Source organism: Leucoraja erinacea, chromosome 26, assembly GCF_028641065.1.
Source record: "Leucoraja erinacea ecotype New England chromosome 26, Leri_hhj_1, whole genome shotgun sequence".
In the NCBI taxonomy this organism is placed as follows: domain Eukaryota; kingdom Metazoa; phylum Chordata; class Chondrichthyes; order Rajiformes; family Rajidae; genus Leucoraja; species Leucoraja erinaceus.
The window spans coordinates 5534579-5822936 of record NC_073402.1 but is presented as its reverse complement, the minus strand read 5'-3'; the positions used below and the strand labels follow the sequence as shown (position 1 = coordinate 5822936).

The following is a 288358-nucleotide window of genomic DNA, read 5'->3' as shown; positions in this document are numbered from 1 at the left end:
ATAATTAAATGTAAAAATATTCACTCAGATCTGTGGTTTACAATTCATTTTTCTCTTAGATTTTATGCTCTCTTAATATCTTCTGACATTTCTTCAACATCTGCCAGATAATTGCGAAATTAATGAACTGGGAAGATATTGGAGCGGTATCTGCTAGTGCTCGCAGGTAGTCGAACCCTGCGGTCAGGTGCCTCGGACATGTGACTTTGGGGAGGGGTTATGTTTCGCGCACTTTCTGGGCGATGCCCCTTCAGTCGCTCCGGACCAGCATTGTGGCTGAATCTGTTTATTGGTTTTGTTGAGATACTTCGTCATCAGTTTACTTGTTTTGTTAATAAACTCGTTTGAACAATCGACTCTCGTCTCATCCGCCAAAATATCATAAAATGCTAGCTCCACCCTGATATCTCTCATGAGGTTAACATCACTTGGAGGCAGATATGATTGTTGTGCCAGGACACCTCTTTATTAAAGGACTACCAGAGATCACGAGCCATCGGAATCAATGTTAATTCGCAATCTATGTCAGTGCAGAAGAAGGGTGTAATGAGGTGCAGGAATTCACCACAGGCATCATTACATTGTACATCAACTGCTGTAACTAAACCAGTATAAATTAATTTGGCAATCTGTCTCTTGTGCAACATTTCAGCTGAAGATGGCATTAACTAATGTCCCTCTCTCAGGCAGATTTAGTTTAGTTTAGAGATACAGCGCGGAAACAGGCCCTTCGGCCCACCGAGTCTGCAGTGTCCAGCGGTCCCCACACATTAAGACTTCATCCACTTCACCACTAACTTCCATCCGGCACTCAAATACACCTGGACCATTTCCGACACTTCCCTACCATTCCTTGACCTCACTATCTCCATTGCAGGTGATAGACTTCTAACCGACATACACTATAAACCCACTGACTCCCATGGCTATCTGGACTACACTTCTTCCCACCCTGCTTCCTGTAAGGACTCCATCCCCTACTGCCAATTCCTCCGTCTACGCCGCATCTGCTCCACGGATGAGGCGTTCCACACCAGGACATCTGAAATGTCCTCACTATTCAGGGAACGGGGGTTCCCCTCCTCCACCATAAATGAGGCTCGCACCAGGGTCTCTTCCATACCCCGCAACACTGCTCTCTCTCCCCATCCCCGCACTCGCAACAAGGGCCGCGTCCCCCTAGTCCTCACCTTTCACCCCACCAGCCGTCACATACAAAAAATAATCCTCCGTCAGTTTCGCCACCTCCAACGTGACCCCACTACTCGCCACATCTTCCCATCTCCCCCCATATCTGCCTTCCGCAAAGACCGCTCCCTCCATAACTCCCTTGTCAATTCTTCCCTTCCCTCTCGGTCCACCCCCTCCCCGGGCAATTTCCCTTGCAACCGCAAGAGATGCAACACTTGTCCCTTTACCTCCCCCCTCGACTCCGTTCAAGGACCCAAGCAATCGTTCTAGGTGCGACAGAGGTTTACCTGCATCTCTTCCAACCTCATCTATTGCGTCCGCTGCTCTAGATGTCAGCAGATCTATATCGGTGAGACCAAGCGGAGGTTGGGCGATCGTTTCGCCGAACACCTCCGCTCGGTCCGCAATAACCTAGCTGACCTCCCGGTGGCTCAGCACTTCAACTCCCCCTCCCACTCCGCCTCCGACCTCTCTGTCCTGGGTCTCCTCCATGGCCACAGCGAGCAGCACCGGAAATTGGAGGAACAGCACCTCATATTCCGTTTGGGGAGTCTGCACCCTGGGGGCATGAACATCGAATTCTCCCAATTTTGTTAGTCCTTGCTGTCTCCTCCCCTTCCTCAGCCCCCCTGCTGTCTCCTCCCATCCCCCAGCCTTCTGGCTACTCCTCCTTTTCCCTTTCTTGTCCCCACCCACCCCCGCCCCCGATCAGTCTGAAGAAGGGTTTCGGCCCGAAACGTTGCCTATTTCCTTCGCTCCATAGATGCTGCTGCACCCGCTGAGTTTCTCCAGCTTTTTTGTGTAACCTTAAGACTACCTACACGCAATATGGATTTTTTTTTTAACATTTTACACCAAGCTGATCAACCTACAATACTGTACGTCTTTGGAGTGTGGGAGGAAACCGAAGATCTGGAGAAAACCCATATGGGCCACGGGGAGAACATGCAAACTCCGTACTGACAGCACTCATAGTCAAGGTCGAAACCGGGTCACTGGCGCTGTAAGGAAGTGGCTCTACCATTGCTCCACCGTGCCGCCCAATGTTAATTTATCAAAGACTTCACTAACTGATGTAGATGTCGAATAACAACAGCAATTGTAGAATAGATCAAATTTTTGAAATTTATTTAATGAAAGAGGATTTCAGCTGTAGTTTATTTCTAGATATATTTAATTTAGTTTATGGTCACATGGACCGCGGTCCAGTGTAAAGCTTTTGTTGAGTGGCAGCCAGTCAGCAGAAATCCAACACGTGATTACAATCGAGATACAAGATAAAAGGAATAACGTTTTGTGCAAGATAAAGTCCAGTAACTTCTGATTTGGGTTAGTCAGAGGTTCTCCAATGAGGTGGATAGTAGCTCAGGACCGCTCTCGAGTTGTTGAAAGGATGGTTCAGTTGTGTGATAACAGCTGGGAAGAAATGGGCTGGAAAATGAGATTTTAATCCAGTTAAATGTGATTGTGGCATTTGGGAATATCAATGAGACGAAAAGGAGCACCGTGACTGGGAGCATCTTAGAGACAGTGAACAAACAAGGGAGCTCGGTGTACAAGCATAAAGGTCCTTGTAGATGGCAGTGTAAGGAGATAACAAACATGGTTAAAGAGGAAGATGCGATGCTGGTTTTCATTAGTTTAGTTTAGTTATGCAGCGCGGAAACAGGTCCTTCAGCCCACCGAGTCCGCACTGACCAGCAATGCACCCACATTAACACTACCATACACACACTCGGGACAATCTTTACATTTACACCAAGCCGATTAATTTACAAACCTGTATGTCTTTGGAGTGTGGGAGGAAATTGAAGATCTTGGAGAAAACTCATGCAGGTCACGGGGACAAAGTACAAACTCCGTACAGACAGCACCCGTAGTCAGGATTGAACCCAGGTCTCTGGCACTTTAAGGCAGTAGCTCCACCGCTGCGCCAACATACCGCTAAGTTGGGACATTGAACATTGGGACATTAGTTGGTAAATTTAACACACGAGGAGCAAGGTTATGCATGAAATGTATAAAACATCAGCTGTAGTCTTGCATGTATTTCTGTTTGGCATGCTATAGGAAAGATGTGATAGGTCAATAGGTCATAAGAGTAGAATTAGACCAATCGGCCCATCAAGTCTACTCCGCCATTCAATAATGGCTGATCTCCTAACCCCATTCTCCTGCCTTCTCCCCATAACCTCTGACACCTGTACTAATCAAAAATCTATCTATCTCTGCCTTAAAAATGTACATTGACGGCCTCTACAGCCTTTTATGGCAAAGAATTCCAGAGATTCCCACCATCTGCCTAAAGAAATTATCCCTCATCTCCTCATCTCCTTTTTAAAATAACATCCTTTAATTCTGAGGATATGACCTCTAGTTAGACTCTTGCACTAGTGGAAATATCCTCTTTACATCCACTCTATCCAAGCCTCCATTCTGTATGATAGACTGGAATGGCTGAGGAGATGCAGTGGTTCAGTTATGAGCAGAGATTGGAGAGGTGAGGTATGTTGCCCCTGGAGATAAGGAGGTGAAGAGGGAGAGATTAAGATATATAAACTTATAAAGGGCCTGTCCCACTGACGCAACTTTTCAGCGACTGTCTTCGACCTTCAAGCTCGAGGGCACTCACCTAAAAAACCTCGAGCTGGATCGACTGTCAGCGATGAAACAGTGAGCTGGATCGACCGTCTGCACGCACGCACACACACACACACACACACACACACACACACACACACACACACACACACACACACACACACACACACACACACACACACACACACACACACACACACACACACACACACACACACACACACACACACAAACACATTGCAAGGGCAGGGGCCAGGGAAAACAGGGGAGCGCTGTCTGAAATTTACACCCGCAATGAACAGGAAGGTAAAAGATGGCTGGCAAAGTTACAGTAAGTCCTTTAGAGAGCACGGAGGGGAAGAGGGGGGGGAAGAGAGGGGAAGAGAAGGGGAGGGAACGGGAGAGAAGGGGAAGAGAAGGGGAGGGAACGGGAGAGAAGGGGAAATAAGAGGAAAGAAGGGGAGAGAAGCAGTTGAGACACTTTTAAGAAGCCAGACAACTTTTAATTGGCCTCTGTAATTGTCACTAGTGTGTAGGTAGTGGATGCAAATGTGTCCTACATTCCGTACCCTCAAGGTTGACTGCGGGAAGCACGCCTGGGACACAAAGGTTCCACATGGTAGGCTGCCCTGTAAGGTTAGATCGCATGGGATCCAAGGAGAGATAGCTGAATGGATAGCAAATTGGCTCCATTGAAGGAAGCAGAGGGTGATGGTGGTAGGTTGCTTCTCAGATTGGAGGCCTGTGACTCATGGTGTACCTCAGGGTTCGGTGCTGGTCCCGTTTCTGTTGGTCATCTGCATCAATGATTTGGATGAGAACATACAGGGCAAGATTAGCAAGTTTGCTGATGATACAAAAGTGAGTGGTTTTGCAGATAGTGAAGATAGTTGTGAACGATTGCAGCAGGATCTGGATTGATTGACCAGGTGAGAGAAGGAATGGTTGATAGAATTTAATACAGGGAAGTGTGAGGTGTTGCATTTTGGGACATCTAACAAGGCCAGGACATACACAGTAAATGGTAGGCCTCTGGGTAGTGTTGTGGAGCAGAGGGATCTCGGAGTACAGATGCATGGTTCCTTCAAGGTCAAGACGCAGGTGGATAAGTGGTCGAAAAGGCCTTTGTAACATTGACCTTCATCAGTCAGAGTATTGGGTATAAAAGTTGGGAGGTCATATTGCAGTTGTACAAGACGTTGGTGAGACCGCAGTTAGAATATTGTGTTCAGTTCTGGGCACCATGTTGTTGGAAAGATATTGTCAAGCTTGAAAGGGTTCAGAAAAGATTTACGAGAATGTTGCCAGGACTAGAGGGTGTGAGCTATAGGTAGAGGTTGAGTAGGCTGGGTGTCTATACCTTGGAGCGTAGGAGGATGAGGGGTGAGGGGCGATCTTATAGAGGTGTACAAAATCATGAGAGGAATAGATCAGATAGATGCACAGACTCTCTTGCCCAGAGTAGGGGAATCAAGGACATAGATTCAAGGTGAAGGGGAAAAGATTTAATAGGAACCCGAGGGGTAACTTTTTCACACAAAAGGTGGTGTGTGTATGGAACAAGCTGCCAGAGGAGGTAGTTGAGGCTTGGACTCTCCTATCATTTTAGAAACTGTTAGGCAGGTGGGACTAGTGTAGCTGGGACATTGTTGGCCGGTGTCAACAACGCACCTCGGTGACTGCCAACACCCCCCCCCCCCACCTCGCCCCCCCCCCCCCCCGGACACTTATTATTATTTATTCAAATCATTTGCTATGTCACTCTTCCAGGGAGATGCTAAATGCATTTCGTTGTCTCTGTACTGTACACTGACAATGACAATTAAAATTGAATCTGAATCTGAAGTTGGGCCGAAGGGCCTGTTTCCACACTGTGTCACTCTACGACTCTTTGACTATGACAAAGGTTGAACGATGGATGGGACGACGGTTTGTTGGCCGATGTGTGGATCTGGACGGAGGCAACGGCTGGAGGCCCTGCAGCAGCCTGGGCTCAAGTGGCTCAGAGAATGAGCACACGGACCAGATATAGCCTGCAGCAGCACAGTGTGGTGGGGTAGTGGTGGAAGACACCTACAACTATGTTGGCCAGGCCGTCCCTGCAACATTGCCAGGCCAACGGGCCTTTATGGCCTGCAGCACTTAAAGCAACTTGGACTTTGAAAATTGAGCCAAAACCTGTCAACTTCTGTGTATTGTCTCAGTGGACTACTTTCCGGCAACTCATGGTTCAGCACCTCCTCTAACCCAGACAAAATTACAGGGGCATTGCATGTGGCGCAAACTCTTATGTGAGTTCATCCTGAAAGTGTTAATGGTTTACTTCTTTGTTGGGTGTTAATTTGGTATTTAAGTTTGTAGTTGGTGGTTTTGAGCTACGGGAGGGGTTTAAATTAGTGGGTCGAAGGTGCATTGTTGAATTATTATTACGTGACCTCTCTTGGTCCGGTAAAATGGACAAACCGGCAAGATTCTGGAACCAAGTGTGTTGGAAAATCAATGGTGGACCTGTACTTAATCTAAGGTTGTGCTTTTGTAGAGTAATACCTTCCTATACTGTCTGTGCAAACAATAATAACTTCACTGTGCTTCAGCACAGATGACAGGCTGTAAAGAACCATTGAACCATTGGTCGATTATCAGTGAGGGCTCATTGGGCCAAAGAGCAGGTTTCCATGCTGTATCTTTCAATCAATTATAAATATATTGACCAACAAAAGCTCCCTCTAGCAACATGAAACAAACCACAAAGCAGCTTATTATTGATGTTTTATCTTTTCATCTGGAACTGTAATTCTAGGCTGACTAATGTTTTAAACACAATATGTTCTTTTTTTAAGGCATTCCGTTTGCAGCGATTGAATGAGAATCATAGAAATATGTTACATAGAAGGTGGATATTTATCCCATCGTATCTTTGCCATCCAGTATCAAATATATTTAGACAACCCCCTTGCCAGCCCTTAGTTATTAATATTTCTTGCACTTAGTGGGTTGTCCACTATGTCTTGGACATTCTAGTGCTGTCATCTACCTCTACAGTGTGTTCTGGGTTTAAATCATCCTTTGAGAGAAAAAAACTCTTCCTCAGAACCCTTTTAAATGTTCTCCCCATTGTCATAAACCTATGGTTTCTGATTACAGAGAATTGTTTCTTATTAAGTAAGTAAGTAAGTTTATTGGCCAAGTATTCACATACAAGGAATTTGCCTTGGTGCTCCACTCACAAGTAACACCATGACATACATTGACAGTTACGAGTGACTCAGAAAACACTAAACATTAATAATAATAAACCATTAATGATAAAACACCATTGATCATGCATGCGAATCAACAAAATATCAGATCAAAGGGAGGCCACAGATTTTTGTTGCTTTTGAGTAGAGCAACTACTCGTGGATAAAAACTGTTTTTATGTCTGGCTGTGGCAGCTTTGACAGTCCGGAGTCGCCTTCCAGAGGGAAGTGATTCAAAGATTTTGTGGCCAGGGTGAAAGGGGTCAGAGATGATCTTGCCCGCTCGCTTCCTGGCCCCTGCAGTCTATCTATCCTATCTACACCCCTCATTGGAATCTGACCTGTCTATCTAAGGAAATAACAAGATCAGATTTTAGTCTTAGTTCTAGATTTAGTTTTAGAGATACAGCATGGAAACAGGCCCTTCGGCCCACCGAGTCCATGCTGACCACCAATCACCTCTTATGTTAGCACTATCATACACACTTGGGACAATTTACAATTTTACTGGAGCCAATTAAATGCACTTCTTCGGAGTGTGGGAAGAAACTGAAGCAACCGGAGAAAACCCATGTGGTTATGGGGGGAATGTACAAACTTCGTCCAGACAACACCCGTAGTCAGGATCGAACCCGGATCTCTGGCGCTGTAAGGCAGCAACTCTACTGCTGCTCCACCATGCTGCCATTTCATTCCCAGTCAGATATGATGAACAAGATGGCGTTGCGTGCACAGCGTGAGGCTCTGCGTCTCTACAGTTTTCGCAATTTAGTAGTATTCTGGTTACTAGCTTCAGTACTTGTCACTCGGTACAGTCGTGCAAACACATCATATGGCCGTCAAGAACTTTTGGATCTCGGTTTTCTTTGTACCGTCAGTACATTAGACGACCTCCAACTACCACCGGAGATCACCAGGACACCGTGGTCTAGCGTGCCAGCTCCTCCGACCGGAAGTGCCGGGAGGCGGCGCAGAGACTGTAAACAAAGACGTGGGAAGCGGGGAGGCTATCGGGCTCGGCTAAAGCTAAACCTTCACCAACCAGCTCTGCCCAGCATTTTCCTCGCCAACGTTTGGTCTCTGGTGAACAAAATGGACCAACTACGACTGCGGATCACCTCACATAAACGGATTACAGACTGTAACGTCATGGTCTTCACAGAAACACAGCTCAACACCAACATCCCGTACAACGCCATTGAGCTGGATGGGCGCACTGCCTTCAGGGCCGACAGAACAGCGGAGGACTCTGGTAAGACCAAGGGCGGCGGACTGTGCATTTATGTAAACAACACATGGTGCACGGACGCTGTTATAACTGGTAGTCACTGCTCTACTGACCTGGAATGCCTGATGATAAAGTGCAGGCCCTTCTATCTGCCCAGAGAATTCATCGACTGTTATCACTGCAGTCTATGTACCTCCGGATGCGAATGCCAGGCTAGCTATGAAAGAGCTGCAAGCTGCTATCAGTAAAACAACAAACTGCACACCCAGAGGGGGCTTTTATTGTTGCGGGTGATTTCAATCACTCCAACCTTAAAACTGTACTCCCCAGGTTCCATCAACATGTCTCCTGTCCAACCAGAGGAGACAATATTCTGGATTTAGTGTACACTAACATTACTGAAGCCTACAAAGCCCTCCCCCTCCCCCACCATTCCCCCATTTCCTGCTCCCCAAATACACACCTCTCATCAGACGTGTTAAACCAACTGTGAGGACAGTGAAGGTTTGGCCTGAAGGGGCTGCCTCTGTGCCACAGGAGCAGTTTCAGCAAACAGACTGGAGTTTGTTTGCCACTCAGGCCACCTTTGACTCTCAAGTGGACATTGAAACATGCACCTCATCTGTTTTGGGCTATATAAAATCCTGCACCGACAACGTCACAACCCACAAACAAATAAAGACCTTCCCTAATCAGAGGCCGTGGATGAGCAGAGAGGTCAGACTTTTGCTGAAGGCTCGCGATGCCGCTTTCAGATCTGGTGACGCTGAGAGATCCAGGGCCAACCTGAAAAAGGGAATCAGGAGCGCAAAACTCAAATACAAGCTGCAGATCGAGGAGCATTTTCAAAATAACTCCGACCTCAGACGCATGTGGCAAGGTATCAAGTCCATCACGGACTACAACAAAGTTAACAACCCCCAGACAACGCCTCCCTTCCTGACGAGCTAAACTACTTCTATGCTCGTTTTGATCGGGACAATAAAACACCAGCCATCAAAGTTTCCCCGCCCCCGAATGAACAACCCCTCAGTCTCTCCACCTCTGCTGTACAAGGTGCACTGGGCAAAGTGAATGAGCACAAAGCTACCGGCCCCGACGGCATCCCCGGGCATGTACTCAGGGCATGTGCTGGACAACTATCCCTGGTCTTCACTGACATTTCCAATCTGTCACTGGCCCAGGGTGTCGACCCTACTTGCCTTAAGACCACAACCATCGTGTCAGTGCCCAAACAGTCAGCTTCAGGGAGTCTCAACGACTTCCGCCCAGTGGCACTCACCCCCATCATTGCGAAGTACTTTGAGAGACTGATCCTGGCTCACCTCAAATCCAGCCTCCCTCCCACACTGGACCCCCATCAGTTTGCCTATCGGCCCAACAGGTCAACAGAGGATGCCATATCAGCTGCTCTTCACTCTGCCCTGACCCACCTGGACAATAACAACTCCTACATCAGGTTGTTATTGATTGACTTCAGCTCTGCATTTAATACTGTCACCCCCACCAGTCTGATCACCAAACTCAGCAGCCTTGGCATCAACACCTCCCTCTGCCACTCGATTTCCTCACTAACAGACCCCAGTATGTTAGGATCAACAACCTCACCTCCTCCACTCAGACACTATGTGCTCAGCCCTCTCCTCTACTCCCTCTTCACCCATGACTGCGTCCCTATGTATGGCTCCAACTCCATCATAAAATTCGTTGATGACACCACGGTGGTAGGACTGATCAGAGACAACAACGAGTCAGCCTACAGGGAGGAGGTCCAGCACCTGGCAGCTTGGTGTGCCAACAACAATTTTGTCCTCAACGCACAGAAGATGAAGGAAATCATCATGGACTGCCGGAAGACCAGAGGGGGCAGACATACCCCCATCCACATAAACGGGACTGAGGTGGAGCGCGTCTCCAACTACAAATTCCTCGGGGTACACATCTCTGAGGATCTGTCCTGGTCCCTCAACACCGCCAAACTGATTAAAAAGGCGCAGCAGTGCCTCTACATTCTGAGGAAGCTTACGAAAGCTCACCTGTCCCCTCAGATCCTGTCCAACGTCTACCGCTGTACCATAGAAAGCATCCTGCACCACAGCTGACGGGAAGGCACTGCAACGGGTGGTGAAAACCGCCCATCACATCATCGGTGCCCCGCTCCCTGCCATGGATGCCCTCCACCGCACACGGTGTCTGAGACGGGCTGGCAAAATCAGTAAGGACCCCTCACACCCCAACCATGGACTGTTTGCCCTCCTCCCATCAGGGAGGCGGTACAGGAGCCTCAGGTCTTGCACCAGCAGGCTAAGGAACAGCTTCTTCCAAAACACCATTACCCTGCTGAACTCACAGGCCCAGCGCTAGCTTCTCATCAGTATTTTTTATAGTTTATACAAATTACTGTTAAGCTCTATTCACCAGAATATAGCACATGTCAATCTTTTATCTGTATATATGTATTCCCCATGTACTAGATCAATATATCCTCATTTGTATATATTGTTTTAATCAGCATTTACTACTTTACACTCTGATTAGATGCTAAACTGCATTTTGTTGTACCTGTACTCATATTTGTGCAATGACAATAGAGTTGAATCTAATCTATAAATCGAACCCTGATCTCTGGCGCTGTGATGTTGGGCTAAATCTATTCCTTGTCCAATTAAGATCATCAGAGAGTCACACTGCATCAACTGAAAAGCCAATATTGCTCTCGATCCTGCCATTTTTTTTAAATCTGATGAGTTAAATTGAAATGATTCTCTCGTTTGTGGGACAAACAATCTGTGTGTATAAATATATCTCTACATGTGAAGTTGACTCTGATTGCTGCATACATTACTTCAACTTTCATTTGCAGTCCGGAGTTACAGTGTAAGTGGCATCGGCAACGGAGGTATTGCAACAATCCCATCAATCAGCAGGTGCTCTGAATTTACCACCTTAGACAGACGGACCACAGGGTCATATTTAGTGGAAAATAAGCCTTCCATTGTATCTCGTAGCTTTCTTCCTTTTTAATGCACTGTATATTAGAACTTCATCAGCTCATCTCCCCTTCCTGCCTCCATTTCTTAATGTAAATGGTTTCTGTCAAAGTCTTCTGGGACTGGAATCTCTCTTTGGTACAGAGTCTAATTAAAGATGAAAGGTAATAGCCTTTGAATTTTGAAATGAACTGGCATAGCATAAACAGCAGTGTTCATCATATAATTTTATCCAGGGACATTTGATATAAGCTGAATTGAGCTTTGGGTCTGTTTTGAGATACAAGTCTTTTACAATAATCTTTTGCATAAAGTTGTCCTTGTTTTGTTGTATCTCTAGACTTAATGCATGCTGTTTCTATTCACATTTCATAAACTCATAAGTTGTAGGTGCAGAATTAGACCATTCGGTCCATCAAGTCTACTCCCCCATTCAATCATGGTTGATTTATTTTTCCCTCTCAACCCCATTCTTCAACCTTCTCCACACACCCCCCGACACCAAACATAGAAACATAGAAAATAGGTGCAGGAGGAGGACATTCAGCCTTTTGAGCCAGCACCGCCATTCATTGTGATCATGGCTGATCATCCCCAATCAATAACCCGTGCCTGCCTTCTCCCCATATCCCTTGATTCCACTAGCCCCTAGAGTTCTATCTAACTCTCTCTTAAATCCATCCAGTGATTTGGCCTCCACTGCCCTCTGTGACAGGGAATTCCACAAATTCACAACTCTCTGGGTGAAAAAGTTTTTTCTCACCTCAGTTTTAAATGGCCTCCCCTTTATTCTAAGACTGTGGCCCCTGGTTCTGGACTCGCCCAGCATTGGGAACATTTTTCCTGCATCTAGCTTGTCCAGTACTTTTATAATTTTATATGTTTCTATAAGAACCCCCTTCATCTTTCTAAACTCCAGAGAATACAAGCCCAGTCTTTTCAATCTTTCCTCATATGACAGACCCGCCATCCCAGGGATCAATCTCGTGAACCAGTACCAATCAAGAATCTATCAATCTCCACCTAAAAAATATCCATTGACTTGGCCTCCACAGCCGTCAATGGCAATGAATTCCACAGATTCACCACCCTCCGACTAAAGAAATTCCCCATCTCCTTTCTAAAGGTACGTCCTTTTTTTCTGAGGCTCTGGCCTCTGGTCCTAGACTTTCCCACTAGTGAAAACATCCTCTCCACATCTACTCTATCCAGGCCTTTCACTGTTCGGTAAGTTTGAGTGATGCAAGTTACTTTATGCAGAGCATTGCAAGGCAATGGCACGGAAACTATAGCCAGGTGTACAAATGAAGGGTAGAAGACTACACAAAAGAGCTTTGTAGAAGTAAATCTGGAGGTAGTGTAAAAATAAATGATGATTTAATTAGCAGAGTGGCTGAGGGGGAGAATTAGTAAAGGGCCTGTCCCACTTGGCCGTCATTTGTGTGTAATTTGCGTTACACGTCACGACACACGCATCGTGACACGCACGTGATGCTCGCATGGTGCGCATTACAAGCGCATGGTGAATGATGACACAGGCAGTGACGCTCGGCATCGCAGGATTTTGTGATGTACAAAATCTTCACGCACCATCTGCGTGACGCGCAAATGACGGCCAAGTGGGACAGGCCTTTAGACTGGGATTGGGAAAAGCAAACAGGATAGAATTAGTGTGCGGATGATTGTGGCTGACATGCATTCAGTGGGCTGGAGGGCCTGTTTCCACACTGTAACTATAAAAAAATAATTTATTTTCACCCATCAGAAAATTCTAATTGGTTATGAGGTGAAGTGATTTGATACAACCTTTGCTCGGCCTTTTCTGAGGATCTTTACTGTGGGTCTAAAGCCACATATGGTGCAGAATAGCTGATGTCATTCTGCTATTTGTTCTACTCTGAAAAGGTCAAATATAAAGGGAAAGTATATAGATAATGGCATAGATTACAGAAGGATCTTGGGGTCCAAGTCCATAGGTCCCTGAATGTGGTAAAGAAGGCATATGGTATGTTTGCCATCATCGATTGGAGAACTGGGCACAAGAGGCACAAAGTCATGTTGCAGCTTTTGGTTAGGCTCCATCTGAATTATTGTGTGCAGTTCTGGCCGCCTCAATCCAAGGAAGGGAGTGAAGGCTTTGGAGAGGGCACAGAATGCTGCCTGCATTAGAGAGTATTAGGTGTAGGAAGAGGTTGGACAGACTTGGATTGTTTTCTATGGTACAGCAGAGGCTGGGGGTAGACCTGATAGAAGTATATACAGTTATGGGAGGCATAGATAAGGTAGACTTTTTTCCCCATGATAGAAATGGCAGCCTACACGTGGTCCACCCTGTTTCGACTAATGCAATCAACCTGTCGTGCACAAACAAATAGATCAAATAGAACAAGTGGACTTACAACTTTAGGCTGTGCACGCCGTACGCAAGAAGAAGGGTAAAAATGTCAATGACGTGAGGGCATGGCTTTAAGGTAAGAGGGGCAAAATTTAAAGAAGATGTGTGGGGCAATTGTTTTTACACAGAGGTTGGTGGGTACCTGGTATGCACTGCCAAGGGTGGTGGCGGAGGCTGAAACGGTCATGGCATTTAAGAGGCTTTGAGATAGACACATGGTGATGTAGGGAATGGAAAGATGAGGATCTGAGGAAGTTAGTTTAACGGCATCATGTTTGGCTTAGATATTGTGGGCAGAATCCCTGTTTCTGTGCAGTCCTGCTCCACGTTCTAAAGAATATAAATAAAGATTAATTAAACGGGTCCTTTATGACAATCGAACACTTTCAGCATGGAAACAGGCCCTACAGCCCAACTTGCCTACACTGGTCAACATGTCCCATCTACACTAGTGCCATCTGCCTATGTTTGGCCCATATTCTTCCAAACCTGTCCCATCCATTTATCTGACAAATGTTTCTTAAACGTTGCGATAATCTCTGCCCCAACTACCTCCTCTGGCAGCTCATTCCGTACACCCACCAACCTTTGTGTGAAAAAGTTACACCTGAAATTCCTATCAAATCCTTTCCCCTCCATCTTGAACCTATGTCCTCTGGTCCTTGATTCCCCTACATTTATCCCATCTATTCCTCTCATGATTTTATACACGTTCCTAGCTATTATTATTTGTTACTGTACATCAGTACACGTGACAATAATAAACCAAAAGTAATTAAGTAATTAACTGAAATGAATGTGGAGATAACCAGAGTTATTTGATCAATTAATCCTTTGTGGGACTCAAAACGACAAAGTGAAAGATTCTATATTATTACTTCAGCAGCTTAATGACTATAATGCCGTTTCACTGAGTCTTCTTGGCAAGAACTGAAGAAATACTTGACAACAAGATGCTTGGTTCACAACTACCATTTAAATTGCCCAGAAAGTAAGGTTTCTTACTGAGCCTCCTTGCTGTCACTTACAATTACATTGCAATTGATTACAAACACAAATTCCAAGCAGTTGTATTGTCTAATTCCACCCAGTCTCATTGCAATCAGTAACAGTTCCTGCTGGGCTGTGGCTGCAGACTAGGAATGCGGCTGAAGGCCTTTATCGAGGTGCCGCCGTCTCGGTGCCTCCAGGATGGTCGCGGAGAAGCTCGGGTCGACGGAGCACGGGGCAGGGGCCCGAGTCGGCACCACTGAGGCCACAGGAGAGGACCCAGCAGCGCTGTGGCGAGGTTGAGGTTGGCAGCCGATGATGGCGCCGACCGACGGACGTGACGGACGCATGAAGAATGGACGTCGCTGCCGAGGAAAGGAACAAAGGAGGATCCGGCGTGGGGGAGGGGGGGATCGCCGTGAGGGAGGGGGAAGAACAACAGGGACTTGTGAGAGGGGGAGGGGAGAACAATGGACAATGGAGACCCGGCGTGTGGGGACCACCATGAAGCAGGGGGGAGGGGAGAAGAACAAAGGGGAAACTGGCTCGGGGAGGGTGGATTGGCACTTTGTAAGCGCACTTCATGGGCGACTATTGCATACGTTGGCATGGTATGCAACCTTGGCAAGTCATGCCAGCAAAGAATGTGACACATGCGACAATGAAGTTTTCATTCATTCATTCAGATTACAAATTAAGTTTTAAATTCTCCATTTTAAAGTCAAAAATGCAACCCCATTTCCAGCACCCAACTTCAGTAAATTAAGTCGAGTTTATTGGCGTATACAGAAGCATGGTCAGGTGCAGGCACAATAAAAATTTCCTAAAGCAGCATTATTGGCACATAGTCTCAGACATAAACACACAAACATAAATTATATATGCGTTTGTATACATTTTCACACAAAGGGTGGTGGGTGTTTCATACAAAGCATGGTGGGAGCTGCCAGGTTTGAGGCAACGCTTTAGAAACATTTCGACAGGTACATGGATAGGACAGGTTTAGAGGGATGCGGGTAAAATGCAGGTAGGTAGGACTAGTGTAAACAGGACATGTTGGCCGGTGTGGACAAGTTGAGCTGAAGGACCCGATTCCACGCTGTATGACTCGATGACTCTTAAACATTCATTACTCATTCTAATAGGCAATTAAAATAAAAAGATTGCAAAAAACTTTAATGCAACAACACAATTCAAAAACTAGTCTATGAATTATTTATTGTCACATGTGACAAGTCACAGTGAAATTCTTTGCTTGCCTACCCAAGGTATGCAAATAGTCGACACGTAAAGGGCACGGACAAATTTACAAAGTATACACAGTATCCACACCAGGTCCCCTCTTTGGACCAGTGGTCCTCCGGCCCCACCCCCTCACAGCAGCCCCACAACAACAGGTCCTCCTTTGTTTCTTGCCTCAGCAGCAGTGTCCTTACTTCCACGGGTCCATCCTCGTCCATCGGTCGGTGCCATCATCGACTGCCGCACTGGCCTCTCCACCGGGGTCCTCTCCAGACACCTTCGTGACGCTGACCCAGGCCGCAGTGGCGGGCTCCATCGACTCGCGGCATTCGGGCTCTGATCTCGGCCACGGGCTCCACCGACACCGCCGGCTGTGGGCTCCGACCCGTGGGGTCTCTTGCCTCCCAGTAGGCGTCTGCCACAGTGGCCCGCCTATAGTTGTAGGAAACTAGCTGTTCCTGAAGCTGTGGGCGTTGAGACTTCTGTACCTCCTGCCTGGTGGTAGCAGTGAGGAGAGAACACAGCCCAGATGAAGAGGAACCTCAATATGATGTTTACCGCAGCACCTCATGTAGATGCTTTTGATGGTGAGGAGGGCTGTGCCCATATTGGACCGGAACGTCAGAGAAAGTGCAGCTCAGATTGGAAATATCAACGATTCTAAACTTGGGCATCTAAATAATCCATCATCTTAAGCATCAAAATGAATTGAGAACACTGTGATGCATTGTCAACATGTTGAACTAACGATTAGTATAGCATAGTTTAGAGATACAGTGAAGTAACACGCCCTTCAGCACACCAAGTCCACACCGACCAGCGATCCACACACGTTAACATCATCCTACACACACCAGGAAAAAATTTACATTTACACCAAGCCAATTCATTTGGCTACTAACCTGTACATCTTTGGAGTGTGGGAGTGTTCCGCCGACCGGAATGCAACCCTGTAGGCCCGACTCACCCCACAGGCCTCCCAGTAGAAAAGGAGCCTCAGCGGCGGCAGCGTGAGCCTCAGCAGCGGCGTGAGCCTTAGCGGCAACGGGAGCCTTGACGGCAACGGGCGCCTTGGCGGCAGCGGGAGCCTTGGCAGCAACGGGAGCCTTGGCGGCAACGGGAGCCTTGGCGGCAACGGGAGCCTTGGCGGCAGTATGAGCCTTAGCGGCAGCATGAGCCTTGGCAGCAACGGGAGCCTTGGCAGCAGCAGTGGCCTTGGCGGCAGCACAAGCCTTAGCGGCAGCAGTGGCCTTGGCGGCAGCAGTGGCCTTGGTGGCAGCGGGAGCGTCGGTGACGGTGGGGCCTCACGATTGACCTGCGATCAGCGGTCGATGAGTGTTGAGGGGTGGAGGGGAAGACAACGGGGTCCCGGCATGGGGGACTACCGTGAAGAACAGTAGAGGACCCGGCGTGGGTGGAACCACCGTGAGGGACGGTGGGAGAACAAAGGGGGACCCAGTGTGGGGGAGGGGGGGGTGCACCCTCTAGTTTTAGAATCCTCTGCCCAGGGAATCAGTCTGCGTTTGTTTGTTTGTTCGTTTGTTCCGGTGAAGGCGTGTGCACACGACAGCCAGACAAACGTCGCTTGTCTTTTTTTTATTGGTTTCACTTTTAAATTCAAGTTTTCATATAACTTGTGTGTTGTAACTGTGGGCAGACACATTTCCCTCGGTGGATTAATAACGTTCTATCGCATCGTATCGTATCGAAACCGAAGATCTCGGAGAAAACCCACCCAGGTCACGGGGAGAACTTACAAACTCCGTACAGGCAGCACCCGTAGTCAGGATTAAACCCGGGTCTCTGGCGCTGTAAAGCAGCAACTCTACCACTGCGCCACCATGTCGCCCGTTTTTCAATCAGCCAAAAGTGTTAGTCAATCAGGAAACCTGCGTAATGGAGAAATGTGAAGCACAAAGGTGACAGAAACTGTTTGCAATTGAGAGACCAAACTGCAGGCAGTGTGAAAGCAGCAAGAGCAGAACCACAAATTAGTTAGAATTAGAACTAGTCAGAATTATAACTAGTCAGTACTAGAACTAGAACCAGAGCTAGTCAGAATGAGAACTAGTCAGAACTAGTTAGAATTAGTTAGAATTAGTCATAGCAGAACGATGAATTAGAATCAGAGCAGCATAGTCGTGTCAAGCAGACCGATGAATTAGTGGCAACTTCAGGGCTGGGAAATTGATTACTTTCAAGCTTGTAAAAGGGAACAGAATTTGTCAGTGTCAGAAACATCAGCCTGAATATAAGCCCATGGAGAAATTGTCCTTTTTATTTATTCCACTGATTTAGATCCTATTAATATACAGAATTTGACTGCTGCTATCATTTCTATTTTCTTTCTATTGATTTTTTTTGCGGCTATTCTCTGAGATTTCCAGGAACCCAGAAAGGCCAGCAGGCCTGAAGTGTAGCCCTAAGCAGTTCACGCCCTGTATCTCGAAACTAAATTATAGGGCACCGGTCATCATTTCTCTGTATAACATAAGATTCAATCATAACAGCCATGAATATGCCCATGCCCAGTAGGTAAGGGACCCCCGTATACAGTCATAGAATCATGAAGGCAGCACAGAATAGGCCCTTCGGCCCAACTCGTCCATGTTGACCAAGATGCTCCATCTAAGCTGGTCCCATGTGCCTGCAGGTTGCACATATCCCTCTAAACCTTTCCTACCATGTGTAGTCATAGAAAATGTGGGCAAACCATTGGTGTTTGAGCTAAGGTGGGTGAGTACGGTGTTGGTGAGTATGGTGGGCGGCGCGACTCTCGTCAGCAGCGGCCTCTGCAGTCCGTCTGTCTTTTTATTATTTTTGTCTCGTTTCTATGTAGTTTTTATTATTTTTTTTGTCGGGGTGTGTGTGGGGGGGGGTGGGGGTGGGGGGGGGGAACTTTAAAATCTTTCCCCTGCATGGGAGACCCGACCTTTTCTTTGTCGGGTCTCCGTTGTCGTTGGGGCTGAGCAACGTGGAGCGGCCTCCAACAGGAACGACCTGGGGCTCCAGTCGCGGAGCTGCGGTCCTACTCACCTTCGTGGAGCTGGACGAGTCCGAGCGGGTGGAACTGTGGTGGCGCGCTGCTGCGACCCGACCCCCGGAGATTCGGAGGCTGCAGCTGCGGGTCTGGCGGACGGCAACACCGGGAGCCCACGGGTCCCTGGTGGGAGACCGCTTTTCGGGGCTTCAGCAGCGGCAACTTCTCCCGCCCGAGTTGCGGGGTTGAAGAGCACCTGGAGCGGGGCCTTACATCACCGCCCCGCGCGGCTTGGAATGGCCGCGGGACTTTGTGAGCGCACGCCAGGGGCTCCAACAACAAGACCCGGTGCGCGGCCTTGCATCACCCGGCGTGGCTTTAATGGCCGCGGGACAATCACCATCGCCAGCCGGGGGGCTTTGACTTTGACTCTGTCATCGGGGGGGGAGTGCAGGGGAGAGATATGTTTTTTTGCCTTCCATCACAGCGATGTGATGGATGTATGTGTAAATTGTGTTGTGTCTCGGGTCTTTTTCGTTTTGTAATGTATGGCTGCAGAAACGACATTTCGTTTGGACCTCAATGGGGTCCAAATGACAAATAAATTGTATTGTGATTATTGTGATTGTGAAGATTAGATTTCTCAGCATAAAATGATAAAATTAGATTGCTTTCTTTGGTGAAATCTGATAATTTGGCGCCCTTATGGGCCTGTCCCACTTACACAACTTTCTCAGCAACTTTGCCGGAAATAATCGCAGCAGGTCGCCGAAAATGTTCAACATGTTGAAAATCCAGCGGCGACCAGAACAAGGTACGATTCTTTGGTGACTACTCACGACCATACAGGCTTCACCCTGCGACATGCCAACAGGGTGTCGACTGTATGGTCGTGAGTAGTCTCCTAGTCACCCAAAGAGTCGTAGTGTCTTTCTATTGAAAATTATCGGCGACCTGCAATGACCTATGACGGGTGCCGGAAAAGTTGCATAAGTGGGACAGGCCCATTAGGACCTTGTTCCTGTTGCAATTAAGTATTCCCAGGATCTCCTGCGATTGCAACTCCACCGTCATTCCTGCTAGGGTCCAATCAACTTTATTCAGCTCCTCCCTCATGCCTCTGTAGTTACCTTTACTCAACAGTAACACCAACATATATACTGACTAGCTCTCATGTATACTGCTATATAGTGGTGGCATATGCAGAATGTAAAGGAGTTAGAAAGTGATGGAGTATCTCCAGCAGGTCAGGCAGCATCTCTGGAGAACATAGATAGGTGACGTTAGCCTTCCTCAGTACTGCTATATACTGGCAACCTGTACTATTTCATTGGGGACATCCATCCAACAAGGGAAAGGATATCACCCCAGGGGTCCACATGGGTGACAAGGATGTTCTTGTTTAAAAATTGGTGTGAACATGGCTCAGTATGACAATTTTTGTTTCGTATTAGTTTTAATTCTGAATAAAGTTACTTTTGAAATTAAAAAAAAATACTTTCCAGATTCCTCTGTCTCTGATCTAGACTTGAAATGTCCACCTAAACCTTTTGCCTCCACAAATGTTGCCTGTCCAGCTGAGGATTTGCACCATTCTGTTTTAGTGCTAGATTCCAGCATCTGCAGTCTCTTTCGTCTTACACTCCAGGGAATAGCAGCTGCTATTTGCTAGATGTAACAGAGTTACAAAGTGCTGGTGTATCTCAACGGATCAGGCAGCATCCCTGGAGAACGTGGCTAGGTAATGTTTCGGGTCGCGGCCCTTCTTTAGACATCTTCTCCAGAGATGCTACCTGATCTGCTGAGGTACTCCAGAACTTTGTGTCCTTTTGTGTAGTAACCCGCAACTGTGGTTCCTTGTTTCTACAGCTTAATTTGTTTAATGCTAGTAATGCCTGGTTCACAAATAGTACAGATAATTTATTGAGTTTACTCACTCTGGTCTGTGTGCAACTCCAAATTCATAGGGAAGATAGATACAAAATGCTGGAGTAACTCGGGGGGAACAGGCAGCATCTCCAGAGAGAAGGAAAGGACTGAGCGTTTAGGAGCAAGGGAGACAGAGATATGGAAGGATAAGGTGTGACAACGAGAGACCAAAGGGGATGAAGATCGAGGAGAATGTAGAATCATTGTTAGCTAGGGGAAGGTGGCAACGAGGCATACAAAGATAACATTTAATCTTGAGGACAGTCCAACTAATCTGAGAACAAGGATGGGGGAGGGATGGAGAGAGTGGGAAAGCAAGGGTAGTTTGAAGGTAGAGAAGTCAATATTCATACCGCTGGATTGTTAAGCACCTCGAATTGCAACGTCACCTATTCCTTTTCTCCAGCGATGCCGTCTGACCCGCTGAGTTACTCCAGCTTTTTGTGTCTACCGCTAGGTTGTAAGCTGCCCAAGTGAAATATGAGGTGCTGTTACTCCTATTTGCGTAGGGCCTCACTCTGACAGTGGAGGAGGCCCAGGACAGAAAGGTCAGTATGGGAATGGAAGGGGTAGTTAAAGCGTTTATCATCCGGGAGATCAGGGAGGCCAATGCTTTAACCTTTTAACTGGTTAAAGATCCCAGTGTCTTTTGTCTGCTAGTTATTCAAAAGACCATTCTTCAGACTCGTCCCAAAAAGTCACCCATTCCTTCTCTCCAGAGATGCTGCCTGTCCCGCTGAGTTAATCCAGTATTTTGTGTCTATCTTCGGTTTAAACCAGCATCATCTGCAGTTCCTACCTACACATTTCTACATTGGATATAGATGCAATGGTGTCATTTCATGTGCCATATTTTATTAGAGTCATAGAATACAAAGCGGGCCAACCATCAAGCATCTCGCAACACTACAGTAATTCCTTTTCATTATTCTCCCCACATTCCTATCAATTCCTTTCTCCCCATTACAATTTTACCAAAGCCAATTAACCTACAAACCTGAACGTCTTTGGAGTGTGGAAGGAAGCCGAATCACCTGGAGCAACCCCACGCAGTCACAGGAAGAACGTACAAACTCCGTACAGACAGCCCTGGACAAAACCCCCATAGACATAAAAAGTGAACACGCAGGAACTAGGTAGTGGAGGATTTTCTCTTGCATCTCCAAAGATCAAGTATTGGTTGGATTATGGTTTCTCAGGTGCCAGACAAGGGGTACCTGGTGACCAGAGTTTAGGTGATACAGATCAGTTCAACACTGAGGATTTTGGAAGTCCATGAATCATTAGCTACTACTGTTTAATAGAAACAAGTCACAGTCACAGCGTGTTACAGGGTGGAAACAGGTCCTTCAGCCCAAAATGCCCACACCAACCAACATGTCCAATCTACACTAACACCATCTGCCTACGTTTGGCACATATCCCTCTAAACCTGTCCTATCCATGTGCCATGTGCCACTGCACATCTAAATCCAAATAATTAAAAGTGTCGCCTTGACCACTTCCTGTCTGCGCTGTACAATGATTTTAGAAAAAACGCTACCATATATCAGTATGAATTTTGGCCATCTTACTCACAATGCTCCTGCACTGAGCAGGCCCCGGGGATTTTTCCCATCGATGAAAATTAAAAAAGTTTTGTGTTTAAAAAACCTTGAGATCCTCTTGCCTGTCAATCACCGCAATGAAGGTATTCGCCTATTCCGGGGGGGGGGGGGGGGGGGGGGGGGGGGGGGGGGGCAGTGCTATAAAACCCCGGATGCCTGGACATGACTCAGTCACTCTGCAAGTTTGCGAGGGAGAGGCCACGATTCTCATTCTAAGCTGTGAATCAACTGAATTGTGAGTCTGCAATGTACTTGCAATAAATGATTTGTTAGCCCTTAATGAAAATGAAATGAGCTGCTTCGCCTGCCCTCTGCTTGAAACTGCAATGGCAATGGAAATGAAATGAAAATGCAATGAGCTGTTTGGCCTGCCCTGTGCTTGAAACTGCAATGGCAATGGAAATGAAATGAAAATGCAATCAGCAGTTTGGCCTGCCCTGTGCTTGAAACTGCAATGGCAATGGAAATGAAATGAAAATGCAATTAGCTGTTTGGCCTGCCATGTGCTTGAAACTGCAATGGCAATGGAAATTGCAATGAGCTGTCTGGCCCGCCCTGTGCTTGAAACTGCAATGGCAATGGAAATTATATGAAAATGCAATGAGCTGTTTGGCCTGCCCTGTGCTTGAAACTGCAATGGCAATAGAAATTAAATGAAAATGCAATGAGCATGTTTGGCCTGCACTGTGGTTGAAATTGAAATGGAAATGAAATTAGTTGTTTGGCCTGCCTGAAACCACTAATTTTGGCCCACATGGCCCCTATTAGCTGAGAAACCAGTCCCTTTTGCTCAAAATGCCCGTATTAACCCAGAAGGAGCATTCCGTGCCAGGCTAGGAATAGTCCAGAAAAAGTGCCTTTTACTGAGATTTCACAGATATTTTTTTAAAGAGCTCCTTTGGCCGTTCAGGCCTGTACTAGCCCAGGAGGAGTCCCTTCGACCAATCATTAAGTATTCCCCCTGCAAGTACTAAACCTCACCCCAGTACTTTTCTTCCTCCCTTCATTGGCTCCCTGTGAGATCCAGGCCAGGATAGACTTTCCTCTTTCATCTGCAGAAAAAGATGAAAAATGTCTAATATTGATTCTCCACCCTCTCCCCCTTCTCTCTCACAGTCTCGAACCTGTTTTGGGCAGAATTTCTGGCAGTTTCTGAGCTTCCAGCCCATCAGGCCTGAGTGACTGGGCTGCCAGCTCAAGAATCCATTCGGCTCACATACTAGCCCTCTGGAAACCAGTACCTTCAGCCCACAACACCAATACTAGCGCTCCAGAAAGTGCGCCCCCTCCCACCCCTCCACTGGCCACCAATATTGGAATTGGTGGAGAGGTGGAATATTGCGTTGGGGGACCAACCCTCCCATCTGAACATTGGACCCAACGGGTCACATTTCGTCTAGTGGTTCTTAAATATTGCAATAATACCTGCGTCAACTACCTCCTCCGACTGCTCGTTCCATACACCTACCACTATTTGCATGAAAAGGTTACCTCTCAGGTTCCCATTAAATCTTTCCTCCCTCAGCTTAAACCTATATCCTCTGGTTCTCGATACCCCTACTCTGGGCAAGTGACTCTGTGCATTTACCCGATCTATTCCTCTCCTGATTTTGTACACCTCTATAAGATCACCCCTCATCCTCCTGTGCTGTAAGGAATAAGGAGCCCTGACTTGCTCAACCTCTCCCTGTAGCTCAGGCCTGCGAGTCCTGGCAACATGCTCGTAAATCTTCTCTGCACCTCATTTAAGAGGTAGATCGCATAATCTGCAGGATCTTCTCTGCACCCTTTCCAGCTTGACAACATTTTCCCTCTAACATGGTGCCCAGAACTGAAGATTATACAACTGTAACATGACCTCCCAACTTCTATACTCGATGCTCCGACTGAGGAAGGCCAATGTGCCAGAAGCCTTTTTGACCACCCCATCTAACTCCGTACTTGAGCAATGTGCAGAAAATGGCAGAAGAAAACAACATGGTGTGAACATTGCATCAATCAGTCATCCACTGCCAGATAAATGACAGTGTAGATTCCCAACTCTGCCTGGAGTTTTGCATCCATTATCAATCTTGATAATGTGCCCATTAACTATGTTGATAGGTTGGAGGGGAGCCACAGACAATGTGCTCGCAGCTCAGCAGACAAACCATCTGCTAAAGGGTGCAGAAGGAGCAAGGCCTTTGTGCAAGGTGTCAGTAATGAGCTCCAGAAGAGATGTTGCACTGATTCTTGGACAGGCATTACCTTTGGAATCAGTAGAAGCCATTGCTATAGCAACGTGCTGGGTCACTGAATTCTCAATGACCTGCCGAGTTGAATAGTGGTTACACGGCATCAGAGTAGAGCATTAAAATATATCCAGACCTTAACTAAAAACTGAATATGTCGTAACCAAAAAAACAAAAATGATGGAACTACAACTGTGGCATGGTGGGGCAGCGGTAGAGTTGCTGCCTCCCAGCGCCAGAGTGACTACGGGTGCTGTCTGTACGGAGATTGTACATTCTCCCCGTGACCTGCATGGGCTTTCCCCGGGATCTCAGTCTTTTTTCCCCACACTCCAAAGACGTACAGGTTTGTAGGTTATTTGGCTTGGCATGAATGTAAAATTGTCCCTAATGTGTCGGATAGTGTTAATGTGCGGGGATCGCTGGTCGGTGCGGACTCAGTGGGCCGAAGGGCCTGTTTCCGCGCTGTATCTCTAAACTAAACTAAAAGACGAAAGACTGAACATGATTAGCCGACAAAAGACACTGGGATAAAACATACTGGACATTCAACAGGCTTTCCTTATCTATGTAGTGATACATAGTATCTACAGACTTAAAACATTAATTATTTATTTATCTGTAGGTACGCCTGTTCTGCTGAGTGTTTCCTGCAACATCTGATTTTATTTCAGATTTCCAGCATCTGCACTGCTTTGATCTTTCTTTCTTGTAGACACAAGGAACTGCAGATTTCTTTCTTGTTCACCTATTGTTTACAGATGTCATACAATGCTGGTGACTTTATTGTGGAGAGGATTTGACAATGCCATCGGGAAAAAGGTACAGGAGCCTGCAAACTAATGACCAGATTCAGGAACAACTTCTTCCCTACAGTTCTTGAACACTACAACCACCAATGAGCTCTGAACTACATAGACTGTTATTGTTATTTTACGTATGTGTGTGTATATATGTGTATATACATATGTGTATATATATAGGCACAAAATGCTGGAGTAACTCAGCAGGACAGGCATCATCTCTGGAGGGAAGGAATGGGTGACGTTTCGGGTTGAGCCCCTTCTTGACCTGAAACGTCACCCATTCCTTCTCTCCAGAGATGCTGCCTGTCCCACTGAGTTATTCCAACATTTTGTATCTATCTTTGGTTTAAACCAGCATCTGCAGTTCCTTCCTATATATATATATATATACATACATGGGTGTGTTTATATACTGATATTTTTTCTTGTTTATTATATTGTTTACATATTCTGTTGTGCTGCTGCAAGTAAGAATTTCTCTGGCACATATGACAATAAAACATTCTTGAATTTTGACTCCTCTTTTCAGCTTTTGGAAATACCAACCAGAATATCAGACAATTCAATTCAAAGCGAGTTATTGTCACAAGCGCATACAGGTGCAATTACAAATTGCAGCAGCATCACAGACACAGCCTCAGACACGGTGGCGCAGTGGTATACTTGCTGCTTTACAGTGAATACACTGCCGGAGACACGGGTTCGATTCTGACTATGGGTGATGTCTGTACGGAGTTTGTACGTTTTCCCCGTGACCTGCGTGGGTTTTTTCCGAGATCTTCAGTTTCCTCCCACACTCCAAAGACATACAGGTATGTAGGTTAATTGGCTTGGGAAATGTAAAAAATGTCCCTAGTGGGTACAGGGTAGTGTTCATGTGCATGGATCGCGTGGTCTCTGGACCGTTAGGGCCTATTTCCGTGCTGAATCACTAAACTAAACTAAACTAAACTAAACTAAACACACAAAAACACAAAAATGATATCTAAATCACATGTAAGTTAACTACATTCTTTGTAGAAGTAAGAGGTCCTGATGCAGGGTGTTCAGCCGAAGCGTCTAAAATGCCTTCCCCCACAGGTGTTGCTCGATCCGCTGGCTCCCTCCAGCAGTTTGTTATTTGCAGATGCAGGGATCCTATGAATGTTACCACATCACCATTGATAAACTCAGGACTGTGACAGGGAAGAACTCCAGTAGTTTCTGAAAGGATCGATTGTACCAGCATTTTTTTTGTGAACTGCAGCGGTAAGAGTGCAGAGCAGTTTACGAGGATGTTGCCGGGACTTGAGGACCTGAGCTATAGGGAGAGGTTGAGCAGGCTATTCCTTGGAGCACTGGAGGATGTGAGGTGATCTTATAGAAGTGTACAAAATCATGAGAGGAATAGATCGGGTGAATGCACAGAGTTTTTTGCTCAGAGTAGGGGAATCGAGAGCCAGAGGATATACTGTAGGTTTAAGGTGAAGGGGGAAAGATTTAATAGTAAGATTAAACGAGAACTTACCAGTTTGAAGTTTGATCTGTATTTTATGAGGAGTTACGATGAGGGATTACGTGAAGAAGCCCGCTAGGATGCATGCGTGTCATTCTTCAAAGCAGCGGTGTGAATTCACAGATAACTGTAATGACTAAACATAGTAAGATTAGAGAAGAGGTACCAGTTAAGTATATGATCAGGGTGGGAGCGGAGGGCACGTAATCCCTCATCGTAACTCCTCATAAAATACAGATCAAACTTCAAACTGGTAAGTTCTCGTTTAATCTTACTATTTTACTTCGGAGTCACGTGAGTGACTACGTGAAGATTTCAAAGCTCTGTGATTTCATGCCGTGGAAACGAGTCCATGCACACGTCTGCCTTGACTGTGGGAGGAATAGTGTTAACATAATTGCACATGATTCGTTATTGAAATCACAAAATTTATTAACACAAATTATAACCCCATTTATGGGTTTTTAATTAATTTACAGAATTTAAATTTTTTTCTGCAAACGTTCCAGTTTTCATCACTGGTTTATTGTAAAATAACTGGATGACCATCCTGCTGCTTCGAGGACTTGGTCCATGGGCACATCCAGTTTTACTGCTGCCGATGTAGCTGCAGCCCTGGTGGAATGAGATTTAAACATGTTAGTATCCACCCCAGCCTGCGTCAGTACCTGTTTCAGCTATCTCGAGATCGTCTGGACCGTCACTTTTTTGTGAGGTTTCTTATGGCTGATCAGCAGTCCCTTCTCATTGCCTCTTAGGATTTTTGTTTTCTCCATGTATAGTGATAGATGTTTAACTATACAGAGGCGGTCATCTGCAGGGTATGACCTGAATTGGATATTGAGGCCTGCTGATCCCTGTCTGTTCTGTTTTACTAGTTCGTAAATATGGAACGTAATATCGTCAGGTGAGGCGATCATGTTGTCCAGTCTGAGTTTGTGCAGTGACTGAACCCTCTGTGCCGTGACCAGTGCCATTAACATGACTGTTTTTAACGTTAGTCTGTGTAGGGACAGGGTAGATGCTGGTGTGCTTTCAGGACAATGCTTACATCCCATATATGGGAGTGTCTGGTTTTTGGGGGGTTTGTGTTAAATATTCCCCTCATGAGCTTGGTTACCAGAGGGTGAGGCCCTACCATGTAACACTTTGTCCCTTGCCATAGGTGTGACGACAGGGCACTTCTGGCGCTGTTGATGGCACTGTAGCTGAGCCCATAGTGTAGGCCTGCCAGATATTCCAGAACAGATGGGATGTTGATATTTCTGTTGGTGATTTTGTTCTTATGACAGTATGTTTCCCACTTTCTGATGTAGACCAGATATTGTTTCTTGGTTGATTCTCTTTGGGCAGCCGAGATAATGTTTGATGTTCGGTCCGTGAGTCCCAGTTGTAGAAGTGGTATCTTTAAACTCTACAAATTAACAGGTTCAAGCTTTTATGGCTTGGATGGCTATCCCCTGTCATGGGATGTAGTAGTAGATCTGGTCTGTGTGGGATTGTAATACATGGTTCTAATACCATGTTTTGCTCCACTGGGAACCATGGTTGTGTAGGCCAATCGGGTACTACCAAAATACCAGACGCAGCGTCTTGTTGTATTTTCCTTAATACCCGACTGATGAGGCAGAAGGGAGGGAATGCATAAATAAACCATTTCCCCCAATGCAGCGAAAATGCATCTGTTGCCACTGCCCCAGGGTCTGGTTCCCATGAAACATAGTTAGATATCTGGTTGTTTAGTCTGGATGCAAAAAGATCGATATCCGGTGTTCCATATTTTGTTGTAATATCAGAAAACACCGTTTTGTTTAACATCCATTCGGTGTTTTCATTAAATTTGCGTGACCTGGTGTCTGCCACTAAATTTAGTCTCCCTGGTAGGTAAGTGGCTGATATCCAATATTTCTCTGGATGTACCATTGCCAAATTGAATTAGCGAGATTGTCACATGATATCGATTTGTTGCCGCCCATGTGGTTGATGTATGCTACCACAGTGGTATTGTCTATTTGTAATCTAACATGCTGGTGGTGTGATCCAGTACAATATGACTTAAGGCCATGAAATGCACCCAACATTTCCAAGTAATTTATACCAGTGTGAGTAAGAAGGATGCCTCCTGCACTGTCCATCTACCTCCACAGCTGGTGATGGTATTGGTGGCTCCCCACCCTAGTGCACTGGCATCAGTTTGTAGTACCATCAAAGGGTTACTGACAATGATTGGGTTGGAACAAAGCCAGATGTTATCTATCCACCATTTTAGTTCCGTTTTGGCTTGGATTGGTAGTCTCATAGGTCTGTCAAAGTGACCTGCACTAATTTTTAGAGCTTGTATTTTGGCTCTCTGAAAGTTTTGGTAATGTAGGGGTCCAAATTGTATGGCTGGGAAAGCAGCCACCATTTTACCAATTACTTTAGCTACCAATCTGATGGATGGGTTTCTGATGTCAATGAGGTTGCTGCAAACCTCTATTATTTCTCTGGCCTTTTCCGTAGGTAGTGTCACCGTCATGTGAACAGAATCAATGGTGAATCCCAAGTAGTCCATAGTAGTGGACGGTGTTAGTTTAGATTTAACTGGATGGATAATGTTATTCCTGCAGTTTTTCAAACAACTGTTTTGTGGCTGTTACAGTTAGTATGGCCAATTCCAAAGTTATGCCCACAATGAGTATGTCATCCAAATATGCCATAATCATGTGTTTGCGTTTCAGTAGAAACGCTAGGGCTTGTTTCAAGATTTTTGTGAACAGCCTGGGGGCTGATGTTAGCCCATTTGGCAGTGCTTTATATTGCCAGTGTTGTCCCATCCAGTTGAATTTTAAGTAACATCTGTGGTCACCTCGTATGGGTACTGAATAGTAAGCACCTTTTAAATCGATGCTAGCCATGAAGTACCCTTTGGAAATTAGTTGTTTAGCAGTAACAAAGGTTTCCATTTTAAAGTGAATATATTGTACAAATGTATTCAATTTTGTCAGATCTATGATGATGCGACAACCACCATCTTTTTTGGTTTTGGTAAATATATTGGCCAGAATTCTAATGGTTCGTGTCGAGTTTGCTCAATTACACCTTTTATGTAAAGCCGCTCCAGTTCAGCTTGTGCTTCTGTTTTTTCCCTATCAGAGAGCACAAACTCTCGGTTTGGTTTATGTTGAACTGGAGGGCTGTTTTCGTGTATAAACTCTATGGTATATCCCTGGATACTGCTTAAGACGTAAGTATCGGTTGTTAGCATGCTCCATGCATTCAAACACCAGTATAGTCTTCCCCCAACCTCCATGCTTCCCATATTATTTGGGGAACCAGACCCACCTACCTCCATTGTTACCAGTGGCAGGACTACTTCTTCCTGAAGTTCTTCCATTGCTGTTGTGCTGGTGCTTGTTTTTTTGGGTTGCTTGTGTTGTTGGGGTTCCCCGCATTTTCCAGGAAGGCCGGCCTGGGCCATGGCCTAAAAAAAGACTCATGTTTGGAGTGCCGTGCCCTCGAGCTCTCACCAGTTCCGCTGGTGGGTGCGTAGGGGTGCTGTCGTAGGCTGTGGTGGGTTTTTGCAGGGTGGGTTGTTCCTTTTATTAACCCCAAAGTTTGTGCTTCTTCGTTTAGCTCCTTTACCTGCTTAGACAAGTTGCCTCCGAACAGGAGAATGGATGGTTTGGTGGCTCCAGGTTTACACAGTCCCGCGAATTTAGGATTAAGTGTCGGCTGTATGGCACTTTTTCTGATGCTGTTTAATTCGTGCTGGGTGTTGCAGAACAGTGCCAGCGCGTCCTGTTGATCTTGGGACATAACCCTGTCGTCCACAGTGCGGGCAAATGCCGTTATTCCTGCAGTCAGCAATTTTAGGACTTTTTGAAGTTTCACGTCCATACTTCTGACCCCTGGTCCGATGTGTTTCCAGATGCAGCTGTTGATAATTGGGACGTTTAGGGAAATGCAGTTGCCTGGTGCCATATGTCTTCCTGTCGTATCCACTACAGCCTGTTCTTGTAGCTGGTGCAGTGACATATAGTCAATACGGGCAGCAAGCTTTGGCTCCAGATTTGCCCCAGTTTGTTCTGGGTGTATGAAATTTGCCACCATATCCAGCAGGTTTTCTTTCTCTTGCACCCCATGCACACTTGTTTCTTCCGCGGACCCCTCTTCCAAGTCAGCCCAGAACTGACTTGAAGTGCTCCCCTCCGATAAGGTGGAGACACTATGCAGCCCTTGGAAAGGTGCTGCTGTGGGTTTGATATAGGGCCCACAGTGGCCTGACTCCAAATCGCGGAGCCGGTCACGCTGGAGCAGATGCTCCAGACACCATTCCATACGGGTCCAGCGCTCTCGGTCGCTGGCCTCCCGTGGTGTATCAGAGTCGGACTCCTCCGAGTCCACGACTCTGTTTGTTTTGTGTTTTGCCTTGCCGCTTGGCCGTGTTGATTTGGCCGGTGCGGCGGCTACACAGGGCACAGCTGATCTCACTACGGGTGATCTCAGTGCCGACGGCTGCTTTGTTGGCTGTCCGCTGCTCCGCGGTCCTCCCTGACCAGCTTCGCCGCAGCCCTCGTTGTCTTTTTCCCTTTCTCCATTCTCCGTCTGTAGTGGGCAAAAAGGCAAAAGACCGCAGAGTAAAACCTTACCTGCAATAGCGGCTTTTTAAATTGCCGCCGCGGGGGAACGTCCTTCCACCGCATCTGACGTTTCGCAATGCGTGTAGCGCAATGACACGCATGCATCCTAGCGGGCTTCTTCACGTAGTAACTCACGTGACTCCGAAGTAAAATAGGAACCTGAGGGGTAACGTTTTTACACAAAGGGTGGTGGGAGTATGGAATGAGCTGCCAGAGGAGGTAGTTGAGGCAAGCACTGTCACAATGTTTAAGAAATATTTAGAGAGGTACATGTATAGGACAGGTTTAGAGGTATATGGGCCAAACGCAGGCAGGTGGGACTAGTGTAGATGGGACGTGTTAGTCGGCTTGGACAAGTTGGGCCGAAAGGCTTGTTTCCACACTGTACAACGCTATGACTCTACAACAGGAAAGGTTTGAAGCTGATAGAGTTCAAAGCTCTAGAAGTAGAAATGAGTGTTTGTTGTGAGATAAGGTTTCATAAACATAATTTTCACTGCCTTTCTAATGAAGAGGAATTAGTTATCTGGATGTGACTGTTTTCACTGCAAAAAATTGTTATGCAGACTGCGAAGCTGTAATTTTGATAATTTTAGATGCCAAAAGTGTTTGCCAACATTATGATGATTCACAGATTCGACACCAAAAACATCATCCAGATGAGCAGTCATCATTACTATGAGTGATGGGGAGTCATGGTGATTTTGAAGACGGAAAATATTCATAAAATGTTTCTGATGAAGTCTGCCCATAATATTCAACAATTTTGAAGCATCTCCAAAGAATATCATGTTAGTATAACCCGCTGCAATCTATGTGTTGGAAGGAACTGCAGAAGCTGGTTTACGCCGCAGATACGCCCAAAATGCTGGAGTAACTCAGTGGGGCAGGCAGCATCTCTGGAGAGAAGAATTGGGTGACGTTTTGGGTGGAGACCCTTCTTCAGAATTCTTCACACTTCAGAGTCTGAAGAAGGGTCTCAACCTGAAACGTCACCCATTCCTTCTATCCAGAAATGTTGATTACCTCACTGAGTTACTCCAGCATATTGTGTCTATCTACATTGCAATCTATGGCCCCTTAAACATATTGGTTTGGATTTTGATGGGATTTGCATGTTGCTTTTAGTTTGACTGCTCCACAGATAAAGTCCCAAATTTGCTGGGCATTATTAATCAGTTTTAATTTTTTACTTAAACAGGGCAGGGCCATTCAATAAAGCAGGGGCGGGCCATTCAGCCCTTCAAGCTTGTTCCCTCAGCAAATGTCAAATGTTATCCCTATAATGACCTTCAAAGCCTCCATGGCCAGAAATCTATCATTCGAAAACTCCCTCACTGGTATCCACCTGTTACTTGCTGGGCTTTGTCCAACCCCACCTCTCTTCCAATATTCTTCCCCCTAGTAGGGTGGCATGGTGGCGCAGCAGTAGAGTTGCTGCCTTACAGCACTTGCAGTGGCGAAGACCCGGGTTCGAGCCCGACTATGGATGCTGTCTGTACGGAGTTTGTACGTTATCCCCATGACATGTGTGGGTTTTCTCCGAGACCTTCGGTTTCCTCCCACACTCCAAAGACATACAGGTATGTAGGTAAAATAGTAAGATTAAACGAGAACTCACCAGTTTGAAGTTTGATCTTTATTTTATGAGGAGTAATGTTGAGGGATTACGTGAAGACCCCGTCCAGTACGCATGCGTGTCAATCTTCAAAGCAGCGGTGTGAAATCACAGACAACAGTTATTGAACAGAACATAGTAAGATAAGAGAGCCATAATACCAGTTGACCTTTATGATAGAGGGCTGGGAGCGGAGGACACGTAATCCCTCAACGTTACTCCTCATAAAATAAAGATCAAACTTCAAACTGGTAAGTTCTCGTTTAATCTTACTATTTTACTTCGGAGTCACGTGAGTGACTATGTGAAGATTTTAAAGCTCTGTGATGTCATGCCGTGGAAGACAAGTCCAGGCGTCATACACTGCATCAGTAGGCCAATGATGAGTGAACATAAATATTGCATTCAGACATGACATTGATATAGACATGTTGATGCTATTAATGAACAATAGTGCAATAGTAACCTCCCTCAACCGGGAAGAAACATACCTAACATAGAGTTGGCAAATACCCCCAATCTGGCAATGAGTTTGATCTGAATATTTGGACAGATCAATAGTTTGACCATCCTGCAGCCGCTAGGATGTGGTCCATAACCCTGCTGCTGAGGTATAGCGGTCCTGGTGGAGTAAGACTCAAAATGTCAATGTTCACTCCAGTATATGCCAGACCCATTTAATCCTCTAGAGAAGGTTTGTAGTGATTCCTTCTAATGAGGTCTATGTAACTAACAATATAGCTAGTCAGAGTCTATAAGACTCTTAAGGACCTTGACATACTGGTGTAGATGCGTGATTACACGCAACCCAAGGTCCATGGGATATGCAACATCTAGTTTGGTCTTATGTCCCTGTCTACTCTGCTTGACTAATCATGAACAAAACATGTTTATTATAGCCCACAGATATGATCTTCCTATCCAGTGCAGCAATGACTGGACCCGTAGCGCTAACTCAGCACCATGGCATAACCACTAGTACGTGAGTTTGACCAAGGACAGGGATGTTGCTGGTGCCCATCGGCGAAGTGACGTAACACAATGTTAACAACCCATACCTCTGCGTCCCTAGACCTGGGAGGTTTTAAGTTGATGACACCCTGCATAATCTAGATGTCAGAGGGTGAGACCGGAAAGAGTGGTTTATGTTCACCGCAGCCAAATGATGAGGAGGTACTTCAGGCGCAGTAAATGGAATATTAACTTAATGTTATAATCCCATAAGACTGAATATCAAGATGTCAGTCATCCGTGCCGAGTTAAACGTAGAGAAGCATAAACAATACTTCCCGTCTCCTATGAGGAATGCTGCTATTTGATGCTATTCCTGCAATCTGCAAGCTACCGACAATGGTCGACCCTCCTACGACCACACCTACGACAACCTACGTCCACCAGCGACAAGCTACGACAAGGTAAGATAATTCAGTCGGTCAACCTGTCACCGGTTGACGTAGGTAGTCGCCAATGCAATTCACCGGTCAGCACCGGCGATAACCTACGTCATCCTGGCAACAGCCTATGACAGCACCTACGTCAGGAGAAGTCAAGTTACGCTCATTGGCATCAAGCCAACTGTCGCCGACAGTCGCCAAAAAGTTTTGAACATTTCAAAATCCAGCGGCGACCAGAGAAACGCTACGATTCTGTGGGCGACTGAGAAGACAACACACGACCATACAGGCGACACCATGGCGACCAAAGATCTTATAGCGAAGCAAGATGGATTACTCTCACGCAAAAGTGAGGTACGCTCCTGGGCGGATTCATGGGTGATTATAAGACACATTTTAGCAACCTGACTCCGCCATCTTGCTCCGCTTTCTTGCTCCCGCCTTCTTGCTTCCGGCCAAAGATTGGATCCGCAGTGAGGAGAAGGAGTGCGGGGCCCGGGGCAGCGGGGAGAGAGAGTGCGGGGTCCGGGGCAGCGGGGAGAGAGAGTGCGGGGTCCGGGGCAGCGGGGAGAGAGAGAGAGGGCGGGGCCCGGGGCAGCGGGGAGAGAGAGTGCGGGGTCCGGGGCAGCGGGGAGAGAGAGTGCGGGGTCCGGGGCAGCGGGGAGAGAGAGTGCGGGGTCCGGGGCAGCGGGGAGAGAGAGTGCGGGGTCCGGGGCAGCGGGGGAGAGAGAGTGCGGGGTCCGGGCAGCAGCGGGGAGAGAGAGTGCGGGGTCCGGGGCAGCGGGGAGAGAGAGTGCGGGGGTCCGGGGCAGCGGGGAGAGAGAGTGCGGGGTCCGGGGCAGCGGGGAGAGAGAGAGAGTGCGGGGTCCAGGGCAGCGGGAGAGAGAGTGCGGGGTCCGGGTCAGCGGGGAGAGAGAGTGTGGGGTCCGGGGCAGCGGGGAGAGAGAGTGCGGGGCAGCGGGGAGAAGGAGTGCGGAGAGGGAGTGCGGGCTCCGGGGCAGTGGGGAGAGAGAGTGCGGGGAGAGAGAGAGGCATAATCGGGGAGAGAGAGTGCGGGGCCGGGGCAGCAGGGAGAGAGAGTGCGGGGAGAGAGAGTGCGGGGAGAGAGAGTGCGGGGCCCGGGGCAGCGGGGCGGGGCTCGGGGCAGCGGGGAGAGAGAGTGCGGGGCCCGGGGCAGCGGGGAGAGAGAGTGCCCCAAGACAATGTTTCTTATTTACAATGTTTCTTATTTAATGTCCCTTGTCTAGTCTGAAATAAAGTTCATTATTGGATTAGAAGAAATATAATTGTGTGTGTTATATACATTTATATAATTTTCATGTATGTGTGTTTATAAACATTTTATTCTTTAACAAGAATCAACAGAATTATGAACTAACAGAATTATGAATCTAACCCTATATCACGCACAAAAAGTTCCCCCCTGTCAATCACCCTGCGAGTCGGGTCGGTTCCGGTTACTACAAAATCAACTCAAACACTGCTTGTGAGCCATTTAAAAAGAAATGATTTAAAAAACATTAAAAAAGACAATTACCAGAATCAAATTTTATTCTTGACAAGAAGTTTGAACTGACAGATTTATGAATCTGACCCACACAAACTGTTGCCCCGCAACATTGATTACAGTGCGAGTCGGGTCGGGTTAGGTAGGCTCAGGTTGCTAAAATGGGCGTGGAAAAATGCCCATGATCCCCTCCATAGCGTACTACACGTCAGTCCATTGCATTTAGCAGGAGTAGCCTATCTTGCTTCGCTATAAGATCTTTGATGGCGACCATGTGGCAACAACCTAACCCCCTGTAGTCGCCTAAAAAATCACCTAAGTGGGACAGGGGCATAAGATATATCAATTATGAGAAATTGAATTAGGCGACTTTTTCTAAATTTTTATTTTATACTGCTTTTGAGATGTTGATACTATGAAAACCTTTCTTTAATAACTTTTAACCTGTTCAGTGCCACCCCTGCGTACACTCAGGTCATGGCCAATAGTTTAAAAAAAAACTTGGCAGTGAACAGGTTAATAGCATTAAAGATTTGCACGTTATAAAGTGTGGGGGGAGGGGGAAAAAAAGATTAAAAGCAACCATTTAACCAGGTATCGTCCACGCTGATGAGGTGTCAGAGAGAACTGCAGATGCTGGTTCTTCCGAAGACAGACATAAAATGCAGGAGTAACTCAACAGGTCAGGCAGCATCTCTGGAGAAAAGGAATAGGTAATGTATCGGGTCGGAGCAAAGTTTTGGTCAGCTGTTCAAAGCAATTGTGCTTCTCAATATCAGCACACGAGTACTTTGGAATGGGACGCACGGCATGTCGCAATTTGTAAGATAAATTCAACTCTCAGAGGCTTACAGGATCATCTATTACTCAGCAGGATTCCCTCTGTACCAAATTAATTAATCTGGAGACAGTATTGTCATCATCCAGCTGCAAATCTCCTGTTTCCACTCCGACTTGGCATTTAATAAAATTCATAAACAACAAATCATCTCTCAGTAACACTGGGAGATGGCATTCGCTGTCCAACCAAGGAACCTTTGAAAACCACTGCAGTGTGAACTTAATTTTCCCAAATCTTTTTTTTTCATGGAAAGGCGAAGAGAAACATAAACATCACAAATAATCTGCCAGCCGTGGTCTTTATTTCATCTCGTGTACAGGCCCGATGTTCCTCCACGATAAATAAAAAGTCACAGAGGCGGAAAGGTAGTGGTCTCATTTCACACTACATCAGGAAGCTGAGTGGCCTTCCAATCAGCCGTGACACCATTGTCAGGCCTGAGATGTAAACATTGATGAAAAGGTATCAAAATACGCTTCGAGCTGTCTTTTTGCTTTCATTTCTTATTGAATCTGGTGACAAAGAGTGGCATTTGCACAAGAAACAGACACCAGAGGAGGCCGGCATCCATTAACAAGTGACCCCATCTGTCCTTTTGAGTTACTTGTTTTTCTCTCTTCTCCTCTTCTCTTTTGCGGGAGTGTTTGAGTTTTTTTTAGCGAGTTATTGGATTCAGTGAGGATGCTGCATAACAGCAAATATGTGTCTTGCTTGTTTTAAAATTGTTTCAATCAAACCCCTAATGGTAGGCACGCAATTATATTGTAGTAAATAGAATATGTCAACTAGGATTTGTACTTTTTCCTTTTAACTTGCTAGATATCACGTAAAGATTGCTGATTTCAGTTCATGATAGATCTACATCTCCAAATACAGATTTGAAAAATTCTCTTTTAAGGGGCCTTCTCTTCTATTTCTACTTTCCACTTTTTCTTTTTCTTTTTTCTTTTTTATATACACACTTCACGTTTTTCTACTCTCTACCATCTATTTTTCCACTTTTTCCTCTTTCTATTGTTTTCTTTTTCTTGTCTTGCTTACTTCCTTCTCATAACATAAAACTAGAGGTTGTACATAGAATGGATTACAGTACTACATAGCTGGCACCTAAAATTAGGTTCCACTGTACTGTTTTGTACTGTATTAACTTCTAATAAAATAAACAAAAAAACCCCCAAAAAAAACAAAAAACAAAAAAAAAACTTGCTAGATATCATTCCTTTAATGGAAAATGACCACAGACAAACAATGTCACCTCTAAGTAGTTTGATGTGTTGAAGATCAAGGTTTGCAACTAAGGCTGGGGGAGGGATGGTGATTATTTGATAAACATAAATACGTCACCAATCCAAAATATGAAATGTATTTCCCTTTTTTCAGATGCTGTATGACCTGTGAGTTCCAGTATAATCTGCCCTTATTTTACATTTACAACATCTGCAGTTTTTACTTGGTTTAGTTTAGAGATACAGTATGAAAACAGGCCCTTCGGCCCACCAGGTCCGTGTCGACCAGCGTTCCCCGCACAGTAACGCCATCCTACACACACTAGGGCCAAGTTTACAATTTTACCAAGCCAATTAGCCTACAAACAATGTACGTCTTTGGAGATGGGGAGGAAATCGGAGCACCTGGAGAAAACCCACGCAGTACACGAGGAGAATGTACAAACTCTGTACAGACAGCACCCGTAGTCAGGATCAAACCCCAGTCTCTGCCACTGGAAGGCAGCAACTCTACCGCTGTGCCACAGTGCCGCCCTTGTCTTAGGTTATGAGTAGGGGTTAGGGTAGGGTTAGGGATACTTAATTGTTGGTAAAACCCTTGCCCTATTGTTCTGAAAATAGTGAGAAATGTAAATCCTTCTTTCTTTTCGGGGGTACTGAGTCTTAATAATTTTTTTAATAAGTTCTGATGAAAGGTCCCGACCCAAAACGTCACCTGTCCGTTCCCTTTCCAGGTGCTGCCTGACCCTCTGTGTTCCTTCCTCCAGCACTTTGTATTTGGCTCATGTTTAATATGCTTTGAATGGAAGGATACAGCAAGGAAACAGGCCCTTCAGCCCATCGAGTCCACGCCAAGCATCGATCACCTGTTCACAGGGTTCTATGTTATCCCACATTCTTATCCACCTCCTACACACGAGGGATATTTTACAGAGGGCAATTAACCAACAAACCTGCATGTCTGTGGGATGTGGAAGAAATCAGGGCACCCGGAACAAATCCCGTCACAGGGAGGTCGTGCAAACTCCACACAGCCAGTACCCGAGATCAGGATCGAACCTGGATCTCCGGTCCTGTGAGGCAACGGCTCTACCTGCGGAATGTGAGTGTTGAATGTCTGTACTTTGTATCTCGTGGCAGCAGGCCCGGCTCGCCCGTCACGGACCATAGACACGCTCACTGAGGACGAAGGACCTGGCCACCACGAACTCCGAGCTCAGCCCCGATCCACCGCACCACCGAGACTGAGGAGGGAACACCGCAAACAACAAACAACAGCGTTGGGGGACGGTCGAGAGCGAGGGGGGATTTTTAAAACAAAAATAATTTGAATCAATTATTTACAAAAGTGCTATTTACAATACAAAACAATACAAACAAACCCACCACCATAATACAAAATAAAGCAAATATTCTTAAACAATAACCCATTATTTCCCCATCCCTATTGAGGATACACTCCGACTCCCCCACCCCCCCCCCCCCCCCCCCCACCCCCCCACCCCCCCGCGGTGCCCAGCGATCCCGGAAATCCCCCAGAGCCCCCATGGACAGCGCGTAGTCCCTCGCTAGTCGGGCACGGACGTACCTGTGAAAAAGGGGCAGGCAGCCGGCTCGGGCACAGCCCTCTTCCGCCTGGCGCCATGACCCGCGGATGGCCAGCTTGGCCAACTGTTGACAGTGCAGGGGGGACCATTGAGAGTGAGGTGGACATGGAGGTCAATGGCGTGTTCCTCATGGTCACCGACCCCGTCGACCTGCAGTGGATGCGCGAGTGCCAAGGTGCCTTCTCGGCCGCCTCCTCTGCCAGGATCAACTGGGGGAAATGTTCCGGATTTTCGGTGGGTCCCTGGCAGGTGGACTCCCTCCCAGAGGAGTTGTGGCCATTTCATGTGGAGCACCACTCACCTCCTCTACTTGGGAGTCTACCTGAATTCCACCCGCCACCTTTGCTGAGATCATCCAGAAGAAGTTGGTGGACTTCTTCTAGGGCAACGGAAAGCACTGGATCTCTGCAGCGGTCCTGAGTCTCCCGATCGTGTGCATTCGCAACTTGGTGCCTGCCCCTTTCCCGGGGTTATGTCCGTGCCCAGGTGGTTTTAGAGAGAGAATACGCGCTGTGCACGGGGGATTTCTGGGACCGGGGGTGGAAGTCATCCTCAATAATGATGGTGGTATAGTTGTATAATAATTTATTTAGTATTTATGTTTGACTTGTATTATGGTGGTGGGGTTTGTTTTTACATTTCATACTGATTTAAATTATTTTTTAAAAAAAAGAGGTAGACAGTTGACTTTTTTAAATTCTTATTTTTTAACCTTGCAGAACAGTTGAGTCATTAAAATCACAAAATGAAAGGTGCTCTCACAAAGTAACGATGTTTCTCAGTGTCTGCCTACAAGTAAGATGCGGATGTCTGAGGACATCGCAGATCACCTACTAAAGAAAATCACACCATTAACTGCCTGTTTCATGTATGATTCCTGGGTACTAAACACTCCTGCCCGACACATTTCAGGCATACGGTGACAGATGTGCGTAAATAGTAAAGCAACATTAATTCTAAGTCCATAGTTTGAACCTGCACCACATGGAACATTAAAATTTAAATCAAAGAGAAATAAATTGTATCTGTGTCACGTCTGTCATTGCCACAAGGTGATTCACAGCCGTTCAGATATATATTTTTTAATTAACATTGCCGTTGCAATGCAAGGCAAACAGCAGCAAATATGTGCATACCAGAGTGTCACATACATACTATATGATATACTCAAACTATGTTGGCTTAGTGTTTAGTTTAGAGATACAGCACTGAAACAGGCCCTTCGGTCCATCAAGTTCACACCAACACTAACACTATCCTACACACACTAGGGACAATTTACACTTACACCGTCAATTAACCTACAAACCTGTACGTCATGCGAGTGTGGAGGGAAACCGGAGGAAACCCACGCAAGTCATGAGGAGAAAGTACAAGGAAGACAAAAGTGCTGGAGAAACTCAGCGGGTGCAGCAGCATCTATGGAGCGAAGGAAATAGCCAACGTTTCGGGCCGAAACCCTTCTTCAGACTTCTGTCTACCTTCGATTTCCCAGCATCTGCAGTTCCTTCTTAAACAGGAGAAAGTACAAACCCCGTACGGACAAACGCCCGTAGCCAGGATCGAATCAGGGTCCCTGGCGCTGTAAGGCAGTAACTCTCCCGCTGCGCCACTGTGCCGCCTTTGATAAATTCAGGAGTGAACATATTCTTCAAATGGAATTGTAGGTCTTTTATGTCCATCGGGTAGTGAGAGCATCAGTTTAACATTAGGCGGTACAGGGACGCATCTGGTAGAGCCACTGCCTCACGGCACTAGAGACCCAGGTTCGATCCTGAGCTCAGCTGTTGTCTGCATAAAGTTTTTATGTTCTATCTGCATACTATCTAGGATTCCTCCGGGTGCTCCGGTTTCCTCCCACATCCTAAAGATGGTTAATTGCAGATTAAATGTCCTCTGTAAAATTGCCCTTAATTTGAAAGGAGTGGATGAGAAAGTGGCATAACATAGAAATGATGTGAATGGGTGATCAATGCGTGGACACAGTGGGATTAGGGTCCTGTTTCAATGCTGCATTTTAAAACTTTATAACAATTTTAAACTAAACTTCTTCTATTTTCTGTTTTTGTTTCAGATTTCCAGAATTTGTTGTTTATAGATTCTGAATATCTTATAGTTATTTAACTGAAAGTAAAATATTAGGTTGGCATCAAGTTACTAGTTTCAGTAAATGCAATATTCTGCACAAATCCTATGTGGAATGTCAACACTTGATTTGCTCATTTAAAATACACTATAAAGGTGCCATTACCAGCTAATGAAAATATTTATTTTTAACGCTTCCTAATAGGAACTAAATTTATTTAAATGCTTTGGAAACTCGCTTCTTGGGGGCATTTAGTGTCAATATTATGCATTGAAACTGTTGGAATAACGAACAAACGTTGATTCAAAGATGTGATCAAAATGACTGTGACAAAAGGCAGCACCAGACCAAGGAGTATTTGGATATAGAGTCAAGAGTCACACAGAAACAGGTCAACTCATTCCTGCCGACCAATCTAACTTAGTCCCATTTGTCCATGTTTGGCCCATATCCCTCTAAACATTTACAATCCATGTAATGCCCAAGTGTCTTTTAAAAGCTAGTATAGTTCCTGCCTCAACTACCTCTCCAGGCAGCTCATTCCACACACCCACCACCCTCTGAGTGAAAACATTTACCCCTTAAATTCCTATTAAATTCTACCACTCTCACCTTTAATCTGTGTTCTCTGGTTCTTGATTCCCCTTCCCTGGGTAAAAAGACTGTGCATGCACCCTATCTATTCCCCTAAATTATTTTATACACCTCTACAAGATCACCCCTCAGCCTCATACACTACAAGGGATAAACTCCTAGCCTACCCAACTTCTCCTTAAAGCTCAGACCCTTGAGATCTGGTAACAGATGCCATCTCAACGGCACTTCACTCCGCCCTCTCCCACCTCGACAACAGAGACACTTACGTAAGAATGCTGTTCATCGATTACAGCTCAGCAGTCAACACCATTATACCCTCTAAACTGATCACCAAACTCGGTAACCTGGGCATCGACCCCTCCCTCTGCAACTGGATACTGGACTTTCTAACCAACAGACCCCGGTCTGTTAGGTTAGACAAGCACACCTCTTCAACCCTCACCCTGAACACCGGCGTTCCACAGGGCTGTGTGCTGAGCCCCCTCCTCTACTCCCTCTTCACCTATGACTGCACACCTGTACATGGTACTAACACCATCATCAAGTATGCAGATGACACAACGGTGATTGGCCTCATCAACAACAACAGCTCCTAGCAGTATGGTGCGCTGACAACAACCTGGCCCTTAACTCCTAGAAGACCAAGGAGCTCATTGTAGACTTCAGGAAGTCTAGGGGCGGCACGCACACCCCCATCCACATCAACGGGACAGAGGTGGAACGTGTTTCCTGCTTCAGGTTTCTGGGGGTCAACATCTCCGATGACCTCTCTTGGACCCACAATACCTCAACTCCGGTCAAGAAGGCTCACCGGTGTCTCTTCTTCCTGAGGAGACTGAAGAAGGTCCATCTGTCTCCTCAGATTATGGTGAACTTCTACCGCTGCACCATTGAGAGCATCCTTACCAACTGTATCACAGTTTGGTATGGCAACTGCTCAGTCTCCAACCGGAAGGCACTGCAGAGGGTGGTGAAAATTGCCCAATGCATCACATGTTCCTCGCTCCCCTCCATTGAGTCTGTCCAAAGCAAGCGTTGTCTGCGGAGGGCGCTCAGCAGCGCCAAGGACTGCTCTCACCCCAACCACAGACTGTTTACCCTCCTACCATCCGGGAGGCGCTACAGGTCTCTCCGTTGCCGGACCAGCAGGTCCAGGAACAGCTTCTTCCCTGCGGCTGTCACTCTACTCAACAATGTACCTCGCTGACTGCCAATCACCACCCCCCACCCCCGGACACTCCTCCCACAGGAAAATACACTATGACTGTATGCATGTAAATAGATTTATTTATTGAAATCATATTCTATGTCGCTCTTCCAAGGAGATGATAACTGCATTTCGTTGTCTCTGTACTGTACACTGACAATGACAATTAGAGTTGAATCTGAATCTGAATCTGAACATCCTTGTAAATCTGCTCTGCACTCTTCATAGCTTAATGACATCCTTTCTATAGCAGGATGACCAAAACTGAACACAATAAACGCACAATGTCTTGCACAACTACAACATAACGTCCTGACTTTTATACTCAATATCCTCCCTGAGTGACGAAGGTCAATTTACCAAAAGTCTTCTTTACCACATTATCTACATGTGACAACACTTTCAGGGAATTATGTACCAGTACTCCTAGTTTGGCTTTAGACTAGAGAATAGCATGGAAACAGGCCCTTCGGCCAACCAAGTACACGCCAACCATCGTTAACTATCCTACACACTGGGGACAATTTACAATTTACAGAAGCCAATTAAACTACAAACCTGCACGTCTTTGGAATGTGGGTGGAAATCGGAGCATCCAGACAAAACACATGCAGTCTCGGGGAGAAGATACAAATTGCGTTAAGACAGCACCCGTACTCAGGAACAAACCTGGGTTGAATCAAACGCGGCAGTAAGGCAGCAACTCCACTGCTGCGCCACCGTGCCACCCCAATGTCTAAAGTCTGCTCCTAGTTCCATCTACTCTACAACACTCTCCAGGGCTCGACCTCTCAATGTGAACCTACTGCCCTGAACTGTTATCATCGTAGATAGTTTAGCTTAGTCGACTGTCACGTGTATGAAAGTACAGATTAAAGCTTTTTTTGCATGCTAACCAGATGGTAAGTTGCAAACTTACAAGGCATCCCGGTAACCATGGCAATTACTGATATTATTTGATCGAAATACAACTTGAAATGTTAGCTTAAGTTACTGTCCCTCGCTAATTAGTTCCATGATTCAGCCACACTATGGTCGATATACAGTAGAGTCATAGAATCGTAGAATGTGGAAACAGGCCCTTTGGTCCAACTTGTCCACACTGGCCATCATGTCCCAGCTACACTAGTCCCACCTGCCTGCGTTTGGCCCATTTCCCCCCAAACCTTTCCTATTCATGTACCTGTTTCTTAAACATTGGGATAGTCCCAGCCTCAACTTAAACGTTTCCTCTTCATATTTACCCCATAAACTGATATCCTCTGGTCCTCGATTCACCTACTCTGGGCAAGAGATTCTGAGCATCTACCGGATCTATTCCTGTCATGATTTTATACACCTCTATAGGATCGCCCCTCATCCTCCTGCGCTCCATGGAATAGAGTCCCAGCCTACTCAACCTCCCCGAAAGCTCAGACCCTCTAGTCCTGGCAACATCCTCGTCAATATTCTCCGTACCCTTTCCAGCTTGTAGTCCCCTTGTAGATATGTAGTCCTTTTAATTCACAGCTCCTATTAACAAATCTCCATCTGTATCCTTGGTCATTTTTCCTTCACAACTACCTTTAGGTCCAACCGGCACTGGCTCACCGAGTGATCTCTGCAACCCCCACAAAGGTGAAAGAGACTTAACCAATCCGCAGCAGAATCCCACATGTATGTGAAGTGGAATCTCCCAGTCCTGGACCCAGGCCAACTTACGGAAATGATCAAGATAAAGAAGCCTAGAAATAAATGGCAGCTGCTTTTATCAACATCCGTACATCGTTCTCTTGAGCAAGTCTGTCCCAAGTATCGATTTCTTTATTCATTAGTGTTTTTAACGATAAGATTTAACATTGTTTTTCTGCAGTGTCTACAAGCCTAGATTGTGATTCAATTGTGAATATGCTTCCCTATAAGTTTAGCCTAGTTTACAGATACAGCACGAAAACAGGCCCCTCAGCCCAACAAGTCCGCGCCGACCAGCGATCCCCGCACACACACTGTCCTACACACCAGGGACAATTTACAATTTTACCAAAGCCAATTAACCTACAAACCTGCACATCTTTGGTGAGCGGGAGGAAATCGGAGCTCCTGGAGAAAACCCACGCAGGTCACGGGGAGAAGGTACAAACTCCGTACAGGCAGTGCTCGTAGTCAGAATCGAACGTGGGTCTCTGGCGCTGCAACTGCGCCACCGTGCCGCCCTGGTCACAGGCTCATGGGATTAATTCCCATCCAAGTAACTCAACCATAAAATTCAGGCTAGCATTTTACATCAAGCAGCAACTCAGAACAAATGGGGTTCAGAACCCCACAAATAAAGCTCCACCATTGCGTCCCGGTTACAATTCGATGCTTGGCACGACAAACAAACTAATCAAACCTACAGTCCCGCTGTTTCTCGTGCCTCCATGTTTGGAGTTCTGCCAGACTCAAGTATTGGGTGGGAGTGGAACAGAGGGGAGAGTGAGATTTACCTATAAAGCTGCAGGAAAATGAATCTGCACTCAGGCAGTCCAGAGACAGTGGCTGCTCCTGAAAGACTCCATCATTCACAAGTGTCAAAAAAATAGTAAAATTAATGGGAATATTAAAAATGCTGAATATTAGAACATAAAATACAGGAACATTTTACCGAGCTCCATTAATTAAACAAAGTGTAAATGATTGTGTTCTATTATTGTTTGACAGAATGATTAAAACTGAATAACTTGTGATTAAAAATTTTAACCCCACAATTAATGTTTTAATCCTCAGATACTAGTGATTTTTTTAAGTCTATTCATCATCAGATTGCTGTCTTCACCGTATTAGTGGGATTATTATGTCAGCTGAGAATGGCCACTATATTACTTCTTACACCGCAGGTATTGGTCTTGACAAAACTAAATAGCTTGGTGGATAGTTAAGAGGAATGCAGAATGACGAACATTGTTCATTCCCCAGAGCCTGATAGTAAACATATGATTTTAGAATTACCTTGTCTTCTACAAACATATTTCATGATACAATACCAATAGAACAGAGAACAGACACACAGTAATCAACAGACCAGGCAGCATCTCCGAAAAAGGTAGACACAAACTCAATGGGACAGGTAGCATTTATGTCGAGAAGGAATGGGTGACGTATCGTGTCGAGATCCTTATTCAGACGTGTCTGGAGAACATGGATGGATGTTGTTTTGGGTCGGGACCCTAAAACCTACATGTAAACTAACATCTGCAGTTCTTTCTTAATCCATAGAAAAGAACAATGCAGAAACAGGGCCAATGTCCCATAATGTATGTGCCCTATATAATATTTAGATAAACTAATCTCCTTTGCCTACACATGATCCATTTCTGTCCACTCCACTCCACTCCCTGCATATCCATGTACGTATCTATAAGCATCTTAAACACCACTATCATACCGGCCTCCATCACAACGCAGCAGGTTCCAGGCATTCACCACCTTCTGTGTAAAAACGTGCCACACACATCTCCATTAAACTTTGCCCCTCTCAACTCAATGCTATACCCTCTAGCCTTTTAACATCTCCACCCTGGTAAAGAGTTCTGAGTGCCTCTCATAATTGTACACACTTCTATCAGGTCTCCCCTCAACCTCTGGCGCTCCACAGAAAACAATCCAAGTCTGCCCCATTTGTCCATTTGTAGCTAATACCTAGTTAATTTTATCTATCTTCCGTATATAGAATTGTTCCCAAGTCTGACAAATTAGTCACAGTCTGAAGAAAGGTCTCGACCTGAAACGTCACCTATTCCATTTCTCCAGAGGTGCTGCCTGACCCACTGAGTTACTCCAGCTTCTTGTGTCTGCCTTAAGTCACAGGCTTATCAACAGAAACAAAGAACTAAAGATGCTGGTTTATACCAAAGATCGACACAGAGTGCTGGAGTAGCTCAGCAGGACAGGCAGCATCTTTGGGGAACATGTATAGTTGATGTTTCAGGTCTGGATGCTTCTTTATTTCAGTCTGTCCATGTTCTCCACAGACAGGGCGGCACGGGGCACAGCGCCAGAGACCTGGGATCGATCCAGGCTACGGGTGCTATCTATACGTAGTTTGCACGTTCTCCCTGTGCCCTGCGTGAGTTTTCTCCAAGAACTTTGGTTTCCTTCCACACTCCAGACGTACATTTTTGTAGGTCAATTGGCTTGGTAAAGAAGTAAAAAGTGTCCCTGTTGTTATTGTGCGAGGATCGCTGGTCGGTGTGGACTCGATGGGCCAAAGGGCCTGTTTCTGCGCTGTACCTCTACACTAAACTAAACAAAAGGTGCTGCCTCACCCGCTGAGTTACTCCAGCACAATGTGTCCTTCATTTGTGAATGAAACCAAGGGGCAGTCTGACATCCAGCGGAGAACTGCAGAACTGCAGGCTGGAAGCCAGTCGGGTTATTTTCATTTAGGGAAGATATGCAAATAAGAAGGATGAACACAAAGCATTATGTTTTGAAAGGTAACAGTAATTTAGACAAAAAAGAATGGCAATACATAAAGTTATACTTTGTTTCTAGGTAGTGAGTGCCTAAGAAGATGCGATCCAAGTTTTGTAATTGCGGCCCGTGTTGGATGAAAGAAGTGGTGATAGTGGTTGGGTGTGTGTGAGCAACCACTGTAAAGCATACTTACCTGGCAGGGGAGAATCGGTGGTCACGATGGCCGATCTCCCAGGACGAGGCTATCCCATTGCACTTCGGGTGTGCTGACGCCTGCGATGTCCCCAAATGCGGGATACTCGACTGCAAAATTTGTGGTAGTGGGGGACTGCGTTCGCGCTCTCCCCTGATTCTTAATATAAAAACAGAATGTCTTTTCTCTACAAATCCTCAACAAAACGGAGGCTAGATAATCGGTGTAAACTCATTGTGTGGACGGCGGATCAGTGGATATTTTTAAGGCAGATACAGATTCATTATTGATTACAACGGCTGTAGAGGGTTGTGAGGAGAAGACAGACATCAGCCAAGATCCAATGGCTCATTCTACTCCCCATTTTCTCTCAACTTGTGTTTTGTAGATACAACAATTACATTTTTACTTGCAGCAGTACAACAGAATAAACATAGTATAAGCTTGACAAACAAGCCATAGTAGGGTCATGGGGTAATCTTTAGCGCCGTTTCCGTAAGATGTTCATACACAAATCATCTTTTTTTTTATCAGCTGCAGGTGATCATTTTGATATTCCTGCCTATCCTTCCTTATTAACTTTGAACGTACAAAATATTGCCATTAGTGAGGAGCTCCAGAAAATCCTGCACCCACTCAAGCCGTCCTCCACACCACCCTTCCCACCGCCACGTACACGCAGCGATCGGCGGACCCCTTTTTATTTGTTAAACATCTATTTCCTTCTTTTTCATTTCCCCCTTACCATTTCCGTACTTTTTCGTGAGCTGCCAGGACCCGTTTGATGTCATCCTCGCCCTGCTCCTGGTCTCGGCCCGCACCGATCTGCCGGACATGCTGTGTGTGTGTGTGTGTGTGTGTAGACAAAAGTGCTGGAGAAACTCAGTGGGTGCAGCAGCATCTATGGAGCGAAGGAAATAGGCGACGTTTCGGGTCAAAACCCTTCTTCATCCTCACCGTCTCATCTCGGTCCTAAAAGACTTCCCCCTTAACCTTGTGGCACACAAACAGATCTTATTCAATTTGTTGTAAGCTGCTTTAAGAGAAATGAAGTAGTATTGCAGTATACCACTGCATGATCCTATGGTCTCCACAGATGGTGTTCTGGCTTCTGTTATTTTCCTGTTCTCATGCTCCATCTCCAGTGGTGGGAGTCTGATATCTGAACATGAATAATTTGTTGTCTGCTCCGCCACTTAACAGCAACCCCATCTTGGTCCAGTCCACACAAAGTACTCTATCTTCATGTGCATCCATACCATATAACGGAGCCTTGCAACTTCTTCTATCCCAGAGCTTGACCAGCTTGTCGAAGGAACCCAAAATCAACTGATATTCATTCATGGGTGACCATTGGGCGGCTGTTACCCATCCATTGTGTGAAGTTAGAGATCCATTTTTTGAGCATGGGTCCCACAGCCTAATGTGCCTGTCCGTGCTACCTGGTGCTAACCTTTTGCATATAGTGGAATAAGAGATGCAATTGAACACTTTATTCCCAGTCAGAGTACACTTTGGAGCTCCAGTTTCCACATCCCAGATCTTTATGGTGTGATCCAAAGACGCACCACACAGTTCCTCAGTATCAGACCACAGGACTGAAGAAAGCACCTCATTGTGACCAGACAGTGTCATCATCGGGGTTCTTGTTAATCCCAGCTGTTCAGTCTTTTGTTTCTTCCTCGGCCTGTTATCTGACTCCTCTGTCATTTCTTCATCCTCATTGGGAACTGTCGACCAAATCTTTATCATCTTGTCCCAGGAGCCACTGCAAAATTTGGTTTTGGAGTTGTCCACAGCAATCGATTCCACACTAGCTGCATGTCCTCGACAAGAGTGCAATGCTTTCACTTTGTTCTTTTCACAATTCCATTCCCATAAAATAATACTCTGGTCCAGGGAGGCAGTGAGCAGCAAATTTCTGGGAACACTTTTCTTAATCCATGCAACATCTTTGACAACTTCAGTATGTTCAGAAAGAGCTGCAAGTGGTCGGCCGTCTAATGTCCAGATACGAGCCGTTTTATCAAAGGAACCTGTAAGAATCCAATCACCTTGTGCTTCCACAGCACTGATCCGGTCATCGTGGAACAAACACACTTCTGGCTGTGGGGCATTGTATCGTTCTACATATTCAATCTCAACCACTTCTTCTGTTGAAATGTTCTCCAGTTCCATGTGCTTACCCCAATGGCACCCGCAGGAACTGGCCCTTGATGAGGAAATCAAAGCCTGCATGCGTGTGATTAACATGTTTAGATTCCAGTAATTAATTAATAATTTTACTGAGATCAATAACTTCAGATACAGCTGGCACAGAGAATGCTATGTAATCTATTTCATATCTCTTGCTGTCCGTGCGGAAGTGCGCTTGCACCTGAGCCATGGCGGAGTTCCGGTCGACCCGCTCGTAGCGTCAAATTTCAAGAACCATTCAGCCTTCGGCATGCGGGCTGCAATGTTCTCGATCGTCGGCATCAGGAAATGCTCCCTGCAAATGGCCGCATTGAGGTCACGTGGGTCAAGGCAGGTGCGGACTTCGCCATTAGGCTTGCTCACCACAGTCATTGAATTCACCCAATCCGTCGGTTCGCTCACGGGCTTTCCATGCGCTCCAATTCGGCTTTGACCTTATTTGAGTGGCGCGGAAAGCACTTCCTTGTCCTGGTCGACTCCTATTCCAGCTGGTTCGAGGTCGATCAGCTGACCTCCATCACCTCTGCCGCTGTCATCGGGAAGCTTCGCCGCCACTTCTCCACCTTCAGCTCCCCGGTGACCCTCCGGTCCGACGACGGCAGCCAATTCTCCAGCGCCGAGTTCAAAACCTTTGCTGCCCGTTGGAACTTTCACCACATCACCAGCAGCCCCGAGTTTCCTCAAAGCAACGGACTTGCTGAGCGGGCCGTACGTAGCGCCAAGGAGCTGCTTGAACACTGCTGCCTGTTCCGTTCTGATTTCCACCTTGCCCTGCTTAACCTCCGCAACATTTCCCGCGACCCTGCGCTCGGTTCCCCTGCCCAGCGCCTTATGTCACGCACCACCAGACCTCCCCTGTCGGTCTCCCAACAGTCCCTCAAGCCCTCGGTACAGCATCCTGCCACTGTCACTGAGCGCATTGTCAAAAAACAGGTCGTCCAGAAGCGCTCCTTCGACAAATCCGCCCGGCCCCTTCCGCGTCTGTTCCCGGGGCAGGTGGTCCGAATGCAGTCCCCCTCTGGCCATTACCGCCTGGCCGTCGTGGTCGATGACGCCGGTTCGCCGCGCTCCTACTTCGTCGACTACGAGGGGTCTATCTACCGTCGCTCCCGCCAGCACCTGTTGCTCGTGAACGAGCCCTCTCCGCCTCCCGCGGATCCTTCTCACCCCCCCATTCCTTCTCGACCTCCCGTTGCCCCGCACGCCCCGACAACACCTCGCATGCCGCGCACCCTCCCCTCGCAACTGTCAGCCCCCCGGTCGCCAAAGCCCCGTTCCCCTGCCTCGCCTGTCAAGCCTGCCTCGCCCGTCAAACCTGCCTCGCCTACCAAGCCTGGTTCCCCGCCCAGAGCCCCGCGATCTCCCCTCCTTCCACCGCCCGCCTCTCCTGCCGATTACCCGGCTGCTGTCCCTTTTGTTCCCGACGAAGAGGAGGAGGGCGGTTTACGCACCCGCTCTGGCCGGCTGGTCAAGCCGCCTGTCCGCTACGGGGAGTTCGCATAGTTTTATACTGTTGCCGGTGCGATTGGTGTTCGTAGCGTATGAGCCGTGGTCACTCTGTATAGTACCTGCCATGCCTTTGTTTCTAAGAGGAAGGATGTAGATCAGTGCATGTTCCCTTAACCATAGTGACCTCCCCACTACTAACCACTCCCCATTGTCTCCAGTATAATTGTAGTGTCCCCACCTCTAGCTCGCTCTCTAGCTCCAGTGATGACCACGGACTGCTACAGCTTAGTGTTAAGTCTCAGTTAATAAACAGTTGCAGTAAAAAGAGTTGGATGATCAGCCATTATCATATTGAATGGCGGTGCAGGCTCGAAGGGCCGAATGGCCTACTCCTGCACCTAATTTCTATGTTTCTATGTATGAACATCTTACGGAAACGGCGCTAAAGATTACCCCATGACCCTACTACGGCTTGTTTGTCAAGCTTATACTATGTTTACATATTCTGTTGTACTGCTGCAAGTAAAAATGTAATTGTTGTATCTACAAAACACAAGTTGAGAAAAATTGTGGAGTAGAATGAGCCATTGGATCTTGGCTGATGTCTGCCTTCTCCTCACAACCCTCTACAGCCGTTGTAATCAATAACGAATCTGTCTCTGCCTTAAAAATATCCACTGATCCGCCGTCCACACAATGAGTTGACACCAATTATCTAGCCTCCGTTTTGTTATGGATTTGTAGAGAAAAGATATTCTGTTCTTATATTAAGAATCAGGGGAGAGCGCGAACGCAGTCCCCCACTACCACAAATTTTGCAGTCGAGTATCCCGCATTTGGGGACATCGCAGGCGTCAGCACACCCGAAGTGCAATGGGATAGCCTCGTCCTGGGAGATCGGCCATCGTGACCACCGATTCTCCCCTGCCAGGTAAGTATGCTTTGCAGTGGTTGCTCACACACACCCAACCACTATCACCACTTCTTTCATCCAACACGGGCCGCAATTACAAAACTTGGATCGCATCTTCTTAGGCACTCACTACTTAGAAACAAAGTATAACTTTAAGTATTGCCATTCTTTTTTGTTTAAATTACTGTTACCTTTCAAAAAATAATGCTTTGTGTTCATCCTTCTTATTTGCATATCTTCCCTAAATGAAAATAACCCGACTGGCTTCCAGCCTGCAGTTCTGCAGTTCTCCGCTGGATGTCAGACTGCCCCTTGGTTTCATTCACAAATGAAGGACACATTGTGCTGGAGTAACTCAGTGGGTGAGGCAGCACCTTTTGTTTAGTTTAGTGTAGAGGTACAGCGCAGAAACAGGCCCTTTGGCCCATCGAGTCCACACCGACCAGCGATCCTCGCACAATAACAACAGGGACACTTTTTACTTCTTTACCAAGCCAATTGACCTACAAAAATGTACGTCTGGAGTGTGGAAGGAAACCAAAGTTCTTGGAGAAAACTCACGCAGGGCACAGGGAGAACGTGCAAACTACGTATAGATAGCACCCGTAGCCTGGATCGATCCCGGGTCTCTGGCGCTGTACCCCGTGCCGCCCTGCCTATGGAGAACATGGACAGACTGAAATAAAGAAGCATCCAGACCTGAAACATCAACTATACATGTTCCCCAAAGATGCTGCCTGACCTGCTGAGCTACTCCAGCACTCTGTGTCGATCTTTGGTATAAACCAGCATCTTTAGTTCTTTGTTTCTGTTGATAAGCCTGTGATTTAAGGCAGACACAAAAAGCTGGAGTAACTCAGTGGGTCAGGCAGCATTTCTGGAGAAATGGAATAGGTGACGTTTCAGGTCGAGAACTTTCTTCAGACTGTGACTAATTTGTCAGACTTGGGAATAATTCTAAATACGGAAGATAGATAAATTTAACTAGGTATTAGCTACAAATGGACAAATGGGGCAGACTTGGATTGTTTTCTGTGTAGTGCCAGAGGTTGAGGGGAGACCTGATAGAAAATGTGTAAAATTATGAGAGGCACTCAGAACTCTTTTCCAGGGTGGAGATGTTAAAAGACTAGAGGGTATAGCATTTAGTTGAGCGGGGCAAAGTTTAATGGAGATGTGTGTGGCAAGTTTTTACACAGAAGGTGGTGAATGCCTGGAACCTGCTGCGTTGTGATGGAGGCCGGTATGATAGTGGTGTTTAAGATGCTTATAGATACGTACATGGATATACAGGGAGTGGAGTGGACAGAAATGGATCATGTGTAGGCAAAGGAGATTAGTTTATCTAAATATTATATAGGGCACATACATTATGGGACATTGGCCCTGTTTCTGCATTGTTCTTTTCTATGGATTAAGAAAGAACTGCAGATGTTGGTTTACATGTAGGTTTTAGGGTCCCGACCCAAAACAACATCCATCCATGTTCTACAGAGACGTCTGAATAAGGATCTCGACATGATACGTCACCCATTCCTTCTCGACATAAATGCTACCTGTCCCATTGAGTTTGTGTCTACCTTTTTTGGAGATGCTGCCTGGTCTGTTGATTACTGTGTGTCTGTTCTCTGTTCTATTGGTATTGTATCATGAAATATGGTTGTAGAAGACAAGGTAATTCTAAAATCATATGTTTACTATCTGGCTCTGGGGAATGAACAATGTTCGTCATTCTGCATTCCTCTTAACTATCCACCAAGCTATTTAGTTTTGACAAGACCAATACCTGCGGTGTAAGAAGTAATATAGTGGCCATTCTCAGCTGACATAATAATCCCACTAATACAGTGAAGACAGCAATCTGATGATGAATAGACTTAAAAAAATCACTAGTATCTGAGGATTAAAACATTAATTGTGGGGTTAAAATTTTTAATCACAAGTTATTCAGTTTTAATCATTCTGTCAAACAATAATAGAACACAATCATTTACACTTTGTTTAATTAATGGAGCTCGGTAAAATGTTCCTGTATTTTATGTTCTAATTCTTAGCATTTTTAATATTCCCATTAATTTTACTATTTTTTTGACACTTGTGAATGATGGAGTCTTTCAGGAGCAGCCACTGTCTCCGGACTGCCTGAGTGCAGATTCAATTTCCTGCAGCTTTATAGGTAAATCTCACTCTTCCCTCTGTTCCACTCCCACCCAATACTTGAGTCTGGCAGAACTCCAAACATGGAGGCACAAGAAACAGAGGGACTGTAGGTTTGATTCGTTTGTTTGTCGTGCCAAGCATCGAATTGTAACCAGGACGCAATGGTGGAGCTTTATTTGTGGGGTTCTGAACCCCATTTGTTCTGAGTTGCTGCTTGATGTAAAATGCTAGTCTGAATTTTATGGTTGAGTTACTTGGGTGGGAATTAATCCCATGAGCCTGTGACTAGGGTGGCATGGTTGCGCAGTTGAAGCGCCAGAGACCCACGTTCGATTCTGACTACGAGCACTGCCTTTACGGAGTTTGTACCTTCTCCCCGTGACCTGCGTGGGTTTTCTCCAGGAGCTCCGGTTTCCTCCCGCTCACCAAAGATGTGCAGGTTTGTAGGTTAATTGGCTTTGGTAAAATTGTAAATTGTCCCTGGTGTGTAGGACAGTGTGTGTGCGGGGATCGCTGGTCGGCCCGGACTTGGTGGGATGAGGGGCCTGTTTTCGTGCTGTATCTGTAAACTAGGCTAATCTTATAGGGAAGCATACTCACAATTGAATCACAATCTAGGCTTGTAGGCACTGCAGAAAAACAATGTTAAATCTTATTGTTAAAAACACTAATGAATAAAGAAATCGATACTTGGGACAGACTTGCTCAAGAGAACGATGTATGGATGTTGATAAAAGCAGCTGCCATTTATTTCCAGGCTTCTTTATCTTGATCATTTCCGTAAGTTGGCCTGGGCCCAGGACTGGGAGATTCCACTTCACATACATGTGGGATTCTGCCACGGATTGGTTATGTCTCTTTCACCTTTGTGGGGGTTGCAGAGATCACTCGGTGAGCCAGTGCCAATTGGACCTAAAGGTAGTTTTTCAGGGAAAAAAAGACCAAGGAAGCAGATAGAGCTTAATAGGAGCTGTGAATTAAAAGGACTACATATCTACAAGGGGACTACAAGCCGGAAAGGGTACGGAGAATATTGACCAGGATGTTGCCAGGACTAGAGGGTCTGAGCTTTCGGGGAGGTTGAGTAGGCTGGGACTCTATTCCCTGGAGCGCAGGAGGATGAGGGGCGATCTTATAGAGGTGTATAAAATCATGACATGAATAGATCCGGTAGATGCTCAGAATCTCTTGCCCAGAGTAGGTGAATCGAGGACCAGAGGATATCAGTTTATGGGGAAAAGATGAAGGGGAAACGTTGAGGCTGGGACTATCCCAATGTTTAAGAAACAGGTACATGAATAGGACAGGTTTAGGGGGATATGGGCTAAACGCAGGCAGGTGGGACTAGTGTAGCTGGGACATGATGGCCAGTGTGGACAAGTTGGGCCGAAGGGCCTGTTTCCACACTCTAAGATTCTATGACTCTATTTATTCTATATCGACCATAATGTGACTGAACCGTGGAACTAATTAGCGAGGGACAGTAACTTAAGCTGAAAATTTAGGCTAACGTTTCAAGTTGTATTTCTCTCAAATAATATCAGTAATTGCCATGGTTACCGGGATGCCTTGTAAGTTTGCAACTTACTATCTGGTTAGCATGCAAAAAAAAGCTTTAATCTGTACTTTCATACACGTGACAGTAGACTAAGCTAAACTATCTATGATGATAACATTTCAGGGCAGTAGGTTCACATTGAGAGGTCCAGCCCTGGAGAGTGTTGTAGAGTAGATGGAACTAGGAACAGACTTTAGACATTGGGGTGGCACGGTGGCGCAGCAGTAGAGTTGCTGCCTTACTGCCGCGTTTGATTCAACCCAGGTTTGATCCTGAGTACGGGTGCTGTCTTTACGAAATTTGTATCTTCTCCCTGAGAATTATCTCCATGTGCAGGCAAAGGAGATTAGTTTATCTAAATATTATATTGGGCACAGACATTGTGCGACATAGGCCCTGTTTCTGCACTTTCTGAGATTTAATCAAGCCCAGGGGAGACTGACCAACTACTTAACTTGCCCAGTTGAATCTTTTTATGTTCATCAGAGATGGCATAAAAGATGGCAGAAACCTGGTTTAACATTTCACGTGGAAGGTGATGAGATGTTGAGCAATCTGTCATGTTGCTTATCTCCAAGGGCCGACGTTGGGCTGTCACTGTGTCTGGGGCTCATTAAGCCATTTTCTAGATAATATTTTGGTGTTATGAATTACTGCTTCCAAATTTCCAAATTCAGCTTATCCTCAAATGAAACAAAATTCTTGTTTTTCCTCAGTTATATTGTTATAAATTTGACCTAAGCAAATGTGAACATGTACTGTTTTAAATATGTTTCTAATCCCCTAGAACGACTTTGTGATTGATCCAAGTTGTGAATATCACTGACTTTTTACCTGGTTAGGTAACGGTTTGCCAGTGGAAAGGTTAGGTACTCCACGCCATCAGGAAAACTAAAGCTCTTGTCCCACTTTCACGACCTAATTTGCCCTCGACTCATACTCGCAGCATGGTCGCCACGAGATCGTAGGTCTTCGTAACTCTTCCTCACGCTCGTGAGTGGTCTCCGCGTACTTGTGCCTCAAGTTGGTCGCGGAGTTTTTTGCAGCCTGATAAAAAAAAGGTCGGCATGGAAAAAATGGATACTTTTTACTCGTAGGTAGGTCGTCGTAGGTCGGTGACTGGCCAGAGGGAAAAAAAATGCAATCATGACATCATTTTTTCATGTGATCATTTTCCACTCGTAGCTAGTCGTAGTTCAATCCATCAAAGACTTTATTGTCATACATTTTGTTGCATCTGGACCACCATGCAACATAAAATAACAAAAGGATAAAATAGATAAAAAGATAAAATAGATAATAGTGGCGACACATTGTATGGAATTCAAGAGTCTGATGGCTCGGGGGAAGAAACTGTTGCAAAACCTGGCCGTTCTGCTCCTTGTACTGCGATACCTTTTGCCCAAGAGCAGCAGAGTGAACAGTCCATGATGGAGATGTGTGGGGTCTTTTATAATGCTGTTGGCTTTGGACAAGCAACATTTGCACGCAATGTCCCGGATTGAAGGAAGAGAAGTGCCGATGATTTTTTCAGCCGTCCTCACTACTCTCTGCACGGACTTCCAGTCGGAGGCTTTGCTGTCCCCAAGCCAGGCAGAGATGCAGCTGGTCAAAATGCTCTCTATGGTGCCCCCGTAGAAAGTGGTGAGGATGGGATGGGGGTGGTGAGCTCTTCTCATCCGGCGCAGAAAGTGCAAACACTGATGTGCTCTCCTAACTAGTGATGCGATGTTTTGTGACCAGGTCAGACTGTTTGTGATCTGCACCCCCAGGAACTTAGTGCTACTGACCAACTCCACATCGCTGTCATTAATGTGGTGTGTGAATGTGCCGGATTTCTCCTGAAGTCAACGATGACCTTTGTTTTGTCAACATTCAGGATCTGATTGTTCGTGTTGCACCAGTTGTTTCACCTCCTCCCTGGCCCTCGGATAAGGCCCACCACTGTTGTGTCATCTGCGTACTTCATGATGTGGTTTGTACTAAACCTGGCACAACGGTCGTGGGTCATCAGGATAAACAGCAATGGATTCAGAACACAGCCCTGAGGGGAACCAGTGCTCAGAGATGATGTTGGAGGTGTTGTTTCCAACCCACACTGACAGGTGTTGGTCAGTGAGGAAGTTCGGTAGCCAGTTACATGAGGGGGTGCCGAGGTCCAATGAACCAAATTTCCTTACCAAGTGCTGAGGGATGATTGTATTGAATGCTGAACTAAAGTTCATGAACAGTATTCGCACATGTGCGTTCTTCTCTAGATGCGCCAGGCTCAGGTGGAGTACGGAGGATATGGCATCCTCTGTGGAGTGGTTTGGCCTGTAAGCAAACTGGAACGGGTCAAGTGTGGAAGGGAGTCTGGAGGTAATATGTTGGTCTTAGGTGTGGAAAGATGAGGTCGAGGGGGGGTCGTAGACATAGTCATAGGAGGTCTCTTACTGCGGCAAGTCAACATGCCCTTGACATTTTTTTCAACTGGTCTAGGGTATTCTAAACTCGTGGATTAGGTCGTTCAAATGGGACAGGCCGTTAACTGGGCATTTTCTTCAGAGATCCATTTGGTTCTTCCCATAGCAAAGATTGACACAAAATGCTGGAGTAACTCAACAGGACATGCAGCATCTTCCCATATTGAGCCGTTGTGAAGTTTTCCATCCAACCCCCTGTGCTGTTCTGTGGATAGTGCCAGGGCAAGATCCAGATTTCTCACCGCCCACTGAACCAACCCCCAAGTTAAATCTTCCACATATACAGGAGTCCCACTCAAATGAATCACAACACGTGATGTTACATTTTGGAGTGTTCTGGATATGCGAGTCATAAAAAGTACTGCACAGACCCGCTGCCCTCCCCATGAATGTTTAGTTTAGAAATACAGCACAGAAGCAGGCCCTTTGACACATCCGAGTCTACGGCAACCAGTGATCCCACATTAACACTACCCAACACACACGAGAGACAATTTTACATTTATACCAAGTCAATTAGCCTACAAACCTGTACCCATTTGGAGTATTGGAGGAAACCAAAGATCTCGGAGAAAACCCAAGTAGGTCATGGGGAGAATGTACAGACTCCACCTATAGTCAGGATCAAACCCGGGTCTCTGGTGTTGTAAGGAAGCAGCTCTACCTCTGCAGCCCTTTAACGTTTGATTGAGGAAGGGAGATACATTTAGCACAACAAACAATCTGCTGGATGATCTCGGTGAATAGAGCAATAGCAGTCAGCCTGCAGGGATTGCACACTGGGCTAGTTTGCCAGTAGATAATGCTCACACTTGAATATCACTGACATTTCATTGCTTGTAAATTGCTTTGGGAACCTCCCATGGTTATGAAAACCAGTTAGGAAAACTCACAGAGAGTTGCAAGTGTGTGGAATTCTCTGCCTCAGAGGGCTGTGGAGGCAGGTTCTCTGGATGCTTTCAAGAGAGCTGGATAAGGCTCCTAAAGATAGCGGAGTCAGCGGATATGGGGAGAAGGCAGGAACGGGGTACTGATTGGGGATGATCAGCCATGATCACATTGAATGGCTCCAAGGGCCGAATGGCCTACTCCTGCACCTATTGTTTACTGAATTGCGAGTTCTTTTAAAAGGTATTTTATTGTCACATGTACCAATGATATGCAAATTACCATACAACCATACAAAAAAAGCAACAAGACACAACTATATAAAAGTTAACATAAACATACACCACAGCAGATTCCCCACATTCCTCACTGTGATGAAAGGCAATAAAGACCAATCTTCTTCCTCTATAATTCTCCCGTGGTTGGGGCAGTCGAACCATCCGGCAGGGCGATTGAAGCCCCCGCATCAGGGCGATCGAAACTCCTGCGGCTTGGAGTTCCCAAAGTCGGCCTCCGACCAGAGACCGCGGTCTCCGTGATGTTAAGTCTGCAAGCACCCACGTTTGGAGCTGAGAGGTCGACCCCTGGCAAAGGGATCGTGAGCTCCGCAATGTTAAAGTCCCGCAGGCACCCACTCTCAAAATCGGTCTCCAGCAAAGGCTGCCAACTCCTCGATGTTTGGCCGCAGTGCAGGCAGATACCATACGGCGGGAAAATAAATTGCATCTCAGTCGAGGTAAGAGGTTAGCAGAAGTCTCCCACAATCCCCCCCCCCCCAAATAAAAACCAAAGAACACTAAAAACATACATTTAACATACAATTAAAACACAAAGGAAAGGACAGACAGACTGTTGGCGAGGCAACCATTGCTGGTGGTTTCTAATACTGAGTTACAGTACAGTAGTCAACAAATATTTTCTGTGCTATGGATTGTTGTTGTTCTTCAATAAACACATGCAGGCTTAGCATTGAGTGGTTCAACAAGATGAATCCAAAACTAAAGTCCTCTGTTACAAATATTGTAGAAACAACTTATTTTTTACTGCAATTTGGTTAGACTCTTGACAGTGCATTCCTACTTTCATTCACTCTATTTGTTGACTTATATTGCCATCCAGTGGTGAAAAGGGCATTCATTTTATCCATGAACCACTCCAGCTGTATTCATTACAAGGCAGATTTATTGAAATAGTTGCACCTTTCCATAAAGCAGTACAACAGACATGGGACCAGAGGCACCTTTTTTGGAGGATAAAAGACAGTTTATAATTAGGCAAGGTTTATTTTTTAAAACTACCCCCTACCCCACTGCGAATCCTGTAGCATCAGTTCAAGCAGGATGAATTATGCAGTTTTCTGTTTAATTGACATGGAGTTTTGAAAAATGATTATTCAGCAATTTCTCTTGGTATTATTATAAACATTCCTTTCATATCTGCCCACCGAGCAGTTGGCCCAGGTTAGATTCCCAGCCACTAGTTTACAGTATCCAATTTTTTGTTTTAAATGAAGAAATTGAGGTATCAAGGTAAAATGAATCCAGTGGACAATTATTCAGGGCAGCTGGTAGAGCTGCTGCCTCAATGCCAGACACCTGGGGTTGATCTTGACTTTATGTGCTGTTTCCCTGCTGACCACTTGGATTTCCTCTGGATGCTCCAATTCCCTCCCACATCCCAAAAACGTGCGGGTTTGTAGGTTAACTGCCCCCCAGCTCTGCAAATTGCCCCTTGTGTGTAGGGAGTGGATGAAAAAGTTGGATCATACTAGCTCTATGCTAATGGGCGATTGATGGTCAGCCTGGATTCAGTAGGCCAAAGGGCCCATGTCCACACTGCATCTCTAAACTAAACATCATTCTCTGCAGAACTCAGATCACATAACGGGAAGTTGGAAAATTTGAGTCCAGTTAAAAATAGTCTGGAAATAAGGGAAAAATAGAGATAGTGGCGGTATGGTTGTATGTTGCTCATAAGACAGAAAAGCAGCTCAGATTACCCAGTGCACCTTCTTTGATTCCAGTCCCACATTTCAGATTGCACAAAGCACAGCTTAAAAACCTACTTTACTATGTGGACTGCAGAGATTAAAAGATGCTCTTCCATGTAAAGAACAACCTAGGATAGTCACTAAGAGGAAATAAGAGAGTGTGCAACATGAAGGTGGGCTTAGAACTCAAGGAGTTAGCAGAGGTACTATGGGAGTGATCTGCTGGAGATAGGTAGTCAAGCATTGGAGAAGAGGTCAGGGGTGGGGGCCAGACATCAGATCATAGGGCAGCAGCAATGGACTCGTAAGAAAAAGGATAGTGTAGTTTGCTTTAGGACAAAGTGAAGTGGGATTGTTAGCATTAAGAGAAGGGCAGCAGGATAGAGTGGCGTTGGAGGTTCTCCCATGGAAGCAGTCAGGACCTTTTTCAGTCTCAAGAAGTGTCCCGAAGATAGACACAAAGTGTTGGAGTAACTCAACAGGTCAGGCAGCATCTCTGAAGAAAACGGATGGGTGACATTGTGTCAGGTCCCAACCCAAAATGTTATTTGTCTGTTTTCCACCATAGCTGCCACCTTTCGGCATTTATTTATTGCATAGTCACTAAATTAATAATGCAGCTCTAATCTGATAAGAGAGGATGTTAAAGAAAGGAAAATTCTGTGCAAAAATAATAATTACGTGAAACTCAAAAGGCAGGAATAGCCTGTGTGTAGTTGTTAACTAAAACTAGCAATGCTTTATACCCTCCAGTAGCAAAATCTATAATGTTTAATAACAAGTTTATTCACTTTGAAACCATATAATATCAAACTTTAAACAAGTCACATGAATTAATTACATTGTCATCTTTGCTTTCATCTTGTCGTCTTCAACATTTCATTCAGCTGACGCTACAAAACAAAAGAGACAAATTAGTATGCTGCACTCTAACATTTGTTACACTATTCTTACCCAACCCATCCACCCAATAAATGTAATAATTGAAGGATGTTGGATGTTCCTTTAGGAGATGAGGATGAATTTCTTTAGTCAGAAAACGACTAAAGATCTGTGGAATCTGTAGAACTCATTTGCCTCTGAAGGCTGTAAAGGCCAAGTCAATGGATATTTTTAAGGCAGAGATAGATACTTAATTATTACAGGTTATGGGGAGAAGGAAGGGGAGAAAATAATGTTAGGAGGGTGAGATAGATCAGCCATGAATGAATGGTGGAGTAGACTTGATGGACCAGATGGCCTAATTGTGCTCCTATCACTTACGGATGGGGGTGGGGGGGGGGGGGGGGGGATGTTTCCACCCATGGGAGAGTCTCGAACCAGAGGCCGTAGCTTCGGAATAAATGGAAGCACCTTTAGAAATGAGAGAAGGAATTTCTAGAGTCAGAGGGCGGCGAATCTGTGGAATTCGTTGTCAGACTGCTTGGGAGGCCAAGTCAATGGATATTTTAAGGTGGAGAGGACAGATTCTTGATTAGTACGGGTGTCAGGGGTAACGGGGGCAAAGGCAGGAGAATGGGCTTGAGAAGGAACGACAGATTAGCCATGATTGAATGCCAGAGGAAACATGATGGGCCAAATGGGCTTAATCTGCTCCTGGAGGCTATGAGTTTATGAACTGCACGAAGGAGGAAGTTAAGGTCCTTGCTCAACTTAAAATCTGAGTTATGGCCCCGAGTAGAGTCGATGATGGTGACAGTTAATAAGAGAAAATGAGTGCAATTTATCCCAGACTAGCAGAGAGAATGGGTGATAGGAAATGAAAGGGAAATATCATTTGATTTTTATTCCAAATCATCCAAATTTCCATCTGAAAAGTGCTCCCTTTTCATGCAGATAATGTAATCTCACTAAGTGTAGCTAAATAACTGGATGCCCGCATTCACAAACTGGATCCTCACATCTAGAAGAGATCAAATCTGTATAGCACTAGATTAACATTAGAACCTTTGAAAAAAACAAGCAATTATCGTTTGATTTTTCAGATAATTGATATTCAAGCAAGATTCCCATAATTTATTACACTCCCCCATAAAATTCCTGTTTCTTCCCAAAGATGCCCAACCAGCTGTGAGAAGGTGAAAAATAAACATTTTCTAGATGCGCTGGGACGCATCCTCAGTGATGTGACCTGGGGTCATAGGGTGTTTCGGGTCTCACAACATCAGACACCCTCGCCCAGGCGACCCAGCCGGGGTTGATCAGGCCCCGACTTGTGCCCCAGCAGCAATTGCTCACGGATCAGCCATCTTAATAACTACTCTGCAAGGATTTGGAGACTCTGGGACTGGGCTCTGTGGGATGAGTCCTGGCCAGGCTCCTCCTGCGTCTCACCAGGTTCAAGGCCTGTTGCACTGCACCTCCAGCAGTCCGTTTTTGTCTCATAATTTAAAAAATGATAACCAAGTTAACTATTTGAATGATGAGACACCTAAAGTTATTTTCAATGTCATTAATAAATGTAGAAAATTATATTAGACATGCATGAAGACTCACGAACTGGAGCAGCCGGCCTGACAGAATATCATATCAGTGATTTGTTGCAACTACAATCATTATAGTGTGATCAAGGCATATTTGAAAAATTTAGAGCATTACATTTAAGAATGTGATACTTACAGATAGCTGTTCAATACTTTTAAATGTCTGGTCATCCAGTTCAGTTAAATCTGTGCTGCTTATCTTGCTGGCCAGAATTTGGATGTCCTACAACAGAGGGGGGGGAAAATAAAAAATTAGAACTCCTGTAGAGATTAAATCAACTTAAACCCGATTGTAGGATAAATTGGCAGAATAAAAGGGTGGCACAGCGGTAGAGTTGCTGCTTTACAACGAATGAGACGTGGGTGCGATCCAGACTACGGGTGCTGCCTGCACGGTGTTTGTACGTTCTCCCTACGGGTTTTCTCTAGGTGCTCTGGTTTCCTCCCACACACCAAAGATATATGTTTGTAGGTTATTGGCTTTGGTAAAAATTGTTTATTGTCCCTTCTGTGTGGAATAGTACTTGCATACGGGGATCACTGGTCAGTGTGGACTCAGTGGGCCGAGGGGCCCGTCTCCAGGCTGTATCTCTAAACTAAACCAACCAGAACCCATAATTAAATGACCAAAGATGTTATAGATGTTCCAAACCCCTGCTGCTTCATCATCCTTTTATCCTCCATCTTCCCTCTTCTGCATGTCCCCTTCTGCCTATATCACTGCTTCCGGCTTTACATTCCACATCTCTTCTCTCCTTATCAGACACCCCCCCCCCCCCGTCTCCTTTTTATCCCTAACCCTCGTGCACCAATCTGTTCATCAAACCCCCCTACCCATATCCACCTATCACTTGCCAGGCAATGTCCGGCACCCATCTTTTTCCAGATTGTTCACCCCACCAAACTACAAACAGTCTGAAGTGTGCCAATGCCAAGTTGCCTGTCCATTCCCTCTGCAGATGCTGCTTGACCTTCTGAGTTTCTGCAGTACTTTTGTGTTTTGCTTGTATTAAAATCCGTCGTCAGCTCACCTGTCTATTCTCCGTTTCTGTGGCATCAACGAGAGGGCTTCCCGTGAAGCTAAACACACGCTCCCCCATCTTTCGCACACGAGCCGCCGTCGCTGGCAACCTATGTTAGCAAGATACACAACAGATGACAGGTGAAACTTCTGAGGTTTCTTATGCAGTCAGAAATATTGTTCATAATTCCTGAAGCATAGTACAGTAGCACGTGTTTCGGGTTTTGATCCCAATTACATAATCCCATGGAATGTAAAAAAGCTTCCAGCTCATTTGTTTCAATATTTAATAAACTGACCGTGAATCAAACTTGGGTGTTATCAGTGGTGTGGGTCCCCAAATATCATAAGTATTTGCAGAGCTCTGCCCTTTGATCCGACTTGTCCTGTAGAATTGAAAAGACGATTAGAGCTAACCTGCACAAACATTTACAGTAAAAGGTAGAGTTGGACACAGCGGTAGAGCTACTGCCTTACAGTGCTGCAGCGCAGAATCCCGAGTGCTGTCTGGACGGAGTTTGCACATTCTCCCCGTGAACGCGTGGGTTTTCTCCTGAGATCTTCGGTTTTCTTCCACACTCCAAACATGTCCAGGATTGTAGATTAATTGACATGGTATAAATATAAAATTATCCCTAAAGTATGTTGGATAGTCTTAATGTGTGGGGATTGCTGGTCGCTGGGCCAAAGGGCCTGTTTCTGCGCTGTATCTCTACACTAAAAACAAAACATTCCCCAGGTGAGAGGGGAAGGATTAAATAGGAACCCGAGTGGCAATGTTTTTCACTGAGGATGGTAGGTATACAGAACGAGCTGCCAGAGAAGGTAGTCGAGGAGGTATGATAACATTTAAAAGACGTTTGTATAGGTACATGGATAGGAAAGATTTAGAGATATGGGTCAAACACGGGCAGGTGAAACTAACAGAACTAGTGTGAACAGGTGATCAATAGTTTGCATGGACTCAGTGAGCTGAAGGACCAGTTGCATGCTACATCTTTAAACTAAAACCTACACTAAAAAATGCCAAAGAAAATGTGTCGTGTCTACGCTAAGATGTTTTTGAAATAATCCAGCCAAGCCAATATTATCCTGGACAATACACTTGGGGAATACTATGGAGATTTGAGAAAAATGCCATGCAGAATTAGCAGCATCTCACCTGCTTTTCAAGCTCAATTATGAAGAAACATTACAGAACCTAAAGGGCCTGTCCCACTTTGTGATTTTTTTCGGCGACTGAGCAGCGTCAGTAACTGACGCCCGTAAAACCGTCAAGTTAAATGACATACACGCTGGTGTATGATGTCCTGCGGGTGATGCCCGGTTAGGGACCACAGATGGGCTGTAAAATATTCTTCCTTCAATGCATGGATTTTAAACATTAATATATTAATATTAATGCAATAAAATCCATTGTGCAAATGAAAATGTATATATTTATATCATGGTATATGGACACATTTATCTGTTTTGTAGTAAATTCCTACTATTTTCTGTGTGCTTAAGCAAAGCAAGAATTTCATTGTCCTATACAGGGACATACGACAATAAACTCACTTGAACTTGAAAAGACGTCTGAGTCGTTCAGTTATATTTACAGATGTATTGGTCCGCTTCCAGATCCAATCACCGTCTAGACCAGTGGTTCCCAACGTGGGGCGTACGCCCCACAGGGGGGCAATTTGATTTTTAAGGGGGGCAATTTCCACCTAATTTTTTTTACAAATGTTTTAGTGATTTCTTGCTCAGAACTTTAACTGTCTTTTGTTTATTTCATTTTTCTTTTTCATGGATGCCATGTTCTTTTGAAGCTTGTTTAAACCAAGGTATTGGTGTTTTAAGCTTCTTCTGCTGAAATGGAGTTCACTTTTTAAATAAGAATTATATATCACCACATTGGGGGGGGTGGGCCATCAGGATTTTAGAGGCGATTAGGTGGGGCATGGCCTAAAAAAAGTTGGGAACCACTGGTCTAGACTGAACGCTCCTCTCCCTCCACCCCTCCTTCTACCCTCTCTCTCCCCCCATCTTCCTCCCTTCTCTCTGCTCCACTCTTCTCCCCCTTTTCCACTTCCCTTCACATTCTCCAACCCCCCCCCACCCACTTTCCCCGATGCCCCCCCTTTGTGGACCCAGCCTGTGACCAGATCCCACTAATACTAGGTATGTTACAAAACCTACCTGAATCGTGGCTGAGAATCTGCCCCAGGCCGTGTGAATGATTTTGCCGCTGTTTAGAGGGGGCGGGTTTAAAACGCGATTTTTACTAGGCTGTTGCAATCGAAGATGTTCAGCCTAGTAAATCATTAACGACAAATCGCTGAAAGACCCCGTCGCAAAAGGTATTATTAGTTTTTATGGCCTTGTATAATAGTTATAGTAGTTTTAAAATCACTCTCTCAACCCGCGACCTCTCGCAGCCCCAGGGTTTTATAAAGCAAACAATTAAAGGTATGTACCTTATTTTTACATTAAAAGGGGCTTCTTAAGAACCCTGTATAATAAAGTTTTCTATAGCGAGTAGTTCATTTTGGGCTCTTTATATCCCGCAGTATTTTTCTGGGCATTTGAGGGCACAAATCCACTGCAATGTGAACGTTCTAAACCAGCGCGTTCACAGGAACCCACTAGAAAGCCGATTTAAATGGACTTTAATTTACAGCAATTAAACACTAAATTCCTTCCATTTGGCCTATAAATTTATGTAAATGAGATTTAAAAATCATGTTTTATTGTGAATTATTTGTGAATATTATTTGGACACTTAGGCTATTTAAAAATGTTAATAATTTATTAAGAAATGGATAGATGTTTAGATCTAGTAATTGAAGTTTGAAATTAGCTACAATTGGGTAACTAACTAATTATATGCTTTAATTTCAGGTCATCCAAGTAAGATTATTTTATATTTGTTTCAGAATGGTTCAATCTATGATAACTGAAAATTTAATTCAGTTCTCTTAATTTTTAAGAAGGTTATGTGCTTTTGACTGTCCATGATCACAGCTTTTTTGTTATGTCCATAGAAAATCAATAGGGAACAAGATGCTAATTTCCGAGTATGAAAATGGCCATAACTTTTTTATTACTTGAGATATGAAAGTGAATTAGGTGTCAAATTAAACTTATTTTTATGCTTTATCTGATGGGATAAATTGCAGACTTGATTTTTTTAAATCTCAAAATTTTGTAACATTGCTACTAATACTACTGCACAAAGGCCACCTCATCTGTTTTAATAACATTGACTATGGGAGAAATGCAGACTTTGGGAACAACAACCCCCCCTCGCCTTGCTTTAAAATGGGTGGTGGGTATTTAGTGGCGGAGCAGGTGGATGGCACTGGTACATTGACAACATTGCCTGCACCCAGTTGAAATGCCCGTTGCCTCTGGGGGTTTTGAGAGACCATTGGAAGAGAGATCTGCCTCTGGGACAACCCGTGGCCAACCGTTTAATTCCCATGCAGAATATTGGGGGTTCGAGTCCAACCCCTGGGGCCCGTGTCACATTTAGTTCAGAGATCCCGTGCCCTTCGGCCCACCGAGTCTGCACCGACCGGGGGGGGGGGGGGGGGGCAAGAAAGGACAAGAGTATTAATTAAAATATATTAATATAAAGTAAATATTTTACAGTCCCTAATCCTAACCGGTCATCACCCACAGGACAGCATACGTCAGCGTGTGATAGGGCGCACGACATGATGAGACGCCCAGATGTTGCCCCTGGATTTTAAACATTCCAAAATTGTCACGACCTGACCATGTCTTTTTAGGCTGTTGCCTAAAATGTCGGCCAAGTGGGACAGGCCTCTAAGATTGAAACCTAGTATAAGTGTCTATTTAATACTTAATATTAAGAGGCAGCTGATAGGGCGGGCTGGGAATCCTTGCGGAGTGTAGGAATAAAGGACAGTGTAAACAAAGGTCGATAGAAGTGTGGAACCCTAGTTTGTTTTCAATTTAGTTTGGAGATATAGCTCGGAAATAGGCCGTTTGACCCACCGACTCAGCGCCGACCAGCAAACCCCGCCAATACTATCCTACACACACTTGGGATCATTTACAATTTTTACCAAGCTAATTAACCGACAAACCTGTACATCTTTGGAGTGTGGGAGGAAACTGGAGCTCCTGGAGAAAACTCACGCAGGTCAAAGGTTTTTTGTCACATGTACCAATTCAGGTAGTGATATGCGATTTACCATGTAGCCACACTAAAAAAGCAACACAACACACAACTACATAAAAGTTAACATAAATATCCACCACAGCAGATTCCCCACGTTCCTCGCTGTGATGGAAGGCAATAAAGTCTAATCTTCTTCCCTCATCTGCGACTTGGAGTTACCGATGTCGGTCTCTAACCAGAGACCAGGAGCTTCACGATGTTAAAGTCCACAGGCTCCGGCGGTGGAGCTCGAAATCGGTCTCCAGCAAAGGCCGTCAACTCCTCGATGTTAGGCCGCATTGCGGACGGAGATACGATACGGAAAAGAAAAAAAAAAAATCACAGGGAGAAGGTACAAACTCCGTACAGACAGCACCCATAGTCAGGAACATCCCTGGGTCTCTGGTGCTGTAATAACACAACTTTACCGCTGTGTCACCCTTGTTAGATCATAACTATTAGAATGGCACATTGTTTAAAGAGTATCAAGAAATACATGGAAAGATTGGTACTGTAGTTAGGTCACAGATCAACCATGAACTCATTGAATGTAGACAAAAATGCTGGAGAAACTCAGCGGGCGAGGCAGCATCTGTGGAGCGAAGGAATAGGTTGCGTTTCGGGTCGTGATCGGTCTTCAGAATGATGTGGGGCGGGAAGAAGAAAGGAAGAGGCGGAGACAGTGGAGAGCTGGGAAGGAAGGAGAAAGCAAGGACTTCCTTAAATTGGAGAAGTCAATGTTCATACCGCTGGGGTGTAAACTACCCAAGCAAAATATGAGGTGCTGCTCCTCCAATTTGCAGTGGGACTCACTCTGGCCATGGAGGAGGCCCAGGACAGAAAGGTCGGTTTTCGAATGGGAGTGGGAGTTGAAGTGCTGAGCCACCGGGAGATCAGGTTGGTTATTGCGAACTGAGCGGAGATGTGCGCAAAGCGATCGCCAAGCCTACGCTTGGTCTCACCGATGTAGTGCAGTTAACACCTAGAACAGCGGATGCAATAGATGAGATTGGAGGAGGTGCAGCTGAACCTCTGCCTCACCTGTAAAGACTGCTTGGGTCCTTGGATGGAATAGAGGGGGGGGGGAAGGTAAAGCGACAAGTGTAGCATTTCCTGCGGTTGCACAGAAAAGTACCCGGGGAAAGGGTGGTTTGGGTTGGAAGGAATGAATTGACCAAGGAGTTACGGAGGGAGCGGTCTCTGCGGAAAGCCGAAAGGAGAGAAGATGTGGCCAGTAGTGGGATCCTGTTGGAGGTGGTGAAAAAGACAGAAGATTCTGTTTTATGTGCTGGTAGGGTGGAAGGTGAGGACAAGGGGGACTCTGACCTTGTTACTAGTGGTGGGGGGGAAGAATGGGAGTGAGAGCAGAGCTATGGGATATAGGGGAGAACAAATTGAATGGTGGGTGGGTTCTAGGGATTTATTGTGTTATTCCCATCTTCAGTTATTTATTGAGGAAAGGTGAAGGAGAGTATCCCCACAGAAGCCTATAGCTGTACAGGGATAACACATATGAAGACCCATATATAGTAGTTGCTTAAAGTGAGCAAAATGATGACAAAACTCAGCATTGCTGCAGTAAAACTACATCTAGGTTGTATTAATGACCAAAAATAAACCATTCTCAAACTGGTAAACTCACTAACTGTAATTATCAAAAGATAAAATATGACATTTCTCTTCTGTATGAGAAGTGCTGAAGAATAATTACCTTCTAGCCCGGCCATTGGTGGTAGATGATGAGGGAGGTCTACTTTTAGCCGAGGTGGTAACACCTTGCTTGGTCTATCGGAGAAGAGTTTTAAAATAATAGCTCAAATTCTTAGAACAAACTCATGAGAATAGGTTACATTGCCCAAAAATATGGCTTTTACGAGGCAAAGTTTGACATCTCCAATGAGATTACATTTCTTAAACCCAAACAAGAACCCCAGGGACCACCATTGTCCAAGTTCTATCAAAGCCGTGGATTACAGAAGCACAGCAGAAGCTGGCTACTACATGACCTGATCTCACCCATGACCCTTCAAGGTCCATACTGCCAACACCCAAAAGACTTGTTAACACTCCACTGGAAAACTCACCAAGGTGAAGTTATCTCAAACAGTCAAGAAATTAATTCTATTCACAACCATGGTATCAGGAGCAAAATGTTTATTAAACTAGTCATTTCCTCAATCTACATATTTTATGGATGCTTTCAAATAGTGATCGTCAAACGGGATCAAATATTTTGGGGTATATTTTAGATTTTTTCATTTCATATGCAAGGGGATAACTGGAGTCTCCTTACAGAGACTCAACCCGAAATGTTGACTATCCTTCCCTTTGCTGATGTTCTTTGGCTGCTGAGTTTTTCCAGCAATCTGATTTTTGCTCCAGATTGCAGCATCTGTAGCCTCTTTTGTTTCCATTTTACTATCTACTGAAAAACTCAATGTTTCTCGATTATGGTGTCAGACATGCAAAGGGTGTGACCTGCCAAGCAGACCCTCGAGGATGGGGATATTTGTTTGGGAGAAGAGTTTGTCTTGCTAGTGGATTCCAAGGTAATTTTGGAGATATAGATATCCTTTGAGCTGCTGTAGGTAATCTTGGAAGTGCAGGGATCACTGTTGTCTGATAGACAACTAGCTTAGTGCCCATGACTCAAAACACAGCACTCTCATTAACAAAAGATAGACACAAAAGGCTGAAGTAACTCAGTGGGTCAGGCAGCATCTCTGAAGAAAAAGAAGCAAAGTTTTGGGTCGGAACCCGATAGTATGAAGAAAGGTTCAGACCCAAAACATCACCTATTCTTTTTCTCCAGAGATGCTGCTTGGCCCACTGAGTTACTCCAGCAATGTGTCTATCTTTGGTGTAAACCAGCATCTGCAGTTCCTTCCTACAAACCCATAAACAAGTTGTAATCTGTACTCTTTGACATTTTTTTTAAACCAGCATGTTTGAGCAGTTTATTAACCTCTACAAGAATGTAAGAATGCTGTTCATCGATTACAGCTCAGCATTCAACACCATTATTCCATCAAAACTGATCACCAAACTCGGTAACCTGGGCATCGACCCCTCCCTCTGCAACTGGATACTGGACTTTCTAACCAACAGACCCCAGTCTGTGAGGTTAGACAAGCACACCTCTTCAACCCTCACCCAGAACACCCCTCACCCTGAACACCGGCGTTCCTCAGGGCTGTGTGCTGAGCCCCCTCCTCTACTCCCTCTTCACCTATGACTGCACACCTGTACATGGTATTAACACCATCATCAAGTATGCAGATGATACAACGGTGATTGGCCTCATCAGCAACAACGATGAGCTGGCCTACAGGGAGGAGGTCCAGCACTTAGCAGCATGGTGCGCTGACAACAACCTGGCCCTTAACTCCAAGAAGACCAAGGAGCTCATTGTAGACTTCAGGAAGTCCAGAGGTGGCACGCACACCCCCATCCACATTAACGGGACAGAGGTGGAACGTGTTTCTAGCTTCAGGTTCCTGGGAGTCAACATCTCCGATGACCTCTCTTGGACCCACAATACCTCTACTCTGATCAAGAAGGCTCATCAGCGTCTCTTCTTCCTGAGGAGACTGAAGAAGGTCCATCTGTCTCCTCAGATCCTGGTGAACTTCTACCGCTGCACCATCGAGAGCATCCTTACCAACTGCATCACAGTATGGTATGGCAACTGCTCTGTCTCCGACCGGAAGGCACTGCAGAGGGTGGTGAAAATTGCCCAACGCATCACCGGTTTCACGCTCCCCTCCATTGAGTCTGTCCAAAGCAAGCGCTGTCTGCGGAGGGCGCTCAGCATCGCCAAGGACTGCTCTCACCCCAACCATGGACTGTTTACCCTCCTACCATCCGGGAGGCGCTACAGGTCTCTCCGTTGCCGAACCAGCAGGTCGAGGAACAGCTTCTTTCCGGCGGCTGTCACTCTACTAAACAATGTACCTCGGTGACTGCCAATCACCCCCCCCCCGGACACTTATTATTTATTTTTTATTCAAATCGTTTGCTATGTCGCTCTTCAAGGGAGATGCTAAATGCATTTCGTTGTCTCTGTACTGTACACTGACAATGACAATTAAAATTGAATCTGAATCTGAATCTGAATCTACAACAACACATTAATAAATGTAGGTGCAACTTTAGTCAATAACTCACTTGCATTGTGTACATGCGATTACTGGCTATGTATGTACAAGTTACCTACAGAACTCAATCCCTCAAACCTGCTCAGCCGTTTAACAAAAGAACAGTCAACTGGTATGCAAAAAGGAACTGCAGATGCTGGCCTACTGATGATAGACAAAATACTGGCGTAACTTAGCTGGTCAGGCAGCCGGTCTGGAGAAAAGGTATAGGCAATGTTTTGGGTCAGAACCCTTCCTCAGACTGAAAGACATTCTGATCTGGGGGGAAGGCGATGAAAAACCAGAGGTGAGAAAAGGTTGCCAGCTCTGACTTGTTCTGGCCTTTTCAGTAACCCCCCCCCCAAATCTTTCAGTCTGAAGGAGTATTCTGACCCAAAATGTCACCTATTCCTTTTCTCCAGAGATGCTGTCTGACCCAGAGTTACTGCAGCATTTGTGTCTGTTTTTGGTATGCTGCTACTCTGCTTTCCATGCCTGTTGGTACAGTTGCAAACCAGAAAGACTGGTTTACGTCAAGTGACCCCCAGCCAGCCAATACACGATTCCCTACATCATCATCTTTTAAGTTCCACGAGCTCTGATGCAGGACGTTAGTAAGCATATTTTGTTTAAGAGTTCTCATGTATTATGTCAGCACCATTATAAAGGCACTCACCTTTCGGAACATTTTACTTGATGGAGGAAGATTTTCACCATCATTTACTGCGTCATCGACACGCTTTGTTTTCTGTTTACCTGGAGGAAATATAGCATTTGAAATGAAAACATCTACAACTATTTGTTTTATAAATGAGAAAAGTAGTGACCTGTTCCAATCAATACAAATCAATAATTATTAACCAGTATATGACTTGGTGACTGAGATACATGTACCAATACTAATAATGCAAACTCTTGGGCAGGCAGAGAAACGCATTGCAATCAATCTTGTCAGTCTTCCTAAGCGGGTCCTCCAAACTGAAGCGATGGCAATACATGTACAATCTATGTGATAAACCAATCTAAAGATTGTTTGAGTTTTTATTTTACCTACCTATAGGTTTTCCCCATTTTGGATGATGCAAACCTCGACCTGTAGACAGGCCAGTTTGCCTTTCGTAAATAAATGCACATAAGAACACAAGATCAATAATAAAATAGGAATTTTACTTCGGAGTCACGTGAGTGATTCCATGAAGAACCCGCCCAGTGCGCAGTTGCGGCATTATCGCACAGCTGTGCACACGCGGCCCAGCGGGAGTCGGCGCTCCCGCAAACCAAGGAACGTTAGGTAAGTACCTACCTTAATCGGGCCTTGTGGTTTTTTGCTCCAGGGGGAGCAAAGCAGCAGAGGAAGCGGCCCCCGTTCGACTCCAGCGAAGGAGCCGACAGTGGAGGGGGATAGGCGCAAACGGGACCGCACACGCTGCGGACCGCTGACAGGGAGCTGCGCTGATGCCGGTCCGCTGAACAGCTGTTTGGTTAACAGCAGCGGACCGGAGGGAAATTTAAAAACCCGACCGGCAGCCCTGCAGACTCCTGACAAGGAGAATCGCCGCCCGGGAACCGCTACAATGCCGCCTAAAAAACGGCAGGCAGCCTCTAACTACAGGTAAGACAAAACCTTACCAAAAATATAGGTTCTACAGGAACCAACTTCCTCCAACACTGGAACAGGCTGGAGACAGCAAAAACAAGTATGTCTGTCTCCCCAAGCCAGAGGAGGTCATGGAGTTACAAAACCTCCAGGAAAACGAGGGGTCACTGGCTGAATGCCAAGGGAGCTGACACTCCTACCCCAGTGCTATTGCACTAGCCATCTCCCTTGTCGAGGGATTGATGCGACAACGGAGTTTGAGCTATGCCTCCTCCAATTTATAGCACACCCTTTTGCTCCCTCTTTTGAGGCTAGCTAAGGAGGCCAGGGCTGGGCTGGCTTAAACGCTGGGCAGGCGGACAAGAACAGGAGTATGCCAGGGGAGCAGGATCAGGAAGAGCTGCTGGGTGTCGTGGGCCACTACATGGCTCCTCCACGCGACCATCTTCCCAACAAAGCCCTGCAGGAGAAGGCCTTTCTAGAGGTAAATCTGCAGGCAGCTGGGTCAGCAGACTCGCAGTCAAGAGCTAAAAGCAGCGAATTCTGAAGCTCCTAACACCAAAAATCACCGCCTTTGCTCGTTTCCACGGATCATACTCACCTGGCAGGCGAGACGCCATGATCACCAAGGTGGTTCTCCCAGGATGAGGCTATCCCGTTGCACGTCGAGTGTGCTGACGCCCAAGATGTTCCCAAATTTGGGATACTCGACTGACATTTGTGCATATAAGACCTGCCCTCAACCCCAAATATACGGGGCTATGCAAACTGCTGCAGCGGGAAGAGAGGCAGCTAAACCTGTGCGCCTCATGAGGGCAGGCCATGGAACGAGCAGGACATCGCATCCAACACCCAGCTGGCAGCACCCCTCGGCATCCACCAGCAAATATCGAACAAGGACTGGTGAAAGCCTGGCGACCGCATTTACACTTGTTGATAAAAGCATGGGGTGCTGTCACAAATAACAAATATATACTCAACAGTATTAGTGGATAAAAACTTGAATTCAAATTGGGCATATTACCGCCAGTTCAGCAATGCGCCCAAAGGGCAATTTTTCCCTCTAAGAAAGAGAAGCGAGAAGGTCAAGCTGAACTAGAAAGGCTCATTACAAAAGGGATCATGGGAGCAAACATGAACCATTGGAATTTGTATCGAATATATTCACCAAAACTACAAAAGATGGTGAATGTAGCATCATCATTGACCTAATATCACTAAATAAATCTGTTGAGTATATACACTTTAAGATGGAGACGTTTTGTCACTGCCAGACATCCGATCGCCAAAGGATACCTTATGGCAAGCATTGATATGGAAGATGCATACTATCCTATACCCATACACAAGGATCATTGTAGATACCAAAAAATTTATCTGGATAGGACAACTATGGGAGTATAGAGCATTCCCAATGGTCTAACCTCAGCCCTAAACTAGTTACAAAAATATTAAAAATAGCCATGAAAATCTTAAGAAAACAAGCATAATCATGGCATATATTGGATGATATCCTCATATTAGGGGAAACAAAGGAATTAGCTGTGGCAGCAGTTCTAGCTACGAAACAGCTCCTTAAAGCACTGAGGTTCATCCTACACCCAGATAAAGCAAAATTGACGCCGTTAACTACCATGAATTATCTGGGCTTCAATATCAATTCTATCCATATGACTGTTACTTTGCCAAGGTGCTCGGGTCACTATAATCAAATCATGAATGAACCCACTTAAGCTATATCACAATTACAGTGGTGGGCAGACAATGTTTGGCATAGTTTTCAGCCCTATTATTATCACCAATCCTAACTTGGTTATTAAAAACCGATGCCAGTACTTTAGGCTGGGGAGCAACTAACTCCATATCCAGCACAGGTAACAGATGGACCAATTCAGAATCATCGTTACTACACACACCGGGCATCAACTATTTGGGATTGGTGATCGCCTATTGGGTTAAAAAGCATATGCATTTCAAATGCAGCACGTACATATGCGGTTACGGATTGATAATACTATGGTGGTGGCTTATATCAACCATATGGGGAGCATAAAATCATTATCGTGCAACAAATTGGTCAAACAGATCTGGCAATGGTGTGTCAAAAGACATTTTAACTATCAGCTGCCTATTTCCTAGGAAGCTAGAACACAGTGGGAGACACCACGTCACGGGGGAAAATTTATGATAACATTGAATAGAGGTCAAACCCAAAATATCTGCTAAAGGTATTAAGCAGTTTGAACGCCAGATATCAATTTGGTTGCACAAGACGGAATCACCAGTAACCTATGTATGTGACTTAGGAGCCAGATCAGAGGCAGCAGTGATAGATGCCTACACGCTGGAAGGGGGAATTTCTGCTTTGCTTTCCTCCCTTCTGCCTCATCAGTCGGGCACTTCACAATACAGATGGAATCTGTCTCCGGGATATTGAACGTGCCCGACCGGCCTACATAGCCATGGTTCCCAGTTCATCACGACATGGTGGGCGAGTCACCTATGGATTTCCCTAGTGGACCATGGTTGCTGACTCAACCCAGTATCAGGCATAAGCCACCCATGCCATAAAAACATCAAACTCCTGGGTGTAGGTTTTGAATAGACCTTACCAGGGACTGGGATTATCCAAATGAACCATTACCACCATGTCGGCATCCCTGCGAACAGTCACCAAGAGAAACATGGGAAAAATACTGCCACGACGCAGGGACAACATACCAAACTATTCAACCACTGACTTATTGGAGTTCCTGGACCATCTACACCATGATTAAAAGGTGAGTTACAGTGCTGTAAATACAGCATGAAGCGCCTTGTCTGCTTATCTAAAAACAGCAGGACAGCAGAGCATGGGATCCCATCCACTGAAGATAAACTTACGAAGGGCAATTATAATAATAAGCCCCAAAAACCCAGGTATACCCATGTATGGGATATCGGTGTGATATTGACATATCTCAGAGAATGGCACCAGCCAGATCCCTCAGTCTTGCTCAAATCATGTTAAAAACACTCATGCTTATGGCTCTCGTATACGCTCACAGAGTCCAGTCACTCCATAAAACTAGACTGGATAACATGGTGATTACCCCAGACGCATCACGTTCATCATTCTAGGTCTGGTAAAATCCTAACTCGCAGGCAGATAGCACAATGGGCTAAGAGTTCGGCTGGCGACCGGAAGGTAGCCGGTTCAAATCCCGCTTGGAGTGCATACTGTCGTTGTGTCCTTGGGCAAGACACTTCACCCACCTTTGCCTGTAATGGAATGTAATTACAGCGGCAGGCGCGGGCACACCGCGACGCCCTGTGTCTCCCTTTCAAGGGAGATGCTAAAAAATGCATTTCGTTGTCTCTGTACTGTACACTGACAATGACAATAAATTGAATCATTTCATTTCATTTCAGGTATATGGGACTAGGCGAGATTATGTGTTTGGCACGGACTAGAAGGGTCGAGATGGCCTGTTTCCGTGCTGTAATTGTTATATGGTTATATAGACCAGGAACGCCCAATTCATTGGTGGGATTCCGGGCCTACCCACCAGAGTCCAGGTTGAGTGTGGTGACCCATTTACAACAATATATAGACACAACCCACAATCTTAGAGGGAGAGGAAAGCCTATGGGTCAACCACAGAAACCCCAAGACGGGGTAACGAGCCAAACCACTTCAAGGTGGCTCAAACAGGTACTGAAAGCTGCTGGAATAGATAATAATACATTTAAATCCCATTCCACTAGGGCAGCATTGATATCAGCGGCTGAACGAATGGACATCCCGGTTGACCACATTCTCAATACGGCAGGATGGTCAAGGGAAACGACGTTCAGAACATTTTTTATTGTAAACCGTTGATAAGCCTGATTTAATTGCAGAAAGAATATTACAAACTGCAAATATTTAATTTAAGCTCAGGGGAGCTATTTATGTTGTTATTGTTAACAAATACTTTTCTGTTTCTTGAGAAAGCAGATCCATTGGTTGATTACGATAACACTTCCTCCCTCAAGAACTTCGGCAGTGAGTGAAATAAAAACTGTTACACGGTTTGAAATCACAGACCTTTGAAATCTTCACGGAATCACTCACGTGACTCCGAAGTAAAATAGTAAGATTAAACGAGTACTTACCAGTATGAAGTTTGATCTGTATTTTATGAGGAGTTACGATGAGGGATTACGTGCCCTCCGCTCCCACCCTCAATATATAGATCAAACTAATAAACTGATGTCTCACTGATCTTTACTATGTTACTTCAAATATTGTGTCTATCCTGTGATTCCACACCGCTGCTTCGAAGTATGCCGCACCTGCGCACTGAGCGGGTTCTTCACGTAATCCCTCATCGTAACTCCTCATAAAATACAGATCAAACTTCATACTGGTAAGTACTCGTTTAATCTTACTATCAATTGTCTAGAGTTTCTACAATACATACCTACATGGCCCAACCACAACATAAACATTGGGCGCCTTTCATTCAGTGAGATTCTGGGTTGTGCATCTACCTCTTCTCTACCCTATACACCTAAATGGGCAGTTTTATTTTGCTGTGAATACACCAATTCATTTTCGATGCTATTCTAATTTGACCCTCAACCAACTCAGAATAAATGGGTTCAATTGCAGAATAGAAATGGTGAATCGTTCTGTCTACAGCTCTTGGTTTGCTTCATCCAAAATAGGGAAACAGAAAAGGGTAATGAAGGTAGACAAAAGTGCTGGAGAAACTCAGCAGGTGCAGCAGCATCTATGGAGCAAAGGAAATAGGCAACGTTTCGGGCCGAAACCCATCCATAAGTAAGGCTGAAACGTGGCGAACGTTGTTACAGGACTCTCAGTTGAGAAAGAATGGAAGATGGAAAATAAAGTAGAAATATTGCTTTAACATTTTGTGGTGAGAGTAATGGTGTGCTAACATGATACGATTAACCACTACAAGTTGAACTAAGAAACAAAAAGAAAAGTGGATATTGTGCTTCTAGGAGTGTATTGCAAATCTCTTGTTGAATGGAAACAAATGCAAATATTTATGCACATTTCTGAATAATGTGAATACCAAGGAACAGGAACATCAGCCTCCACATCTGGCCTAAGCACAACATTATCGCCGGGGATTACCGGGGAGAGCAAGTACGCTTTCATAATTTTGTTTGGATTAAAAATGGTGTCGGAGCACCAGTTGCTGGAAAATCAATGGGAGACCTGCAATTTGAGACATGATATCCCACATACTAATTTGAGCCGACTATCCCTACTCAGTCCTTGCCTATCCAAATACTAGTAGATCCTGTCCCTCAATTCTCTCCAGTTACTTACCCACAACTGACGATAGGCTCACTGGCCAATAGCTTCCCGGCTTGTCCTTGCAGCCCTTCTTAAATAATCGAAATTAAATTAGTGTCCTGCCCGTCATTTGGTACCTCCCCCATAGCTGAAGATACAAATATCTCTACCAGCAATTTCTTCGCTAGCTTCCGAAGCAACTTCTTCGCTAGTTAGGGAACAGACATTGCTAGCGCTGGTAGACAAAATGCTGCAGTAACTCAGCGAGGCAGGCCACATCTCTGGAGAGAAGGAATGGGTGATGTTTTGGGTCGAGACCCTTCTTCAGACTGATGTCAGTGGAGTGGGCAGGACAGAGAGAATGTAGTCGGAGACAGCAAGACTGGTGGGAGAACTGGGAAGGAGAAGGGATGGAGAGAGAATGAAAGCAAGTGCTATTTGAAGTTAAAGAAGTCAATGATCATACCGCTGGGGTATAAGCTCCACAAGCAAAATATGAGGTGCCGGTCCTCCAATTTGTGCTGGGCCTCACTGGCAATGGAGGAGGGCCAGGACAGAAAGGTCAGATTGGGAATGAGAGGGGGAGTTAAAGTGCTGAGAAATCAGGAGATCAGATAGGTTAAGGCGGTCTGAGTGGACGTGTTCAGCAAAACGATCGCCGAGCTTGTGCTTAGTCTCGCTGAAATACAGGAGTTGACACCTGGAACAGCAGTAGAGGTTGGAGGAGGTGCAAGTGAACCTCTGCCTCACCTGGAAAAACAGTTGGGGTCCTTGGATGGAGTCGAGGGGGGGCATAAAGGGACAGGTGTTGGATCTCCTGCCGTTGCAGGGGAAAGTACCTGGGGAGGAGGTGTTTTAAGTGGGAAGGGAAGAGTTTTGTGTCTGCTTTAGATTTAAACAAGCATCTGCAGCTCTTTCCTACACATTGCTAGGGCTGGGTTTTTTTAATTATTAGAAAACATTAGCTAGGCTCAGGAGAGTTTTTTGCAAATAGGAAAAGCTGACAGATTTAACTAAGATATCCACAATTTCAAATTCACAGGTACGTCACTAATTTCCCTTGGGAGAAAACTCAATTGCCAGGAGACCAAAAAAAAGGATAATGTAATTATAGGGGACTGGAGCTTAAAACAGTGGACAATTAATTATTGAATTGCCACCCAAAAAATACGAAATGCAGAAACCTTCAGCACACCGAGGTGCTTGATGTACTGTAACTTAAAAGCCATTGCCCAAGAGCTGGAAATACATATAAATTGAACAGTAGTATTGCCGACCTACTGAAACCATCATTTTCTACAGTTCTGCAGCGACTTTTACACAAATAATCTAGCACTGCCCGAGAGAAACATGTTCCTAATTTGCATTACAAGAGTAATTTGTAAGCAGTCAGCTTTTCACTGAAGCAGAAAATTAAATAACCATGAAAAACATGATGATATGTAGTGTATTTCATTTAAACATTTAATTTACTTCTTGGCTTTCTACTAGAAAAGATAGATTCAAGACGGCATCCATAAGCTGCTTAGCCACACTACAATGGCAGAGCTGTGAAATTATTGGCAATCGTTTGATCAAGCTTACGTTTTCTAGTGGTCTTCAGCTGTGTAGCATCTTTCAAAATCTCAGACTCTATAGCTTCCACTCCCAAACAGTCAGCATTAATACGTTTCTGCAGTAAACAAAGAAACAATAAAAATACAATTTCCAAAGGTGGAGTATATATTGCCCAGAAAGTTAGATTCCATTCAGGATTAAAAAGCAAATAATGACATTAAGCAATAATATATTTGCTAATTTCAAAAAGAATAGCCAGGTAGATTTAGAATAAAATACTTTACAATTGTTTCAAAAAGCCTCAAACTGCAATCTGTGGTTAACAAAAACGCACCAATACTTTAACAAGGAAGAAATATAAATTAAAGTAGCCAAGACATTTCACCTTGTCCAGTCTACCCACAATTAATTTCCTTGTTAATATGTGATAGATGAACAGTAGTAGCACATTCAATCCCTAGTCTAGTCACAAAGGTTCAACCATGGTTAATCTGCACTCGAGTCATTTACTCAGGATCTTGTCAGTTCGATAAAACCCCATTTTGACCATTTCAGTTGTTGCAGGATCCATAGTCGACAGAGGAAGGGAATCTCTTGTTGCAAGTTACCAAACTTTATTTTTAAGATTGTGTCTTTGTTCCCAATTCTGCCATGGGAAATGCTTCCACCATCCATCTCACTACTTTGAATAACCTGATAATTTGCTAAGCAAATATCATGCAAGTTTTATTATAGAAACGCATTATCCAGACCAATCAGCAGATTGTGCATGTACCTGCTAAAAACAGACATAATGTAATAAACATTGCCCTTCATCATCCTCTCAGGCTATTGGATAATATCTAATTTTAATTACATTTTCAAAAGCAACTTCAGTCTGAAAAAGACCCGACCTGAAACATTACCCATCAATGTTTGCCAGTTACTACCTGACCAGCTGAGTTACCCCAGCACTGTCTTCTTTTTGTAAACCAACATCCACAGTTCCTTGTACCTCTTCACTTTTGTTGTGCAGATATTTCAAACCCCAATGCATGCTAAATAACTTGGACAATGCCAGGTTAGCGTCAAACGAGAAAGTTCTTATTTATTTAATAAACCACCAAGAAGCTTCAGATCTTGCCTTATTGTAGCGGCATTATAATGCATTGAGAATTTATTTTTCACTGGCCACACGCAGGTACCATGCAACAAAATCAGGAAAAGTCTTACTTGTTCAACTTCAGCCACAGCATCTGCACTTCCACCCAAAGCTAAGGAGGAAAAATAGAAATAAGAACTCAGGGGTACATAAAATTAGATCTATAAAAGAGCATTACTGACATATCCAAAAATGTAAGTGATAACATGTTCCATGAACACACCAGAGCGACTATCAAAGTTAAATTCAATTTTAAGATGCAGCGTTGCAAGTATTTTAATTAATTTTGCTCCATCAGTCTAAATAATTCGCTAAAATAATTTCCAACTGCACAGAACTGCTCAATGTATGAAATTTAACAAAAAAAAGCAGGAGAGCAGGTTAGGCTGCATCTTTGGAAAGGGAAACAGGTAATATTTGAGGTCAAACATTATCTATTAAAGCCTGACCTGAGAAGCATTTTCTGCTATCTTTCTAGCATATCAATTCTTCAGGTCATTTTGCCACCAATTTAATATTTAGCAACTAATTTGAACAAAGAATATGTAACAAGGCTAACATCCAACTGACAGAAGAGTACAGTCAATTTGTGTACTCAAATCCTGAAGCAGTGGTTGAACGCAGGACTTGAGCAGAAGCCGGAATTCAGCTCTGATTAAACTTACAAGATTGTACTTTACAAGAGTGAAGAGGACTGTAGTGAAGGGGTTGGAGGCGGTTTGAAGATCCACAGCAAATGGCATCTCGCTAGCCCTAAACTCATCTCTCAAACAACAAGCCAACAAGGATGTATTTATAGACTACAGCTCTGCCTTCAACATCATAATCCCATCCAAAGTCCTGAACCTAGGAATAAGCATCCCCTCTGCCATGAACCTCGACTTTCTGACCCAGACTTCAATTAGCGAGAATAGGGCAATAGGATGTGTGACACAAAATGCTGGAGTATCTCAGCGGGACAGGCAGCATCTCTGGAGTGAAGGAAGGAATGGGTCCACTGAACTCTTGTCGGAGACAGGAGAACTTCTTCATAGTAGACATACCTTGAGGAGATTTCATAGTGGAGCAGACAAAATGTGTAGGAAAGAAGTGCAGATGCTGGTTTAAATCAAAGGTAGACACAAAATGTTGTAGTAACTCACAGGCATGAGACAGGAAAAAAATGGAAAAAAGAGGTGGGGGTCCAGGTAGGGTTCCTAGGGGCAACGCCCCTGGCGGGGGTAAAAGGCGGTGCTGATTTTTTTTAAATTGTACCTTGAATTGGCATAATTTTCTCGCCCGTTTACCCTTAATTTATACTGTAATTTTTTTTTAATTGAACCATAAAATAACACATTTTACTTGCTTAACTTCTTAATTTACACAGAAACTTTGTGATAATCATACCTTAAAATGACATCAACTCCTTGCTTGTTTACACTTGAGTCACATTGAATATTTTATATTACACCTACTTGTAAACATGATACATGTTCCTTGCTTGTTTATTCTAATTAGAGAGATGTATTCTTTACACAGGAAATCTTTGATATTTTTGTTTGATAATTATACCTCTAAATAACACAATTTCCTTCTTTACCCTTAATTTATACTGTAATTTAAAAAAATTATACCTTACAATAACACATTTTACCATATTGAATTGGGTAAAAAAACATTGGAGTGTCTATGACATACAGACTCTTGAATGCAGTGTGAGCGTTTTAACACGTAAAATACGACAAACAAATATGCTCACTTTGGTATACCTTTTAGCATTCTGAAGTGCATTAGCTAGGAACTTGCTGTCAGCCAACTCAGCCAGAATATAAGCAGCAGTCTGCCGCATCCGTCACAGGGCAATGCGGTAACTAAAACATCCACATCGTAAAATAATCATGTCAGAACCGCAGTGGTTTGGTTTGGAAGCATTGTGCCAGAATGGATAAACTGATGTATAGGCAAGCTACAATCCACAGTTTAACTGGATGTCAAACAATGTGTTTCTGGTGCTATAAACCCAAATCAAAATTAACTTAAACCGATACCCAATGTAAAACATCTGAATTATCTATTCAAACGTATAGTCCCTCGTGGTTCCATCCTCCACTGAAGCGCACGGGCAAGCAATCCTTACACACATCTTCAATCTTGCAGTGATCACAGCACCATTTGCAATGGCAGATTACCACAGCTCAGGGCTCCCGAGGCCTGAGGAGGAACCCAGCAGAGCACTTCCATGACAAGCAGTGGTGAATTGTTGACTGCATTGTTAGGACTTGCAAAACCCTGAATTTGTTCAGTTATATTCAGATATAAACACAATTTCTCATATGATCCAGGTTGCTAGCGTAGAAATAATACTCAATTTAGAGATAAAGCATGGAAACTGTTTACAAATATATTTCAATACTGAAATCAAAACTTAGATTTTAAAATTTAGATCAATTAAAACAATAGAAAATGAACAAAATGGAAGTTTTATTTCTCGCCTCCAAACAGAAATAAAAAGCCTCAAAAACCCAGAGACATTTTCACTCAATTCTACCTACAGAGTAAATTTAGGAATCTGCTATGATTTCCAAGTTCCGGAAGGGAGAGATTAAATGTAGTTTATTTTTTAAGATACTGCAAACTTGTGGTGAAGATTCACATCCCTAGTGGAACAGATCAGAAGGCAGCATGATTGATATATTTGTGGATATGGCCAATACATAACAATTATCTGCAATGCAATATCTCACCAAAGTAATGCAAGTTATTCATTTGTCTAACAGCCAGTGGGAGTTTCATAATTGCACGACTGTAATTGGCATCTAATTGCATGAGTAGACTGTTCAATGCTTTCTCCATTTCTCTTCTCCGCCGATCAACTGCAAAAGAACAGTGGATATAACATTAGTTACTAATAAATTAATTGTTTGCTATCATTCGGAATTGAATGCGGAAGAAAATTGTATTATTGTTTGAGAAAGCAAGCAGTTATTGCAGTGCATTCAGTGGAATTCCATAGTGGGAGTAATCCTGCAACATCACCAGACACGTACGCTGCAATTCTGAAACCATGGAGGTATTTTTAGAACAGCTAATGTTACAGAACAATCAACTTGCAATTAACCATATACAAAGTCCTTGAAGTCTTCTTAAATAGAATAGCCATTCCTTGACTCAGCCATGCCACCAATTCTAGTTACACGAGAAATCTTGTAGCCATTTCTTCCCTCGTGAAAATCATCAGAGACCAAAAAGCTTGCAGCAGAGTCTGGCAAAATGTTATGCTTGACATAGTCAAAGAAATACTGGGTTCAGATCAGTAAACAAGGCCATCAATATTACTTTTGAGAGGAAAACAAGCCACATTTGTGCTCTGAACTTGCTCCAGTTCTTTTCAAATATTTACACAGCAAACCTTTCACCCCCCAATAAGTTCAAGGAGAGCCCCGACTGCCGTATCGTAACTAGTCAGCTCAGCAGGAAAGTGAGGTCGAAGAGCTCACGTACAAATCTCGCTCGGCAGTCAATTAGAATCAACTATGTGCATAGCCATTGAAGCTTTAAAATTCAGTTCAGATTGAATAGCGCTCTGCTCTTGAATATATTCATCCACTAACAGTATACATGATCAGCACATTATCAAAAAAGTGCGACCACTTGATAACAAACCTGAATCCCAACCAACAGAATCCTCGATATACCAGAGTCAAATAGCACTGGTCTTTCCGGTCCAATGTTAGAAGCTGCAGATTACACAATTTCTGATGTGATATGGCAAGGACCAAATTAAGTTGAAAGTTAACACTTTACCCAAAATGTAACCAAAAGAAATAGAGGCCATAGGAATCAATTTGCAGTGCTCCACATGAATGGCCCCAAATTGCACAGCAATGGGAAGATGGTACTTATTTCCAAAAAGCAAATTAAAAGGCATCCTGCTAAACTAATGCCCATCCCACTTAGGAAACCTGAACGGAAACCTCTGGAGACTTTGCGCCCCACCCAAGGTTTCCGTGCGGTTCCCAGAGGTTTTTCCTCAGTCTCCCTACCTGCAACCTCCAGCAACCTCCGGGAACTGCACGGAAACCTTGGGTGGGGCGCAAAATCTCCAGAGGTTTCCAAAGTGGGACAGGGGCATTACTACATTGGAAAAGTTATGCTGTAGTCACTGCTTTAGCTTAGTTTAGAGACACAGTATAGAAACAGCCCCTTCGACCCACCATCTGTGCTGACCAGCACACACTAACACTATCCTACACAAACAAGACAATTTACTCAATTTTAATGAAGCCAATTTACCTACAAACCTGGACGTCTTTGGGGTGTGGGAGAAGACCAGAGCAAAGAGAAAACCCATGGAGGTGATGGGGAGAAGGAACAAACCCCGTACATACGGCACCCATGGTCAGGATCAAACCCAGGTCTCTGGTGCTGGAAGGTAGCAACTTTACCGCTGCGCCACCGCGTCACCCTTTCTTTAAGAGATGAAAATAACCTCTGAGAAGTTACATCCAAATCCAAATTAATCTAATGCCTTAATATAGATTTTAATTTGCTGTTCTGATGCTTAAGAGAAGTTTTTTTTTTTAAATATATTGCAATTATTTGAAGTTTGGTACAGAAATGCCAAATGCAACTTACCTTTGCCCCTAAACTCAAAGGAGACACCACACTAATAATTTACCCCCAAAAGGGGCAAGGTGGAATGGTGAAGTCTGGTTAAGAGACAAAATATTGTTGGAAGTCTATCCCAAATATAAAATAAGTTATAATTGTGTGCATAACACTAATTGAAAAAGTACGTGCAAAACCAAGTTATTGCATAGTGGTAAAAAGTCATGAAGGAATCAGCGAGCAAATTAGAAAACACTAAAACCACAGATTTAGGCTATCTGTAGAAAAACATCAGAAGAGGAATCAGTTTGCTGAAAGTTATCATTCACTTTGACAAACTAAAAACAGTGACTGCAAAGTCAAACAGTTATGGCAACAATGAGCATGAGTGACAGACAAAGACAATTGCTGGAGGAATGATCATAGGATTAACCAAGTTTAAACAAAGGCAGAGGATCAGAGTAAATTTGAAGATGTTGTCTGCACAGACTTTAGATATGATTGTTGTGAACTATAATACCTTCGAGGTCAAAATCTTTCAGAAAAGCCTGATGCTTTTCACGCTTCTTTAAATCCAGAGAATTATTTTTGCGACCGGTTACTTTCCGCTTTGAAGGCATTCTTTCCTAAAAGAGAAATTAAAAATAACCTGATACAGTAGTCATGGCAACCAATGTTCTGACTTTTACTCAAGGATTAATGAAACAAAGCTTCCCAAAAATACAAAAAGAAATTCTGATTTACTTTTATCAGCTTTAAAATTCAGATGTTAGAGCTTTGGGTCAATACTTATCAAATGTTAATCCTGTACTTTCAAAGATTAACATCAGTGAGCTTACCTCTCAAAGTCAATACCTAATACAGTTCACTAATTAATACAATTGCACCAGACATAGTATAAACCAAAGATCCGGAAGCTCGCTATAGGATCTTTGGTATAACCAATTCCCATACAGCTGTTGCAAAGTTAAAGCAGCAACATTTTTGAATAATAGAAACCTTGCTGTTTCTAGCCAAAAATCCCATTAATATCAATAATCTTGGGGTCAGTAAGCACGATGCTGAAGTGACAGAGAGCCCAGGAGCTCACACAGCAACAGGCAACACATTAAAAATATATATTCCAACATACTTGAAAGTTACAATGTCCACTTCGGTTCTGAAGTCACTGTGGCACAATTGGTAGAGCTACTCCCTCACAGCCCAGGAGACCCGGGTCTGATCCCGACCTCCAGGGCGTAGAGTTTGCACGTTCTCTCCATGACCACGTGGGTTTCATCAGTGTTCCCCTGTTTCCTCCCAAGTCCCAAAGAGGCAAAGATTGGCCTCTGTAAAAAGCCCCTGTGTAGGGAGTGAATGCGAAAGTGGGATAACAGGACTAGTGGGAACAGGTGATCAATGTCCAGTATGGACTCAGTGGACCGAAGGGCCCATTTCCATGCTCAATGTACACACAAAAAAAAAAATCATAGCTCATTCTAAATAGTGAAAATGTAGAAACAGCAGGTATAAGAATAATTAAAATAATGGAACGGACTGAAAATCGTCAAATAGCCTAATGGACACCGACTTGCACGACAGCATGGTTTCACATGGCAGAAGAGGCTAAAGGTCTTAACTGACCAATCATTGACCCTGCAAGCCAATGCCAGATGCATGTCTCCTTAGAGGCTCATTTCCACTTGACATCAATATTGCAGACTCAGAATCCAATGTGGATGTTGCACGATAGCATGTTGCAAGCCACAAGAGGCAATTTTTCACCAATGTACATTCTCACCAATCAGTCACCCAACATCTCCCCGAGTTTACATCTTCTATATATGCTGAGATGCCAAATTCAAACTGCCTCAGGCTGACAGGTCCAATCCATTGGATTCATTTAAAAGACCAAACATAACATAAATTTGTCAGTTGAATTTTAATGCAAATCAATAGTCGATCAAGAGAGGTAAGATGGTTGGACTACAAGTGAGGCAAGTTTTGGAATTCAGATTGTAGCCATGCAGAAACTCCAGTCTTTGCATTTGTCCCACAAATACAACTTTTTGTAGTCTGTGATGACGAAACCAGAGACTGCAGGACCCAAGGACAAGAGTAAGTTGACTGTACTATCGTGATGCTAGATATCATTCTAGTTGGAGGATTAAAAAAGGAACATGGTAGTGATCAGGGGAGTATGGTTTGGGGCTTTTCTCTGCAACGGCTTTGTTGTCTGCCCAGTGCTATAGTTACATGTGTTGGGAAAGGGCAGGGAAAAATAAGATTATAACTGCTAAATAGTCAAAGTGGAAACAAGTGCTGCAAAGACCCATTACAGGAATACAATCTTCATTAAAAATTAATTAGCACAAAATATTGTTGGGACAAGATTCTAGATCAGCTCCCACAGATTTGAACGTTGTTGCAGTGGCAAAAGCTAAAATGCCAGAGATCATTGCTGAGCCCCAACTGTTAACGATTAATATCAATGATTGAGATGGGAGGATCCAGTGCAATATATACAATTGTTCTGATTGAGGACAGCGAGAACCACAAAGAGAATGCAGAAAGGCCCCACTGGGATATAGAGGCTTTAAGTGAATACATAAGGACATGACAAATACATAATGTGCAGAAATATGGCTATCCATTTTGGTACAAAAATAGGGAGGCAGATTCAAAAGTATTGGCATTCACAAGATATTCAAGAGCATGAATCACTGAAAATTAGTGATCAGGTACTGCAAGTTAGGAAGGCAAACAGCACATTGAGCAAAGGTCTATTAACTGCAGGAAAGTCGATTAATCAAATATCAGTCCTGATCTTATTGTACAATGGATTAGGTACAAGGTGATCCACGAACAACTTTCAATTTATCATGGTTCCACTGATTTATAGGGCATTGCCGAGATATTTCCAGTAGGGAAATACGTAGTTTTCCTTATTAGTTTAGATACATTGCAGAAATGGGTCCACCGAGCCCACACAGACCAGAGAGCCCCAGCCACTGTCACTATCCTGCACACTAGGGACAACTTACAACTTCACCAATTCCAATTAACCTACAAATCTGTAGGAAACCAGAGCACATGGAGTAAACCCACGAGGTCACAGGAAGAATGTACAAATCCTGTCAGGATCAAACCATGGCCTTGGGCGCTGTAAGGCAGCAACTCTGCCACCGCACCACAGTGTCGATATCCATTAACAGATGGATAATTTTATATACTTGTATTATCTCACCTCAACCTCCAACACTTAGAGAAAACAATCCAAGATGTGTCCAATCTCTCCTTTTAGCTAATACCCTCTAATCCAGGCAGCATTCTGGCAAACCTCCTCTTCTCCATGCTCTACAAAGCCTGCATGTTATTCCTGCAATAGAATGACCAGAACTGCACACAATATTCCAAATGCAGCCGAACCAAAGTGTTATAAAGCAGCAGCGCGTTTTCCTGACTATGATACAATGACGGCAAGCATGCACTCAGTTTTATTAAAGGTTATTTCTTTACAAGACAACTGTTCTTTTTCTCCAGAGATGTTGTGTGACCCACAATTACTCCAGTACCGAGTGTCTACGTTCAGTATAAACCAGCGTCTGCAGATTCTTCCTACAGATCTTATTAAAGGTTTTCTGTTCAAACTAAAGATCCCTGCACATATGTGGCGTGGTCACTGACAATACTTTAACTCTTTCCACTGGCAATACCACCCCATCAAGGAGCAATTACAAACCATTATCTGCACCATTGGCGATATCCCCACATTATTCTACACACTGGGGACTATTTACACATACACCAAGTCAATTACCCTACAAGCCTGTACATCTTTGGAGTGTGGGGGGAAACCAGAGATCCCGCAAAAAACTCAGTCACGGGGAGAATGTACAAACTCCGTAGACAGCACCCGTAGTCAGGATCGAATCTGGGTCTCCGGCGCTGCGAGAACGCAACTCCACCGCTGCGCTTGTTAGATCATAACTATCAGAGTGGCAAATTATTTAAAGAGTAGCGATGTTATAAAACCTACCTGCAGCGGCGCTGCAGTTCTGCTACTGGCCGTGTGTGCGACTTTGGCGCCTTTGGGGGGGGGGGGGGGGGGATTAAAATGCAGGTTTGTATCACTTGTCGGAGAGGGATTTCCTTGGGCTGCTAGTCGATGAAGAAAAATCGATCAGACTTCCGTTCCCGTTTTTTTTTTAAAACGCTGTACAATTTAATAGTTGGATTAAAGTAAAAAGCGGCTTCGAACGCCCTCAATGCCAATAACGTGACGGATCATAATATCAGGACAAAACAAAAAGTCGCCTATTGCACATATAATCTTGCTTCTTGGGCTGGCTTTAATCTAATGTTATTTGGGCCCCATACGAACCAGCAGTGTCTTTGCCTGCTGATATGGGGTTTAAGTTCACGGCAACGTTCCAATCGATCGCATTCTAGAAACACCCGCTCGCGAGATGATTTAAATCCTCGGTTTTTTTGGACAATCATGTCATAAGAGGATCCAAATCGTCTATTTTTTGTGTTATTGTCTATCCATAATCAATATTTTTATACTAAATATCCACAACAGTTTTAGCCACATTTATTGTGCAATATAAAATAAATAATTTTGATTATATAGAGAGTGGATGTTTCTAGATTAATTTATGGGAATAAAACATTAAATTCCTTCCATCTGGCATATAAATTCATGACAGTGAGATTTAAAAATCATGTTATATTGTGAATTCTTGTGTGAATGGGATTAATTTGTGATTTGGGTACAGAGGCTACTAAAAAAATTGTATCCTTTTCTTGAGAAATGGATAGATGTTTAGATCTAGTAATTGAATTTAGTTGTTTAGATGAAATTATTGATTTGATGAAACTGATGAATATAAATATTTTGTTGGGTATTTACTATGTTTTAGCGTTTAACTATCATTTTTACCTTTTTTGTAAAACTGTAAATAATAACTTGTTTCTGTTAATGCTGTTCAGTGTTTTTTCCCCTTTACATTTTAAACAAATGCAAAATTGTCAATCCAAATGCCCAGCAAAAGAGACCGATTTAGACAGCATTCAGAGATTATCCGAATTTGGACTACTCCAAATGTAATGATCTACAGGACATTCTTAATGGGAAAGTAGTGGGCAGAAAGGCATGTCATGCATGGTTTGAAGAGCAAAAACTTGTAGTGCCAAAATTGAAAAGTTGAAGAAAAACAAGGTGTACAAAGTTGCTTGTTGGTTACAATCTGAGGAGTATGATGATGCTACTGATTATGATATGCCAATGTACCAGCTAGCAACTGATCTTCTCCATAAAGACTTGGTCTATTGCTAAAAATTGTAATTTATTTACCTATCTGTTACGGACTTACAGCACATAATAAATTGCAGACTTTTTTTTTTTTAATATTTTATTAGAAGTAGTCATATGGCACCAAAGTGCCTAATATATACAGGTGCACAACCTTTTATCCGAAAAAGCCTTGGGACCAGACACTTTTCGTAATTCAGAATTTGTCGGTCTTCGGAATGGAAATTATTTAGCGTAGATTTTAATGGCTGGCTCAGTGGTAGAGTGCTCGGCTCATATCCGCAAGGTCGCGAGTTTGAGTCTTCAATGTCGTTTTTTTCTTGCAGAATAAATGTCTGTATGAAATGCAGTGTGTTGAATGAATTCCTGAATTTGTAAATGTGCCGGCAGCATTGAATCACCTCTCGCACTCATGTCACCCTAGCGGAGCTACATGCCCAAGTGGCGGATATATTTGGATAAAATGTGTTCAATCTTGTTTTTGAATAATATAATCTATGTACAATTTTAAATTGAATTCTGGAATCCCCGAGCTAGGTCGCGAGTTTGCGCCTCGATCCTGGCAGTTACTCGGTCGCGAGTTCGAGTCTTCAATGTAGTTTTTTCTTGCAGAATAAATGTTTGTATGAAATGCAGTGTAGGAGAGGTGCACTGACTGTGGGGCAGAACTTTGGAAGTGATTGCCCACCAGTCTAAAAAGTCGCTGTGTCTCCCTGTCCTTGGGATAGCAGGGGGCGATCAAACAGCACAATACCACCCTCCCCCTCCAAAGGAATCCTCTCCCCGATGGGCCGCTACGGCGACAAGTGGCAGTTTGCCCACAGCCCGAGCTGCGCCCCCTCATCCGCCACCCCAAGAACAAGACATACCTTGCACACTGTCAGCTTCTGCCCCTACGTGTTCCTCTGGAGTTGGAGCGAGGCTGGGCTGGAGTTGCTGCTGGCTGTGGGTCTCTGGGATCTCCGTGCTTGCAGTGGGCCTGGGGGTCGGTGTCCCGTTGGTCCTGACGTCTCCGGCCACCCCCATGGACTGGAGCTGAGACTGGGAACTGTACCGCCCTTGCCCCCTCCCTCTGCAACTGCAAACAACCCCACTCTCCTGCAAGGGTGGTACAGTTCTCGGAGGATAGCAGGTGGCCAGAGGCGTCAGGAGCAACAGGAACCCGCTCCCCGATGGGCCCCTACGACGCCCCGTCATCCGCAACCCAGGTTCCTCTGTAGTTGGAGCGGGGCTGGGCTGCTGTTGGCTGTGGGTCTCCGAGTTCTCCGTGCTTGCGGTGGGCCTGGTGGTCGACGTCCAATTGGTCCTGACGTCTCCGGTAACTCGCACGGCCCTGCTGCCATCGCCGACGTGAAGACGCCGCGCGCCAGTGCAATGGGCGGGGAGCTGGGGAGGGAAGGGGTCACACACATGGCCGGGAAACAGAGGGGTGTAGGTGGGGTGAAACTGAAGGGAGCGACAATCTGCTGCCGCCTGCCCGCTGAGTTAAAAAGTTCCCACGCAAGACTCACGATGCACTGTGTATCGTGAGTCTACCGTGGGAACTTTTTAACAGCGGACAGGCAGCAGCATATTGTCAATTATTAACCCTCCCGCGCAATAGACCCTCACCTTTTCTTTTATGAATGGGGATTTAGTTCCCTTTTCTTCAAGGACCGACCGGAGGTTCCGCTGTCACCTCTGCGGGCCGCCCTCGGTGAACGTTTTCAAGGACCTTTCTTCAAGGACCTAAAAAATGGTCGCTATTCGGAGGTTTTCGTTATTTGGATCGTCGGATAAAAGGTTGTGCACCCGTATTTTCATAATACATTTTATGTACAACTTCTTTTTTTTTGTTACATTGAAAAAAGATTAGAATAAGAAAAAGAAGTTAGATAGTAAAGGATAGAAAGATGTGAAATATATAGTGTGTTAAGAAATAAAACGAGTAAAGAAGAAAGTTGAGAGAGAAAATAGAGAAAATAAAATAAAAAAGAAAAGGAGATCATTATTTATAATCTTGACCAACCCTCGTCCAGTCCTGAAACAGTTATTTTTTACAATTGTGTTGCACCATATGATTCCAAAAAAACGACGAATGGAGACCAACTCGTTATTAATTGGTCTGATTTATCCATCAGGAGGAATCGCATTTCCTCAAGATGAGCGGTGTCCAACATACTTGCAATCCACATTTTAAGCGTTGGTATTGATGTATCCTTCCAAAATTGAAGTATTAATTTTTTTGCTATTATTAAACCATAGTTAAGGAATAGATGTTGAGATGTGTTTAATTTATTCCCATCTTCCATTACACCAAATATAATCACTTCAGTATTAGGTTCCATTCTTGTCTTGAATAATTTTGTAAATATTTCAAAAATATAATTCCAAAATCTATAAAAGTTTTATGCAGGAAACTAAGAAGTGTGTTATAGTTGCCTTTTGGGCTAGACATTTATCACAAGTGGCAGATATATTTGGATAAAATTTGTTCAATCTTGTTTTTGAATAATATAATCTATGTACAATTTTAAATTGAATTAGATTATGTCTTACATTAATTGAACATTTGTGAATATATATCAGGTATTTTTCCCATTTAACCTTCGTAATTTTTATCATTAGTTCCCGTTCCCACGCTTCTCTAAGTACCTCTGTCGATGGTAGGTCTATATTTAGAATACTATTATATAAAGACTTTGTCTATTGCTAAAAATTGTAATTTATTTACCCATCTGTTACGGACTTACAGCACATAATACAATAATATTATAGTTCTGATCTTGAGAATATCACATTTTTGAATTTTCAAGGCAGTCTGGGAGTTTATTACTATTCCCGTCACAACAGTCAATTTTGTAATTAGCTACAATTAAGTAACTAACTAATTATATGCTTTAATTTCAGGTCATCCAAGCAAGATATTTTATATTTGTTTCAGAATGCTTCAATCTATAATAACTGAACATTTCATTCAGTTCTTTTAATTTTTAAGAAAGTTATGGCTTTTGACTGTCCTCAATCACAGCTTTTGTGTTAAGTCAATGGAAAAGCAATAGGGAATAAGATGCTAATTTCTGAGGTTGAAAATGGCCATAACATTTTTAATACTGAAGATATGAAAGTGAATTAGGTGTCAAATTAAACTTATTTTTATGCTTTATCTGATAGGATAAATTGCAGACTTGATTTAGGTATGTTACAATACTTACCTTCAGCGACGCTGCAGCTCTGCCACTGCCCGTGTGCGCGATTTTGGCGCGTTTGAGGGGGGCGGGGTTGAAACGTGGTTTTCTCCTACTTTGTCATGGATTATATTTTGTTGGAGTGCAAGCTTTTGCTGAAGAATTGTTCCGATGGCCGTTCTTTGTCTTTTTTTTTTTAATTCGCCCGACAAGTTCATTGCTGGAGTGATTTTAAAATCAGCTTCTGAAGCCGTCAACGCCGACGGATTAAAAGAAAGACGTGTTTTGTTATGTATAAAAGTGTTTCTTAAGATGTATTTAATTCACATTTTAAGTTGCGAAACGGTGATTTTTTTCCCCGTAAGAACCAGCAGTATTTTTCATGCCGATACAGGTTTAAATCCATCGCAACATTCCAATTGATCGCGTTCCAGAAAAACCCACTCGCAAGTTGATTTGAATGGCCATTAATTTACAGATATTTAACATTAAATTCCTTCCATTTGGCCTATAAACCAATGACAAAGAGATTTCAAAATTATGTCATATTGTGAATTCTTGTGTGAATGTTATTTGGACACTTGGGGCATTTAACAATGTTAATCTATTCTTAAGAAATCAATAGATGTTTAGATCTAGTAAATTGATTTTGTAATTAGCTACAATTAGGTAACTAACTAATTATATGCTTTAATTTCAAGACAACTAAGTAAGATTGTTTCATATTTAATTTCAAGTCATCTAAGTAAGATTGTTTCATATTTGTTTCAGAATGCTTCAATCTATAATAAATGAACATTTCTTTCAGTTCTCTTAATTTTTAAGAAAGTTATGGGGTTTTGACTTCTCGATTACAGCTTTTGTGTTAAGTCAATGGAAAAGCAATGATGCTAACAAGATGCTAATTTCCGAGTATGAAAATGGCCATAACCTTTTTCTGAAGTTATTAAAGTGAATTAAACTGAAGTTATTAAAGTGAATTAGGTGTCAAATTAAACTTCTTTTTATACGTTATCTGATGGGATAAATTACAGACTTGATTTTTAAAATCTCAAAATGTTGTAACATTGCTACTTGAATTTTAAAATCTCAAAATGTTGTAACATTGCTATAGACACATGGATAGATTGGTAATGTAATTAAGTCACAGATCAACCATGAACAAAGTGTTGGAGGAATTCAGGCAGCATCTGGAGAGGGAGAGTGGTCCTCAGGCCAGGACCCTCCAGCTTAGCACCACAGAGCCATCAGGAGTTGCCCAGAACACGGACGGGCTGGCAGTGGGTGCCGAAGGCCAGGCGGGCCACAAGCCATCCAACACAGAGGGACCATTGGGACTCCGGTCAACACCTTCGTAACTCTAGATAGACACAAAAAGCTGCAGTAGCTCAGCGGGACAGGCAGAATCTGTCGGAGTTACTCCAGCATTTTGTGCCTTAAGCCCGTGTCTGCAGTCTATGTGTCGGCGCCCTATACGTGTTGACTCCGGCTGGCGTAATGTGTGTATGGTTATCAAAACAAAGATTCTCACTATCACGTATACTAATGAAGTATCAACCACTATCAGACACACAGCGGCCTGCGGGGATACGGCCGAAGGTCTGCCCGCCACTACTAACCTCTAGTCTTGTCTCCGCTCCGCTTCACCCCCTCCAGCCGCCTCCCGCCCGCCCGCGCCACAATTTAAATTTCAAACGCAACGGACAAACCGGGGCTCGGGACCCGCCCTCCTACCCTGCCACCAACCAATCACAGCCGTAGGCGTGCCCATTACTGACCAATCACAGCACGCCTGTAGACGTCACGCCCAATCACAGCACGTCTGTATATGTCACGCCCAATCACAGCACGCCTGTATACGTCACGCCCAATCACAGCACGTCTGTATACGTCACGCCCAATCACAGCACGTCTGTATACGTCACGCCCAATCATCGCACGTATTTATACGCTTACGCTGACGCCGCGCCCAATCATAATCAAAGATCACAATTCTTACAAAAATTCTTTGGACGGGGTTGGACAGGCTAGATGCAGGGAGATTGCTCCCGATGTTGGGGAAGTCCAGGACAAGGGGTCACAGCTTAAGGATAAGGGGGAAATCCTTTAAAACCGAGATGAGAAGAACTTTTTCCACACAGAGAGTGGTGAATCTCTGGAACTCTCTGCCGCAGAGGGTAGTCGAGGCCAGTTCATTGGCTATATTTAAGAGGGAGTTAGATGTGGCCCTTGTGGCTAAGGGGATCAGAGGGTATGGAGAGAAGGCAGGTACGGGATACTTAGTTGGATGATCAGCCATGAACATATTGAATGGCGGTGCAGGCTCGAAGGGCTGAATGGCCTACTCCTGCACCTAATTTCTATGTTTCTATAACCGGGCTCACTCGCAGTGTCCAATCATAACCCGGTTTGCCTTTCTCCCAACCCATTTGCCTGCTCACAGAGCCTTACAAATTGTCCCCTCTTTAGTGCCCTACTTTGACAAAAGGAAGCCACTGACAATTTTGTCAAAATAGAGTTATTGCTTGTTTTAGGGTAATTGAGACATGCTCTACACAATGGTGAACAAAATAAGTCACATGACCCTCCATTTCTGAGATATTAACATGTCAAGAGGAAGCAACCAAAGATTATAACTTTGCTCTATAATCTTTGGAAGCAACTGACCATGTTCCACTAAGCCTATCATCAAACAGCATAGAAATGACAGCTTGTGGGAATCAACCATTCAGAGAGCTCCTTACATCCTGCTTGGCTTTCGCTCTGTGTTTTAGTTGTGAACTCGCCCGTAAATGCTGACATTCTCTGATGTTTTTGCACATTTGAGATATGTAAGTATCTGGCTAATAAATATGATATATATTGCATTCAAATTAATGACTCTTGGGAATGAAACTAATGTTACTTGGTTGATATTGTCTATGAACTGGCGTTTATATCTACCTTTGTTGTTATGAGGTTTCAGTTTAGTCCCATATACTCACTTCTGTGTAAAGAAAGCACTACCTGTAATGTTGGAGTTAGGAATATGAGTCGATAAGAAAGTTTTTGAAAGCAATGACTAAATGAAAAGCAATTGAAATAAATTCCCACTTTAGTGCTTGAATTTTCATGATTTTTTTTCAGTTGAAGGCATGTAATTTTGACAGAAAAAAAGATCACTGCTGCATAAAATGTGGTCTTAGCTAGTTTAACCGTTAATCTAGAGTAAGACGGATTTCAGTTCTCTGTGTCATTTGTGTACACATGCTGGAGAACATGATATGATTATGTACAGGGTTGTGTAATTTGAATGTTATTTAAGTGATCAGTGGCATAGGCAAGTAGTACGTCTTGTTTTTATGTTGAAAATTTGAGTATACATAAAAACATAGAAAATAGGTGCAGGAGTAGGCCATTCGAACCTTCGAGCCTGCACCGCCATTCTATATGATCCTGGCTGATCATCCAACTCAGTATCTTGTACATGCCTTCTCTCCATACCCCCTGATCCCTTTAGACACAAGGGCCACATCTAACTCCCTCTTAAATATAGCCAATGAACTGGCCTCAACTACCTTCTGTGGCAGAGAGTTCCAGAGATTTACCACTCTCTGTGTGAAAAATGTTTTTCTCATCTCGATCCTAAAGGATTTCCCCTTTATCCTTAAACTGTGATCCCTTGTCCTGGACTTCTCCAACATCGGGAAGAATCTTCCTGCATCTAGCCTGTCCACCCCCTTAAGAATCTTGTAAGTTTCTATAAGATCCCCCTCAATCTTCTAAATTCTAGCGAGTACAAGCGAGTCTATCCAGTCTTTCTTCATATGAAAGTCCTGACATCCCAGGAATCAGTCTGGTGAACCTTCTCTGTACTCCCTCTATGGCAAGCTCTATGGATACCTTAGCTCGATGGGTTGCCGGCGGCGCATTGATTGTTTGCGCCAGTTAATACAGTGGGCAAACCGCTGGTAACCCCATCACGCCGACAACTACTCTCCTTTCCTTAGGGTGCCAAATATAGACTAAATATTTTTTACATGTTTAATGAAATTGTATATTTATAATACATATGAATGGCAAAATATGAGGGAAATATTATATTTGCAGTTGAAATATAGATAGCTAAATTCATCATTTTTAACTAGAAACATTTACAGTTGTTGTGCCTTTTTTCCCTCTCTGTCCAGTGTTGTGGTGAAAATCGACGAGAACAGCAATCCAGCCAATAAGGAAGATGTCAATTTGCGTAACAACAGTGATGAATCTGTTCCCGTTCTTCCAGACAATCCACATTACAGGCCTCAGAGGACTCCGTTGCAGGAAATGCAAGGACTGAACGCAGTTGAGAATCCTGCCAAGAAGGCAAAGCTTCATACAGATCCTGCATGTCGTAAACTCGAAAAGGCAAGGGAGAAACACAACATGAAACCACCATGCAACAACTGTAAGCGAAAATGCAGTGACAAAATTCCACACGAGCGCCGTCGTGCTATTCACGACCAGTTCTGGGAAATGCCGTATGAAGCACAGAGACAGTGGCTGTTTGATCATATTCAGGTCACTGAGACAAAGAAACCAGGGACAAATCTCCAGGAGTTCTACGACAGGAACCACACACGTCTCTACAGGTTCAGTGACGAGACAGGCCACCAGCACATGGTATGCAAAAAGTTTTTCTTGTTTACCCTCGGCTACACAAGTGACAAAGTCATCACAGTCAAGCTCAACTCAGCCACGCCAGGAGAGATATCACTGCAGAGAGATGACATGAGAGGACGCCATGACCCCAAACACAAACTTTCTGCAAAAAACCAAACACTCATCAGCGACTACATCAACTCCTTCAACACATGCATCAGTCACTACAGACGCGAACATGCTCTGCAAAGGAAGTACCTCCCACCAGAACTGAGCATTAAAGAAATGTACCATGACTTCCAGAAATCACACCCGGGTGTTGCAGGTTACGACACTTATAGAAAGACCGTCAACAGCTTGAACATTAATTTCGCCAAATTGGGGGAGGATGAATGTGAGCTCTGTCTAATTTATGAGAAACATGAACACGACAATGAAGACACGTCAAAATGTGCAGCATGGAAAGAGCATAATGAAAATGCTTGAAGGAGCAGAAAGGCCTGTGAAGAGGATCACGGGACAGAGAAGCATTCTTCTCCATGGACATGCAGAAAGTGATCATGTCGCCAAGGTTACTGGGTGTGAAGACGTGTGTTCACACGCAGACTTGTTTTCTTCCATGAGACATTTGCACCCCTTGGAGAAAAAGCAGCAGGCAGTAGGAGTAGTTTGGCACGAGGGCATTGCCGGCCGGCAAGCTGAGGATGTTGTCAGTGCGTTCGACAAGGTCATTCACGAAGGGGCCTACCGGGATTGCGAGCACTTCACATTTTGGGTGGCCAACTGCACGGCTCGGAATAAGATTGGGTTCTGTTCAAAGGCATGGCGCTCATGGTTAATGAGGATGGGGGGCCAAACACTGTCACCCTTAACTACTTTGAGAAAGGACACACCTTCATGTCTGCTGATTCATTCCATGCACAGATTGAGAAAGGCATGCGAACAAAAAAGAACATCTACAACTTTGCATAGATTTGGCAGCGGTGCTGCCATCCAGATGGGACCAGCAGACTTCAGTCTGTGGGAGAATGGAATGAGCAGCGCAGGCTTCACCAACAAACCGGTTCTCAGCACAGTCCGAGTTGCTCAGTTTCGCCGTGGCTCCAGCAAAATCTACTGGTAAACATCGACCGAGGATGAGCAATTCTCGTGTGGGGAATTCCTGAAGAAGAAAGTGGCTGAGAAGGTGTTGAAGGGGCAGCATTTCCCCCAAGGAATGGTGCACAGGGAATCCCAAGCAACAAGAAAAATGACATCCTGATGAAACTGTGCCCCCTCATGCCTCCCAACAGATGTCAGTTCTGGAGAGACATTGTCGAGAATCAAACCTCTCAAGATCTCATCGATAATGAGTTGAAAAATAACAATGAGGACAACAAACATGTCTGGCAATGTTTATATTAGAGATCATGACAGGGAGATGAGAATGGCAGGGAGTGACTAGTTGGGTACAGCAAGGCTCAGTGCTGAGACCCCAGCTATTTACAATATATATTAATGATTTGGACGAGGGAATTGAATGCAACATCTCCAAGTTTGCGGATGACACGAAGCTGGGGGGCAGTGTTCGCTGTGAGGAGGATGCTAGGAGGCTGCAAGGTGACTTGGATAGGCTGGGTGAGTGGACAAATGCATGGCAGATGCAGTATAATGTGGATAAATGTGAGGTTATCCACTTTGGTGGCAAAAACAGGAAAGTAGACTATTATCTAAATGGTGGCCGATTAGGAAAAGGGGAGATGCAACAAACCAGTCATTGAAAGTAGGCATGCAGGTGCAGCAGGCAGTGAAGAAAGCGAATGGTATGTTAGCATTCATAGCAAAAGGATTTGCGTATAGGAGCAGGCAGGTTCTACTGCAGTTGTACAGGGTATTGGTGAGACCACACCTGGAGTATTGTGTACAGTTTTGGTCTCCTAATCTGAGGAAAGACATTCTTGCCATAGAGGGAGTACAGAGAAGGTTCACCAGACTGATTCCTGGGATGTCAGGACTTTCATATGAAGGAAGACTGGATAGACTCGGCTTGTACTCGCTAGAATTTAAAAGATTGAGGGGGGATCTTATAGAAACATACAAAATTCTTAAGGGGTTGGACAGGCTAGATGCAGGAAGATTGTTCCAGATGTTGTGGAAGTCCAGGACAAGGGGTCACAGTTTAAGGATAAAGGGGAAATCCTTTAGGACCGAGATGAGAAAAACATTTTTCACACAGAGTGCTGAATCTCTGGAACTCTATGCCACAGAAGGTAGTTGAGGCCAGTTCATTTGCTATATTTAAGAGGAAGTTAGATGTGGCCCTTGTGTCTAAAGGGATCAGGGGGTATGGAGAGAAGGCAGGTACAGGATACTGAGTTGGATGATCAGCCATGATCATATTGAATGGCGGTGCATGCTCGAAGGGCCGAATGGCCTACTCCTGCACCTATTTTCTATGTTTCTATGAACATTGTCATGAACATTATATAATATGAAGCATCCGACTTGATGTTGTTTAAGCTTCTTTTTTTTTCTGGTTAATGTTAAATACAAATATTTTACAATATTCTACACGTGCAGTTATGTAGATGCAATGTACTTGGCAAACTGGTAATGCAATGTACTTGGCAATCAATGTACTTGGCAAACCGTTTGTAGGACATGTGCATTGATTAGAGACACATATGGTATGGCCATTTGTGATTTAGAAACTCAACACTTTAATTTTCCAACATTTCCATGTCTTTATTGGTGAAATTATTAAACACATCTTCCCCCCCCCCCCCCACCCCGAAAAAAAACTTTTTTTTATAAGTTCACTTTTTTTTCCAGTTGTGTATTGTGTAGCAGAAAAGTACTGAAACTAACAAAAGATTAAGCACAACCAAACCAAGCAAAATAGAACACTTTGTCTAGGATAATATGCATTAAAACATTTCTTTAGTGGGGAGGGTTGTTGAATTCATGCATTTCCATTTGTCTTGCCATTTTCTACACTTCATTTAACCTGAATATTGGTTGCATTTATGTTCATGTTCTTGTGCAATATTTTTCAAGACCTCTTGCAATTTCAGATGTTACTGCCCTTAATTTATCACTACATACAGTTTAATTCTTGCATTTATGAGATAATGTCTTGCCCTTTCAACACTGGATACTGTATCTGAATGTGTCATAAAGTTACAATGACATGTTTTTGCCCATTCCAGATGTTACAACTCAGTAAATATCCACTAATTTATATACATACAAGGTTAATGCTTTATTGCATTTCGTTTTAATTTTTCCTCAACTCATTAATATTTTCCTTAATGTAAAAATGTTATGTAGGTACAGCAAATTCATCTTAAATGCTCTTAAGATGGATATTATTGTAATGTACTGTTACACATATTAATATCACCTTTATGTCTTGAGCATACAAATTGGTTTGCGTAATTGGATTTCAGGAAGTTATTTATTATACATACATGGTTTACGACAGTGCAATAACAGTATTATAATAACAGTGCAATTGTGTTGTAGGGTTAAGTTCTTACAAATGTAATTGATTAGATTTTTCATTGCTTAAGAAATTTTGCCCAATACTCTCCTTTCTCTTATCTATAATCTTTTAGCGTGTAAACTTAATTTTCATAATAAGATTGTAGAAATGTTTGATGTATAAGTCCCTGGATTTTAGCTTTTGAATTATAGACATATATGATTATTATTATCACATTATCCAATTTTGATTTCATTAAGCAGCAATATTTTATTTTTAATCATCATTGTTATCTCAAATTACTGTGCATGTTAATGTATGCCATTTCACTGTAAACATGTACAATTCAGCCATTGGCTGCCATACATGATTTTAATAAAACCTGTATTGAATTGAATTTTTATTGGGGAATGATGAATTGTGTTATTTTGTATGCTGATAAGTTATTTTAAATCAATAGCATTGCAATTTAACAATTATTAGTGGTGCTTTCCAGTACAATTTGAAAATATACCAGAGAAGTAAAAAATTCCGTCACAGAGAGCTGAAAGAAAAACACGTTTTCCTCATTTACAAGAAAACTCCTTTCTGTCAGTTGCTTCATTTTGTCAAAGTACAGCAAAATAGTGTAGTTATGTTTCTCGTTCAAACTTATTTGAATGACAATAAAGGAAATTCAATTCAATTCAATTTTTCATTTTCAATATAAACTTTCACCTTTTGTGGTCTTTTATTTCTATTTATGGGTATCAGGATGCTGTGTAATTTGCTAATCAATCTCCCAATCTGACCCATTGTTTTTGAAGCTTTATGCATATATACATCGAGGATAGACACAAAATGCTGGAGTAACTCAGCGGGTGAGGCAGCATCTAAGGAGAGGAAAGGGTAATGTTTCGGGTCAAGTCAAGAGTTGAAAGTTTATTGTCATGTGGCCCAGATAGTTCTGCAGCACAACAGAATATTGTAGGCATATATACATATATCATATCAGTATACCATATATCATATAATATAATATATATATATCAGTTTAATAGCCTGATGGCTGTGGGGAAGAGGCTGTTCCTGAACCTGGATGTTGCAGATTTCAGGCTACTGTACCTTCTACCTGATTGCAGCGGAGAGGTGTGTGTGTGGCCAGGATGGTGTGGGTCCTTGATGATGCTGGCAGCCTTTTTGAGGCAGCGACTGTGATAGATCCCCTCGATAGTAGGGAGGTCAGAGCCGATGATGGACTGGGCAGTGTTTACAACTTTTTGCAGCCTTTTGCGCTCCTGGAGACTCAGGTTGCCGTACCAAGCCACGATGCAACCGGTCAGCATGCTCTCCGACTGTGCACCTGTAGAAGTTCGAGAGAGTCCTCCTTGACATACTGACTCTCTGTAATCTTCTCTGGAAGTAGAGTTGCTGATGTGCTTTCTTTATGATTTCATCAGTGTTCTGGGACCAGGAGAGATCTTTGGAAATATGCACGCCCAGGTATTTGAAGTTCTTGACACTTTCCACCATCGACCTGTTGATATAAACGGGACTGTGGGTCCCCATCCTACCCCTTCCGAAGTCCACAATCAGTTCCTTGGTTTTGCTGGTGTTGAGAGCCAGGTTATTGTGCTGGCACCATTTGGTCAATCGGTCGATCTCACTTCTATACTCTGACTAGTCCCCATCAGTGATATGTTCCAAAACAGTGGTGTCGTCGGCGAACTTGATGATGGAGTTTGCACTATGTCCGGCTACGCAGTCATGAGTATTGAGTGAGTACAGCAGGGGACTGAGCACGCAGCCTTGAGGTGCTCCCATGCCGATTGTTATCGAGGATGACACATTTCCACCAATGCAGACAGACTATGGTCTGTGAATGAGGAAGTCGAGGATCCAATTGCAGAGGGCTGCGCAGAGACCCAGACCTGAGAGCTTGGTAACCAGCTTGGAGAGGATGATGGTATTAAATGCCGAGCTGTGGTCAATGAATAATAGCCTGACATATGAGTTTTTGTTATCCAAGTGGTCCAGAGCAGAGTGGAGAGCCTGTGAGATCGCAACCCTTCTTCAGACTGATGTCAGTGGAGGGGGCGGGCCAAATATAGAATGTAGGCGGAGAGAGTAAGACTCGTGGGAGAAGATGGAAGGGGATGGAAAGAAAGCAAGGGCTATCTGAAGCTAGAAAAGTCAATGTTCATATCGGGGTGTAAACTACCCAAGCAAAATATGAGGTGCTGTTCCTCCAATTTGCACTGGGCCTCAATCTGACAATGGGGAAGGCCCAGGACATAAAGGTCAGATTGGGAATGGGAGGGGGAGTTGAAGTGCTGGCAATGGAGGAGGCCCAGGACAGAAAGGTCAGATTGGCTGGAGTGGATAGGCAATGTGGGGAAGAAACTGGAGCTGTGGAAGCAGTGCTCCCTCTCTATAACGGGAGAAAATCTGGTCATCAGGTGTGAGGTACTCTCGGGGCTGCTGTACTTGTGTTAATGTGGCCTGTCCCCCTGTCCTACACCATAGGGATCTCCCGGGCCGTCTTCCAGTTCATCTGGGGGTCGAGTATGGACCGGGTGCGACGGGCCACAATGCACAAGTCGGCAGACAACAAGGGTAAAAGCGTGCCCAACGTCGACCTCACCCTGGTGTGTGTGGCTGCATCAGGTGGAGCGTAGAGCCAAGGCATGTGGGCACCAAGTGTCACTACCCACTGAGGTTCTACCTGTCCCCAATATTGTGAAGGATGGGCCTGGTACAGATGCCACAAAATGTGCCAGTCAGCTGGACATTGCCACACCATCTGTAGCTCGTGGAACATTTCTTCCAGACCAACACATTTGACCACAAGTCCATCGGGCAGTGGTCAGCACGGAATGTCCTGCAGGCACTGCCGGGAAATGACTCCATGGATCATGTGGCATGGTTCCCAGAGCAGACTGCCCAGCTTATCTGGTGAAATGCCTCATCGCCAGAACTCACCAACAAGTACCAAGACCTGGCTTGGCTGGCGGTGATGGGAGCCCTCCCAGTTAGATTCTTCCTGCACCGTTGGAACCTCACTACGAGTACACGCTGCCCTCGGGACGGCTGCTATGGAGAGGAGACGGTTGCCCACCTCTTTGCAGAGTGTGGATTTGCAAAACGAGTCTGGAGAAATTTACAAGGGTCCCTGTCACGATTTATTCCGAACAGCTCTGTCACAGATGACTCTGTGATTTAAGATTCAAGATTCAAGAGTTTATTGTCATGTGTCCCTGATAGGACAATGAAATTCTTGCTTTGCTTCAGCACAACAGAACATAGTAGGCATTGACTACAAAACAGATCAGTGTGTCCATATACCATTATATACGTATATACACACATGAATAAATAAACTGATATGGTGCAAATAACAGATAATGGGCTATTTTACTTCGGAGTCACGTGAGTGACTACGTGAAGAACCCACCCAGCGCGCAGGCGCGGCATTACGTCAGCAGTGCAACAGCGGCAGCAGCTGGAGCCAGGCTCTCCAGCTGCAGCATAAAGACGAGACCTCAGGTAAGTGTCTTTTTTGTTACAGAGTCGCGCTAGAGAGAATAATGGCCTCTCGCAAGCGACCAGCCAGGAGGACTGCCTGCCCTACTCCACCCGAGGACGGGTCCATAGCGGGACGGCAGCCTCTCGCAGCGGAGGAGCTTTTTCAACGCTCCCGCTCACCCGACACCGAGCCGCCCCCAGTGCTGCAGATCTCAACGCCCCGCACAGGGAGGAAGGCGACACAGAAAACCGACCGGCCGGTGTCCTCTGATGATTCGGAGGAACGGGAACACTCTCCCCCACCGAAAAGGGGAGACGCTCGGATAAGCTGCATGAGGCAGCTCCTCGAGCGTATGATCAATGAGGAGATGCGGCATCTCCCAGGAGGACGGGCTTTGGCCTCCTCCTCTCCACACCCTTCTGTACCCTCTATATTCGAGGGCAGTAAGGGAGGCCAGGACTGGGCTGGCCTATCCCAAGGGCAGGCGGAGGATATCGTCAGCATGCCGGGCGTGCCGGAAGAAGAGCTACTGGGTGTAGTGGGCCGATATGCGGCACCACCAACAACTGGGATGGTGTTGCCACCCAGAATGGCGGCAACTATAAACAGGCTGTCCAACAACCCGCTGCAGGACAAGGCTGTCCAGCAGGCCCTTGACAACTACATCGCGCCCGAAAATTGCGAGGCGCTGAGGGTCAAGACGGTAAATGGGCAGATCTGGAACCAGCTGGGGCAGCACATAAGGGCTCAGGAGGTCAAAATGCAGCGAGTCCTGAAGCTCCACTCAGCAGCCGTCACCGCCTTTGCTCGGTCCGTTGGGGATGAAGACTTGACCATACCCCAGCAGGATGCCCTCGCACTGATGTGCAGCACCACGTATGAGCTAAACAACCTACGGCGGGACAACATCAGGCCTGCCCTCAACCCAACATATGCCGGCCTCTGTAAAGCTCCAGCGCCCGAACGACAGGCGCTGCTATTTGGTGCGGATCTGGCCAAAAGGCTCAAGGAGTTGGAAGAGGCGGCAAAACCAGTAGGCCTCATGAGGGCAGGGCCAGGACCGAGCAGGGTGAAGACACCCAGTTGGCCGCACGCCTCGGCAGCCACCAGCAGATACCGAGCTGGTGAAAGCCTGGTGACCGCCTCCCACTACCCCCAGTGCTCTTTTTTAGAGCGGGGCCCAGGGCGGAGCCGTGGGAAGATGCGCCGCCCCACCGCAGCACCAACACGGACAACCTTGGGCCAGACCCACCGGAAACGACCCCACAAGTGAACATGGAGGTAGGTGGGTCTGGTTCCTGTCAACATACACAGACAAAGGGTGTAGTATTAACAGGGGGACGTTTGAGGTTCTTCAAGCATGTTTGGTGCTCCCTTACTAACAATCAGTTTATACTCAACAGTATTAGTGGATACAAGATTGAATTCAAACCAGGCGTAGAACCGCCAGTTCAGCACATGCCCCAAAGGGTGTTCCTTCCCTCGGCAGTTGAGAAGGTAGAAGGACAAGCTGAACTTGATCGGCTCGTGGCTAAAGGCATCATAGAAATGACCACACACGAGCCGCAAGAATTTGTATCAAATATTTTTCTCAAAACCAAAAAAGATGGTGGATGTCGCATTATTATTGATCTGACATCACTCAATCAGTCTGTTGAGTATCAACATTTCAAAATGGAGACATTTGTCACTGCCAGACAACTGATCTCCAAGGGATACTACATGGCAAGCATAGATATCAAAGATGCTTACTATTTGGTACCCATTCATAAAGATTACTTTAAATATCTGAAATTTATCTGGAGGGGCCAGCTATGGCAGTACCGAGCTTTGCCCAATGGTTTAACGACAGCTCCCAGACTATTTACGAAAATTCTTAAAGTGGCCATGAAGAAATTGAGAGAACTAAAACATTTAGTAGTGGCCTATCTGGACGATGTTCTCATATTAGGAAGAACACGGGAACAAGCTGTCGCAGGAGTGTTAGCCACTAAACAAACTCCTTGAAACTTTGGGTTTTATCCTCCACCCAGATAAATCAATATTGGAGCCTACTACTAACATGGATTACTTAGGCTTCACTATTGACACGATTCACATGACTGTCACTCTGCCCAGAAACAAAACAGTTTCACTCATTGAAGCTTGTAGCCATTTAATTGCCACACCACAACCTAGAATACGGCATGTAGCCAGAGTTATTGGCTCTATAGTAGCAGCATTTCCGGCTGCCCAACATGGGCCCTTGCATTATCAAAATTTACAAAGAGCAAGGACTCATGCATTACGCCTTCATAGGGGGCATTATGATCGCAAAATGGATTTACCCGCTGAAGCCAAATCAGAACTTCAGTGGTGGGTTGACAATATTTGGCACAGTCACAGTCCTATCACCGTAACCAATCCTAACATAACCATTGCAACGGATGCCAGTGCTTTAGGCTGGGGAGCTACTAACTCCAAAGACAGCACAGGTGGCAGATGGACTAACTCAGAGGCATCGCTACTACAATCACTGGGCATTAACTTTTTGGAAATGCTCGCCGCCTTTTTTGGGCTAAAAGCATATGCATCTGGTATGCGACACGTGCATGTTAGAATTATGATCGACAACACTACGGCAGTATCTTATATCCAGCACATGGGTGGCATTAAATCAGTATCATGCGACAAATTAACTGCTATAATCTGGCAATGGTGTGTCGAGAGACATATTTGGCTATCAGCTGCCTATTTACCAGGCAAACTAAATTTAGTGGCGGACACCAGGTCACGAAAATTCAACGACAACATCGAATGGATGTTGGACCCAAAATTATTTGCTAAAATTATCAAGCAATATGGTACGCCAGATATAGATTTGTTTGCGTCTAGGTTAAATCACCAACTACCCATGTATGTGGCTTGGGAACCAGACCCAGAGGCAGCAGCGGTAGATGCCTTCACGCTGGACTGGGGAAAATTCTTTTTCTATGCTTTCCCTCCCTTCTGCCTCATCAGTCGGGTACTCCAGAAAATTCAGGCAGACTCAGCCTCTGGCATTCTGGTCGTGCCCGACTGGCCTACCCAACCATGGTTCCCAATGTTCCACGACATGGTGGTAGAGACACCAATGGTCCTTCAACACCACCCCCAATTATTGACTCACCCGGTAACTGGCATTAGCCATCCATGCCACCAAAAATTGAAACTCCTGGTTTCCAGATTTTGAACAGGCCTTACCGGGGATTGGGGTTATCAGACAGAACAATCACCACCATGTCGGCATCCCTGCGAGTTTCCACCAAGAAACAGTACCTGACCTTCATCAGGAAATGGGAACAGTACTGTCTGGACGCAGGGACATCCTACACGACGACTTCGATCTCGGATGTGCTGGAGTTCCTGGCCCACCTGCACCATGACCTCAAGATGAGCTACAGTGCCATCAATACGGCTCGGAGCGCACTGTCCGCATACCTCATGCCGATAGAACAGCATAGTGTGGGATCCCACCCTCTAGTCATCAGACTCCTTAAGGGGATCTTTAATACCAAACCCCCTACACCTAGATACACTCACATGTGGGATGTGAGTGTAGTTCTCACACACCTTCGAGGTTGGCCTCCGGTGGGATCCCTGAGCCTGGAACAGGCCACTTACAAAACCCTCATGCTCATGGCGCTTGTCTCAGCTCAAAGGGTTCAGTCGCTCCATCAGCTTAATCTGAACTACATGGTGACCACCCCAGATACCATTACTTTCACCATGCCGGGGTTGGTAAAACAAAGTAGACCAGGTACATCAATCTCCCCGTTGATCTTCCGGGCTTACCCTCCAGAACCTAGGCTGTGTGTGGTGACCCACCTTCATCATTACCTAGACACAACCCAAACGCTAAGAGGGAGAGAGAAAGCCTTATGGGTTAGCCACAGAAAGCCTTTTGGACGGGTAACCAGCCAAACATTATCCAGATGGTTGAAACAGGTCCTCAGCATGGCAGGGATTAACACAAATGTTTTTAAATCCCATTCAACCAGGGCAGCGTCCACCTCAGCGGCGGATAGGATGCAGGTTCCCCTCGACCACATCCTCAGAGCAGCGGGATGGTCAAGGGAATCGACATTCCAACGATTTTACAACAAACCGCTGATGGAACAGGACGTCTTTGCGGATACCGTTTTAAAAACCGCAAAGTTATGATTTAAAGCCCATGGGAGCTATTTTGTTTTTTGTTATAGTTAATAAATATTTCTTTTATAACTAAACAAACTTGTTGGTCTCTAGCTACCACTTCCTCCCTCGATGATCTTTCGGCAGTGAGTGATATAACTGTTACACGGTTTGAAATCACAGACCTTTGAAGTCTTCACGTAGTCACTCACGTGACTCCGAAGTAAAATAGTAAGATTAAACGAGTACTTACCAGTACGAAGTTTGATCTGTATTTTATGAGGAGTTACGATGAGGGATTACGTGCCCTCCGCTCCCACCCTCATTATATAGATCAAATTCGGACTAATGTCTCGTTGGTCTTCACTATCTTTACTTCAACTAGTGTCTATCTGTGATTCCACACCGCTGCTTGGAAGTATGCCGCGCCTGCGCGCTGGGTGGGTTCTTCACGTAATCCCTCATCGTAACTCCTCATAAAATACAGATCAAACTTCGTACTGGTAAGTACTCGTTTAATCTTACTATTAATGTTCAGAGTTTTGTCCGAGCCAAGTTTACTAGCCTGATGGCTGTGGGGAAGTAGCTATTCCTGAACCTGGTCGTTGCAGTCTTCAGGCTCCTGTACCTTCTACCTGAAAGTAGCGGGGAGATGAGTGTGTGGCCAGGATGGTGTGGTGTGGATTTACGGACTGTTCCCAGGTACGCATTCAGAGACTGACATCGAGTGCTGCTGGAAGGTCATCAACTCGGTGAACGACGTTATTTTGTCTGCCCGAGCTTTGTTGACCACCCAGCGGAGCAAGATGTCTGTCAGAGAATTTTGCTGACTGGCTCGCCGCAGACTGCAGGAGTACGTGCTGAGAGACACATTGAAGCTTGGTGCAGCCAACGCCAAGGCTCGGTGGGGGAGGACCACAGTCTAACGTCCTTCAGCTGCTGGACATGGGGGACAGTGGTGGAGACACCCCTCAAAATAAGTGAAGGGATTCCATGCCAGTGGGCCACATGAGTGGCAAGAGTGGGAGAAAAAAATGGTGTGATTTATGTAAACAGTATTGAATGTTTTTATAGCCTCTGAGAATGTCGGATGAATATTTTGCATGGTTCCTGTATTATATATATTTATCACTTGAAATAAAGTCTAGTTTGAAATTTAAAAAAGAAGTCAGATTGGGAATCTGACCTTTCTGTCCTGGGCCTGCTCCATTGTTAGAGTGAGGCCCAGTACAAATTGGAGGAACTGCACCCCACATTTCACTTGGGTAATTTACACCCCAGCGTGTGAACATTGACTTCTCTAACTTCAGATAGCCCTAGCTTTCTCTCTCCATCCCCATCCCTACCCAGTTTTCCCACTAGTCTTACTGTCTCTGCCTACGCTCTATCTTTGTCCCGCCCCTTTCCCTGACATCAGTCTGAAAAAGGGTCTCGACCCGAAATGTCGCCCATTCCTTCTATCTGAGATGCTGCCTCACCCACTGAGTTACTCCAGCATTTTGTGTCTACCTTTGATTTTAACCAGCATCTGCAGCTCTTTCTTACACATATACATAGAGCATCCAATGCAGTTGTGCAGGGCCCTAGTGAGACCACACCTGGAGTATTGTGTGCAGTTTTGGTCTCCAAATTTGAGGAAGGACATTCTTGCTATTGAGGGAGTACAGGGTAGGTTCACGAGGATAATTCCAGGGAAGGCAGGACTGTCATATGTTGATAGAATGGACGGCTGGGCTTGTATACTCTGGAATTTAGAAGGATGAGAGGATATTGTATTGAAACATATAAGATTATTAAGGGATTGGACACGCTAGAGCCAGGAAACATGTTCTCAATGTTGGGGGAGTCCAAAACCAGGGGCCACATTTGAAGAATAAGGGGTAGGTCATTTAGAATGGAAATAAGGAATAACATTTTCACCTTGAGAGTTGTAAATCTGTGGAATTCTCTGCCTCAGAAGGTAGTGGAGGCCAATTCTCTGGATGCTTTCATAGTTAGATAGAGCTCCTAAAGATCGCAGAGTCTAGGGATATGGTGAGAATGCAGGAACGTGGTACTGATTGTGGCTGATCAGCCTTGATCACATTGAATGGCGGTGCTGGCTCGAAGGACCAAATGGCCTACTCCTTCGGAACAGTCCTATTAATAAGCGAGTTCGGTATTCCGAAAATTGCAAGGAATCAATGTCAAAGGTCACTCGCGATAAACACCCCCGGCAACCGTGCTGCCGCATGCACACAGACCCGCGCCCCATCTGTAGCCAGGATCGAACCCGCTCCGCCGATCCACCACTAGACCATCCCCACCCCCCCGAGCGCCTCATCGCCGTCCGGGGGTGGCCGGTAATGCCCGGGGCGATCCCGGACCAACGGGACACCGGCCAGCTGCAGCGGCGGCCCAGGTCCACAGCCAGCGCCAACTCCAGCCCAACTCCGCCCACCTCGTTGGACCAACCGACAGCCCTGGACAGACGGAACACCGGCGTGTTCACAGCGGCGGTCCAGGCCGACAGCAATGTGTGGAGAAGAAACGCCAACTCTAGCTCAACTCTGCCTGTCTCGCCGGGTTAACAGACAGCCCTGGACTGACGGGACACTGGCCTGGAGCAGCATAGCTAGTGTTTCTATTATGCGCTGGCTGCAAGCCCGGTCCGCCACCGCAACGGGCCAGCGCCCCACCAGTCCAGGGCTGCCGGTCAACCCGGCGGTACAGGCAGAGTCAAGCCAGAGCCTTTCCTCTGCGCCGGCTGCAAGCCTGGGCCGCCATGGTAACGGACCTGCGCCCAGCCAGTCCAGGGCCACCCCGAACATCCCCGGTTGCCCCCGGATAGGGACGGGACACCCGGGAGAGGATGGGGTGGCCCAGCAGCAACTCAACAGCGCCTGCATCGCCGGAGACCCGGGCCCGATCCCGACCACGGACGAAACGCAGGTGTGCACCCACGCAGCAGCACAGCCGCCGAGAATGTTTATCGCGAGTGACCCATGACCTGGGCATGTGCAGTCGGAATACCCAACTCGCTTATTCATCTAGTCCTTCACTATCCTTTTTGCCATTTCTCACATTCGTGCACCAAATATTACGAGCCACTTTGCAGATGTTTTGAAGATCTTCACACGGGGTGGGATCTCTGTGAATTTTCCTGAGGTAATTCATGAGAGGTATTCGGTTTTAAATGCCACGTGAGCGTGAGATTCACGCATTTCACGCAATTCTTACGCTGATCACAGAATTTCTCACGCTCAAAAAATTAATTGAAATTTTCTTTTAAAAATAAAGAAAGTTACGAAGAATTCAATTCGCCCAAGGCTTCCAGATCTCCTCCACACTTAACAATGGGAATAGTTTTCTGTCGTCGGGTTTCCTGTAAAGAACGAGCAATTTGATTATCTTAAGCCCATCGCACACTGTTTAAAATGGCAATGTAACTGCAGTACTTTTTGGCGGGGAGGGGGAAAGTAGTTTCGTTTAGAGTCTAAACTACACATTCCCGTGCAGATGGTGTGATAGGTGAGACACGGCGATGGTCCCTCACACCTCCCACCCTCACCTCCAGCGACTCTGTGTCCATCGGCCGCTCTGTCCACACCGCATGGAGTTTTAACCCCGGCCCGGAGCCAGGAGCGGACCGGGTGAGTGGGGGCGTCGGTGCCGCCTCTGGAGCCGCGGGGACTCGATCCGCTCCCCCGGGTCACTGACCCTCACCTCCCACGGACCCCAGCTGGACACAGCAACGTTGCCAGTTCGGGAAACTTTGATAGCAAAGTTGACTGGAGAGGACTGTTTCTAGAAGATATCATTAGTGTTACGTTTTGACATTCAATGATATAATCCTCCTCTGGTCTTTCTCATCCTTCTTCCTTTCCTCTGATCCCATCTCTCCTCTCGGTTTTAGTACTATTTCTACCCCGCTTGAGCTTGTTTTTCTCTCTCTGACACTGAACGAAAGTTTCTCAGGGTTGAGACAGAAATGAGTTGTAGTTGGAGGCAGGGCAAGGCATGATGGGAGTTGTAGTCCCGGGTGGGGGAGGTTGTCGTCAGTGCGCAGGCGCTGTCCGCTGGGCCTGCGGGATGTAGAGCAGGCGCTGACCACCCGCCCGCCCGCCCTGGTGCTGCCGTGTCCGCCCGGGTTGTCTGCTCTAAGGTCTTTGGTCGTCCGTGTGGCCGGGTTATTAATGCGGCGCAACTCGGCTGCTGCTGGAGCCGGACCTCGAGCTGTCCGTGTGGAGTTTGCAGGTTCTCCCTGTGACCGCGTTGCTCCAGTTCCCTGGTGTGAAGGTGAGTGGGGAACTCGGGGGAGGTTGAGAAATAGGGGCAATAACATAGAACATGGGTCAGTGCAAATGGGTGTTTTTTTAATGAGGTATCTCTCATATATCCCCCATCTCGGGCACATCTGTCACATTGCTCCCTCTCTGGCACATCCATGTCTTGGGTACCACAGTACAGAGTGGCTTTTAGAACATAGAGGGGACAACAGTACCAGTATACGACCATGTCCTTCAGTCCGCAATGTCTGTGCCAAACATGGTGCCAAGATAAACTAATCACATCTGCATACATTTGAGCCATGTCCCTCCATTCCCTGCATATCCATGTGCCTATCTGAAAACCACTTAAATGCAACTATTGTGTCTGCCTCCACCACTACCTCAGGTAGCATGTTCCAGGCACCCACTGTCCTGTGAGTAAAGAAAAACTAGCCACTCACATTTATAAACTTTGCAATTTTTACCTTCAAGTTATGCCCTCTAATTTTTGGTGAACAGTCTGGATGTGGGATGAAAGTTTGCTTGTAGGCTGGTATTTATGGTCCATTTCTAATTGTACGAGCCAAGGGTCAAAAGTGTTTAATTGTCCTATGTACTGGCTACAGAGAAATTGTTATTTGCATCAGCTTTACAGGACCATTAATGCAATACCACCAGACAGACCGCCATCTGAAGAAGGGTCTTAACCCAATCTGTCACCCATTCCTTCTGTCCAGAGATGCTGCCTTTTCCGCTGAGTTACTCCAGTTTTTTTGTGCCTATCCCCGTGTGTAAACCAGCATCTGGCAATGGTGTCAGTGTCCTCCAGCGCTGCTCTTGCCACTGCAAGCCATGTCTGCTCCGCACACTCGGCTTCAGTGAGGCCTCCAGTGGCGCCCAGTCCAAGCGATCCCTCAGCTGCTGCAGGACCTCTAGCGGTTCACCGACACCTCGACCCATGAAGGTGCCTTCCATAGAAACTGCTCTGTATGCGAGCCCACAGCCAATCACTAGCATCGATCCTCTCCTTCATCCGCTGCCACCATCTTGAGTGGTGTGACAATAATAAATCAATTCCAATAACAGAATAAAAGATGCAATAATGCAATAAATTAATAATCAGTAATACTGGGTACTAGTATTAATACTATCAGTAACACTAGGTGAGAGAAGCCAAGGGCTATCTGAAGTTAGAGAAGTTAATGTTCATACTGCTGGGGTGTAAACTACCCAATCGAAATATGAGGTGCTGTTCCTCCAATTTGCGCTGGGCCTCACTCTGACAAAGGAGGAGGCCCAGGACAGAATGGTCAGATTGGGAATGGGAGGGGGAGTTGAAATGCTGAGCCACCGGGAGATCACGTCGGTTAAGACTGACTGAGCGGTGGTGTTCAGTTAAATGATCGCCAAGCCTGCTCTTGGTCTCGCCGATGTAGAGAAGTTGACGCCTGGAACAGTGAATACAGTGGATTGGGTGGAAGGAAGTGCGTGAACCTCTGCCTCACCTGAAAAGACTGTTTGGGTCCCTGGATGGAGTCGAGAGGGGAGGTAAAGGGACAGCTGTTGCATCTCCTGTGGTTGCAGGGGAGAGTACCTGGGGAGGGGGTGGTTTGGGTGGGAAGGGACGAGTTGAGCAGGGAGTTTTGGAGGGAACGGTGTCTGCGGAAAGCAGAAAGGGGTGGAGATGGGTCGAGACCCTTCTTCAGACTGGCTGAAACATCACCCATTCCTTCTATCCAGGGATGCTGCCTGTCCTGCTGAGTTACTCCATGGTATTGGACTATTCTGTTCTCCAGATTATAAAAAAATTAATATGAAAGTTGTGAAACGTGGAAAATGAATCGCATTTAAAGGGCCACCATATACTGAGTATCTTAAGGAAGAGGAATAACAGAGCTCCTCTTTTTGCTCTTTTTTCTAGGGGAAGTGTTTATTCTGGTAGATGTGGAGATGATGCTTTCATTTCAAAAGTAGACTTAACACAAGGAAGTAACTCTTAGATCCTAGATACAAGGAACTGCAGATGCTGATCTCATCTACTGTATCCGTTGTTCCAGGACTCCTATATATCGGTGAGAGCAGGAGAAGAAAGGCGATTGTTTCTTCTCTCAGTCCACCTTGGCCTACGTGATCTCCAGTTGCTAAACAATTTAATTCCCATTCCCATACTGACCTTTCTGTCCTGGGCCTCCTCCTCCCTTGTCAGCGTGAGACCAAATGCGAATTGAAGGAACAACACCTCATATTTCATTTGAGCAGTTTACAACCCAGCAGTTTGAATGTTGATTTCTCTAACTTCAAGTAACCCATGCATCCCCTCTTTTTCCATCCCTCCCCCACCCTAGTCGTCATACTAGTTTCACTGTCGTCCTGTTTAGTTTCATTGTCTCGTGTGTAACTCATTGTCATGCAGCCCACAGCCAATAATGGACCATTATGGGCTCCACCTTTCCTTGATCATCATTACATTTTTGCATTCATTTGTTCCATATCTCTCTATATTATTGTAGATGTCTCTTGTTTCCCTTTCCCCTGACTCTCAGTCTGAAGAAAGATCTCAACCCGAAATGTCACGTATTCCTTTTCTCCAAAGATGCTGCCTGACTGGCTGAGTTACTCCAGTATTTTGTGTCTATCTCCATTTAAATGTACATTTTATTTATTTGTTGATTGCCTCATTATTCACAATGGCAGGCAGTGACTAGTGGGGTACCGCAAGGCTCAGTGCTGGGACCCCAGCTATTTACAATATATATTAATGATCTGGATGAGGGAATTGAAGGCAATATCTCCAAGTTTGCGGATGACACTAAGCTGGGGGGCAGTGTTAGCTGTGAGGAGGATGCTAGGAGACTGCAAGGTGACTTGGATAGGCTGGGTGAGTGGGCAAATGTTTGGCAGATGCAGTATAATGTGGATAAATGTGAGGTTATCCATTTTGGTGGCAAAAACGGGAAAGCAGACTATTATCTAAATGGTGGCCGATTGGGAAAGGGGGAGATGCAGCGAGACCTGGGTGTCATGGTACACCAGTAGGTGCACCTGCATGCCTACCATTGAAGGTAGGCATGCAGGTGCAGCAGGCAGTTAAGAAAGCGAATGGTATGTTAGCTTTCATTGCAAAAGGATTTGAGTATAGGAGCAGGGAGGTTCTACTGCAGTTGTACAGGGTCTTGGTGAGACCACACCTGGAGTATTGCGTACAGTTTTGGTCTCCAAATCGGAGGAAGGACATTATTGCCATAGAGGGAGTGCAGAGACGGTTCACCAGACTGATTCCTGGGATGTCAGGACTGTCTTATGAAGAAAGACTGGATAGACTTGGTTTATACTCTCTAGAATTTAGGAGATTGAGAGGGGATCTTATAGAAACTTACAAAATTCTTAAGGGGTTGGACAGGCTAGATGCAGGAAGATTGTTCCCGATGTTAGGGAAGCCCAGGGCAAGGGGTCACAGCTTAAGGATAAGGGGGAAATCCTTTAAAACCGAGATGAGAAGAACTTTTTTCACACAGAGAGTGGTGAATCTCTGGAACTCTCTGCCACAGAGGGTAGTTGAGGCCAGTTCATTGGCTATATTTAAGAGGGAGTTAGATGTGGCCCTTGTGGCTAAGGGGATCAGGGGGTATGGAGAGAAGGCAGCTACGGGATACTGAGTTGGATGATCAGCCATGATCATATTGAATGGCGGTGCAGGCTCGAAGGGCCGAATGGCCTACTCCTGCACCTAATTTCTATGTTTCTATAACTGCAGCAATTTGATGTCACTATAATTCACAATCCAAATTGTTATTTTGAAGATTCATAAGATCATGTGATAGTAGCAGAATTAGGACATTCGGCCCATCGAGTCCACTCTGCTATTCAATCATGGCTGATCTATCTCTCCCTCGTAACCCCATTCTCCTACTTTCTCCCCATAACCTCTGACACCCGTACTAATCAAGAATTTATCTATCTCTGCCTTTAATATATCCACTGACTTTGGCTCCACAGCTTTCCTTTTTTCCGTGGCATAGAATTCCACAGATTCACCAAACTCTGACTAAAGAAATTCCTCCTCATCTCCTTCTTGAAAGAACGTCCTTTAACTGTGAGGCTTTGACCTCTACCCCTACACTCTCCCACAAGTGGAAACATCCTCTCCACATCCACTCTATTCACTCTATCCAAGCCGTTGACTAATCTGTATGTCTCAATGAGATCTACCCATCCTTCTAAACTCCAGCGAGTATAAGCCCGGTGCCGTCAAACGCTTATCATATGTTAACCTACTCATTCCTGGGATCATTCTTCTAAACCTCCTCTGGACCCTCTCCAAGGCCAGCACATCCATCCTCATATACGGTGCCCAAAATTGCTCATAATATTCCAAATGCGGCCTGACCAGCGCCATATAGAGCCTCAACATTACGTCCCAGTTTTTGTATACAAGCTCTCAAAATAAATGCTAGCATTGCGTTTGCTTTCTTTACTACCGATTTGATTTGCAGATTAACATTTTGGGAATCAGCACCAGAACTCATAAGTCCCTTTGCATCTCCTATTTCTGGATTCTTTCCCCATTTAGAAAGTATTATCTATTACTTTAATAGGGCGGCACAGTGGCGCAGCTGGCGCAGGGCTCCTGGCCTTACAGCGCCAGGAGCCCAAGCTTGAACCTGACCTTGGGTGCTGTCTGTGTGGAGTTTTTATGTTCTCCCTGTTTTGCCTCACCACTATCTACCAGCTATCTCCCTTCTATTCCATCAGTCTGAGGAAAGGTTCTGACACGAAAAGTCATCTGTCTGTTTTCCTCCACAGATGCTGCCTGATCCACTGATTTCTTCTAGCAGTTTGATTTTTACCAAATGATTCTGTATTTTGCTATGAGCTTACCATGTGCATTTCTTAATTGGAGAATTCAATGTTTCTTAAAGGGTGGCAAAGTGGCACAATTGTGGTAGAATTGCTGCCATACAGTACCAGAGACCCAGATTTGAGCCTGACTATGGATGCTGTCTGTCTGGAAGTTGTGATTTTTTTTTTTCCCCTATGTTTCCATGTGTTTTCTCCGGGTGCTCTGGTTTCCTCCCACACTACAAAGATATGTGTGTTTTGTAGGTTAATTGGCTATTGTAAATTGAATGTAGGGTAGTGCCTGGGTGATCACTGGTCGGTGCTGACTCTGTTGTTCGGGCCTGTTCCCATGCTGCATCTTTAAAGTCTAAAATCTAAAAGTCTAATGTTCCCAACCAATTGTGATTAATGTAGAAACAAGGAAATGCAAATGCTGGTTTACAAAATAAGGCACAAAGTGCTGCGGCAAATGCGAGCAGCACCTCTGGAGAACATTGATTGGTGACGTTTTGGGTCGGGATCCTTCAGACTGGTTGTCATGGTGGTGGGGAAAAAGCTGGAAGAGTGGAGAGGCATGACAAAGTCTGGCAGTAGGTGCACATAGGTGAGGATTTTATTTTATTTGGTAGGTGGTTGGACAAAAGCAACGGATGAAAAGATAAAAGGTATGAGATAAGGATATAAGATGCGCTAAATGTGAAGCCAGAGGCATGATTATGGGGGGAAGGCGCAGGCGGACAAATGAGAAATGGCTGTGCATCCATGTAGAACACAGGGAGGGAGGGGAAAGGAGGGGTGGAGGGTTGGGGTTGTTTGTAGGTTAGTTACCTGAAATTGGAGAGTTCAATGTTCATGCTGTTGTGTTGGAGTTAAGAACTGTAAAAGGTGAACACTTGCATGTGTGGTTCATTACTTTGAGAGCTTGCCATCAGTGATTAAAACATTGAAAGGCAAAATCTAGATTTATATTTTGCATGGTGTGGTGTAAATGTGATTATATTGTCTGTTTTATGCCAAAGGGATCAAATTAATGCCAGTGCATGATGGGGTGGAAGGAAGGAGAGTGCACCAACATCTAAGTTTGAATGACAAAACACAATGGAGGAGCTTTGCACTGAACTGATACCAAGTGTTTATCCTATAGTTGATGTCGACCATTTTATATAATTTTGACTGCAACATTCCAACAATTTAAAACAAACCTTTTTTTAATCTTTGTTTGAAGTGCTTTTAATAGTTCAAGAGATTACATTTAAATGGTAGCTTTGTTTCCTTAGTTTACCCCAAGCATACTTCATTGGCAATCAGGTACTTTACAAATGTAGTCACAGCTATGGTGTGTTTTGCAATATAGCATTTTTATGCTAAATTTTTGCATAAATCTTTGACATGTGCAGTTAATTAATTCAATTAATTAACGCTTCATGATTTAATTGGTAATGGGTTGCTAAATAGCAACAAACATTGTGTCAGATAGAATCTGTGGGATTAATTTTTAGAATGGACCTTTTAACTCAAATCACATACTTTTTTTCCCCCCACAATGGAAGAATGTCCAGCTTTTGTTTATTTAACCATGCACTATATAAAAAATATCTATAGCGTGCCAATCAATACATTAGGCAAACATTTTCACATTGTTGAGCTAATTAAGCATTTTCCTTAATGGTGTTTAATCCCAAGATGCTTGATTTCATAGGTTGGATTTATTACTGCACAATTCTCTATTTAGGTTGCTGCAAGGGAAATTAATGGCTCAGAAACAAGCATTGCTGGCTGTTCATCAATCCCTGGAGAAAAGCTTCAAGGCCATTGAGAAGCAACAAAGTTTGTGGGACAGTACGTTGTTGGAATGCACTAATCTCCTGAGCTCCTCGAGTAATCTGGCCGAGCAACTCCGGGCATGCAACAACGTTGACTTCAAGACGACACCCTTTCGAGAGTTCCCTGATCTGAAACACCGCCTCAAGTACAAACTTACCCAGGCAATGGAAATCAATTTGGAAAATCTTGAAGAGAAAATGTATGCTTCATTTTGAGCAACTATTGATAATGATGCCTAAAATGCAGTGTCCTGTTTATTTGTGTAATGGTGAAATTAGACAAAAACTACCAAGCAAAGGTAGAAATAATTCATTTTAATGAGGGACACTGATGTCTCAGGCACGGCAACTGGCTTGGAATGAGTTACTGGCCCCAAAAGACTGGAGAACCTGAGAAAAATACAGCAGTTATAGGAACCTAGTTTGTGCTCATCCAATTGTCATGTTGGATTTGGTGAAAGAAAATATTTTCTGTTTGAGCATTTTTGAAAATGCATAGTTCCTTGTTGCAGCCAGCAAGGTTGAGTACAGAATAAAGCTATCTGGTTTTGTGGCAGATACTTGCCTGAATGGTAACTCTATGGAGCTTAACATCCAGCATAACACCATATTTTAATTGGCATTTTTCTCTTCAGAGGGTTAATCGTATTTTTGATTTGGCATATCTGAAAATCAGTTCCCCTACCTGACAGTTGGATGAACACAAAGTTCAACAAGCCTCCTATAATTGCTGTATTTTGCTCAGCTTCATGCCTTTTGGGGCCATTACGGTGCTCCAAGCAAGTGTGGTGCACAAAAGGTCAGTGTTCATCCCATCAGTTGTGGGATTTGCACTTCTCATGAAATGTCACATTGCCCCATGTACTTTAGTTGCTGCAAACCTGCATTGGACTTGCTGAATTAAAAGGCAACACTATTAACTTTGGTCCCAATGTGTAATAGTTATTGCTCAGGCTATATACTGACAGATTACTAATGCAGGCTAATGTTTAGAACAAAACAGAAACTTTATTTTAGTACATCTCTTTGAGGAAGCTTTTATCATCTTTGAGATGTAGAGAACTACATATAGATAATGTGCAGGAAGCAAAGTGAGAATTTTAATTAAAAATCCACCCAAAAAAAATGCAATTGTTGTCTGCCTTGGTAGCTGAAAAGTATTTGTTGGCTTGAATACTGAGAAAGTTCCTTCAAAATTGGTTAAACATTTGAGCACATGATGATACAGTACCATCTAAAAAAAGGAAATTGTTGATACAGCTCCTGCTCAAATGATGATTCCTCTGGACCTATAATCTGACTAGTTTTCAGCACTGCTAGATTAAACTATTTCACAATGCATGAAAACTGCTAAAGAAGAACTGTAAATGTTTAATTTTGAGCATTTTCAAAACGTTGAAATGAATTTCTAGTGATGCAGAGTCATCTTATTTCTCATGAAGGGAGAGCCTAGAAGGAATGCTCCTTCTATAAACTATGTTGTCACAAGTTCACAAGTTATAGGAGTAGAATTAGGCCATTTTGCCCATCAAGTTACTCTGCCATTCAATCATTGCTGATCTCTGCCTCCTAATCCCATTTTCCTGCATTCTCCCCATAACCCTTGACACCATTTCTAATCAAGAATTTGTCTATCTGCCTTAAAAATATCCACTGACCGTCTCCACAGCTCTCTGTGGCAATGAGTTCCCCAGATTAACTACCCTCTGACTAGAGAAGTTCCTCCTCACCTCCTGTCTAAAAGAGTGCCCTTTAATTCTGAGGTTATGACCTCTGGTCCTGGACTCTCCCACCAGTGGAAACATCCTTTCCACATCCACTCTATCTATGCCTTTCATTATTCTGTAAGTTTCATTGAGGTCCCCTCTCAACCTTCTAAACTCCAGGCAGCAGAAGCCCATATGTCAAATGCACATCATATGCTAACCCACTCATTCATGCAATTGTCCATGAGGCTTTTATTGGAATGAGAACGGGGAATTAATTGTGTGCTTTCCTCCCATCTTTTAAGGAATGTTCTACAGAGGGTGCGAGACACGACAAGTAACCAAGTGGCAACGTGCTTCCAAATGTATGAGCTACATGCTGACACAATTGGTTTAACTTCAGTACTTGAGCACTCCAGTCTCTACCCTTCTGTGGCAGATATGCTGGAATGGCTTCAGGACATCGAACGGCTTTACCAAAGCCAGTATCCTTTTGTGCATATCTAAAGTTCAGGGAGCTTGCTTCATGGCTGACACTGCTCCATCTGCTGTAATTTCACTAGTAACGTGGGAGCTGCAGTTTGTAAATTCCTATTTCTTGAAATGGAAGAACTGGTATAAACCAACTGTGAAGTCTTGATCATTGGAACAAAATCTGCAGATGGTACGATGCAGTGAAGACATTTAATGGTGGCACTTTTGTTTAGTTTGGGGAAACAGGCCATTCGGCCCACTGAGTCCGCACTGATCAGCGATCCCTGCACACACTATATCCTACACACACTTGGGACAATTTACACTTATACCAAGCCAAATAACCTGTAAACCTGTACGTCTTTGGAGTGTGGGATGAAATCGAACCTCTCAGAGAAAACCCACGTAGTCACGGGGAGAGGGTACAAATTCCGTACAGACAGCACCCGTAGTCGGGATCGAACCTGGGTCTCTGGCGCTGTAAGACAAGAACTCTACTGCTGTACTGATGGGAATAATTTCCAGCCAGTAGCTCCCATCCCAAGATAGAAACAGGAACACCGTAATGATCTGTTTTACATGTACAGGAAAAAACTGCAGATGCTGGGTTAAATCAAAGGTGGACACAAAATGCTGGAGTAACTCAGTGGGATAGGCAGCATCTCTGGACAGAAGGAATGGGTGACATTTCAGATCGAGACCCTTCTTCAGACTGTTCAGTATGAGAAGGATCTCGACCCGAAACGACACCCATTCCTTTTCTCCAGAGATGCTGCCTGTCCCGCTGAGTTACTCCAGCATTTTGTGTCTACCTTCGATCTGTTTTAGTTGTTGGAGCCAGAGCTTTCAGGTGACATTTTAATCACAATCTCTGGGTGCAGTTTCCTAAGCCTATCATTGACCATATCACCAATGACACTCAGTGACCACAGTACAGAGATGACTTTTATTTTATTATTTTCGAGACACCCGCTCCTGTTTCACAGTGAACTATGAAGATTATACCAGCGACAGTAGTAATGGAGTTCACTCTCCTGCCCCCATTTTAAGTCCACCGCAACTTGTTTTACCAAGCAACCGCCTCTCAAGGTTATGGGAAGAAACTGCAGCACCTGATGGAAACCTATGCAGTCACAAACCCCGCACAGACAATACCCGAGTCATGATCGAACCTGGGTCTCTGGTGCTGTGATGCAACACTTCTACCAGCTAAGCCATTGTATTGTCCTGACAGAATATTTCATGTCTGTCTTCATTAACTATATAACTCAGCCCTAGCCTCTGCCTGTTATTAGTTTCTTGTCCTAAAGCTAAAAAATAAATTTAAGGTGGTTATGGAAGATGAAGGTCGTGATTGAAAGATTCATCTGGTTCTCAAATAATTAGTTATTCACACCATTTTCTTTAACAATCACACAAGGTATCTTGACAGGAAAATTCTGCTTCAGAACATCAACTGTGATAATCTGCAAAATATTCAAGCTCTCCCACAATCCTGGAACAGAGTGTCAGAACAGAAGGATCAAGACTTGATTCAAGGTAATTTGGACATTCCTTCATTCTGTTCCCATCTTCTTTAAGCTCCTAAGCTCCAGCAAAGGAATGGCAAGTTGGATGGGCTACTGCACCTGAAGCTAGTACTGCTACTTTGAATGGCATTGGGGATAAAATTAGGAGGACAGAAGTTCCATTGTTTTATAGATACAAAATGCTGCAGTGACTCAGCAGGACAGGCAGCATCTCTAGATAGAAAGAATGGGTGACGTTTCGGGTCGAGCCTTCTTCAGACCCATCATTTTATGTTTGAAGACCGTTCTGCAACGGAAAGAGAGGTCAGCCGGGATGATACAAACACGACAAGGATGAGGATGGGTCAGAGGAGAGAGGCTCGGGCGAAGTAATGTGGGGGGGGATAATAGTTCGGAGGGAAGGGGTAGGAGAATAGCGTGGTTAGAATAGGGGGGGGGGGTGTGAAGCAAGACCCAGTGGTACCATTGTGGAGGTGGTACTTGAAGTGGTAGGTGGCAGTTCCCTGTTGGAAGGGGGAGAGGTACGAAGTGGTTTTGAGTCTGAAGTAGGGACCTGACCAGAAACGCCACCTATCCATGTTCTCCAGGGATGTTGCCTTGACCCGCTGAGTTACTCCAGCCTTTAGTGTCTCTAAGAGGACAGAAATTAGTTTAAATCTGAAACCAGTACCACAGAATTACACAATTTAATAAGGGACAGGCTTTTTTACATAGATGTAATTTCCTTAAGTTGTGTTCAGCTGTTTCCTCATTTTGCTGAGATTGGGATGATTTCTCCACCACTTAAACTCAGCAATCTACAAGAAAACCCAAGTGTTCCAACCTTTTAGGGCTGGCATATCTGATATATCATTATCATTTCACCATAACTGGGTGAACCACTGCATGGGCATTAATTGAAGATATATTTAAACATACCTAAACAGGTTAATTGTGGAACAAGCTGTCTGAGGAAGCTGTTGTGGTAGGAACAATTACAATGTTTAAAAGGCATTGAGTCAAGTACACAGAGTAAAGGTTTAGAGATATCTGGGCCAAATGTAGGCAAATGGCTCAGATAAACATCTTAGATGGAAACAAAAAGCTGGAGCAACTCAGCGGGACAGGCAGCATCTCTGGAAAGAAGAAATGGGTGACGTTTCGGGTCGAGACCCTTCTTCAGACTGGTTAGAGATAAGGGAAACGTGAGATATAGACGGTGATGTAGAGAGATATAGAACAAATGAATAAAAGATGAAAAAAAGTAGTAGTGATAAAGGAAACAGGCCATTGTTAGCTGTTTGTAGGGTGAAAATGAGAAGCTAGTGTGACTTGGGTGGGAGAGGGTATGGATTTCAGTAATGCATTCGACAAGGTTCTGCATGGCAGGCTGCTCTGGAAGGTTAGATTGCATGGGATCCAAGGAGAGAAATCTGAATGGATAGCAAATTGGCTTCATGGAGGGAAGCAGAGGGTGATAGTGGAAGGTTGCTTCTCGGGCTGGAGGCCTGTTACTACAGATGTTGTGCCTCTTTCAGTCAGTAGCTGCAGGGAACTATAAATGCCGGTGAGCTTAACATCTGTAATTGAATTGGAAAGTTGCAAGAAAGTATTCTAAGGGATAGGTTATACAGCGGGACAGTCAGCATGGTACGTGGGTGAGAGGTTGAGTCTTACAAATCTGATTGATTTTTTTTTGAAGACGTGGTGCAAAAAGGTTGCCCGCCGGGAAGAAGCTTTTCCTCGACCTGCTGGTTCGGCGATGGAGAGACCTATAGCACCTCCCGGATGGTAGGATGGTAAACAGTCCATGGTTTGGGGTGAGAGCAGGCCTTCGGCGATGCTGAGCGCCCTCCTCATTGCTTTGGGACAGACCAAGGAGGGAGCGAGGAAACCGGTGATGGTTGGGCATGAGGGCAGAGCTGTGGATGTTGTAAACATGGATTTCAGTAAGGCATTCGACAAGGTTCTGCATGGCAGGCTGCTCTAGAAGGTTAGATTGCATGGGATCCAAGGAGAGAAATCTGAATGGATAGCAAAGATGGCTTCATGGAGGGAAGCAGAGGGTGATAGTGGAAGGTTGCTTCTCGGGCTGGAGGCCTGTTACTAGTGGTGTACCTCAGGGTTCAGTGCTGGGCCCATTACTGTTTGTCATCCACATCAATGATTTGGATGAGAACATACAGGGCAGGATTAGCAAGTTTGCTGATGATACAAAAGTAGGTGGTTTTGCAGATAGTGAAGATGGTTGAGAATAATTGCAGCAGGATCTGGATCGATTAGCCTGGTCGGCTGAGGAATGGCTGATAGAATTTAATGCAGAGAAGTGTGAGGTGTTGCATTTTGGGGCTACTAACAAGGGCAAGACATACACAGTGAATGGTAGGCCTCTGGGTAGTGTTGTAGAGCAGAGGGACTTAGGAGTAGAGATGCATGGTTCCTTGAAGGTCGAGTCACAGGTAGATAAGGTGGTCAAGAAGGCTTTTGGCACATTGGCCATCATCAGTCAGAGTATTGAGCATAGAAGTTGGGAGGTCATGTTGCAGTTGTATGGGACATTGGTGAGACTGCATTTAGAATATTGTGTTCAATTCTGGGCATCATGTTATAGGAAAGATATTGTCAAGCTTGAAAGGATTCAGAAAAGATTTACGAGGATGTTGCCAGACTAGAGGGTGGTGAGCTATAGGGGGTGATTGAATAGGCTGGGTTCCTTGGAGCGCAGGAGAATGAGGGGTGATCTTATAAAATCATGAGAGGAGTAGATCAGGTAGATGCACACAGTCTCTTGCCCAGAGTAGGGGAATCGAGGGCCAGAGGACATAGGTTCAAGGTGAAAGGGGCAAATATTTAATAGGAATCTGAGGGGTAACATTTTCACACAAAGGGTGGTGAGTGTATGGAACAAGCTGCCAGAGGAGGTAGTTGAGGCTGGGATTATCCCAACGTTTAAGAAACAGTTAGACAGGTACATGGATAGGACAAGTGTGGAGGGATATGGACCAAGGGCAGGCAGGTGGGACTAGTGTAGCTGGGACATGTTGGCCGGTGTGAGCAAGTTGGGCCGAAAAGCCTGTTTCCACACTGTATCACTCTATGACTAGTTGTGGGATTAGGAAATGTGGGTCTCTATCGTACCATTAGTAAATCCATTCCCAAATCAAAGTGGTTGACTAATAACTATTTGAATTGACCAAGATGTATCAACAAAACAAGTGCCCACTTGGCAGTGACGGCCATACACTCAAAATGCGGGGAGGGGTGAGGGGAAACTCAAACCATTTTACTTTATTAAAACCGAATTGGTTGAAAATCTTTAAACTGGGGGGAATAAGATATTTGCGCAGCTTTGTTTTGTGAAGAGTCACTAACATTGGCCTTTTTTATGATGCAGATACTCTGCTCAAGGTGGCATTCTTCCTGGAGTCTCGCCAAGGATCCTAATAGCTGCGCCTGTTCACTGGAACCCCTGGTTTAGTTTTCTCCTTAATGCCAAAAGAAGTGCCTCGTCGTGTGCCGAAGCAAAAGGTGGCCGTCAGATTGATTTTTACATGCTCTATCTTATCCCGAATGAGGTTTAATTGAGCCTCGACTGCAAGCATAGTTTGTACTTTACCTTGCCTTGAGAATCTGTTTGTCATATCCCTGTCTTAGTGTACCCCACTGTCTAGTACTTCCCCATCTTCTAGTCCTGCAGCAACCACTAAGGCAATGGGTATACATATCAATAATGCCATGTGGGTGGAGATATTTAAAATGGCAAATTGTTCTAGTCCTTGCTGCTCCACTGGCCATGTATTGCAATTCAAATGTGTCCACTGGAACATAGATTAAAGACCAACTTACCCAGAATAAAAAAAACAGCACGAAAGCCTTCAACATCCAGCCAGCCATTTCAGGAAGACTAACCACTGTCTATACTGTAAGCACAAGCTCATTATCCAGATTGAACAATATAAGGCATTCATCCAATGTTTGGAAGAAGTTCCTCATCAGTGGCATCACATCAGTCCCTGGCTACAACTTTCCTCAAAGATGGTGGACAACCCTCAAAAACAGAATTTCCTCGGGTCAAGGGAAAATGCAGCCACCTGCTCCACCAATACTTGACCCCATGTGCAAATGTGGTCGTAATCTCAAACTCTGGAATAGATCCACCCACCCAGAAAGATCTGGTTCAGGGCCCCCCCTTGTTTTTACACTGGGGCTCAATCCTTCAGTCACGAGGATTGGAAGGAGAAAGAGGAGGGCAGACCATTGGCAGAATGAAAGCTCCTGGCGGTCACCGCAGAACTGTGCAAGAGCGGACCTGACGGCTGCAGAAAATGAAGTCTCAGCGGGCCGCCTGTGGCCTTGTGCGGCGACTGGCCTAGGTTCGCCGCTGCAAAAAAGGGTTGCTGCCAGCAGGGGGAAGCTTAAAAGCCTTGAAGACCAGAGGGTCGAGGAGGAAACTACTAGCGACAGCAGTAGGAGAGGGACTTCAAGGTAGGCAGCAGGAGGAGCCCCAGGGACACAGAGGCGGTCGGGCAAGGAGAGGGACTTCAGGTTGTGGGCATGCAGCAGCCTGGGGCTAACCTGGATCGGGGAACTCCAGTACTCCCAACATGTGGACTGGACTTTGTACTTTTTCTTTGTAAAGGGTGCCAAAATATGGTAATTGTGTATTTGTGGGTGCAAAAGAATTTCACGGTGCCGTGCATATGTGACAATAAAGACCCATTGGACAATGCAGGGATTCCTCTTCTCTGGTAAGCTCACTGCAATATGCTAGTAAGTGAACCCATAACTAACTGGCTTTACAAAAATTAAGTTACATTTACTGCATATACAATCATCCACACTTCCTTGTCCTCTAGGAAATATTGGTAGAATGGAACTGTTCTGCGAGCCAGTGGAGACTTAATGATCTCAATGGCCTTCTTTTGAGAGAAATATGAATACAAAACTATTTGGCTTGGCATAGACACTGGGCATCCAGAGAGACTTGTACAAAAGAAGGTTAGAAACCCCACCAGCAGAAGGAGGGGGTGCAGAAGAGGTTTACCAGAATGCTGCTAGATTAGAGGATATTGGCATTTGGGTTATGGAGGCAGATAGTTAGATAGACACATGGATATACATGGAAGGATATGAACTACAGATACCTGCAGGCAGAGATTAGTTTATATTGGCATCATGTTCGGCACAGACTTTGTGGGCGGAAGGGTCTGTTCCTGTGCTGTACTTCTCTATCTTCTGTAATAGACTCAGGGTGCTTTTAAGCCTAGTTGGTAGCATCCTGCCTCGGAGGTAGAAGGTTGTAAAATCTAATTTTTATGGGAAAAGGACACAAAGCGCTGGAGTCACTCAGTGGGTCAGGCAGCATCTATGGAGAACATAGATAGGAGACATTTCAGGTCTCAAACTAACAATGCAACACCAAGGAAATTCTACACTTAGACGTTGTCCGTTAAAAGGCACACAGCCATCGGCCCTCAATACATTCTTGCCTCCATTCGGCTGAGCACAAAGGATATCTTGGGGGGAAAAAATATATGGAAGACAATCCAGTGGGTTGTATGTCCATAAGAAGTAAGTCATCTTTCATGTGTTTTAATAGATAGAATGTTCGGCTCCAATAGATCGATGGATCTGACCCTTCGAGGTTTCTCTAGGTGTTGCGTGAAATTAGATTTGTACACCCAAGTACAGTTAATGAAAACACATTTGCTCTTTTGAACCAGCAGAAAGCCATGAATCTCATTGCACTGCAACAATTAAATGAAATGGGTTTGCTTGCCTAAATTATTAGTGTGCTATGTTGACAGGGTTTTCAAAATCAAATTTTCATCTGCTTTGGCAAGTTGCCCCAAGAGTTCTGTATTGAATGTCACTCATAATGAATTAAAATAAGCCATGGGGAATTTGTGGCTGGACATTTTGGATATATTTACGTCTAATACATTCTCAGTGCAGGCTGTTAGAAAATAGTAACTGTATCTGTTCAGCAGTTTAACCATCATTAATGCCCCATTTGATTGATGTCAAGCCAATTTCAAATGTCGCTGCCGTAATGCATTGTATTTCTTTCATTACATTGTCATTAGCTTTTCATTTGAGTTTTTTTTAAACAGTCGATGTAGCATTCTGACAAGGAACAGTTACTTTGAATGCTATTATTTATTTTTGAAGGCTTGTGCAAGCTGTCTTACAAAAAATTGAGTTCACACATTCATCATGTAAAGCTCACCTTTGGGAAGCTGGAAAAACATTTGTGGTGGTGCCCCTTCAAGAGAAAGAAATGAGTTCGTAAGGTGGAACTCTGGTGAAGTTTAAAAAAAAAAGCATTCACACCTCAGTTTGCTGTGATGCACCAGACAGCAATGTGGAACTGGCTGCAGAAAGGAGTATTGACTGATTGAAAGGTACAGCGTGGAAACAACTTCACCCGTTCATACTCCTTCTATGTTATCCCACTTCTACATCCACTCCATACACACTAGGGGCAATTCACAGAGGCCCATTTATTTACAAACCTACACGTCTTTGGGATGTGGGAGGGAACCCACGGGGTCACAGAGAGAATGTGCAACCTCCACACAGACAGCATGCGAGGTCAGGATCGAACCCGGGTCTCTGACGCTGTAAGGCAGCAGCTCTACCAGCTGTGATCGCTGGTAACCTCTCATTTCCAACACCAACTCCACTTCTCTTTCGACTGCCATGATTGAATCAGCCTCCAATGCCTCCTTGCTACATTCCAGATCCTAATGGCTTGTTTTCTTCCTGTGCTGCTTTTGCAAATCCCTTCATTCTCTGATTTCTAATCCTTGGCCATAGGAAGTTTCAACGGGCAGAGTCTTGGACAGACATGAATGAGGGCAGAGGGTCTGTACTAGTTACAGCAAGTGGTTGAGTAGCATTGGTGGGTAGAAGGGACCAGCAAATTTAATGTCACATTTAATCAGCTAAGGATGAATCAAGCTGTCTAGACTTAGTCACATTTAGAGATACGACGTGGAAACAGGCCCTTCGGCCCACGGCGACCAATGATTACCTATTCTGTAGTTCTATCCTGCACACGGGCTAATTTACAGAAGCCAATTAACCTACCTGCATGCCTTTGGAATAGCAAGAAAATGTTCTCCTTTGTTCTTTCTATTTAGATGTGTATTTTCTTTTGTGTTTTATTACATGAAAATTGTTTATATTCACACATCTCGCAAAAAAAAACAATTTTTTGATGGTTTTAGATATTTGCTTGGTCCAATGCTTTAACAAGGATAAGCAGCAGATGGCGCTATTGTACTATAAAACACATTGCAATACATCAGCGGCAAATTGCCAGACCCAAGTTATCATATGCATTTATGCAGTGTTTTTCACAATGTCAGAATCTGCTAAAGCAACTCAAACCAGAAAATACTTATTGCAATGGAGTCTCTGTTGTAATGTATGAATAGCTAACCTACATACACTAAGATCCCACAAGCACCATTCAGTTGAATGATTGATTGAAGGAACAGCATGGAAACAGGCCCTTTGGCCCTTCGAGTCTACACCCGTCAACCGTTCATACTAGTTCCACATTATTCCACATTCTCGTCCACTCCCTACACATCAAGGGGCAACTTACAGAGGCCAAATAACCTAAAAACCCGCACGTCTGGGTTGTTGGAGGAAACAAGAGCACCCACGCAGTGACAGGGAGAACATGCAACCTGCATGTGACAACACCTGAGGTCAGGATGGAAACCGGGTCTCTGGCGCTCTGAGGCGGAAGCTCTTATCAGCTGCCCACTGTACCTCACTGTACAGTTGGTGTCCAGCAACCCTTATTCTCAGGTGATGTTGGTTGAGTGAAATGTACAGTATTTGCCAGAAGATACCTTGCTCTTAAAAAATGTTTTTTTTAAAATTTGCCTGAGAAAGAAGAAGGGGCCTCATTCAATATGACATAAAAACAATAGCAACTCAATCAGTGCAGTATTCGGCCAGTACAACGCTGAGGTCTTTAGCTTAGGCTATGATCTCAGGTCTCTGCAGTAAGAATGGCATCCACAACCTTCTGATAGTGATGTGAGAATATTCTACTGCAATGGCACAATTATAGGGCTTAATGACAACACAAAGTGCTGGAGGAACTCAGCAGGTTCAATGGTGCTTATTTGTAGTGGAGGAGTTCCTGCGAACCGACAGCCCTCTCCTCGCCCGGCCATCTCCTCGCCCGGCCATCTCCTTGCCCAGCCATCTTTGAGTCTCATGGGCACATCCTGCAGCCTGCCTTGAAGGTGCTGGAGGCATTACCCCGGTTCACCCTCCTACCAGCCTTTGCTTCTCACATTTGTGTCAGGCAGCATCTGTGGAGGGTATGGACGGACAACATTTCAGGTCTCCACATTGGGAACTGCAGATTGAACCAGTATGAAGAGGGGTCTTGACATTTAATGTTGTCTGTCTATTTCCCTTCCCTGATCCACTGAGTGCCTCCAGCTCTTTGTTTTGCTCAAGATTCCTGCATCTTCAGTTCCGTTTGTCTACATGGCTGAATGCACATTTAATATAATTGCAGCAGAAAAGTGAAGAAAACGTTGCAGAAGAAAGTGCAGCTTTTAAATTCAAAATATACATTTTACTCCTTATTAAATATCTATGGTGATGGAGATATGGGAAATAGAATTTACCCCTCCCTCCACTGCAGTCAGAGTCAATGGCAAGTACTTCTTGATTAGATAGCTCAGATTCAACTGAAATTAAACAGTGCTTGTTCTGCCACAACATCATGGCTTAACGTTCATTCTTAAAGCAGTACCTCCACTGTTTCTTAAACCATTGCTGTCAGCCTTGTGTGGAGACTGCCAATTAGAGATGTGTTATTATCTGCTCTAAAGTGCTGGGCATCCAGGGAGATTTTTGACCCATGGCATGGATACATTTTTTTTTAAAGAGAAAAGACAAACTGAAGCTCCAGTCAGAAATAATTGTAAAACTGAATCATTTGAAGCATTCATTTCAGTTTCACAGGTACTCATTACATTAAAACACCAAGGGGAAGATGGCATAATTGCAATGCTGAATATTGGCCATTATTCTTCCAGAAGGCTGCATCATCTTGGTTGCCTTGCCTTTGTACTGTGCAATAAATTGTTTGTTGCTCCTGCGAGATGATATGTTACAGCAGGGAAAAGTGATAATAAATAGTTTGCGGCGGTAAAAGTCATAACTGATTCTAAGTCAGGTGTTCTCATAAACCAAAATAAATACAAAGTGCTTGAGTAACTCAACGTGTCAGGCAGCCTCTCTAGAGAACATGGATAGGTGCCGTTTGGGGTCTGGACACTTCTTTAGATTGATTGTGGTGAGGGTGGGGAGAGAGCTGGTAATGCAACACTGACCCAACCTGAAACATCACCTAGCCACGTTCTCCATTCTAAAGAAAGGCCCCAACCCGAAACGTCACCTTTTCCTCAGAAATGCTGCCTGACGCACTAAGTTACTCCAGCATTTGTGTAATTTGTTTGTAAAACAGCACTTGCAGTTCCTTGGTTCTGCGTTCTCAAATGGTAGGCCATTTAGGACTTAGATGAGGAAAAACTTCTTCACCCAGAGAGTTGTGAATCTGTGGAATTCTCTGCCACAGAAGGCAGTAGAGGCCAATTCATTGGATGTTTTCAAGAGAGAGTTAGATTTAGCTCTTAGGGTTAAATAAATCAAGGGATATGGGGAAAAAGTAGGAAGGGTACTGATTTTAGATGATCAGCCATGATCATATTGAATGGCAGTGCTGTCTTGAAGGGCCGAATGGCCTACTCCAGCACCTATTTGTCTATGTTTCTAAAATCCATACCCATAAATATGCAGATCCAAAGAAAGCAATGAAACCTATAAACAGGGATGTACCACAGAAATCATTCTGTCAGAGGCCGCATTACTGCTTGCTTTTGCAACAAAACAGCAAGAAATTTCATCATTTTGTGGATGGAGCCCAGTTCATCACACAAACCAGGAGCCCCTCATCGATTCCATCTTAACTTTACGCTGCCTTAGAAAAAGAAGGCAACATGATCAAGGGCCTTTTACATCCCAGTCATTCCCACTTCTCCCCTCTCCCATCGGGCAGAAAATGCAAAAGTTTGAAAACATTGATTCAGGAACAGTTTCTTCCCCAATGTTATTATACAGTTCCTAAAGGGTGTGACCCTGATCTTCCAACCTACCTTATTTTGTCCCTTGCACTGAATGTTTACCTGCACTTTCTCTGTAACTGTACTGCCATAATGTTGTAACACTTATTCTACACTCTGGTATTTTTCTGCCAGCACTACCAGTTGTGCTAGTTTAATTGTGCTCATACGCAGTATTATTTGATTAGATAGAAACATAGAAAATAGGTGCAGGAGTAGGCCATTCGGCCCTTCGAGCCTGCACCGCCATTCAATATGATCATGGCTGATTATCCACCCCAGTATCCTGTACCTGCCTTCTCTCCATACGCCCTGATCCCTTTAGCCAATAGGGCCACATCTAACTCCCTCTTAAATATAGCCAATGAACTGGCCTCAACTACCTTCTGTGGTAGAGAATTCCACAGATTCACCACTCTGTGTGAAAAATGTTTTTCTCATCTCGGTCCTAAAAGACTTCCCCCTTATCCTTAAAGCATCTCCCCTTAGCATACAAAGTTTTTCGATACACACGTGACAACAATGAACCAGTACCAATACAAATGAGTTTCTGACTGCACTACGCCAGGTATAGTGAAAGAGTCTTGAGGAAAGTGATAACAAAACATAGATATGCCCCAAATGTACATATGTTCATGTAGGTTTGTACAGCTGGCAAGTTCTTTTGAAGTCTTTCAAGTTACCAGTTGGTGCACAGAATGCCTGATGAACAGTTAACAAGTAAACACTAACTGTACTCAGAGTACGATCCAGACATAAATGTCTCCCTGCTACTGATTTAGTTAAATTTACTGTCATGTGTACCGAGGTACAGTGAAAAGCTTTTGTTTGCGTGCATGAACACTAAAAACATATCACATCTTTATTTGAAGATATCAATCAGTAATAGAAGTAACAAAACATAAAACTGAGCAGTCCCAGCTATTGTTCTACATTTTATCCTCATACGGCAACCCCTCGCTGTGTTTCTTTGATATTTTCTAAGGTCTAATCTCTGGAAATGGAGTTCAGTTCTCGTTCAAACTCTGCAAAAGTTTATAACACAATACTGCACTAAACTAGTAAAAATCATTCAGAAAAAACCCCATATAGGTATATATAGAGAGTACAGATTCAATGTTTTTCCTGTGGTCATATGGTTTCCACTAGATCCTCTTGTATTATCACATATCACATAGATGCACAGTAGTAGTAGGCCCCTCTCGGTCATGACTGACCATGGGTGATGCATCCTGGTCAGATCGGATGCAAGCCTGGGCGATGTCATATGGAGGACAGGCTGTTGCCCATGCAGCACGTTCCCCCTCCTCACGTCGCTGATCGATCCAAAGGAACAGCAAGGCCGTTACAGTTTGGCACCAGCACCGTCGCAGGAGCTGCCAGAGTGAGGTTATAGACAACAACGAACTGCCTTAGGGGCTCCGACTCCGGGTTTTCTTGAGGTTTGCTCCAGGAGCCTTTCCCATGACTGGATATGGCCACAAGGCGGTGGAGGTTTTAAATCAGTTTTCCCTCTCCTAGATGGTGAGGGAAATCCCTCTCCTTCCTTTCTTGTCCCCGCCCACCCCCGCCCCGATCAGTCTGAAGAAGGGTTTCGGCCCGAAACGTTGCGTATTTCCTTCGCTCCCATAGATGCTGCTGCACCTGCTGAGTTTCTCCAGCTTTTTTGTGTACCTTTTCCCTCTCCTAGATGGACTGCCTTCCCAGGCTGACGAGCCCCATCTGCCGAGACTCATAGGGGCTGGAGCGTCTACATTCCCGTGCAGGTCTATAACACCTGCCCACTGCCCAGCACATAGATGCACATGTAGGTTAATTAACCACTATAATCTATCCCTTTAATACAGCAAAATAATCGGAGAATTAAAGAGTGTGTGAGAGAAAATAAGTTTCAGGGCTATTGTAGAAGAAGAAAAAAGCAGATCAATTTCTTAAGACATGGTTGCCTTTTACTGCATTTCTGCAACAACAGAATGGTTAAACACAAATGTAAACCCGATGCCAGGGATGGGTGAGGGAGGGGGGGGGGGGAAGGGAAGGTATATCTACTTGTTTTCTCTTCTTCTTATTTCTTTTCTTTTCTTTTGCATTTCTTTGGTAGCTTAGGGGTCTTTTTCTTGCTTTCTCTTATTTTCTCTTAATTCTCTTCTTTTTTCTCTTTTTATTTCCTTTTTTCTCTTTTTTTTTAATATGGTTTTAATGGTAGAAATGAAGCTGTACAATAATTGTATAACTGTTATGTCGATCGCCTTATCCCTGTACAATTGCTTCTAATAAAATCAATTAAAAAAAAATAAATAGGGAGAATGGGACTGTTGGGATTGTTCGATGTGGGATGCAGAGACCCAATGGGGCAAATAATCTGCAGTTTCCATCAGTACGTTGTTCTCTCTCTCGAGAACCCAATTTGAAAACATTGTTTTATGCCAAGAAACCCTTCAATTGACAAACCTTGTGAACAGAAGTTCAAGTTTATTATTATCTGCATAAGTACGATGAGATCCAGGTCCAATAGAAATCTAACATACTGCGGCAAATTCAGGCAACTGAATCATTCTACCACAACCAGAGCGCAGTGCTAAATTACTATCTATATCATTGGAGACCCTTGGACTATCCTTGATCGGACTTTGCTAGCTTTACCTTGCACTAAATGTTATTCCCTTATCATGTATCTGTGATGGTTTGATTATTATCATCTATTGTCTTTCTGCTGACTGGATAGCACGCAACAAAAGCGTTTCACTCAGTGCACGTGACAATCAACTACACTGAACTGAAACTGATAACAGAATTGTGGCTCCGCCCTTATTTTCTTTAATTACTAACAATTAATAGTTCCACGGTGGGAACATTACTCTACAACTAACAATTAAGAATCATCTTTGAGGCATGCTCTCTTTCAAAAGATCCCAAAACAAGCTTTGCCGTAAAGATGGACATGTCAGGTGTCTCTTGATAGAAATGTGGGGATGGAGGTGGTGGGAGATTGTGGTTCGTGATTTGAAGCACCAAAGGAGATAGCTTAGGGTAGAAGAACAACGTTCTGGATTTGATCTGGGCTTGATGCAGACTCTGATATTAGTATTGGTATTGGCTTATTATTGTCATATGTATCGTAATACAGTGAAAACTTTTGTTTGCATGCTATCTAATTAAATCAGATAGTATACATGAACACAATCAAGCCAAACACATACAACAGGCATATCAAAGTATAAACTACCAGAGTGCACAGTATATTTGTCAATATTGTAGCATTGCAGTTAGGTAGAGATAGAGAGATACAACATGGAAACAAGCTCTTTTGCCCACGTAGTCTATGCTGACCATCCAGCACCCATTTACACAAACCCCACATTAATCTAATCCAACTTTGTTCACTCCATAACATCACAAACTCTCCACAGATTCTACCTCTCACCTAATACAAGATGCAATTAACCTACCAACAACACACATCTTTGGGATGTGGGAGGAAACCAGAGCACCCGGAGGAAACCCATGTAGAACATGCAAACTCAACACAGATACTGCAGCACCCAAGGTCAGGATTGAACCTGGGTTTCTGGCGCTGTAAAACAGTTGCTCTACCAGCTGCGCCAGTGAGCTGCTCCTTAAAACATTAAGTTCCAGGGATGAAGTCCAATGTACGCAATGTGGTAGATTGGAAGATCGGCACTACACTCTAGCAGAGTGGATAACCATTCAAAAGGGAGGAAATACAATATGGTATGAAACTATCCTTCCTGTTTCGAGAACTCCCCAAATTGGAAAGCATAAATTGTGCACACGAGCTACTAAATAATTTAAACCGCCCAAAGTATGCAATTCATACGTCTACTTGAGTAAGCTCAGTTCTGTTTCTATAAAATATGGATGTGTGCTGTAAGTGTCTCATGAATATAGTAATCCCATCTCAGTTATGACTTCTGACATTAATTAGGCATCAATGAATGCCTCTGGGCCAATGCCGTGGAAATCTTGTAGCTATGAAGTGTTGCACCCAGCAATGACAGACATGTTAACTGGTGCCTTTGCTGCAGACAAGAGGAGTCAGACCAGTAAGGACTTGTTTTCAGGCCCTAAGGTCTTAAGAGCAAGTAACAGCATTTAGGGTGTAACAATGGTGGAGTGGTAGAGTTGCTGCCTTACAGCAGCAGGGACCCGGGTTCGATTCTAACTACACGTGCTGTCTGGCCGGAGGGTGTACGTTCTTCCTTTGGCCGTGTGGGCTTTCTCCGGGTGCACCGGTTTCATCCCACACACCAAAGACGCACAGGTCTGTAGGTTAATTGGCTTTGGTAAAATTGTAAATTGTCCCTCGTGCGTTGAATAATGCGAGTAAAAATAGATCGTTGGTTGGAGCAGGCTTGGTGGGCCGAAGGGCCTATTTACCCACAGTATCTCTAAAGTCTAAAGGTCAATTCTAACCAGGTGGGCTCATGCTGGGCGGCCATTTTTGGGGTGGGGGGGGGGGGTGGCCGCTTTGAGGGAGAAGTGCTGCTGAGACAGGCGGGCGTAACAACTGAGCATTCCAGATAGAGAGGGAAGTAAAAATGGAGGAGGAATTGCATTACTACCAGGGAGAATGCCACAGGTTTGAGTTTATTATTGTCACCTGTACCAAGGTATAGTGATAAGCTTAGCTTTGCATGCTATCCAATCAAACCAGACAATACTATGCATAAATACAATCAAGTCAAACTCAATTGCAATAGGTGGAGAGCAGGGAAAAATAGCCAGCATTGTAGCTCACCAGTTTCAGAGACAAAGTCCAATGTCCACAATGAAGTGGATGTGAAACAAAGAGTACCCTAATTATGTAAGGAATGTTCAGTAGCCTGGTAGCAAAGGGGAAGAAGCTTTTCCTGAGTCTGATAGTACGTGGTTTCTTGCTTCTGTGCCTTCCCTTTGGCAACATGGAGTAAAGGTAATGACCACGGTGGGCCATGTTGGCTGCTTTCTGAAGTTGTGTTAAGTGTGGATGGAATCAATGGTGGACATTGTGATGGACTGGGCCAGATCCACAGCTCTCCACAAGCTCTTGTGGTCTTGGGCAATTATTCCTAAACCAAGCTGTGATGCATCTTAGCAATACGCTTTCTACAGTGCATTTGTAGAAGTTTGTAAGTAAGTAGAGGAATTGGTGTGCCTGCTTGGCTATCGCTTCAATGTGGTTGATCCAGGACAGATCATTGGTAATATTTACACTTAGGAACTTGAAGCTCTTGACCATTTCCACTTTGGCATCATTGATGCTGATTGGGGTATGTACTCCTCCGTGCTTCCTGAAGACAATAACTAGATCTGTAGGAAGGAATTTCAGATGCTGGATTACACTGAAGGTAGACCCAAAATGCTGGAGTAACCCAGCGGGCCAGACAGCATCTCTGAAGAAAAGGAACAGGTGATGTTTTGTATCAAAACCCTTCTTCAGACTGCAGAGTTACTAACCCGCTGGGTTATTCCAGCATTTTGTGTCTACCAATAATAAGATCCTTTGGGGTGGAAGATTGCAACCTTCACGTGGTCCGCCCTGTTTCGACGAATGCAAACAACCTGGCATGCACAATCAAATAAGATCAAATAGGCTGTGCACGCCATACGCAAGAAGACGAAGAGAATCAAGATCTTCCATTTTTCTGACATTGAGGGAGAAATATTGTCCTGACACTATGTCACCATCTCTATCTCCTTGAGCTCCTTCTTGTCATTGTTCATAATCCAGCCCATCACACTGTCATCATCTATGAATTTGTAGATGGATTTGGAGCTGAATTTGCCCACACATTTGTGGGTGTATGGGAAGTATAGTAGGGGACTGAGAACCTATCCTCGCAGGGCGACAGTGTTGAGAGTTAATGTGGAGGAGGTGTTGTCACATACCCTCATTGACTATTGTGTGTGGATCAGAAAGTGAAGGATCCAGTGGCAGAGCTAAGTGAGAATGTGAATGGTGAGGAGGACACAAAGGGATGTCGATGGGATGTAGACAAGGTAAGTTATTGGGCATGAATATGGCAGATGCAATATAATGATGATGTTATCCACTTAAGTGGAGAAGGCAGCAATTCTGAGCATTGGTTAAATGGTGAGAGAATGGGAAATGTTAATGTTCATGAAGACCTGGATGCTTTTGTAATTGGGTCACTGAAAGCTAATGCACATATTGAAGACAGTTTAGAAAGCAAATTATATTTTGGCCTTCATTATGAAATGATTTAGATACCAGAGTAAGGATTATATAAACCTTTAGTGAGAATACATCTCAGTTATAGAGCGCCTGTCACACAAGAAGAGATTGCATAGTCTAGGTCTGTACTTTTAGATTATAGAAGAGTAAAAAGTGACTTCAACAAAATGCATTGATAGGGTTCAACAGAAAAGGTACAGGGAGGATATTTCCCTTGGCTAGAGAATTTAGGGATTACAGTCTCAGAATAAGAGGTAGGCCATGTAGGATTGAGATGAGAAGATATTTTACTAAGTGGTTAAACTTTGGAATTCCCCATACAGAGGACTGTGCACCATCAGTCATTGATTGTATTCAGTATGGAGGTTGTTAAAGAAAACTTTAAAACACAACACAAAGATCGGGTAAAATAATCAAGACTTTATTCAAGGGCGCCAAGTCTAGGAGATTGCTCAATGAACAAAGATTCATCTACTTATATACAGACTTTTCCGTTGATGTTTGGTTTATTGCAGAAAGGGCTTTAGAACTTTTCCGTCTTCCAAATGGTCTTATAACAAATATACATTATGCACCTCCAACACAGCAGAGTAAATGCAGCCCAATTCCACACCTTTACAGATAAGCAAATGTCCTTATCATGTATCTATATGCTGTAAATGGCTCGATGGTAATCAGGCATTGTCTTTCCGTTGACTGAAGTACGCAACAAAAGCTTTTCGCTGTACCTCGGTACACTGACAATAAACTAAACTAAACTAAACTAAACTGTAAAGCAGCCTGGAAGCTTCCTCTATGTGCTCCAACATTCATTAAAATCAGGACTGATCTTTAACCTTGACAACATCGTCTGATACTACATCTCTATACCCTTTAATGTTCAAAATCAATCAAAAATTTTGCTAACATATGTGCCAGTAAACTTGCTTCTCGGTTAGTAGTTCTTAATCTGGGGGTCATGACCCACTATGGGGGTTGTTTGGGGCTTTGCCGAGGGTCATGAAGGGGACACAAATATATCAATTTGTTGAGCCCATGTTTAGGAACCTAACAAAGGTACATACCACATACATTATTTTGTTCACGTATGCGCGTACTGGTGCCAAAAAGGTTAAGAACCACTGTTCTAGGCCATTGAGAATGGACTTCTGATTTGATTGGATAACACACAACAAAAAGCTTTTCACTGTACCTCGGTACACACAACAATATTAAACCTAAATCTAATCTTTTAGATCTTTCAATTCACAATTTTATACTGGAAAAAGATTTTGCTTATGAATTCAGGAATTTCTTTTTAATTGTAGAAATCCTGGAACTCCTGAGGTGTTCCTCGTGATAATGTGCTGATGTTACTGTTATTGCTCTGTGCAAAATGCCGTTCCAAAACTAAAATAAAAACTTGTGTAATTAAGTAGTCAATTTCTTTCCATTCATTCTGGCAATGTTCAGAATCATGGTTATTTGTTATGCACAGATCTATTGATTTATATAAAAATAATAGAAAAGGTTCCCTCTAGCTTGCATCATTCATGATCTAAAAGCACCTCAAAGTGCTGTATAATCAATTAGGTATTTCGGAAGTGCAGTCACTGTTGCAGAGTAAGCAATAAGAATACAGATGCTCCCCGATTTACGATATTTCGATTTTACGATGGTGCAAACGCCGGGCCACGGCAGCGACTGCAGCTCACTTCCGGTCAGGTGATCAAATTGTATTAAATACATTTTCGACATAATATTTTTTTGATTTTCGATGGGTTTATCAGAATGTAACCCCATCACAGGTCGAGGATCAGCTGTAGTGGAGTCCAGAAGAGTTGTTGGGGACATTGAAAATGGATCTTCCTGACTCTTATGCTCTTATTTCCTAAGAGTGGCACAGTGGCGCGGTAGAGTTGTTGCCCTACAGCGCCAGAGACCTGGATTCAATCCTGACTACGAGTGCTGTCTGTACGGCGTTTGTACGTTCTTCCTGTGACCACGTGGGTTTTCTCCGGGTACTCTGGTTCCTCCCACATTCTAACAAAGTGCAGGTTGTAGGTTAATTGTCTTCTGTAAATTGTCCCAAGTGTGTAGTATAGAACTAGTGTGAATGGGTGATTGTTGGTCACCTCAGAGTGTTGTTACAGCTTTATAGGACGTTAGTTTGGCTGCATTTGGAGTACTATATGCAGTTCTGGTCTCCCATTACATTAAGAATGTGGAGGCTTTGACCAGGATGCAGAAGAGGTTTTCCTGGAATGTTGCCTGGATTGGAGGTTATTCCATATAAGGGGAGGTTGGGCAAACTTGGATTGTTTTCTCTGGAGTGTCAGAGGCTGAGGGGAGAACAGATAGAAATATATAATACTGTAAGAGGCATAGATAGAGTTGACATTCCCAGAGTGGAAATGGCAAAGACTAGAGGGCATAACTTTACAGTGAGATGGCCAAAATTTGAAAGAGATATGCAGGATACATTTTTTACACATCAATTGGTGGGTGCCTGGGACATGCTGTTAGGGGTGATGGTGGAGGCAAATATGACAGTGGCTACGCCATAGAGTGTGGCAGCCTCGCCAACATCTGGATTGGCGCAGTCTTTTCTGCCGGAGTCCGGGCAGAGCTTCAGCAGCAGCGCAACACTGAATTACCATTGCCTTACCGGGGATCACCATGTTGGATCTCCGGAATTTTGGGCCTGCCGACTTTAACACCGTGGAGCTGTGGTCTGCGGAGCTTCCAGCCACGGGCGGTGCTGTCTTTAACATCGCGGAGTCCTGTGATCCTTTGGCAGGGATCGCCAGTATTGGAGCTCCACCCAGCTCGGCCTGTGGACTTCTGAAGCCGCGGTCTCCATTAAGAAGCGGCCAATTCGGAACTCCAAGCCGCTGAGAGTGTTCTTCCGTTCTGATGCCGGTGTTCCGATCATCCTGGCAAAAGGGCCTGAACATCGGGCAGCTGTAGCGGCGACCGCGCAGGGCTCAAAAGCCCCGACCACGGGTGAACAAGAAGAAGATGACTGAACTTTATTGTCTTCCCTCACAGTGGGAAACGTTGATGCCGCTTTGGGGGATGTCATGTTACATTCTATAGTGTTGTGTTCATTTACATTTATTTGTGTGGCTGTATGGTAACTCAAATTTCACTGCACCAATTGGTGTATGTGACAATAAATGTAACTTGAACTTGACAGTAGTATTTAAGAGGCTTTTAGATAGACAAACACATATACAGGGAATGGGGGGATATGGATAATGTACAGGCAGAGAGGCTCAGTTTAACTTGTATTGTGTTTGGTATGGGCATTGTGGGCGCGAAAGCCTTTTCCTATGCTGTACTGTTCTTTGTTCGATGTTTGCACAAGACAAGCTCCCATGAACAGAGGCAATATAACAACCAGGCAATTTGTTTTCAAATGGTTAAGGGGTAAACAGAAATCCCATGTCCTTCTCGGAAGAGTCCTATTGGATGTTTATAGCCTCCCACGATACCATCCTCACTGCCATCCAACTGTGCAGCATTTCCTCGGCAACGCAACCAAGAAACGCATGCATGAATGTCTAGATTAGACTTCAGAAAGCGTGGTGGAATACAGGCCTCATCAAATGGTGCTCAAGTGGAAATGGTTGAGTACTCCACGTTGCTACATGTAAATATTGCCAGCAATCTGTCCTGAACCAACTACATTGAATCTACAGACAAAAAATAATTCCAATGCCTCTGTGAGAAGGTTTGGCATATCTCCAACAACTCTTACCAACTTCTGCTGGAGCATTGTGAAGAACGTATTATTGGGTTGCATTACAGCCTGGTTTGGGAATACCTCTGCTCACGTGCAAGAAATTGCAGAGAGTTGTGTTCATCACACAGACCTGACTCCCCAACATAATCTCTACATTTCACACTGCCTTGGAAAAGCAACCAATATAATCAAAGGCATCCCAGCCCAATCATTCCTTCTTCTCCCTGCTCTCATTGAATAGAAGATACACCATTAATCTGCTGCTTTTATGGTTGATGGTAACTGGATGCATTATGAGGGACTTGGAACTGAGAACCTGGTATTATTAACTAAACCAACGCAGTGGCTGTTCTTGTCCTGGATTGTGTTTGAGATCAAGGTGATTAAAGATGATTGGTGTTACTCAAAAATGAAGCGTCAGTTATAGGAAACAGTTGGCTCACGGTAATACTGCTCATATTTGTCTGTCAAGGGATGATAAATTCATGACTATATCACAACAATTTGGGTTCTCCCTTCTTAGTCTGAAGATCGATTGGATCGGGCGCGCTCCAAGAGGCTGAGCGAGCAGAACGGACGCGGCCCGTAGTGGCACGGAGCGGCGGAGCAATGGGGAGGACATCGACAACATCGCCTGGCCAGGCCGACTCCTGCAACTCAGATCCAGTGCCAGCACCATGGCAGGCCTTTAAAGCCAAGTTAAGCCTCTACTCTTTTAACAACTTTGAAGATTCAACATGGCGCCAGAAACATGGCGGCCCTTATTATTTAGCGTAATCTACTCTTTTTACACTCTTTTACTTAAGTATGATTGTGCCTATTATATTAAACGTTTTACTGAACTGTATGCAAAAAAGGAATTTCACTGCACCTTGGTACATGCGACTATAAAGTGCCATGAAATAAAACCCACCTGACTTAGTAACAGCTTCTTCCCCTCTGTTATCTGACTTCTGAATGGCCCTTTCTTAAGCTTGGGTACCGTCCCAATTTTCCAACCTACCTCGTTATGGACATTGGACTTTTACTATAGAACCATTACGCTGCAGTGCTGAGAACTATTTTCTGGACTTTAGCATTTTCCTTTTCCCAATATCTGTTGTGCTTCTCCTTGGTTCAATTGTATTCATGTATAGTATTTCCTGATCTGGTTAGATAGCACATTAAAAAAAAACCTTTTCACTGTACTTCTGTACACCTAACAATAATAAACATAAATTTAAGCAGATACAGCTCCTTATATTTATAGTGGAAGGTTTGAAACACAATCTCTAATACAGGCAAGAGGGAAATTTCTACTGCGCTACAGGGAGCACAGGTGTGAGGAGTAACTAAGATATTTTTTAACATGACCTTCTAACCTGTTCTCTTCTGCTGTTTTGACCATAATTTCCATTATTTCTAACTTGGTTACACTTGTCTCTGTTACACTGTTGTTTTACTGCTTCAGTCTTACTATCCAACAGTGCCTAGTCTGATTGTACTCAAGATCTCTCTGAGCTGACCAGTGGATGAAAACTACTGCCAAAGATCAAGTTTACCACAGAATGCGTGGGTCGATTTCTGTCTCATATATTTTAGTTTAGTTTAGAGATATAATAGACAATAATAATAATAATAATAATTTTATTTATAGAGCACTTTAAAAACAATCATAGTTGCAACAAAGTGCGGTACATCATTACCATTGACAAAAAAGTTAATAGACACCAATAATAACAATCAAAAGAAATAGTAGGAAAAGATATGTAAAAGAAAGAAACATTAAAAACAATAAAAACAGAAGCAAAGTCTCAGGCATGGTCAAAAGCCAGGGAGTACAAATGTGTTTTAACACTGGATTTGAAGATGGACAACGGCAGGGTGTGTTCCAGAGTGCTGGAGCAGCAACAGAGAAGGCTCTATCCCCTCTGAGCCTCCGATTAGACCTCGGTACCTCCAGGAGCAGCTGACCAGCTGACCTGAGGGACCGGGCAGGAGCGTATGGGTGGAGCAGCTCAGAGAGGTAAGGCGGGGCGATGGACAATACAGCGCGGAAACAGGCCCTTCGGCCCACCGAATCCACATCAATCAGTGATCCCCGCACATTAACCCTATCCTACAAACACTAGGGACAATTTACAGTTTTTACCAAACCAATTAAGCTGCAGACCTGTACGTCTTGGAGTATGGGAGGAAACCGAAGATCTCGTAGAAAACCCACGCAGCTCACGGGGAGAAGGTAAAACTCCATACAGACAAGCAGCCTTAGTTAGGATCGAACGTGGTCTCTGGTTCTGTAAGGCAGCAACTCGACCGCTACACGCCACTGTGCCTAGCTTATGATAGGGTCGTTCAGAAGTCAGATATTGTTGGTTGTGAGGAGAGAATTTTTTTTTAATTATTGGCTGTCCCTAATGGTCCTTGAGAAGATGGTGAGCTATCATCAACTGTTAAAGCTCATGGTGACCCTGGCATTGTCATTGCTTCTCACTGGCCCATCTCATCTAAAATGGCCATTACAATTTCTCTAGGACCTTCTACAAAATAAAATCCTGAAAGATTGTGAAGATCACCTCCATAGTTTGCTGCAATGGACTACTGTGAGGAGAAGCCTGTTGCTAAGAGCCCAGGAAGATCTCCTCAGTGCTAAAGGGCCCGTTCCTGTGCTGTACTGTTCTATGTTGGGGGTTATGGGGAGAAGGCAGGAGAATGGGGCTAAGAGGCAAAGATAGATCAGCTATGATTGAATGGTGGAGGAGACATGATGGGATGAATGGCCTCATTCTGTTCTTATCACCTATGAACTTATGTTCTGTGTTGTCCATTAAAGAAAGAACTGCATAAAACCAATTCAAGACAAAGAGGCCTAACTTGTCACGATATGTGACATTTGGAAAAATAACACAATTTCATAATCTGACAAGAGATGCCCAAACTGTTTATTTTATGAGATATTTTATTGACTGGAGGAGCCTGATTTCTGACAGGTTTTGTAACATCATGTCTCCCTTCTCCTCTTCCATTAAGCACTTCCACATCAGGTTTTCCACACACAGTGGCTTTACAATTGGCTCAACCCTCGCATTCTGAAGTATGCTTTATGGCGCTAAAGTGCTATGTTGAAGCCTTGCACAAAATTTGCTCATTCTGCGAGTGCCTTTCTGATTGACAATTAATACTAAGTGATGGATGGTTTAAGCAGGCTTGTTTCACTGGATATTACGCAAGGGCATGATCTCAATTCATTTAGCAACCACCAGATAGGCTGGTTTGTGGCTTTTAGATAGGAACATGGATATGGAGGGATAAGGATCACGTGCAGACAGAAGCGATTAGCTCAACCTGGCATCATGCTCAGTATGGACATTTTAGGCCGAAGGGCCTGCTACTGTACTGTACTGTTCTGTGTTCTATGTTCACTCATCTGTTAAGAGTTCCAGAAATGGATGACAAACTTTTTAAGATAATAATTATATATTTTACCTTCTTGCCTTTTCTGAATGATGAATGATACTGTATTATTGTCACACGTGACATGTCACAGTGAGATTCCCAAGGTATGCAAAGAATCGCCACGTATAGGACACCGACATAGTTACAAAGTATTCCATTTTGCGTCCAATGGTCCTGCTTTGTGCTCAGTGCCCTTTACCACCCCCCCCCCCCCCCCCCCCCCCCCCCCCCCCCCCCCCCCCCCCCCCCCCCCCCCCCCCCCCCCCCCCCCCCCACCCCCCCCCCCCCCCCGCTGGGTCCTCTTTGTAATCAGTGGCCCCCTCCCACGGCAGGTCCCCCTTTGTTGTCAGAATCCCCCCTCCCCTCCCATGCCTGGTCCCCCTTTGTTTTTGGCGGTGTGGCCGATCGCCAGCCCCCAAGTGGCCGGTCCGACCTCCGGCCCCTTCATTGACCTAGACCGCCCTCGGCTTCGACCCACCGGCCCCATTCTCGACCTCGACCATTGGCCCCATCCTCAACCGCTGCCGGCTCCTCTCCTGACGCTCCGCAGCGTCGGCCCAGCAACACTCCTACGCCCAGCTTCTCCGCGGCTCCTTGGCCTTTCCAAATCTGAAATTATGCCGTGGATGTGAAAAGCCAGCATGCCATTGCAAATCTGTCACCTAGATCATAGAGCCTAGAACAGTAGAGCACAGGCACCAACCCTTTGGCCCACAATGTCCATTCCAAATGTATTGCCAAGGCTATTATCAGCCAGCACATAATCTTCATCTCTCCCTTCCCTGTATATCAATGAGTATATTGTATTGTATATTCCCTGTATATTCAAAAGTCTCTTAAATGCATTGATCATATCTGCTTGCACCACCACCCCTGGTAGAACATTCCAGACACTCACGCCCTGCACTGCTTCTTTCAACTTTGTCCTCTCACTTTAAAGCTACAGTATGTCCTGTAGTATTTGATATTTCCATCCTGGTATAAAGGTCCTGCTGTCTAAAATATTTATGCCTCGCATAATTTTATATACTTAGTTTAGTTTAGTTTAGAAATACAGCGTGGAAACAGGCCCTTTGGCCCACCGAGTCCGCACTGCCCAGCGATCCCCGCACATTAACACTATCCTACACACAGTAGGGACAACTTTTTACATTTATACCAAGCCAATTAACCTACAAACCTGAACATCTTTGGAGTGTGGGAGGAAACCGAAGTCCTCGGAGAAAACCCACGCAGGTCACGGGGAGAACATACGAACTCTGTACAGACAGCACCCGTAGTCAGGATTGAACCCGGGTCTCTGGTGCTGTAATGCAGTGACTCTACCACTGCGCCACCATGCCGCACTTCTATCAGATCTCGCCTCAATCATTGGTGTTCCAGGGAAAACCATCCTAGTCTATCTAACCTCGTCTAGTAGCTAATACATGGGTGTCAGTGGTTATGGGGAGACGGCAGGAGAATGGGGTTGAGAGGGAGAGATAGATCAGCCATGATTGAATGGCGGAGTAGATTTAATGGGCAAATGGCTTATTTCTGCTGCTATCACTTATGAGCTTACCTGGATTGTAGCTGACAACCTGGACAATCTGCACTGTGGAGGCAAAACAAAGTTCCCCACGCAACATCCCCATTTCAAAGCATTATTCAACATCCAACTCAGCAAGATTGGATCACAAATTGCAGAGATTGGAGGTGATAACAGTGCCTGTTTAGGGAGGGATATTTTAGTCAATCCGTCCAGTCAGCAGTTGAACAGAGGTACACAGAACAAACATAGAACATAGAACAATAAGGGATAGGCCCTTCGGCCCACAACGTCTGTGCTGACAATGATGCCAATCTAACTAATCTCAGCTTCCTACAGATAGACACAAAAATGTAGAGTAACTCAGCGGGTCAGGCAGCTTCTCTGGGGAAAAGGAATTGGTGACGTTTCGGTTTTCAACCCATAACGTCACCTATTCCTTCCCTCCAGAGATGCTGCCTGTCCCGCTGAGTTCCTCCAACTTTTTGTGTCTATCTTCGGTTTAAACCAGTATCTGCAGTTCCTTCCTGCTCAGTTGCCTGCACATAATTCCATTGTTCCTGGCCTGTGCTTGTGTCTATCTCAATGGATATAAGACAATGAGAGCATAGCATGGTGGCACAGCGGTAGAGTTGTTGCCTTACAGCGACAGTGACCCGGGTTTGATCCTGACTACGGGTGTTGTCTGTGCACAGTGTGTCCGTTCTCCCTGTGACCGCATGGGTTTTCCCCAGGTGCTTCAGTTTCCTCCCCCATTCCAAAGACATACAGGTTTGTAGGTTAATTGGCTTCCGTAAATTGTACCAGCGACAACAAAAGGCCTGTCCCCACACTGCACCTATTGATGGATCACAATACATCGAGACTCAAGGACCTGCTAATGCTGGAATCTTGAGCAAAACACAAAGTTCTGGAGGAACTCAATGGGACAGGCACCTTCTTTGGAGACAAATGAACAGGTGATATTTTGGATTAGCACCATCCAATCAGTCTGAAAAATGTTCTTGGTCCAAAACATCTCCTGTCCTTTTCCCAACACAGATGCTGAGTTCCTTTAGTTTTGTTTAGTTTTAGTTTAGTTTAGGTTAGAGATACAGCGTGCAAACAGGCCCTTACACAACAACCAGTGATCACCCCGCACACTAGCTCCATCCTGTACACTAGGGACAATTTACATTTTTTTACTGAAACCTGTACCTCTTGGGAGGAAACCGGAGCACCCAGGTAAAACCCACATGGTCACCGTTAGAACGTACAACGTACAAACTCCATACAGACAACACCCTTAGTCAGGCTCGAACCCGGGTCTCCGGCACTCTAAGGCAGCAACTCTACCGCAGCGCCACTGTGCCACCTCAGTTCCTCCAGCACTTTGTGTATTGCTGATCCCTTTGTTCTCAGGCAAACAAGAGTTGCCAACGTTGGCAAGTCCTTTATTGTTATGGTCTCAGAAACATAAAATGGCATTATGTTTTTTTTTTAACTTGAATTGTTTTGAGAATTAAATTTAATTCAGTTTCACTCATATAGTTACAATAATTATTTCAGGTTAGCCATTCTTGCAAATGTGCACTGATGCACAAGGCCAATAATAATTTTACTGTTCCTACATTTTTATTACAGAAATTGATTTAATAAACTCATAAGGAAATATGACTTCTGGGGGGGATTAATATATCCCTCTGTCACTATTTCTGCTTCACTGCTGATAGAAATTCTGTCAGACAGGAATAACAAACAGCAGTCGGTAAAGAATTCACTTAAAAATATGATGTAGCCTGCAATATGACCCAGTATTTTGAATGTCATTTAATATATATTAAATATTAGTGGCACTAATCTTCCATTATCTGCATAATTCATGCAAATTAAACCAATTAACTATTTTAATATAGACAAAATTGTAAACTAATATTCTCCCTGAATTTGAAAAGAAAAACACTATCTTTTATTTATAGTCAGGATATTCAAACACGTTGGTTGTATATAGCTGGAAGAAGCTCTGAAATGGAATAGTGAGTTTCAGTTAAAATATAAATATAATAAAACCTCACAAATTCACGACCTCTGTCACCCAGAGAGAAAAGGGCTGAGGTAAACTATCAGCCTTCAGTCACATATTATCCTGATTTGGAAATATATTTCTACTCTTTTATTGTCTCTGCTTCAAAATACTGTAAATCAATAACAGCTCCATGGGCGTGCTTTCAACATCTCCTGTCCGTAGCCTCCAAAGGGACCTGAACTGTTCAAGGGTGTGGTTTATTCTAACCTACTCGAAAGCAATTAGTGCAATGAATAGCAACCAGATTTGGGGCAGCATGTTGGCACAGCAGTAGAGTTGCTGCCTTACAGCACCAGACACCCAGGGTCGATTCTGACTATGGGTTTGGTTTAGAGATACAGCGCGGAAACAGGCTCTTCGGCCCACCGGGTCCGCGCCGACTAGCGATCCCCACACATTAACACTATCCTACACCCACTAGGGACATTTTTACATTTACTAAGCCAATTGACCTGCAAACCTGTACGTCTTTGGAGTGTGGGAGGAAACCGAAGATCTTGGAGAAAACACACACAGGTCACGGGGAGAAAGTACAGACTCCGTACAGTTAGCACCCGTAGTCAGGATTGAACCCGGGTCTCCGGTGCTGCATTTGCTGTAAGACAGTAACTCTACCGCTGCGCCACCGTGACCGCCCTTTGTGCTGTCCGTAGGGAGTTTGCACATTCTCCCTGTGACAGCGTGGGTTTGCTCCGGGTGCTCCAGTTTCCTCCCACACGCCAAAGACGTACAGGTTTGTAGGTTGATGGGCTTCGGTAAAAATTGTAAATTGTCCCATGTGTGTGATAGTGCTGGTGTATGGTCAGCACGAACTCAGTGGGGAGGAGTTCCTGTTTCCACGCTGTATCTCTAAATTAAAAAAATCTAAATCTGTTAATCTTTAAAGTGACTGATGGGAACACAAGTAATTGCAAATGCTGCACTCTTGAACAAAACATAAAGTGCTGTAGGAACTCAGCAGGTCAGGCAGCATTTTTGGAAGGAATGGACAGGTGACTTTTTGTTTTGGGACCCTTCTTCAGACTGAAGTGACTGATGTTTCTCAAAGCTACTGATTCTCATCACAATGTAGCTGCTATGACAACTGCCCTAGAGGCAGGTACCAAAGACTTGCTCCATTGGAAGAACTGCTTGCTGGGGTCCTGTGTGTTGTGTGAGTGGGGAGAGGCTCCTATATGTTTAACTATTGTGACTTTTTAAAACAGGCAGGAGCCTTTTTGTGTCTACTGTGTCTATCTGCAGCGCATCTGCAGTTCCTTCCCACACATTTTGTCTGCACCACTGAGAAATCTGCTGAAGAAATACCTGCTTTGAAGAAGTTCTCCTCCTCTCTCCGACGAGAGTTCTACAACACACTCTAGTTGCAATCCCAGTCTGAGAAGGGTCTTGACCCAAAACATCACCTATTCCTATTCACAAGAAATGCTGTTGGGCCCGCTGAGTTAATTTAGAGATACAGCGGAAACAGGCCCTTTGGCCCACCAAGTCCGCACCGACCAGCGATCGTCGCACATTAACACCACCCGACATATACACTAGGGACGATTTCTTTACCTATATACCAAGCCAATTAACCCACAAACATGTACGTCTTTGGAGAGTGGGAGAAAACCGATGATCTCGGAGAAAACCCACACAGTCACGGAAAAAACGTACGAACAATGTAAAGACAGCACCCACGGTCGGGATCAAACCCGGGTTTCCGGCGCTGAAAGCACTGTAAGGCAACAAATCTACCGCTGCCCCACCGTGCAGCCCCTATTTACTCCAGGTTTTTGTGCCTATCTTCGGTGTAAACCAGCATCTGTAGTTCCTTCCTGCACATGTTTAAGAAAGTAGTTAACGTATAGGCTATCCCCAAAGTTCATGCCACCTTGCAATGGCAATCATGATTTGCAAGGGAACGTTTGACATTAACCAAGAGGCAGAACCTGGGCATTTCTAAGGAGACTCAAAGAAGACGAAAGAAAGGTTGAAAGGGACTGAGAGCATTAGGGCTGGGGTACCAACTGAAATCTCTCTTCTGAACCTGGTAGGCAGTGAAAATAGGAGATGTGCGTGGAGCCAGACTTGGACGTGTGCATGAGAGAGTTGGGGGACTGGGGGTGAAAGGGACAAGGAAACGCAAGGCTGTAGACAGATTTTGAAAACACCATGAAAATTGTAAAATGGAGCCAAGGGTGAAGAGCAAGTTCAAAGTGTCTATTTAGAAAATGCACCCATGGTAGGGACGCAGGAAAAGGAAACACTTTAATTGCAGCAATTTACAATCACTTTTCTCTTCCAAGCACTGGCCCGACCAAGTCTATTCTTCAACTGTACTTACATTCCAGATCTGGTCACCATGGTGATCACATTGAGAAGGTTCAATTGGTCAATGGTACTTTATTGTCACATGTACCCTGATGAAATCAAATTGCTTATAATTCAGAAAGAACTTACGATAATTTAGCACAATCAAACCTAAGTACAAGGGTTACACAAAAAAGCTGGAGAAACTCAGCGGGTGCAGCAGCATATATGGAGCGAAGGAAATAGGCAACGTTTCGGGCCGAAACCCTTCTTCAGAAAAGTTTCTCCAGCTTTTTTGTGTAACCTTGCCTATTTCCTTCGCTCCATAGATGCTGCTGCACCCGCTGAGTTTCTCCAGCTTTTTTGTGTAACCTTCGATTCTCCAGCATCTGCAGTTCCCTCTTAAACACTAAGTACAAGGGTGTTAGAGCAGTAGAGTACACAAGAGGCGCCACATTTCCGGCTCCATCAAGTTTCAAATGCAGAGCAGAGATATTGTTATAATAATTAGATAGACTCTCATGCAAGATCCATTGAATGTTGACTAGTTGCATCGAGTGCGCTGCCACACATTGCACACTAGACAGTACAAATGGTAAAAGGCCCCAGGTTCAATTCTTGTTGGTGCCCATTGAAGCTCAGCTTACCCGTAGTGCTCATTCCATGTGGCAATGTCAACTAGCGGCTAAAGAGAGAAGGGCCTTTCCTTTCTCCTCCCTTCAACAGAATTACTTGCCATTCTCTGCCACAGAGGTTAAGATTGAGCAATTTATTGGAGAGCACTAATACATGATTTGAATGAGAATGTATTTAAGAAGGAACTGCAGATGCTGGAAAATCGAAGGTACACAAAAATGCTGGAGAAACTCAGTGGGTGCAGCAGCATCTATGGAGCGAAGGAAATAGGCAACATTTTGGGCCGAAACCCTTCTTCAGACTGATGGGGGGTGGCGGGGAGAAGAAAGGAAAAAGGAGGAGGAGGAACCCGAGGGCTGAGGGATGGGAGGAGACCCCGAGGGCTGAGGAAGGGAAGGAGACAGCAAGGGCATGAACATTGAATTCTCCCAATTTTGTTAGCCCTTCCTCAGCCCTTGTGCTGTCTCCTCCCATCCCTTAGCCCTCGGGTTCCTCCTCCTCCTTTTTCCTTTCTTCTCCCCACCACCCCCCATCAGTCTGAAGAAGGGTTTCGCCCCGAAACGTTGCCTATTTCCTTCGCTCCATAGATGCTGCTGCACCCGCTGAGTTTCTCCAGCATTTTTGTGTACCTTTGAAGGAGAATGTAGTTGGCATGGTTAGTAGGTTTGCAGATGGTATGGTTTGGACCTTGAAGAAGATTATCTTAAATGTCCATTGAAGATAACATTGAAGAAGTGGGCCAAGGATTGGCAAATGGAATTTAACCTGGACATGCGTGGAGTGTTGCATTTTGAAAAGTTAAACCGGGGCAGGACTTACACAGTAAGGAGAAGGGCCCAGGAGAGTGTTATAGAACAGAGAGACCAAGGAGTCAGTGCAAGTGCATTGTTTCCTGAAAGTGGCAATGCAGGTATAAAGGGTGGTTGAAGAAAGCCTTTCTCCGTCATTGATCCGAATCCTCAAAGCTTGTTTAGTTCAGATTAAATGAAGGGTGCGTGAACAGGGTTAGTTCATGTGACCTCTTCGAATTGATGGTGAGTGTTGAGTGGACCACAGGGTTAGACGGCAAAGCTCATTCCAGAGGTCAACAGGCTCGTGCTACACCAGCAAGTGGAATGGACAGACATTATCCAGGAGGACATAATGGATGCCCAGTTGGGCAAACCACCCTTCAATGTTGAAGTCTATGAGGTGTAAAAATGAACCTGAAACCTTCTGACTCACAGGCAAGAGTGGCATCAAATGAAACAAGGCGGACACTGTACAGATAGAGGAGTAGCGGGTGTATAATTTATCTGCCACGTTATAAGTTTGGGGAAGGGAGAGGCACAGAAGATACGACAAAAGCTATTGGCGTCACGGAGACTGAAAGAACTGTGAGAGTGTGTGTCCAAGAAACGCAAACATTATTCACTGCGAGAATGTCACATGGTATTTTTTAATGAGCCCTTTAAACAGAATATAATGTTCCATCTGGTGCAGATGTATAATTTCATGAACAATTCATGACATTTTCTTTTGGCTTTGTGAAGACATCGGTCTGTGTGATGAATTGGAAAGAATGAAATTAACCCGAGCAAAGATGTGGATAAGACGATTATAATGATCTGGTTGAATGGGGGTTGAATGGGGGTTGAATGGGTAGGTGTGGGGCAAAGGATAACGGAATCAGACTAATATTCTGTATTTCATCTCATTTACCAACACCATTTGTAAGTAGTCAAGCGAGAAATAAACTGAGATGTAATAAGGAACTGCAGATGCTGGTTTAAAATAAAAGATTTATTACTCCAGTGCTGGAGTAACTGGAAAGGGTGCAGAGAAGATTTATAAGAATGTTGGCCATGACGTGAGGGTCTGAGCTATAGGGAGAGGTTGAATGGGCCGGGACTCTATCCCCTTGTGTGCAGGAGGATGAGAGGTGATCTTATAGAGTCTCTTGTCCAGAGTAGGTGAATCGAGAACCAGAGGGCATAGGTTTAAGGTGAAGGGGGAAAGATTTTACTGGAATCTGAGGGGTAATTTTTTCACACAAAGGGTGGTGGGTGTATGGAACGAGCTGCCGGAGGAGGTATTTGAGGCAAGGACTATCGCAACTTTTAAGATGCAATTAGACAGGTACATGGATACAACAGGTTTAGAGGGATATGGGCCAAACGCTGGCAAGTGGGACTAGTGTAGATGGGACATGTTGGTTGGTGTGGGCAAGTTGGACCGAAGAGCCTGTTTCCACACTGTATGACTGTATGACTCTATAACTCATAAGGTCAGGTAGCATCTCTGGAAAACACGGATAGGTGATATTTTGGGTTGGGACCCTTCTTCCAGGAATGCTGCCTGATCCACTGAGCTCTCCAGCACTTTGTGTCTTTTCTGAGAGAGTAGCAGTGTACAATTTCTCTGCCACATTATCAGTTTTGGGATGGGAAGAGGCACTGGCGGTACAATAAAAGCCATGGGTGTCAAGTAGACCTTTTGAGTATTCATTTTGATGAGTGAAAGGCCTGGATAGAGTGGATGTGGAGAGGATGTTTCCACTATTGGGAGAATCTATGACCAGAGGTCATAGCCTCTGAATAAAACCTTTAGGAAGGAGATGAGGAGGAATTTCTTGAGTCAGAGGGTGGTGAATCTGTGGAATTCACTGCCACAGAAGGCTGTGGAGGCCGTCAATTAATATGTTTAAGGCAGAGATAGATAGATTCTTGATTTGTAAGGGTGTCAGGGGTTTTGGGGAGAAGGCAGGAGAATGGGGTTGAGAGGGAAAGATAGATTAGCCTTGATAGAATGGCGGAGTAGAATTGATGGGCCGAAGTTATTAATACAAAACTGGATCCAAACTCAAAATTAACAATACTTGGAATATCAGAGCAAAGTTTAACACTCACAACAAGCCAAAGAAATTTCCTCGACTACAGTATAATAACCGGGAAAAAATTAATATTAAAATTTTGGAAAGGCCCTACAACCCCCACAATTAAAATGTGGATTGTGGAAATGTCGGAGACCCTATATCTAGAAAGAATTAGACTTGTCTTAATGGACAAACAAGAACTTTTTGATAAAATATGGGCTCCATTTATTAATTATCTGACGGGATAGATTGGCCCAGCACGAAAACCCAACTGAAACCTGAACTCAGGATTAGATGAAAAGTCATACTTTATAATCTACGAACCTATCTCCAAGGACGTATTATAAGTAATCCATTCCATCTTTTTCGTTTTTTTGATATTTGTAACTCTTTATTCTCTGTTTCACTCTTTTTCTATATAAAAAAAACACTAGAAGCAGAAGTAATTGACAATTGAAAATTTTAATAATGTATGACTGATGTATATGAAAAGTTATTTAACTATAATATGTAACTATACTTTATAATATGTCTACTTCTAATAAAAATGGTATTAAAAAAAAAAATAGATAAGAATTGATGGGCCAAATGGCCTAAGTTTGCTTTTGGACCTTATGAACGTGCTTTAAGTTCTCCTTTCACCTTGCACACTGCCAAGGAAATTGCATTGAGTTTGAGGCAAAGGAACAGCTATCACATTTATTATTTAGGCTTTACCTGGGGAACTGACTACACTGTTGGGTTAAAGTGTCAGCTACAATATTGTAACCTACTTTATCTTGTTCCTCACTTCCTATGTGGAACATATCCCTGGGGAACGATATTCCTCATATTTTCTTCCAACTTAGAAGGAGCCAAATGGTCTATAAAACCTTTGTGGGCTTTAGACATCCCCATCAGCTACATTATTTCCCTGTGCTCTATTTTCTTTCACCTGCCCCATCAACTTAACATTCACCTGCGCAAGGCATAGCTTACAGTAAAGGGCCTGTCCCACTTTCCCGAGTTATTCACAAATTCTCCCGAATTTTCCCCTTGTTTCAAAATCGCAAAATGTTCGTAACGAGTCCATAGGAGTCCGTGGATATATCGTAGCGGCTCGTTAAGCCAGCCATAGGTACTCGGGGCATCAGGTAAGTCGGAATGTTTTTTCCAGCCTGATAAACAATGTCCACGAGTAAATAAATAGCCCCAAGTACCTACGGCTGCAATAACGAGCCGCTACGATATATCCACAGCCTCCTACAGACTCGTTACGAACATTCTGCGAGTTTGAAAAGGGGAAAACGCGGGAGAATTCGTGAATAACTCGGGAAAGTGGGACAGGCCCTTAACTAATTAACCTGGGAGCTTGTGTTTGGGCTATAAGAGGAAGCCAAGGGAGCTGGGGAAATGCATACGGCCTCAGGGAGAAAGTCAATGACAGCATGGATGTAATGGAAAGGATGTAATGCTGAGGCTTTATAAGACACTGGTCAGACTGCATTTAGAGTATTGTGAGCTGTTTTGGTCCCCATATCTGAGGAAGGATGTTCTGGCACGGGGAGGGTCCAGAGGAGGTTTACGAGAATGATGCCGGGAATGACCGGGTTAACATATGATGAGCATTTGACAGCACTGGGCCGGTACTCACTGGAGTTTAGAAGGAGGAGGGGGAGCCTCATTGAAACGTACTGAATAGTGAATGACCTGGGGAGAGTGGATGTGGAGAGGGTGTTTCCACTAGTGGGAGAGTCTAAGACCAGAGGTCATAGCCTCAGAATAAAGGGACATACCTTTAGGAGGGAGAAGAGGAGGAATTCCCTTAGTCAGAAAGTGATGAATCTGTGGAATTCATTGCCACAGACAGCTGTGGAGGCCGTCAATTGATATTTTTAAGGTGGAGATGAACAGATTCTTGATTAATACGGGTGTTCAGGAGTTATGGGGAGAAGGCAGGAGAGTCGGGTTGAGAGTGAAAGATGGATTGAATGGCGGAGTAGACTCGATGGGCCAGATCTACTCTAATGTGAACTTATGCGCAGCACCCAGCATCAGGATTTTATTCCCCTCTGCTTCACCCCCATTCCATAACTAGAGCTCTGCGGTAACAGCACTACCTGCTGCAACACAGATTACGATGAAACCAAATAGTAAAACTACTTGGAACTGCAAGGAATTTCAGATGTTGGTTTACAAAACCCCCCCCCACAAAATGCTGGAATAACTCAGTGAGTCAGGCAGCATCCCTGGAGGACATGGACAGGGGACGTTTTGGGTTGAGACCCTTCTTTAGACTGATTGTGGGGGGGGGGGGGGGGGGGGGGGGGGGAGATAGCTGGAATAGGGGTGGGGGTAGGACAAAGCATGGCAAGTGATGGGTGGATACATTTGGGGAAGGGAGGGTTTAATTGGCAGATTGGTGGACAAAGACTCAAGATGAAAAGGCAGAAGGGTGTCAGACAAGGAAAGGGCCTGTCCCACGAGCATGCAACTGCATGCGGCAAGCGCAACCTAACGTGGTCGCTTGAGTCATACGGCCTCGCGGGGCCGGTCCCACTTTGATCGCGGGAGCCGTATGGAGTTGTGCGGAGCTGGTCCCGAATACGCGCGGGGCTCCGGAAAACTGACAGTGTTAAAAAATTCCGCGCGGCAACGGCCTGCTGGCCCGCAGCTGCATTGAGGCCGCACGCACCGTCTCGATGGGCGTACGCACCGTCTTGACGCCATACGTCACGTGCAAACTTCCCGCGGACTTCGCTCGAACTTCACGTCACTCACTCGACCTCCGTGCGGCCCCCGCTCCTGGCGGCCTCTGCTTCCGGCCCTGTATGGGGATCACTCAACCTCCACGCGACCCCTGCACGGCATGCAGTCGCATGCAGGCACATGCTCGTGGGACAGGCCCTTAAGGGGCGTAAAATGTGAAGCCAGAGGAAAGTATATAGTTGGGACAGGAGAATAGGAGCAGGTTATAGGAAGAAATGGGTGCTGTTGGAGGGATTAGTGTGCTTAGTTTAGTTTAATTTAGTTTAGAGATACAGCGCAGATACAGGCCCATCGGCCCTCTGATCCCCGCACATTAACACTATCCTACACACTTTAGGGAAAATTTACATTTATAGAAAGCCAATTAACCTACAAACCTATACGTCTTTGGAGTGCGAGAGGAAACCGAAGATCTCGGAGGAAACCCACGCAGTCACGGGGGGGAAAGTCCAAACTCCGTACAGGCAACACCTATAGCCGGGATTGAACCCGGGTTTCTGGCGCTGAAAGTGCTGTAAGGAAGCAACTCTACCGCTGCTCCACCATGCCGTACCATTTAACCCTGTACCCTGAATCTGGTTTTCACGTTGGACCCAGTTGCCCCCTTTATTATGGCTCAGATAAGAACAGACACAAAGAACATCTTGTAGAACAGTTTGTTTAAGAAAGAACGGCAGATGCTGGAAAATCGAAGATAGAGAAAAATGCTGGATAAACTCAGTGGGTGAGGCAGCATCTATGGAGCGAAGGATAGATGCTTCACTCCGTAGATGCTGCCTCACCCGCTGAGTTTCTCCAGCATTTTTGTCTACCTTCTTGTGGAACAGTGGTGAGTTCCTTAAACAAGTTGGTTTAGTCAAGGCCTGCACCGTATGTGTTTTTTAAGTTAATAAAAATAAACTTTATTCAGAATAAAAAATATATACAAAACAAGAACTATGCAAATATCCTCTGAAATTTTTCCACATATACATATATTAATTCACTTTATATTTGGTAGTGTTTCTAAAATCCATAATGTCACTCCGCACCCTTGCCACTCATGCGGCCCCCTGGGGTGATATCCCATCCACCGTTTGAGGGGCATCTCCACGACACCCTGCCCATCCCCCCATGCCAAGAGCGGAGGGACCCTTGACTGTTGTCCTCCCCCATAGCGTTGGCTGTTGGCTACACAGGGCTTTAGTGCGTCCCTCAGCACGTACTCTTGCAATCTGAAGCGGGCCAGTTGGCAACATTCGCCGACGGACATCTCACTTTGCTGGGAGACCAAACATTTTGGGCGGACCAAAGAGTTCTTTCACCGAGTTGATAAGCTGCCAGCAACACTCGGTGTCAGTCTCTGAATGTGGCCCTGGGAACAATCCGTAAATCACAGTCCTCTGTAACGGAGCTGTTCGAGATATGGGGAAACTATCTGAGAGAACCCAAAGTGTTTCAATGATCCGCAGCATCTATGGGCTTTTACACACTTGCCACCCAATGGTTACATGTGGATTTTACATTTTTCGAAATAATTTAACAATGATCAATGAACGCTTTGTAATGTTTCATCTTTGTTTCTTTTCCCAGAGTTATCTTTAATCTTCTGTAGCCTGTTACTTAGAAAGGTATTCTCCGATTTGTCTGACAAGTGGTTGCAATAAAGGACAACTTGATTTCTGGATCAGTTATATTGCCTTCTGTCTGTTATGCCTGTGTTTATCTTTACTCCAGCTTGTTGTGCCTTGCAATCTAAACACTTCCAAAATCTTCTAGCATGACCTTAGTTACCTTCACTATGGTTCAATGGCTTAATCATAATCGTGTGTGCCAAGATACAGTGAAATTCTTATTTTTTGCATTCAAATCAATAGGATTATTACCCTGCATTAGTCCAATCTCTGGTTAAGTCATAATGCATAGAAACAGTCCACTGAGTCTATATGCAAGAGTCGCCAGGTTTTGGTGCCATTTCCCAGCTGCAGCTGGCCATAAAGATCCGTTGCAGCCATCGCCTTCTTTTACGGTTGTCCCGTGAACCATCGTCCCTCTCCATCTTCAACCCTCATGATAGACGCAAAAAAGCTGGAGTAACTCGGCGGGACAGGCAGCATCTCTGGAGAGGAGGAATGGGTGACGTTTCCAGTCGAGACCCTTCTTCAGACCTTCATGCCCCAGGAGTGCCTCCCGCACCGACCTTGAGGGTGTGGAGAGTAAGACCCTCGGTTCTTCTTACCGTCCTTGTCCAGCATCTGCCGCTGTCGCCGACTCCCTCCACCTTCCCTCTGGGTCCTGGTCTTCGAGGTCAAGCAGGAGCCTGGCCTCACCCAAATCTATGGTGGGCGAGCCAAGGTCGCTGTCAGGGAGAGCCAACTGGGGTTTGTATATTTTCTCCGTGACCTGAGTGGGTTTTCTCCGAGATCTTCGGTTTCCTCTCACATTCCAAAGATGTACAGGTTTGTAGGTTAATTGGCTTGGTGTCATTTAAAAAAATAATTCTCCCTAGTGTGTGGAGGGTAGTGTTAATGTGCGGGGATCGCTGGTCGGTGCGGACTTGGAGGGCTGAAGGGCCTGCTTCTGCACTGTCTCTCCAAACGAAACTAAACTAAACTGCTTAGGAGTCGGTTTGGAGTCACGTATGGTACAGCGGACTTGCTCCCCAATGACACAAGTAAAGCGATGGTCGACATAAATGATAATATATAATATATATTTTTAAAATTCAATAAATGATGATTATTTTTTTTTTTTTTTTCGAGAAAAATTACTATCTTTTCTTTATTTCCACATGCATTTACAATATCCAGTATAAATAGTTACAGGTGATCAAATATAATTTATCATATTACACAAAATACATACTTATTTGAAAACACCACTGATCATGAGGCTTCAGAATTATTGTTTAAAGATTATTTAAGAATCAATGCCTTGAACTCGGAGCTGTTAGTTTGCAAAGCCCATGTGTTAATCTATGTTAATCTTTATTTGAGCATTCCCAAAGTAAAATCCAGGCATTTTGTACATTATTAGGTTCTTTGGCTGGTTCAACCAAAACTTTCACCTTGTCATAAAGTTTTTAAAATTATTTTTATTAGAAGCAAGTGTACAAGGATAAAACATTCGGCATATAAAATTATACAATTATTGTACAGCTTCAATTTTAACCTTTTAACCTGAAATTGAGAGAAAAGAAGAGAGAAAGAACAAGAGAGGGAAAAAGTTAGGTGAAAAGATAGCTCGGAAAAGCAGATAGAAAAGACCCCTGGCCTGCCATACAATTATTGTACAGTGGAATTATATACCAAAAGTGACCCTAAAGGATATTAGAGAAGAAAAAAGAAAAAAAAATGGGAAGATGGAAAATGGGACCTACGACCCCCCCCCCCCCCCCCCCACCTCACCCCACCCTGAATCCTTTTTGCAACCTGAAAATGGAGATGAAAAGAAGAGCTAAGAAAGAATAAAAGAGAGAGATTAAAATGGGATAGGTGAGAAGAAATAGCTCAACCAAAGCACTTAGAAAGAAGTTCCTATTTGCTAAGATTATTGCCAGTCTTGTTCAAGGTGTTGGGTTGGGAAGAAGCTATCTTGAACCTGGTGGTCACGGTTTTCAACCTCCTGTACCTTCTTTCCAATGTTGAGATCAAGATTACCTGGTTGCTCTATATTTTAGCTCCCCTTCCGATTCCCACACTGACCTTTCTGTCGCAAATTGGAGGAACAGCACCTCATATTTTGCTTGGATAGCAGCGGTATGAACATTGCCTTCCTTAACTTCAAGTAGCCCTTGCTTTCCCTCTCTCTTCCTCCCCTCCCCATTCCCAGTTCTCCCACCAGTCTTACTGTGTCCGCCTACATTTTATCTCTATCCCACCCACTCCCCTGACATCAGTCTGAAGAAGGGTCTCGACCGAAACGTCACCCATTTCTTCTCTCCAGAAATGCTGCCTGTCCCGCTGAGTTACTCCAGCATTTTGTGCCCGTCTTCAATTTAAATCAGCATTTGCAGTTCTTTTTTATACATTGAGATCAAGGTTGTGTCCTGGCATTATTCAATCAGATTTTCACCCTCCCTCCTGTACTCTGACTCATCATTACCCATTATTGAGGGGTGGGGGGGTAGCTTGTATATCAGTAAACTGAGGAAAATGTCAAAAGAAGGAATTGCAGCTGCTGGCTTACCAAGGAAAGACTCAAAGTGCTGGAGTAATTCAGCAGGTCAGCAGCATCCCTGGACAACATGCATAGGTGACGTTTCGGGTCGATACCCTTCTTCAGCTGGACTCGACGGAAGGTCCCAACCCAAAACGTCAGCTATCCATGTTCTCCAGGGGTGTTACTTGACCCGCTGAATTACGCCAGTATTTAGTGTCTTTCCTAAGCTGAACTAGGCCTAGTCTTGTTAACGAGAGGCCAGGTCGAGATGGTGATAGTGAGGAGGTGTTGGCTGCTCTTGCCAGCCTCTTAGATACATTTGCCATCTCCGCACTGTCACCCAGTCAGGCCCAGTTGCAACATCTGTGGATTAAAAGACTCTGTCAACAGCTGCTTTAATAATAAAGCAATCGGCATATCACAGTGCAGCCTCTGACTGTTGTATATTTAATAAATGTATTTAGCACAGTCACAGGGCAATTATAATGCATTACGTTCAAATGGCATGATGGAGAATAATTTTATGGGATCATTTACATATATATCCTTGGAATATTGTTTACCAGCCTTTAGCTGGTGTGATTTGATGGGATGTTGCCAGGCCCTTACGGAAGCAAACTTTTATAATAAACTTGGCATTGGTTAACCAGCTTCACCCCAGGCTACACTCACGGTTACTGGACACTTATTGTTGGCTGAGCTCCTCCGGCACTAGGTGGTTTGTGCACAACGTCATTAAACCAGTTCATAGTTTGTGATAGTCCTTATGCTATGATACAACACAATAGAACTTTATTTATCCCGGGAGGGAAATTGGTCCGTCAACAGTCATAAAACACAAGATAAATGATACATAAAATTAAAATGACAAGTGGAAAGTCCAGGATTGGGGATTGTCCAAAGATTGGGGACGAGGAGGGGGTGGAAAGGGGGGAGGGGGGAGGTGTTTAGGGGGGGACGGGGGGGGGGGGGGAGGGGAAGGGAGGAATTGCACAGTTCTGTCCTTGGTGGGACCAGTCTGCTACTGAAGGTAGACACAAAATGCTGGAGTAACTCGGCGGGACAGGCAGCAGCTCTGGAGAGAAGGAATGGGTGACGTTTCGGGTCGAGACCCTTCTTCAGACTGATTTTCAGGTGGAGACCCCTTAAAACTCTTCTCTGAACACCCACCATCCCCCCACCAGACATTGCCTCGACCTCTATCTACCAACCTGCCTTCCTCCCACCCCAACCCCCACCCTTTCCGTGTGTTCACCATCCCCCCTGACCTCCCCCTTAAACACATTTTGTCTGTTGCTGAAGGTGCTCCTCAGGTTTGATCAGCATGTCACGGAGGGGGTGAGCTGTATTGTCCAAGATGCTCCGCAAGATGCTCTAATGCCCCTGTCCCACTTAGGAAACCTGAACGGAACCCTCTGGAGACTTTGTGCCCCACCCAAGGTTTCCGTGCGGTTCCCGGAGGTTGTAGGTGGTTGGCGGAGGTTGCAGGTAGTGGAAGCAGGTGGGGAGACTGACAAAAACCTTCTGGAACCCTAAATCTATGTATAGTATTATCTGATCCATTTGGATAGCATACAAAACAAAGCTTTGCACTGAATCGGTACACTAGACAATAATAAACGTAAAGGGGGTTAGACAGGAGGTTGTAGAGTGGTGGGAAGGTACTGTTCCATCAGTCTGAAGAAGGGTTTTGTCACGAAACGTTGCCTATTTCCTTCGCTCCATAGATGCTGCTGCACCTAATAAGTTTCTCCAGCACTTTTGTCTACCTTCGATTTTCCAGTTCAGTTCCTTCTTAAACACGGTGAGCAACACAGCACAGCCAGCAAACACAGGCATTGGTGTCATTTCTACACAGTCTGTTGGGTCTGTATAGGCGCATTGGTTGGGCTTTTGGCCATGGACTGACCTGTAGTTCACTCCAAAGCCTCTGGCGCCCTGCTCAGGTCACTAATGTACCAGAGGGTCCAGCTCAAATTGTGTTTTAGCAGCACATGTGAGACAAAGGCAGACTGGCCCCATTACAGAATATCTCTGGCATGAGCATTTTCTTCTAAATGCATAAATTCAACACTTCAGTTTCACCATGGGACTGAACCAACAGCCTGGGGCATGAGGAACAGTGAAATCAAAGTGACAAGTGTTGCTGGCCAAAGCAAACAATGAGCTGAAGCTCTGCCACCCACCACTAATTGCCTGGATCATCAGCCAAGCTAAACCATGGCAGAAGGAGTTGTTCCTTCAAACTGGCACATGGCTTCACTCTGACTCCAATAGCTTTGAGTTTAGTTTATTGTACACATGACAATGAACTCAACTCAAACTCAAAGCTATTGGAGGCAGAGTGAGGCCACACACAAATTGGAGGAACAGCACCTCTAATTTGGCTTGGGTAACCTGCAACCCAGTGGTATGAACCTTGAATTTTCTAATTTTAAGTAACTTTTGACTAACACTCCCCTCCCCTCTCATAGAAACATAGAAACATAGAAAATAGGTGCAGGAATAGGCCATTCGGCCCTTCGAACCAGCACCGCCATTCAATATGATCATGGCTGATCATCCAACTCAGTATCCTGTACCTGCCTTCTCTCCATACCCTCTGATCCCCTTAGCCACAAGGGCCACATCTAACTCCCTCTTAAATATAGCCAATGAACTGGCCTCGACTACCCACTGCGGCAGAGAGTTCCAGAGATTCTCCTCCCTCCTTGCCCCCTTCCTCCACACGAGTCATTTACCCAGTTTTCACAGTTCACCACATTGTATCCTTCTTAAGATCGCACCTTCCTTAGTCAACAATAGGCCCACCAGGGCACCACCCTGCCTGAGGTAATTTGTTGCCCACCTTGATTCGTCCTGGTCTTTTCGCACCTCTAACTATTTTTCCCCCACCCCCCTACTTTCATAGAAACAGAAACATAGAAAATCGGTGCAGGAGTAGGCCATTCGGCCCTTCAAACCAGCACCGCCATTCAATATGGTCATGACTGATCATCCAAAATCAGTGCCCCGTTCCTGCTTTCTCCCCATATCCCTTGATTCCGTTAGTCCTAAAAGCTATAGCTAACTCTCTCTTGAATACATCAGTCTGAAGAAAGGTCCCGACCTGAAACATCAATTATTCTTTTCCTTCAGAGATGCTGCCTGACCCACTAAGTAACTGTCTCTGCCTCTTCCCTTCTTTTTCCCGCCCCCCACCACCCCCTCCCCGACATCAGTCTGAAGAAGGGTCTCGATCCAAAACATCGCCTACTACTTTTATCCATAGATGCTGTCTCATCTGCTGAGTTTCTCCAGCATTTTTTGCCTACTTCGATTTTTCCAGCATCTGCAGTTCCTTCTTAAACACTAAGTTACTCCAGCACTTTGTGTCTATCTTTGATTAAACCACCATCTACAATTCTTTGTTTCTACAACCATAGCTTGCTTTGATTGTTGTGGAGATTGGTGGAAAGACACTTTGGACCTAGAATATAGAGCACTACAGCACAAGAATGGGCCCTTCAGCCCACAATATCTGTGTTGAATGTGATGGCGACCATCTCTTATCTATGTTGGGAAGGAACTGCAGATGCTGGTTTACACCAAAGATAGACACAAAAAGCTGGAGTAACTCAGCGGGTCAGGCACCACCTCTGGAGAACATGGATAGGTGGTATTTCAGGGCGGTACCATTCTTCAGACTGATTATAGTGGGGAGGAGAAATCTGGAAGAGAGCCTGGTGAGCGATAGGTGGTTATAGATCAGTTTTTTTTTAGCAGATGGTTGGGCAAAGACAAAAAGTTTGAGATATGGAGATAAGAATGGAGGAGGCCAGAGGAAGCAATATGGGTGGGAAGGGAACTGTGGGGGAGGGGGGAGGGTGCCGGAGGGAGGGAACAGGGAATGGGAGAAATGGGTGTGTATCCAATGGGCCACAGGGAGGAATGGGAGGTGAAGGTAGTGTGAGGAACGGGGGCGTTGTTTGTTAGTTAGTTTGTCCAGCGTTGAATCTGCGCCCAGCGCGGCCTGTGGACTTCGGGAGCTGCAGGAGGTGGCCGTTTCTGGATGTCCAAGCCGCTGAGGTTGTCCTCCAGTCCTGACATCGGACTTTCAGCACCCCGGCGAGCGGGCCTGAACAGCGGGCCACCCGTAGCGGCAACAGCGGGGGGTTTGGGAGCCGACCGACCACTGGATATGCTCTTTATTACTCGTATGGCTGTATGGCGACCACACATTTCACTGTACCAGTTGGTACATGTGACAAATAAATAAATATATCTTGTATCTAGTTATCTAAAATTGGAGAATTTAATGTTCACACTATTGGATTGTAAATGACCCAAGCGGAACATTGATGTTCCTCCATAGGAACATATATCCTCCATAAATTCGTAGATTGATTTGATTGTGGCACTAGGTGACAGGCGAAAGGGCAGACAAGAGCCTTGACATTGATCTGGAATCCTAGATCATCATTGACTTTCCCCATCTGCAATGATGCGCCGTGACCATTAGATGGCAGACTGTATACAAACCTGCTTCAAATGGCTCTTCCCACTCTGGAAGTTACCTTCAGCAGGCCTGGTAGAGAAATGGTTCCGACAAAATAAATAATATTTGCTTTGTAAACTCTTTTAACATGTGCCCTTTGCAATAACGAACATGAAGCAGCAGTTAATTATATTTGCCTCAAAATTCTGTTGAACTTACCAATCAAGAGAAAAGGATGTTCCTAACAGAACATTGAAGAAAAAGCTCAAGGAGTAGAATGGGTATAAATGCTGAGTGAGAAAAATGATTTGATTCGGTCTGATCCATCCACCAATAACTCTCCTCTTCTTTACTTCGTCAGCGAAAGATGTCTCGAGGTTTCTTTTTAGGAAATAAGGCAGGACATTTACACAGATATTGCCATGGAGGGAGTGCAGAGAAGGTTCACCAGACTGATTCCTGGGATGTCAGGACTGTCTTATGAAGAAAGACTGGATAGACTTGGTTTATACTCTCTAGAATTTAGGAGATTGAGAGGGGATCTTATAGAAACTTACAAAATTCTTAAGGGGTTGGACAGGCTAGGTGCAGGAAGATTGCTCCCAATGTTGGGGAAGTCCAGGACAAGGGGTCACAGCTTAAGGATAAGTCAAGTCAAGTCAAGTCAAGTTTATTTGTCACATACACATACGAGATGTGCAGTGAAATGAAAGTGGCAATGCTCGCGGAACAACAAAACAACCAAACAAATTATAAACACAATCATAACACACATATTATTTTACATAATAAATAATAGAAGGAAAAAACGTTCTGTACAGTTAGTCCCTGGTGAGAAAGGCGTTTACAGTCCGAATTGCCTCTGGGAAGACACTCCTTCTCAACCTCTCCGTTCTCACTGCATGGCAACGGAAGCGTTTGCCTGACCGTCGCGGCTGGAACAGTCTGTTGCAGGGGTGACAGGGGTATCTCATGATTTTGTTTGCTCTGGAGTTGCACCTCCTGTTGTAAGTTCCTGCAGGGGGTTGAGAAGTTCCCATAGTGCGTTCGGCCCGCACTACTCTCTGCAGAGCCTTCTTGTCCTTGGCAGAGCAATTCCCGAACCAGATGGTAATGTTCCCGGACAAGATGCTTTCCACCGCCGCTGCGTAGAAGCACTGGAGGATCCTCGGAGACACTCTGAATTTCCTCAATTGTCTGAGGTGGTAAAGGCGCTGCCTTGCCTTACTCACCAGTGCTGAGGCGTGTGATGACCATGTCATATCCTCAGAGATGTGGACTCCCAGATATTTAAAACAGTTCACCCTATTCACAGGATCCCCATTTATACTCAATGGAGTGTACGTCCTCAGATGATGTGCCCTCCTAAAGTCCATGATCAGCTCCTTCGTTTTTTTGATGTTCAAGAGGAGGCTGTTCTCCTGGCACCAGAGTGCTAGATCAGCCACCTCCTCCCGGTAGGCCCTCTCATCATTGTCTGAGATCAGGCCCAGATCAGGATAAGGGGGAAATCCTTTAAAACCGAGATGAGAAGAACTTTTTTCACAAAGAGAGTGGTGAATCTCTGGAACTCTCTGCCGCAGAGGGTAGTTGAGGCCAGTTCATTGGCTATATTTAAGAGGGAGTTAGATGTGGCCCTTGTGGCTAAGGGGATCAGAGGGTATGGACAGAAGGCAGGTACGGGATACTGAGTTGGATGATCAGCCATGATCATATTGAATGGCGGTGCAGGCTCGAAGGGCCAAATGGCCTACTCCTGCACCTAATTTCTATGTTTCTATATGGTGCCCAAAATTGCTCACAATATTCCAAATGCGTCCCTATAGAGCCTCAACATTTAGTCCATCCAAAAGTTGGCCCAATTTCATATCTGCCAGATCTGTATGTAATTAGTCTAATTAGCTCTTGACCAGTGCAGTCAATAAATCGCCTTGCATATGGTTCAGGTCATAGAGGTTAGAGCATAGGTTATAGAACAGTACAGCACAAAAGCAGGCCCTTCGGCCCACAATGTCCGTGCCGAGCATGATGCAAGACCAACTCTTATCTGCCTGCACATAATCCATTACCTTTGTTACTTGTTCCCATCAAGGCCGGTTGAAGAGACCTTTGCAGAAATTCAACCCACTGTTTACAATCCCAGAAGACGCTCATTAACTTTCGAATGTGACTGACCTAACATCTAGTATTATTGTAAATTTGCCATCCTTTGTGAAAAGAGGATGGAAAATAACCAGCTAAGAAAAACATAATTTCATTCTCATGCTAATGTCAAAATACGGGGTAGGGAGAGGTGAAGATGGGTACTGCTGATTGATGCCAATCAGAAATTGTGGCCTTGTTTTCTCTCTCGTTTTTTTCCCCTTGTTTCTTTTCCTGCCTTCCCTATTTCAAGGGTGTTGTGGTCAGACCAGAAGTTTTCTCAACACAAAAATGAAAGTCATAAGTTTACTGAATTTAAAATACAATCTGGAATGGACACTTTCCTTTGTCAGAATGGAGGCAATGATCCAAATATTCATATTTCTGATTTTGACTTTGAGATCCGTTCTTACTGGGTTCTCACTGGGTTCTCTCATTAGGTTCTAGGAGCAGAATTAGGCCATTCGGCCCATCTAGTCAACTCCACCATTCAATGATGGCTGATCTATCTTTCCCTCTCAACCCCATTCTCCTGTCTTCTCCCGATAACCCCTGATACCACTCCTAATCAAGAATCTGTCAACCTCCACCTTAAAAATATCCATTGACTTGGCCTCCACAGCCGTCTGTGGCAATGAGTTCCACAGTTCTAGTTGTCACCGTTTTGGTGTCACGTTGACTCCCTGAATCGTTGGTTCAATGATGATTATCAAGGAGTGCAGATGGGGCCCCCTTCATTGGAGATGGCCATTGCATTGGAGATGGCCATTGCCTGATGGTTGTACAATGTAAATACGACCTTCCATCTATCAACCCATGCCTGAAGTATCTCCGTCTGGTTGTAAGCTGGAATGGACCGCTGAATCACCCGAGTCCACAAGAAACTGTAGATGCCAGATCATCTTGTGTACTAGTCATGTCTCTACTATTTATTTCATTCCCCTTACATGTTTTTCCTCTACCTGCTAAATTTTTGTAAAGTGTCCTTGAGACTCTTGAAAGGCGCCCATAAATAAAATGTATTATTATTATTATAGAGCCTTGAGCAGAAAACTAGAATGCTGGAGGAACTCTGTGGGTCAGGCAGTATCTGTGGAAGGAATGAACAGGCAACGTTTCAGGTCAGGACCCTTCTTCAGACTGATAGGAGTAGGGGAGGGAAAGCTGGAAAAGAGAAGTGAGGGTGGGAAAAAGCTTGCAAGTTAAAGGTGGATAGAGGTGAGGAGGTCTGATTAGCAGATGGATGGAGGAAGTGACAAAGGCTAGAGGTGCAAGCAGTCCTACATTTTTATCAACTCCCCCCATTTTCCATCATTCACCTGTACAGTGCAATTTACAGTGGCCAATTAACCTTCTAACCCAATGGGTTAATGAGAGGAAAACAGAGCACCCAGAGAAAATAGGGAACTCAGACAAAATCAGGCCACAGAGAGAGCATACAAACTCCATACAGAAACCATCTGAGGTTCAGATTGAACCCTGGTCTCTGAAGCTGTGGGGCACTGTGCCACCCAGATGTTGAAATGTTTAGCTTAGTTTAGTTTAGTTTAGATATACAGTACAGAAACAGGCCCTTCGACCCAACCGAGTCCGCGCTGACCATGGGCCCTCGTGCACTAGAACCATCCTGCGCACAAGGGATAATTTACAATCTTTTTTACCAATGCCAATTAATCTACAAACCTGTATGTCTTTGGAGTGTGGGAGGAAACCGGAGCACCTGGCGAAAACCCATCAGGTCACAGGGAGAACGTACAAACTCCATACAGACAACACTGAGGTTCGGATTGAACCCGGGTCTATGAAGCTATGAGACAGCTGTTCTACCAGCTGTGCCACCAAGTCTCCAGACTGAATTCCCTCAACGCAGTTAATGCTCAGTGTGGACTTGTTGGGCCGAAGGGCCTGTTTCCGCGCTGCACCTCTAAAGTCTAAATCTCTAATGGATAGAGTTATCTTCCTCTGGTCCGTGTGACATTGGTTTGTCTGTGCAGTGTCTGCAGGTTGAGTTCAAGGTCTAAGCTTTAATGACTGTTATTGGGGAGCAGCCCGGAGCTTTCACACAGGGATCTGAGCAACAGGAACCATGTAGTTACCTCCAAGTCATACCTGTACCTCTCTGAGGGATCAATTATAGACCACAGTGGTCCTGTCTGCTGAACAAGATGACACAGACTGACAGAATGAAGTAAGACCAATTAATCAATCATAATCTTCAGTAAAATACATCTTGTGTTCATCCCCTTTGTCTCATTGTTTTTTGGGTGGGGATGAAGGAGGTGTGGTGAAAGTTATTTTCCAGGGCTAGCAAGCTGCCTCGATATCCACCCTAAGGAGCGGAGAAAGGCATGCAGTCTCAAGACAGCTTTCTCCATAAAATATTAACTTTCTTTGCATTTATTAGCCTGGATGAAGCCATACAAAATTGTGCAGTATAAGAAGGAACTGCAGATGCAGGTTTACACTGAAGATGGACACAGAATGCTGGAGTAACTCAGCGGGTCAGGCAGCATCTCTGGAGAAAAAGAATAGGTGAAGTTTCGGGTCAAGACCCTTCTTCAGACTGAGAGTCCGAGGAGAGTGAAATTAGAGATATGGACGGAGACAAAGAGTATGTAAGATGGGGAGCAGTGAGAGAGGAAGTTGGAGAACTCTCATCGGAGAGAGGAAGAGGACTTCTTTAAAGTAGACATGCCTTGAGGAGATTTCACACTGCAGCAGACAAAATGTGTAGGAAGGAACTGCAATTGCTAGTTTACATCGAAGATAGACACAACATGTTGGAGTAACCCCAACAGGCCAGGCAGCATCTCTGGAGAGAAGGTATGGGTGATGTTTCTGGTCATGCCTTCTTCTGACCTCTCCCCTGACTCACAATCTGAAGAAAGGTCTCAACTTGAAATGTCACCCATTCCTTCTCTCCAGACATGGTGTCCGACCCGTTGAGTTCCTCCAGCATTTTGTGTCTATCTTCTGTACACAGTCTGCAGTCAGAAATATACCACAATAGAAAAGGACAATGCTGGAGGTTCTCAGGTCAGGTAGCATCTGAAAAAAAAACAGAGTTAACACTTCAAGTTGTTGACCATTAATTGTTTTTCAACCGATGAATTCTGACCTGTTGAATATTTTCATCATTTTATTTCAAAGGTTTAATTTTATGTTTATTATTGTCACATGTACCGAGGCATAGTGTAAAACTTTGTTTCGCATGCTATCCAATCACATCAGGTTTACTGTACTGTACGTACTATAGTATTTATAGTATTATGTATGGTTGTACTATGATTGTAAATTCTATCCATAAATACAACCATCCATACGCAAGTACAATAGGTGGAGCAAAGGTGAAGATACAGAGTGCAGAATATAGTTCTCAGCATGTAGTGCAATAGTTTAGTTTAGTTTAGAGATACAGCGCGGAAACTGGCCCCTTCGGCCAGCCGAGCCCGCACCCACCAGCAATCTTCGCACTCTAACACTGTCCTACAGACGCTAGGGACAATTTACCAAGCCCATTAACCTACAAACCTGTATGTCTTTGGAGTGTGGGAGGAAACCAGAGATCCCGGAGAAAACCCACGCAAGTCACGGGGAGGGCGTACAAACTCCGTACAGGCAGCCCCCGTAGTCTGGATCGAACCTGGGTCTCTGACGCTGTAAGGCAGCAACATTACTGCTGCGCTACTGTGCCACCAGTTCCAGAGACAAAGTCCAATGTCCGCAATGGGCTGGAGGTGAGTCAGACAGTACTCTAGAAGGACAGATCAAAAGTAGGATAACAGAGAGGAAGAAGTCGTTTTTGAGAATCCCACAATCTGCAGGTTTTGCTTTTCAGTTGCATCAACTTGAAACCTCCACTGCTGAGGTGCATGTACTCAGGATTTGCCAATTATCAGCCAAAATGCCAGCGGACCTGTCACTCTGATTGAATAGACAGCAGTGAATGGTCTCCTATAAAGCTCTTGTTACATTATTGAATGAAGAATGAAACAGATTAATGGATCAGTAATTTGGCACATTTATTAATCCAATTATGGATCACAGTTGGAATCACAATGCACATTGATTGAATTGAACACTGGATGAATCCAAAGTTTGCACTTGCCCATCAGCCTGAAACAGACACATTATCAAGTGCCTATGAAGCAAATCTGCATTCAGTGACAGACTTCAATCCTGGATTGGGGGCATTCACTACAAATAGAGATTGGACAAACTTGGAATGCTGGATATTGAGGGAAAATTGATAGATGCATAGAAAATTATGGTAGAGTTGCTGCCCAACAGTGCTTAGAGAACAGGAGATCCAGGTCCAATCCTGACTGCAGGTGCTGTCTGTACGGAGTTTGTACATTCTCCCCATGACCGTGTGGATTTTCTCTGAGATCTTCTGTTTCCTCCCACACTCCAAAGACGTACAGGTTAATTTGTTTTGTATAGAGTCATAGAGTGATACAGCATGGAAACAGGCCCCTCGGTCCAACTTGTTCACACCGGCCAACATGTCACAGCTACACTAGTCCCTGCCCGCATTTATGAGAAAAAGTTACCCATCAGATTCCTATTAAATAGTTTCCCCTTCACCTTAAAATGATGTCCTCTGGTATTCACCTACTCAGGGCAAGAGACTCTGTGCATCTGGTATAACTGAGTAATTGGCCCTAGTGTGTGTAGGGTAATGTTAAAGTGCAGGAATCGCTGGTCGGTGCCGACTCGGGGTCTGTTTCCGCACTGTACCTGCAAACTAAACTAAACTAAACTTAGCATACAGATAATATAGCCTCAAGCAAACATTCAAAGTAGTCACTTCTGGCAAATTGTGTACCTTATTCCCTGGAGACGATGTTTAGGATGCCATCAAGTCTAGATTTGTGATCTAGATTGTGGTGAACAAAAAGATATTAGTTTTTGCCCTAAAATTGCCCATCTTGCCAGTTCCACATGAAAGCAATTCTCTCCTATTTAATCTGACTTCCATCGCTGCTAAATCAGCCTGCTTGAAATCTCAACACTTCACTGTGCATCTGATCCCATAGATTTTCTATCATTAGACTTCATCGGTTCTTCAGCTGCCGACCTCGACTGCAGTCTGTGTGGAGTTTGTACATTCTGGCTATGATGGCGTGGGTATCTATCGGCTGCTTCAGTTTCATTCCACGTGCTTCACATATTTGAGTGGGTTTGTAAATTAGCTGCTGCAAATCACCACTGAGCATAGGTTTGATGGCAAAGGAGGCAAAACAGGGATGTTGGTGGACAAGCAAGAGGAAGAGGAATTTGTTGGGAGCAGGGGGATTAGACAAGTGGGACTAGGACTGGAGGGGTTGCTCTGGCTAGGATATAGCATAGATTAGATGGGCAGCATGGCCTCCTTTAGTTTTTTAGTTTAGTTTAGTTTAGAGATACTGCATGGAAACAGGCCCTTCAGCCCACTGAATCCGTGCCGACCAGCGATGCCCGTACACTAGCAGTATTGTACGCACTAGGAACATTTTACAATTTTTACTGAAGCCAAATGCACCTATCAACGTCTTTGGAGTGTGAGAGGAAACTGGAGCAGCCGGAGAAAGCCCACGTGGTCACGGGAAGAACGTATAAACCCCGTACAGGCAGCACCCGTAGTCTGGATTGATCCCGGGTTTCTGGCGCTGTAAGGCAGCGTGCCACCCTACCATCATGCTGCCACCATGTTCATGTTCTCCATGACCACCCACTATTGTCCGACACCACCTTTCACTTTACTCCACCCAGTACTACACAGTGCTTTCTCAGCGTCAACTTTCTCTTGCTTTTGGAGTTACGTTGAAAGAACTGAGTGACTTCTTCATCATCAACATCAGCCTCAGATCAACAGCGATCGACCTCGAAGGAATTTGTCGAACTTTTCCACATCAAAGAAAAAGCTGAACACAAGGAACCTGAAGTAGGACTAAGATCCATCATTTGATGTGACTACTGTTGATCTGCCATTGCCCTCCTCTGCATTTTTACATTTGATTGGTATTGGTCTATTATTGTTACGTGTAACGAGATACGCTGATAAACTTTGTCTTGTACTATCCAGGCAAACCATCAAGAAATGTCCCTTTTGGCAATTTGCAGAACTTCCAGCTAGTAAGTTCAAATTTGTGCCCATTATGGTCCTGATCTTTGCTTCGAATCACAACATCCCAAATGCTATTAGACTCTGTTATAAATCAGGAATATTGAGCTAAAAATAATGAGCACTGCAAACCAGGTATGTGCAAAAATGTCCTGAAGGTTCAGTGGATCAGTCAAAGATTACACAATTGGGTTAAGTTACATTCATTAAAAATTTACTTTCTGCTTCAGACACTAACTCAGCCTCTGTGCATTTCCAGTACTTCTATTTTCGTAAAATAAAAACAGGTCTCATATTTGTTAAAAAAAAAGTTGAATTTGTTAAAATCTCTATTAAATAAAAAACGTCAACATTCAACTCCTGAGCTAACCTTTGCCACCCAAACAGGAAGACTGTGATTATTTAGCTGTGTCGCTTGCAATGGGGGCACAGCTGATTGGGACTATTCAAAGTTGTCCATCTTTTTCTTCTCAAGACCAATTAGACATGGAAAATGTGCTGACCTTGCTAATAATGCCCAAGCTTTAGACTTTAGAGTTTAGAGAAACCAGTGTGGAAACAGGCCCTTTGGCCCACTTAATGCATGCCGAGCAGCGACCCCTTGACATGATCCTACATACTAGCGACAATTTACAATTGTCTAAGCCAATTTTCCTACAAACCTGAACATCTTGGTTGTGTGAGGAAACCAGAGCACATGGAGAAAACCCACGAGGTAACAGGAAGAACATACGTACTCCATACAAACAGCACCCGTAATCAGGATCATGCAGTCCTAAATGAGATGTAGGAATGAGCATGAACTTAATATCTGTAATGACTACATTGCCAAAGTTATGTTTAGGTTTTATATTTTGGTTACTATATTCAAACCTGCTATTTCCTTCCCGATTCTTGATGCATCTTCACTCTATTCCCCCTGAGCTGATGATTGCTTCCTTTTCTTCAAAGTCTTTGCACATTCATCGTCTGGATGGTGGGAGAGGGAGACCTTCTTTAACTAAAGAAGGGTCTGGACTTGAAACTTCATCCATTCCTTCTCTCCAGAGATGCTGCCGGTCCCGCTGAGTTACTGCAGCATTTTGTGGCTACTTTAAATAACCCAGGGTCACCATAGCAACCCGTGAACTCCAATTTTGTTTTTTTCTTTTAGTTTAGAGATACCACGCGGAAACATGCCCTTTGGCCCACTGAGTCCGCACCAACCAGGTTAGTTGTAGGTTAGTTGGCTTGGTATAAATGTAAAATTGTCCCTAGTGTGTGTAGGATAGTGTTAATGCATGGGAAGTGCTGGCCGGCGTGGACTCGGTGGGCCTGTTTTCGTGCTGTATCCCTAAACTACAAAAAAGAAAGACAAATGCGATAAAATTTCATCGTTGCCAAAACACATGCCAAGATATAAGTGATAAATAGATACCAGGGCAGAAGATATTTCATCAGATTTAAACGTGTCCACCTCTTAGCTGAACAAACACAATGGAAAAAGTACCATTAATCGCCTGTTTTTGAAATGATCAGTTCTGCCCAGTGTTATCCTGCTGCCCAATACACTTCAGTCTCATTAGCATCACACTTGGACTCTTAAGTAAAATGGACTATTGATTCTTTTAATGTTGCTGCTTCCGTCAAAAGATTTTCTGTCACAGCTTCTGCAGAGCAAGTGTAACTTTCCATTACGTGCTGTGTGTGTTTTGGAGGGAACAATGGCTAGATCACGAGAGCCAGGAGTCTTTTGTTGTCAGATGTCCCGGATAGAACAATGAAATCCTTACTTGCAGCAGCACAACAGAATATGTAAACATAGTGCACTGTAAACAATATAATAAATGAGAAAAAGAAAGTGTGTGTGTATACATATGCACTCACACGCATGCGTACACATAACAAACTAACAAACAACAATAGTGCAATAAAAACAATAATAGTCTATGTAGTTACATTACAAGATACATTTAATTGTCATTTGGACCCCTTGAGGTCCAAACGAAATGCCGCTTCTGCAGCCATACATTACAAACAAATAGACCCAAGACACACATAATTTACATAAACATCCATCACATTGCTGTGATAGAAGGCCAAATAAACTTATCTCTCCACAGCACTCTCCCCCCCCATGTCAGAGTCAAAGTCAAAGCCCCCGGCTGGCGATGGCGATTGTCCCGCGGCCATTAAAGTCACGCCGGGTGGTGCGAGGTCGCACACCGGGTCTTGGTGTTAGAGCCCCCGGCGTGCGCTCGCAGAGTCCCGCGGCCATTCCAAGCCGCGCGGGGCGGTGATGTAAGGCCCCGCTCCAGGACCTCTTCAACCCCGCACCTCGGGCGGGAGAAGTCGCCGTTGCAGGAGCCCTGAAAAGCGGTCTCCCTCCAGGGACCCGTGGGCTCCCGGTGCCACCATCCACAGACCTGCAGTTGAAGCCTCCGACTCTCCGGTCGGGCCGCAACAGCAGCAGCAGCAGCGCTCCTCCACCGTTCCACCCGCTCCGGACTCGGCCAGCTCCGCGACGGTGAGGTGAGTCGTCGGCACCAGGGTCCCCGGTCTCTTCCTGTTGGAGGCCGCTCCTCATTGCAGCCCCAACGATAACGGAGACCCGACGAGAAAAGGTCGGGTCTCCCGTGCAGGGAGAGATTTAAAAGTTTCCCCCTCCCTCCCACCCCACCCCCCCCCCCCCACACACACACCCCAACAAAAAATAACAAAAACTACATAGAAACATAGACAGAAAATAATAAAACGCGGACGGGCTGCAGAGGCCGCTGCTGACGAGAGTGTCGCGCCGCCCACCGGACAAGATGTGGGAGGAAGGGATTCAGAGTTCAGAGCTTATTTGAGGTTGTAGTGTTTAATAGTCTAATGGCTGTAGCGAAGAAGCTGTTTCTGAACCTGGATAGCACAGTTTTCAGGCTCTACCTTCTTCCCGAGGGCAGGGTTGAAATGAGGGTGGTGTGGGTCTCTGATGATGCTGGCTGCCTTTTTGAGGCAGCGACTCCGGTAAATCCCTTCGATGGTGGGGAGGTACATTGTGTTGCAACATTGTGTTGCAAGGTTGACTCATTTCAGATGTTCTGGGTGTGCTGGAGGAATGAGGGGAATCCTTCAGAGCCCCCAGATCAATCCTAACCTTGGGTGCACATCCTCCAAAGATAGACACAAAATGCTGGAGTTACTTCTTCACAAGAAGGGTCTGGAGAAGAGCCTTGACCAGAAACGTCACCCATTCCTTTTCTCCAGATATTCTGCCTGTGCCGCTGAGTTACTCCAGCATTTTGTGTCTAGCTTCAGTGTAAACCAGCATCTGCAGTTCCTTCTTGCACATTCTCCTTGTCACCGTGTGGGTTCCCTTTAGGTGCTTCAGTTTCCTCCCACATCTGTGTGGGATGTGCAGGTTGGTGGGTTAATGAATCCTGGTGTAGGTGAGTGAGAGAAACTAATGAGAATATTGGAAGATTAAAATATGACATTAATGGGATTGGTGTCAATGGGTGGTTGGTAGTTAGTGAGAACTCGATAGCCAAAGGGCCTATTTCTGTGCTGTATCTCTCTCTCTTTATGTCAATGGTCCCTTCTCTAAGGTGTAGTCTTCAGAGTTTTAGTTTAGTTTAGTTTTGCTTAGTTTCATTCATGATTGTCACGTGTATCGAGGTACAGTGAAAAGCTTTTGTTTGCGTGCTATCCAGTCAAAGAAAAGACTATATGTGCTTACAATCAAGATGTCTGCAGTGCCCAGGCAAGTGTGAGTGTGAAGGGAGTTGTTCTGAAGGGCACATCACACAGTCTGAGTTGCTAAAAAGGGAGAGAGACGGGAGAAGTGGGAGAGAAAGAAAGTAATCAAGGAATAATGGAAACTAAGAGTAGAGAGAATGATGAACACCAAATGTAGGATTGCACAGTGGAGCAGTGGTAGAGTTACTGCCTTACAGCGCCAGGGACCCGGGTTCAATCCTGACTACGGATCCTGTCTGTACGGCGTTTGTATGTTCTCCACGTGACCTGCGTGGGTTTTCTCCGTGTGCTCCAGTTTTCTCCCACATTCCAAAGACGTTCAGGTTTGTAGGTTAATTGGCTTGGTATCAGTGTAAATTGTCCCAAGTGTGTGTAGGGTAATGTTGGTGTGTGGGGATTGTTGGTCGGCGCGGACTCAGTGGGCTAAAGGGTCTGTTTCCTGGGCTGCATCTCTAAACTAAATTATGAAGGAAAGAAAAATGAGAAAGAGGGGAATGGAGGAAGAAAAAAGGTGGGAGTGGAGAAAGTAGAGAAGATGATCAAGTGAAGGATGAATGAAAGAGAAAAACAGAATGAATACGAGAATTGAATCCTCGACTTCCTCATCCCCAGTCCATAGTCAGTCCATATTGGCGGAAATGTGTCATCCTTGATAACAATCAGCACGGGAGCACCTCAAGCCTGCGTGCTCAGCCCTCTGCTTCTACTCACTCTATACTCATGACTGCATAGCCGGTCATAGTGCGAACACCATCATCAAGTTCGCCAACGACACCATTGTTGTGGGACAAATCACTGATGCTGATGGGTCAGAGTATAGAAGTGAGATCGACTGATTGACCAAATGGTGCCAGCACAATAACCTGGTTCTCAACACCAGCAAAACAAAGGAACTGATTGTGGACTTTGGAAGGGGTAGGATGGGGACTCGCAATCCTGCTTATATCAACGGGTCGATGGTGTAAAGGGTCAAGAACTTCAAATTCCTGCGCGTGCATATTTCCGAAGATCTTTCCTGGTTCGAGAACACTGATGCAATTATAAAGAAAGCACATCAGCTCCTCCACTTCCTGAAAAGATTACAGAGAGTCGGTTTGTCAAAGAGGACTTTCTCGAACTTCTACAGGTGCACAGTAGAGAGCATGCTGTCTGGTTGCCTCGTGGCTTGGTTCGGCAACCTGAGCATCCAGGAGTGGAAAAGACTGCAAAAAGTTGTAAACACTGCCCAGTCCATCATCAGCTCTGACCTCCCCACTATGGAAGGGATCTATCACATTCGCTGCCACAAAAAGGCAGCCAGCATCATCAAGGACCCACACCATCCTGGCCAAACACATCTCTCCGCTGCCGTCAGGTAGAAGGTACAGGAGCCTGAAATCTGCAACATCCAGGTTCAGGAATAGCTACTTGCCCACAGCCATCAGGCTATTAAACTCGCCATCAAACAAACTCTGCAATATAACAGCCTATTGCAACTTATCTGTTTATTTATGTGTGTATATATATGGTCTATGCTATATAGACACACTGAATTGTTCTGTATTTATGCTTACTATATTCTGTTGTGCTGCAGCAAGCAAGAATTTCATTGTCCTATCTGGGACAATAAACTCTCTTGACTTGACGAAGAAAAATCAGGATTCGCTCATTACATGGCAGGACAACGTAATATGCAATTATAACATTCCCGACGAAGTAACAACATGAAAAGGAGTTTAAAATGGCAATAGCTGTAAGAGTGGGAGTAACTTGGAAACAAGTTGATATGAAACTTGTCATTAGTCTGCGCTATAAGTGACACTTTGTGCCCTTCCCTCAAAGATGTAATTAAAACAGCTGCATTTCAGTAATAACCAAACTGTGCCTGAGATTCATGCTGGCAGGCAGCACCAGCTCCATCTGGAGTAGCGGGAGAGGGGGAGGTTTGGGAGGGGACATGTCTTATTTTACATTGACGTGACAGTCCTTTACGTGAGAGAGCTCTTCCAGTCTTAATGATGCCAGTCACGGTTACCGCAGCTAACAAGGGATATTTTATACCTCAAGGACACATTACTCAGGCCAAATGATCTATATCAATATTTTTTGAGCCCCGTGCACTCCATCTAAATCTATCGGCAAAACCTATTCCATTCTTCCTATCTACTTCATTTAGCTCTCCTCCAAATGCCTTTAAGCTAACCCCCTCAGTCATTCCAAATGCTACCCTCATCACTCTTCGGTAAAGAGTTTCTTCTCTGGCTTCATTGCACACCAAGAATATTCTTCAGATTTTATACTTTAGAGACACAGCATGGGAACAGGCTATTATGCCCACTGAGTCTGCGCCGAACGGCGATCATCCCGTACATTAGCACTCTCAAAACATTAGGGATAATTTACGATTTTTACCAAAGCCAATTGACCTACAAACCTGCAGGTTTTTGGAGAGTGGGAGAAAACTGGAGAACCTGGGAAAAGGCCAACGTGGTCACAGGAAGAACGTACAAACTACATACAGACAACACCCATAGCCATGATTGAAACTTGGTCTCCAGCACTGTAAGGCAGCAACTCTACCGCTGTGTCACTGTGCCGCCCCTTTGCCCCAGCCTTAAGATCTGCCTGCATGTGTAAGCACCTCTCCTCCTAAGTACTGAACCCTTGTTGTTCTTCTACTGTCAGGAACAAGACTGGAAGATGAATTTGGGAAGTTGCAAGAAAATATTACCCTTGCAAAATTAACTCTCACTGCATGTAGGAAACATCCAGGCAAGCATCTGAAGAACGTACAGGAGTCGGAGAATGGTGACCATCAGGTTCAAGAAAAACCTCTTCCCATCAGGCTCTTGAACACTGCACAACACTAACCTCAACTATGCACTTACCTCAGGACTTTGCAGTTTATTTGCATAGATTTTGTGTTTATTGATTACTTCAATTTTTTTTAAATGACTGTATGTATTATCTGTGTGCCTTATGTTTATAGGTTTATACTGTTACAAGTAAAAATTTTATCGGTACATATGCCAATTAAACACAAGAGGTAGAGTTGCTGCCTTGCAGCGCCAGAGACCCGGGTTCGATCCTGACTACGGGCGCTGTCTGTACAGAGTTTGTATGTTCTCCCCGTGACTGCGTGGGATTTCCCCAGGTGTCTCTGGATTTCCTCTCACACTCCAAAGATGTACAGGTTTGTAGGTTAATTGGCTTTGGTAAAGAGTGTAAATTGTCCCTACTGTCTAGAATAAGTGCTAGTGTATGCTGTATCTCTAAACTAAACACTCTTGAATTGCTAGGACATTAATGGCTTTGGGCCAAACACTGGGACTCCTGGAGATAAGTGCAATGATCAGCAAGGATATGATGGGCTAAAGGGACTGTTTTTATGTTATGATTCTATAATGGAAAACTAAAGAAAGTGGATTGCTGAGAAATACATAATATTAATAGTTGTTTAAGCATGTAAGAGACAAATGCTATTTAACCCCCAAATTGGATGTTTGATTTATGGTTTTTGATTTCCCATCTCCTCATTAGTTCTCCTCATGTTTTCCATTAACTTTGCCATTGACATCGCAACTGTGTACCCCATACCCTGAGTCTTTTTGCGATATTGTTGCTAAACGTTTGAACTCCCCTTCCCACTCCCATACCGACCTTTCTGTCCTGGGCCTCCTCCACTGTCAGAGTGAGGCCACACACAAATTGAAGGAACAGCACATCATATTTTGCTTGGGCAGCGTACAATCCAGCGACATATATATCGTTTTCTCGAACTTCAAATGACCCTTGCATTCCCTCTCTCTCCGTTCCTCTTGCTAATTTCACCGTTTGTATTCCTTCTTTATCACCTCCTCCACAGCCAACAAAGGACCATTGTGGGTTCCACAATGCAGTTGAGTCATCGATGCAGAATCTGCTTTGTTCTGTACCTTCGCATACCTCCAGCGTTCCCCTCCCCGACTCTCAGTCTGATGAACCATGACGAAGGGTCTTGACCTGAAACGTCACCTATTCCTTTTCTCCAGAGATGCTGCTGCCCCGCTGAGTTACTCCAGCATTTTTGTCTACCTTCGATTTTCCAGCATCTGCAGTTCCTTCTTAACCATATAACCATATAACCATATAACAATTACAGCACGGAAACAGGCCATCTCGACCCTTCTAGTCCGTGCCGAACACATAATCTCCCCTAGTCCCATATACCTGCACTCAGACCATAACCCTCCATTCCCTTCCCATCCATATAACTATCCAATTTATTTTTAAATGATAAAAACGAACCTGCCTACACCACCTTCACTGGAAGCTCATTCCACACAGCTACCACTCTCTGAGTAAAGAAGTTCCCCCTCATGTTACCCTTAAACTTCTGTCCCTTAATTCTCAAGTCATGTCCCCTTGTTTGAATCTTCCCTACTCTCAGTGGGAAAAGCTTATCCACGTCAACTCTGTCTATCCCACTCATCATTTTAAAGACCTCTATCAAGCGCCCCCTTAACCTTCTGCTCTCCAAAGAATGAAGCCTTAACTTGTTCAACCTTTCTCTGTAACTTAGTTGCTGAAACCCAGGCAACATTCTAGTAAATCTCCTCTGTACTCTCTCTATTTTGGTGACATCCTTCCTATAATTAGGCGACAAAAATTGTACACCATACTCCAGAATTGGCCTCACCAATGCCTTGTACAATTTTAACATTACATCCCAACTTCTATACTCAATGCTCTGATTTATAAAGGCCAGCACACCAAAAGCTTTCTTTACCACCCTATCTACATGACATTCCACTTTCAGGGAACGGTGCACAGTTATTCCCAGATCCCTCTGATCACCTGCATTCTTCAATTCACTACCATTTACCATGTACGTCCTATTTTGATTTGTCCTGCCAAGATGTAGCACCTCACACTTATCAGCATTAAACTCCATCTGCCATCTTTCAGCCCACTCTTCCAACTGGCATAAATCTCTCTGTAGACTTTGAAAATCTACTTCATTATCCACAACCCCATCTATCTTAGTATCATCTGCATACTTACCAATCCAATTTACCACACCATCATCCAGATCATTGATGTACATGACAAACAGTGGACCCAACACAAATCCCGGTGGCACCCCACAAGTCACTGGCCTCCAACCTGACAAACAACCATCCACCATTACTCTCTGGCATCTCCCATTCAGCCACTGTTGAATCCATCTTGCAACTCCACCATTAATACCCAACAATTGAACCTTCTTAACCAACCTTCCGTGAGGAACCTTGTCAAAGGCCTTACTGAAGTCCATATATACAACATCCACTGCTTTACCCTCATCAATTTCCCGAGTAACCTCGTCAAAAAATTCAAGAAGATTAGTCAAACATGACCTTCCAGGCACAAATCCATGTTGACTGTTCCTAATCAGACCCTGTTTATCCAGATGCTTATATATATTATCTCTAAGTATCCTTTCCATTAATTTGCCCACCACTGACGTCAAACTAACAGGTCTATAATTGCTAGGTTTACTCTTAGACCCCTTTTTAAACAATGGAACAACATGCGCAGTACGCCAATCCTCCGGCACTATTCCCGTTTCTAATGACATTTGAAATATTTCTGTCATAACCCCTGCTATTTCTACACTAACTTCCCTCAATATCCTAGGGAATATCCTGTCCGGACCTGGAGACTTATCCACTTTTTTATTTCTCAAAAGTCTCAGTACTTCCTCTTCTTTGAATCTCATAGTTTCCATAGCTACTCTACTTGTTTCCCTTACCTCACATAATTCAATATCCTTCTCCTTGGTGAATACTGAAGAAAATAAATTGTTCAATATCTCCCCCATCTCTTTTGGCTCTGCAGATAGCTGTCCAGTCTGACTCTCTAATGGACCAATTTTATCCCTCGTTATCCTTTTGCTATTAATATATCTGTAGAAACCCTTTGGATTTACTTTCACCTTACTTGCCAAAGCAACCTCATATCTTCTTTTAGCTTTTCTAATTTCTTTCTTCAGATTCTTTTTACATTCTTTATACTCCTCAAGCACCCCATTTACTCCATGCTGTCTATAATTATTGTAGATCTCACTCTTTTTCCGAACCAAGTGTCCAATTTCCCTTGAAAACCATGGCTCTTTCCAATTTTTACTATTTCCTTTCAACCGAACAGGGACATAAAGATTCTGTACTCTTACAATTTCACCTTTAAATGTCCTCCATTTCTCTTCCACATCTTTCCCATAAACAAACTATCCCAATTTACTCCTTTTAAATCCTTTTGCATCTCCTCAAAGTTAGCCTTTCTCCAATCAAAAATCTCAACCCTAGGTCCAGTTCTGACCCTCTCCATAATTATATTGAAACTAATGGTATTGTGATCACTGGTCCCGAACTGTTCCCCAACGCATTCCTTTGCCACCTGACCCGTCTCATTTCCTAACAGGAGGTCCAGCACTGCCCCTCCTCTAGTAGGTACTTCTATGTATTGTTGCAAAAAACTATCCTGCACACATTTTACAAACTCCAACCCATCCAGCCCATTTACAGAATGTGTTTCCCAGTCTATGTGTAGAAAATTGAAATCTCCCACAATCACTACCTTGTGCTTACTACTAATATCTGCAATCTCCTTACATATTTGCTCTTCCAATTCTCGCTCCCCATTTGGCGGTCTATAATACACCCCTATAAGTGTTGCTACCCCTTTCCCATTTCTCAGTTCCACCCAAATAGCCTCCCTAGACGAGCCCTCTAATCTATCCTGCCAAAGCACTGCTGTAATATCTTCCCTGATAAGCAATGCAACACCTCCACCTCTTGCCCCTCCAATTCTATCACACCTGAAGCAACGAAATCCTGGAATATTTAGTTTCCAATCACAGCCCTCCTGCAACCATGTTTCACTGATCGCCACAACATCATACTTCCAGGTGTTAATCCAGGCTCTAAGTTCATCCACCTGTCTTACAATGCTCCTAGCATTAAAATATACACATTTAAGAAACCCACCCTCTTATTCTCTGTTTATTGTCTTTTTTTTTCTCTCTCCCCTACATTTTGGGTCAGAGTGCTACCATTCTCTGCTTCCTGCCTCACACACTGACTGCTAGCTTTCCCAATTTGAGTCCCTCCCCCCAACCATACTAGCTTAAAGTCTCCCCAGTAGCCTTTGCAAATCTCCCCGCCAGGATATTGGTCCCCCTCGAGTTCAAGTGCAACCCGTCCTTTCTGTACAGGTTGCACCTTCCCCAAAAGAGGTCCCAATGATCCAGAAACTTGAATCCATACCCACTGCATCAGTCCCTCATCCACGCATTTGTCCTCCACCTCGCTCCATTCCTACTCTCACTGTCGCGTGGCACAGGCAGTAATCCTGAGATTGTTACCTTTGCAGTCCGTCTCCTTAACTCTCTACCTAACTCCCTAAATTCTTCTTTCAGGACCTCTTCTCTTTTTTTACCTATGTCGTTGGTACCTATATGTACCACAACCTCAGGCTCCTCTCCCTCGCATTTCAGGATTTCTTGGACACGTTCAGACACATCACTGACCCTGGCACCAAGGAGGCAAACTACCATCTGGGTCTCCTGTCTGCGTCCACAGAATCGCCTATCCGACCCCCTGACTATAGAGTCCCCTATTACAATTGCCCTCCTCTTCTTTTCCTTACCCTTCTGAGCAACAGGACCGGTCTTTGTGCCGGAGGCCCGGCCGCTGTCACTACCCCCAGGTAGGCTGTCTCCCCCACTCTTACTCAAACATGAGTACTTATTTTCAAGGTGTACAGCCACCGGGGTACTCACCAGTCCCTGCCTCTGCCCCTTGCCCTTCCTAACTGACCCAGTTTTCTGTCTCCCGTGGTCTTGGAGTGACCACCTCCCTGTAACTCCTTTCTATGACCTCCTCGCTCTCCCTGAGCAGACAGAGGTCATCGAGCTGCTGCTCCAGGTTCCTAACACGGTCCCTTAGGAGCCCCATCTCGACGCACCTGGCGCAGATGTGGACGTCTGGAGGGCACTCAGGCTCCATGACCTCCCACATCTGACATCCAGAACAGTAAACTGCCCTTGCCCTCATTCTCCCCCTTGTCCGAATACAATAAAGCCTTATACAAGCCAATTAAACAAAGGAATATTACCTTTGACTCTTCATAGACCGCTCCCTTAGCTTGTCACTATGTGGGAAACATTAGTGCTCAGTTAGTAATGATTCAGCTCCCTGACCAACCAGATAAATGCAACATGGCAAAGACAGCGTGGTGTGGACAGGTTTGGAGGGATATAGGCCAAACGCAGGCAAGTGGGACCAGTGTCGATGGGACATGTTGGTCAGTGTGGGCTAGTTGTGCCGAAGAGCCTGTTTCCACGCTGTATCACTCTATGACTCAATGGTGCTAAGATTGGATGTTTCAGAGACTTGGAAGTTGCAAGATGGCACCAGAATGTCGCGACTCTGAATGGTCTTGCAGATGATCAATTGTACTCACATACATTATAATTTGGCTAGCATTCAGAGCAAGTTTGCATCTCAGTATGTTCCAATAATGAAATCATTGACCAAGCCACAATTCTATTGTCATTTCAGTGGAATTCAAGGTCAGTTTAGTTTAGTTTAGACTTCAGCCCACTGAGTTTGCACCGTTCAGTGATCCTCATACACTCACACAACCCTACACACTACAGACAATTTACATTTATACCAAGCCAATTGACCTATAAACCTGCACGTCTTTGTAGTGTGGGCGGATTCCGGAGCACTTGAAGAAAACCGGAGCAGGTCACGGGGAGGACATGCAAACTCCGTACAGACAGCACCCATAGTCAGCATCGAACCTGGGTCTCTGGCGCTGTAACTGTACCACGGTGCTGCACTGCCATGTCATGTTCCGATGCTAATACACTTTAAAATATCTAGAAATGCAGTGTTATAACGTACAAACATTTTGAATAGGCTTTTAAAGAACTAGCATAAGTGCGATGTACTGAACAACCTTCTTTGGCACAGTATGATTACACAAAGCAAATTATTGTCTTCTCTGTGACATTCCTGAGCATGCCCGTCTCCTCACAGCCCTTCTTAAGCCCTGTGTTCAACGATTCCCACTGTGCAAAGCACGGAGAGCAGTCAGGCTGACAGAGGAACCACTCTCCACCCACCCACCTGTGTAAAGACTCAGTGCACGCTGCATTTGTCAGACACCCATGGGATTCTCAAAAGAGCTCTGTAATTGTTGAGGCTCTGATGCAATGCAAAAGGAGCTGTGGAGCTGTCAGACTATCCTGGGTGAACAGATGGTTTTGTGCAATGACGTTTCGCATCAGCAATGAGAGATACAAAAAGTGACAAGTAATAGGAATAACTTGCTCGCTTCATTCTACGAAAGGTAAATCATGTCTGACGAATCTTATAGAATTTTTCGAGGATGTAACTAGTAGTAACGTGGATAGGGGAGAACCAGTGGATGTGGTGTATCTGGACTTCCAGAAGGCTTTCGACAAGGTCCCACATAAGAGATTAATATACAAACTTAAAGCACACGGCATTGGGGGTTCAGTATTGATGTGGTTAGAGAACTGGCTGGCAAACAGGAAGCAAAGAGTAGGAGTAAACGGGTCCTTTTCACAATGGCAGGCAGTGACTAGTGGGGTACCGCAAGGCTCAGTGCTGGGACCCCAGCTATTTCCAATATATATTAATGATCTGGATGAGGGAATTGAAGGAAATATCTCCAAGTTTGCGGATGACACTAAGCTGGGGGGCAGAGTTAGCTGTGAGGAGGATGCTAGGAGACTGCAAGGTGACTTGGATAGGCTGGGTGAGTGGGCAAATGTTTGGCAAATGCAGTATAATGTGGATAAATGTGAGGTTATCCATTTTGGTGGCAAAAACGGGAAAGCAAACTATTATCTAAATGGTGGCCGATTGGAAAAGGGGGAGATGCAGCGAGACCTGGGTGTCATGGTACACCAGTCATTGAAGGTAGGCATGCAGGTGCAGCAGGCAGTAAAGAAAGCAAATGGTATGTTGGCTTTCATAGCAAAAGGATTTGAGTATAGGAGCAGGGAGGTTCTTCTGCAGTTGTACAGGGTCTTGGTGAGACCACACCTGGAGTATTGCGTACAGTTTTGGTCTCCAAATCTGAGGAAGGACATTATTGCCATAGAGGGAGTGCAGAGACGGTTCACCAGACTGATTCCTGGGATGTCAGGACTGTCTTATGAAGAAAGACTGGATAGACTTGGTTTATACTCTCTAGAATTTAGGAGATTGAGCGGGGATCTTATAGAAACTTACAGAATTCTTAAGGGGTTGGACAGGCTAGATGCAGGAAGATTGTTCCCGATGTTGGGGAAGTCCAGGACAAGGGGTCACAGCTTAAGGATAAGGGGGAAATCCTTTAAAACCGAGATGAGGAGAAATTTTTTCACACAGAGAATGGTGAATCTCTGGAACTCTCTGCCACAGAGGGTAGTTGAGGCCAGTTCATTGGCTACATTTAAGAGGGAGTTAGATGTGGCCCTTGTGGCCAAGGGGATCAGAGGGTATGGAGAGAAGGCAGGTACGAGATACTGAGTTGGATGATCAGCCATGATCATATTGAATGGCAGTGCAGGCTCGAAGGGCCGAATGGCCTACTCCTGCACCTAATTTCTATGTTTCTATGTTTCTATTCTCTGAAGTTCTGGTTTCCAACTACCAGCAGCACGGTGGAACAGCGGTCGAGTTGCAGCCTTACAGCGCCAGAGACCCGGGTTCAATCCTGCATATCTTTGGGATGTGGTCTAATTCTGCTGCTATGTCTAATGATCTTATAATCTTGTCTGTACGGAGCTGTCTGTACGGAGCTTGTACATTCTCCCCGTGACCTACCTGGGTTTTCTCCAGGTGCTCCGGTGTCCTCCCACACTCTAAAGACGTGCAGGTTGGTAGGCTAATTGGCTTTTTATAATTGTAAATTGTCCCTAGAGTGTGTAGGATAGTGTAAGTGTGTGACGATCATGGTTGGCGCGGACTCGGCGGGCCAAAGGTCCAGTTTCTGCGCTTTCTAATCACAGGCCAATTGTGGAGGCCAAGTTATTGTGTATTTATTAAACGGAGATTAATAGGTTCTTGATTAGTTATGGCGTCAAATGGTATGGGATGAAGGCAGGAGAATGGGGTTGAGAGAGAAAAATAGATCAGCCATGATTGAATGGAGGAGCAGCCTTAATGGGCCGAATGACCGAATCCTGCTGCTATGTCTCATGATCTCATGATCTTATGATCTTACACTTGGCCTCATGAATCTAATTATCACCACTAATAACATTGTTGTACCTGCATAATATTGTAGTGTGGCGGCTCCCAAGGGTCGTGTCATCATACTGTCGAACCCCTCGGCACAGGAGTGGTTCAGTCCGGAGGCGGCCCTTAGCCAGAGGGTTTAAAGGCAGGGGTTTGGGTGCCATCTTTCTCTTGTTTGGTCTTCCCTACAACCGGGAGGAACATAATTAAAGGTGCCTCTCACAACACTGGACTTCGTGCTTCCTTTTGAGACCCATGCACCACAGTAGTAGAATTATCTTCCAAATGTAGAGTTAAAGAATAATAACGACATACAACATGGAAATAAACACTTTGGCCCATTGAGTCAATATCCATCGTCAACCTCCCATCTACATTAAACCAATATTCATTTTTTTTTTTTTAATTCTGCCCACACTCTGATCAACTCTTCTCTTGATTTTATCATCTAACTTAACACTGGGAACGATTCACTTGCTAATCTGCATATCTTTGGGATGTGGAAAAAAACTGGAGCACTTGGAGGAAACCTATAGAGTCACAGAGAGATCATGCAGACGTGGACAGCACCCATGGCCAGGAGTGAACTCGGGTCCGTGGCGCAGTGAGGCAGCAGCTCTACACTCCACGCCATTGACCCCTTCTCTCCAAACATTCAAAGGTGGTGAACGGAAGAGTCCTGTTTTTAATAAAGGCAAGATAAGATGACGAAAGGCCAAAATCCCCTTCAGGATGTGTTGATATTGAGGTTAAAGTCATAGTTTTACAGCGTGGAAACAGGCCCTTCGGCCCAACCTGCCCACACCGGCCAACAGCCCCAGCTACACTAGTCCCACTTGCCTGCATTTGGCCAGTATCTTTCTAAACCTATTCTATCCATGTACCTGTCTAAATGTTTCTTAAATGGTGCGATAGTACCTGCCTTAACTACCTCTTCCGGCAAATCGTTCCATACACCCACCGCCCTTTGCGTGAAAAAGTTACCTCTCAGATTCCTATTTAAACCCCTCTCCCAGTGAACGAGGTAATTCACGAGTTTTCCCGAGTTTTCCCCCCGTTTCGAGCTCGGAAAATGTCCATAGCGGGTCCGTAGGAGTTCGTACATGTCTCATAGCGGCTCGTAATGGTCAACTATGAGTAAAAAGTAACAATTTTTTTACTTGAGGACATTTTTAACGAAAAAACGTAATTCACGAGTTTACCGGATGTCCTGAGTACCTACCACTACGAGACATCCACGAACTCCCACGGACCCGCTACGGACATTCTCTGAGTTTGAATCAGGGGAAAACTCGGGAGAACTCGTGAATTACCTCCTACAGTGGGACAGGGGCTTAAATCTTTCCTGCTTCACCTTACAGTATGTCCTCTGATTCCCTTACTCTGGGCAAGAGACTCTGTGTGTCTGTGTGTCTGCTTCAAGAGTCAAGAGTCAAGTGAAGAGTCCAGAGTGTTTAATTTTTATATGAACTGACAATGGAACAATGACATTTTTATTTACACCAGCAGATCAGGCGTTTAAATGTAATTCACACAGGCAAATAAAAGAATCAAAACAATTCAATAAATGAATAACAGTAATACTAGCGCAAAAACTACGTTGTACACCCAAAGACAGTCCATAGGAGTTCATAGTTGCTGAGATTAGTGTTGTGTGGGCTTCATGAGATGGATGGTTGCTGGAAAGAAGCTATTCTTGACCCTGGTGGTTATGGTTCTCAGACTCCTGTACCTTCTTCCTGATGGTAGGAGTGAAATGAGTGCATGGCCAGGGTGGGATGGGCCTGAGGCTGGCTGATGCCTCTTCTCGATCCCTTCGTAAGTGGGGAGGTCAGTACTTTGACAACACATGCATTGGCAACCTCTACAGGTAGAGGCTGGGAATCACAATGCACTGGTTCCAAATATGAATATTAACAAAAAGCTCTCTCCAACCAAGATGTCAGTTCAGCCTTGAAGAGGTAGATCAGAGTCTAATTCTTGAATTACTACCATGAATTGTCTCCAAACTGATAAAGATGCTGATTCATTTGGGGAACAGCTTCTAGAGTCAATTATACTTATTTGTTGGATTTATTTCTGGAGGTTTTGAAATTTTAATAATGAAGGCAGCAAGAATCTCCAGAGTCATTATGCTAAAATAAATTATTTTACTTTATTTCATTAAAGAAAGATTTCCACCCATAGGCAAATTCACTGCCACAGACTTCTCATAAGGCCCATTTGACATGCTGAAACAGCTAAAATATCCGAGACAGGAGGAAACAAAATTACATAATTTTGCTATTAGTTATTATGATGAGCTCCATTGAATTGTTAATGCCATAAAAATGTTGATTTGTGGGACATGCATCTTTAAGAGAGTTATTTCTCATTATTTGTCAAGCAGTTATTTCTTCACGCTGTTTGAACAGAGAAATTAAGGTTAAAAGGGAAAATGCACCAAAGTTAGTTGCAACAAAACCAAACCATTTTGCTTGGTTTTGACGCTGAACTCTCATGCCAATGCTTTAGTGAAAATTTGTGTCCTGTTATTAACGTCATCCCTCAATGGCTGTGTCATTTTTGGTACTGGAAGACATCCATGCCAGTAGACTGTACCCCAATTACAGTCCTCCGTACACTCAAGGAATTAAGAAAACCATCTTAAGATTACTTTCATGAGAGAGGAACTCATTAACATCAGACTATCGGCTCCTCCAAACATTGTTTGGGATTTCTCTCACTCGCTGGATTATTTGGACACACTCGTCGGCGGGGCTGTGGCTGCGTTCAAGGCTCTGAGATGGAAGAGGACCAGTGGGAAGTGCTCTGGAGCACTCACCCGACTCCGACGACGAGAATTATGCACACCGCTCCCGAATATATTCCTTGTAAATCTACGTTCTCTCAACAGCAAAGTGGACGAACTGAAACTCCTGTGCCAAACAAACAAAGACTTCTCTCGAGCTGCAGCCCTGTGCTTCACTGAGACCTGGCTGTGTGAGTTGACCCCGGACAATGCGCTGCAACTGGCTGACTTTCAACTACATGGAGCGGACCGCAAAGTGGAAGCAGCGGGGAAATTAAGAAGCGGTGGAATATGCATCGTCAAATTCATTGTATGTATACATACTTGGCTAATAAATCTATGCTGATTCACTGTGCACTCAAGGAGTTAAGAAAAACCATTGCCTCATCGAAGAAAGGTTTGCCATCAAAAAAGCTAATGCCCGAATGGTGTTAGTTTGAGTTTCTCATACAGTTTTAGGGGTCATTTGGTTGAATGGAGTTCTTCAACGAGGATGTTTAAAATCATAAAAATATATATTTTTCCTATAAACTTGATTTGGCCAAATTACACATGTATCTGGGAAATGGTAGAGGCACTTCTAAATGCATTTCCTTAAAACTATAACCAGGGTAATACTATACCTGCAGTTAAGGCAGAAAACATCCAAGAAACTATCTTATAAAATTGAAACTAGGTGATTCCTTGAAGGGAGGCCAATTTGGCTGTTGTGTATGAAACTCTAGATCAAAAATTACTTTTGGCTAACTAACTGGTTTCTAATGATGGCATCTCTATCAATTGAAATAAATATTCACCATGTTTCTCAAGATATTGTGCAAACAGAAATATCATACTACAAAGCACAAAGTACTGGAGTGACTCAGCAGGTCGGGCAGCATCTGTGTTGAGATATGCAAAGGCAACTGGCGGGGCCAGCTGTTATCAGGCAACTGAACCGTCCTCTCACCAACCGACCTCCCATCTACCTCATTGGAAACCTTCGAACTATCTTTAATAGTAAGATTAAACGAGAACTTACCAGTTTGAAGTTTGATCTTTATTTTGAGAGGGAGGGAGGATGAGGAGTTACGATGAGGGATTACGTGAAGAAGGCCCGTTCAGCCGCACGTGCGTCAATCTACAAAGCAGCGGTGTGAAATCATAGATAATAATAGTGACTGAAGTATGATAGTAAGATGAAAGAAGACTAGAACTACCAGATGATCTTAATGAGGGCTGGGAGCGGAGGGCACGTAATCCCTCATCGTAACTGCTCATAAAATAAAGAAAAATTTATTTATTCAGAACATAAAATAAATTGAGAAATGTATTTATTCAGTTTATTTATTCATGTGTGTATATATTTATATCATGGTATATGGCACATTTATCTGTTTTGTAGTAAATGCCTACTATTTTCTGTGTGCTTAAGCAAAGCAAGAATTTCATTGTCCTATACAGGGACACATGACAATAAACTCACTTGAACTTGAACTTGAAATACCTCTGGTCTGGCAACGGATTATTATAACATGTTTGAAATATTGTTTGTTTGACCACACTACAGCCGTTAGGATGTGGTCCAGCGGAACGCAATTAACCCTTGCTGCTCCTGTTATAGCAGCCCTGGTGGAGCAAGATCCGGATCAGTATCTACCCCTGCATATCTCAACTCCGTTTTAACACCTGACAAGATCTGAGCAGATAGGTTCTTATAACGTCTTTTGTAACTAACAATCATAGTTAGCTCAGAGTCTCAAAGGCTCTTGGTGACCTTGACGTATTGTTGTATATGTGTGTCCCCACATAACGAAAAATCAATAACAAACTATTTTGAGACCTGACACCCCTACTGCTCTACTTAAATTAATTATAGCATAAAATACTATGCATATATTTGCAGATGTAATCATCCTCTCCTGTCACAATAATGTAGCGAGTGACCTTTTGCGCTAACCAGCGCCAGGAGGATAACTACCTAATGAGGTCCGATCAAAGCTAAGAATGTAGCTGGAACCCCCTGGTTAAAATAGTGTTACACAATGTCAATCTCCCATACTGCATTGTACTTGACCTGGGAAACCAGTGTAACAGATATCCTTTACTAACTCGATATCCGAGGTGAACCCAACAACTTGGACCTCGTTAGCTGCAGTAAGTCTGATGGAAAGCCCCTTGGCACAGTTAATGACCCTATAATTCAATATTGTCAAAGACCATTTAAATGAACTGCAGTAACTCAGAATCTGTACCATTTTAAATCTAACATGAGCATTAAACAAACGCTTCCCATCTGAAGCAGCAAAGTACCACTTTTTGGTACCATTCCACCACTGTGACACGAAAATAGGCGTGACAACCCAAGCCGTAAGCAGTCTATTGAGAATCTGTAGAACATATATTAATTTTATCATGCAACAGCTGATCTCTCATGCCACAGGCTGAACCAGCAAGTTACGTTTAAAATAACCATACAATGTTGCATTATTATTATTCCCGACAAATCGGGACTAAAACTGCATAGGCCAATTCCACAGCTGGAACCTAAAGCGGGCTCTTGATGACTCTATTCCAAGACCCGACTCATAAAGCAAATTGTAGGAAGACATAAAAGACCATTCCTCATGCTTGTAGCGAGAATGTATCTTTCGCCACTGTTATGCCACATATTTTTGCAACCTTTAATTAGCATGAAAACAATACACCTATATTTGGTGTTGCATTAAATCAGAATTTCATAAATACTGCGTGGTCCAACACCCATTCTTTGTTGCCATTGATCTGTACTTAATGATACTCCAGTGGCAAATTAGATTATGGACCTTTTACAGGATCTTTTCCCTGATTGCACCCTCGTGCTTATCATCTGCCACATCTTAGTGTATCAACATGAAGTTGAGCATGCACCTATGCATATTCACTCAATCACTCTTTACCCCATAAATGTACTTAGGGTTGATACCAATACTGAAGAGTTAATAACTCATTGCAAATCTCCTGCACCTCCAACTAGAGGTGACATTTGCATGTTCCCACCTTAAGCCATAGCATCTTTTTTGCAATATAATGACATATTTATTGATCAACTACTGGAGCAATGCTGAATACTGTTTGTCCATCATAGTGGCTTTATTAGCTTCAGCTGGCAATAGCAAGTTGTATTATCAATGACCTTCATGACCCTTATTGTTTGTCATTAAGCATGCTGTCAGTTCTCCCACTTGCACAGCTGCATCACATCTATTACATTGCCAGTTAGTCTAATGAATAGGAACTCCTTTATACCACAAGGCTGTTCCAGGTTTCTATTGATTCCAATCTGTTGCCCAGGGCAGAGTCACAGGCCAACTATCCATTTGAAAACAACCTAATGTACTGGATAGGAGAGAACAATTCCTCAATTAGCATGAGACTGAGTGGATTTTAGCCAAATACAGCATCAAAATATAATCCAGACAATACATCACAAGTGTTTTTGAACTCTGAATAGCCCTTTGAATGATTTATTGTTATCATACTGTTTACATTTCCTCATCATAACAATGCCTCCAAATATCTCTGATGATCATTGTACATGGAAAACCCTATGAAATCAGTTTGATCACCCTTCTTTCATAATGAACAGGCCACACCTGCCATCATTTCGAGTCTGCCTTGAACGGCAACTCTGGCCCGATTACTGATAATTCTCACATGTCCCAAGACAACTCTTGCCATAATTCTGACCTTGCCTTGAAAGACAATTCCCCATATCTCTGAGCCTGTCTCGAAGGCAACCTGGCTAAAATACTGGACCTGGTTCAACACTCTTCTGGCCAAATTCCAACCTTCTTGGAATATTAGTATTGTCCAGTTTACCTCGTTAAAATGCCTCTGAGTAGATGACAATGTCTCAATCATTTGTGTATTGCACAATCAATTGTAAATCTTACTAACTTGTTCGTGGTCACTTAGTTGTAGAGTACTCTGGTCAGCTTTAATGCTGCTACCAGCTTCAGTGAACCGCTTACTGCCGATGAAGCCGTGGGGTGCGTTTTCCCCTAACTATGAATCCTTACTCGTCATTGGCCTAATTGGTCCAACAGTTTATGCTTTGTCCTTTAGGTTTTGCCTGTGGAATAGGTCTTACCTGAATAGAAGATTCGGCGGGTGGCTGTAACGTCCCCTGATAGCGGTTCACTGCATAATGTTGGGATGGCAACCTTCCTGCCAGGAATCGTACCTCCGACACGTGCCCTTCATCCCTTGAGGTATGCTCCATGCTTATACCCTCAGCCTCGGCATCAGATTTACACTGACCCGGCATGTTCTCCTCTTCCATAAGGGAGACATTAAGCAGCCCTACTACAAGGCACTGCTGGCGCAGCCTCTCCAACAGGCCCAACCTTCAGGGTCAGAAAATGCCCCGGTAAGCTCACCTCCTCCATGAGGGAGACATTATGCAGCCCTTCTACAGGCGCTGCTGCCATGCATTAAGCAGCCCTATAACAAGGCACTGCTGGCGCGGCCTAGAGCAATAGGCCGGCACTGCCATAGACCCGGCACCCCTATTATGCAGCCCTGTTACAAGGCGCTGCTGGCACGGACTCTCTCATCTACCCAACACTGCCATAGACTCAGTATCCCCTTTAAGCAGCCCTGCTGCTGGTGTGGACTTTCCCATAGTCCCCCACTGACACAACTCCTGATGTTAGGATGTGTGTAGCTTGAGCCTCCTCTCAATAAGGCTCCATCCTGGTCAATCTCCACATTTTCCATTTTACCGGAAGGGAGCCTTCCTGGCACCAGGACTGACCACTTGGGTCGGTTTACCCCATCTCTTGGGGACCTCTTCGTTCTGGGCACTGCATTGCTGGTGGATTTCCCCTCCCCCAGGAATCCCAGCACCCAATTATATATATATATTACCGGAGGGAAAACCCCTACCGGCACCAGGGCTGACCGTTCTGGTTGGTTTAACCCCTTTCCTGGGGACACCATGCAGTCTGAAAGCCACATAACTACTGGATTCCCCTACCCTGGAACCCCAGCCTCTATATGTGTATCGGGGAAAATCATCCCGACACCCAACATCTATATTTATATCCGAGGGAAACTCCTCCCGACACCCGGCATCTATATTTATATCGGGGAAAATCCTCGCGTCACCCATCTACTGGAGGTCCCCTCCCCGGGAACCCCAGCATTTATATTTATCTCGGAGGGAAGGCCCTCCTGGCACCTGGCCTACTGGAGGTCCCCTCCCCGGGAACCCCAGCGTCTCTGTGCCTATCGAAGGGAAAAGCCCTCCCGGCACCCGGAGCGCCTAGAAGTCACTGGCCACCCGTCAGCGACCGACTTCCACGACACCCGACAACCCAGCTACCCACTCTTGGCGGCAAGAACCGGGGTTTCCCCACAGCCCAAAGCTGGTTCCCTCGTCTGGCCTCGCGAATCCTCCGGCAGGAAGCCTCTGGAACAAGAGGTTCCTGCAGGGAATAAAGCAGGTAAGAAAACCAAGCTTACCTGAGTTTAACTTTTACCGCGTGGGAGACGCTCCTGCTGCTCCAAGCGGCCGCCTGCACCAATGCGTCTGACGTAATGACGCACGTGCGGCTGAACGGGCCATCTTCACATAGTCACTCACGTTTTCACTGGACTTTATCTTGCACTAAAGGTTATACCCGCTATCTTGTATCTGTACACTGTAGATGGCTTGATTGTAATTATGTAGTCTTTTCGCTGACTGGGTAACATGTAACAAAAAAGCAATTCACTGTATGGAATATGCTGCCGGTGGAGGTAGTTGAGGCAGGTTCTATCACGATGTTTAACAAACATTTGGACAAGTACGTGGATAAGACAAGTTTAGAGGAATATGGGCTTAACGGAGGCAGGTGAGACAATTGTGGAAGGAACATGTTGGTCGGTGTGGGCAAGTTGGACCAAACTGTTTGCACACTGTATGACTCAATGACCACTCGCGACCCTCGGGACTCCGGCAGGAAGCCTCTGGAACAAGAATTCCTGCAGGGAATAAAGCAGGAAGAAAACCAAGCTTACCTGAGTTTAACTTTTACCACGCTGGAGACGCTCCTGCTGCTCCAAGCGGCCGCCTGCACCAATATGTCTGACGTAATGACGCACGTGCGGCTGAACGGGCCTTCTTCACGTAGTCACTCACGTTTTCACTGGACTTTATCTTGCACTAAAGGTTATACCCGCTATCTTGTATCTGTACACTGTAGATGGCTTGATTGTAATTATGTATAGTCTTTTCGCTGACTGGGTAACATGCAACAAAAAAGCAATTCACTGTATGGAATGTGCTGCCGGTGGAGGTAGTTGAGGCAGGTTCTATCACGATGTTTAACAAACATTTGGACAAGTACGTGGATAAGACAAGTTTAGAGGAATATGGGCTTAACGGAGGCAGGTGAGACAATTGTGGAAGGAACATGTTGGTCGGTGTGGGCAAGTTGGACCAAAGGGCCTGTTTGCACACTGTATGACTCAATGACCACTCCTCAGACCGACGGGAATAGAGGGGGAGAAAGCTGAAGAGAGATGGGAGATGGGAAAACGCTTCCCTACTCCAATCCATCTGAAAACAGGTCCTGAACTGAAATGTCACCCACCTATGCCACTATCACTTGCCAAGCTTTATCCCTTCTCTACCTCTTTTCTAGCCTTCTCCCCCCATGACAAAAAGCCTGAAGAAGGGCCCTAACCTGAAACGTCGCCTGTCCTTGCCCTCCACAGATGCTGCCTGAGCCGCAGATTTCCTCCGCACTTTGTTGCTTTGCTCAAGATTCCAGCATCTGCAGTTCCTTGCATCTCCACTGTTCCTCAGAAAGTTACCACAGCCATCTCTGAATTGGAAAGCTGTAGGCACTGGAAGCATAAGTACAATTGGGGCAATAGATTTGGACAGCTTTTGAGATGCTTGAGTCAGACACTGAGTAAAGGAAGTCGTTTACGATTAAACACACCACTCTCTTCAATGTGTCTGCATTGCCTTGGGCCATCTGAGGAAAAGAGTGTTTGAAGTTCAAACATGGCACAGGGCTCAAGTGTGAGGCAGCTACTGAAACCTCTGCTTCCAGTATGCTTCTGACACATAGAACATGGTACAACACAGGAACAGGCCCTTCAGCCAAATGTCTGTGCCGAACATGATGCCAAAACCAACTCTTATCTCCATATCCCTCCATTCCCTGCGTTTCCGTGCCTACCAAAAATCCTCTTAAATGCCACTATCGTATCTGCCTGAACCACCACCCCCCAGCAGCCCTCATCATTCTCTGTGTAAACAAACTTGCCCTACACATCTCCATTAAACTTTGCCCCTCTCCCCTGAATGTTCTGCCATCTAGTATTTGATATTTCCACCCTGAGAAAAAAGTTCTGATTGTCTTCCCTATGAAACCTCATAAAGCATTCCTTTCCAAAAGAAAACTTGAATTTTGATTTAAGTATTTAGGGCGACACAATGGTAGAGTTGCTGCCTTACTGCGCCAGTGACCCGGGTTTGATCCCGACTACAGGTGCTGTCTGTACGGAGTTTGTACGTTTTCCTCATGACCTGCGTGCGTTTTCTCCGAGGTCTTCTCTTTCCTCGCACACGTCAAAGATGTACAGGTTTCTAGATTAATTGGCTTGATATAAAAGTAAAATTGTCCCCAGTGGGTGTAGGATAGTGTTAATGTGCGGAGATCGATGGTCGGCGCGGACTCGTTGGGCCGAATGTCCTGTTTCTGCGTTGTATCTCTAAACTAAGCTAAACAATAAAAAGTAGCCCATGGTAATGAATTAACTATATGACACCTCAGAACTACCATCTCTCTTGCGTCACCTACTTCCTTCAAGTCGGGATATGACCGGCAAGGTAAGCGTTCTCTCCCAGTCCAACATCCCCATAGTCGACGCTCTAATTCCGCTCAGCCATTACGGTGTCGAACACCAGACTCTCAATGTGGACACCCTCCTCCAAACTCCATCACAGCAAGAGATTGCAAGGAGGAGAGATGACACGCTTTGATGGTGTTCTCAACGCTTATAGGCGAAAATGTGCATCATCCCCACCAACTAATGGGAAACTCTGGGTCCCGATCACTCAAAATAGAGAAGGGACATTGGGGAAAATACTAAAAATGGCATGGTGACGCAGCAGTAGAGTTGCTGCCTACAGCGTCAGAGACCCAGGATCGATCCTGACTACGGGTGCTGTCTGTACGGAGTCTGTACGTTCTCCCCAGGAACGCGTGGGTTTTCGCCTGGTGCTCCGGCACTCCAAAGACGTACAGGTTTGTAGGTTAATTGGCTTCGGTCAACGTTGTAAATTGTCCTTGGTGTGTAGAATTGTGCTAGTGCGTGAGGATCGCTGGTCAGCACGGACTTGATGGGCCGAAGGGCCTATTTATGTGCTGTATCTCTAAACTACACTAAACGTAAACGTTGAGGCTATATGCCAGGAGCATGTGGAAGCCCAGTGGGGCCACCCCACCTCTCCGACTATCCATCTCTTCTATATATCAAATATCTTCCATCCTACTGGAAGAGTCTGTAGATCCCACAATGTCTTTCTCAGCTACATCAGAACCCACCAAAACCCAAGATAGTCAAACATTCATACAGCACGGAAACAGGCCCTTTGGCTCAACTTATCCATGCTGAGCAACATGCCCCATCTAAACTAGAGCCTGGATTTGGCTCATATCCCCCAAAGCCTGTCCTATCCATGCACCTGACTACCTAAGAGGAAAAGAGGGTTCTCCCTGTACTTTGCCTGACGGTGCTCTTGCCTCTCAGTAATGTAACGGCACCGTTCTGCAAAATCCTTCGCTGTATCCATAGTTACTGTTAAAAATGTCATTCATTGCGAATAGGGTGACAGGACTCACCCACCATTTTAATGCCAAAGTTTGAATTAATACGGTTGGAAACTCAGCAGATTACGGAGCGGTGTCATTGAGTGTTTGTAGTTTGAGTTGCCGTCAAGCTGCAGACGTAACACAGATAGCATGCGCCCGGTCTGAAACCCTTCTGTTGCTTGCCTGAGATTCTGTGCAACGTGAGCTATGGGTTACAGGTTACGTTGGCATTTATTTTTGCACAAAAGCAGCTGTCACTTTCAGTGAGCTGCTTTACTGAATTAATGAAAGTCTGGCTTAAGATGGTAGATACAGATTAATGGAATTTAAATCAGAAAGAGGACAAGTAGGCGACTAAAGTTTAGCTTAGTTTGCAAGGAAACAGGCCCTTCGGCCCATCGAGTCCGTGCCAACCAATGATATCCACACATTAATGCTATCCTACACGCACTAGGGACAATTTACACGTACACCAAGCCAATTAACCTACAAACCTGTATGTCTTTGGAGTGTGGGTGGAAACTGAAGATCATGGAGAAAACTCACGCGGTCACGAGGAGGACGTACAAACTCCGTACAGACAGCACCCGTAGTCGGGATTGAACCTGGGTCTCCGGGGCTGTAAGGCAGCAACTCTACCACTGCACCACCGGGCCACCTGGTTTAGTTTCGTTTAGAGGTATTGCCCTTGGACCCACCAACCCACCAACTATTCATCACCCATTCTCACTAAATCTATATTATCCCACTTTCTCCTCCACTCCCTACATGTTAGGGGAATTGTTTTATCGCAGAGGCGAATTAACCTACAAACCGGCACTTCTTTGGGATGTTCAGGGAAGCGGAGGAAACCCATGCAGTTACAGGGAGAACGTGCAAACTATACACAGACAGCACCGGAGGTCAGTATCGAACCTGGGTCTCTGGCGCTTTGAGGCAGTGGCTCTACCAGCTGTGCCACTGTGCTGCCTTTCAGATGTTGTGCATTTCAGATCATTTTGTACATTCCATACATGGCTGGTCTCAAAGATATCTCTAGCTTGTAAGAGGTTCTTGCATTGACACGCTCACTTAGATATGCTTCATCGCTTGCAAGAGCTTCCCTACCTCACCCGCAAGACTGACCAACTCACTGTGCCCAATGGGGGAGATCACCAACTGCGAGGCTCTGGAGGGCGGCTCTTGAATTGTTGCCTTTACAGCGCCAGAGACCCGGGTTCAATCCTGACTATGAGTGCTTTCTGGGTGAAGTTTGTACGTTCTCCCTGTGACCAAGTGAGTTTCCTCCGGGTGCTCTCGTTTCCTCCCACATCTCAAAGACGTGCGGACTTGGTTGGTTAATTTACCTCTGTGAGTAGTGTAGGGGAGTGGATGCAAGTAGGATAAGAATGGAACTAGTGTGAACGGGTGATCGATGGTCAGCACTGTCTTGCTGGGCCATAGGTCCTGTTTCCACGCTGTATCTTAAAATCACATTAAATTCAATTGCAAAAAAATGACTAGTTAGGAAAGCATAAAATGCAGCGGGTTGATTAAATGATGAGCAAATCTGCCAAGTATTGTCCATAAAAATTGCAGTCCATCCATTTGGTTTAGCTGGCCTTGAGTTGAGATAGTTTGTCGCTAAAAATAAGCAACGCTGCATCGGTTTAAAAGACTTTGCAATCTCACACTGAGGAAAAATGTCAATTGTTGCGTTATTCGGCATTGACAGCACAGGGTGATGGATGGGAAAAGATACTGAAACAATCACTTTCTGTCACCAGTTGTTGAGAGAGCTGTCTTCTTCATGAATCCTTCCCAAGGGCATTATATTTGGAAGTTGCAGAATTGCGACGGAACGATTTGCCCAAACACCACAGTATGCACCACACTCTGAAGAAGGGTCTCCACCCGAAACGTCGCCTATTCCTTTTCTCCAGAGATGCTGTCCGACCCACTGAGTTACTCCAGCTTTTTGGGTCTATCCTCGGTTCAAACCAGCATCTGCAGTTCCTTCCTACACCACAGTTAATATGCACACACAAATATACTGGAAAGTAGGGAGTGAGAATGATTACTTAATCAATTAACCCCAATACCCTGAACAATATTAATCCCTTAAATACCATAGTTAAAACAGATGATCTGCTTATTGTTTTTGGGACGATAATGGGCATTAAATGGCTACTGCATCATAACAACACCCACACTTCACACACAATTAGCTGTGTTGGCTGCCATCTTTGGGCCATGAAACCCATCAAGAGAGCACATGCTTTATTCTGTAGAAAATGGAACTGCAGATGCTGGTTAATACACAAAAGGACACAAAGTGCTGGAGTAATTCAGCAGTGAGTAGAGTAGTGTTAATGTGTGGGGATCGCTGGACAGTGGGGACTCGGTGGGCTGAAGGGCCTTTCTCTGCGCTGTATCTCTAAACAAAAAATAAACTCACCCCAATGACAGGGCAGCGCTCCTTCAGGTTAAATTCTTGAGTGGCCAGATCTCCATAACAGGTCGTGAACGCCTGGAGCTTTGTGGTGATCATGGCAGCAACTCGGCCACACTGGGACTATAGAGACTAGACCATCAATACCAACTCGTATCTTGCCTCCTCAGCTAACCTAACACTGCAAAACACAAAGTGCTGGTGGAACTCGACGTATCAGGCAGCATCTGCGGAGGGAATGGATGATGACGTTTTGGGTCGGGACCTTTCTTCAGACTGATTGTAGCAGGGGAATGAAAGCTGGAAAAGGGAGGTGGGAGTGGGGGGAGTGATAGGTGGATACAGACGAGAGGAGTTTGATTGGCAAATGGGTGGAGTAAGTGATAAAGACTACAGGTGAAGTGGAGACAAAAGGATGTCAGTAAAAGAAAATAGAGGTTTGAAATGTAGAAGTAGAGGGAGAGATGTAGGTGGAAGGGGACAGAGGGAGGGGATTAAAGAAACTGAGCGACTCAAGGAGGGGAGGAGAGTGTACGAAGAAGGAGTTGGAGTAGGATGACAGGGTGTAGTAGGAGATGATGCAAGGAATGGGTGTACACTATGGGTTTAAGAGGCCCAACTGGTATCCTGATTCCTCACTCTTCCAACTCCATAACATCACAATCTGGATGTTGGAGCATCCTCGGCATCAATGAAATGTTTAAATTTGTTGGAAAGTTTCATAACGTGATTACAGTGTTGAATACAAATTTTCCTGGTCCAAGATGACAGAGGGTGGGAGTGTAGGGATGTTTTTCTGACTAGAGGTCTGTGTTCAATGGTGGACCACTAGGGACCGCTGTTGTTTGTAATGTATAGAAATGGCTTGGATGAAAATGGCGGGATTTGATTATCATATATGGTTAACACATGATATACGCATTTGATGGCACTGGGCCTGTACTCGCAGGAGTTTAGAAGGATGAGGGGGAACCTCAGTGAAACTTATTGAATAGCGAAAGGCCTGGATAGAATGGATGTGGTGAGGATGTTTCCACTTGTCAGAGAGTCTACGACCAGAGGGCACAACCTCAGAATAGATTTAGAAAGGAGATGAGGAAGAATTTATTTAGTCAACGACTGCTGAACCTGTGGAATTATTTGCCACAGAAGGCTGTGGAGGCCAAGTCAGTGGATATTTTGAAGGCAGAGATAGATAGATTCCTTGAAACATCTAAGATTATTAAGGGTTTGGATAGAGGCAGGAAACATGTTCCCGACATTGGGGGAGTCCAGAACCAGGGGCCACAGTTTAAGAATAAAGGGTAAGCCATTTAGAACGGAGACGAGGAAACACTTTTTCTCACAGAGAGTGGTGGAGTCTGTGGAATTCTCTGCCTCAGAGGGCGGTGGAGGCCGGTTCTCTGGATACTTTCAAGAGAGAGCTAGATAGGGCTCTTAAAAATAGCGGAGTCAGGGGATATGGGGAGAAGGCAGGAACAGGATACTGATTGTGAATGATCAGCCATGATCACTTTGAATGGCAGTGATGGCTCGAAGGGCCAAATGGCCTACTCCTGCACCTATTGCCTATTGTCTATTGATTAGAACGAGTGTCAGGGGTTATGGGGAGAAGGCAAGAGAATGGAGTTGAGAGGGAAAGATAGATCAGCCATGATTGAATGACGGAGTAGACTTGATTGTAATCATGTATAGTGTTTACTTTGATGGGAAAGCACGCAACATAGAAATTAGAAACGTAGACAATCGGTGCAGGAGGAGGCCATTCGGCCCTTCGAGCCAGCCACCGCCATTCATCATGATCATGGCTGATCGTCCACAATCAATAACGCGTGCCTGCCTTCTCCCCATATCCCTTGATTCCACTAGCCCCTAGAGCTCTATCTAACAAATTGCTTTTCACTGTACCTTAGTTCAGGGGCGGAAAACCCGGGGGGGGGGGGGGCCAGGGGGGCCACGGCCCCCCCATGTTTTGAGAGGAGGGGGACATCCCCCCCAAGTTTTTGTAATCCCGATATTAATATCTCCACTTTCCGCGAGGCAGTGGGGGTGGGACTGATGATCGAGGGCGCGATGATTGGAGGAGGGAGACGTGGCACAGACCTGCGCCTCATCCGCAGGCAGGATCGATCCTGGCCGGGTCTCCAGCGCTGTCCCGAGTGCCTCCCCCCCCCCACGGGTGGCCTGAGCAAACAGATGCGAGCTGTGCCCCTAGGCCCACAGCTAGCGCAGTGAAACAGCACTACACCCAGCTCAACTCTGCCTGTCCCGCCAGGTTAACCTGCCTGGGCTTGCGGGAAATATGGCCAGAGTGGAGAAGCAGCGCTGGTGTCCCGTCAGTCCAGACAGGGCTGTAGTTAACCCGGTGAGACAGGCAGAGTTGAGCTGCATTTGGCGCTCGATTGAGCCTCCAAAGCCTCGCGCGTGTGTGTGTGAGTGTGCGCAAAAAAATGGTGTCCCCCGTCCCCTCCATGTTTTGATAGCGAGTTCCGCTCTTGCCTTAGTGCATGTGACAATAATAAACTAAGCTACTTTAGTTTAGTGTAGCTTTATTTAGTTCAGTTTAGTTTAATTTAATTTAGTTTAGTTTGTTATCACTGGTACAGAGGTACAATGAAAAGTTTTTTTTTTGCATGCTAACCAGTAAACGGAAAGACTATACATGATTACATTCAAGCCGTCCACTGTGTACAGATACAATATAATATTGGAAATAATGTTTAGAGCAAGATAAAGTCCTGTAAAGTCCGATTAAGATAGTCCGAGGGTCTCCAATGAAGTAGATGGTAGCTCAGGACTGCTCTCTAATTGGTGATAAGATGATTCAATTCCCCAGATAACAGCTGGGAAGAAACAGTCCCTGAATCATACTTCTGTACCTCTTGCCTGATGGGAGATGGGGTCAGAGGGAGTGACCAGGGTGAGACTAGTCCATGGTTATGCTGTTGGCCTTGCCGAGGCAGCATGAAGTGTAGATGGAGTCAATAGAAGGGATGGTGGTTTGCGTGATGGTCTGGGCTACGTCCACAAACTTTAATAAACTAATTCTGAAAGAAGCAATGGCAGCTTCTTCCAATCTAAACAGGTAACTTTTGTGAGAACTCCAAGTATTAACACACTGAAATAGAACTTCAGTTCGATCTCAGTCACTCATAGCAACATCGTGATCAGGTTGGATTTACTGTGGAGATAGAGTAGATGGTGCCCACTCTATCTCCCAGTAGTGTTGCCAATATACACAGTCTTAGTTCCTACTGATGAAAGCAGCCAGCTCCCTATATACATGGTGTCATTTAAACAGCAGGCTGCAACAGTGTTTTCGAGAATGATTCCACTCCAGCCATCGTTGAGTATGGGGTTTCAACAAAGATAGATGCAAGAAGCTGGAGTAAGTCAGCGGGTCAGACAGTATCTGGCCAGCACGGTGGCATAGTGGTAGAGTTGCTGCCTTACAGCGCTTTCGGTGCCAGAGACCCATGTTCGATCCCAAATACAGGTGCTGTCTGTACGGAGTTTGTACATTCTCCCCGTGATTGCATGGGTTTTCCCTGAGATCTTCGGTTTCCTCCCACAATCTAAAGACATAGGTGATGTGCTGGGATTCCTGTTTCCGTGCTGTATCTCGAAACTAAACTAAACTAAAGCATCTCTGGAGAAAAGGAATAGGTGAGGTTTTGGGTCAAGACCCCTCTTCAGTTCTATCTTCAGTTTAAACCAGCATCTGCAGTTCCTTCCTGCACGCTTTAACAAGGATATTTAGTTGAGGCTCATTATAGTTTGAGTAAAGCTAATTAACATTCAGAATCAGCGACTGTGAATCATTGTTTTGTGCAAGCCCACATGTTTAAATAGCTCACCAACACATTACAACTCCCATTAACAGACTTTGCACATGTTGTTGGCAGTATCTTCATTAAAAGGCTGTGTTTCTATTAGGGAGTGTGACCCCTCTTAGCGAGATGTTCCCGCATCAACAAGATGTGTTTTTATTAATAAGCTGCTTCCCATTAATGGGCGAAGGTAGACAAAAAATGCTGGAGTAACTCAGCGGAACGGGCAGCATCTCTGGAGAGAAGGAATGGGTGACGTTTCGGGTCGAGAAGTCAGTCTGAAGAAGAGTCTCAACCCGAAACGTCACCCAATCCTTCTCTGCGGAGATGCTGCCTGTCCCACTTGGGCGACCTAATCCATGAGTTCTGGCGAGTTTGCCCTCGACTCATACTCACAGCATCGTCAACACGAGGTCTTAGGAGGTCTTCGTAACTCTCCTTCATGCTCGAGAGTGGTCTCCGCGTACTCGAAGCCTCAGCTAGGTCGCGGCGTTTTTTTCAATATGTTAAAAAATGCCCGCGAGTAAAAATTCAATATTTTTTTTACTCGTAGTTTTAGTCGTAGTAGGTCATGGTAGGTCTGCATGTTAGTCGTAGGTAATCGAGGTTCGTCTAAGGTAGTCGTAGATAGTCTTCATCATAGTCGAAGTGAGGTCGAAGGAGGTCGTCTTCATTCTCCACTATTCAGTGTCCAATTTTCCCGAAGTTAGTCGTAGCTGGTCGTAGCCAGTCGTAGCTGGTCGTAGCTAGTCGAAGCTGATCTTCAACATAGTCGAAGGGGTCGAAGGAGGTCTTCAACGTTTTCAAACTACTCCAATCTCGCCAATTAGGTCTCCCAAGTGGGACAGCCCATTTAGGTGATACAGTATGGAAACAGGCCCTTCGGTCCCACGAGGCCACGCTGACCACCGATCACCTGTTCTATTATATTCTACTTTTGCACGCACAACCTATACACTTGGGGCAATTTACAGAGACCAGTAAACCTACAAACCCACATGTCTTTGGGATGTGGGAGGAAATTAGAGCACCTGGATGAAACTCATGCAGTCACAAGGAGAACATGCAAACTCCAAGCAGACAGTACCTGCGGTCAGGATTGAACCCGAGGCAGCGGCTCTATCAGCTGCACCATTGTGCCACACTTTGGCCCCTCTCCCTCCCTACCTTTCCTATCCATGTACCCCTCCAAGTGTCTTTCAAATTGAGCAGCAGTGAGATGGAGACATGCTTGAAACAAGGTGATATGAACCTAGGGCCGTGTGAGTGGTAAGGGTGTTTTGTTTAAAAAAAGGTGTGAACACTAATGAGTGTGACACTGTTAAATATATAGACACTGAGAATGTGCGAAATATTTCTGCACAGTTTTTGTTCTGCATACTTTTTTTATTCTGAATAACGTGTATAGTTGAAAATAAAGTGTTTTTATTATCTGAGTGATGTCAGATTAGGAGAAGGGGAGGTGCAACGAGACCAGGGTGTGCTTGTACATCAGTCACTGAAAATAAGCATGCAGGTACAGCAGGCAGTGAAGAAAGCTAATTGCATGGTGGCCTTCATTGCGAGAGGATTTGAGTTTAGGAGCAAGGAGGTCCTACTGAAGTTGTACAGGGCTCTGGCGAGACTGCACCTGGAGTATTGTGTGCAGTTTTGGACTCCTAATTTGAAGAAGGACATTATTGCTATTGAGGGAGTTGCATAGGTTCACCAGATTAATTCCCGTGATGGCGGACTGACATATGATGAAAGAATGGGTCGACTTTGGCTTGTATTCGCTGGAATTTAGAAGGGTGAGAGGGGATCATATAGAAACATATACAATTCATAGATAATTGGACTGGGTAAATGCAGGAAAATTGTTCCCGATGTTGGGGGAGTCCAGAACCAGGGGTCACAGTTTAACAATAAGGGGTAGGCCATTTAGGACTGAGATGAGGAAAAACGTTTTCACCCAGAGAGCTGTGAATCTGTGGAATTCTCTGTCTCAGAAGGCAGTGGAGACCAGTTCAGTAGATGTTTTCAAGAGAGTTAATTTTAGTTCTTAGGGCTAAAGGAATCAACGGGTATAGGGAAAAAGCAGGAACAGGGTACTGATTTTGGATGATCAGCCATAATCATATTGAATGGCTTGAAGGGTCGAATGGCCTACTCCTGCAGCTATTTTCTATGTCTTTTACATGCTATTATAGTACCTACCTCAACTACCTCCCCTGGCAGCTCATTCCATATACCCACTACCTTCTGTGTGAAAGTGTTGCACCTCACGTTCCTATAATAATAATATCCTCTGGTTCTTGATTCCCCTACCAAGGGTAAACAACTTTGTACATTCACCCTATCAAGCTAGAAAGGGTATAGGCAGTATTTACGAGGATGTTGCCAGGACTGGAGGGGCTGAGCTATAGGGATAGATTGAGTAGGCTGGAACTCTATTCCTTGGAGCGCAGGAGGATGAGGGTGTTCTCATCCCTCCCCCACCCTAGTCGTCCTGCTTGTTCCCACTGTTAGCATCCATACATCCCTTGGTTATCACCTCTTCCACTGCCAACAATGGACCATTGTGGGCTCCGCCTTCCCTTGGTCATCCATGCCGGCTCTGATTTATTCTGTATCTTTTCATACCTTTAGTTCCCTCTCCCCTGACACTTGATCTGAAGGGTCCCGACCAGAAATGTCACCTATTCCTTTTCTCCAGAGATGCTGTCTGACCCGATGAGTTAATCCAGCATGTTGTGCCTATCATCGGTGTAAACCAGCATCTGTAGTTACACACCTTCCTACACACTTTCCATTTGGATGTCCTTCGGTCTTAATCCTGAGGAACCTAAATAATATTTGAGCCTGAAGAACGGCCTCGACCTGAAACATCACCCATTCTTTCTCTCCAGAGATGCTGCCTGTTCCGCTGAGTTACTCCAGCTTTTTGTGTCCATCTAAGGTTTAAACCAGTATCTGCAGTTCCTTCGTACACATACTCAATATATTTATTTTACCTCTCCTCCCTCCCTCCCTCCTTTCAAAGAGTACAGAAGAACCTTTGTGATTCCTTAATGAATACAACAGTTAATGAGTTCTCCCTGTGTGACAGCGATATCCAATATTTGTTCTGGGCTGCAGAATGCTCTCACTTTCTGAATCAGTTTCCCCCCTGATGTTGCTGCTCATTTAACCAGAACAAAGTGAAGCATCTCAACTGAAAGAGAGCTTGCTCCCCGCAGGACCCAGCCTGCACCTCATGCCTTTGGTCGCTTTGATGATCGTGGAACAGACAGGAATTTGAAAAGGATACCCTTTGTTCTATTTGAAAGAAGGATCCAAACTATTGATTGCATTGCAATTCAAAGCATTACATCTCAGCGTTCCCTTAGGAGATTTCCAGACCTGCCTGGTTCCATCCTTACTGCTGGAATCATAGGTAGAGAATGGTTTCTGTTTAGACTCCCACACTGATATTGCCCAGGGATCTATTGTTGCTGCTCTCCCATTTATGTGCTTTCATTTCATGTCGAGCCAAGAAGACATCGTCCTGAAGAAAACCCAACCATGCCAGCAATTCTTTCAAGTCACTCCATGTTTTTGTTGTGCTATGCAGATGAACTTTATCTATCCCATACCAGATTTCTAAGATTCAATTGAATTATCCGCGGATATGCACAGAGGCCGTGAGGTCTGATCAAATGGTCCACAATGTGTGCACTGTGGTCCATTCACCATGAAGCAAGCAACTGTAGAGAGTTTAACCCATGACTTAGCATTAATTGAACAGGCCAAACCTGCAGGGTCCATGTCTGACCTTCTCTCGCTCCTTCAACCTGATTCTGTGACTCCACGCCCCCAACATTATTCAATCCTGTAAAGGTCCTCCCCATGGTTATAATCAAGATTCTGATCCTGAGACAGACACAAAAGGCTGGAGTAACTCAACGGGTCAGGAGGCATCTGTGGAGAAAGGTAATAGGTGACGTTTTGGGTTGAGACCCTTCTTCAGACTGAGAGTGAGGGGAATGGGGAAAGAGAGATATGGACGGTACTTAGAAGAAATGAATGGAAGCAATGCAGAAAGCACCAATAACCAAGGAAATGTAGGTGAACAGAGGGATCTGGGAATAACTGTTCCCTGAAAGTGGAATCTCATGTAGATAGGGTGCTGGCCTTTATAAATCAGAGCATTGAGTATAGAAGTTGGGATGTAATGTTAAAATTGTACAAGGCATTGGTGAGGCCAATTCTGGAGTATGGTGTACAATTTTGGGCGCCTAATTATAGGAAGGATGTCAACAAAATAGAGAGAGTACAGAGGAGATTTACTAGAATGTTGCCTGGGTTTCAGCAACTAAGTTACAGAGAAAGGTTGAACAAGTTAGGGCTTTATTCTTTGGAGCGCAGAAGATTAAGGGGGGACTTGATAGAGGTCTTTAAAATGATGAGAGGGATAGACAGAGTTGACGTGGATAAGCTTTTCCCACTGAGAGTAGGGAAGATTCAAACAAGAGGACATGACTTGAGAATTAAGGGACTGAAGTTTAGGGGTAACATGAGGGGGAACTTCTTTACTCAGAGAGTGGTAGCTGTGTGGAATGAGCTTCCAGTGAAGGTGGTGGAGGCAGGTTCGTTTTTATCATTTAAAAATAAATTGGATAGTTATATGGATGGGAAGGGAATGGAGGGTTATGTTCTGAGCGCAGGTATATGGGACTAGGGGAGATTATGTGTTCGGCATGGACTAGAAGGGTCGAGATGGCCTGTTTCCGTGCTGTAATTGTTATATGGTTATATGGTTATTATATGTTATATGGTTATATGGAAATGTGGGACAAACAATATGCCATTGATGGGTGGGGACAAGGTGACAACGAGTATACAGACAGAGGAACTCATCAGGATGATAGTAAATCTAGCATGGCGACTAGGGTGGGGCAAGGACAGGGAGAGAAGGGATGCAATGGTTACTTGAAGTTGGAGAAATCAATCTTCATACTACTGGGTTGTGAGCTGCCCAAGGGAAATATGAGATGCTGTTCCCCCAATTTACAGTATGTTTGGCTTCACTCTGACAATGGGACACCCAGGACAATAAGGTCAGTATGGGAAAGGCTGCTAAAGTGTTTGGCAACCAGGAGATCACTGGTGGACTGAGCGAAGATGTTCAGTGAAAGGTACTCTGACTGTGCTTGGTCTTGCCGATAGATCTGTTTGTAAACCAAACTGTTTGCAAATTTGACCTGTAGCGTGGACTTGGTGGACCAAGGAGCTTGTTTCCACAATGTATTAATGCAAACTAAATTCAGAGGGAGTTATGCATGTTTAATTGTTTCATGCACCGACAAGGGACCAATAAAATTCTCATCTGCAGCAGCATAACAGCAGGTATGGACTTCAGGAAGCATGATGGGGTACATGTTGCATTCACCATCAATGAAGCCTGTTGCAATGGTTGAAAGCTTCAAGTTCCTTGGTGTAAATGTCACCAATGATCTGTTGTGGACCAAACACATTGAAGTGACAGCCTAGAAGGCACACCAGCACCTCTACTTCTCCAGGAGACTGAGGACATTGTGCATGTCTCCAACCACTCGTACAGACTTTTACAGATGAACCATAGAAACCATACTGTTGGGTTGCAGTGCAGCTTGGTTTGACAACAATTCTGCCCAAGACTACACAGCATTTCAGACTTGTGGATGTAGTCCAGTCCATCACACACGCCAGACTCTCCACCATTGACTCCCTCTACACTTCACGCTGCCTCAGAAAAGAAGGCCAACATCTATATTACTAAAAGTCTCATCTTGACCACTTCCTGTTGCACTGTATATTGATTTAAGAAAAATCTCTGCCACTTACGGCTGTGATTTTTGGCCATCTTACTCAGTCCTCCTCCGCTCATCAGGTGCTGAGGATTTTTCCCTTCGATGAAAAATAAATGAGTTATTAGTGTTTAAAAAATGTTGAGATTCTCTATCCTGAAGGCCTCGCCCCTTCTGGAGGGACTATAAAACCCGGAAGTGTGGAGGTGCCTCAGTTCTCTGCAAGATGGGGGAGCGAGAGGTCGCAATTATCGGTCTGAGCTGTGAATAACACAGAACACATGTCTGCTAAACTGTGAGTGGTTTTACTGACCAGTCAGTGCCTTTAATGTGGTTTGAAAATATAGTTTGGAAATGCTAAAGCTGCGTTGCCTTTGGTTTGGAAATGTTAAACTGCGTTGCCTTTAGTTTGAAAATGCTAAAGCTGCCTTACCTAATTAAAGTTGCCTTGCCTAATTAAAGTTGCTTTGCCTAATTAGTTGCCTTGCCTAATTAAAGTTAATTAGTAAGATAAAATAGGCCGGTTAGCATATAACCATATAACCATATAACAATTACAGCACGGAAACAGGCCATCTCGGCCCTACAAGTCTGTGCCGAACAACTTTTTTTTCCCCTTAGTCCCACCTGCCTGCACTCATACCATAACCCTCCATTCCCTTCTCATCCATATGCCTATCCAATTTATTTTGGTTTTAGCATGGTTTTGTGATCTTTCCTGATGAATCTGTTGAAATTCTTTGAGGAAGTAAATAGCAGGGCAGACAAAGGAGGGTCAGTAGATGTTGTTTACCTAGATTTTCAGAAAGCCTTTGACAAGGTGCTGCACGTGAATCTGCTAAGGAAGATGAGAGCCCATGGTATTAAAGGATAGCATGGATAGCAGGTTGGCTGGATGGCAGAAGCCAAATAGTGGCAATCAAAGTGGACTTTTTCTAATTGGCTACCAGTGTCTAGCGGAGTTCTGCAGGGGTCGGTGCTGGGGCCGCTGCTCTTCACATTATATGTCAATTAATGATTTGGATGAGGGGATTGAAGGCTTTGTGGCCATGTTTGCAGATGATATGAAGACAGGTGGAGGGGCAGGTAGTGTAGAGAAATTAGAGACTCTGCAGAAGGACTGGGACAATTTGGGAGAGCGTAGACAAAGGTGTAGATAATTTTCTAAATAGGGGGATAATCCAGAAATCGGAGGTGCAAAGAGACTTGTGAATGCTGGTGCAGGATTCCCAAAAAGTTAATCTGTAAGTTGAATCGGTAGTAAGAAACGCAAACTTAATGCATGACCTGCCCGCCCGGTAGGCTTGACTCGCCCCGACAGGCCTCCCACGAGACTGTGGAGAAGCCAGGCGGCAAAGCCTTGGTCCCTCGGCGGCGGTGGGGCCTCAGCGACGGTGGGGCCTCGTGGCCGACAGAGCCTCACAGCGGCGGTGAAGTCTCGGGGGCCGACCCACGGTCAATGAGGGCGCGGGGGAACCATCGTGAGCAGGGGAGGGGAAGAACAATGGAGGTCCCAGCATGGCGGTGCCGCTGTGTGGGGGGGGGGGTGGGGGGGGGGGGGGGGGTGGTGGGAGAACAAAGGGGGACCTGGCATGGGGGGACCACCAGGAGAGGGAGGTGGGGGGGGGGGGGGGGGGGGGGGGAGAGCAGAATGAATACTGGAGGACTCAGCGTGGGGTACTTTATAACTTTGTCAGTTATAAAGTACTGGAAATCATTGCCACAGAAGGATGTGGCGTCCAGGTCAGTGGATATTATAAGGCAGGGATGGACAGATTCTTGATTTTTAAAGGGTATCAGGGGTTATGGGGAGAAGGCAGGAGAATGGGGATGAAAGTGAAAGACGGATCAGCCATGATTGAATGGCGGAGTAGACTTGATTAGCCGAATGGCCTAAATCTGCTCCTATTCCTGACCACCTCAACAACCCTCCATAACATTTGCAATTCACTAATTCTGCCATTCTCATCAGCACAAAGGCAATTCTTCTACTGTTAGACACAAAATGCTGGAGTAACTCAGCGCGACAGGCACCATCCCTGGAGAGAAGGAATGGGTGATGTTTTGGGTCGAAACCCTTCTTCAGACTGATTAGGGATAAGGGAAATGAGAGATATCAAGCTCCTGAGTTCCTTCTCTAATTCCATTTCTTCCCCTCGTTTTCCTCCATTAAAACATTCTTTGATTACCACATCTTTGATCCTGACCTTGGGTGCTGTCTGTATGGAGTTTGCACGTTATCAGTGTGACTGGGGTTTTGCCTGGGTGCTCCAGTTGTCTCCCACAATCCAAAGACGTGCGGGTTTGTAGCTTAATTGGTCTCTGTAAATTGCCTCTGGTGTGCCAGGAATAGAGAGTGATAACTCCTCTACTGTGAATGGGTGATTATATTGTTTAGCTTGGCTCAGTCTCCATGCTGTGCCTTTCATTTCAATTCAATTCAATTCAACTCAATTCAATTCAAAAGTGCTAAATGAATACAATGAGGATGAGATGTGTAAAACAATGTAAGCCCATTGAACTTTGCTTCTGAAATGCAATTCTAGTGAATCAATCACATTTATATCACTGAGGAGATATGAAAAAGGATCAATATCTATTAAATTTACATTACACCTCTAACGTAGCTTGTTTTCGAGACCACTTTTTGTCTAATTATGTTCTTGCAAAGTTCCTGGTATTGATTAATCTCAATAAATGTACTTTATAAATGCATATTGTTCATGCAGGCTTTACATCTTCTCCGATTGGAATAGCTCACTAAGAATAAAGGATAGACACAAAATGCTGGAGTAACTCAGCGGGACAGGTAGCATCTCAGGCAGCATTTCTTCAGAAAGGTCTTGACCTGAAACCAGGTTTAAACCAGCATCAATTATTCCTTCCTACACCAAGAAGCTTTTCCTACTTACAGGGAATTGAGTTTTTAATTACAACTATTTCTCGCTACTTATCTTACTTTCATATAAACAGGAACAGCCTCTTCCCCTCTGTTATCAGTCTTCTGAATGATCCTTCCATAAGCTAGGTTTCTCAATGGTCAATCAATGGTCAACCATGATCAGAATAGATAGACTAAATGCACAGAATATTTTCACAAGGTAAGGAAATTACAAATAAGAGAACATATGCTTAAGGTGAAAGGGACAAGATTTAATAAGAACCTGAAGGGCAGCTTTTTCACACAGTGGGTAGTGGGTAAATGGATTGAGCTGCCAGAGGAGGTAGTTGAGGCAGATACTAATGCAGCATTTAAGACACTTGGGCAGGTGCATGGATAGGAAACATTTAGAAGGATATGGGCCAAACGTGGACAAATGGGACTAGCTTAGATGGGGCATCTTGGTCTGCATGGACGAATTGGGCTGAAGGCCCTGTTTTCATGTTGTACAAATCTATGAATCTAGGTGACCATGATAAACCAATACCAATACCAAAATGGTGTAAGAGTAATTCAGTTTATTCAGAGCAAATATGATTGATTATATTTTAATTCATTTATATTTTTTGAATATTTTTGTTTTACTTAAACAAGTTCAGTAGAAAAGTCACTTTCTTTTAGGATTTATGGATTTTATTCTTTTGAATGGCTTAAAAGTCATTAATAGTTGAATATTTTAAAATCTATATAATTAAAAGTCTCATCTTGATCACTTCCTGTTTGCACTGCATATTGATTTTAGAAAAAATGTTCCTACTTACGGCTGTGATTTTTTGGCCATCTTACTCAGAGTCCCCCTCCGCTGAGCAGGACTAGAGGATTTTTCCCATCGGTGAAAAATAAGAGGCTTATTAAAGGTTTAAAAATTTTGAGATTCGCTCTCCTGTCAATCACGCCATGAAGGCCATGCCCTTTCCAGTGGGAGGGGGGAGGGACTATAAAACCCGGAAGTGTGGGCGTGGCTCAGCCTCTGCAAGATGGGGGAGCGAGAGGTCACGACTCTCTGTCTGAGCTGTGAATCAATTGAACCCACTGAATGTCTACTGAACTGTGAGTGTGGTTTTTATGTGTTTTTTCTATGGTTTTGTGGTGTTTTAAGTGGTTTTATGTGATTTTATGGTGGTTTCACCCTGCTGGAAATGGTATGAAACTGCATTAAAATTTGGTGGCCTTGCACCCTGCATGAAATGGTATGAAACTATGTTTGAGTTTGGTGGCCTTGCACCCTGCTTGAAATGGTAGGAAACTGCACTTGAATTTGGTGGCCTTGCACCCTGCTTGAAATGGAATTTCAAGGAATAGCCGTGAGTCAACTGCCAGCCCACCAGCCATGAGTGAGTGAGCTGCCAGCACACTAGGCTTGAGTGACCAAGCTGCCAGCCCAATAATCCATTTGGCCCCCAATGTCCATACAAGCCCTCTGGAACCCAGTCCTTTCAGCCCACAACATCCATACTAGCACTCCAGAACCTCCTCCCCCTCACCCCCTCCTTTGGCCACCAATATTGGAATTGGTGGAGAGGTGGAATATTGCGTCGGGGACCAGCCCTTCCGTGTCAACATGGGACCCAACGGGTCCCACTTAATCTAGTAATATTTAATAGCTATCAGGCTATTAAACACGACATCAAATAAGCTCTGAACAATAACAGTCTATTATTACTATTGCACTTTATCTGTTATTTATCGTGTGTATATAAGATCTATGGTATATAGACACAGTGAACTTTTGTCTCCTGTTCTGTATTATGTTTTGGTTGTGCTGTGTTGTGCTGCAGCAAGTAAGAATTTAATTGTCCTATCATGACAATAAAACTCTTGACTCTTGATGTTTTACTAGTTGCTGAATTTTACTTAATGCGATATGGACACACTGATCTGTATTTATGCCTACAATATACATATACATTTCACATTAGGCATTAAAATAACACACATAACTTATTTAATGTTATTTTAAAAAAGCTTGGAATATTTATTAGCAGCATTTTTTTAAAGTGCTTTACGTTCTCTTTTGCAACAATCCTCATGAGGAATGCAAATTAGGAAGTAATAACGTCCGTTTTAACAATGTTTTAGGTATAAATCAATGATGTGATCACATGGTAGATTAGGATTAAAGCTAAAATTAGATAAAATTAAAATACAAACTCAAAATATTTTTTTATTGTGGAATATTTATGTACTTGTGTGAGGAATGGTCCTCTCCACACATATTGTTACTTTCTTAGGTCCAGAGGTGTTTGTGAGAAGGAATTGCAGCATTAAATAAAGTTAGCTAAATGAACAACTTGCTACCAACTTTTGGTGTTATAGTTAAATTAGCTTGCTGCTAATTGAAGGTGAGTGATTCTGTCGAACGTAGCAGTGAAGGGTTTCAGAAAGACTATCCTGCAAAGGATATAATAATTTAAAGGATTTGTTTGTGTAACTGTAAGTGTTCTGACACATTTCTTCCATTGTACCAATGGGCATGGATATCCCCACAGCAAATCACATATCATCGCAAATTCTGTTTCAAAATATTTTGGTTGAAAATATGGAAAGGGAGCAGAGAAGATTTTGGAGGATGTTGCCAGGAATTGATGGCCTGAGCTATAGGGGGAGGTTGAGCAGGCTAGGAATCTATTCCTTGGAGCACAGGAAGATAATGGGTGATCTTACATGAGTTGTACAAAATCATAATGGAAATAGATTGGGTAAATGTACAAAGTCTCTTGCACAGAGCAGGGGAATTGAGAACCAGAGGACATAGGTTTAAGGAGAAGGGGGAAAGATTTATTAGGGTCCTGAGGGATACACTTTTTTCACAAATAGTGGGGGGTAAATAGATCTTATACAACAAAGCAGGGAAACATAAGGATATGCAGATGCTGCAGATGCTGCAATCATGTCAGGCTATAGCGAGAGATTGAGCAAGCTAAGAATCTATTCTTTAGAGCATCTGTGGAGGGAATGGACAGGTGACATTCCGGGTCAGGATCCTGCTTCAGACGGAATGGGCTTGTGGAGAGAAAGCTGGAAGAGAGAAGTGGGGGTGGGACAAAGCCTGGTGAGTGAGAGGTGGATACAGGTGAGAGGGGTTTTGATTGGCAGATGGGTGGAGTAAGTGACAACGGCTTGAAGTGAGTAGGAGACAAAAGGGTGTCAGAAAAGAAAGTGTGAATTGTAAAGCTGGAGGGGGTGATGTTAGTGAAAGGACACAGGGAGATGGGGATATGAAGGAGGAGAAAGAAGCAAGGTGACTGGGGTGGGGTAAGAGATGGTGGGAGAATATGTGCGCATAGGGCTGGGTGGGTGAGCACAGGAAAGGGAATGGTGTGGTGTATTACTTGAAATTGAAGAATTCATTGCTCATATCGTTGGGTTGTAAGCTGCCCAAGTGGATATGGTCGAGATGCTGTTCCTCCAGTTCCACATGTGGCCTCACTCTGGCAATGGAGGAGGTTGAGGACACAGAGGTCAGTATAGGAATGGCATGGTGAGTGAGAGGTGGATAAATGGTTAGTAACAGGGAGATCCAGCAGGCTTTGGTAGACCTGAAACATTGTCTGTCCATTCCCTCCCCAGATGCTGCCTGACATGCTGAGTTCTTCTGCGTAAGGAAAAACTGCAGATGCTGGTTTAAATCGAAGGTGGTTCTTCCATGGAGTCAACTTGTCATGGAGTGATACAGTGTGGGAACAGGACCTTCGGCCCAATTTACCCACACCAGCCAACATGTTCCAGCTACACTAGTTCCACCTGTCTGTGATCGGTCCATATCCCTCCAAACCTGTCCTATCCATGTGCCTGTCTAACTGTTTCTTAAACATTGGGATAGTCCCAGCCTCTACTACCTCCTCTGGCAGCTTGTTCCATACACTCACCATCCTTTGTGGGGTGGGAGATTGCAACCTTCACGTGGTCTGCCCTGTTTCGGCGAATGCAATCAACCCAGCGTGCATAATCAAATAAGATCACATAGAACAAGTTGTCCTACAACTTTAGGCTGTGCAAGCCATACGCAAGAAGAACCACCCTTTGTGTGAAAAAGTTACCCCTCAGAATCCTATTAAATCTTTTCCCCTTCACCTTGTACCTTTGTCCTCAGGTCCTCGATTCACTTACTCTGGGCGAGAGATTATGTGCATCAGCCTGTTATAATCCTCTCATGATTTTATACACCTCTATAAGATCACCCCTCATCCTCCTGCAAGGAATAGAGACCCAGCCTATTCAACCTCTCCCTGTAGCTCAGACCCTCTATTCCTGGCAACATCCTCGTAAATCTTATCTGTAACGCTACCAGCCTTGACAACATGTTTCCTATAATATGGTGCCCAGAACTGAACACAATACTTTAAGTGTGGACCCACCAACATCTTATACAGCTGCAACATGACCTCCCAAGTTCTATACTCAATTCTCTAAAAGCCCTTTTGACCACCCTATCTACCTGCAACTCCACCTTCAAGGAACCATGCACCTGCCCACCTAGATCCCTCTGCTCCACAGCGCTCCCCAGATCCCTACCATTCACTGTGCAGGTCCTGCCCATGCTATACTTCCCAAAATGCAACCCCTCACATTTCTCTGTATTAAGTTATCAACCATTCCTCAGCCAACCTGGCCAATCAATCGAGATCCTGCTGCAATTTTTCGCAACCAGCATTTGTGTTTTGTGAAAGGAGAGAAATACTCAGTCCACAGCCTCCCTGACACAGAAATCACCAAAATACATTGCGAAAAATTCAGCATGGGCAGTGTGCAGTTGAGCTGTGAACATCTGCAAGAGTCAATAATCTAGAGAGTCAAGAGACAATGGGATTTAATTGTCACATGTACTGACAACGGAACATCCAATGTGATAGTTTAGGTGTATTGGAAGGAACTGCAGATGTTGGTTTACACCGAAGATATACACAAAATGCTGGAGTAACTTAGCGGGTCAGGCATCATCTCTGGAGAAAAGGCATAGGTGACGTTTCTGGTCGAGACCCTTCTTCAGACCCTGAAGTCTAAAGTCTGAAAGAGTCTGAAGAAGGGTCTTGACTCAAAACGCCACCTATTCCTTTTTCTCCAGAGAAGCTGCCTGACCCGCTGAGTTACTACAACTTTTTATGTCTATCTTCTGTGATGGATTATTTGTTGCTTTTGGAACAGTCTAATTTGCATTAATATTCACTAATACCTTTTAAGCAAATGAAAAAGAAAATCTAAACTATCCAGTTGGCAGATTAAAAAAAAATGTTCAGGTGGATATAATGTACATACCTGTAATGATTATAAATGTAAAAACCTGTAATGATTTATTTATCAACCAGGGCAGAGGACATTGTGTACATTGTGACAAAGAATGAGATGATGCAAGAGATCAGCTCAATTTAACACAGTTGTTCTAAGTTCCAGTGCCATTCATTGATTCACTTGCATGTGTGTGAAAACTCTGATTTATAAACCGCTGTACAGAGCTATATCTTTCAGCCTTTTAGACTCTCCCAATTTTCCTGATGTATTGATAAATATTGGTACCATTAAAACTGACAACACTGGCCCGTCTTTCAAAGCATGAATATGATCCAATGTCCCCAGGCACCGTTTCATTGACAGACTTTCTAAAATGTCGAAGACACGTCTTTGCATAGAAATGCAACAAAATTATAACTGTGTCATGTCCTATAAATATTGATTTTTAGAGTGTCACTAAATGTAATTTACGCTGACCCACTTTAAAACATAGGCAACAAAATCGTGTCAGTTAATGCAGCATCTTTCTGAAAATGCAGAGAGGTTATAATTTGTGTGGTTCTGACTTAATAATGAGTCTTCTGTTCATGTTTGTTTGGTTTATAGCTGGAGACAAAAGAGACTGCGGATGTTGGAAACCTGAGGCAAAAACAAACTGCTGGAGGATCAGCAGACCAGGCAGCATCTGTGGAGGGAACTGGACTGATTGTAGTACATTTCATATACTACAACATGGAAACAGGCCCTTCGGCTCAACTTGCCCATACCGGCCAATGTACCTGTCTAAATACCTGCCGCAACTACCTCCTCTGGCAGCTCCTTCCGTACACCCACCATCCTTTGTGTGAAAAAGTTACCCCTCAGGTTCTTATTAAATCTTCACCCCCCCCCGAATGTTATGTCTTCTGGTTCTCGATTCTGGGCAGGAGACTGTGTGTGTTTACCTGATCTATTCCTCTCCGGGGAAAGATTTGGGACCAGGTTTCAATCAAAGTGCAGATAGAAATGATCTCTATCAACACTCATGTTAAGAGTTATAATCTCTATTCTGGATCAGCGTGATTCAGAGAGCAGACTTGGGTGACTTGTTTGTTACATTATGCATTGAAAAGGCGAAGGGTTTTTTCGTGAATTTTACTGGAAGCAAAGTCACAGATCCTTTCCCATTTCCTCAGAAATTCCATTTGTGCATCAGCTTAAGGGACAAATCTTTCAAGGAGGAACCATGATCTATGTAAGGAGAAAGTGGATGAGATTCAGGGAAATTAATAAAATACATTCTCAGCATCATCAGAATGCCAATAATTCCTTATAAAGGAGCCACCCCTCCCGCACTTTGACAACTACCTGCAGATTCCTGCACTGGTCTAATGATGCCCATCATGCTTGAACGACTCGTCTCTTCTGTCTGGCCACGTGGCGACCTTTCGGACTTAATATCGATTTCTGTTTAGGGATACGGCACGGAAACATGTCCTTTATCCCACCGAGTCCACACCGACCAGCGATCCCCGCACATTAACACTATCCTACACTTTACACTTACACCAAGCCAATTAACCTGCAAAACTTGTACATCTTTGGAGTGTGGGACACACTGAAGATCTCGGAGAAAACCCATGTGGTCACAGGGAGAACATACAAACTCCATACAGACAGCACCCATAGTTGGATTCGAACCTGGGTCTCTGGCACTGCAAACACTGTAAGGCAGCAGCTCTACCGCTGCGCCACTGTGTCACCCTGTATTTTGTATAACTGACTCTCTGTTTGTATGAGAACTGGGCCAATTCCTTTATGTACATAGAACATAAACAAGTTCAGTGAATAAAGAATGCACTGCAGATGCTGGTTTACAAAAAAAAGACACAAAGTGCTGGTGTATCTCAGCGGGTCAAGCAGCATCTCTGGAGAACATGGATAGGTAACGTTTCCGGTCGGCAGAATGTTCCCTTTTAATGTTTTTGGGTTAGAACCCTTCTTCAGACTGAAAGATAGAGGAGTGGGGAGGGAAAACTGATGACAAGGAAAGACCAGAGCAAATGTGGGCGGGCAACAGATAATCACAGGAAGAGTGGAGCCCATAATGGCTCATAGTAGACTGGGGAGGGTGTGCTAATGTGCCGGATATAAGGCTGCAAAAAGTGGAACGGGTAGGACGTCTAGGGTGGGGGAGGAGGGGGTGCGAATGCTGGAGTTACTTGTAATTAGAGAAATCAATGTTCATACCGCTGGATTGTAAGATGCCCAAACAAAATATGAGGTGCTGTTTTTGTGGCCTCACTCTGACAGTGGTGGTGGTCCAGGACAGAAAGGTCACTGTGGGAATGGGAAGGGCAGTTAAAATGTTTCGCAACTGGGAGATTGTGTAGGCCAAGGTGGACTGAGTTGGAGAATAGAGAACTGGAGGACGTATGTAGATTTAAGGTGGGGGAGGAAAGATTTAAAAGGAACCTGAGGGGAACGTTCTTACACAAAGGGTCGTGGGTGTATGGAATGAGCTACTGGTGGAGGTATTTGGGGCAGGTACTATCGCAATGTTTAAGAAACATTTAGGCAGATACATGGATAGAACGGGATATGGGCCAAATGCAGACAGGTGGGACTATGGTAGATGGAGCATGCTGGTTGATGTGGGCAGTCTGGGCCAAAGAGTCTGTTTCCATGCTGTATGACTCTATAACTGTTTGACATAGCTCACTTTGACCTTTGTCCTATCCCCTGCCCTCTTCAATTTAAAATTGATTGAAAGATACAGATTGTAAACAGGCCCTTCAGCCCATCGAGTCCACAACAATCATTAATCACTTGTTCACTCTAGTTCCACATTATCCGACCTTTACATCCACTCCCTTCACAAAGGCCAATTAACCAACAAACTCACACATCTGCGGGATGTGGGAGGAAACAAGAACACTTTAAGGAAACCCACGCAATCACAGGGAGAATGTGCAAACTCCACACAGGCAACACCCGAGGTCAGGATCGAACCCGGGTCTGTGAGGCAGCAGCTTTGCCATCTGTGCCATTGTGCCGCCATTACTTATTTGTTCACCATCCTAGTTCTGACAATGGGTCTTCAACCTAAAAGGCATTAACTCTACCAAACAGCAATGTTAAATTTCATTGTCACAGTGACAGACAACTCTGTGGGGATAGGGTGGAATATTCAACATGCATTTTGTTTGACTAAATATCAGCAGTATTCTCTGGATACACATGTCCTCTAGAAGCAGAGATACTAAAAATGCATGGCCATCAAATTTCACTAACATTGCCTCATGATAGACAATGAAAGGCCAGTTCAAGGTACAAAGTGGTGGTTACATCTTGTGGAAGAGTGAACTAGACAAAGGAGTCCTTCTCCACAGGGTTTAAGAGGAAACTGCAGATGCTGGAGAATCGAAGGTTACACAGAAAAGCTGGAGAAACTCAGCGGGTGCAGCAGCATCTATGGAGCGAAGGAAATAGGCAACGTTTCGGGCCGAAACCCTTCTTCAGACTGATCAGGGGTGGGGGTGGGTGGGGACAAGAAAGGGAAAAGGAGGAGTAGCCGGAAGGCTGGAGGGTGGGAGGAGACAGCAGGGGAGCTGAGGAAGGGGAGGAGACAGCAAGGACTAACAGAATTGGGAGAAGTCGATGTTCATGCCCACGGGGTGCAGACTCCCCAAACGGAATATGAGGTGCTGTTCCTCCAATTTCCGGTGCTGCTCGCTGTGGCCATGGAGGAGACCCAGGACAGAGAGGTCGGAGGCGGAGTGGGAGGGGGAGTTGAAGTGCTGAGCCACCGGGAGGTCAGCTTGGTTATTGCGGACCGAGCGGAGGTGTTCGGCGAAACGATCGCCCAACCTCCGCTTGGTCACACGATCTCTACAAAGCTGAGGCCACGCGCCAACTATCGGACACCTCCTCCTACTTACCCCTGGACCATGACCCCACTGACGAGCACCAGGCCACCATCTCCAGCACCATCACCAACTTCATCCACTCCAATGCCCTGCCCGACTGAGCCTCCAACCTCATCGTTCCCCAGCCCCGCACAGCCCGATTTTACCTTCTCCCTAAAATCCACAAACCTGATTGTCCCGGGAGACCCATTGTCTCCGCCTGTTCGTGCCCCACCGAACTCATTTCCAAATACCTTGACTCCATCCTATCACCCTTGGTTAAATCCCTCCCTACCTATGTCCAAGACACCTCAGACACTCTCCGTCGTCTCCGCGCATTCAATTCTCTTGGCCCTCACCCCCTCATCTTCACCATGGACGTCCAATCACTATACACCTCCATCCCCCACCACGATGGTCTCACAGCCCTCCGGTTCTTCCTCGACCAGAGAAGCAACCCATACCCAGCCACTGACACTCTCCTCCGCCTAGCGGAGCTGGTCCTCACCCTCAATAACTTCGCGTTCGACTCCTCCCACTTCCTCCAAATACAAGGCGTAGCTATGGGCACACGCATGGGCCCCAGCTATGCCTGCCTATTTGTAGGTTACGTCGAGCAATCCTTGTTCAATACATACCAGGGCCCCAATCCCCAACCTCTACCTCCGCTACATCGACGACTGCTTTGGTGCCACCTCCTGCACCCGCACACAACTGACTGACTTCATCCACTTCACCACTAATTTCCACCCGGCACTGAAATACACCTGGACCATTTCCGACACTTCCCTACCATTCCTTGACCTCACTATCTCCATTGCAGGTGATAGACTTCTAACCGACATACACTATAAACCCACTGACTCCCATGGCTATCTGGACTACACTTCTTCCCACCCTGCTTCCTGTAAGGACTCCATGCCCTACTCCCAATTCCTCCGTCTACGCCGCATCTGCTCCACGGATGAGGCGTTCCACACCAGGACATCTGAAATGTCCTCACTATTCAGGGAACGGGGGTTCCCCTCCTCCACCATAAATGAGGCTCGCACCAGGGTCTCTTCCATACCCCGCAACACTGCTCTCTCTCCCCATCCCCGCACTCGCAACAAGGGCCGAGTCCCCCTAGTCCTCACCTTTCACCCCACCAGCCGTCACACACAAAAAGTAATCCTCCGTCAGTTTCGCCACCTCCAACGTGACCCCACTACTCGCCACATCTTCCCATCTCCCCCCATATCTGCCTTCCGCAAAGACCGCTCCCTCCATAACTCCCTTGTCAATTCTTCCCTTCCCTCTCAGTCCACCCCCTCCCCGGGCACTTTCCCTTGCACCCGCAAGAGATGCAACACTTGTCCCTTTACTCCCCCCTCGACTCCGTTCAAGGACCCAAGCAATCGTTCCAGGTGCGACAGAGGTTTACCTGCATCTCTTCCAACCTCATCTATTGCGTCCGCTGCTCTAGATGTCAGCAGATCTATATCGGTGAGACCAAGCGGAGGTTGGGCGATCGTTTCGCCGAACACCTCCGCTCGGTCCGCAATAACCAAGCTGACCTCCCGGTGGCTCAGCACTTCAACTCCCCCTCCCACTCCGCCTCCGACCTCTCTGTCCTGGGTCTCCTCCATGGCCACAGCGAGCAGCACCGGAAATTGGAGGAACAGCACCTCATATTCCGTTTGGGGAGTCTGCACCCCGGGGGCATGAACATCGACTTCTCCCAATTCTGTTAGTCCTTGCTGTCTCCTCCCCTTCCTCAGCTCCCCTGCTGTCTCCTCCCACCCTCCAGCCTTCCGGCCACTCCTCCTTTTCCCTTTCTTGTCCCCACCCACCCCCACCCCTGATCAGTCTGAAGAAGGGTTTCGGCCCGAAACGTTGCCTATTTCCTTCGCTCCATAGATGCTGCTGCACCCGCTGAGTTTCTCCAGCTTTTCTGTGTAACCTTCTCCACAGGGTTGGATTGGCTGTCGAAGATGATGTTGTCTTAGTGGCTCATCTCTTGAATTAAAAGCAGGTCTTGTGATCGAAGATAGATACATAATGCTGGAGCAACTCAGCGGGACAGGCAGCATCTCTGGAGAGAAGGAATGGGTGATGTTTCGGGTCGAGACCCTTCTTCAGGCCCGATCTGAAACATCACCCATTCCTTCTCTCCAGAGATGCTGCCTGTCCTGCTGAGTTAATCCAGCATTTTGTTTCTATATTCGGTTTAAACCAGCATCTGCGGTTCCGTCCTACACACATGTTTTGTGACCCTCTGGCTCATTTTGACAAAGAACCAGCATGTGACTGACATTGTGTGTAAGAAGGATCCACTGATGCTGGTTTAAACCGAAGATACTGTGGACACAAAATGCTGGAGTAACTCATTGTATCTCTGTTTGCTTTGTTGTCACCTTCTCCTAGCTAAAAATGATCCATTCTACGTTTTCTTTGATCTTCACCCCCTGTGATGTGTCGTTCTCACACCTTACACTTCCATATCTCTGTATCTTGCCCTCCCCTGACTCTCAGTCTGAAGAAGGGTCTCGACCCGAAACGTCGCCCATTCCTTCTCTCCAGAGATGCTGCCCGTCCTGCTGAGTTACTCCAGCATTTTGTGATCTATGCAACTGACATCAGTGGCTAACGTACATCACGGACAAGGCCAAAGACTAATTCCACTCCATCCTTCAATACATCCTGATGCTCATTCCAACAAGAAACCGGAGCACCTGGAGGAAACCCATGCAGTTACAGGGAGAACATGTCTCACAGGACCCAGGGCTTCATCTTGGGTGCTGTTTCATTTAGACTGGTTATTAGTTGCAATAATTGAGTCTTTAATGATATTATTTTTGTGATTTATCTTCTGTTTGATAGTCTATTTTTCCTTAAATCACGAAGATGGTCCTGGTTCAAAAAGAAAGTCGTGTATTTGAATTTTTCAGGTAGAAAAATATATGGTTTCCTTTGCATGTGCTGAATATAATAATCACCAAGGTAAAGCGGGCAGTGATGACTAATCTTCATCTGGTGTGGTGTTTGCACGTTCTTCCTGTGGCCACGTGGGTTTCCCCTGGATGCCCAGGGATGTGTGGCTGGGTGAGTTAACCCTGGTGAGCCTGGTTGTGTTGATGAAATGAGGGGAGGAAAATACGGGATGAGTGTAAATGGGCGATTGATGCAGTGCACCAGATGACCGCTTTCTGTGCTTTATCCGTCTAGGAGAAACATTGATTACCTGCATAACTTTAAGTTAAAATGTTAAAAAGAGAAAGGTCTCAGGGAAGATACAATCAACAGGGTTCACCAATATGCAGGACAGAAAACCACAGGAGATCTTTCTACCTTGTGGCTATCAAACTGTACAACCCCTCCCCTTCTGTCATTGGGTAGAGTGAGACTGAGGCTGACTCCCCCCCCCCCCCCCCCCCCCCCCCCCACCCCCCCACCCTTCTCAATCTTTGCACGTCCCCAATCCTTTCCACTCCTCAATTTAATTTTATGTTTCATGTTTCATGTATTTTGTGTTTTTGTTTTTTCTGACTGTTGGGAGATCAATTTCCCTCCTGGGATAAATAAAGTCCTGTTGTATCATATCGTATTGTATCGTATCATATTGTAAGCTCAGTGCCATCTATGTGGCAACTATTTGCATACCTTAGGTATGGAAAACAAAGAATTTCACTATGACTTGTCATGTGACAATAAAGTATTCATTCATTCATACATTTATTCATTCAATCAATCATTCATTCATTCAATCATTCATTCATTCATTCAATCAATCATTCATTCAATCATTCATGTCTAGAGGAAAAACAAGTCCAATAGCTTCCTCCTCGTGGCTTGTTATAATGACCTGCTCCATCAGAGAGTACAAGGCTTTGTGGCAACACCTTCAACAGCAGACAGACTGCTGCATCATCCAGACAAGAGCAAGAAGGATCTTCTTATCATACATGGCACAACGTGAACTGGTGAATGATGGGCTAACTTCCTTTCCACAGCCTTTTCCATGTCTGTCCTCAAAATAGTGCTAAAGGGCCGAATGGCCTACTCCTGGGTTCGATCCCGACTACGCCGCTGTCTGTATGGGGTTAATACCTTCTTCCCGTGACCGCATGTGCTTTCTCCGAGATCTTTGGTTTCCTCCCATACTCCAAAGATGTACACGTTTGTAAGTTAATTGACTTGGTGTATGTGTAAAATTGTCCCTAGTGTGTGCACGATAGAGTCAGTGTGTGGGGATCGCTGGTCGGTGTGGACTCGGTGGGCCAAAGGGCCTGTTTCCATGCGTTATCTCTAAACCAAACTAAACTAAACCTAAATTCCCCCACACTGAGAACAATGCCAAAGAATTCAAAGACCCTGCGATGAGGATTCAACAATCAATGCCTCGAGCCAACGTGATGCCACTGAACCAACACAGGTCACAGAGAGCACTCCGCCTGCTTTGCATGAGTGAGTACGATGAACAGCACTTGCAAAGGCAACCATACATATTTCCATCTGAAAACTCTAAAACTCATTTGAAAAGGCTCAAGAGTTAATAAATCTTAAATACAAGGCTTTCTTTTTGAACCAGAACCATCATCATGATTTAAGGAAAAAGTGAAGCTCAAACAGAAGGTAAATCACAGAATATAATTTCATTAAAGACTCAGTTAATGCAACAAATATCCAGTCTAAGTGGACAGCAATTTTATTTTATTACACTGAACACTTGTTCTACATCCTGTTCTCAATGCTAAAACAATATAACGCTTTGCGATTGCAATTCTTCCTGTGTTGAAAATAGGGCGGCCACGGTGGCGCAGTGGTAGAGTTGTTGCCTTACAGCGCTTCCAGCGCCAGAGACCCGGGTTCGGTCCTGACTACAGATGATGTCTGTACGGAGTTTGTACGTTCTCCCCATGAAGTGCGTGGGTTTTCCCCGAGATCTTCGGTTTTCTCCCACACTCCAAAGACGTACAAGTGTGTAGGTTAATTGTAGGTTAGAAAAATTGTCCCTTGTGCATGTAGGATAGTGCTCTTCTTCTTCTTCTTGCGTATGGCATGCGCAGCCAGGATAGCGTTAATGTGCGGGGATCGCTGGTCGGCAGGGACGGGGTGGGCCAAAGGGCATGTTCCGCTCTGTATCTCTAAATTAAACTAAAGAGCAAGCACTGAACAGGTGGGATAGTGAGACCTCCAATTAAACTCCTCTCTCGGTGGTTGATTTCAGTAATTTCTCTATCTTATTGATACATATCGTGGTCTAAATTTATTGCAGGCAGCACTCCCAACACATACCGATAAATAGCACAGTGCCGGCCACGGTGACAAATGGTTTGTTGTCCAATTCAACAACACAAGTCCGCCTCAGGCCATTTCTGTGATAGAGGATTTGTCGTAGAAAGTCACACATTTTCAGTGACAGGTTTTTAAAAAGATAGTTGCTTTGTAACAGGCTCTGGAGCATGGCAATTCTTTGCATGCTGGTCCCAAAAGCAGATCTACTATCATCTGATATAATGACTCTAGATTTCTGAGATACAGCATGGAAACAGGGCTTTCGGCCCACTGAGTCCGTGCCAACCAACCAGTACACGAGCACTATCCTACAGGTAAGGGCGGTCACGGTGGCGCTGCGGTAGAGTTGCTGCCTTACAGCGCCAGAGACCCAGGTTCGATCCTGACTATGGGTGCTGTCTGTACGGAGTTTGTACGCTCTCCCTGTAACGTGCATGGATTTTCTCCGAGATCTTCGGTTTCCTCCCACACTCCAAAGACGTACAGGTTTGTAGGTTAATTGGCTTGGTAAATGTAAAAATTGTTCCTAGTGTGTAGGATAGTGTTAATATACAGGGATCGCTGGTCAGCGCGGACCCGGTTGGGCGAAGGTCCTGTTTCCGCGCTGTATCTCTCAACTAAAAATCTCTGAACGAGGGACAATTTACAACGTTACCAAATAACCTACAAACCTGTACACCTTTGGAGTGTGGGAGGAAACCAGAGCACCTGGAAAATCACACGCGGGCACAGGGAGAGCATACAAAAGGAGAAGAGGAAGAATTTATTTTGTCATTGGGTGATGAATCTGCAAATTTCATTGTCACAGAAGGCTGTGGAGGCCATAAATTGAAAATTTTAAGGTAGAGTTATGTTCTTGATTACTAAAGGGCCTGTCCCACTTGGCCGTCATTTGCGCGTAATTTACACTACATCATTTATGGTCATGACGCATGCGTCGTGACACGCACTTGATGCGCGCATGGTGCGTGATGACATAGGCAGTGATGCACGACTGCGCGCGGTGTTGCAGCATTTTGTGATATACAAAATCTTTGCCCTCCATCTGCGTGACGTGCAAATGACACCCAAGCGGGACAGGCCCGTAAGGGTGTCAGGGTTATGGGCAGAAGGCAGGAGAATGTGGTTGAGAGGGAAAGATAGGTCAGCCATAGATTGAATGGCGGAGTAGACCTGATGGGCCGAATGGCCTAATTCTGCTCCTTTAACCTATGAACCTATGAACTAATGAGCGGATTATAGAAGGAGAGGTGCTGACGACCTTTATGAACACCTGATTGACTGGTTTAGTTTAGTTTAGTTTAGAGATACAGCTCAGAAACAGGCCCTTTGGCCCACCAAGTCCGCATCAACCGGCGATCCCTGCACATTAATACAAGCCTACACACACTAGGGACAATTTACACTTATACCAAGGCAATTAACCAAACCTGTACGTCTTTGGAGTGTGGGAGGAAACCGAACATCTCGGAGAAAACCCACGCAGGTCACGGAGAGAACGTACAAACTCCGTACAGACAGCGCCCGTAGTCGGGATTGAACCCGGTCTCCAGCGTTGCAAGCACTGTTAGGCAGCAACTCTACCGCTGCGCGCAATGGTGCTACCTTTCAAACAGTGTCAGAAATCATTTCTACATCTGCCAGACACCAAATTTAAATTCCATTCTCACAGTGACACACAGCTCTGGAGGAATAAAATCGAATATTTGACTTTTATTTTTCAAAACAAAATCGACCGCATTCTATGGATTAAATGCATATTTCCTCTAAAAGCAGAGAAACTTGAAATGCATGGCCATCAAAGTGCATTAATCCATGACAGCTGGATGCCTGCTTGGTTGGGTTAGGATTGAGTATTTTTGGATTGAATAGAGTTTCCTATTTTAAGATATTTTCTGTAGCATTGTGCTGGGATCTGGGCAGTGTGGTCTGTGGAATACAAAGTGCCGGGTTCAGTGATGTACGTTCTCAGCTGGAAGCAACAAGCCAGTTGATTTTATTTCAAAACCTTTAAAGAGCCTGTAACAAGCTTTATCGTTTCACTGCAGTTTATTGGGGCATCACGGTGGCACAGCAGTAGAGTTACTGCCCTGCAGCGCCAGAGACCTGATTTTGATCCTGACGACGGGTGCTGTATGTACGGAGTTTTACGTTTTCCCCGTGACCTGTGCGGGTTTTCTCCGAGATCTTTGGTATCCTCCCACACTCCAAAGACATACAAGGTTGTAGGTTAATTGGCTTGGCATAAGTGTAAAATTGTCCCTTGTGAGTAGGGGGTAGTGTTTATGTCTGGGGGTCGCTGGTTTGGTGCAGACTCGGTGGGCCGAAGGGCCTGTTTCATAGAAACATAGAAACATAGAAAATAGGTGCAGGAGTAGGCCATTCGGCCCTTTGAGCCTGCACCGCCATTCACTATGATCATGGCTGATCATCCAACTCAGTATCATGTACCTGCTTTCTCTCCATACCCCCTGATCCCTTTAGCCACAATGGCCACATCTAACTCCCTCTTAAATATAGCCAATGAACTGGCCTCAACTACATTCTGTGGCAGAGAATTCCAGAGATTCACCACTCTCTGTGTAAAAAATGTTTTTCTCATCTCAGTCCTAAAAGATTTCCCCTTTATCCTTAAACTGTGACCCCTTGTTCTGGACTTCCCCAACATCGGGAACAATCTTCCTGCATCTAGCCTGTCCAACCCCTTACGAATTTTGTAAGTTTCTATAAGATCCCCACTCAATCTTCTAAATTCTAGCGAGTACAAGCCGAGTCTATCCAGTCTTTCTTCATATGAAAGTCCTGACATCCCAGGAATCAGTCTGGCGAACCTTCTCTGTACTCCCTCTATGGCAAGAATGTCCTTCCTCAGATTAGGATTCCTCAGATTTCCGCGCTGTACCTCTAATCTAAATCTAAACTATTGCTATTGCCCTCTAACGGAAGATTGAATGGATTTGGGAGAGCTCAGCATGGTGGAGATACAAGAGACTGCAGATGCTGGAATCTTGAGCAAAGCATAAAATGCCAGAGAATCTCAACAGGTCAGGCAGCATCTGTGGAGGGAAAGTGTAGACAATGTTTCAGGCTGGAGCCCTTCTTCAGACTGATGGGTCCAGATCTAAAATGTTGTCTGCCCATTGCTGCCTGACCTGCTGAGATCTTCCAGCACTTGGTGTTTTACTCAGGATTCCAGCATCTGCAGTCTCTAATGCTCAACAGTTTCTGTGAAGTGTTTATTATCAGATTGCCCTTGTCTTTGCAGTTCCATTTTCATGGAGTGTGCACGTTCTCCCTGTGACTGCGTGGGTTTCCTATGGGTGATCCGGTTTTCTCCCACATTTCAAGGATGAGCAGGTTTGTAGATAAATTGGCCTCAGTAAAAAAAATGTCCCTGTTGTGTAGGAATTGTAAACGAAAGTGGAATTAAATAGAGCTAGTCTGAACAAATGATCGATGGTTGGCATGGACGTGATGGACTGAAGGGCCTGTTTCCTTGCTGTATCTTTAAACTAGACTCTCCATCAGGACAGACGAGCAACTGAAATCTCAAAACAGTGGATGCAGGTGCTGGGATGGAAACTGAAATGGCCATGGAAAAGGTAATGGTTTCTGACTCTCCACCATTGACTGCATCTCCACTTCATGCTGTTTCAGGAAAGCAGCCAACATAATCAAAGACCTTTCCCACCCAGATCATTCCTACCTCTCCCCCACTCCCATCAGGCCAAAGATACACAAGATTGAGAGAACACCTCCTCTCTCTCTGATATCAGGCTTCTGAATAATCCTTCCTTAAGTTAGTGCCGAGTAGCGATTCTCCAACTTACCTTATTATGCACTTTTGGCTTTTTCTCTGGAAATGTTATGTTACAATGCTAAGAACAATATTCTGCAGTCTGACATTATTCTCTTTGCTCGACCTATTGTACTTGAATTTGACTCATTGAGTCTCAGAGCCATCGAGTCACACAGCTTTGAAACAGGCCCTTTGGCACAACTTACCCACACCGACCAACATGTCCCATCTACTCGAGTCCCACCTACCTGCGTTTAGGTCATATCGCTCGCAACCTGTCCTATCCACGTACCGATCCAAATGTTTCTTAAGCATTGCGACTTGATTATATTAATGAATAATATTATCTGATTTGATTGGATTGCATGCAAACAAAAGCTTTTCTCTATCCCTTAGTTCACAAGATAATAATAAACCTAAGCCTAAACCAAACGGAAGGCACATCACAGAATATTATTGCCATAGAGCCATAATTAATGTAATTATTTTGAGGTCTGTGGATGATAATTATAAATGATATAATGATATCATTATATTATATATTGCTGAGTTTTTCCAGCATTTTTGTCTACATTTAATGATATCACATTGTTAAATGGATGCATTGCTTCCTAATTTAGCCTTGAGCAACAGTAAGGTGAGAAATGTTCAGAATCTGCCGCTGTTGTTGAAGATTCAGCTCTTTGCTTGAGAATAATTACGTTATACTTTTACGATTGAATTTTATCTCTGTATGCATCGTTGTCACCTTCCCCTAGCTAACAATGATATATTCTACATTCTCCTTGAATTTCGTATCCTTGATGTCTCGGTTTTCACACCTTATCCTTCCTTATCTCTGTGCCTCCCTCTCCCCTGACTCTCAGTCTGAAGATGGGTCTTGACCTGAAATGTAGGCAGGTAGGACTAATGTAGATGGGGCATGTTGGTCGGTGTGGGCAGGTTGGGCTGTGGGGCCTGTTTCCACACTGTATGACTATGACTTTATGACACTATACGTCAAAATCAAGCACAATAGGTGGAGTGGAGAGAAAAAATACCAGTGCAGAATATTGTTCTTTGTATTGTAATTGAACAATTCCAGAGAAAAGGTCCAAAGTCCACAGTGAGGTTAGTTGGAGAATCAGTACTCTACCCTAGCTTATGGAAGGATCATTCAGAAACTTGAGAACAAAGTGAAAGAGGCCAGACGACCCATTCCTTCTCCCCAGAGATGCTGCCTATCCCGCTGAGTTACTCCAGCATTCTGTGTCTACCCTCCATGTATCTTATTGACTCTATTATTGCACAATCTGGATTTTCCACACAACTTAACGAACCCTCTGTTATAGGTTCTTTGACCTGAATTATAACATGTTTTCTCTTTCCTCAGATGCTGCCCAGCCTGCTGTGTTTCAAGCATTTCCTGTTTCTGTTTCAGATTTTCAACGTCTGCAGGCTTTTGCTTTGGTATTGTGGATGGCGTCTGTCAATAGGGCCTTGAAAAAGGAAGGCTGTATCTTCAGACATAATCTGAAGATATTGTTGGAAGTCAACCAAACCTCATCCTGGGTAGTCACTGTAGCTTTGTAGAGTAATCTTCCAACGTTGGCAGCTGCTTACATCTTGGCCCTCTTGCTCCAGCGATGAAATAATTCACAATGTGGAATTTTGAGCCATATGTGTAGGAAGAAACTGCATACCGAAGATGGACAGAAAGTGCTGGAGTAACACAGCCGGTCAGGCAACATTGCGAATCCTCGAGATGCTGCCTGAGCCGCTGAGTTACTCCAGCACTTTGTGTCTATTTTGAGGCCCGTGGCAACTTCCTAAGCTCTCAGAGCAGAGTGCGTCCTTGTTACATCATGAAAAGGCAGGAGCGCCACATGTAGCTTGTGCCGCAGGATGGCATAGATGCACAAAGGAAACAAGTCTGTGCAGCAAAAGACACGCGACAAGAACCGCCACAACTCCTACCAAGAAAGCCTTTTACAGGGCACTCCGAAAATAGCTCAGCAGCTGTTCCACTGTTGAACAGGTTGGTCAATTCTTCATTCTCCTCACAACATTTATTTTGTTCATATTATGATCTCACAGGCAAAGTTCACCAAGTTGGGGCTGCTCCATGCCCTGCATTAGATTCACACAACGAGTTTAAGCTGCTTAACATCTCGTTCAACCTTCTCCCTCATATCTTCTCATAACTCTCAGGTGAGAATGGCAAGGTTCAAAGGAGATGTGCGGGTTTTACTCAGGGTGCTGCCAGGGGGCGGTGGTGGAGGCAGATACAATGGTGGAGTGGCACATGGATGTAAGGAATGGAGGGGTATTGATCACCTGGAGGCAGAGGAGATTAGTTTATCTTGGCATTATTTTTCCAGGTAGACTGAGGGCTGCAAGACTTGTTCTTATGCTGTGTTGTTCTAAGTTTTATCTTTCGGGTTGAAAGAGTTCCTTGTTCCTGTGTTTTGTGTTGTGTAACAACTTAGCTTTGGCTCACAAACCAAGCCCCATACCTACCTGCTGCCAAGCCCATCCACTTTGCCTGGTTCTCAAGGTGCCGTGTGGTGGAGGCCTTTCCGAGATGCTGTGGCCATGGAACCTGCAACTTCCCTGAAGGATCCAATGGCTCAGCCGTCCGTGGAACAGTGAACCTGCCGGTGGAGCTGAAGGCTCGGCAGACTGTGATACAATGAGGGAATCGCTGCAGACATCATACATGAGGAGCAAGGGCCGGTTGGAGGGTGAACCAGGGTAATGCTCCAATGCCCACAAGGACTGCTGCACTAGGCACCCCCGGGACACAAAGATGGCCAGGCGAGGAGAGGAGAGGGACGCCGGTTCACAGGTTGAAGGTGACGAAGGAAGGCCCCGCTGGAGCCTGGGGCTTTCCTGGACCGGGAGCTGCTCCAGTAGAACGAGCGCATGGCCGGACAGGAATTGGACTTGCGGTAATGGCACCAAAACATGGCGGTGCTCGTAGGTTTAAATATGCAAAAATGAATTTCACTGTGCAGTTGCACATTTGACAAATAAAGCTCCATTGAACCTTTGAACTCTTCCCCCCTCCTCTCTCTGCTCCATCGAACGATGAAAATGGTCCAGTCCAACTGCGGATCACCTGACCCCTTGCTCTTCATTGAAACTGATGCCATAAAGAGGAATGAACTTGATTCAATAAATCATTCAAATTGATGGCATCTCTGATTGGAGTGTCTGCACAGAAATGCATTCAAGTGGATTGTGTATGCATGCATGGCTTTCTGATTTATAGGTGAGTTCAGGCCCCACCGAGCCTTGACCTCGAGGACCCTGTGTACTTAACATTTCAGACTTCATTTACTTTATAACCTCTCATCCAAAGCCAGGAAATGTCTCCCTTATTAATTCCTCTATCGATCTGCCCCTGTATAGTGAACTCTCATGGCACTGGAGCAAATACCAAGCTTCACATTAGCTCTTGGTTCTGTTTTATTTTAAACCATGGTGCGTGCTTTTAATATCCGAAGGTGCTCTGCACATATGCAATCCTCAGAGAGATGCAAGCAAGCAAAATAGAGAAAATCAATCTTTTCTTCGTAAGTAACCCAGCGACTGACCAATTTTAAAATGTAGTCAGTGCAGGTCTTTACTACTGCCTGCTCTGACCAAGAATGGCAGATCCAAAACGTTGGCTGTTTCACTTTCCGCAGAACAAAACTCCAAGCGCTGGGTGAATTCAGCGGGACCGGCGACATCTGTGGAGGGAATGGAGAGATGACGATACGGGCCAGGACCCTTCTTCAGACCCAGATGCTGCCTGACCTGCTGAGTTCCCCGAAGAATTTTGTGCATGACCCAAGGTTCCAACATCTACAGTGACCATCATTTGTCGTTCCTCAGATTACGCCTTTCCTGCTGATTCTCTTCCCTACATTTATCTTATAGAAACATAAAATTATAAAAGGACTGGACAAGCCAGATGCAGGAAAAATGTTCCCAATGTTGGGCGAGACCAGAACCAGGGGCCACAGTCTTAGAATAAAGGGGAGGCCATTTAAGACTGAGGTGAGAAAAAATGTTTTCACCCAGAGAGTTGTGAATTTGTGGGATTTCTTGCCACAGAGGGCAGTGGAGGCCAAATCACTGGATGGATTTAAGGGAGAGTTAGACAGAGCTCTAGGGGCTGGTGGAATCAAGGGATATGGGGAGAAGGCAGGCATGGGTTATTGTTTGGGGACGATCAGCCATGATCACAATGAATGGCGGTGCTGGCTCGAAGGGCCGAATGGCCTCCTCCTGCATGTATTTTCTATGTTTCTAGGTTTCTATGTTTTGTCAGATTTCCAGCATCTACGAATATTTTGTATTTTCCTCATCATACTCCCCACTTTCATCTTAGCTGTTCACCTGATTTAATGATAAAGTCGTGTGACTTCCTTGCATTTACCAATGATTTTGTTTCACGTTAAACCTTTGGAATGACTTGTTGGACAATCTCCGAGCTTCTCTCCCTGACGCAGTGGAGAAAATGAAACATTTGTATTTTGCACAAATTGCTGGAGTAACTCAGCGGGTTAGGCTGCATCTCTGAAGAACATGGATAGGCGACGTTTCGGGTCGGGTCTCTTCCCCAGCCTTCTGTACCTTCTTCCTGATATCGGAGTGAAATGAGAAAGATTTAATTTGGTTGTTTTAGTTTTAGAGATACAGCGTGGAAACTGGTCGATAGACCCACCGAGTCTGTGACGACTGGCGATCCTTGCACACTAACACTATCCTACACACACTAGGTAGGGATAATTTACAATTTCACTAAACCAACCAGTCTACAAACCTGCACGTCTTTGGAATGTGGGAGGAATCCGGAGCACCCAGAGAAAACCCACGCAGGTCACGGCGAGAACATACAAACTCCAGACAGACAGCATCCGTAGTCAGGATCGAACCCAGGTCTATGGTGCTGTAAGGCAGAAACTCCACCGCTGCGCCACTGTGCTGCCCACTTTATGCCCACTTTATGGTACACACACACACTGGTATGCCACCCGGCCCGTGCAGCGAGGACGACGTGGGCCTGTGATGATATTGGCTGCCTTTTACTCCTGCACTTGGTGTCTACCTTTGCATTTTGCAGCCAGTTAGCGGCTATAATTTCCTCTCGGATTTAATGTTTAGCTCCCTGGACTTTTAGTAATGCACTCCAGCATGCTCGACTGGCTCAGACCCAGCAAGGAACAAAGGTAGAAGCCATTACAAGGATAACAGGGCATTTAGGAAGCTGATCCCACACAGTGCTCGATCGTGTTCTCAGCAGCTTCTGCTTCTCTACCTTCTATCATTCGCAGTAAGAGAATTTGGAGATCAAATAACTGTCGGGTTTAACAAGCACATGCCAGCCACCTGCAGTTAAAGCTGAGGCGAAGCTGTGTTTTAACCAACAGCTTCTTTTTAATCCTTTACTTTAAAGGTGTAATGAGTACAGTATTTCTGCTTTGGGCACAACTGACGACTCCCGCAAATTGCACTTATAATTGTGCCAGTTCTGAATGCACTACCGACCCCCATCAAGATTTCTGCTTCAACATATTTATATATACCAAATGTGATTTTGCATTTATTTGAGCAATCGGGCATAGCTTTTATGGAAACATTCAGCAAGTGTATCCTTTTATAAATATTACCTGCAGTGTCCAAAAATGACCAAATTTATTTAATCCAGTTATCAAAAAAATATTTCATTTGGATCTGGTGGCACAATGGCGCAGCGGTAGAGTTGGTGCCTTATAATGCTCACAGCGCCAGAGATCTGGGTTCAATCCCGACTGTGGGTGCTGTCTGTACAGTGTTTGTACGTACTCACCATGACCACGTGGTATTTCTCCAAAATCTTTGGTTTCCACCCACACTTATATAGAAACATAGAAATATTAAAAATAATTAGTGCAGGAGTAGGCCATTCAGCCCTTCGAGCCAGCTGATCACCCCATGTCCCTTGATTCTTTTAGCCCTAAGAGATAAATCTAACTTTCTCTTGAAAACATCCAGTGAATTGGCCTCCACTGCCTTCTGTGGCAGAGAATTCCACAAATTCACAACTCTCTGGGTGAAAACGTTTTTGCTCATCTCAGTCCAATGGCCTACCCTTTATTCTTAAAGTGTGACCCCTGGGACTGGACACCCCCCAACATTGGAAACATTTTTCCTGCATCTACCCTGGCCAATCCGCTATGAATTTTATATGTTTCTTTAAGATCCTCTCTCATCCTAAATTCCAGTGAATACAAGCCCAGTCGACCCATTCTTTGCTCATATGTCAGTCCCACCATCCCAGGAATTAACCTGGTGAACCTACGCTGCGCTCCCTCAATAGCAATAATGTCCTTCCTCAAATTAGGAGATCAAAATGGCACACAATACTCCAGGTGCAGTCTCACCAGGGCCCTGTACAACTGCAATTGGACCTCCTTGCTCCTAAACTCAAATCTTGTCGCATTGAAGGCCAACATGCCATTTGCTTTCTTCACTGCCTGCTGTACCTGCATGCTTACTTTCAGTAGCTGATGTACAAGCACACACAGGTTTCATTGCACCTCCCATTTTCCTAATCTGACACCATTCAGATAATAATCTGCCCTCCATGTTCTTGCCACCAAAGTGGCTAACCTCACATTTATCCACATTACCGTATCTGCCCATTCACCCAACCTAAATAACTCACCCTGCAGCCTCATGGCATCCTCCTCGCAGCTCACACTGCCACCCAGCTTTGTGTCATCCGCAAACTTTTTTGATGTCATCTAAATCGTTAATATATATTGTAGATAACTGGGGACCCAGCACCGAGCCTTGTGGCACCCCACTAGTCACTGCCTGCCATTCTGAAAAGGATCTGTTTATTCCTGTTCTTTGCTTCCTGTCTGCCAACCAGTTCTCTATCCATGGCAATACCCTACCCCCAATACGCTGTGCTCTAATTTTACACACTATTCTCCTGTGTGGGACCTTGTCAAAGGTTTTTTGAAAGTCCAAATAAACCACATCCACTGGCTCAAAGAATGGAAAAATGGCAGACTGCGGGGGTGATGCGCCGTTGTGTATGGCTGCTCCTCCTGCAGTCCGTCCTTTCACCCTTTTTTATTTTTATTTTTAGTCCTGTCCATACAAAATGTTTATTGGAGGTCTTCTTTTATGTGGTGGGTGGGGGGGGTGGGGGGGGGGGGGGGGGGGGGGAAGGGGGGAACTGTTTTAAACCCAGTCCTACCTGGTCGGAGATGCGGTTTTCTTCCGAACCGCTTCTTCGTCCTCTCTGTGCGGCCTACCATCGAGCTGGAGCAGCGCTAGAGCGGCGTTTCCTGCCGGGACTGCAGCTTCGCCGGCGGTGCAGATGCTGGAACACCAGCATCGTTGAGCTGCGGCTGCAGCGGGCGGCACTGGATTTCAACATCGTGGGGCCTGGTATCCGAGTTCGCCAGAGTCAGAGGTCCGGCCAGCGCGGCCTGAGAACTTTGGACATTGCAGTCTTCGGGGAGGAAGCGGCCGCTTCAGTCCAGGCCGCTGAAGAATGTTCACCCGACGCCGATGATCCAGCTTCGCGGCAGAGGGCCTGAGAACGTCGAGTTGGCTGAGGAGGCCACATATAGACCCCGACCTCGGGTGGACTATGAGGGGGAGAACTGGATATTTTTAGTGCCTTCCCTCACAGTGAATTCTGCTGTGGGGGGACGTTTCTTGTTGATTTCTATAGTGTACTGTTCTGTGTCTTTTTTCTTTTTCTTTTTTTTTTAATTTTGTATGGATTTATTGACATTTAATCTGTTCAATTAGTTTAATCAATCTCTGTAAAGCACTTTGGTTCAAAGTGATTTTGTTTAAAAGTGCTATATAAATAAACATTATTATTATTATAGTTATTATTATTATTATTATTATTATTATTATTATTATTATATTATTCTACTTGTTACATCCTCAAAAAATTCCAGAAGATTAGTCAAGCATCATTTCCCCCTCTTAAATCCATGTGGACTTTGACCGATCCTGTCCCTGCTTTCCAAATGCGCTGCTATAACATCTTTAATAATCGACTGACTTAATTTGGAGGATTAAATACCAAATCAGCAAAGTTTAGGTTGTGGAGACACAAGAAATTGCAGATGGTGGAATCTTGAGCAAAACACAAAGAGCTGGAGGAGATCAACAAGTCAGGCAGCATCTGAGGGAATGAACAGACAATGTTTTGGGTCAAATGAATGAGGATTCCCAACTTGAAATATTGCCTGCCCATTCCCTCCACAGATGCTGCCTGACCCATTGAGTTCTTCCAGCACTGTGAGTTTTGCTGAAGATTCCAGCATCTGCAGTCTCTTGTGTCTCCACTCCAATGGTCCATCTTATCTGTGTGTAGGGAGGAACTGCAGATGCTGGTTTGAACCAAAAAAACAGACATAAAGTGCTGGAGTAACTCAACGGGCCAGGCAACATCTCAGGAGAAAAGGGATAGGTGATGCTTTGGGTGAAGACCCATCCTCATAATTTTATTTACTTCTATAAAGTCACATCAGTGTGTATAGATTGTCTTACCATCATTGAGTGAATTTTACAGGCTAGCTTTTTGTTCAAAGTGTGGGCAGCACAGTGGCACAGTGGCAGAGTTGTTGTCTTACAGTGCCAAAGATCCGTGTTTTATCCTGACCACTGGTGCAGTCTGTGCAGAGTTTGTGTGTTCTCCCCGTGACCACGTGGGTTTTCTCCAGGTCTTTCGGTTTCCTCCCACACTCACAAGAAGTACAGGTTTGTAGGTTAATTTCGCTTCACTAAAAATTGTAAATCGTCCCTGGTGTGTACCGGTGTGTAGGATAGTGCTAGTATACGGGGTGATCGCTGATCAGCGCGGTCTTGGTGGGCCGAAGGGCCTGTTTCCATACTCTATCTCTGTAACTAAAACAAAACTAGCTGGTGTAGCTAATGCTTAAAACTCATTCAAATCACATGTGCCGTAAAGCCTAAATAGGATAAAACGGTGGAAACTTCACACTTGATTGAACTGAACAGGTATCCAGGACTCAGTAAATATCTGCATGACCTGAACAGTTCGGTACCATTATGGAATGCGAAATTGAAGCTCAGCACCTGGACAAATACATGTAACAGTTACGGATAATCAACCAGAGACAGCCATCGACAATGGGAGGAAATCATTGGAATAAAACCAACCATAAATTGCAGGAAACAAAACAACATCTGTGCTCCGCTCAGCCTCAGGTCACTCCCCACATTGATAGAGAGACTTGGTGAGCAGCCTGGTGGGACTGTCAGGATCAGTGGGCACGGAACAGTCATTAAACCTTCCATTGTGACATTTGCTGGAGGGCAAGATTAAAGTTTTATGCCTCTGTTGACATTTGTGACTGCATCTATCAGCTGGATAGAAAGAACCAGAATCCAGTCCAAGATTTCTGGATTTTTAAATTGGTGCTTTACAGCCTTGCCGTGTTTGCCGAAAAATGCTTCAAAATTATATGTTAGCATTCTGTAAATCGCAACAGATTAAACCAAGATGTGTAGATGAATGTATATGGACGTGTGTCTGTGTGTGTGTACGTGTGTGTGTGTGTGTGTGTGTGTGTGTGTGTGTGTGTGTGTGTGTGTGTGTGTGTGTGTGTGTGTGTGTGTGTGTGTGTGTGTGTGTGTGTGTGTGTGTGTGTGTGTGTGTGTGTGTGTGTGTGTGTGTGTGTGTGTGTGTGTGTGTGTGTGTGTGTGTGTGTGTGTGTGTGTGTGTGTGTGTGTGTGTGTGTGTGTGTGTGTGTGTGTGTGTGTGTGTGCGTGTGTGTGTGTGTGTGTGTGTTGTGTGTGTGTGTGTGTGTGTGCGCGCACACATATATATCAATATGTGGATGATTATTTCAATCTACATTGTTAAAAATCATATTAGGCTAATGCGAAGAATCACCATTAGGAAGCGATGCCGGAAAGTAAGGAAAGGTGTCCTTGATTTGTGCCCTTAATCTCCTCATGCAACAAAACAAAAATAAAATGAGGGACCAGACACTTCCTACACATTCAAACAGGTGATTTTCTTCTTTCTACAGTGGAATAAACTGACAGCTGTTTATAAACTCATGAGGGGAATAGATAGGGTGAATGCATGTAGATGCACTATAATTTCATTTTAATATAATTTATGATACAGCTTATACTTTCATCCAGAGAGGGGGAATTAACAACCAGAGGACATAGGTTTAAGGTAAGAGGGGAAAGATTTAAAAGGAACCTCAGGGGAAAATGTTTGTCACTCAGAGGGTTTTAGTAATATGAACAAGTTGCCAGAGGTTTGGGGCAGGATTGTAGTGCAGCAGAGACCCGGGTTCAATCCTGACTTCGGGTGCTGGCTGTAGGGAGTATGTACGTTCCCCCTGTGACGCGTGGGTTTTCTCCAATGCTCCGGTTTCCTCCCACGCTCCAAAGACGTACAGGTTAGTAGGTTAATTTGCTTCGGTAACATTGTAAATTGTGCAAGTGTACAGGATGATCACCAGTTGGCGCGGACTCGGTGTGGCAAAGGGCCTGTTTCCACAATGTATCTCTACAGTCTAAAGTCTTAAGTGAATGAAATGTTAAGGGCCTGTCGCACTTGGGTGTCATTTGCACGTCACGCAGGTGGTGAGCGAGGATTTTGAACATCCCAAAATCCTGGGGCGGCACGCACTACCGCGCATCACTGCATACACCACCATGCCTCACCATGTGCCATGAATGCGCCATGCGCGCGTCACGATGCACCAACCAATTTTTAGGATGTCACGTAAATGATGCACAAATTAGGCTCAAGTGGGAAAGGCCCTTTACACTGACATCCTGTTTGTCTCTCAGTTGAACATAAAAGATTCTACTGATCTGGGATTAACAGAAGGCTGTGGAAGCCAAGTCAATGGATATTTTTAAGGCAGTGATTGCCAGTTCTTGATTAGTATGGGTGTCGGGGTATTATGGGAAGAAGGCAGGAGAATGCGGTTGAGAGGGAAAGATAGATCAACCATGATTGAATGGCGGTGTAGACTTGATGGGCCGAATGGCCTAATTCTTCTCCTGTCACTTATGAACTAATACACATTGAACTGCAGAAATTCAAAGATGGTCAAAGATGTTCTCCATAAATCTTATTTTTAAAAGTGTAGATATTGGAAATCTAAAACAAAATCAAAAAAAGCTGGAAATGACTTCTATTGACCAAAAGCCAAAGGTTCCATGGTGAGTGTGAGACCAGATTTATTTCTTAAAAATCTACTGGCGATGTCTGAAGAATGATAGATTCAAAATGCTGGAGTAACTCAGCGGGACAGGCAGCATCTCTGGAGAGATGGAATGGGTGATGTTTTGGGTGAGACCCTTCTTCAGACGGAGAGTCGGGGAGAGGGAAACGATATATAGAAGGGTACAAAGAGCATGCAAGGTGGGCACAGAGGGGGAGCAGTGAGAGAGGGTGTTGCAGAATTCTCATTCGATTCTCATGATCGTTGGTCAGCGCAGACCAGGTGGGCTGAAAGGCTGTTTCTGCACAGTATCTCTAAAGTCCAAAGTTTAAAGTCTAAAACTGGACAGAGCTTGTGGAATCTCACCTTGTAACCATAATCGCTTGGTTGTGGTGATCGGTTTCACACATTTCCCAGTATCTCCACATCATTGCTGGAACCCAAGGCCCAGAAATTACAAGGAGCCTAATTTGAGGAAGGACATTCTTGCTATTGAGGGAGTGCAGCGTAGGTTTACAAGGTTAATTCCCGGGATGGCGGGACTGTCATATGCTGAGAGAATGGAGCAGCTGGGCATGTATACTCTGGAGTTTAGAAGGATGAGAGTGGATCTTATTGAAACATTTAAGATCGTTAAAGGTTTGGACATGCTAGAGGCAGGAAACATGTTCCCGGTGTTGGGGGAGTCCAGAACCAGTGGTCACACACAGTTTAAGAATAAGGAGGAAGCCATTTGGAATGGAGACGAGGAAACACTTTTTCTCACAGAGAGTGGTGAGTCTGTGGAATTCTCTGCCTCAGAGGGCGGTGGAGGGCTAGATAGGGCTCTTAAAGATAGTGGAGTCAGGGGATATGGGGAGAAGGCGGGAACGGGGTACTGATTGGGGATGATCAGCCATGATCACATTGAATGGCGGTGCTGGCTCGACGGGCCGAATGGCCTACTCCTACTCCTACTATTGTCTATTGTCTATTGAGCCAAGAAATGTGCATTAATGAGATGGTGTCATCTGGAAGCTTTGGTCTAGATCATGCCAATACAGTTTGCATGTTTGTCTCTGTGTGCCTCCATGTGCCATGCTTGTCCAAGTGCCTTCATGTGTCGTCAGAGAGATGGCAGCTTTCCAATTGTCCACCTGCTCCTTAGACATCTCCAGTAGACCAGTTGAATGCATTGAGGCTGCATCTTCCCAGCTTGTGTTTTGATCTGTACATTACGTTCTATCTCCACTCTATAAAGAGAGTGGTAAATCGATTGTTAAATATAATTTGGGATTATTGGTGAAACGCAATCAACATATTTGTTGCAAGATAGACACAGAAAGCTGGAGTAACTCAGCAGGTTAGACAGCATCTCTGGAGAAAAGGAATAGGTGATGTTTTGGGTGGGGCGCAAAGTCTCCAGAAGTTTCCGTTCTGGTTTCTTAAGTGGGACGGGGGCATAACTTGCTGAGTTACTCCAGCTTTTTGTGTCTATATTCGGTTTAATCCAGCATCTGCAGTTCCTTCCAACACATATTTGTTGTACGACTTCCTTTCCCAAAGTGCTACCTTTTTTATACAATGGTTTATCCATGTACTCATTCTAACAAAGAGCCAACAATGTCCCAAAAGATAAATTTGACATCAGTAATATCTAGCTGGATTATTCTATATCTATTGCTGTAGTTTACTTTAAATAATTATTGAAAATACTGTGCCGTAACTTCCTACTTTGATGTTTCAAAAATTGCAACCTGAAGGATCTATGCGCTGCTTTGCAAAATACTGCCAACACACTAGGATTTATCTGACATGTTATCTCTCGTCTGGTGCCATTTGTCAGGTGATTTTATCTCCATCGAGTTACATTTTCTGTAACATCTTTCATGCCACAAAGGGATCCCATGACATAGTGCAAAGTCGCCATTTGACTTCAAGATGAGGTTTCCACTCTTAAAGGTTTCAGGGCCAAGGTAGTGCTCTAATCCAGCAAGGAACGGGATCAAATTGAAATGATCTGCCTTAGACTGACCTCAATTAATCTCACCATTGCTGCCCGACCCCGCAGTGGCAGGTCTGACCTTCACAACGCTGCCATCCAAACGAGGCGTTATTAAAAGCTATCTCCTCATAATGGAGACCATTGAAAATAATACATGTTGCAATTAATAATTCAATGGCTGCAAAAGGGGAATGGGGTTGGGTGATAGGAGCAATATTAAACCTGATATTTTTCCAGCATTTTAAATGAGATCTTTTTAATCCCATAAAAAATAATAATTATATAGATCTGAGTTATTCTGTAGATGGTGGCCAGATTTATTGTTCATACACGCAGTTGATTAAATAAAATAGCAATCACACTGAGGAGATGAACTGACAGATTAGTGGCAATAATTCATAATCAATCTCTTGAATCGCTTGTGAGTGTTGTTTACATTTTTCTTCTTCCAAAAAAACTTTTTTTTTTTTTTGAGATTCCGTTTTCTCAAAAGAAGGCAAAGCATCTTTCTTCCACTGACTTGTTAAAATCTGTCTCAGTGCACAAATTTGAAGGCTAATGTTTGTTGAATTGAATTGGATTTAATTGAATCGAAAGATATGGTTGGAAACAGGCCCTTTGGCCAACCGAGTCCATGCCGGCCATCGATCACCCGTTCACACTGGTACTACATTATGTCATTTTCCACCCACTCCCTACACTCTATAGAGGCCAATTAACCTACAGACCTGCACATCTTTGGGTTGTGGAAGGAAACCGGAGTGTAAATAGCTCGTTCTAAACTTCTCCCCAGTCTAGTTTCAGTCAAAAACCACTGTATCAAGCACGTGATCAACTAATCTTTATTTTGACAAAACACAATTACAGTTCAACTACTGTACCTATCCCATCGCGGGTTTGATCCTCGTATCTGCCTGATCAAGTCCTCTAGGCCTCGCTCAAACAGAGACACTCCAGAAGGTCACGCAGTCCCAAGCGCTGTCCCAGAAGATCGATGCGGGACCTCGTGGTAGCGGACTTTTATAGGTCCCCGGACCTTGAGGGGCCAAATCATATAGGGTTGGCTCTTTGCAATCTAATTACAGATATCGATTAATCCCATACATAACAGACATTTCCCTAACCCAATAATACAGCAGCTAATACATTGTATTCAAACAGGGCTTCTCAGGGAAGCAAACATAGCAACATTTACCCTGATCTGCAAGAAAACCAGACAAGGCTCAATACCTCACCCAATCAACATTCGGCAAAGTGTAACTCTGCAACATTAGCTACAATTATTTACAAGGTGTTTGTCTGGTTTGCAGTGGATTCATTCGATGCATTTTGCACCTAATTGACAGGGTCTGCAGATGTTCTTATTCTTTTCCTGCAGCTTGGATCTAGACTCTAGACAAACTGGCACCACTGCAGTTTGTCCCAGTTCCACAGAGAGCACTTCCAAATTGACCAAATCTCCGAGCAGCCCTGAAGCTTTTACCCAATTTTAGAGTCCTAGTCTCTCCAATCTGGCCAGGATTAACAGGAGCATCCGGAGGAAACCCACATGGCCACAGGAGAACATACAAACTCCACTTAGAAACATAGAAACATAGAAAATAGGTGCAGTAACCATTCGGCCCTTCGAGCCAGCACCGCCATTCAATACGATCATGGCTGATCATCCAAAACCAGTACCCCATTCTGGATTTTTCCCCATATCCCTTGATTCCCTTAGCCCTAAGCTAAATCTAACTCTCTCTTGAAAACATCCAGTGAATTGGCCGTCTGCCTTCTGTGGCAAAGAATTCCACAGATTCACAACTCTCTGGGCAAAATGTTCTAATTTCAGTCCTAAATGACCTACCCTTTATTCTTAAACTGTGACCCCTGGTTCTGGACTCCCCCAACATCGGGAACATTTTTCCTGCATCTACCCTGTCAAATCCTCTAATAATTTTAAATGTTTCTATAAGATTCCCTCTCATCCTTCTAAATTCCAGTGAATACAAGCCCAGTCGACCTATTCTTTCGTCATATGTCAGTCCCGCCATCCCGAGAATTAACCTGGTGAACCTATGCTGCACTCCCTCAATAGCAAGAATCTCCTTCCTCAAACTGGGAGACCAAAATTGCACACGATACTCTAGGTACGGTCTCACCAGGGCCCTGTACAACTGCAATAGGACCTCCTTGCTCAAATCGACCTCTGGTTTCTGATGCCATGGGGCAGTGGCTCTATCAGCTGCTCCACTGTGTTGCCAACTACTGATAAGTACTGTCCCCACTGGAAGTGCTTTCCAGGCATCCACCACTCTCTGTGCAATAAAGTTGCCCTGCACAACTCTTTTAAATATTGCCCCTCTTACTATAAAGCTTTGCACTCTAGTCTCCGACATTTACTCCCTATAGGCTGTGGGCCGAGGAGCTTTATTCCAGTGTTTCGTGACCCAAGTCACAGAACAAAATAAAATTTTCAAACATTGTGTAAATATATTATATAAATCACCCCTGAAACTTGTCAAGAACAAGACTTGCACTTTCTTATTAAGTTAGAGAAAAAACGGAAATATTTCGGGTATTTTTAGTATTTTAAAGGGAGGTGTTGGGGGGGCGGGGGTGGGGGGGAGGCTGTACATAGTGGCTGTACATAGTGCCATCTGTAGCGGCCGTTTCCAGGCCCCGACCACGGGAGAAAAACCGAGGAATATTCATTGCACATTATAGGCTGCCATTGGAGTGAGAAATGGTAAGAAATGGCTGATGTTTATGTAGAAATGAATTGATGTACGTGAACTTGAACTTGAACTAATTTATCTATGGTAGTAACAGTGTTATTCTCATTAACATTAAGAAGAGGTTGAAATGTTATGAATTGAAGTCTATGCAGACTTAATGAATATGAGATGAGGGTTTTTTGTAGCCTCTGCCTGACCCTCCACAGGGGATGGTCTCCCCTGCCATTAATGTATATATATATATATATATATAATAATATATATATAGTTTAAATGGACTGCAACACGGAAATAGGCTGCATAGATGGCGCTTACTTCCCCGATCTCATTTTCTAATTAGTTAATTAATTAATGTGCAACTTTCGACAATGATGAGTTATGACATCCTTCTCAATTATATTTCATCTAAATCTGTCGAAAATTTCATGTAGTTCTGTGACTTGGGTCACAAAAACTGATTTCTAGACACATTTTTGATGCTCAGCCCATAGCCTACTGGGAAAAAGGTTCCAATTGTCTACCCTATCTATTCCGCTCCTAATTTTAAAATTTTCTATCATCTCCTCTCAGAGAAAACTATCCAAGTGTATTCAACCTTCTTATAGCCTAAGTTAACCAGAGTAGCTTTTATTTTTAAAGTGTCGAAAATAGTTCATTCTCGAGAGATCCTTTATTTTGCAATCATTGGCTGGTGATTAATATAAACAAGAGTGATTTTTTGATGAAACTGTAATGGATGAACTGTGACACATTTGATGATGTTCTCAGCCATCAGCCAATTTGAGACTGACCTTTGTTCCTCTGACTCGCTTTATATTCAGGAGTAAGCAGGTTGGGAGAAGAGTTTGATAAAGAGGAAATAAAAATCACTGAACAAAGGGCGGCACGGTGGTGCAGTGATAGAGTTGCTGCCTTACAGCGCCGGAGACCAAGATTCAATCCTGATTATCGGTTGTGTCTGTACAGAGTCTGTACAGAGTTCTCCCCGTGACCTGCATGGGTTTTCTCTGGTTTCCTCCAACACTCCAAAGATGTACAGGTTTGTAAGCATGTTTAAGAAGGAGATGCTGGAACAATCGAAGGTAGACAAAAATGCTGGAGAAACTCGGCGGGTGAAGCAGCATCTATGGAGCGAATGAATGGGTGACGTTTTGGGTCGAGACCCTTCTTCAGACTGGTTTGTAGGTAAGTTGGTTTCAGTAAAAATTGTAAGTTGTTCCTAGTGTGTAGTATAATGTTCGTGTATGTAGTGATTGCTGGTCAGTGCGGACTCGGTTGGCTAAAGAGCCTGTTTCCATGCTGTGTCTCTAAACTAAACTAAATTAAGTAGATGCTATTAAAACTCTGATGGCTAAAAGTAAAGTCGAAACTAAAATCACGGAACAACTAAAATCATTGAAAAAGTTGATGTCATTATGAATAGGTGACAATTTATGTAACCAGACCCCCTGTCCAGAACCAACACCACATTAAAATGACTCTGTGTGGGTCCAACAATGAGTTAATTTGCATCAGCGTTGCCATTCCTCAGGGCACAGACTACACATGCCTTGATGTGGCATTTAGCATTAATAATCATTTGCTGCCTACTTCCCACTTTGATCCCTACTGTCTCCACATACTATCAATGGTGCAGCTGCTGTGAGATTCTCTGCATCCACCTCCCTCATCTACAGTGCAGACTAACCTACAACCGGGTGAGAAGATTCTTCCTGATATCCCCTCTAACCTCTTACTCCTTACCGTGGTGACGGCAACCAAGATGAAGTCGGAGCGTGGCGATTCTTTGCACGCTCTTCCCAGATCTAGCCTATGAGAGTTTGAACTGATTGTATCCATTTTAGTTTTAGTTTTATTTAGTTTAGAGATATAAATCTATGTTTAGACATACCATGTCTATGTATGGTATACCTGATCCATTTGGATAGCTTGCGTTTCACCATACCTCAGTACCGAATCCACGCCGACCAGCGATCACCGCACACTAACACCATTTCACACACACAAGGGACGATTTTACATTCATACCAAGCCAATTAACCTACAAACTTGTACGTCTTGGGAGTGTTGGAGGAAACCGAAGATCTCGGAAAAACTCACGCGGGTCACGGGGAGAACGTACAAACTCCGTACAGACATCACCCATAATCAGGATCGAACTCGGGTCTCTGGTGCTGTAAGGCAGTAGCTCTACTGCTGCGCCACCATGCCGCCCACTGTGTTCGCCACAGTCTGTTGTTTGAGTAGTTTATGTTGCAGAAGAATCACTGCAAACTCATTGTGTTGCTTAATGAATATCAGAAAGGATTCAAGCCAGATGACCCAGTTAATAGGATAAATATGCCCAATGAACTGATAGCAGGGAACAATATTTTCTATTGAATAATAATAATAATAATAATAATAATAATAATAATAATAATAATAATAATAATAAATTTTATTTAATGGGCGCCTTTCAGACATCTCAAGGACACCTTACATAGTAATCGGAATAAAAACATATAATCGGAATAAAACAAGTAATAAAGACATCACAGAGACACAAATTAAAAATGGAATTCAATCCAAAAACAGAAAATCAAAAACACAGTGTGAAGAGAGAGCAGCGGCAGCCAAAGCGCGCCAGCGCCCACTCTCTCTTCACGGCAGCCAAAGCGCGCCAGCGCCCACTCTCTCTTCACGGCAGCCATCTTGGACACAGACCTACAGGACTACAATTAGACAAAAAAAAAATCATCCCCCCACAATGGATAGCACTATGGGGGAAGACACAGTCCAGTCCCCACCCCATGTTCACCCCAAAGTCAGGCCTATTGAGGCCACCGCAATTGCGTCTACGGAAGCCCGATGTCCCTGGCCGTTCTCACTGGGTGGTCTTGCCCCGGAGTCGGGAGAGTCCTTTCAGCGGCTGGGCCACCTGGAACGGCCGCTCCCTGGTTGGAGACCGCGGCTGCCGAAGCCGCCAAGGCCGCGCCGGTTTGGAGCTCCCAGGCTCCCAGTGAAAAAGTCGGCGCCGCCTCTCCGCACTGCCGCCTCTCCGCATGCCGCCTCTTCGCTCCGCAGACCCTGCAGCCCGGAGATGTTGCTCTTGGCGGTCCAGCTCGCCAGAGCTCCAGCACGTCGCTCCAGCGCGGCGACCCAGGCAAGGCATCGCCCGCTCCACTCCGCTCCGCTCCAGCGCTCCAACGCTGTGCCGCCGCCGAGGCCGAGGTGCTGGGTGGACCCCGCCAGGAAACAGCGCTCCAAGCCCGCTGGTAGGCCACGAGGACGGGTCGACGGGCAGCCCGGAGAAAAGGCTGCCACACCGACCAGGTAGGGACCTAGAAATAAAGTTACACCTACCCCCCCCACATTAAAAAGACCCTATCCCCTACAAACAAAAAACAGGACTCATTAAAAACTATTTTGAAAAAAACGAATTTAAAACGGACGGCTGCTGGCCAGCAGAATTATGGCTGAACGCCAGCTCTTCCCACCTCCAGCAGTCCCAATGACCACACAAGAAAACAATCAGCAGGAAACTATTACCTCCTCCACAATGAGCACAGCTGGAAAATGTCAGTAAATTTAAAAAAGCATAAAAGAATGAAATTGTGAACGGACTCTGAATTAAAAAAAAACACGAATGCTCTGAATAAATTAATGGAGCCTCTGGTTTTTCATTTGCTTTAAAATCATGTTATTCACATGATTCTAGTTTATTTTAGTTTAGTTTAGTTTATTGCCACGTGCACTGAGGTACAGTGAAAAGCTTTTTGTTATGTGCTAACCATAAGATGATACATGATTATAATCGAGCCATCCACAGTGTACCAATACTTGTTAAAGGGAATAACACGCTATCAGATTTGGAGGGTTTGAGTTGTGAGGAAATGCTTGATAAGGCCGAAGGGTAACTTTATAGAGGTGTGTAAAATCAAGAGTGACATAGCTAAGGCAAGGGGGGAAAGATTTAATAGGAACTTGAGGGGAAACGTTTTTACACGAAGGGTTGTGTGTGTATGGAACGAGCTGCTGGAGAAGTAGTTGAGATCGGTACTATCATAACGTTTAAGAAACATTTGGACAGGTGCATGAATAGGACAAGATTAAGAGGGATATGGGTCAAACGCAAGCAAATGGGACGAGTGTAGATGGGACATGTTGGTCAGTGTGGGCAAGTTAGGCCGAAGGGCCTGTTTCCACACTGCATGATTCTACGACTCCATGACTCCAGAAGGTGAATAGCCACCGTTTTTTCTCCGGGGTATGGGAGTCGAAAAGTAAAGGGCATGGTTTAAGCAGTTCATATAATTTCAAGTTAAAAACTTTTCAAGTGAGGTCAATCATACGGGTGAAGGTCGACACAAAATGCTGGAGTAACTCAGCGGGACAGGCAGCATCTCTGGAGAGAAGGAATGGGTGACATTTCGAGTCGAGACCCTTCTTCAGACTCATATGGGTGCTGCACAAGCCACAAGATTGGTCAGGCTGCTAGGAGGTTAAGGTTAGGATGCTGAGGGCTGATCTTATAGAGGTGTATTAAATTATGACCCCGTGGGTTTTTGCTGGGTGCTCCGGTTTCCTCCCATACTCCAAAGACGTACGGGTTTGTAAGTTGATTTACTTCTGTAAAACTGTAAATTGTCTCTAGTGTGTAGGATAGTGCTAGTGTGTGGGGTGATCGTTAGTCGGCGAGGCCTCGGTGGGACGAAGGGCCTGTTTCCACGCTGCATCTCTAAACTAATGATTGAATGGTGGAGCAGACTTGAAGGGCCAAATGGCCTAATTCTACTCCTATTCCTTATGACCTCATGACCTTTCTTATGACTAAACTAAATTAAACTAAACTAAACTAATCTCGCAAATACACACTTCAAACTTTGCGCATTCAGTTGAACAGTTTTTATTCAAGCAATTGCGTTATTGTCTCCAATGGGAAGGTCATATAATTTCACAATACAAAATTGAGCCCAAACTCAGAACACATTATTGGCGTTATTTTTGTCTGTGTAATTACAATGGTTACCAGGGTAACCAAGAGCGCATGCTGGCAACATAATTAAAGTGTCGATAAACAGCATAGCATTTACAGTCAGTTGCATTAACCCAAGGCTGTTAACCAAATGCATGCTTCTCACATTGACAGAGTCATTGTCATAGGAAGTTTCATCCAGAGTCCACAATTCAATACAGCAGCACATTTCTGTCACTGAATTGACGAGTCAAAAATAAGTGAATCTATTGATTGATTGATTGAAAGGTAGGGCATTAAAACAGGGCAGCCTGCCAAGTCCACACTGACAATCAATCACCCGCTCACACAAAATCAATGTTATCCCACTCTGTCATCCGCTCCATACACTCGAGGGGCAATTTACAGAAGCCAATTAACCTACAAACCTGCATGGGATATGGGAGGAAACCGGAGCACCCGGAGGCAGGCATGGAAATCACTACCAAAATATGGAGGGGACCGGGGGACAGGGGGGACACAATTTCTTGGCAGCCGCGCGCGCATGCGCACACTCGCACACACACGCGCGCGAGACTTCGGAGGCTCAATCCAGCGCTAAATGCAGCTCTACTCTGTCAAGCCTGTCTCGCTGGGTTAACCTACAGCCCTGCCTGGACTGACGGGACACCAGCGCTGCTTCTCCGGGCTGGCTGTAAACCTGGGCCATATTTCCTGCAAGTCCAGGCAGGGCTGTAGGTTAACTCGGCGGGACAGGTGAAGTTGAGCGGGGTTTAGCGCTGATTTTCTGTGCTGGCTGTGGGCCTGGGGGTACAGCTCCCATCTGATTCCCGATCTCTTTGGCCACCCGGGTGTGGGGGGCACTCAGGTGGGGACGGGACAGCGCCGGAGAGCCGGGATTGATCCTGGCTGCAGATGAGGTGCAGGTCTGTGCCGAGAGTGTTTTGGCACATCTCCCTCCTTCAATCACAGCGCTCTATCCTCAGTCCCATCCCCCCCCCCCCTTACTCCTCCCTCCTCCAATCACCACACTGAATCATCATGTCCCGCCCCCATTGCCGCTGACCGCCGTCTCTCTCATCCAATCGGCTCCCTCGATCAGCAGTCACCCCCCACTGTCTCGTGGAAAGCGGAGATTTCACCGGGTTTTAAAATCCGGATACAAAAACCTGGGGGGGATCATCCCCCACTTCTCAAAAAACAGAGGGGGGACGTCCCCTCTCCCCTTCCCCCCGGGATTTCCACCCATGCCCGGAGGAAGAAACCCACGCGGTCACAGGGAGAATGTGCAAACTCCACACAGGTAGCACCCGAGGTCAGGATCGAACCGGGAGGCAGCAGGTTCTGATGGCTGATATATACCATTCCATCTTGAAGTTCTGCCTCTGCAAAATTAACTCTGGAATATTAAAAGGGTGACCTGGAAATCATCAGGGGATAGTCTAATGACAAGTTCAGTAGTAGGTGAGAGCCCAAGACATTTCCCTCATGTGCTTCACCAGTGCAGAGGCTGGGGCTGGGGCTCAGAAATGGTGGATGGGAGATGCTCAGAAGTCTGGTGAGCAAATGTGAGGGGTTGATCTGTGATGAGGGCTGAGTCCAGATACATAGGGGTCCATGCGCAAGTGTTTGGGTTGATTTCTGCTGAGGTCTCTGTGTGGATAGTTTGGCAGGTAGAGAATTACATGAAGTTGAAGCAGGATCGTTCCCCTATCACCTTAAACCTACGACCTCTGGTTCTTAATTACCCTACTCCGGGGAAAAAGATTCTGTGCATTTACCCTATTTATCCCCATCACCCTCTGTGTGAAAAAGTTATCCCTCAGGTTCTTATACAATCTTTCCCCTTTTGTCTTAAACCTATGTTCTCTGCTTCCTGTTTTTACTTCTCCAGGAATACGCTCTATGCATCTACTCTATCCATTCTCTCTCGTCTCTCTCCCTTCGTCAGTCAGAGTATTGAGTATAGAAGTTGGGAGGTCATGTTGCAGTTGTATAAGACGTTGGTGAGACTGCATTTAGAATATTGTGTTCAGTTCTGGGCACCATGTTATAGGAAAGATATTGCCAAGCTTGAAAGGGTTCAGAAAAGATTCACGAGGATGTTGCCAGGACTAGAGGATGTGAGCTATAGGGAGAGGTTGAGTCGGCTGGGTCTCTATTCCATGTAGTGCAGGAGGATGAGGGGAGATCGTATAGAGGTGTACACAATTATGAGAGGAATAGATCGGGTAGATGTCTTTTGCCCAGAGCAGTAGAATCGAGGTCCAGAGGATATAGGTTTAAGGTTAAGGGGAAAGGATTTAATAGGAATTCAATGGGTAACTTTTTCACACAAAGGGTGGTGGGTATCTGCAACAAGCTGCCAGAGGAGGTTGTTGAGGCTGGGACTATTCCATTGTTTAAGAAACAATTAGACAGGTACATGTATAGGGCAGGTTTAGAGGGATAAGGACCAAGCGCAGGCAAGTGGGACTATTGTACCTGAGACATTGTTGGCCGGTGTGGATGAGTTGGGCCTGTTTCCACACTGTATCACTCTATGACTCTCATGATTTTCTACAACGTGATACGGTCATCACTTATCTCCCTATGTTCCAGGGAATAAGTTGAGCCTGCCCAACTTCTCCTGTAACTCAGGGCCTCAAGTCCTGGCATCTTCCTCATAAATCTTCTCTGCATCATTTCCAGTTTGACAACATCTTTGCTTTAGCAGAGTGACCAAAACTAAACAACTTACTCTAATTTGGCCTCACATGCGTCTTATCCAGCTGTAAACTAACATCCTAACTTCTATAGGCAATACCCTGACTGGTGAATGTTAATGTGCCAAAATCCTTCTTGTCCACCTTATCTACCTGCAATGCCACTTTCAAGCAATTATGCGTCTACATTACTAGATCCTTCTGCTCTACAACACTCCCCAGAGCCCTGGCATTTACAGTCAAGGTCCTGCCCTGGTTAGACATCCCAAAATGAAGCACCTCACATTTGTCTGTGTAAAACTCCATTAACCACTCCTCTGCCCACTTGCCCAACTGATCAAGATCCTGCTGTAACCTTTGATAACCATCATTTGCCATTAGCAATACCACCCTCTTCAGTGTCATCTGCAAACATACTAATCATCCCATCCAAATGTTTCAAATTATAATAATTTTTTTCTGGGCCTCTGCATTTAATTAGTATTATACTCATGTAATGAAGATGACCAATTCTTTTAAGATCAGTTTTGGTTCTACAATTCAATGGCCGTTGAATGTAACTTGACTTGCAAATCCCTGGCTAATAAGCAAATGTTAAAGATTACTCTTTGTAAAATAGTGAAGTAATCAATAGCAGCATAACATTAGTAGACACTGAGAGAGTTAGATTAATGTACCATTAAACTGGAGGCTGGGGAAATTAGCTTTATACTTCCCTAAATTACCAGGACAAGTCTCAATACTGAAGACCATGTGAAAAAAAATTATATACAAGTCACATGGGATAACTCTGTTTTTAAAAACTCATGTAAAGCTGATTCACTGTGTAATGAAGTGGCTCTATTCTTGAAATCCTCTAAATTAAAATACTCTGAGCTAAGGTGATGATGAATTAAACTAGTTTACAGAAGGGCAGCATGGTGGCACAGTGGTAGAGCTTCAGCCTTACAGTGCCAGAGACTCGGGTTCAAACCTAACTACGGGTGCTTGTCCGTGCAGAGTTTGTACCTTCTCCCCGTGACCTGCGTGGGTTTTCTCAGAGATTTTCAGTTTCCTCCCACACTCCAAAGATGTATGGGGTTGTAGGTTAATTGTCTTGGTGTAAAAGTAAAAATTGTCCCTAGTGTGTGTAGCATAGTGTTACTGTGTTGGGATCGCTGATCAGTGCGGACAAAAGGCCCGTTTCCTCGCTGTATCTCTAAACTAAACTAAACTAAAACCCGGAGCACATCTTGCTGAGAATGTCACAAAGTAAGAATTTATCGCTTACATCTAAAACCTAATGTCACAGGCAGGGGAAAAGAAGAGGAGATGTTTTTTTTTTAAATGAAAGATCTGCACTGACAGCACACAAGCCAAAAGCCGGCACAAGGATTGATAAAGCACAATGAATGAATTATGCCTTGAAATAGGAGGCAGGTAGTGGAGAATGTATCCTTTAAAGAACGGATGCATTTTCTCTGTGTAAACCTCATCTCACTTCCAGCCAGTTTGCTGTTCTTTGATTGAAAGGTACTGCATGGAAACAGCCCCCCTTGGCCCACCCAGTCCATGCTGACCATTCATCACCCATTCACACTGGTTCTATGTTAACCCCACGTTTACATCTGCGCTCTACACACTAGGGGTAATTTGCAGAGGCCAATTAACCTACAAATCCGCAAGTCTTATTTCTGGATGGTTGGATGGTGGGATTCAAGCTCTGTGCTCTTTGATAGAAGAAACAGACATTTCACAGACTCTAGGAAACCCTCTAGGCATCTGTTAAAAGCCTCGATACCCAAAGTGATTTTGGTGCAACTGATTGATCACATCATTATCTCGCTATACAATCGATTTTGAATGAATTGCATGCTGCCATTATCCATTGAACATTCCTCTGTTGTTGTGTGATAACCACACAAGATAACGCAATCTACTCAATTAGGTTAATGGAGTCATGTTATTATATCCTTGAAAGAATGACTATCGCAGGCTCCTCACACCGTGCCAGTTAGTTTCCTGGAGATGACCAAAAATCGAATGATAAATTACAGATTATACATCAAATGTTACTTCATAGGGTGAGAGGGGAAACATTTAATAAGAACCTGAAGGGCAATATTTTCACACAGAGGCTGATGGGTGTATAGATTGGGCAGAGGAGGTACTATAACAGTATTTAAAATACACTTAGACAGGTACATGGTTAGGAAAGAAATAATGAGAGGCCTAGATAGTGTGGACGTGGAAAGGATGTTTCCAGTAATGGGAGTGTCTAGGACCAGAAGGCACTGCCTCAGAACAAAAGGACATACAATTAGAATGGAGATGAGTAATCGTTTCTTTAGCCAGAGAGTGATAAATCTGTGGAATACATCATCACAAACGGTTGTGCAGGCCAAGACATTGGTTATTTATAAAGCAGAGATTGATAGGTTCTTGATTGGGAAGGACATCAAAGGTCAGGGGGTGAAGGAAAGAGAATGAGGTTGAGAGGAAAAAATAGATCAGCCATGATCGAATGGCAGAGTAAACTTGATGGGCCGAATGGACTAATTTTGCTCCTGTGTCTTATGGAATTATGGTCTTATGGATATGTGCCAAACATGGGCAAATGCTTAAATGAGGCATCTTGGTTGGCATGGATGAGTTGGGCCAAAGAGCCTGTCTTTCTCTTTGACTATAAAAATAGACTGGGATTGATAGATTTTGGTTTGCGACACCAAGAGAATCACGTGATTGGGTGAGAAAGTGAATACAGCACAGAATTATTGAATGGAGAAGCAAAAAGAAAGGATACACACCCGCTTCAATTTCTGCTTAACTTGTGTCTGTATACGGGGGCACACACAGGCTGAATCCTGTTTATTTTGCTGCCACCTCTATCCAAGATAATTTAAAATTTGGTGTTGCAGTTGCTAAAACACTTTGAACAGGATAGCAATTCTCAGTTTGATTAAAAAGCACATTGTTCCCATGAATTATTGACATTGAAATGGTGCGAAATAAATGTAGTCCAATGAATGATGTGTGAAACGGTATTTACAAAGCTTTGAATTAAAGTTTCTCTTTATTCCTTGTTCATGTTAATGGGCTGGATGGGTTGTAGTTTGCAAAATGTGTGCAAGATAGTTTTTTGCAGCAATACATAGAAGTACCTACTGGAGAAGGGGCGGTGCTGGACCTCCTGTTAGGAAATGAGACGGGTCAGGTGGCAGAGGTATGCGTTGGGGAACAGTTCGGAACCAGTGATCACAATACCATTAGTTTCAATATAATTATGGAGAGGGTCAGAACTGGACCTAGGGTTGAATTTTTGATTGGAGAAAGGCTAACTTTGAGGAGGTGCGAAATGATTTAAAAGGAGTAAATTGGGACAGTTTGTTTTATGGGAAAAATGTGGAAGAGAAATGGAATACATTTAAAGGTGAAATTTTAACAGTACAGAATCTTTATGTCCCTGTTCGGTTGAAAGGAAATCTTAAAAATTGGAAAGAGCCATGGTTTTCATGGAAAATTGGATACTTGGTTCGGAAAAAGAGAGAGATCTACAATAATTATAGGCAGCATGGAGTAAATGAGGTGCCTGAGGAGTATAAAGAATGTAAAAAGAATCTTAAGAAAGAAATTAGAAAAGCTAAAAGAAGATATGAGGTTGCTTTGGCAAGTAAGGTGAAAGTAAATCCAAAGGGTTTCTACAGCTATATTAATAGCAAAAGGATAACGAGGGATAAAATTGGTCCATTAGAGAGTCAGAGTGGACAGCTATCTGCAGAGCCAAAAGAGATGGGGGAGATATTGAACAATTTATTTTCTTCGGTATTCACCAAGGAGAAGGATATTGAATTATGTGAGGTAAGGGAAACAAGTAGAGTGGCTATGGAAACTATGAGATTCAAAGAAGAGGAAGTACTGACACTTTATGAGAAATATAAAAGTGGATAAGTCTCCAGGTCCAGACAGGATATTCCCTAGGACATTGAGGGAAGTTAGTGTAGAAATAGCAGGGGCTATGACAGAAATATTTAAAATGTCATTAGAAACGGGATTAGTACCGGAGGATTGGCGTACTGCGCATGTTGTTACATTGTTTAAAAAGGGGTCTAAGAGTAAACCTAGCAATTATAGACCTGTTAGTTTGACGTCAGTGGTGGGCAAATTAATGGAAAGGATACTTAGAGATAATATATATAAGCATCTGGATAAACAGGGTCTGATTAGGAACAGTCAACATGGATTTGTGCCTGGAAGGTCATGTTTGACTAATCTTCTTGAATTTTTTGAAGAGGTTACTCGGGAAATTGATGAGGGTAAAGCAGTGGATGTTGTATATATGGACTTCAGTAAGGCCTTTGACAAGGTTCCTCATGGAAGGTTGGTTCAGAAGGTTCAATTGTTGGGTATTAATGGTGGAGTAGCAAGATGGATTCAGCAGTGGCTGAATGGGAGATGCCAGAGAGTAATGGTGGATGGTTGTTTGTCAGGTTGGAGGCCAGTGACGAATGGGTTGCCACAGGGATCTGTGTCGGGTCCACTATTGTTTGTCATGTACATCAATGATCTGGATGATGGTGTGGTAAATTGGATTAGTAAGTATGCAGATGATACTAAGATAGGTGGGGTTGTGGATAATGGAGTAGATTTTCAAAGTCTACAGAGAGATTTATGCCAGTTGGAAGAGTGGGCTGAAAGATGGCAGATGGAGTTTAATGCTGATAAGTGTGAGGTGCTACATCTTGGCAGGACAAATCAAAATAGGATGTACATGGTAAATGGTAGGGAATTGAAGAATGCAGGTGAACAGAGGGATCTGGGAATAACTGTGCACAGTTCCCTGAAAGTAGAATCTCATGTAGATATGGTGGTAAAGAAAGCTTTTGGTGTGCTGGCCTTTATAAATCAGAGCAGTGAGTATAGAAGTTGGGATGTAATGTTAAAATTGTACAAGGCATTGGTGAGGCCAATTCTGGAGTATGGTGTACAATTTTGGTCGCCTAATTATAGGAAGGATGTCAACAAAATAGAGAGAGTACAGAGGAGATTTACTAGAATGTTGCCTGGGTTTCAGCAACTAAGTTACTGAGAAAGGTTGAACGTTAGGTCTTTATTCTTTGGAGCGCAGAAGGTTAAGGGGGGACTTGATAGAGGTCTTTAAAATGATGAGAGGGATAGACAGAGTTGACATGGATATGCTTTTCCCATTGAGAGTAGGGAAGATTCAAACAAGAGGACATGACTTGAGAATTAAGGGACTGAAGTTTAGGGGTAACATGAGGGGGAACTTCTTTACTCAGAGAGTGGTGGGTGTGTGGAATGAGCTTCCAGTGGAGGTGGTGGAGGCAGGTTCATTTAAACATAAATTGGATAGTTAGATGGACGGGAAAGGAATGGAGGGTTATGGTCTGAGCGCAGGTATATGGGACTAGGGGAGAATACATGTTCGGCACGGACTAGAAGGGTCGAGATGGCGTGTTTCCATGCTGTAATTGTTATATGGTTATATGGTAGATATGTTTTGAAACGTGCCGAGATTTTGCGATCTGGCTATTAATGTTACATTTGTATTCTTGGCCATGCCCAATTTCAAAAATGTTTCTTCACCGAACCCCAAGATCTTAACTTCCGTCCGACCCTTACGTAGTTCAGGAAATCAAATAATTATTCTTCAGACACCAGGGACAGCACAGCTGGTCGAGCCGCTGCGTCAAAGCGCCAGAGAGCGGGTTTGATCCTGACATCGGGTGCTGACTGTGTGGAGTTTGCAAGTTCTCCCCGTGACCATGTGGGTTTCCTCCCACATCCCCAAAACGTGTGAGTTTGTTGATTAATTGTCCCTCTGTAAATTGCCTCTACTTGGAAGATGAATGGTAGAATCTGGGGGAATCTGGTAACAATATGGAGAGAATAAAATTAGAATGGATTAGAGGTTCTGGGACTTTCTTCACATTTTACTCCATTGATGCCACTTTAAAAGTCCTGGCCATGCGGTTTGTTTGAGGCAACTTGTTTAAGGTGGAGAACTGTGTAAAAGAGCACACACTCCAAATAAGCTTTGAACTAAGACAATTAGTGGTATTATTGCACTTTTATTGTTTGTTAGTTTTTTATATGTACAGTATGTATGTGTGCACGTGTGTGTATAAATATAAACACACACATTTATTAAACAGAAGTTCAGTATGTTATATATACACATACCCAAATATACACACATATATATTTATGTTCAGTCTGAAGCAGGGTCTCGACTCGAAACATTGCCTATTCCTTCTCTCCATAGATGCTGTCTCACCTGCTGAGTTCCTCCAACATTTTTGTCTCCCTTCGACTTTTCCAGCATCTGCAGTTCTTTCTTAAACACATATAGCTACACGTATACACACATATACGTTCAGTATATGCATATATACTGAACCTCTTTTCATTTATTATATTGTTTTAGGGTATATTAATGCCCTATGTTTGCATATTCTGAGGGGCTGCTGCAAGTGAGAATTTCATTGTTCTATCTTGGACATATGACAATAAAACACTTTTGAGTCTTGAAATCGCCCTGTCAGCATAAATGAAACATTGTGGGATGTGCAAATGAAAATTAATTTCCAGCTCACAGCTCATTAAAAAGGCCAATTAATGTCTCGTTTTGCTCCATCATTGACATTAATGTTCCAGTCTGGTGGAGAAAGCTTTAATGATCATTGTTTTTGCCACTGAAGCACATGGAGGCTGCAAGGTGTCTATTTGTGTTCCTTGTTGCATCCATCTGTTGTTGAATAAAGATAAACTTCAAAAGTTCAGCTGCATTGCGCTGTTTCTTATCGTCAGCATAAAACTGTTGATGTTTCTTTGAATAGGACTATTTTGGGTTGTTCTGCATTGTAAAAAGTTTAGGGAGGAAGGAACTGCAGATGCTGGTTTAAACCGAAGATAAACACAAAATACTGGAGTAACTCAGCGGGCCAGGCAGCATCTCTGGAGAGAAGGAATGGGTGACTTTTCATTTTGTGTCTATAAAAAGTTTAGTTAATTACTTTCTCTTTGGAGTCATCTTTGCACTCCCAAGCAACACAAGTCATGTCTGGTCATATGGGGTAATGTCATTGTATATGTAATACCCCTTTAGGGCATCTCAGAGAAACCTTGGCTTTGATTCACACAGTGCCCATTAGCAGGGGTACTGTCCGATTCATTTCTACCCCATTGAGGCCAATGGACTTTGTCTATGGAACTGCTACACCACAACGATGAGAACTATATTCTGCACTTTATACTTTCCCCTTTTCTCTATTTGTTGTACTTGAGTTTGACTTGATTGTGTCTATGTATGGTACATCCGATCTATTTGAACAGCATGCAAAACAAAGTTTTTCACTGTGCCTTGGGACATGTGACAATAATAATCCTAAACCTGACCACATTCTGGGGCACTGAGGTGTTCCCAGCAGAGTGCTAGACCAGGACGTAGAGCAACAACAACTTGAGAGCAGCCCTGAACTACTATCTACCTCATTAGAGAACCTCGGACTATCTTTGATTGGACCTTACCTTGCACTAATTGATATTCCCTTATCATGTATCTGTACACTGCGAATGGCTCGATTGTAATCACGTATTGTCTTATCACTGGATGGTTACCATGCAACAAAAGCTTTTCACTGTACCTCGGTGCATGTACACGAGACAATAAACTAAACTGCTAAACTAAACTGAACTCCCCTGACCCCTGTTCCCCAGAGAATAGGACCTTTCTCCTATTTGCCATAGAGGGAGTGCAGAGACGGTTCACCAGACTGATTCCTGGGATGTCAGGACTGTCTTATGAAGAAAGACTGGATAGACTTGGTTTATACTCTCTAGAATTTAGGAGATTGAGAGGGGATCTTATAGAAACTTACAAAATTCTTAAGGGGTTGGACAGGCTAGATGCAGGAAGATTGTTCTCGATGTTAGGGAAGTCCAGGACAAGGGGTCACAGCTTAAGGATAAGGGGGAAATCCTTTAAAACCGAGATGAGAAGAACTTTTTTCACACAGAGAGTGGTGAATCTCTGGAACTCTCTGCCACAGAGGGTAGTTGAGGCCAGTTCATTGGCTATATTTAAGAGGGAGTTAGATGTGGCCCTTATGGCTAAGGGGATCGGGGGTATGGAGAGAAGGCAGGTACGGGATACTGAGTTGGATGATCAGCCATGATCATATTGAATGGCGGTGCAGGCTCGAAGGGCCGAATGGCTTACTCCTGCACTTAATTTCTATGTTTCTATGTTTCTCAAAGTGAAAACATTCAGCGTCCGGCTGGTTCCAACCAAATCTCAGGACCCTGATCACAAATGAAATATGATGCAGTCAATAAGAGCCAATGTAATCTATTAATCCCAATTACAATTTCAATATGGGAGGTGTGAAAGAATTAAGAGATTCCTGTTGATCTCCCACCTGTGCATGCGTTTCACAACGTTATCAATCAACTCCAATGGAAGCCAAGTTCTGCTGTGATATATAAAGAGAGACTTCATGCACAGGCAGGGAAATCTACTATAGGGGTGTGGGGCTTAATTTTGTCAGAAGTCAAATTTTACAACGGAGGTAGTCTAAAGAAAGACCCCAACACAAAACATCATCGAAGATAGACACAAAATGGTGGAGTAACTCAGCGGGTAAGGCAGCATCTCAGGAGAGAAGGAATGGGTGATGTTTCGGGTTGAGACCCTTCTTCAGACAGATAGTCGGGGGAGAGGGAAACTAGTGATATAGAAGGGTACAAAGAGCATGTAAGGTGTAAAAAGGACAGATCAAAGCAGACGATGAGCAAAGAAAATGTACAACGGTTCATTGTTGGCACTGGGGAAGTTGACAACGAGGTGTACAAACAGTGTAATTAATCAGGAGGACAGTGAAACTAGTAGGATAACTAGTGTGGGGGAGGGAAACAGAGACAGGGGATACAAGGTTTACTTGAAGTTAGAGAAATCAATCATCTTACTGCTGGGTTGTCAGCTGCACAAGTGAAATATGACCTGCTGTTCCTCCAGTTTGCAGTTGTCCTCACTCTGGCAATGGAGTACCAGGACTGCAAGGTCAGTATGGGAATGGGAGGGGAAATTAAAGTGTTTAGCACCCGGGGAAACATCATTTGTGCTTCTGCCTCCACAGATGCTGCCTGCCCTGGTTGACATGCACCAGCATTGGTTCTTGTTCAAAGATCACATGTTTTGTAGCCACAGATATTGACTTAAATCCACCTTGGAGTAAATAACCACTCTGTTTCTCATTGATGGAGCAACTTAATGGTAGTGTTCAATGTTTCACTTAACTGTTTGTTCATAAAGTACTTTATTTTGGGCACGTAAGTACAGCCATCTGATTATTGATTAAAACATCCAAAACCTTTGCCAGTAATGTTTTAATGAAGTGAAATAGCTGATGTTGAAAAGGTTCTCTTTGTCATATCATTAGAGATGGGCATGGGGCCAGAATAAACTGCAGGAGCTGACTATTGCACTTAAACCAGATGCTGCCTCAGTCTAATTCAATCTAAACATTAAAATAAAAACGGATTAATTAAGAAAAATAAAGTAGGATGTTCATGATCGTTCCCCCGGCGTCTGCATTAGTTTCCGCTGGATTCGTTTTATGAATGTTGATGACTCGTTCAGGCAATAGGCCCTGTAACTGCTCCAGAGTGGACCAGCGTCATTCAACCCAGCTATTGGAAGGCTTGTGCAAGGAACCGCAGATGCTCATTTACTAAAAAAAAAGACACAGGTGCTGGAGTAACTCAGCGGGCCAGGCAGCATCTATGCCTTCTCCAGAGATGCCGCATGACCCATTGAGTTACTCATGCACTTTGTGTCTTTTTTTAATCGAAAAGCTTAACTGAATATTGTGACTTTTAGTTGTATTAACTGCAGATGCTGGTTTAAACTGAAGATAGGCACAAAATTATTGAGTAACTCAGCAGGACAGGCAGCATCTCTAGAGGGAAAGAATGGGTGATGTTTTGGGGCGAGACCCTTTTTCAGACTGAAGAAGGGTCTCGACCCGAAAAGTTTCCCATTCCTTCTCTACAGTGATGCTGCCTATCCTGCTGAGTTACTCAATAATTTTGTTACTCCAGCATTTTGTGTCTATCTATGGTGACTTTAGTTACCTGTTTCAAACTTGTTTGGCTGTATTACTCATTAATATTCTTACTTACATCAGATTGTTACCCGATACTTTAGACTTCCCTGTGAAAATTAAATTTGAAGCATGTTTCTCATATGTGAATGGAGATACTACATACAGGGTACACAAAATTGCTGGAGAAACTCAGCGGGTGCAGCAGCATCTATGGAGCGAAGAAAATAGGCGACGTTTCGGGCCGAAACCCTTCCCAGTACTACATACAGTTCTGGTTTAGTGAGGGCTGTCTATATTTGGGCAATGTTGAAGGCTATATGAAAAGGACACTTGTTTTTTCCTTGCTTGAAGATAGTTAGGTGATTGTTTGGTTTAGTTTAGAGACACAGCATGGAAATAGGCCCTTCAGCCCACCGAATCCATGTTGACCCGTTCACACTAGTTCTATGTTATCCCACTTTCTCATCCACTCTCTGCACATAGGGACAATTTACAGAGGCCAATTAACCTAAAAAACTGTAATAAAAAGGAACTGCAAATGCAGGGTTATTATCAAAAATGCTGGAGTAACTCAGCGGGTCAGGTAGCATATCTAGAGAAAATGGACCAGTTACATTTCGGGTCTGAACTTCCCTTCAAACTGAAGATGGGTCATGACATGAAACGTTACCTATTCATTTTCTACATTACTCCAGAATTTTGTATCTATCTTTAACCTACAAACTTGCACATCTTTGGAATGTGGGAGGAAACTGGGCACCCGATGAAAACCCACGCAGTCACAGGAAGAATGTACACACTCCACACAGACAGCACCCAAGGTCAGGATCGAACCCGGGTCTCTGGCGCTGTCAGGCCACGGCTGCACTAACTGTGCCACTGGGCCGTTGGCAGTATTCTAATGAAAAAAACGCCCAATGTATAAGAACGCACCGAGGTTTTAATAAATAAGGACGGCACAGTGGCGCAACTAGTAGAGTTGCTATCTCACAGCTCCAGAGACCTTGGCTCGATCCTGACCTCGGGTGCTGTCCGTATGGAGTTTGCATGTTCTCCCTGTGACCGCTTGGGATTCTTCTGGGTGCTCTGGTTTCATCCTACATTCCCAAAAGACACAGGGGTTTATAGGTTAATTGGGCTCTCTAAATTGCTTCTGGAGTGTAGAGAACAGATGTAAGTGGGATAACAATAACCCAATGCCACTGGGCAATCGATGGTCAGCATGGCCCTGTTTCCACACATCATCTTTTAATCTTTCAATCGTTCAATCAGAAGTCCTTGATAAACTAATTTAGTAAATCAAGGTTGCATTTGATATGGTGGGGATTTGCGGGGGGGGGGGGGGGGGGGGGGGGGGGGGGGAGCTAGTTCTTTCAAAAATACTGCTTTCCATTTCAAAAACAAATGGGATGTTGTAAAAACTGCAATTGCTTGTACCTCTCCAGAGAACAACAGGTCAGACTTAACTTCTCCAGAATGCTCATTCAGAGTTGTGTGGTTTAATAATTCAACTAAATTAATGTGTTCAGATCTGACAAGTTGAAACATAATAATATGATTCTATAATTAGTGTTGAGCTTTTCACCTGGAGCGCAGTGGCAGGTTGCCCCTCCACGTTCAAATCCAGTGATTTTAATGAAAATCTAATGTTGCATGAGAACTACAGAATTAGACAGGTGGCAGGTCAAACATCGCCCCATCTACTTCAGAAATATTTTGGATTGCTGTTTAATGAAAGGAAACCGCCTTGAAACACTAGGTCTGTTTCTCCCTTGACAGCTGTGGTTGAACTTAATGAGTGGTTCCAACATGTTCTGTTTTTGCTTCGGGTTTCCAGTATCTGCAGTATTTTATTCTTGCATGACTCAAGCTTTATCATGGTCATTTAGAGCCATGGAGACGTACAGCATGGAAATGGGCCCTTCAGCCCAACTTGTCCATGCTGACCAAGGTACCCCATCCCAGCTCATTCCATTTTGACCCATATATCTCCTCTAAAATCTTGTCCCTGTCCAAATGTCCTTTAAATGCTGTTATAGTACTTGCCTCAACCACCTCCTCTGGCAGATCCTTCCATGTACCCCTCACTCACTGTGTGATAAATATGCCCTTCAGGTTCCTGTTAAATCTTGCCCCTCTCACCTTAAATCTATGTCCTTTATTCCCTACCCCAGTCTCTGTGCATTCACCCTGTCTATCCCCCTCATGATTTTAATCACCTCCATAAATTTTCACTCAGACTCCTGCGCTTCAGCGTCTCAATTAAACAATAACCTAGAGAAGCGACTTTAAGTAAACTGTGAGTAGACTCACAAGTGGGTAAATTAGATTGTGCTAGTAAATAGGAAAGGGAAATACATGCATACTGGGATGAATGGAAGTCGAGCAGGGAGATTATTTTGTGAAAGCCCTGCACCTCGACAGTGCTATATAACACATAGGAAGGAACTGCAGATGCTGGGTTAAACCGAAGATAGACACAAAAAGCTGGAGTAACTCAACAGGTCAGGCAGTATCTCTGGAGAAGAGGAATGTGTGACGTTTTGGGTCGAGACCTTTCTTCAGACTCAGGGGAAAGGATGCGAGAGGTATAGACGGTGAAATGGAGAGATATAGAACAAATTAATTCAAGATATGCAAAAAAGTTACGATGATAAAGGAAACACACCATTGTTGGCTGTGAGCTATGTGAAAATTAGTTTTCAATGAAAACAGACAATGAAACTCACTAGGACGACAGTGAAACTAGTACAATGACTAGGGTAACACTTGCAGACAATTTGGGTTGTCTGACCCACTGAGTTACTCCAGCGTTTTGTGTCCATCAGTGCAATATAGAGACTGCCTGCTGCTCTTTAATGCAACATTGGACAGTTGCAACCTTTTTCCTAGGGTAGAAATATCAAAGTCTAGAGTGCATAGCTTTAAGTGAAAGGGGCAAAGTTTAACGGACATGTGTGGGGCACAGAAGGGGTGAGTGCCTGGAACATGTTGTCAAGTGTAGTGGTGGAGGCAGATACGATCGTGGGATTTAAGAGGCTTTTAGATAAGGCACATGGATATGTGAGGAATGGAAGGATATTGTCCATGTGCAGGCAGATGAGATATAGTTTATCTCGGCATCATACTCAGCACAGGAGTTGTGGGCCAAAGGGCCTGTTCCTGTGGTGTACCTTTCTGTCCTATGCTCTATGTAGATTCACTTGGATATAAATTGATACACACATGTGGCTGTTGTACTATTTACCTCTGTAACTAATTCTCAAAATGATGCCCACACGAGCAGTCCACATACATCCATATAGTAGCTTTCATTGAAATGTAGTAACTACAATTTATTATTGTACCAAGCCAATTAACCTACTGTACATACCTGCATGTCTTTGGTGTGTGGGAGGAAACCAAAGATCTCGGAGAAAACCCACGTGGTCACAGATGTAACGTGGTCAAATGTAGTAACGATTCACTGTGATGAATGTTTGTGTAAATTGTGTTGGTGTGTGTCTTGGTTCTTTTCTTGTTGTATGACTGCAGAAACCAAATTTCGTTTGAACTTCATGTGAGGTTCAAATGACAAATAAACGGTATTGTATTGTATTGTAAATGGGAACAAGAACAGACAATTTGGCCCTTTGAGCTTATTCCACCATTAATTGTGATCATGGATGATTATTTTTCACAACATCTCATTCCTACTCCATCCACATGCTCCATGATGACGTTAGTGGTGAGAAATCGATCCATTAGCTTTGTCAATATATTCAAACTCTGTGTTCTTCTGTACACCTTCATAATAGGACATCCCAAAGTATTATAAAGACATCTGAATACTCTCGAAACCCAGCCGCAGTTGTAACATGAGAAATGGGAGAACCATTAAGGCACAGATCGAGTTCAACAATGCAATTCAATCCCAGAGGAGATATCTGCACTGATCTATGGGCAGCACGGTGGCGCAGCGGTAGACTTGCTACCTTACAGTGCTTGCAGCACCGGAGACCCAGGATTGACCCTGACTATGGGTGCTGTCTGTATGGAGTTTGTACGTTCTCCTGTGACCACGTGGGCTTTCTCCGAGATCATCGGTTTCCTCCCTCACACCAAAGACATGCAGGTATGTACAGTAGGTTAATTGGTTTGGTGTAATAATAAATTGTCCCTGGTGTGTGTAGGACAGTGTTAATGTGCGGGGATCCGCGGTCGGCACGGACTCTGTGGGCCGAAGGGCCTGTTTCCGCGCTGAATAATGTTAAGAACAAAATAAACAATTATCTACATATTAAGTAATGAACAGAGATTGCAGACACAAGGAACTGCAGATGCTGGAATCTTGTGTAGAACACAGTGCTGGAGGAACTCAGCGGATCAGGCAGCATCTCTGGAGGACATGGATAGGTGATGATTTGGGTTGAGTCCCTTCTTCAGATTGAATCAGTCTGAAGGATCTTTCTAAAAGTGTGGCACAGTGGCGCATCTGAGAGAGCTGCTGCCTCAACTCACAACTCCAGAGGCCTTGGTTCAATCCCAACCTTGGCCGGTGTCTGTTGGATTTTGCATGTTCTCCATGAGACCACGTGGATTTTCTCTGCATGCTCCACTTTCCTCCCACATCCCAAAGACGTGTGGGCTTGTAGATTGAGTTAGAGTAATAGAATCATAGAGTGATGCGGTGTTGAAATTAGTCCCTTTGGCCCAACTTGCCCACAACGGCCAACATATCCCAGCTACACGAGTCCCACCTGCCTGCGTTTGGTCCATATCCCTCCAAACCTGTCCTACCCATGTACCTGTCTAACTGTTACTTAAACGTTGGGATAGTCCCAGCATCAACAATCTCCTCCGGCAGCTTGTTCCATACACCCACCACCTTTTGTGTGAAAACGTTCCTATCAGATTTCTATTAAATCTTTTCCATTTCACGTAAACCTATGTCCTCTTGTCCTCGATTCACCTACTCTGGGCAAGAGACTAAGTGCATCTACCCAATCTAATCCTCTCATGATTTTATACACCTCACCCCATCATTCTGCGCTCCAAGGGATAGAGTCCCAGCCTATTCAACGTCTCCCTATAGCTCAGACCCTCTAGCCCTGGCAACATCCTTGTAAATCTTCTCTGTACCCTTTCCAGCTTGACAACATATTTCCGATAACTTGGTGAGTTTCCTATAGCATTTAGCTTCTTCCCATATGTACCGAGGTACAGTGAAAAGCTTTTGTTGCTTGCTAACCAGTCAGCGGAAAGACAATAGATGATTACAATTCACAGTGTACAGATAGATGATAACTGGCCTCTGTAAATTGCCCCAATGTATAGGGAGTGGATGGGAAAATGGGATGGTATAGAGATGGTGTTAACAGGTGATTCATAGTTGACATGGACTCAGTGGGCTGAAGGGCTTGTTTCTATGCCATATCTCCAAAATTAAAATAAAGAAGAGTCCTGACCTGACAGGACACCTATCCATGTCCTGTAGAGATGATGCCTGCCTGCTGAGTTACTCCAGCACTTCATATTTGTCCAGTTTTGTTTTTGCTTGCTGGAGATAGGAAATAACCAGGAACCAATGACACATTTTCAAATCAAGTTGTTGCACAGTGTAGGGTGTATGGGACTGACGGCTGATAAATCCACAGGGCCTGATGGTCTGCATCCCAAGGTATTCAAGGAGGTTCCTCTAGAAATCGTGGACACATTGGTGATCATTTTCCATGTTCCATAGATTCTGGATTAGTTCCTGAGGATTGGAGGGTAGCTAATGTTATCCCACTTTTCAAGAAAGGAGGGAGAGAGAAAGTAGAGAATTATTGCACAGTTAGCCTGACATTATAGAAACATAAAATTATATAAGGACTGGACAAGCTAGGTGCAGGAAAAATGTTCCCAATGTTGGGCGAGTCCAGAACCAGGGGCCACAGTCTTAGAATGAAGGGGAGGCCATTTAAGACTGAGGTGAGAAAAAACATTTTCACCCAGAGAGTTGTGAATTTGTGGAATTCCCTGCTACAGAGGGCAGTGGAGGCCAAATCACTGGTTACACAAAAAAAGCTGGAGAAACTCAGCGGGTGCAGCAGCATCTATGGAGCGAAGGAAATAGGCAACATTTCGGGCCGAAACCCTTCTTCAGGCCAAATCACTGGATGGATTTAAGAGAGAGTTAGATAGAGCTCTAGAGGCAAGTGGAATCAAGGGATATAGGGAGAGGGCAGGCACGGGTTATTGACTGGGGACGATCAGCCATGATCACAATGAATGTCGGTGCTGGCTCGAAGGGCCGAATGGCCTCCTCCTGCACCTAATTTCTATGTTTCTATGACATCAGTGGTGGGGAAGATGCTGGAGTTGATTATTAAAAATGTTATAATAGCAGCCCATTTGGATCGTAGTAACAGGATCAGTCCGAGTCAGCATGGATTTACGAAGTGGAAATCATGCTTGACAAATCTTTTGGAATTTTTTGAGGATGTAGCAAGTAAAATGGACAAGGGAGAGCCAGTGGTTGTAGTGTATCTGAACTTTCAGAAAGCCTTTGATATGGTCCCACACAGGAGATTAGTGGGCAAAATTAGAACACAAATGTAGGATTGACTTTAGACTTTAGACTTAGATATGGATAGAAAATTGGTTGGTCTACAGGAAACAGAGAGTAGGGATTAACGGTTCCTTTCAGAATGGCAGTGACTAGTGGGGTGCTGCAAGGCTCGGTGCTGGGACTGCAGCTATTTACAATATACATTAATAATTTAGATGAAGGGTTTAAAGTAACATTAGCAAATTTGCAGATGACACAGAGCTGGGTGGCAGTGTGAACTGTGAAGAGGATGAAAATGTGGATGCAGAGTGACTTGGACAGGTTGGGTGAGTGGGCAGATGCATGGCAGATGCAGTTCAATGTGGATAAATGTGAGGTTATCCACTTTGGTGGCAAGAACAAGAAGGCAGATTACTATCTGAATGGTGTCAGGTTAGGAAAAGGGGAAGTACAATGAGACCTGGCTATCTTTGTACATCAGTCACTGAAAGGAAGCATGCAGGTACAGCAGGCAGCAAAGAAAGCTAATGGCATGTTGGCCTTCATAATGAGAGGAGTTGAGTTTAGGAGTGAAGAGGTCCTTCTGCAGTTGTATAAGCCCCTAGTGAGACCACACCTGGAGTATTGTGTGCAGTTTTGGTCCCCTAATTTGAGGAAGGACATTATTGCTATTGAGGGAGTGCAGCGCAGGTTCACGAGGATAATTTCCGTGATGGCGGGACTGTCATATGATGAAAGAATGGAGCGACTGGGCTTGTATTCACTGGAAATTAGAAGGATGAGCAGGGATCTTATTGAAACATATAAGATTATTAAGGGTTTAACAAGGAACTGCAGATGCTGGAAAATCGAAGGTAGATAAAAATGCTTGAGAAACTCAGCGGGTGAGGCAGCATTTATGGAGCGAAGGAAGTAGGCAACGTTTTGGGCTGAAACGTTGCCTATTTCCTTCACTCCATAGATGCTGCCTCACCTGCTGAGTTTCTCTAGCATTTTTGTCTACCTAAGATTATTAAGGGATTGGACATATTAGTTGCAGGAAACATGTTCCCAATGTTGGGGGAGTCCACAACCAGAGGTCACAGATTAAGAATAAGGGGAAGGCCATTTAGAACTAAGATGAGGAAAAACATTTTCCCACAGAGAGTTGTGAATTTGTGGAATTCTCTGCCACAGAAGGCAGTGGAGACCGATTCACTGGATGCATTCAAAAGAGAGTTGGATAGAGCTCTTGGGGCTAGCAGGATCAAAGGATATGGGGAGAAGGCAGGAATGGGGTACTGATTGTGGATGGTCAGCCATGATCACATGTAGCAAGTTGGAAGTAAAACAAGTAATGCCCCTGTCCCACTTAGGAAACCTGAACGGAAACCTCTGGAGACTTCGCGCCCCACCCAAGGTTTCCGTGCGGTTCCCGGAGGTTTTTGCAGGTGGTTGTCGGAGGTTGCAGGTAGTGGAAGCAGGTAGGGAGATTGACAAAAACCTCCGGGAACCGCACAAAAATCTTGGGTGGGGCGCAAAGTCTCCAGAGGTTACCGTTCAGGTTTCCTCAGTGGGACAAAACTCCAACATATTGAAAACTACTTTCATGGCAACGTTTTCTAAATTTCCCCATCCAGTTAGTTTTAATTATTAGTGTAGCTACAAAATTATGGCACTACCACAGCCATTGTTTAGTCTACTTTAAAGATACAGCATGAAAAGAGACCTCTTGGCCCACTGAGTCCACGCTGACCATGAATCACCCATTTACCCTCATTCTATGTTATTCCACTTTCTCATCCACCCCCTAAACACTAGAGGCAATTTATAGGGGCCAATTACTGTCCTACTACAATCCCGCATGCCTTTGGGATGTTGGAGGAAACTGGAGCACCCGGAGGAAACCCACGTTGTCAAAGGGAGAAAGTGCAAACTCCACACAGACAGTACCCAAGGTCGGCATCAAACCCCGGGTGTCTGGCACTGTGAGGCAGCTGTTTTACCAGAAGCACCACTGTGCTGCCCCTACATTTGGTCTGTCAATGTAGAACTGATGAATCTTGTTGTACTTTTCATACCCGTAGGATATTCCAAGGTGACCGAGTACAAAATTGGGACTTTAAAACTACAAAGTACAAATAGGCAGATGTGATTTAATTTATGAATTGCAAATATCGACAAACATAAATGGGATAATCACAGTAAATATCACATACACCTGAGACCAGGAGCATGTAGTAATTTTGGATTCATATTTATAAACACCAAAAATATGAATTCTTCTGTTTCTCTGACGGAGTAACCTGCATGCGAGCTATGAATAATTGATTATATTTCCCTTTTTTGTTAACCGGCAAGGGCACAATTAGCTAATCAGTGTCAAAGAGTGAGCATGGACTCTGTGGCTGGAGGGATTGGATAGCACTGAGAATATATTGAGCCAAATTAATTAAAATGCAACATAGAATGTGAAATGTTATGAGCCCAGCCCACTGGATAGCTCTGTTTTCACTTGAACACCTCATTGTAATACGACAGGCTGCAGGGCCGGATTTACGTATAAGCTAGACAAGCTTAAGCTTAGGGCCTCGAGATCTAGAGGGGCCTTGGCCCGCTCCACCAAGGTGTATAAAACTTTTGACATATTCGTATTTTCTGAGCCTTGTCCTTTCAACAGTCAGGAGTGTTCGAGTCGGTGCAAGTTTAACAATGTCAGAACCAGCTCCGACTGTGCCCGACCTGCCTGCTTCAGGGGAGAAGAGATAAGGCTCTGGGTGGGGTAAAGGGTGGGTAAGAACGAGCAGCCACCAGCTATGATAGGCGGAATGGTCCTTTCTATAGTTAACCCTGCTCACAGTCTCTGATGGGCCTGGTTTCCCGTCCACCGGGACCTCCCATGCTTTGCCCGCTGATCCTCACCACTCCATTGCCCTCCAGCGGCCCGCAGCCATCGCCTTACCTGCAGCCTGGCCTGGACTCAGCACCGGGCCTAGAGTTTCCACGTTTCAAACTCCCCTGAGTTTGACTGCGCTGGGTCCTAGTGCTAGTCCCCCCAACCTTGGTAACCTCAGTGGCTGTTCCACTTGGTCTTCCCCATTCCCCTCAAACCATGTGACCCCAGCTCTTACCCACCCAACTGTTTAATGCCAACATACAGTAGGATCTAAAAGTGTCACACTTTCACTGTCGGGTAGTCATGGTCCTCTAGTCGTGGGGGTGGAGGATTGGGAGGGGGGGCCTCACAAGTGAAATTGCTTAGGGCCTCTCTTCATCTAAATCTGGCCCTGACAGGCTGTGCATGTGCCCTCTCTGTGCAGGTGTTGAATAATATGCTACCAGGTCCAAGTCCACTACCGATTGCCCCATCCAGCAACTGGTGGTTTGACACCTCCTTAAACCGGACAAAATTACGAGAGCACACTTGAGATGTCCCGCGGAAGTTACCCCGAAAATGTGGTGCCTATGCCGGGTGAGGCGGCCGATCTCAACCTCATTGGGACTTCCATGGCAGATCGGCAGGTCGGATTTGTTCCCTGCGGCCGAGGCTCTGGAACTCCGGCCTGGCTAGAGCCGGCAAATCTGTTCCCATAGTCGACTTCCGAGGCCGGCTTTGCGGGCCCGTATCTCAGCCCCTCAGCGGCCTAGGCGGACCGTTCCAGTGCCGTAAGATTCCTCTCCAGAGTCAAAAGTCAAGAGTGTTTCATTGTCATATGTCCCAAACAGAACAGAATGTGTAAAGATAGTACACTGTAAACAATATAATAAATGAAAATATGTTCAGTGTATATATTTTTTCTACACATCAGTCATAAATAAATACATACATACATACACATGTGTAAGAAGAATCTGCAGATGATATTTTACACCGAAGATATACACAAAAATCTGGAGCAACTCAACGGCTCAAGCAGCAACTTTGGAGAAAAGGAATGGGTGACGTTTCGGATCGACACTCTTCATCAGACGTGAAACGTCACCTATTTCTTTTCTCCAGAGATGTTGCTTGACCCGCTGAGTTACTCCAGCTTTTTGTGTTTATCTTCTTCAAGGGCCTGTCTCACTTAGGCGACTTCATTGGTGAGTGCAGGCGACTGTCATAGTTTTGTTGTGTCGCCGAAAAGTGAATGTATCAAACGCATCCTACGACTATGTAGGACAAGCCACGACTATCTACGACTTAATCGCTGATACACTCGTGACAATTGGCGACCCAACAGTGGGGACTGAAGCCGACCACCTTTGACTTAAAGACGACTACATCCACGATCACAGAAAGCAAGTTACGACTGGCTACGACTGGCTACGACTAGCTACGACAAGCTACGACTGACTGGCTCCAACTGGCTACGACTGGCTACGACTCTATAGTCGTAAGATTACCTAAAAAAATTAGGTTAGATTTTTCAAACATGTTGTTTTAAATTCAGTGTATTGCTTGTTTTAGTGTTAGATTTATCGAGATGTATAAAAATAAAATCCTTTTAAATGCAGTGCATTTGAAGTGCTTGTGTCTGTTTTCTTCATCAAAATAAATGTGAAAAGTCAAACTTTAAATACAGTGCATTCCTTCCCTGCGTTTGTGTGTGTTTCAATGATCTAAATATATGAGAAATGAAGTATAAGTGATGACATAAGGGACTACTATGAAATAGAATGATATTCATAACTCAATCTGAGGTTAAAAAGTCAGGGTATTGGTAATGAAACAACCGAAAGTCTTATAAACAAACAAATGTTGATAACAGGCTGGTGGGTGGTGTTGAGGGTTGTGCCCTGGCCCTGTGCTGAAGCCTTCTGCTCGGAGCCGTGACTCACACTGTCTGATCCACTGAAAGAAAAATTGCGCAATGACCGGGCACTGGAATGACAGCGCATCATGTGCTGCTGTTTACGTACCTTTGTTTTCACAATGAGCCAACGAAAATAGCTCCGGTCAGCAAAGGTGACTACCTACGACTATCACGGCTACCTATGATTACCTACGATAACATGGCGACCTCACTACGACTAGACTACGAAAAGTCCTCCATCGCGACCGATTTTTGGTCGCAGAAATCTTTTCAGCCTGTTAAAAAATTTTGGCGACCATACTGAGGCCGCGACTAGTTCCCAGAATGCGGGAACTCCTCCCGTCCATGAAGGAGACCACCTGCGACCATGTGGCGATCTTGTGGTGAGCGCAGAGTCTCCTGCACTCGCCAAAGAAGTCGCCTAAGTGGCACCGGCCCTTCACAGCCATACATACATACATACATACATACATACATACATACATACATAGAAACATAGAAAATAGGTGCAGGAGTAGGCCATTCGGCCCTTCGAGCCTGCACCGCCATTCAATATGATCATGGCTGATCATCCAACTCAGTATCCTGTACCTGCCTTCTCTCCATACCCCATGATCCCTTTAGCCACAAGGGCCACATCTAACTCCCTCTTAAATATAGCCAAATGAACTGGCCTCAACTACCTTCTGTGGCAGAGAATTCCAGAGATTCACCACTCTCTGCGTGAAAAATGTTTTCCTCATCTCGGTCCTAAAAGATTTCCCCTTATCCTTAAACTGTGACCCCTTGTTCTGGACTTCCCCAACATTGGGAACAATCTTCCTGCATCTAGCCTGTCCAATCCCTACATACATACGTACATACATACATACATACATACATACATACATACAGACATACCTACATACATACATACATACTCGGAGGCCGTGACCTCTGATGGTCCGGCAAACGGATAATCCAGGAAGGCTCAGGAACCAAGGGTGCCGTAAAACTATTGGTGGACCTGTATATGGGTAGGTTGGAACATAATGAGTTAATTCATTTTCAATACCAACCGTTTCAAATAAATGCACACTGTGAGTCATTCTGCTACACCTTGCTACAGGGTTTCTGCAATCGAGGAGCTGCAGAAAAGACCAAGGCTACGTCAAGGAACTTCCACCCCAATGATCATCTGGGACAACATGTCATGGCCCTCCACATCACCATGCCAACAGCATCACATTTACAACACTAGCCCACAGTAAAGCAAACCGCAGGTCGTGGAGTGGCATTTGGCACAACAGTGTTCATGCTATGTACATAGTCTTTGTGAAATTAAACACACCCCTCTTCCCTTTGTAGACACAAAATGCTGGAGTAACTCAGTGGGACAGGCAGCATCTCTGGAGAGAAGGAATGGGTGATGTTTCGGGATGAGACCCTTCTTCAGTCTGAATTAACTTCGGTCAGAAGAAGGATCTCGACCCGAAACGTCACCCATTCCTTCTCTCCAGAGATGCCGCCTGTCCCGCTGAGTTACTCCAGCATTTTGTGTCTATCTTTGGTTTAAACCAGCATCTGCATTTCCTTCATACACACCCTCTTCCGTTTGTCCTCATCAGCTGATAGCCTATTTGAAATGCAGGGCCAGATTCGGGGGTGGCTTGACCTGATGGATCACATTCTAAAGTAGGGTAAAGCAAGGTTACAAGATGTTTGTGTAGGGAGAGAAAGTACTCTTATATTTCTATAGTGTCTTTCACCATATCAGGACATTCTCAAGCATTTTAATTAAGGATCTTTGAACTAGAACCACTGATAGAGAGTTACACACTTGCACAAACCAATTGAACCGAATGGCCTTAAAGTTCTTTGTAAATTCACATTTCTACGCCTGAACCTGTAGCTAATTGATCATCTCTAAAACCTCATTCACGCAGAGGTCTCCAGCTTATCTTTGGTAGGGAATGTGTGGAAATCTTGTACTGATTCTGGTTTCAGAACATGCCTCAGTGTTTCCAGTCTTTGATTGGGTATGTGCTTTCTCTCTCCACACTTGCAAACAGAAACTGCTCAATAATTCATCATCATGTGCCTCAGCTGTATCTATATAAGAACGTACAGGAGCAGAAGACAGAATGGGCCATACAGTCCCATGTGCCTGCTTTATCACTCAATAAGATCATGACTGATCTTTCAGTTCATCGACATCTTCCTGTATTTATCCCTAATCCATCAATTACCTAATTATCTAAAAATCTATCAGTCAATGAAAGATAGAAACATAGAAACATAGAAAGTAGGTGCAGGAGTAGGCTATTCAGCCCTTCGAGCCAGCACCACCATTCAATATACAATAGACAATAGGTGCAGGAGTAGGCCATTCAACCCTTCGAATATGATCATGGTTGATCATCCACAATCAGTACCCAGTTCTTGCTTTCTCCCCATATCCCTTGATTTCGTTAGTCCTAAGAGTTATATCTAACTCTCTCTTGAATACAAAATTCCAGGATTTAATGGAAATGCACTGGGTGAAGAAATATCTTCTCTCCCCTCTTTAGAATGCCCCTTATTTTGAAATAGTGAACTCAGTTCTACATTCTTCATTCAGAGGAGACATCCCTTCTTCTGTCTTGTTAATCTCTTTATGGATTGAATGCCATTTATTAAGATCATCCCTGATTCTTTTAAACGCAAGGAAGGATTTTCCTAGTCTGTTTAATATTTCCTCACAAGGCCAACCCCAGACTTAGGAACTTATAAGGCAAACCTTTGCTGCATTCTCTTTGATGCACATACATCCTTCATTAACTAGGGAGTCCCAACTCACATTCACTCCTCTAGATGTGATCCTATCTAGGGGAAGTATATAATAGGAGCAAGTGGTTTCCATTATTACATTCAATTCCTTTCCTACTGGAAGCAGTATGTGTTTCTCTGTCCTCAGATGCTGATGAGTGTTACCAGTATTGTCACCCCTACTACAATCAATCCGATGAAGGGTCCAGACCCGAAACGCCGCCTACCCAGTTCCTCCACAGATGCTACCTGACCTGCTGAGTGTTTCGAGTAATATCACCCCTACTACAACCAATCCGAAGAATGGTCTCAGTCCCTCCACAGTTGCTACCTACAGGGCCTGTTGGTTTCTCTAGAACTTTGTGTTGTGTTGATGCTACCACCATTGTATCATCTCTCCATTGTATATTTGAGCCTGTAGGTGGCAGCATTGTAACATCTTGAGGAGATTTTGAAGGCATGAAATGTCTCAGCTCTGGTGTGGATTTCAACAGTGAGGAGGGGAAATTAAGCAAAGGAGACAGGATATAAGAGTAGTATTAACCACCAATTCGTGTAATGTTCACTTCCTTATAATCAGTCGAATAATCAGTTTGCTTTAGTTTAGAACAAATACCGCAAATTTCAGATGTAACAAAAGGCTGTAGCTGAAATCTTAGTGTGAACACATCCATCGACCAAGCACCAAACCTTATTCTTACTGAGTTGTTGTCCTGTCAAGAGTGTAGATTCCCTCCAGTCAGTGTAAGGTTTCACTGAAGACGGCCACGTATCTAAGTGTAATCAATAGCTCACAGGTGAATGAACGTGGACAGTGAATCCAGCTACATTACTGGAATAATTGGAAAACGTGTCCTTCAATTACAAGGCAATTTCTGAAGGAGCAGACGGCACAATAGTGTTTCACACAACTCCCTTCTCTCGATAGTGGAGGTCAAATTGGGTCAGACACCCCAACCCCATCTAGACGTGCCCATCAACAATGATCAATAACCTCTTCAATCCTGGATCAGCCGGGGTTAGGAAACCCCAAATTTTAAAGGATATCCAACCATGAGAAGTTGCTTCAGATTAATTAAATCTGAAGAAGGATCCCGACCCGAAGCGTCAGCTATTCCTTTACTCAAGAGATACTGTCTGACCCACTGAGTTACTGCAGCTTTTTGTGTCTGCTTTCGGTTTAAACCAGCATCTGCTGTTCCTCCCTACACATAATTCCACCGTTAACCTTCTTCCACCTAGGCCATGCCTCGGGATCTGGGATGATTTGCCTTCAGTCTGGTTCTGTGCGTTCTGAGGTGTTTGATGAGACCAAAGTAACTCAATCATAGAGAATGGGAGAAGGGAAAGTGGGTGGGAAGTTTGTGATACAGGCCATTCCATCCATCATTTATCCTGGGTTTCCAGATGTTCCCATTGCAGCAGTACAAGGTACCCACTGCCACCCCAAATGTTCCTTCATAAGGTCATAAGGAATAGAATTAGGCCATTCGGCCTATCATCTACTCCAAATTCAGTCATGGCTGATCTATCTCTCCCTCCTAACCCTATTCTCTTGCCTTCTCCCCATAACCTCTGACACCTGTACTAATCAACAAT

General features: G+C 44.6%; 4 protein-coding genes and 2 non-coding genes across 9 annotated transcripts; 3 read left to right on the top strand and 3 right to left on the bottom strand.

Moving 5' to 3' along the window:
• The first annotated feature begins 48248 nt into the window (after positions 1-48248).
• On the top strand, positions 48249-48412 carry LOC129709984 (U1 spliceosomal RNA). Its single transcript, XR_008725613.1, has one exon. It is a non-coding gene; the product is annotated as a U1 spliceosomal RNA (small nuclear RNA).
• Positions 48413-49300: 888 nt separating this feature from the next.
• On the bottom strand, positions 49301-50644 carry LOC129709604 (ribosome biogenesis protein WDR12-like). Its single transcript, XM_055656056.1, has one exon. The coding sequence runs from the start codon at positions 50507-50509 to the stop codon at positions 49385-49387; it is 1125 nt and encodes a 374-aa protein (XP_055512031.1). The 5' UTR covers positions 50510-50644; the 3' UTR covers positions 49301-49384.
• Positions 50645-52676: 2032 nt separating this feature from the next.
• Positions 52677-52840, bottom strand: LOC129709973 (U1 spliceosomal RNA). The gene has a single exon (XR_008725608.1). It is a non-coding gene; the product is annotated as a U1 spliceosomal RNA (small nuclear RNA).
• Positions 52841-60116: 7276 nt separating this feature from the next.
• Positions 60117-201254, bottom strand: cdca8 (cell division cycle associated 8). Of its 2 annotated transcripts, none has more exons than XM_055656057.1 (11): positions 201063-201254; positions 88385-88490; positions 86001-86129; positions 83349-83389; positions 82164-82251; positions 74366-74445; positions 71265-71338; positions 65679-65765; positions 65390-65489; positions 64495-64581; positions 60117-62768 (listed from the first exon to the last, which is right to left on the bottom strand). In XM_055656057.1, the coding sequence occupies exons 1-11, from the start codon at positions 201252-201254 to the stop codon at positions 62733-62735; spliced, it is 1020 nt and encodes a 339-aa protein (XP_055512032.1). In that variant the 3' UTR covers positions 60117-62732. The 2 variants fall into 2 exon arrangements, with proteins under 2 accessions (XP_055512032.1, XP_055512033.1); XM_055656058.1 differs by lacking the exon at positions 201063-201254 and adding an exon at positions 97947-98069.
• Positions 98351-103704, top strand: LOC129709606 (uncharacterized). Its single transcript, XM_055656059.1, has 2 exons — positions 98351-99158; positions 100497-103704. The coding sequence occupies exon 2, from the start codon at positions 100633-100635 to the stop codon at positions 101431-101433; it is 801 nt and encodes a 266-aa protein (XP_055512034.1). The 5' UTR covers positions 98351-99158; positions 100497-100632; the 3' UTR covers positions 101434-103704.
• c19h1orf109 (c19h1orf109 homolog (H. sapiens)) lies at positions 115582-132570 on the top strand. Of its 3 annotated transcripts, XM_055656061.1 has the most exons (6): positions 116100-116345; positions 121571-121760; positions 122889-123179; positions 124991-125170; positions 126580-126698; positions 130062-132570. In XM_055656061.1, exons 3-6 carry the CDS (start codon positions 122908-122910, stop codon positions 130109-130111), a joined length of 621 nt encoding a protein of 206 aa, XP_055512036.1. In that variant the 5' UTR covers positions 116100-116345; positions 121571-121760; positions 122889-122907; the 3' UTR covers positions 130112-132570. The 3 variants fall into 3 exon arrangements, with proteins under 3 accessions (XP_055512037.1, XP_055512036.1, XP_055512035.1); XM_055656062.1 differs by lacking the exons at positions 116100-116345; positions 121571-121760 and adding an exon at positions 115582-115699; XM_055656060.1 differs by lacking the exon at positions 121571-121760 and having other exon boundaries at positions 116105-116345.
• Positions 201255-288358: the final 87104 nt, after the last annotated feature.

What these genes read in the sequence shown, in the direction of transcription:
- LOC129709604 (XM_055656056.1), bottom strand. Translation starts at nt 50,509, where the DNA reads ATGTTAATCACACGCATGCAGGCTTTGATTTCCTCATCAAGGGCCAGT.
- LOC129709606 (XM_055656059.1), top strand. Translation starts at nt 100,633, where the DNA reads ATGCAAGGACTGAACGCAGTTGAGAATCCTGCCAAGAAGGCAAAGCTT.
- c19h1orf109 (XM_055656062.1), top strand. Translation starts at nt 122,908, where the DNA reads ATGGCTCAGAAACAAGCATTGCTGGCTGTTCATCAATCCCTGGAGAAA. An exon ending in GAAAATCTTGAAGAGAAAAT is followed by an intron (nt 123,180 to 124,990) that starts GTATGCTTCATT and finishes CCATCTTTTAAG; the next exon opens with GAATGTTCTACAGAGGGTGC. An exon ending in GAACGGCTTTACCAAAGCCA is followed by an intron (nt 125,171 to 126,579) that starts GTATCCTTTTGT and finishes CAATCACACAAG; the next exon opens with GTATCTTGACAGGAAAATTC.
- cdca8 (XM_055656057.1), bottom strand. Translation starts at nt 201,254, where the DNA reads ATGGAAGAGGAGAACATGCCGGGTCAGTGTAAATCTGATGCCGAGGCT. An exon ending in ACCAATGGCCGGGCTAGAAG is followed by an intron (nt 65,766 to 71,264) that starts GTAATTATTCTT and finishes TCAATTCTACAG; the next exon opens with GACAAGTCGGATCAAAGGGC. An exon ending in ACACCCAAGTTTGATTCACG is followed by an intron (nt 65,490 to 65,678) that starts GTCAGTTTATTA and finishes TTGCTAACATAG; the next exon opens with GTTGCCAGCGACGGCGGCTC.